This window comes from Xyrauchen texanus, chromosome 2 (genome assembly GCF_025860055.1).
Source record: "Xyrauchen texanus isolate HMW12.3.18 chromosome 2, RBS_HiC_50CHRs, whole genome shotgun sequence".
Classification (NCBI taxonomy): domain Eukaryota; kingdom Metazoa; phylum Chordata; class Actinopteri; order Cypriniformes; family Catostomidae; genus Xyrauchen; species Xyrauchen texanus.
Genome location: NC_068277.1, coordinates 57,724,663 through 57,943,719, shown reverse-complemented (window position 1 = coordinate 57,943,719; position 219,057 = coordinate 57,724,663). Strand labels below are relative to the sequence as shown.

Genomic DNA, 219,057 nt, shown 5'->3' with positions numbered 1-219,057 from the left:
AAAGCAGCCGAAAAATCCCATAGACTTAACATTGAGACAAACTTTGACGCGTCACAGCTCCAAGCTGAGGATTTCAGTAGAAACGTGTGATTTGCCACATTTGAAGAGGCTGGCAGGCTCTGTAAGAGCATACCTCAATATGGGGTAAAAGTTGCACCCCTGGGGGCAGGAGCTGCCCAAAAATGCCCCAATTGACTTATAATGGTGTAGGACGGCCCATGAAATGAAAAGGCATAGGGATTTGTATTGAACATAGCTCTGGATCACAGTGTCATAGAGACGAGGGGGTGGGCTCATTTTACTCAGACGACCAATCAGTCTCTCAGGATCATTGTGAAGCTATCAAGCCACGCCCTAGCAACCATTAAGAGCACCTTAGCAACAAGTCCCATAGACTTCTATTGAAACAGATCAAAGGGATATCTCCGGATAGAAGTGTCATAGAAACACAAGGGTGGTCTCTGCTTGACTCGGGACAGCAAACAGCCAATCATGCATCAAATCAACACTTCCTAGCCCCTCCCTAGCAACCATTGTCGAGCACCTTAACAACCAAAATCCATAGAGGGATATCTTCCATTCTGAATGTCACAGAGGCATGGGAGTTGGTTTATATCATTCATACTGACAAGCAGCCTTTGGAGATTCATGATTGGCAGCTGCCAAGCCACTCCCTAGCAACTAAACAGAGTACCCTAGCAACCGCTTAGCAGTAACTATATCTCTGCACCAGAAAATCAGAGAGACTTCTGGGTTGATTTATTTCAATCAGGATGGCAAGGACACTTGATTAGTATCACTATGGTAACTGCCTAGCAACCAGATGGGGTTACCCTAGCAACCGAGTAACAAATCACATATCTCTGCATCAGAAAAACGTAGAGACTTCCGGGTTGACTTATTTCAATCAGGATGGAAAGGAGACTTCATTAGTATCACTATGGTAACTGCCTAGCAACCAGATGGGCTTACCCTAGCAACCGAGTAACAAATCACATATCTCTGCATCACAAAAACATACAGACTTCCGGGTTTGACTTATTTCAATCAGGATGGCAAGGACACTTGATTAGTATCACTATGGTAACTGCCTAGCAACCACATGGGGTTACCCTAGCAACCTACTAACAAATCACATATTTCTGCACCAGAACATTATACAGACTTCTGGGTTGATTTATTTATGACCACAATTTCTGTTCTTTTCAAGCAGGCTATTTGATCTAGTTTTGCCACTGGCAAGCACCACTCACATTTTCTTCAGGAAATGTACCTATCTAGTTAGTGGTGCTTGCAAAGCATCACTATTGTAATCTCACATACTTATTATACTTTTATTTTTATTTTTATATCTCTTAACAAAACTTCGGCACCTAACTCGTCCCAGCACCGCTTGGCGTAGACCCACGAATGAGGTGTCAAATCGAACGGCCTATTGAGGACACGTGTGCTATGACTTTTATGTCTATCGGGGTACGGTATTTGCCCCAGGGGCAAAAAAGCAGCCGAAAAATCCCATAGACTTAACATTGAGACAAACTTTGACGCTCACAGCTCCAAGCGAGGATTTCAGAGAAACGTGTGATTTGCCACATTTGAAGAGGCTGGCAGGCTCTGTAAGAGCATACCTCAATATGGGGTAAAAGTTGCACCCCTGGGGGCAGGAGCTGCCCAAAATGCCCCAATTGACTTATAATGGTGTAGGACGGCCCATGAAATGAAAAGGCATAGGGATTTGTATTGAACATAGCTCTGGATCACAGTGTCATAGAGACGAGGGGTGGGCTCATTTTACTCAGACGACCAATCAGTCTCTCAGGATCATTGTGAAGCTATCAAGCCACGCCCTAGCAACCATTAAGAGCACCTTAGCAACAAGTCCCATAGACTTCTATTGAAACAGATCAAAGGGATATCTCCGGATAGAAGTGTCATAGAAACACAAGGGTGGTCTCGCTTTGACTCGGGACAGCAAACAGCCAATCATGCATCAAATCAACACTTCCTAGCCCCTCCCTAGCAACCATTGTCGAGCACCTTAACAACCAAAATCCATAGAGGGATATCTTCCATTCTGAATGTCACAGAGGCATGGGAGTTGGTTTATATCATTCATACTGACAAGCAGCCTTTGGAGATTCATGATTGGCAGCTGCCAAGCCACTCCCTAGCAACTACACAGAGTACCCTAGCAACCGCTTAGCAGTAACTATATCTCTGCACCAGAAAATCAGAGAGACTTCTGGGTTGATTTATTTCAATCAGGATGGCAAGGACACTTGATTAGTATCACTATGGTAACTGCCTAGCAACCAGATGGGGTTACCCTAGCAACCGAGTAACAAATCACATATCTCTGCATCAGAAAAACGTAGAGACTTCCGGGTTGACTTATTTCAATCAGGATGGAAAGGAGACTTCATTAGTATCACTATGGTAACTGCCTAGCAACCAGATGGGCTTACCCTAGCAACCGAGTAACAAATCACATATCTCTGCATCACAAAAACATAGAGACTTCCGGGTTGACTTATTTCAATCAGGATGGCAAGGACACTTGATTAGTATCACTATGGTAACTGCCTAGCAACCACATGGGGTTACCCTAGCAACCGAGTAACAAATCACATATCTCTGCACCAGAAAACAGTACAGATTTTTGGGTTGACTTATTTCACTCAGGATGGAAAGGAGCCATGTATTGTATTACCTTGCTAACTGCATAGCAACCACATGGGCTTACCCTAGCAACCTAGTAACAAATCACATATTTCTGCACCAGAAAATTATACAGACTTCTGGGTTGATTTATTTATGACCACAATTTCTGTTCTTTTCAAGCAGGCTATTTGATCTAGTTTTGCCACGGCAAGCACCACTCACATTTTCTTCAGGAAATGTACCTATCTAGTTATTTTTCTTATTTTTATTTTTCTTATTTTTTATATCTCTTAACAAAACTTCGCACCTAACTCGTCCCAAGCACCGCTTGGCGTAGACCCACGTAATGAGGTGTCAAATCGAACGGCCTATTGAGGACACATGTGCTATGACTTTTATAAGCTTATCGGGGTCCGGTATTTGCCCCAGGGGCAAAAAAGCAGCCTAAAAATCCCATAGACTTAACATTGAGACAAACTTTGACGGCCACAGCTCCAAGCTTAGGATTTCAGAGAAACGTGTCATTTGCCACATTTGAAGAGGCTGGCAGCCTCTGTAAGAGCATACCTCAATATGGGGTAAAAGTTGCACCCCTGGGGGCCAGGAGCTGCCCAAAAATGCCCCAATTGACTTATAATGGTGTAGGACGCCCATGAAATGAAAAGGCATAGGGATTTGTATTGAACATAGCTCTGGATCACAGTGTCATAGAGACGAGGGGTGGGCTCATTTTACTCAGACGACCAATCAGTCTCTCAGGATCATTGTGAAGCTATCAAGCCACGCCCTAGCAACCATTAAGAGCACCTTAGCAACAAGTCCCATAGACTTCTATTGAAACAGATCAAAGGGATATCTCCGGATAGAAGTGTCATAGAAACACAAGGGTGGTCTCGCTTGACTCGGACAGCAAACAGCCAATCATGCATCAAATCAACACTTCCTAGCCCCTCCCTAGCAACCATTGTCGAGCACCTTAACAACCAAAATCCATAGAGGGATATCTTCCATTCTGAATGTCACAGAGGCATGGGAGTTGGTTTATATCATTCATACTGACAAGCAGCCTTTGGAGATTCATGATTGGCAGCTGCCAAGCCACTCCCTAGCAACTAAACAGAGTACCCTAGCAACCGCTTAGCAGTAACTATATCTCTGCACCAGAAAATCAGAGAGACTTCTGGGTTGATTTATTTCAATCAGGATGGCAAGGACACTTGATTAGTATCACTATGGTAACTGCCTAGCAACCAGATGGGGTTACCCTAGCAACCGAGTAAGAAATCACATATCTCTGCACCAGAAAACACTACAGACTTCCGGGTTGACTTATTTCACTCAGGATGGAAAGGAGCCATGTGTTGTATTACCTTGGTAACTGCATAGCAACCACTTGGGCTTACCCTAGCAACCGAGTAACAAATCACATATTTCTGCACCAGAAAATCGTACAGACTTCTGGTTTGATTTATTTATGACCATAATTTTTGTTCTTTTCAAGTTATAGCATGCTGTTTGACGAGTTTTGCCACGTACAAGCACCACTCACATTTTCTTCAGGAAATGTACCTATCTAGTTATTTTATTTTTATTTTTATATCTCCTAACAAAACTTCGGCACCTAACTCGTCCCGCGACCGCTTAGCGTAGACCCACGTAATGAGGTGTCAAATCGAACGGCCTATTGATGACACGTGTGCTATGACTTTTATAAGCTTATCGGTGGTACGGTATTTGCCCCAGGGGCAAAAAAGCGGCCGAAAAATCCCATAGACTTAACATTGAGACAAACTTTGACGCGTCACAGCTCCGAGCGAGGATTTCACAGAAACGTGTGATTTACCACATTTGAAGAGGCTGGCAGGCTCTGTAAGAGCATACCTCAATATGGGGTAAAAGTTGCACCCCTGGGGGCAGGAGCTGCCCAAAAATGCCCCAATTGACTTACAATGGTGTAGGACGGCCCATGAAATGAAAAGGCATAGGGATTTGCTATTGAACATAGCTCTGGATCACAGTGTCATAGAGACGAGAGGGCGGGCTCATTTTACTCAGACGACCAATCAGTCTCTCAGGATCATTTTGAATCTATCAAGCCACGCCCTAGCAACAATTTAGAGCAGCTTAGCAACAAGTCCCATAGACTTCTAATGAAAGACATCAAAGGGATATCTCCGGATAGAAGTGTCATAGAAACACAAGGGTGGTCTCGTTTGACTCGGGGCAGCAAACAGCCAATCATGAATCACCTCAACACTTCCTAGCCCCTCCCTAGCAACCACTGTCCAGCACCTTAGCAACCAAAATCCATAGAGGAATATCTTCCATTCTGAATGTCACAGAGGCATGGGAGTTGGTTTATATCATTCATACTGACAAGCAGCCTTTGGAGATTCACGATTGGCAGCTGCCAAGCCACTCCCTAGCAACTAAACAGAGTACCCTAGCAACCGAGTAACAAATCACATATCTCTGCACCAGAAAATCAGTAGAGACTTCTGGGTTGATTTATTTCAATCAGGATGGCAAGGAAACTTGATTAGTATCACTATGGTAACTGCCTAGCAACCAGATGGGGTTACCCTAGCAACCGAGTAACAAATCACATATCTCTGCATCAGAAAAACGTAGAGACTTCCGGGTTGACTTATTTCAATCAGGATGGCAAGGAGACTTGATTAGTATCACTATGGTAACTGCCTAGCAACCAGATGGTGTTACCCTAGCAACCGAGTAACAAATCACATATCTCTGCATCACAAAAACGTAGAGACTTCCGGTTTGACTTATTTCAATCAGAATGGCAAGGAGACTTCAGTAGTATCACTATGGTAACTGCCTAGCAACCAGATGGGGTTACCCTAGCAACCGAGTAACAAATCACATATCTCTGCATCAGAAAAATGTAGAGACTTCCGGGTTGACTTATTTCAATCAGGATGGCAAGGAGACTTCATTAGTATCACTATGGTAACTGCCTAGCAACCAGATGGGGTTACCCTAGCAACTGAGCAACAAATCACATATCTCTGCACCAGAAAACACTACAGACTTCCGGCATGACTTATTTCACTCAGGATGGAAAGGAGCCATGTATTGTATTACATTGGTAACTGCATAGCAACCACACGGGCTTACCCTAGCGACCGAGCGACAAATCACATATTTCAGCACCAGAAAATCGAACAGACTTCTGGGTTGATTTATTTACGACCATAATTTTTGCTCTTTTCAAGTTATAACATGCTGTTTCACGAGTTTTGCCACTGCAAGCACCACTCACATTTTCTTCAGGAAACGTACATTCTAGTTAGTGGTGCTTGCAAAGCATCACTATTGTAATCTCACATACTTATTATTTTTATTTTTATTTTTATTTTTATATCTCCGTACAAAAGTTCGGCACCTAACTCGTCCCAGCACCGCTTGGCGTAGACCCACGTAATGAGGTATCAAATCGAACGGCCTATTGAGGACACGTGTGCTATGACTTTTATAAGCTTATCGGGTACGGTATTTGCCCCACGGGCAAAAAAGCGGCCGAAAAATCCCATAGACTTAACATTGCGACAAACTTTGACGCATCACAGCTCCGAGCGAGGATTTCGCAGAAACGTGTCATTTGCTACATTTGAAGAGGCTGGCAGGCTCTGTAAGAGCATGCCTCAATATGGGGTAAAAGTTGCACCCCTGGGGGGCAGGAGCAGCCCAAATTGCCCCCATTGACTTACAATGGTGTAGGACGGACCATGAAATAGGGATTTTGTATTGAACATAGCTCTGGATCACAGTGTCGTAGAGACAAGGGGCCGGGCTCATTTTACTCAGACGACCAATCAGTCTCTCAGGATCATTGAGAAGCTATCAAGCCACGCCCTAGCAACAATTTAGAGCACCTTAGCAACAACTCCCATAGACTTCTAATGAAAAACATCAAAGGGATATCTCCAGATATAAGTGTCATAGAAACACAAGGGTGGTCTCGCTTCACTCGGGACAGCAAACAGCCAAACATGAATCACCTCAACACTTCCTAGTCCCTCCCTAGCAACCATTGTCGAGCACCTTAGCAACCAAAATCCATAGAGGGATATCTTCCATTCTGAATGTCACAGAGGCATGGGAGTTGGTTTATATCATTCATACTGACAAGCAGCCTTTGGACTTTCACGATTGGCCACTGCCAAGCCACTCCCTAGCAACCAAACAGAGTACCCTAGCAACCGTTTAGCTACAACTATATCTCTGCACCAGAAAATCAGAGAGACTTCTGGGTTGATTTATTTCAATCAGGATGGCAAGGACACTTGATAAGTATCACTATGGTAACTGCCTAGCAACCACATGGGGTTACCCTAGCAACAGAGTAACAAATCACATATCTCTGCATCAGAAAAACGTAGAGACTTCCGGGTTGACTTATTTCACTCAGGATGGAAAGGAGCCACGTATCGTATCACCTTGGTAACTGCATAGCAACCACATGGGCTTACCCTAGCAACCGAAGTAACAAATCACATATTTCTGCACCAGAAAATCGTACAGACTTCTGGGTTGATTTATTTATGACCGTCATTTTTGTTCTTTTCGAGTTACAGCACGCTGTTTGACGAGTTTCGCCACGGCAAGCACCACTCACATTTTCTTCAGGAAATGTACCCATCTAGTTAGTGGTGCTTGCAAAGCATCACTGTTGTAATCTCACATACTTATTATTTTTATTTTTATTAGTGGTGCTTGCAAAGCATCACTATTGTAATCTCACATACTTATTATTAGTGGTGCTTGCAAAGCATCACTATTGTAATCTCACATACTTATTATTTTATTTTATTTTATTTTTATATCTCTTAACAAAACTTCGGCACCTAACTCGTCCCACGACCGCTTGGCGTAGACCCACGTAATGAGGTGTCAAATCGAACGGCCTATTGAGGACACGTGTGCTATGACTTTTATAAGCTGATCGGGTACGGTATTTGCCCCAGGGGCAAAAAAGCGGTCGAAAAATCACATAGACTTAACATTGAGACAAACTTTGACGCGTCACAGCTCCAAGCTAGGATTTCGTGAGAAACGTGTGATTTGCCACATTTGAAGAGGCTGGCAGGCTCTGTAAGAGCATACCTCAATATGGGGTAAAAGTTGCACCCCTGGGGGCAGGAGCTGCCCAAAAATGCCCCAATTGACTTATAATGGTGTAGGACGGCCCCTGAAATGAAAAGGCATAGGGATTTGTATTGAACATAGCTCTGGATCACAGTGTCATAGAGACGAGGGGTGGGCTCATTTTACTCAGACGACCAATCAGTCTCTCAGGATCATTGTGAGGCTATCAAGCCACGCCCTAGCAACCATTAAGAGCACCTTAGCAACAAGTCCCATAGACTTCTATTGAAACAGATCAAAGGGATATCTCCGGATAGAAGTGTCATAGAAACACAAGGGTGGTCTCGCTTTACTCGGGACAGCAAACAGCCAATCATGCATCAAATCAACACTTCCTAGCCCCTCCCTAGCAACCATTGTCGAGCACCTTAACAACCAAAATCCATAGAGGGATATCTTCCATTCTGAATGTCACAGAGGCATGGGAGTTGGTTTATATCATTCATACTGACAAGCAGCCTTTGGAGATTCATGATTGGCAGCTGCCAAGCCACTCCCTAGCAACTAAACAGAGTACCCTAGCAACCGCTTAGCAGTAACTATATCTCTGCACCAGAAAATCAGAGAGACTTCTGGGTTGATTTATTTCAATCAGGATGGCAAGGACACTTGATTAGTATCACTATGGTAACTGCCTAGCAACCAGATGGGGTTACCCTAGCAACCGAGTAACAAATCACATATCTCTGCATCAGAAAAACGTAGAGACTTCCGGGTTGACTTATTTCAATCAGGATGGAAAGGAGACTTCATTAGTATCACTATGGTAACTGCCTAGCAACCAGATGGGCTTACCCTAGCAACCGAGTAACAAATCACATATCTCTGCATCACAAAAACATACAGACTTCCGGTTTGACTTATTTCAATCAGGATGGCAAGGACACTTGATTAGTATCACTATGGTAACTGCCTAGCAACCACATGGGGTTACCCTAGCAACCTACTAACAAATCACATATTTCTGCACCAGAACATTATACAGACTTCTGGGTTGATTTATTTATGACCACAATTTCTGTTCTTTTCAAGCAGGCTATTTGACGAGTTTTGCCACGGCAAGCACCACTCACATTTTCTTCAGGAAATGTACCTATCTAGTTTTTATTTTTATTAGTGGTGCTTGCAAAGCATCACTATTGTAATCTCACATACTTATTAGTGGTGCTTGCAAAGCATCACTATTGTAATCTCACATACTTATTATTATACTTTTTAATTTTATTTTTATTTTTATTTTTATATCTCTTAACAAAACTTCGGCACCTAACTCGTCCCAAGACCGCTTGGCGTAGACCCACTAATGAGGTGTCAAATCGAACGGCCTATTGAGGACACGTGTGCTATGACTTTTATAAGCTTATCGGGGTACGGTATTTGCCCCAGGGGCAAAAAAGCGGCCGAAAAATCCCATTGACTTAACATTGAGACAAACTTTGACGCGTCACAGCTCCGAGCTGAGGATTTCGCAGAAACGTAGTGATTTGCCACATTTGAAGAGGCTGGCAGGCTCTGTAAGAGCATACCTCAATATGGGGTAAAAGTTGCACCCCTGGGGGCAGGAGCTGCCCAAAGTTGCCCCCATTGACTTACAATGGTGTAGGACGGCCCATGAAATAGGGATTTTTATTAAACATAGCTCTGGATCACAGTGTCATAGAGACAAGGGGCCTGCCTCATTTTACTAAGACGACCAATCAGTCTCTCAGGATCATTGCAAAGCTATCAAGCCACGCCCTAGCAACCATTTAGAGGACCTTAGCAACAAGTCCCATAGACTTCTAATGAAAGAGATCAAAGGGATATCTCCGGCTAGAAGTGTCATACCAACACAAGGGTGGTCTCGCTTGACTCGGGCAGCAAACAGCCAATCATGAATCACCTCAACACTTCCTAGCCCCTCCCTAGCAACTATTGTCGAGCACCTTAGCAACCAAAATCCATAGAGGGATATCTTCCATTCTGAATGTCACAGAGGCATGGGAGTTGATTTATGTCATTCATACTGACAAGCAGCCTTTGGAATTTCATGATTGGCAGCTGCCAAGCCACTCCCTAGCAACTACACATAGTACCCTAGCAACCGAGTAACAAATCACATATCTCTACACCAGAAAATAGTACAGACTTCTGGGTTGATTTATTTCACTCAGGATGGCAAGGAAACTTGATTACTATCACTATGGAAACTGCCTAGCAACCAGATGGGGTTACCCTAGCAACCGAGTAACAAATCACATATCTCTGCACCAGAAAATAGTAGAGACTTCCGGGTTGACTTATTTCAATAAGGATGGCAAGGAGACTTCATTACTATCACTATGGTAACTGCCTAGCAACCAGATGGGTTTACCCTAGCAACCGAGTAACAAATCACATATCTCTGCATCAGAAAAACGTAGAGACTTCTGGGTTGATTTATTTATGACCATAATTTTTGTTCTTTTCAAGCATGCTATTTGATCTAGTTTTGCCACGGCAAGCACCACTCACATTTTCTTCAGGAAATGTACCTATCTAGTTATACTTATTTATTTTTATTTTTTATTTTTATATCTCTTAACAAAACTTCGCACCTAACTCGTCCCAAGCACCGCTTGGCGTAGACCCACCTAATGAGGTGTCAAATCGAACGGCCTATTGAGGACACGTGTGCTATGACTTTTATAAGCTTATCGGGTACGGTATTTGCCCCAGGGGCAAAAAGCGCCTAAAAATCCCATAGACTTAACATTGAGACAAACTTTGACGCTCACAGCTCCAAGCTAGGATTTCGTAGAAACGTGTGATTTGCCACATTTGAAGAGGCTGGCAGGCTCTGTAAGAGCATACCTCAATATGGGGTACAAGTTGCACCCCTGGGGGCAGGAGCTGCCCAAAAATGCCCCAATTGACTTATAATGGTGTAGGACGGCCCATGAAATGAAAAGGCATAGGGATTTGTATTGAACATAGCTCTGGATCACAGTGTCATAGAGACGAGGGGTGGGCTCATTTTACTCAGACGACCAATCAGTCTCTCAGGATCATTGTGAAGCTATCAAGCCACGCCCTAGCAACCATTAAGAGCACCTTAGCAACAAGTCCCATAGACTTCTATTGAAACAGATCAAAGGGATATCTCCGGATAGAAGTGTCATAGAAACACAAGGGTGGTCTCGCTTGACTCGGACAGCAAACAGCCAATCATGCATCAAATCAACACTTCCTAGCCCCTCCCTAGCAACCATTGTCGAGCACCTTAACAACCAAAATCCATAGAGGGATATCTTCCATTCTGAATGTCACAGAGGCATGGGAGTTGGTTTATATCATTCATACTGACAAGCAGCCTTTGGAGATTCATGATTGGCAGCTGCCAAGCCACTCCCTAGCAACTACACAGAGTACCCTAGCAACCGCTTAGCAGTAACTATATCTCTGCACCAGAAAATCAGAGAGACTTCTGGGTTGATTTATTTCAATCAGGATGGCAAGGACACTTGATTAGTATCACTATGGTAACTGCCTAGCAACCAGATGGGGTTACCCTAGCAACCGAAGTAACAAATCACATATCTCTGCACCAGAAAACAGTAGAGACTTCCGGGTTGACTTATTTCACTCAGGATGGCAAGGAGACTTCATTAGTATCACTATGGTAACTGCCTAGCAACCAGATGGGGTTACCCTAGCAACCGAAGTAACAAATCACATATCTCTGCATCAGAAAAACGTAGAGACTTCTGGGTTGATTTATTTCAATCAGGATGGCAAGGACACTTGATTAGTATCACTATGGTAACTGCCTAGCAACCACATGGGGTTACCCTAGCAACCTAATAACAAATCACATATCTCTGCATCAGAAAAACGTACAGACTTCTGGGTTGATTTATTTCAATCAGGATGGCAAGGACACTTGATTAGTATCACTATGGTAACTGCCTAGCAACCAGATGGGGTTACCCTAGCAACCGAGCAACAAATCACATATCTCTGCACCAGAAAACACTACAGACTTCCGGGTTGACTTATTTCACTCAGGATGGAAAGGAGCCATTTATTGTATTACCTTGGTAACTGCATAGCAACCACATGGGCTTACCCTAGCAACCGAGTAACAAATCACATATTTCTGCACCAGAAAATCGTACAGACTTCTGGGTTGATTTATTTATGACCATAATTTTTGTTCTTTTCAAGTTACAACATGCTGTTTCACGTAGTTTTGCCACGGCAAGCACCACTCACATTTTCTTCAGGAAATGTACCTATCTAGTTATATTTTTATTTTTATTTTTATATCTCTTAACAAAACTTCGGCACCTAACTCGTCCCGCGACCGTTTGGCGTAGACCCACCTAATGAGGTGTCAAATCGAACGCCTATTGAGGACACGTGTGCTATGACTTTTATAGTTTATCGGGGTACGGTATTTGCCCCAGGGGCAAAAAAGCAGCCTAAAAATCCCATAGACTTAACATTGAGACAAACTTTGACGCATCACAGCTCCGAGCTGAGGATTTCAGCAGAAACGTGTGATTTGCCACATTTGAAGAGGCTGGCAGGCTCTGTAAGAGCATACCTCAATATGGGGTAAAAGTTGCACCCCTGGGGGCAGGAGCTGCCCAAAATTGCCCCAATTGACTTATAATGGTGTAGGACGGCCCATGAAATGAAAAGGCATAGGGATTTGTATTGAACATAGCTCTGGATCACAGTGTCATAGAGACAAGGGGTGGGCTCATTTTACTCAGACGACCAATCAGTCTCTCGGATCATTGTGAAGCTATCAAGCCACGCCCTAGCAACCATTTAAGAGCACCTTAGCAACAAGTCCCATAGACTTCTATTGAAACAGATCAAAGGGATATCTCTGGATAGAAGTGTCATAGAAACACAAGGGTGGTCTCGCTTGACTCGGGACAGCAAACAGCCAATCATGCATCACCTCAACACTTCCTAGCCCCTCCCTAGCAACCATTGTCGAGCACCTTAACAACCAAAATCCATAGAGGGATATCTTCCATTCTGAATGTCACAGAGGCATGGGAGTTGGTTTATATCATTCATACTGACAAGCAGCCTTTGGAGATTCATGATTGGCAGCTGCCAAGCCACTCCCTAGCAACTAAACAGAGTACCCTAGCAACCGAGTAACAAGTAACTATATCTCTGCACCAGAAAATCAGAGAGACTTCTGGGTTGATTTATTTCAATCAGGATGGCAAGGAGACTTGATTAGTATCACTATGGTAACTGCCTAGCAACCAGATGGGGTTACCCTAGCAACCGAGTAACAAATCACATATCTCTGCATCAGAAAACGTAGAGACTTCCGGGTTGACTTATTTCAATCAGGATGGCAAGGACACTTGATTAGTATCACTATGGTAACTGCCTAGCAACCAGATGGGGTTACCCTAGCAACCGAGTAACAAATCACATATCTCTGCATCACAATAACGTAGAGACTTCCGGGTTGACTTATTTCAATCAGGATGGCAAGGACACTTCATTAGTATCACTATGGTAACTGCCTAGCAACCAGATGGAGTTACCCTAGCAACCGAGTAACAAATCACATATCTCTGCATCAGAAAAACGTAGAGACTTCCGGGTTGACTTATTTCAATCAGGATGGCAAGGACACTTCATTAGTATCACTATGGTAACTGCCTAGCAACCAGATGGGGTTACCCTAGCAACCCAGTAACAAATCACATATCTCTGCATCACAAAAACGTAGAGACTTCCGGGTTGACTTATTTCAATCAGGATGGCAAGGAGACTTGATTAGTATCACTATGGTAACTGCCTAGCAACCAGATGGGGTTACCCTAGCAACCGAGTAACAAATCACATATCTCTGCATCAGAAAACATAGAGACTTCCGGGTTGACTTATTTCAATCAGGATGGCAAGGACACTTCATTAGTATCACTATGGTAACTGCCTAGCAACCAGATGGGCTTACCCTAGCAACCGAGTAGACAAATCACATATCTCTGCATCACAAAAACATAGAGACTTCCGGGTTGACTTATTTCAATCAGGATGGCAAGGAGACTTGATTAGTATCACTATGGTAACTGCCTAGCAACCAGATGGGGTTACCCTAGCAACCAAGTAACAAATCACATATCTCTGCATCAGAAAAACGTAGAGACTTCTGGGTTGGTTTATTTCACATCAGGATGGCAAGGACACTTCATAAGTATCACTATGGTAACTGCCTAGCAACCACATGGGGTTACCCTAGCAACCGAGTAACAAATCACATATCTCTGCATCAGAAAAACAGAGACTTCTGGGTTGGTTTATTTCAATCAGGATGGCAAAGACACTTGATTATAATCACTATGGTAACTGCCTAGCAACCAGGATGGGGTTACCCTAGCAACCAAATAACAAATCACATATCTCTGCATCAGAACATCGTAGAGACTTCCGGGTTGACTTATTTCACTCTGGATAGCAAGGACACTTGATAAGTATCACTATGGTAACTGCCTAGCAACCACATGGGGTTACCCTAGCAACCGAGTAACAAATCACATATCTCTGCATCAGAAAAACATAGAGACTTCTGGGTTGGTTTATTTCAATCAGGATGGCAAAGACACTTCATTAGTAATCACTATGGTAACTGCCTAGCAACCAGATGGGGTTACCCTAGCAACCAGAGTAACAAATCACATATCTCTGCATCAGAAAACACTACAGACTTCCGGGTTGACTTATTTCACTCAGGATGGAAAGGAGCCATGTATTGTATTACCTTGGTAACTGCATAGCAACCACATGGGCTTACCCTAGCAACCGAGTAACAAATCACATATTTCTGCACCAGAAAATCGTACAGACTTCTGGGTTGATTTATTTATGACCATAATTTTTGTTCTTTTCTAAGCATGCTATTTGACTGAGTTTTGCCACGGCAAGCACCACTCACATTTTCTTCAGGAAATGTACCTATCTAGTTATTTATTTTGTATTATATCTCCTTAACAAAACTTCGGCACCTAACTCGTCCCACACCGTTTGGCGTAGACCCACGTAATGAGGTGTCAAATCGAACGGCCTATTGAGGACACGTGTGCTATGACTTTTATAGTTTATCGGGGTACGGTATTTGCCCCAGGGGCAAAAAAGCGGCCGAAAAATCCCATAGACTTAACATTGAGACAAACTTTGACGCATCACAGCTCCAAGCTGAGGATTTCAGAGAAACGTGTGATTTGCCACATTTGAAGAGGCTGGCAGGCTCTGTAAGAGCATACCTCAATATGGGGTAAAAGTTGCACCCCTGGGGGGCAGGAGCTGCCCAAAATTGCCCCAATTGACTTATAATGGTGTAGGACGGCCCATGAAATGAAAAGGCATAGGGATTTTGTATTGAACATAGCTCTGGATCACAGTGTCATAGAGACGAAGGGGCAGGCTCATTTTACTCAGACGACCAATCAGTCTCTCAGGATCATTGTGAAGCTATCAAGCCACGCCCTAGCAACCATTTAGAGCACCTTAGCAACAAGTCCCATAGACTTCTAATGAAAGAGATCAAAGGGATATCTCCGGATAGAAGTGTCATAGAAACACAAGGGTGGTCTCGTTTGACTCGGGACAGCAAACAGCCAATCATGCATCACCTCAACACTTCCTAGCCCCTCCCTAGCAACCATTGTCGAGCACCTTAACAACCAAAATCCATAGAGGGATATCTTCCATTCTGAATGTCACAGAGGCATGGGAGTTGGTTTATATCATTCATACTGACAAGCAGCCTTTGGAGATTCATGATTGGCAGCTGCCAAGCCACTCCCTAGCAACTAAACAGAGTACCCTAGCAACCATTTAGCAATAACTATATCTCTGCACCAGAAAATCAGAGAGACTTCTGGGTTGATTTATTTCAATCAGGATGGCAAGGACACTTGATAAGTATCACTATGGTAACTGCCTAGCAACCAGATGGGGTTACCCTAGCAACCGAGTAACAAATCACATATCTCTGCACCAGAAAATCAGAGAGACTTCTGGGTAGATTTATTTCAATCAGGATGGCAAGGAGACTTGATTATTATCACTATGGTAACTGCCTAGAAACCAGATAGGGTTACCCTAGCAACCGAGTAACAAATCACATATCTCTGCATCAGAAAAACGTAGAGACTTCCAGGTTGACTTATTTCAATCATGATGGCAAGGACACTTGATTAGTATCACTATGGTAACTGCCTAGCAACCAGATGGGGTTACCCTAGCAACCGAGTAACAAATCACATATCTCTGCACCAGAAAATAGTACAGACTTCCAGGTTGACTTATTTCACTCAGGATGGAAAGGAGCCATGTATTATATTACCTTGGTAACTGCATAGCAACCACATGGGCTTACCCTAGCAACCTAGTAACAAATCACATATTTCTGCACCAGAAAATTGTAGAGACTTCTGGGTTGATTTATTTCAATCAGGATGGCAAGGAGACTTCATTAGTATCACTATGGTAACTGCCTAGCAACCAGATGGGGTTACCCTAGCAACCGAGTAACAAATCACATATCTCTGCATCAGAAAAACGTAGAGACTTCCGGGTTGACTTATTTCAATCATGATGGCAAGGACACTTGACTAGTATCACTACGGTAACTGCCTAGCAACCAGATGGGGTTACCCTAGCAACCGAGTAACAAATCACATATCTCTGCATCACAAAAACGTTCAGACTTCTGGGTTGACTTATTTCAATCAGGATGGCAAGTAGACTTCATTAGTATCACTATGGTAACTGCCTAGCAACCAGATGGGGTTACCCTAGCAACCGAGTAACAAATCACATATCTCTGCATCAGAAAAACGTAGAGACTTCCGGGTTGACTTATTTCACTCAAGATGGCAAGGAGACTTGATTAGTATCACTATGGTAACTGCCTAGCAACCAGATGGGGTTACCCTAGCAGCCAAGTAACAAATCACATATCTCTGCATCACAAAAACGTAGAGACTTCCGGGTTGACTTATTTCAATCAGGATGGCAAGGACACTTCATTAGTATCACTATGGTAACTGCCTAGAAACCAGATGGGGTTACCCTAGCAACCGAGTAACAAATCACTTATCTCTGCACCAGAAAACATTACAGACTTCCGGGTTGACTTATTTCACTCAGGATGGAAAGGAGCCATGTATTATATTACCTTGGTAACTGCATAGCAACCACACGGGCTTACCCTAGCAACCGAGTAACAAATCACATATTTCTGCACCAGAAAATCATACAGACTTCTGGGTTGATTTATTTATGACCATAATTTTTGTTCTTTTCAAGTTATAACATGCTGTTTGACGAGTTTTGCCACGGCAAGCACCACTCACATTTTCTTCAGGAAATGTACCTATCTAGTTAGTGGTGCTTGCAAAGCATCACTATTGTAATCTCACATACTTATTATTTTTATTTTTATTTTTATTTTTATATCTCTTAACAAAACTTCGCACCTAACTCGTCCCGCACCGTTTGGCGTAGACCCACGAATGAGGTGTCAAATCGAACGGCCTATTGAGGACACGTGTGCTATGACTTTTATAAGCTGATCGGGTACGGTATTTGCCCCAGGGGCAAAAAAGCGGCCGAAAAATCACATAGACTTAACATTGAGACAAACTTTGACGCGTCACAGCTCCAAGCGAGGATTTCGTAGAAACGTGTGATTTGCCACATTTGAAGAGGCTGGCAGGCTCTGTAAGAGCATACCTCAATATGGGGTAAAAGTTGCACCCCTGGGGGCAGGAGCTGCCCAAAAATGCCCCAATTGACTTATAATGGTGTAGGACGGCCCATGAAATGAAAAGGCATAGGGATTTGTATTGAACATAGCTCTGGATCACAGTGTCATAGAGACGAGGGGTGGGCTCATTTTACTCAGACGACCAATCAGTCTCTCAGGATCATTGTGAAGCTATCAAGCCACGCCCTAGCAACCATTAAGAGCACCTTAGCAACAAGTCCCATAGACTTCTATTGAAACATATCAAAGGGATATCTCCGGATAGAAGTGTCATAGAAACACAAGGGTGGTCTCGCTTTGACTCGGGACAGCAAACAGCCAATCATGCATCAAATCAACACTTCCTAGCCCCTCCCTAGCAACCATTGTCGAGCACCTTAACAACCAAAATCCATAGAGGGATATCTTCCATTCTGAATGTCACAGAGGCATGGGAGTTGGTTTATATCATTCATACTGACAAGCAGCCTTTGGAGATTCATGATTGGCAGCTGCCAAGCCACTCCCTAGCAACTAAACAGAGTACCCTAGCAACCGCTTAGCAGTAACTATATCTCTGCACCAGAAAATCAGAGAGACTTCTGGGTTGATTTATTTCAATCAGGATGGCAAGGAGACTTGATTAGTATCACTATGGTAACTGCCTAGCAACCAGATGGGGTTACCCTAGCAACCGAGTAACAAATCACATATCTCTGCATCAGAAAAACGTAGAGACTTCCGGGTTGACTTATTTCAATCAGGATGGAAAGGACACTTCATTAGTATCACTATGGTAACTGCCTAGCAACCAGATGGGCTTACCCTAGCAACCGAGTAACAAATCACATATCTCTGCATCACAAAAACATAGAGACTTCCGGGTTGACTTATTTCAATCAGGCTGGCAAGGACACTTGATTAGTATCACTATGGTAACTGCCTAGCAACCAGATGGGGTTACCCTAGCAACCGAGTAACAAATCACATATCTCTGCACCACAAAATAGTACAGACCTCTGGGTTGATTTATTTCATTCAGGATGGCAAGGACACTTTATTACTATCACTATGGTAACTGCCTAGCAACCAGATGGGGTTACCCTAGCAACCAAGTAACAAATCACATATCTCTGCACCAGAAAATATCACAGACCTCTGGGTTGATTTATTTCACTCAGGATGGCAAGGACACTTGATTACTATCACTATGGTAACTGCCTAGCAACCAGATGGGGTTACCCTAGCAACCGAGTAACAAATCACATATCTCTGCACTAGAAAACAGTAGAGACTTCCGGGTTGACTTATTTTACTCAGGATGGCAAGGAGACTTCATTAGTATCACTATGGTAACTGCCTAGCAACCATATGGGGTTACCCTAGCAACCAAGTAACAAATCACATATCTCTGCATCAGAAAAACGTAGATACTTCTGGGTTGGTTTATTTCAATCAGGATGGCAAAGACACTTGATTATGATCACTATGGTAACTGCCTAGCAACAAGGAGGGGTTACCCTAGCAACCGAGTAACAAATCACATATCTCTGCACCAGAAAATTGAAGAGAATTCTGGGTTGATTTATTTTAATCAGGATGGCCAGGAGACTTGATTAGTATCACTATGGTAACTGCCTAGAAACCAGATGGGGTTAACCTAGCAACCGAGTAACAAATCACATATCTTTCCACCAGAAATTTGTAGAGATTTCCGGGTTGACTTATTTCACTCAGGATGGCAAGGAGACTTCATTACTATCACTATGGTAACTGCCTAGCAACCATATGGGGTTACCCTAGCAACCAAGTAACAAATCACATATCTCTGCATCAGAAAAACGTACAGACTTCTGGGTTGGTTTATTTCACTCAGGATGGCAAGGAGACCTGATTACTATCACTATGGTAACTGCCTAGCAACCAGATGGGGTTACCCTAGCAACCGAGTAACAAATCACATATCTCTGCACCAGAAAACACTACAGACTTCGGGTTGACTTATTTCACTCAGGATGGAAAGGAGCCATGTGTTGTATTACCTTGGTAACTGCATAGCAACCACTTGGGCTTACCCTAGCAACCGAGTAACAAATCACATATTTCTGCACCAGAAAATCGTACAGACTTCTGGTTTCATTTATTTATGACCATAATTTTTGTTCTTTTCAAGCATGCTATTTTACGAGTTTTGGCACGGCAAGCACCACTCACATTTTCTTCAGGAAATGTACCTATCTAGTTTTTTTTGATTATATCTCCGTACAAAACTTCGGCACCTAACTCATCCCACACCATTTGGCGTAGACCCACGAATGAGGTGTCAAATCGAACGGCCTATTGAGGACACGTGTGCTATGACTTTTATAAGCGATCGGGGGTACGGTATTTGCCCCAGGGGCAAAAAAGCGGCCGAAAAATCCCAGAGACTTAACATTGCGACAAACTTTGACGCATCACAGCTCCGAGTGAGGATTTCGCAGAAACGTGTCATTTGCTACATTTGAAGAGGCTGGTAGGCTCTGTAAGAGCATGCCTCAATATGGGGTAAAAGTTGCACCCCTGGGGGGCAGGAGCTGCCCAAAGTTGCCCCCATTGACTTACAATGGTGTAGGACGGACCATGAAATAGGGATTTTGTATTGAACATAGCTCTGGATCACAGTGTCATAGAGACAAGGGGGCGGGCTCATTTTACTCAGACGACCAATCAGTCTCTCGGGATCATTGTGAAGCTATCAAGCCACGCCCTAACAACAATTTAAAGCACCTTAGCAACAAGTCCCATAGACTTCTAATGAAAGACATCAAAGGGATATCTCCGGATAGAAGTGTCATAGAAACACAAGGGTGGTCTCGTTTTACTCGGGACAACAAACAGCCAATCATGAATCACCTCAACACTTCCTAGCCCCTCCCTAGCAACCATTTTCGAGCACCTTAGCAACCAAAATCCATAGCGGCATATCTTCCATTCTGAATGTCACAGAGGCATGGGAGTTGGTTTATATCATTCATACTGACAAGCAGCCTTTGGAGTTTCATGAATGGCAGCTGCCAAGCCACTCCCTAGCAACTAAACAGAGTAAGATAGCAACAAAGTAACAAAGATAGCAACAGAGTAACAAATCACATATCTCTGCATCAGAAAAACGTAGAGACTTCCGGGTTGACTTATTTCAATCAGGATGGCAAGGACACTTCATTAGTATCACTATGGTAACTGCCTAGCAACCAGATGGGGTTACCCTAGCAACCGAGTAACAAATCACATATCTCTGCATCAGAAAAACGTAGAGACTTCCGGGTTGACTTATTTCAATCAGGATGGCAAGGAGACTTAATTAGTATCACTATGGTAACTGCCTAGCAACCAGATGGGGTTACCCTAGCAACTGAGTAACAAATCACATATCTCTGCATCACAAAATGTAGAGACTTCCGGGTTGACTTATTTCAATCAGGATGGCAAGGAGACTTGATTAGTATCACTATGGTAACTGTCTAGCAACCAGATGGGGTTACCCTAGCAACCGAGTAACAAATCACATATCTCTGCACCAGAAAATAGTACAGACTTCTGGGTTGATTTATTTCACTCAGGATGGCAAGGACACTTGATTACTATCAATATGGTAACTGCCTAGCAACTAGATGGGGTTACCTTAGCAACCGAGTAACAAATCACATGTCTCTGCACCAGAAAATAGTACAGACTTCCGGGTTGACTTATTTCAATCAGGATGGCAAGGAGACTTCATTAGTATCACTATGGTAACTGCCTAGCAACCAGATGGGGTTACCCTAGCAACCGAGTAACAAATCACATATCTTTGCACCAGAAAACAGTAGAGACTTCCAGGTTGACTTATTTCAATCATGATGGCAAGGAGACTTGATTACTATCACTATGTTAACTGCCTAGGAACCAGATGGGGTTACCCTAGCAACCGAGTAACAAATCACATATTTCTGCACCAGAAAATCGTACAGACTTCTGGGTTGGTTTATTTCAATCAGGATGGCAAAGACACTTGATTAGAATCACTATGGTAACTGCCTAGCAACAAGGAGGGGTTACCCTAGCAACCAAATAACAAATCACATATCTCTGGATCAGAACATCGTAGAGACTTCCTGGTTGACTGATTTTACTCAGGATAGCAAGGAGACTTGATAAATATCACTATGGTAACTGCCTAGCAACCAGATGGGGGTACCCTAGCAACCGAGTAAAAAAAAACATATCTCAGCAGTTATAAAATGCTATTTGACGAGTTTTGCCACGGCAAGCACCACTCACATTTTCTTCAGGAAATGTACATTCTAGTTATTACTATTATTATAAATATGAAAAAAAAATAAAAAATTATATATATGTGGCAGGAAGGGCGTGGTCGAGCGTCTGTCTTGAGGGAGAGAGAGCGGTAAGGGCACTTACACCTGAGCTAAATTATGCCTAACATTACTTGACATTAGACAAGTGTGGAATAATTAAGGCTTCTCAACAACTTTTCTGGGTGATGTAGCTTGCTGTGTCATCACAAAGCAAAGCTTCTCCTTGTTCAAGGATGTGTTCTTTAGGAATGTGTTTTTTCTCTCTACTCAGGTTTCATACGTAGTTCAAGCATGTATGTCACCCCATATAAGGTAAAGAACTATTTCACTGGTGAGGGTCCAGTGGAATGTGGTTTTTCTGGACCATATAAGAGAATGCTGAAGCAATAAATGTTGAAGAAGGGATTTGATACCATTGAGTCTGTGTCATTTCTTTCTTCCCTCAGCTGAGCCGTATCGAGACGGGGATTGCAGATCAACAAATATATTAAACACATTGGATGACAAAATTATCTAACAACAAGCTTCATCACTGTCTATTTTTAAACATAGTCTTAAAACACATTTTTATTCTCTAGCGTTTTGCGGTATTAAATGAGATTGTTTTTTTTAACTTTTTTATGACGTGTTTGTTTTATTAATGTATTGTATATTCATCTGTACTTGGCATGTTTGTTTTATTTTAATGTATTGCATATTCAACTGTACAGCACTTCGGTCAGCTTTGCTGTGTTTGAGTGTGCTTTAGAAATACATTTTACTTACTTTACTTACTTACTCACTAACACATGTTTCTGATTACAGTGAACACGGGGAGAGAGGCATAAGAGGGCGAGTGTAACGTTAGTAGGAGGAGGCAGAGGAGGAGTGCGGATCTAGATGCGGGTCTTTATTAATCAAAATGGAAAACAACCAGACAGGAACAAAGGAAACATCCACGATGGGAAAACTGAAATAAAAACACGAAAACATTAAATGTAAACAAACTGGGTGAAACAAGGCAAGACTTCTTCCTAACATCCACAAACAAAGATTGACAAAGAATAGGGAACAAACAGGGTTTAAATACACAGGGAGAGCGACGATCAAACGACAAACAGGTGAGAACAATGATTGAGTGCTGGCAGTGATGAGGGCCGGGAATTGTGGGAATTGTAGTTTATAACAGGTGACACGAGAAACACGGGCAGACAACAAGGGATCGTGACAGCGAGATAGCCAGCAGTTGGGAAGAGAGAATGATTGTCGACTTAGCAGCCAAGCTGAGAGAGTGTTTTGCCCACTATTGTTATGTTTAACTATTCTGGATTAATGATTACTGTCTAGTGCCTGAAAAGAAGAAATTAAAAGTCTAACCTTGAACCTGCTCCCATTGTCTCCTGACCCTTCCTTTACCGGATAGGAGAGTATTACAATATATATATATTATATATATATATATATATATATATATATATATATATATATATATATATATATATATATATATATTATTATTATTATTATATATATTTTTGGCATGTTTATTAGGTGCTACTAGTTAGAAATAAAAAAGAGAAATGTAAAATGCACACCACAGTCACGCTCGGGTCTCAGGAGGTTCAAGTACTTGTAATTGGATGAATGGACAGGCATCATTGTAGGAAAAACAACATAATTCAGAGGCATAATAACATGTTGAAAGACATGTAGCAATGTATATCTTGTGCAACTACAGAGCAAAAAATTATAATTAATTAAATGTATGAATTTATGCATTTTGATATTAAATGATTTCAGTGGGATCTTTATGACATGGACACTAGCAATAAAATGCAGCTAATTGACAGCAGCTGTTAAAGTGCTGATAAAGATATAAAGATAACAAGATAACAGGTGACTTAAGTCTGAAAGGGAAAGATTACTGGTAGTCAAAGTCATTGTCGTTTACAAAAAAGAAAATGAACAAGAGTCATTAAAATCAAGACTTTGCATGTGTTTACACCCACTATAGACAAAGGCCATCTTTGAGAAGGTTCCCTGTGACAAGATAATACAATGTCTGGTTTCTCATCCTGCTTCCTATTTTATGAATATACAGTATTTGCATAATGGTATTTAGACATTCAACAATTAATGTTCCTGTCTAATTTGTGTATAATATTTAAAAGTTGGTGTAACGGTATTCAATGGAAAGGAGGAGGCGAGAACCGGCTTTTCAATATAGATAATATTGTAATGAGAAACTTAAAAGACAACATAAACACACACATGACGGACATGTCCGTAAACAATCTCTCTCTCCTGCACGGTCCCCTGCAGTCAGCCTTTAACCCTCACGGAGGCGTAATTAGCCTAATACAGGACCGGGTACGTAGGATCAAGACCCGGCCCCGCCCTCCGCCCTGCCACAGTTGGCAAGGCTGATTCTCATGCACATAAGCATGGCACTAGTCATGTCAATTCATGGGTTCGATTCTCAGGGAACACACAAACTGATAAATTGTATACATTGTATGCACTTTTAGTCACTTTCTATAAAATCATCTGCCAAATGTGTAAATGAAATTGTAAAGATTCAGTGGTACACATTGTGACTTTTCATAGACATAGTTTTTTTTTTTTTTCTCCTCTGCGGTACACAGATTATTGCATGATCGATCTCAAAGCACCGCTTATCAAGAACAACCACCACCAACAACAAACAATTGCGTGAGGGATTCACATCAATCTCAAACCCTCACCGCTCAGGAACAACCAACAACAAAAAATTTGCGGTAAGTCATGGCATCCGCTCATGTTATTTGTTCCTGCATTGCATGTCACATGTTTACAATAGCCTCCTCCGTCAGCAGTGAGGGATTCACTTGTGATAAATGTAAGGAATTAGCCAGGTTAATGAGTTAGAGACTCGCATCCGAACGCTATTGGAGGTCAATGAGAAAGAGAAGCCGGTAGATACTGTTTCGGATGCGGGCAGTACAGAGAGCAACATACACACTTTGGTTCCGGCTATAGAGCCCCTGCAGCAGGGCATTTGGGTGACGTCTCGGCGGCATAGTCGCTCAGCAAAGAGACACCACTCTCCCGTTCCTGTTAGGGTTTCCAATCAATTCTCCCCACTCAGTGATATACACACACTGAGAATCATATTGAAAGAGCCCTTGTTATCAGTGATTCTATTGTAAGGAACGTGGAAATAGAGACTCCAGCCACTATTGTTAATTGCATTTCGGGGGCCAGAGTGTCTGACATCAAATCAAATTTACAAGTGCTGTCTTATGCTAAACGTAGATTTTCTAAAATTGTTATCCATGTCGGCACTAATCGATGTCCGGCTTCGCCAGTCGGAGATCACTAAAGATAATGTTAAAGAGGTGTGCAAATTTGCAAAAACAATGTCAGACACTGTAATATGCTCTGGTCCCCTCTCTGCTCGTCGTGGTGACGAGGTTTAAAGTAGATTAGTGTCACTGAATGGCTGGATGTCTGAGTGGTGTCTGAAGAATAAAATAGGATTTATAGACAATTGGAAGAGTTTTTGGGGTAGACCTGACCTGCTAAAGAGAGACGGACTCCATCCCTCCAGGGAAGGTGCCGCTCTCCTCTTTAGTAATTTGGCTCATAGTCTTCATAATGATAGTAATTGACTAACTGGGCCCAGGTCAGGAAGCAGACAAACTGGTTAATCTGAACATCTGCTAGCTGCCTTGAGACGTCACATAGGTCACATAAACTACAACACATAGAGACTGTATCACCTAGATATCTCATAAAGACTGTGTCTGTTTCCCGAACTACCAAACACAATACCCTCACTAAATCATTTAGAAAAAATTTGATTAAGGTCAAACTTGGACAAAAAAACAAATTAAAAATACACATCATATAAAAATAGGGCTACTAAACATTAGATCTCTCTCTACCAAAGCACTCATAGATTGGATGCGCTCTGTTTGACTGAAACCTGGCTTAAACCGGATGAATATATTAGTTTAAATGAATCTACTCCCCCAGGTTATTGATATAAACATGAGCCTCGTCTGAAGGGTCGAGGAGTAGGTGTTGCTACAGTTTACAGTTTTTGGTGTTACTCAGAGGACAGGATATACATGTAAGTCTTTTGAACTAATAATGCTTAATGTGACACCGTCAAATCTAAATAAAAAATCTCTGTCGTCTATTACCCTTGCTACAGTGTATAGATCACCCGGGCCTTATTCTGATTTCCTTAGTGAATTTGCCAATTTTTTTATCAGATCTTGTAGTTACTGTAGATAGAGCCTTAATTGTTGGTGACTTCAACATTCACATAGATAATGAAAATGATACATTGGTATAAGCATTTATTGATATTCTCAACTCTCTTGGAGTCAGACAAAATATAACAGGACCAACTCATCGCCTAAATCTAGCGTATGATTATGGCGATGAGTTGGTCCTGTTATATTTTGTCTCATACACTCAATAAACCCCAAAGCTCAGAACTTGATGAAATAACAAAAAATATAAATGCAGTCTTCTCTAGCACCTGTTAGGCATACCTCGTCTTGTTCTCACTGTTGCCCTTTGTTTGTCATTTTTGTCACTTTTGTAGTTCCGTAGTTTTCACTTTTGTCACCCTTGTAGCTCCATAGTCTTCTTGTTAGCCCTCGTGTTCACTGTTCATTGTTTTCACCTGCCCTCGTTTAGTTTCCCTTTGGTTTCTGTTTATCACCTTGTTATCTTGTTTGAGTTCTGTTTGTTCATTGGCCCCTTTGTCCCATGTTCATGTATTTATACCCTAGTTCTTTGTTCAGTCCTTGTCTATTGTTGAATGTTGTTTAGCCTGGTATGTTTTCCCTGCCCGTGTTTTCAGTTTTATGTTTATTTCCCCATTGAGGGTTTTCCTTTGTGTTTATTGGTTTTGAATGTTGTTAGCCTGGTATGTGTTCCCTGCCCGAATTCTCAGTTTTGTGTTTATTTCCCCATTGAGGGTTTTTCCTTTGTGTTTATTCATTTGTCTGTTCCAATAAAGTAAGTCTGCATTTAGATCCAGTCTCCTCGTCTGCCTTCGCTGCCTTCATCCATAACAGAACGATAGAACACCTAGCGGAAATGGATCTAGCAGCTTACTGCAAGGAGCCTGTGCCCGCGCCTTCCACGGTCAGCGAGCCTGTGCCCGCGCCTTCCACGGTCAGCGAGCCTGTGCCCGCGCCTTCCACGGTCAGCGAGCCTGTGCCCACGCCTTCCGCGGCCAGCGAGCCAGCGCCTGTAGCCTCTACCGTCCCAGAGCCAGCACCTGTAGCCTCTACCGTCCCAGAGCCAGCACCTGTAGCCTCTACCATCCCAGAGCCACGCCTGTAGCCTCTACCGTCCCAGAGCCAGCGCCTGTAGCCTCGACCGTCCCAGAGCCTTCCTGGCCTCCGCCGTGGCCCCGCCGTCCGCGGCTCATCCTCCTACAGCGTCAGCCTCTTGAGGCCCCCGAGCCTTCTAGGGCTCCTCTTCCAGAGTTTCCCGGGGCTCCTCCTCTTGAGCCTCCCAAGCCTTCCAGGGCTCCGCCTCTCAAGTCTCTCGAGCCATCTAGGGCTCCTCCTCCCGAGCTTCCCAGAGCTCCGCCTCTCAAGTTTCCCAGAGCTCCACCTCCCGAGCCTCCTATGGCTCTGTCCCCAGAGACTCCAGAGCCTTCTTGGGCTCCGCCGCGGCCCTAATCCTCCTATGGCGTCAGCCTCTCTAGGCCCCCAAGCCTTCTAGGGCCCCTCCTCCCAAGCTTCCCAGAGCTCCGCCCTCCGAGCCTTCCAGAGCTCCGCCCTCCGAGCCTTCCAGAGCTCCGCCCTCCGAGCCTTCCAGAGCTCCGCCTTCCGAGCTTTCCAGAGCTCCGTCTTCCGAGCTTCCTAGAACTCTCCAGGGCCCCGCCTCCCGAGCTCTCCAGAGCCCCGCCTCCCGAGCTCTCCAGAGCCCCGCCTTCCGAGCGCTCCAGAGCCCCGCCTTCCGAGCTTCCCGAGCTCTCCAGAGCTCCGCCTTCCGAGCTTTCCAGAGCTCAGCCTTCTGAGCTTTCCAGAGCTCCGCCTCCCGAGCTTCCCGAGCTTACCAGAGCTCCGCATCCCGAGCTTTCCAGAGCTCCGCCCTCCGAGCTTCCTAGAGCTCTGCCTTCCGAGCTCCCTGAGCTTTCCAGAGCTCCGCCTCCCGAGCCTCCCAGAGCTCCACCTCTCAAGCCTCTCGAGCCTCCCAGGGCTCCGCCTCTCATGCCTTCCAGGGCTCCACCTCTCCAGCCTCTCGGGCCCTCCATGGCTCCGCCTCTCAAGCCTCTTGAGCCCTCCAGGGCTCCGCCTCTCAAGCCTCGAGAGCCTTCCTGGGCTCCACTTCCCGAGCCTCCTACTGCTCCACCTCCCAAGCCTCCTACGGCTCCACCTCCCGAGTCTTCCAGGACTCCGCCTCTCGAGCCTTCTAGGGCTCCGCCCCTCAAGTCTCTCGAACCTCCCAGGGCTCCGCCCCTCAAGTCTCTCGAGCCTTCCTGGGCTCCACTTCCCGAGCCTCCTATGGCTCCGCCTCCAGAGCCCCCCGAGCCTCCCTCGGCTCCGCCTCCAGAGCCTTCCAGATCTCTGCCCCTAAAGCCTCCTACGGCGCCCCCTTCCTCGGCCCCGCCTCCTGAGACTTCCTTGGCTCCCCCTCCTGAGCCCCCCTCTGCTCTGCCTCCTGAGCCTCCCATGGCTCCGCCCCCTGAGCCTCCAGAGCCTCCCTCAGCTCCGCCTCTTGAACCTCCAGAGCCTCCCTCAGCTCCACCTTCTGAGCCTCCTGAGCCACCCTCAGCTCCGCCTCCTGAACCTGCCCCTGTCCGGTGGCCTCCTCCCAGGCCCCCTGACCCTGTTCCTGACCTGTGGCCTCCTCCCAGGCCTCTTGACCCGGCCCCCGTCCTGTGGCCTCCTCCCAGGCCTCTTGACCCAGCCCCCGTCCTGTGGCCTCCTCCCAGGCCTCCTGAACCTGCCCCTGTCCGGTGGCCTCCTTCCAGGCCTCCTGAACCTGCCCCTGTTCCTGACCTGTGGCCTCCTCCCAGGCCTCCTGGCCCGGCCCCTGTCCTGTGGCCTCCTCCCAGGCCCCCTGACCCTGTTCCTGACCTGTGGCCTCCTCCCAGGCCTCCTGAACCTGCCCCTGTCCTGTTGCCTCCTCCCAGGCCTCCTGAACCTGCTCCTGTCCGGTGGCCTCCTCCCAGGCCCCCTGATCCGGTCCCTGTCCTGTGGCCTCCTCCCAGGCCTCCTGACCCTGTTCCAGTCCTGTGGCCACCTCCCAGGTCCCCCAAGCCAATCCACATCCCGTGGTCAACGTCCTGGCCCCCAGGACTGGCCCCTGTCCTTAGACTGCCTCCCAGGCCCCCCCAAACCTGTCCTGGCCCTGTGGCCAGCTCCCAGGCCTCCTGAACCTGTCCTTGCCCTGTGGCCAGCTCCCAGACCACCTGAACCTGTCCTTGCCCTGTGGCCAGCTCCCAGGCCTCTTGAACCGGTCCCTGCCCTGTGGCCAGCTCCCTGGCCTCCTGAACCTATCTTTGCCCTGTGGCCAGCTCCCAGACCACCTGAACCTGTCCTTGCTCTGTGGCCAGCTCCCAGGCCTCCTGAACTGGTCCCTGCCCTGTGGCCAGCTCCCAGGCCTCCTGAACCTATCCTTGCCCTGTGGCCAGCTCCCAGGCCTCCTGAACCTACCCTTGCCCTGTGGCCATCTCTCAGACCACCTGAACCTGTCCTTGCCCTGTGGCCAGCTCCCAGACCACCTGAACCTGTCCTTGCCCTGTGGCCAGCTCCCAGGCCTCCTGAACCGGTCCCTGTCCTGTGGCCACCTCCCAGGCCCCCAGACCCAGTCCCCTCTGTACCCCCCTTGGACTGCCGGTCTGTCCTCTGTGCCCCCTTGGACTTCCTGCCTGCCCTCTGTGCCCCCTTGGACTTCCTGCCTGCCCTCTGTGCCCCCTTGGACTGCCTTCTTGCTCTCGTTCCCCCCCCGGTCTGCCCATCTGCTCCTGGTGCCTTCTTTTATTTGTTTCTTTTTATCATTTAGGATCGTCTGGAATCCAATCCTTGAGGGGGGCTCTGTTAGGCATACCTCGTCTTGTTCTCACTGTTGCCCTTTGTTTGTCATTTTTGTCACTTTTGTAGTTCCGTAGTTTTCACTTTTGTCACCCTTGTAGCTCCATAGTCTTCTTGTTAGCCCTCGTGTTCACTGTTCATTGTTTTCACCTGCCCTCGTTTAGTTTCCCTTTGGTTTCTGTTTATCACCTTGTTATCTTGTTTGAGTTCTGTTTGTTCATTGGCCCCTTTGTCCCATGTTCATGTATTTATACCCTAGTTCTTTGTTCAGTCCTTGTCTATCGTTGAATGTTGTTTAGCCTGGTATGTTTTCCCTGCCCGTGTTTTCAGTTTTATGTTTATTTCCCCATTGAGGGTTTTCCTTTATGTTTATTGGTTTTGAATGTTGTTAGCCTGGTATGTGTTCCCTGCCCGAATTCTCAGTTTTGTGTTTATTTCCCCATTGAGGTTTTTTCCTTTGTGTTTATTCGTTTGTCTGTTCCAATAAAGTAAGTCTGCATTTAGATCCAGTCTCTTCGTCTGCCTTCGCTGCCTTCATCCATAACAGCACCCTTGATATTGTCGCCCCACTTCGATTAAAGAAAATTAAAGAAATAAGCCCTGCACCAAAGTACAATGATCACACTCATGCTCTCAAGAGAGCAGCTCGGAAAATAGAGCGCATGTGGAAAAATACAAAATTAGAATTATTTCATGATGCATGGAAGGATAGTGTCTGTAGCTACAGACAGGCACTAAAAGCTGCCAGGTCAGCATATATTAGTAAACTTATAGAAAATAACCACAACAATCCTAGATGTTTATTCAGTACTGTGGCTAAATTGGTTAGGAACAAAGCCTCAACAGAACCAGATGTTACGTCACAGCTCAAGAGTAATGACTTCATGAATTTCTTTACAGATAAAATTTAAATAATCAGAAATAAAATTGGAATTATGCAATCATCTGTCATAGCACCTCAGAAAACAGTGTCTAATAATTTTCCTCACTTGCAAGTGAGGAAAATTCAATCTTTACCTCTCTCATAGGTCATGAAGAGCTAACAAAACTTATCGAAACATCAAAAGCCACAACTTGTTTGTTAGATCCTATACCATCTAAGCTCTTAAAAGAGGTATTTCATGTAATCTCAGAACCTCTTCTTAATATCATTAACTCCTCGCTATGCTTAGGACATGTCCCAAGAAACTTTAAAATGGCAATTATCAAACCGCTTATTAAGAAGCCACAACTTGATCCTGGAGAACTTGCTAATTATAGACCGATTTCAAATCTCCCGTTTATGTCAAAAATACTAGAAAAGGTAGTATCCTCCCAAATATGTTCATTTCTACAGAGAAATAGTATATATGAAGAATTTCAATCAGGATTTAGGCCTCATCACAGTACAGAGACTGCACTTATCAGAGTTACAAATGACTTGCTCTTATCAACTGATCGCGGCTGCATTTCTCTTCTAGTGCTTTTAGATCTTAGTGCTGCATTCGACACGATAGATCACGACATTCTCTTGAATAGGCTGGAGAATTATGTTGGAATTTGTTTAGTTGCATTAGCATGATTTAGGTCATATTTACCAGACCGCTACCACTTTGTCTATGTAAATGAGGAATTGTCAAACCAAACAAAAGTAAAATATGGAGTGCCACAGGGATCAGTTTTAGGGCCTCTGCTTTTCTCCATGTATATGATTCCCCTGGGAGATATTATCAGGAATCGTGGAATAAGTTTCCACTGCTATGCTGACAATACACAGCTTTATATTTCTTCAAAACCTGAAGAGATTTCACAGTTCTCAAAATTAGCAGAGTGTATCAATGAAATAAAAGATTGGATGGCCAGAAATTTCCCTCTACTCAATTCTGACAAAACAGAGGTACTAATTATTGGACCAAAAAAACTCTAAAAATAAGCCGCTAAAATATAATTTGACTCCAGATGGATGTACTGTTACATCATCTTCAACAGTGAAGAACTTAGGTGTTATATTTGATACCAATCTGTCCTTTGAAAATCAAATTACAAATGTTTGTAGAACAGAGTTCTTCCACCTAAGAAATATTGCTAAATTAAGGCATATGTTCTCTGTTGCTGATGCCGAAAAACTAATTCATGCGTTCATGACCTCAAGACTAGATTATTGTAATGCATTACTGGGAGGATGTCCAGCAAGATCAATAAATAAACTTCAATTGGTTCAAAATGCAGCAGCCAGATGCTAACAAGAACCAAGAAATATGATCATATTAGCCCCATTTTATCATCGTTACATTGGCTACCTGTTAAATTCCGTATTAATTAAAAAATTCTGTTACACAAAGCTTTGAATGGTCTAGCTCCGCAGTACTTAAGTGATCTTCTACGCTATATTCCAACACGTTCATTATGATCGCAAAATTCTGGCCTGTTAATAGTTCCTAGAATATCAAAATCCACAAAAGGAGGTAGATCCTTTTCATATTTGGCTCCTAAACTATGGAATAGTCTCCCTAACACTGTTCGAGATGCAGACACACTCTCTCATTTTAAGTCTAGACTAAAGACTCATCTATTTAGCCAGGCATACACATAATCTATCCTCCGACCCACAATTAAGCTGCTTTAGTTGGGTCTGCCGGAACCAGAAACCAGAAATATTGAGCATGATTTGATTCTTGTACTGTCCCTTACTTTTTGCACATGTTTGCACATGCACTTTATATAGGTATATATAGGTATTTTATATAGGTATTTTATTTAGTTGTGTAGTCTCATGTGGTCCTGTGTTTGTCCTTTGTTGTTTTTATGTAGCACCATGGTCCTGGAGGAACGTTGTCTCGTTTTGCTGTGTACTGTACTAACTGTATATGGTTGAAACGACAATAAATACCACTTGATCTCTAACTCTGCAATAAATTTTATGGCATCTATGCTTATATTATTTTATTTATTTCCATGTCTCAACCTCGGGACTCTTATCCTGAGGTCACTAGAACCAGCTGAATCCAGCTCCATTCCTGCTTCGTGTTGGACTCCACTGCTACATGTGTTATGATGATGTTATGTCCTAGGGCGTATCTTTCTTTTATTTCCTTGTTACATCTGTGGATGTAGAAGTTGCATGTATATTGACTACCGGTATACATTGTTTGTATGTTTTCTGTTGTCTCCCTTGTTTTCCCTGTCATCCCAACCAGGTTAATTTACATCAGCTGTGACTGATTAAGATCGAGTGCTAAGCAGCTCTGATTGGTGCACTACCAGAAGAACATGGGAATAAAGCTGAGGTGGAAAGTCTGCTAGGAGAGACTGTTTCCTTCTGCCCCAGCATTTATAGCCTTTGTGTTTTAATGCTGTTGTTAATTGGAAACTACAAGTTGTTCTTTATGTTAAACTTACCCCAATTTAAACATTGTACTACAAGTTCCTTTGTTGGGTGTGTGATCTTTTCCACCCGTTGGTATCTACGGAAGCGGTAGAGAGGTGGGCGCCATTTTCTTTGTTGTTAAACCTGTTTTCTCTTGTTTATGGCAAGGTAGGGAGTGAGATTGATCAATGGCAAGATTGATGGCAAGATTGATGTTGTTATTTTCTATTTCTTTGTCTGTAAAGGTAAGTAGTTTGTGCCTCTCTTTCAGCTAGACTCATTTAGTTTATTTTCCCCTCTTGAAGACTTTATGCTTCCCTTTTGTTTTGTATTTAATAGAGGACAATAAACTTGTAAACTGTTTTCGTAACCTGTTGTGGTTATTGTTGGCTGGGACAGGAGTGAAGACCTCCAAACACGTTTTTTTTTTTCTTCTATCTTTAAGTTCCTTATAACTTGTTAGTTTTCTTCCCGACCCCTAGATGGGGAGGAAACGTAACAATGACTAAATGCAGCCTGTGCCAGCCAAAAATCACTTCAGTCTATCATGATGGACTTCAGAGGATGAACTGATGCCAACTCCAACCTGCATCACCTCGGTCTATTGATGGACTACGATCTTGAAATGGAATGCATAGACTAACTATTGCCAACAAAAGCCTTCATCAGCCAATTAACATGATGTTAGCCAGAGGGGAACTGGCCCACACAGAGAGTCTGGTTTCTCCCAAGGTTATTTTTCTCCATTAATCTACATCTTATGGAGTTTTGTGTTCCTTGCCACAGTCGCCTTCATTTTGCTCACTGGGGTTATTAATCCAATTATTATTTACAGCAACGTTGTAAGCATACCCAGCGTATCATTAATCAACATGATCTATATAGTTAGGCAGTGTGAATGAATTTTAAACACGGTAAAAATTACAAACGGCATAGCTAGCTAGCTATAACACACTGCAACTCACATCACAGCTGTAGCTATTGAGCAATCCTCTCTAAAATATCGTCTCTTATCACTCTGTCATGGTAGACATCGCATGATACCTCGTACAGGTTCAGTGGCAAAACAATCGGGAGGCAGGATGGGCAGCTGCTGCCCTAGGTCCTGGGGTGAGAGGTTGCCCGCAATAGCCAACCAAAAGAGAACCCTAAAAACAACCGCAGGCCAGACCGGTGATTTTTCCCTACAGGAAGGAATCAGTCGGTCTGTCGCATGACAGGTGAAAGTCTTTTTTTGGTTTTTAGCATGGATTTTGTAGCTACTGCTATTTACTGAGCACTCTGAGCATAGTTGATCTAAACCAATCTTTTATAGGACAGATCATAGTCAAAGATCTTATTCTGGTCATATTTCAATTTTGATAATGTGTTCTTCGTTTTGCCTTTACACAGCACTATGGAAGGATTTTTAAGTGTCTGCAGCATTTTTCCGAGGCCTGGTTAATTTCTCACTTATTTCAGTCATGCTTAATGAAATAACCTTTTGTAACTTTTTTTTTTTGTTAAATTTTTTTTATTTGATACATTCCTCATTTAATAATTTGAAATAAACAAACAAAAAAAAGGAATTGTATGGCAGTAAACCCCAACTGGGAGTGCATGTAGCCGAGGGAGTATGTAAGCAGGTTCTAGAGGGTACGTGAAAAGAATTTGATTTTGCTATGTTTAACCTAACAAACTGTATGGCTTAAAATTAAAATAATATGGATTAGGGATGGATAAAAATTGTGATTTTCCAATTAATTGCAATTTCATTTGAAAAATCCCAAGATCGATCTTTGGCTTGAAGTGAGGCACTGAGATCTTTTCACTGCATGTTGAGAGTAAACGTTTGGTTTCACTCGTTCCGTGTAATGTGTGTCCAGAAATTTGATTCACACAAACTTTAAAAAATGTTTTGTTCCTTAGACATTTTTGATCAAAACAATAAAATATAAACATTATTTCCAATCACACATTGCATACACTGGTTGAACCCAACACTATACAGCTTCAGCTTTGCAGCACCAGAAGTGTCAAGGAAGTACCACTAGGACTGCCGTCTCTGGGTGGAAGTTGGGGCTGAAGTCTTACATTATTGCAGTAAGTTTTCAGCCAGCAATCGAGGCCTGATGTTGTTTGGTGAAGTTTTCTTTGCTAACTGCCTGGATGTCTTTTCTGTTTATTTATTGTGGGTGCTTGTATTTGTATCGGGTTAACTGTTCAGATGGGTGGCAGAGATCTGTAATAAAGTTAGAAATAGACAAGAGTACTAGATATAATGATTCAAAATTAAGATGAATTACCCCAATCACAGCAATGCACACGTTATTGCATAGACAGAATGTTTAAATGATACTGGACATTTTAAAAAAGTTCCCCTATTTAAATGTAATTTGAGCTATCAGCCATCTCTTCATTATGTCTTTAATGCCAAACAAACTTCTAAGATGAAACAACTTAGAATAATGTAACACTGGATGAAGTGGTTCTTGAGCCTTATTAGCCGTGTTTCCACTATCGGGCCATATGAGGGCGTTAAAACGCACAATAGTCAAAGCGGTGCCCAAAGCGGTGGTTCGAGAACATGGATGCTGTGCTGGGACATCGTCCCGCTATTAGTGGAGAGACAACTCTATGTTACAGTCGGTGAGTTGTCAATGCTAACTTACCCAGCAATCATGCCGATGGGTGACTGTGGGTTTATTTGGGACAGCGTGGGCAAGGCAAACCCACACTAATCCCACGTGAGCCCCATGTGGGTTAGCCCACGCGGGGCCCACAGAAGCTTTGCCCTTTGTGGGCCCTATGTGGGCTTTCTGTGGGCAAGCCTCTGTGTCAACAATACAGGACAACTTTGTTTTAATATTATAGATGCTCTAGGGCAGTGGTTCCCAACCTTTTTCCCCCCTACTTAAATGTAAGAAAATCTGAGGGAAAAAAAAAACCAATTTCTGTTGTGATTTTGCTGAATATTTGCAAAAATAAATAATAATAGCATTTTAAAATGTATTACTTGTACAATTTACAATTATAGTGGAACACACAATGCACAATTTAATGATTCAAATTGTGATCAATTTGTTCCTCAAGCCTGAAAAAATATTACCATAATCAGCCAGTAGAGGACACTCATGCAATGTTTTTAGTGTTTCCTTTTTTCTGGATGGTCCCCCAACACTGCATTGTCTACCTTACCTTAAACACCCATTTCAGGTCTTGAAGCAATTTTCTAGTCAACTGATGAGTTGAATCGGGTCTGTACATTAGTGAATGTGCAGTGTTGGAACCCCCTTCAAACAGCATTTATAAGCATATTTAAGTGCATTATCAATATCACACAAAGTTATCACCTGACAAATGTCTGTACCCACATGTGCTCTGTCATGCTGTGTTCATGCAGTATTTCACACTTGAAAAATGTTACATTGCACAATCATGAATTTTGTCATCTGATAATTGTAACATGAGCCGGATCAGTACTGACCTATCTCTGAAAGTAACAGTGGTGAGCAAACACTGCATAAGACAGTGATAACCACTATGAAAATAGGGACAACATAATTGTGGCCAAACAGTTGCACTACATAAATGGATAAGCGAAAAAGTCCTGTACTTGGCTCACTGGAAAAGATGATAGGCAGTCAGGTAAGACATTATATTAATATGCAATTCTAAACAACAAAAATCTTTAGATTAGATTAGATTAGATTCAACTGTATTGTCATTGTGCAGAGTACAAGTATAAAGACAACGAAATGCAGTTTGCATCCAACCAGAAGTGCAAAAAAGCAGAAAGGTGCAATGTGATATTCAAGTGTAGACAGGTGGTGCAAAGGCAGGACAAGAAATATATTGCAGTGTTATAAGAGTAAGCATTGTTTTTAAGCCTTTAAGCATTGTTGGGCCGTAATATTTTGGGCAAGACAAAACAATACAAAATCCACAACACAACAGGACAAACTGTTTTATTACATTAACATTTATGCATTTGGCAGACGCTTTTATCAAAAGCAACTGACATTGTAATCAAGGTAAATATTTTATCAAGTTCATGCATTCTCTGGGAATCAAACCCATGATTCCGGCATTGCTAGTGACTCGCTCCACTCAATGAGCAATCAGGAACATGATTATTAAATACAGGAACATATGGAATAACAGAACAATGAGAGAAATAACTGGGCAAATAGTTTTATTAAACTGGAACATTAAAAGGAAGAACAATAACACTGGGGAACATTTGGAGTACAATGAGTCAAGACTGGAGGACTGGGTTGGACACACAGGGTTTCTACAAGAGTGGGCAACAAAACACCTCATTAAGAATTAATGCAATTGATCTCCCAGTGTGGAATAAAAAAATCTATTCTCTCAAAACTCCAAGACTACTTAAAACAGTGGTAGTCGGGAGGTCACGTGATGCCATGCGAGGAGCAGACATGTGTGCAACGAGCTCTGCGCACTTTGCTAGTCTTTTAATTATTTTCATGTTATAATCCGGTGAGATTCGATACACCCTAGTGACATACAGAGGTGGGTAGAGTAGCCAAAAACTTTACTCAAGTAAAAGTACAATTACTTCAAAAACATAATCACTCAAGTAAAAGAAGTATTACTAACATAAATAATTACTTGAGTAAGAAAGTGTCCAATTAAAAGAGTACCCAAGTAGTGAGTAACTCGTTACTTACACAAATGACATAATAGACGTTTACTCCCCTATATTCCATTACATAATACACATTAAACATGATTATTATTAATGGAAATTCTGTCATCGTTCACCATCATGTTGTTCCAAACCTGTATGCCTTTCTTTCATCCATGCAACACAATAAGGAGATATTAGACAGAAAGTTTGCCTGAGTCACTATTTACTTTCAGTGAATGTTTTTTTTATATATATATATATTTTGAAAGTGAATGGTGACCGAGACTGTCAGTCCCTAACATTCTGTCTAACATATTTTGTGTTCCACATAATACAAAGTCACACTGGTTTGGAACAACATGAGGGTAGATAAATTATGACAGAATATTAAATTATGGCTGAGCTATCACTTTAAAGAGATAGTTTACCCAAAAATTACAATTATCATTTACTCACCCACATGCCATCCCTGACTTCTGCAGAACACAAATTCAGATTTTTAAAAGATAATTTTAGCTTTGTAGGCCAAATTTTTGATGCTCCAAAAAGCACATAAAGGCAGTATAAAAGTAATCCATAAGACAGTGATATGATATGTGTGGGTGAGAAACAGATAAATATTTGTCATTTTTTGCTAGACAGCAGGGGGCAATATGCAGAGAAGAATGTGAATCACACAAGAAGAATCTGAAAGTGATCTGTTTCTCTGTTTCTGTTTCTCGTCCACACCTATCACTTATGAAGATACTGATTTAACCACTAGAGTCTTATGGATTATTTTTATGCTGACTTGTGTTTGTTTGTTTAGCTTTAAAATGTTGCCTTGCCACCCTTTCACTTGCATTGCATGGACCTATAGAGCTGAGAAATTCTTCTAAAAATCTTAATTTAAGTTAAGCAGAAGAAAGAAAGTCAATACACATCTGGGGTTTCATGAGGGTGAGTAAATAATGATAATTGTAATTTTTGGGTGAACTATCCCTTTAAGGGCTCTTGTCAGATCTGGATGAATTTGTCAATAAGAAGAGAGGTTTGGAAACATTTCTAGTAATTATTACAGTGAAAATGTGAACATTTCCAAGGACATTTTGTATAATGCTGAAATATAATGCCTTCTTTTGCTATTTCATAGCTTTTAAAGTCCTGTGTGGATTCTTATTACAGTGTAGTTACAGTTTTCATTGTCATAAGTATTTAGATCATTAGTTCTGTACAGCAGTACTGCCGCTCTCTAAACGCAGAGTACGCAGCCTACGTAGGGCACCAACCCTGATCGTGGAACACTCTCTGTGTCTGAAACCACCCCCTGTCCACTATATAGTGAAATATTTCAAGTTTTCGCTATTTTGTAGGAGTGTCTGAATTCTGAGTGAGCCACTCGTTCCCTACTTTTGTTCACTAATTCTTACCCATTTGAGATTGAGAGTGGATTTTGGGGATGGCTGCAAAATATCTACATGCCCACACAAAGGATGTCTTTTATAAAGTTGACGGACTGAGTGAGACTAGTTCCGCCTGCACAAAAAGAATAACATTGCTTTGGGACAATTGTGGATAAATCTGATGAACCTTGTGCTTATGCCTCCTGCTGGAGTATTTTGTGGAGTATTTTTGAGGGACATTGGAATAATTACGTCATCTGCATCTTGGTTTAGACACACAATTAATTTTTTTCTATTATATCAAAATGTCAAATGTTAATAAGAGTGGGTTATCTTTCTCCACGTGGAATGTGAATGGGATGGGCACCCCATAAAAAGAAGGACGGTTATTTCTTTTCTTAAGCATAAGAAATATGAAATAGTGTTTTTTCAAGAAACGTATCTTTCCTCACAGAAAGCTGAAAAAGTTGGGAAGATATGGGGTGGACATGTTTTATTTAGTACTGGCTCAAGTAAGAGCAGGGGAGTCATTACATTGATAAGTAAACATCTACAATTCAAATGTCTCAAACAGATTAAAGATAAATTAGGAAGAGTCATTATTGTTTTAGCAGAAATTCAGGGGCAAAGATTGGTTTTGGCTAATATTTACGCACCTAATACTGATGATCAGGGTTTTTTTTATAGATCTTGAAGGGATGTTGCAAGCACCCCTCATGATATAATATTGGGAGGAGTCTTCTTTTGATGGACTCAGTCCTTGATCACAGTGAAGCAAAAGTGTGCAAGCCCCTTAGAGCAACATTGACGCTTAACGGAATATGTAAAAATCTTGGTCTTGCAGATATTTGGTGACTTTAGAACCCATCTGGTAGAGACTATACATTCTTTTCATCTGCCCATAAGATTTATTGAAGAATATATATATATATATTTTATATATCTAAGTCCCTCATTTCATCTGCTTTTGATTGCTCAATTGGTTCGCTCTCAGTGGGGTGCATGGTGAGTTTTGCGTAGAAGCCACGGTGGATGGCATGGGTCTCCGCGGTAGCGTGCTCAGTGAGCCACGTGATAAGATGCGCAGGTTGCCACTCTCAGATATGGAGGCAGCTGAGATTCATCCTCCGCCACCCGGATTAAGGCGAGTCTCTAAACCACCACGAGGACTTAGAGCAAATTGGGAATTGGACATTACAATTGGGAGAAAAAGCATAGAACCCCCCCGAGCATTGCCAACAGCCTGGAGTGGGAGCACCGCTGCCAGGGACGGGGGAGATCCCCTCTGTTCCCCAAGAATGCGGCGGAGCATTCCGTCCACCAGGGGCTGGAGGTCTGCCTCCGATCCGCCCGGAGAGGCGCGGCTGTCGTCTGTTAGAGGGTGGAGGAGTGGCCGAGGAAGCTACGGCGTATCTGCGAACTGGCGAGTAAGTGTTTTTTTTTTATCTCTCTCTCTTCTTTCTCTCTCACTGCCGCTCTGCGTTGGCCTTTTCCCTCTCATTTAAATTTTACAGTGGTTTTTTTTGGGGGGGGGACTACACTGTTACAGGAAGTACCCCCCCGTATTTAATAATATCTGTTTCCCTCCCCTTGTCCCCTCCCTCATCCAGGTAGACGGGGATGACCTGCCGGCAGATGGGGCAAAAGGCACACCCCTCCCCAGGGAAAGAGGGGGGATATGGAGGCAGTGCTTTGCTGCATACCTCGGTTGTAACGAGTGGTTATTTCAGGCAAAGTTGCTCTTCTAGCAGCTTGAATCAGCCGGCCCATTCTCCTCTGACCTCTAGCATCTTCGCCCACAGGACTGCCGCATACTGGATGTTTTTCCCTTTTCACACCATTCTTTGTAAACCCTAGAAATAGTTGTGCATGAAAATCCCAGTAACTGAGCAGACTGTGAAATACTCAGACTGGCCCGTCTGGCACCAACAACCATGCCATGCTCAAAATTGCTTAAATCACCTTTCTTTCCCATTCTGACATTTAGTTTGGAGTTCAGGAGATTGTATTGACCAGGACCACACCCCTAAATGCATTGAAGCAACTGCCATGTGATTGGTTGATTAGACAATTGCATTAATGAGAAATTGAACAGGTGTTCCTAATAATCCTTTAGGTGAGTGTATATATGTCCCCCTCTCTTATTTCAAGCAGTTTGAGAGCATAGTTTAGTCCTTCGTTTGGAATGGTAAGCACCCCAGATTACCCAGAGTGGGAGAAATTCACTCCCATGGCGACGATCCAAACAACGGGCTGGGCTGGAGAGAGAAGCCCCACAGGCCATTGTGTCCCTTGCCAAACAGGCCAGGGTCAGCAGGGGAACAAGCAGAGGCTTCCGGACAGGAAAAGAGAGACAGATAGACAGGAGATAACAGATCAGACACCTCAACAGGGAACACTACATGTACCACGGAGAAGGCTTCAAGACAGGAATAGGGTCCGGTGGACAGGGAAGAGGGTCCAGGAAAGGAGCGGGGTCCTGCGGCCAGAGAGGAGGCTCCATGAAGTGGATGGGGTTCTGCAGTCAGAGAGGAGGCTCCACAAAGGGGAGGGGTCTAATGACAGGATGAGGTCAGTCAGCTCCAGGACAGGGATGAGGTCAGGCAGCCTCAGGACAAGGATGAAGTCAGGGTTGGCGGCAGCTGCTGGGGACAGGAAGGCTCAGAATGTGTGGCCGCTGTTCTTTCTTGACACTTACCTATTTGTTACTGAGGTACCTCAGGGTTTAGTGCTCAGACCCCTCCTGTGCCTTACATACACAATGTTTCTGGGATCTATCATATACGTCTGTTCTTATCATTGCTGGATTGATGACATGTAACTTTGCATCTCATTCCATCCTAATTATACTATGGTAGCTGCACGGATCTTATGTTGGATGAAAGAACTTCCAGCTCAATCTATCAAAGATATCATCCCAACGAGTCCAGCAATACAACATGACTTCACCATTCAGCTAACACTTCAACACGCTATACGTGGCCATAATATGTGTTGATTACACACTGTTATTATAATGTATGATGACACTGATACCACTGCAAAGATGGATGTATAAAAGAGTATTAATGTTCATACAATACAGGCAAAAGAATGGTGATAGAGGTATATCTTACTTTGGGCAGATGTGTGAATGTATTCGCTGCAGATGGCAAATGAGTGAATGGGCACTAGAGAATATTTGAGTAGATTAGATTCCTCTGTTAGACTAATTAAACAAAACAAAATCGCATGACACATTCTTGGAAAATGTCTCTGTGTGAACGTTTGTACGGGCCTGGACACCTGTGTGAACGTCTGCTGGGCCTGGACACCTCCCTCTGCAACTGGATCCTGGACTTCCTGACTGGGAGAACTCAAGTTAGTCCGGATCGGGAACAGCATCTCCACCACCACCACACTGAGCACTGGGGCCCCCCAGGATTGTGTGCTCAGTCCACTGCTGTTCACTCTGCTGACTCACGACTGTGCAGCAATGCGAGTCAGCATACAGAGAGGAGGTGCAGCGGCTAACTGACTGGTGAAGAGCCAACAACCTGTCCCTGAATGTCGACAAAACAAAAGAGATGTTTGTTGACTTTAGGAAAGCACAAGGTGAACACTCTCTGCTGAACATCGACGGCTCCTCGGTGGAGATCGTCAAGAGCACCAAATTCCTTGGTGTTCACCTGGCAGAGAACCTCACCTGGTCCCTCAACACCAGCTCTATCACCAAGAAAGCCCAGCAGCGTCTCTACTTTCTTTGAAGGCTGAGGAAAGCACATCTCCCACCCCCCATCCTCACAATATTCTATAGAGGGACTATTGAGAGCATCTTGAACAGCTGCATCACTGCCTTGTTTGGGACTTGCACCGTTTTGGACCGCAAAGCCCTGCAGAGTATAATGAGGACAGCTGAGATGATCATCGGGGTCTCTCTTCCCTCCATCAAAGTAATTTACAAAAAACACTGTATCCGCAAAGCAACCAGCATTGTGGACGACCCCACACACCCCTCACACAAACTCTTTACCCTCCTGCCGTCTGGCAAGAGGTTCCGAAGCATTCGGCCCCTCCCGGCCAGACTGTGTAACAGCTTCTTCCCCCAAGCCATCAGACTCCTCAATACTCAGAGACTGGATTGACACACACACACACATGTCCTGAGTTGCACTTTAATTACTGTCACTTTATAACTGTCTGCTACCTCAATAACTGCTATGTGCATAGAACACTATCTCATAGTATGTTATGTTTACGTTTTTAGAAACTGTCATCTTTTTGCACTACTGTGTACTGGTCGGCGCTGCACTGTCTCTCACTGTGCCTATTGTCCTGTTCATTGTCAGAAATGTCTTGTACTGTCCCGTACTTTTTGCACATGTTTGCAAGTGCACTTTATGTAGGTATATAGGTATATATAGGTATTTTATATAGGTATTTTATTTAGTTGTGTAGTCTCATGTGGTCCTGTGTTTGTCCTATGTTGTTTTTATGTAGCACCATGGTCCTGGAGGAACGTTGTCTCGTTTCGCTGTGTACTATATTAACTGTATTTGGTTGAAACGACAATAAAAACCACTTGACTTGACTTGACTACTGATGTAAGTACATTTGCATGCTAATGACTCTGCAAGAAGGTGTTCGGCAGCTGGTTAGAAGTTTCCCTAAAATTCACCCAGACGAGCTGAAAGGGAAACACTGAATCAAACACATAAACACCTTTTCGCCATATTTTGTTCTAAATGATCGCATACCCATTCGTTTTTTGATTTCGGATGAAGTATATTGGGCCTTTAAGTTGGCTAAATTGTATTAAATGGTTTTCATACGATTTAACCAGCTTGAAAATATTTGTACGACTTCTCATGAGATCAGTCTGATCTATGGTTTTTATCTCTGCTTGTAATTCCCAGAACAAATTTAAAACTTTATATTGCAGCAATTCCCATTTTATTGCCTTCTTAGGATGATCCGTTTATGCTGTATTCCTCATTTGTAAGATGCTTTGGATAAAAGTGTAAATTTTATGAAATAGTAGCCAGTATGCAGTAAGTCAGCAAGTACACTATTTCTAACTTTGCCATACCGTAGTTGTTTGAAGTGTCTGGATGGTAACAATAGATCTGCAAAATTCTCACTAGATTTGCATTTGCTGCTATCAGTGCTAGTGTTAAGGGATGAATATTGCAGGATTTTTGCAGAATAAGGCTTATCATCACAACCAACGTTTTCTCTGCACTCTGACCCCTGCTTCTGTCCTATAGGAGAAGACTTGTGCAGCACTTCCCTCTACTTGTGGCATCCAGGATTCTTGTTGAAGATGAGTTTGGAAGCTGTATCAACTGAATTAATCCAAATCAGCCTAAAAATACATAAATCAACCATTTATGTAAAAAAAGAATGCCCAGTTAAATGATGTATTCCAATGATATAATATTGAATACAATCACCTTCAGCATAATAACAAAAGGGAAACCTACCATCTGGAATTGGCTCTTTTTGTAGACACAGGAGGGCTCCAAAGCAAAGGGTTTCTAAGAGACCATGGATTAGTTTAAAGGAATGAAAGCACAAGAGTGAGAATCCCTTAGCTTTACTATGAGGGCAGCCAACTTTGAATTAGGGGAGTTAACAGTCTGAGCACTGATTGCCCTAATAAAACGTCTCTCACTGATTGTACAAATAATACTTCCCTCACTGGGAAGGCATAAAACTTCACTGAGCGGCTCCCTTTGACATGAAATGGGCACAGCTATACAGTACTCTAAACACCAACATAGTTGTGATGGCTTCCTATTTTCTTTGAAGAAAAATCCTGAATGAAAGTCTCTTCTTGGTGTGTGTGTATGTGTTAAAGGATAGTGCAACAAAAGCCTTGAAACTCACACTATGTCCAGTCTAGGAGTTAGCTATAACAAAGTGTGTGGATGTTTGAAAACGGTGAACAATCTCTTCTCAGTAAAAGATCTAATAATATATAATATGATATAATAGAACTATATTGAACTATAATAGATCTATATTGCTACTGACGTCACAACATCAAAGACATTGCTTGGTATTGTATGCCCAAACATTTGAGTGTGCCTTCTGCCTTAATAAGAAATCTTATTTCAGTGAGTAAACATTAGTCATTCAATCACCAATTTTCTGAGAGAACACGTTCTTGTTCTTTCTCTTTGTCACACATAGAGGGTTAATAGAGTTGAAAGGGAAACAATTAAAGCAAAGATGGTTATGGGTTTTAAATGGAAAATGCACAGACTGTATGACATGTATGCATGACTATAGAGAGTATGTTAATATGAAAACAAAGCAAAATCCTGAGCATTTTAAGCAATTTAGAAACTTTTTGAAAAAGAGGACCTTCTGGGAAAGGAACGTATGGCCACCCTATAACATAAATTGCAACATTTCCTACTTACATTACAACTTGGGTAAAGCTTTGCCACATCTCTTGGTGAACAATCTGCTGTACTGATATGCAGCACACCGAGGCAGGATATGCTCTAACAATGTCTTCTTTCTTGAAGCGAATATTGCCCATAATGAGAAAAGTTAATCATCACTGTCAATGGGAGGTGAAATACAACAGTCTTAACTGGAGGTCGGAGAAGGTGAAACGGCAGCAATATCTCCTGTCAAATCAAATCAAATCCCTTTATTGTCACTCAACCATACACACAAGTGCAACAGTGGGTGAAAGTCTTGGGTGCAGTTCCAAGCAATATAGCAGTATGACAATTACAATAAACATCTGATTTACACATAACGCAGTTTACACATCTGTTACACAACACAATATACAATATACACCTAATAATATACAATATGCTGTATACACAAAATAAGAAGACTGTATACAATAAAAATGTAAAAGTCTGATTGCTTGGGGGAAGAAGTCGGCTGGTGCGGGTCCTGAAGCTGCAGTACTGCCTGCCTGATGGTAGCAGTGAGAGCAGCCCATGGCTCAGGTGGCTGGAGTATCTTATGATCCTCCAAGCTTTTTTCACACACTGCCTGGTATAGATGTCCTGGAGCGAGGGAAGCTCACCTCTGATGATGTGTCTTGCAGTTCGCACCACCCTTTGCAGGGCTTTGCGGTTGAGGACGATGCTGTTGCCATACCAGGCAACAGCATACAGCATAACCATGCAACAGCATAACCATGAAACCAGTCAGGATGCTCTCTACAGTGCTGGTGTAGAACCGTGTGAGGATGTGGTGGTTCATTCCAAACTTCCTCAGCCGTCTCAGGAAGAAGAGGTGCTGGTGAGCCTTCTTCACAACGGCCTCAGTGTGGACGGACCATGTGAGTTCCTCAGTGATGTGGACACCAAGGAATTTGAAGCTGCTCCGTTGGTGCTCCATTGATGGTGATGCGGCTGTGTTCTCTGTCTTTTCTCCTGAAGTCCACCACAAGCTCCTTGGTCTTACTGACATTGAGGGAGAGGTTGTGCTCCTGACTTACCACCGTCGTATCGTCAGCAAACTTAATGATGGCATTGGAAATATATGTTGCCACACAGTCATGTGTGTACAGGGAATACAGGAGTGCGCTGAGAACACAGCCCTGCGGGGCTCCAGTGTTGAGGGTCAGTGATGAGGAGATGTTGTTGCCCATTCTAACCACCTGGTGTCTGCTTGACAGGAAGTCCATGATCAAGCTTCACAGCGAGCTGTTTAAGCCCAGAGCCTGGAGTTTCTCAACAAGCTTGGCGGTCTACTGAGCTTGTAGTCTACAAACAGCATTCTCACATATGTGTTCCTTTTTTCCAGGTGGGAAAGAGCAGTGTGTAGTGTTGATGCAATGGCATCATCAGTGGAGCGGTTGTTGCAGTAAACAAACTGCAGTGAGTCAAGTGAGGCAGGCAGCACAGAGCAGATGTAATCTCTGATTAATCAAAGCATTTGCTGATGATGGGGGCCAGAGCAACATGACGGCAGTCATTTAAGCAAGTGATTTTGGATTGCTTTGGTTCAGGCACAATGGTGGACGTTTTAAGGCATGTGGGGACCACAGACAAGGAGAGGGAAAGGTTGATAATATCCGTAAAAACACCAGCCAGTTTGTTCGCGCATGCTCTGATGATGTGGCCCAGAATGCCATCTGGATCTGTGTCTTTATGGAAATTCACTCGTCGGAAGGAACGGGTTATATCTGCTACAGAGATGGAGAGTGAAGTAACCACTGTTGCTTCAGCCGTGAGAACTTTCTCCGTGAGGGTGGTGTTATTTCCCTCAAAATGAGCATAAAAATTAAGCTCATCCAGGAGGGAGGCAGCGGTGTTCACGGTGGAGTTTTTATTCCCTTTGAAGTATGTGATGATATTAATTCCCTGCCACATGCTTCTAGAGTCGGTGGTGTTGAACTGTCCTTCAATCTTGTCCCTGTACAGGCGTTTGCCTGCCATGATAGTTTTGCGGAGGACATAACTGGCTTGTTTATGCTCCTCCGTGTTCCAGGAATTACAAGTGGAGGTCTGCGCATTAAGTGCCACAAGAACATCGCTATTAATCCATGGTTTCTGGTTAGGGTAGATCCGTTATGTTTAGGTTGACACTACATCATCTATGCACTTCCTGATGAAACATGTTACGGTATCAGCATAGGCATCGATGTTGTCATCAGAGGTGGACCGGAACATCTCCCAGTCTGCGTGATCCAAACAATCCTGTAGCATAGAATCTGATTGGTCCGACAAGCACTGGATCGTTCTGAGGGCGGGTGCTTCCTGTTTCAGTTTCTGCCTGTAAGCGGGCAGAAGCAGAATGGAAGAGTAATCGATTTGCCAAATGGTGGGCGGAATGGAGAGTAACAATGGTCCAAAACATGGTCCCCTCGTGTGTTGAAACTGATGTGTTGGTAATATTTCAGTGCTATTGACTTGAAGAAAGTTCACAATGAACACGGCCTCAGGGTGTGCGGTTCCCTGCTCACTTATTTAGCTTGGCTCACTTAGTTTGTTGTCCAGTGACTGAACATTTGTCAGTAGAATGCACATTGATTTGCAAAACATCTTAGTCTGATGAGAATCCCGGCACTCCTTCCCCTTTTCCGGCTACGTTTCCACGGCCGGGCTGCCCAGACAAATGGCTCCGCTGTCATGTTTGAAAACAGCGGGTTGGCACTGAGGTCTTTTTAGTCCGGTTGCCAGTGTGCTATTGCAGAACCAATGTCCAAAAGCGTTTATCTATCTAAGACAATAAGGCAGACAGCATCCAAGACAAAAAACATAAGAATTGTAGACAAAACAAACTGCAATATTGGGTCGGAGTTTGCAACGCAGCAGCCATACTCGGCCCCATATTGAACTTGTTTAGACAAATAAAGATGTAGTCATTGAGGCTCTAAAGTCCAAAGTATACCTAGATTTTAATGCAAACGCTCAGAGTCTGTGTACTCTTGAACACTAGCTTTTCAAAATATACTTAATTTGACTGAGCACACATAAACTGCACACTGGCGCATACGCACTACAAGTACTAGACTATTTATCTTCAGGGGTTTAGACAAATAAAGAAAGAAATAAAGTCTTCAGACTCAAGTTAAGCAATTGCAGGTATCCTTACATGTCTGCTCTTGACGTGCACATCCATGGTTGTTGATTGCAGACCTTTTCTGCATATCGCAGCGCTGTTTTGTGGTCCGTTCTGCATAACGCAACGGCTCATTTTAGCTTATCGCGGCCCATTCAGCATGTTTCGCGGCCGACCCACCGGCCCACTCAGTTATCACAAAGGCCATTCCGCCCCTGAATAGCCCCAAACTGCATTGGCCCACCGGGAAAATGACCATGCCAGATTACCAGTCCAGCCCTGCCGTCGAACTACCGCTCACTGAATGTTTATTGGTTTTGGTACTATTCTGAGTAAACTCTAGAGACAGTTGTGAGTGAAAATCCCAGGAGATCAGTGGTTACAGAAATATTCAAACCAGTTTTTCTGGCACCAACATTCATGCCACAGTCGAAAGCACTGAGATCATTTTTTCCCCATTCTGATGGTTGATGTAAACATTAACTGAAGGTCATGACCTGTATCTGCATGATTTTATGCATTGCACTGCTGCCACATGATTGTCTGATTTGATAATTGCATGATTTTTTATGTTGAATATTGAATGTCTGATAATATATGTAGCCTTGATTGGGAGAAAGCAAGAGAACCATGTGTTCAAAATACAAAGTATGCCAGAGAAAAGGATCAACAAAGAAAGGGAAGCAAAAAGGGAAGAAATACACTTCCGAGCAAGCTTGGTCAAGCCAAACAGTGTCCTGACTGGATTACTTCACCTCACACCTCCTTCCTTTTTGCACTTAATCCTGTTCTCTTCCATCCATCTTTTCTTCTGTTGTGTATCTACATCCTCTCATTTGCATATTCATCCATCAGTGACAGATTTCCTCACCTTTTCAAGGGTTGTTGTTTTCCGGTTTATAAACTGGGTTGATATTGGCTGTTTAATAATTCTACACATATAACCATGCGTCCATCTTTATTATCGAAAACAGGCTAAATAATGTGCAATAACCCTTGCTAATTGTATTTGTAGGCCTATACAAAAGTTTATCTGATCGTTTTCTCAAAATTAGTAGGACTATCCCCACATTTGGAATGTTCCGGGGCCCCTGACATGATGAGGCGGGAAAATTATGCACCTTGGCAGATGGGCGGGAACTCAAGATTGATGCGCGTGTGAAAGAGAGTTCCGCAAGTCAAGATATGAAGATTCATGCCCCGTTCAGCAGGGTACGCTGTAAATTGTACTCCAGCCACAACAAGATTTCTGCTTTTGGAAATAGCCTTTAGAGTGTAAATAATTTCTTTTCATTAGATGGTATTACTGACAGCCATTCTGTAAGGGCAAATATCTGAACCTGTTAAATGTCAGAGCCACCACAACTGTGAAAAGTGTCAGAACAAAAACAGGGGCATTAATTGTTTCATAGATTATTAACTACTGCATGATAAATGTAGCTTGTTATTGAGAACTTTAAATAAAGAAAAAAAAAAAAAGGAAAAAAAAAATCACACATCACCGAAAATATTAGGTTATAAATATTAAAATAATTAGGCTATTTAATTCCTTTCTACAGTTTGTATTTATTTATTACGATTTTCCTAGCCATATTCTGCTTAAATTAAAATAATTCGCTTTAGATAAATTAAATTTATTACATGTTTATATTCTTTTACATTTTATTACTAGCGGTGTTACATAATAATATCAATAATAAGCTATCGCTCTAATTAATAACAATAACAGAAAGCCCTCTTCAGAGCCTCTATTAAAAGGTTTGCACCTGTCGGCTATTGGATTGAGCGGACATGGATTGACTTCAAAGTGATGTCACTGAAAAAGTCGCAAATTTCGTTTGGACAGCGCAGCGAAAGTGAGGGGGAAAACCGGTACAGAACTCTAGTAACAGAGGTCGCAATTATCAATAACGCATGTGTCCTACGAACAATATAGCAACACACAGTTTCTGTTTTTCATTTAGACATTTACATCAAGTAGAAAAATGTACAAAGGCTGAACAGCGGAGGGCTCTGTTTACAGAAGGACACACAGGGGGTGGGAAGGAGGAGCGGAGGGGCCACTGAATTCATGAATTAAGTAGTGCTGAGACGCTGCGTATTTTCATCCACAATGAAAGGCCAGGTTGATATGAGACTAGAAACATTTGAGTCGGAGCTACTGACAAAACTTAACCATTGACAGAGAGAGAGAGAGAGAGAGAGAGAGAGAGAGAGAGAGAGAGAGAGAGAGAGAGAGGGAGGGCATTACATAATAAATCGGTAATGTGCGACAGGGACCGGCACCGACTGACACTTAACTTATTGTTCGGGTCGAGCCTATTATATACAGTTAGTCAACTTTGACCAGTTTTGATATAACATATACATATATAGCCTATATTTATACGTTTTTTAACCTTATTATTTATTGTTATTTTGTTTATTTAGATGATAAACATGTGGAAGTCTAAGAACTCGGAGAGTTCTTGTCACACTTCTTGCGCGAACGATGTTGACAAAGCTGTCAGAAACGCGCATCTCTTTGTTCTTAATGCTTTCTGAGCCCCAATTTCTCATCTGATGTTTCCTGAAATTGGGAAATACTGTAGGAGTGAACGTTTCTGAATTGCACATAGAGAGCTCGTCATTCAAGTCCACAGTGAAAGGTAAGTGCTGAAGAAAACCTTCAAAATAGATTCTGAAACCTGCACTTGTGAGGCCTGACAGTATTTTTTTTCGACAGTGTTCATTAAAAAAAAGAACCTAATGCAGAAACAAAACAGTGTGCTGTTATTATCTTGATTAAGCTATGCAATTTTTAAATAACCATTTTTTTCTCATGCTCAAAAATATGTGGAATTACTCTGTGAGTAGAAGATCTTTGCAAAGGCTGCCAACTGTTGCCCATATGAGATTGGCATCAATGTTTGAGCAGTTGTATATATATATATTTACTTAATACTTAATATTGTGAAATATATAGAATTGTAAAATGTTATTACAAAGAAATTAAGCTTTAGTGTTGGATGATCATAGACAGTAGAATTAGTTAGTTATAATATGAAGATTGTGTTCAACTGCGTCAATGTCCTTATTTTGAAACAATATCGTGTGTCACTCTGAGTTTAATGATGTTTAGTGTTCATAACAATCATGTAAGGAACAAATAAGGGAAACCAATTATTTTGGAGTGAAACTTGACAGTGAACACTTCTTGTTACACATGTAGGTTACAAGGGGTCTAAAGGCACACCTTAAGGAAAATGTGCTTTTTTTTCTGGTCACAAAGTGTATCAAAAAAATACATTTATTTTTTATTCATTAATGATTAAACAACATAATTTGTTTGAAAAAAAAAAAACAAACAAATAATAACAAAAGGTTGTTTTGATTAAAATTATTATTATTATTATTATTTTTAAAAAAAGGTGGCAAGGGGGCCTTTTATCCCAGACCCAGCGAGGTTATAGTGATATCGTGTAAATATTGGGATAGTAGTTATAGGGAAAAATGTGTCAATTTATGCAAATACTTTTGAGATAGCAAGATGCTTTTTTGAGTAACAATGACTAAGATAGTCCTTATTCAAGGTATCTACTTCAGAGAAGGGTTAACAATTTCCTGTTTATTTCAATCACATTTAGCATTTAATAACATCTCAAGTATTCTATAAACAAATTAATCTCCATTGTGATTGGATCAGTCAGTGTGAGCCCCTTTTGAATATTCTTCATATTAAATCTATTCCTTCACTTATGAAAATAAATGTGTTTTATAGGGGCCTTTAACCCCTGCAACAGGGGGGCTTTTTACCCCAACTACTATCTTTTCAGTTATGGAATTATTGGAGTTATTAAAAGTCTTTTGATATATTCACCATTGACAAAACTTAAAATGACAAGTATGTATTTTTGCTCAAATTAAATATGATAATTTCATGTATTTTCATTAGCTACATACATTTGCAAGATTTTAAAAGTGATACATTTTTAGCTCAAATTACCTTCAAATCAAACTTTACACTGCACACAATAATCTCATGGACCAGGAATATTTAGCAGCGCATAGTAACAAACAGGTGTTTAGGAAAGTGCTGTGGTAGTTCTTGTCGCTATTTAGTGTTTTGGAAGAAAATAAAATCAAATGTGTCTTTTACCCCAGGTTCCTTTAGTCCCATTGTACCCTAATGATAATGGCTTGATAAAAAACAAAAAAACAAAAACAAAAAAAAAATGCATATATATAATAATGATCATTTATTTCAGAGATAAACAACTTTTTTTGAACTTCCAAAATCCCATCACCTTTCAAAAGAAAATGTAACTCAGTTGAATAGTAGCCAACTGCTTCTACAACAATTTCATTCACTTTGACTGAAACACAACATTGTGTGGCTATTTTTTGATTTGACTGATCTGATATGCTCCCCACGGCTCTATCTGGCAAACATAAGAACTGGCAAAGACAGAGGAAGTTCTTGGATTTCCTCCTATGACTCTTTTTTTTTGTTGTTGTTTTTTTTTATGCTGCTTATTTTCTCTCATCTATTTCAACCTGTTTATTCTGACCTATTAACACAGCCAAAGAGAAAAGGCATTTATCCATTCAATAAGAATGCATAAAATGGACATAACTATCCAATAACACAGGCAGAATGACAAAATGCTGATTGTCACTCTGTTGAGTGACTCTAATTGTTCGTGGAGTGATTTCCACAACACTTTGCAGTAGATCAAAGAAGTCAAGTATACTTGAGTGGTCAGTGTTAATGTGTGTGGAGTTTGGAGACTGTTAGAATTGCATTGGATCTGGTGAACAGAGGAAAATAAAGGTTCTCACAACCGCAGAATACTAATGAGCGAGTTTTAATATTGGTCTGTTTTCTATCCATCTCTTGATGTCATTCCTTCCTTTCTCTCACTCTCTTACTCTCTCTCTCTCTCTCTCTTTTACACACATACACGCAGTGTTGTATTTTTCAATGGTGGCTTTTGTCTCTTTCATCTCCTCTCCAAACAAAAGGATTCTTGTGTATACAGGACACTGAGTGAGAGAGAAATAGATTAAGGGAGGAGAGAAAGTGAGAAGAAAAGTGCAGAAAAAAGACAAGACAATTTGTAAACTCTGCGTAGGCACTCTATAAAACACTTGTCACGACAGCCTTCATTTCTTCATTAAAAATACCAGAACTGTCTTACATTTAAGCTTCTTCAAAGTAGCCAGCTCTCCCATTGACTCTCCAGTCCAACTCATTTATATAAATAAATAAATATGTAGTTTTGTAAATTTATTTTGGCCACAAAACTAATAACAAGCATTTAAACATAAACTTTTTTGACCTTTTAAAAACATGAATTCAGTCAAGTGCGTCTAAACATTTGAATAGTGTCTCTACTGTATGTGTATATGCATGTGGGTGCATACTTGCTGGAGTTCAAGGGTCAGCTGTGTGTACACTTGGCTTATAACACGTGCCTTGGCGAGGGACAACCTCCTCCCTCTCATCCAGAGTTAGTATGCAGAGCACAGGGATCCAGACAGATACCTATTCATTCTCTCAGTGTGAGTCCAGCACTAGAGAGAGAGAGAGCAAGAGTGAGAGAGGTCAGAGAGGGGAGAGCGTATCAGATCTCCCTGGTACTCATTCATTTACTTTATTTATTTGATTTGCTCCAAAAGGCAGAAGCTGAGTGAGATAAAACTATTATTTTGACTTTTAAACAAGAATACAGCGAGTGGAATGGAGAGGAACAGAATGTCCTGAATGAATAAATTTACCCTTAAAAGCAATTCCTAATGTAACCTCCCTGAGATAGCACCTCTTTTGTTTGTGTGGGTTCATAAGAAACAATGATTTTATGAATGAATTATATCCTGCCTAGAAGAAAATATAACATATACATTTTATAGTTCCTTTGGAGCAATAAAAATAGACACAAACTAGACAATTGTTGAAATAGGGTAAGAGTCTAGAGATATTAGCAAAAACAGGTACAGTGCTCTTTTACTCATCTCACGCACAATTCAATGCAAATATGCAGTAAATAAATAATATAGAAGCTGTAAACACATTCTTTATGAGAATATTTATGTAATGTGCTGATACCTCGTAATATATAATATAACTGGTGTTTTGTCTTAATATACATTATTTAATATGTACTGTACATTACTGCGCCTGTTATATTACCCAGACATTAAAAATAGCAGTGAGGTTTGGCAATTCGTTTTTATTAAGCTTGAAATATTGCATAAGACTCTTTACGTGCAATATTTTACAGCAAGTGTAGACAAAAAAATTGCTGCAACCCACTGATATTTTTATTGCATGGATATAACAAAGTGTTCCTGTAACGTGCTCTTTTTCTCAACACGCACAAGAAACCCTGAATTCAGTACAAATATGCAATAATTAAATAAATCCATGAGGCTGTGTCTTCTTTTCTATTATTTTAAATGTTATGTGTCATATTTTATGCTATACCAGTTTTACTAAATGTACATTGTGTTATATTATCCAGGCGTTAAAAACGAGATGCTGGAATATACCGTTTGGAATATACATGCATAAATATAAAGACAGAAGACATGGGTAGGGGGCCTGGGTAGCTCAGCAAGTATTGACCCTGACTACAACCCCTAGTGTCGCGAGTTTGAATCCAGAGTGACTCCAGCCAGGTCTCCTAAGCAACCAAATTGGCTGGTTGCTAGGAAAGGTAGAATCACATGGGGTAACCTACTCGTGGTCATAATTAGTGGTTCTTGCTCTCAATGGGGTGCATGGTAAGTTGTGCATGGATCGTGGAGTTTAGCATGAGCCTCCACATGCGGAGTCTTTGCGGTGTCATGCACAGTGAGCCACATGATAAGAAGCACGGATTGACAGTCTCAGAAGCGGAGGCAACTGAGACTTTTACTCCACCCAGATTGAGGTGAGTAACTGCTCTCAGCACTCTTTACTCATCTCAATTGCACAAAAAAACTGAGATTCTATATTCCTCTAAATGCATCAAAAATATGGAAAGAACATAATAAAACACTTATAACTGCATTAAAGGAATAGTTCACCCAAAAATAAAACAAATTCTCTCATTTACTCACCCTCATGCTGAACAAAGATTTTAGAAGTATATTTCAGCTCAGTGGGTACTGACAATGCAAGTGAATGGGTAAAAAACATTTTAAGTTCCAAAAAGAACATAAAAGCAGCATAAAAGTAATCCATATGACTCTGGTGGTTAAATCCATTACTTCCGAAGTGATATGATAGGTGTGGGTATGAAACAGATCAATATTTAAGTCCTTTTTTACTATATATTATCATCCCTGCCCAGTAGGTGGCAATGTGAATGAAGAATGTGAATGCCAAAAACAAAAGAAAGTGAAAGTGGAGATTAGAGGACTTAAAGGAATGATTCACCCAAAAATGAACATTTGCTGATAAATTACTCACTCTCAGGCCATCCAAGATGATCCAAGAGTTTCTCTCTTCATCAAAACAGAATTTAAGATTTTTAGGATTTCATTTCAGGCCTCCTCCTTTAAACAATGCAAGTGAATGTACTCCATTTTTTGAAGGTCCAAAATGCATATTTAGGGTGCATCAAAATAATCCACACAACTCCAGTCGACAAATAAAGTTCTTCTGAACCCAAATGATTGATTATTTTTAGAAACAAAACAAAACAATACTTATATACTTTTTAACTACAAATGTTCACTTCCGTATATTTCTGTGACATGCGCTCATGAGAGGGATGACGTAAGCTCATTAAATCACGCGTGGAGGAGGAGGCAGGAAGCGTGTCATTGTTTACAAGAGAAACTTGCACAGACCACAGACCAAGCGCTGTTCACAAACCAAAACAGTCCTAAACAATTTCAAAACAATATAAAATAAAAAATCATTTCCAAATAATAATAATAAAAAAGCATTACTGTAGTAATAAACCATCCTTTTTTTCGGAGCAATGCCATTGTGTTATCTACTTGTGCTTTTTCTTTAGCAGAAATATATAGGCTATATGACTGTCAGGAATTCAAAGAACACAAGTTGTAGTTAGTGAAACCAAGTGCGAGAGCGTTTACTGAGAGATCAATGGTACAGGTGATATCACACAGAAGAGAAGCTTCACAAACTGAAGAAGAGGTAACAGGCAAAACAACAGGATAAACACTAAACAGATATCGATGAAGATCAAGAGCAAATACAGTGAAGACTTGACAGTGAAGTGGCATGAAGGTGATGTAAAATGGCAGGCAAAACTGCTAAAAATATAGATTTGCCCCTTGAAGGTTTCTGCGTTGTTCTCTCTTTTCTGATCACTGAAGTAAAGCAATTATTGTTAATAATTTGCACTTTACAAATTCATCCCGTTATTAATTTTATCTGACTCCAATTTTATATTAATCTGACTCCAATTTTAAGTTGACCTCTGATTTAGATTAAAGCTCTAAATTCTTTCTGATTATTCTTTTATTTTAATAATTTAAGTTATTGATTACTCTGAATCCTCTTCTGTTCATTTACCTTTTGATCAGTTTCTAATGAGATTAAAACTGATAGTCTTTAAGTACTTCCTCCTACATTAAAGCTTCAGTTATGATAGAAATGATTCTTAAAATGGGATTCTCCCAAAGAAAATGCACGCTGGGAAAATATAAACTTTTCATCGATAGCATATACATAATCATGAGCGTCATTGTTTACAAGATCGTTTGGGATGTGTATCCTGGATGCTTCAACTTTCAGAAACCCCAAAGAAAATGCACGCTGGGAAAATATAAACTTTTCATCGATAGCATATATCAGGAGCTTCCTGACTCCTCTTCCATGTGACACGTGACCTTACCAACGAGTTTACGTCATCCCTCTCATGAGCGCGCATCACAGAGATGTACGGATGTGAATATTTGTAGTTAAAAACTACATAATTATTGCTTTGTTTCTAAAAAAAAAACAATTACTTGGGTTCAGAAGAACTTTATTTGTCGACTGGAATCGTGTGGATTATTTTTATGCACCCTAAATATGCATTTTGGACCTTCAAAAAATGGAGTACATTCAATTGAACTGTTTAAAGGAGGAGGCCTGAAATGAAATCCTAAAAATCTTAAATTCTGTTTTGATGAAGAGAGAAACTGCAAGATACATCTTGGATGGCCTGAGGGTGAGTAAATGATCAGCTAATTTTCATTTTTGGGTGAACTATTCCTTTAAATACTTATCTGTTTCTCACCCACACTTCTGAAGTGATATGATAGGTGTGAAATGATTGGTACCCATTCATTTGCATTTTATGGAACAACAGAGCTGAGATATTCTTCCAAAAATGTGCATTTGTTCAGCAATAGAAGGAAAGTCATACACATTTGGGATGGCATTAGGGTGAGTAAATTATAAGAGAATTTTCTTTTTTGGGTGAACTATTCCTTTAATAGCGTTAAATATATTAATCTCATGCATTGACAGCTGAATGCTTAAAAATGCACCTCGGTGTCTCGGTGTGAATAGACCTTTCATCTGCAGTTCCTTTTGCAAATGTATAATGAATTTGGTGTGAATAGGCCTTTAGTGGTGATAACATGACTTGGGGTAATTAAATGAGTTCATATTGAGGACTCTGACTTTTGATTGCAGACTTCAGTATCTTGGCAAATCTGTGCACAGTTTGAAACATTGTTGCAACCTTTAATTTAATTGTCTGTTTACTTATGCACATCCTCAACAGTTCAGTGAAACCTCAGAACTCTGCAATCTTTTTTTAAAATAAAGGTCATTCAGTGTTTGCTCGGACCTCTTACATGCACACAGCCTTCTTTTTTACCACTGATATATTTTGCTGCATAAGGTTCTTGGATTGACTATATGGCTCCATGGAGATGTAACAGTTTTTATGTTTCATTGTTGGTTCTTCAGATCAGTGTTTTGGTTTCTGGGTACTTTCAACAAAGATTCCAAAGATCAAGTGGCATCAAGCTGTAAAACCACTGTTGGTTCTATTGGAACCTTAATTTTTAAAGTCAACATAAAACCCAGTTTACAACTCATTTTAATTCCACCATCTGATTTATATGAAAAAGGACACATTTTATGTTGACAAATTATTATTATTTATTTTTTTATATAGTTTCAGTGGCAGAGTGAGCTATTACATTTTGATAAAAGATGACAAAGACATTTTTTGTCTTTGGAATAACATGCATAGATAAATCATGCACAATAAAACCCAAAATGTGCATTACAGTAAGAAAGTAAATATGCTGATTTCATGTTTACTTTTAGTATATACAGTTGAGTTGCTTGCATCTCTTTTATCCCAAATTTAAGAGTGGATATTCATAAACGCACAGAAGAAAACGTTTGTAGAAAGATTCGGTTTACTTTGATCACTATGAAATTGTGAGGGGACATAAGTAAATGAACAAGAGAAAAGAAGAGTGGACACATTAGCCATGAAGGTTTTGTCATTTGAATAACTCTCCAAGCAGCACCTTGATGTTCTTTAGTATATATTAAGCTTAAAAATGAAAGGATGAGAAATGTCTTCTTCAATGTAACAGAAGAATGTAGAGAATACGGAAAAACCTTGTGTTTTTCTTTTCATCTCTGATTCATTCCAAGCCTCATTTCCAAGATCCGTTCTCCTTTTTGTATTTTTGGATGGTGAATAAGTCACCCTTGTCACTTCTTACCCGCACCAACTGAGCATGACATGAGAGTTGGTCAGCATTGATGACCAGCCTTTAAATTATAAAGGGCAACTGCTTTCACTGTGTGAATGAAGGACATTTAATGTGCTTAGGCAGTTGGGAGGTCTGAATGTAGAGTTGAAAAAATACTAACGGACCACCAGGGTCAGGCCCCCAAACCCAGCTCTGTACCTCATCCTGGCATACATAAATCTCAGGAGGGAAGGATGCGCTCACATGACTGCGATAAAGATCGCTGTGAAAGCTACTTTCACTCAGAGAAGTTGTTTTTTTAGGTACTGTTGAGAGTAGCTTGAGTGCCCCTAACTGTGGCTCTTTTTGCTTTAACGATACACATCTTTTAGTGCTCTAGCTCTCTCCTCAAATGTGCCATTTCTTTCAAAATGCTACCAGGTGACCTAGTTATTCTGAACATGATAAGGTGACAGGTTTCTCACACTTATCCTGAATGGTTGGATCAGTTGTTTTTTCAAAAACCTTTATTTTTATGTCAGAAGCAAATTTCTGTAACATAAACTAGAGTGTATGAGTCCCACATGACATAATCAAGTAAAGCATCACTATTGCTCAAGGTTAGGGATTTTGAAAAAAAAAAAAAAGTCAGTTGTTGCAGAGAGGTTAGGTTTTACTTTTCTAAGCAAAAATCGTACTTGCTGTTGTCGCCTGGCAGACGATAAAACAGCCGATGTCATAAACTTTTGACTTTGACCAGTAAGCAACCACCAAACAACGCCCTAGCATTCACTCAGAACCCTCTAGCAACCACATAGCAACACAATACAAATAACACTTAGAACACCTAAAACTGCATAGCAAATACCTGGCAACTTCCTACAACACCTTATGTTTAAACTCCATGGAAGTTTTCTAGACTTGGGATCGATGCCTTTTTCACATATCGATAATAAAAATGTTTCCGATAATTATCAATCCATAGCTGCGTTTCTTCAGATATAAATAGGGCTGTTCATTGCACAATAGTCTTTGTATCTTTAAACATATTTCTCAATACAACTTTGGAAAAGTGTGAGTGGCACGGTAACATAAAGGAGGTTGCACACTGTATGCATCCAGTGGACGAAATGGCACGTTCTAAAATTCAAATTCGCTCAAATGCAGCGCCGCAACTTGCATAGTTCTCCATTAAATTTGACCCAAATCATTATCACAGGACATAGATTATTTACTCTAGCCATCACTGGATGATATATTGTGTATTGTATTGTATCTTTCATATAATCTATACAATGTATTTTCAGTTACAAGTAAGTCTTTTTTTTTATTTGACAGCTTGAATGAAACCTATTCAAGGCGACATACAGAGATAATAATAAACATAATAACAAAATCATAATACACTTTGCCATTTCTAATTGTTCAGTTTGCACAGTTACACCAGGTTCATACACTAATCTGCAAACTCATCAACATCATTTTTTTCATTCTTGAAGAAGTTCCAAAAACCTTCGTAACTTTTGTGTGTATTGTGTTTCCTGCATCTCCCCCTTATGGTCCCCCAAAGCTATTACACCAGACTGCATTAAACAGAAGGCCAACTGACTGTGAACTGGAAAGCACACAATTAGGCTTCTAATTTCAAATGTTGGCTTAATATGTTAATATATCAATGCCTCAAAAATATATTGATAATATAACCCTAACCATGCAATCAATAATCAATGTATCAATATTGAGGCTAAGCAAATTAATATCACTTCAATGAATAAACACTCAAAAATATGTTATGATACAAATGTCTTAAAAGAAATACCTTTATTTTTAAGTAAGAAGCAAGTTTCTGTAACAGAAACTAGAGTGTATGAGTCCCACATGACATAATGAGGTAAATCATCACTATTGCTGATTCTTAAGGTTAGGAATTTCATGGAAGATTTTGTGGAATGAAAATATGCCTTCTAGATTGACATTTTACAGTTTGTGGGGAAAAAGTTGATGCTATAAGAGATAAAACCAAAGAAAACAATGTTTGGAGCAACAATGCAAAAATGATCAAAGGCAGAAATGATATTAATCCAGTTTCTGGGAACTTCCTAATATGGGAACATATAAAGCATACAACATATACAGTGACTTATCTCTTTGCTTTCCTGAGGAATTATAAAACCCTGTTGAACCCATTTGTGAGAGCAACACTTGAGTTGTAGTATTAGCGGTTAGTTTATCAGTATAAAGCAGAATTAGCTCAACCTACGTTATTAGAGGGAACAGATTAGCATGTATCTAGTCTGATTGAAAATTTAATTTAATTAACCTGTTTACAGTGTGTATCTTACATGTCTAGAATACTTAAAGCTTAAACCTATGTTTTGCATAGAGAATCCTTGTTGTGTATTTAGAAACTGCATTAACTACAATGGTTTATGTTATAAACTAATCACTGCCTTACAGAAGGTCTGAACATCTGTTTGTATAAAGGTATGCAAATTTATGCAAAATAAACACCACAGACATTTTTGCAAACATTACAGTTAGAACATCAATGAGTACTTCCTCTTACCAGCTATGGAGCGGCAAGAACACTGCATTATTTGTGTTACTTTTTAAAATAACAATTATTCTGGCTGTGGACTATCACTGATTAATTAAGAACATGTGCATTTTCTTCCCTACAAGCTATGACCTCGGCCACGCCCCCTTCCTCCCGTAGCCCCTCCCCACAGAAAGTCTGCCACTCCCAGACGCAGACAGATGTTCTAAAGCCACTGCTGGGTGGAGGAGGTGGGGCTTCTCCAGGAAATGGACCTGCTGCATTAAGACGTCGTCGACGTGTATTATCAAAAGATGGGCGAAGCAATGTACGTATCGAACATGTCAGCGGCCGAGGGACACTTTACTTGCGTGACCTGTGGACAACCTTTCTTGACATGCAGTGGCGCTACAAGCTTTTCCTGTTTTCAGCCACCTTTGCTGGCACCTGGTTTTTCTTTGGAGTGCTATGGTACTTGGTGGCACTTGTGCATGGAGATTTGCTAGGTGAGGGTATGTTTTTGAAACACTTCATTCTACATTTTTAAAGGCCACATTTGAATTTGAGCTGTTACATAAATAAAAATAGCATACATTTAAATATGTTATTGCAATTATTTTTTCACCAGAGTTCGACCCTCCATCCAACCACACTCCATGCGTAATGCAGGTCCAAACTCTGACAGGGGCGTTCCTTTTCTCCCTGGAATCACAAACTACCATTGGCTACGGCTTTCGATGCATCACTGAGGAATGTCCACTTGCCATCATCCTGCTAATTGTCCAGCTTGTCATCACCATGGTGATGGAGATCTTCATTACTGGAACATTCCTTGCCAAGGTGAAACTCACAAAATCCGGGGGAACACTTGCTTGGTTTTAAATAACAACTATACTATTACACCATTAAATTGGATTAAGGACTAGATCTGAATCAGGTTGAATGCATAGTGTTTATATCTTTTTCATGAGCTGTAAAATTGATGTAGTAAGGTTTACATCTTTATTCTGTTATGTGTAGGTAGCTCGGCCAAAGAAACGTGGTGAGACAGTGAAGTTCAGTCAGCATGCGGTGGTCGCCAATCATGAGGGACGACCTTGTCTCATGATCCGTGTAGCTAACATGCGTAAGAGCCTGCTTCTAGGCTGCCAGGTAAACACATTCTTGTTGAATTCTGATCATATAATGGTGAGCACAATGCATCATCTCATTGCATACCATTTTTTGTAGTTAAACAGGACATCAATGATTTAGCAATGCAATTAATGTAATGACATGTTGGCACATACTCATGTTCACTTTCATCTCTAACACACATGTGCAAGTCATTATGTCTTTAATTCCTCAGGTAACAGGTAAGCTGCTGCAGACATCGTTAACTAAAGAGGGGGAGACAGTGCGTCTGGACCAGAGGAATGTAACCTTTCAAGTTGACACATCCACTGACAGCCCCTTCCTCATCCTGCCTCTCACTTTCTACCATGTGATAGATGACAACAGCCCACTGCGAGCCTGGGCGGCCAAAGGTATGGAAGCCTGGGAGAACTAGATGGGATATTATAAAATGAGTTCTGAAATTTCAAGTTACGTTGAAAAGAAATTCTAAAATACGGTTCACGAGTTTGCCTGCCCAAATAATCTTTGAGTAATGTAGGTAAACGTATGTGGATTGTTGTCCACAAAGGAGGAGCTTGAGGATGAGTCTTGAATCGAGCACTAATCAAAAGCATTGCTTGCCACCAACTTACTGTATGTTGTGTTTGGATGCTGGTATGCTGATATCCCTACCAGGCTTCTAAAGTAGCTTAACCAGCAAGCCTTCCTTGGTCAGCCAGCTTCTCCAGAAAGACCATATTGGTTGACCAGCATTTTTTTGCTGGTGAAAAACATAGCTGTACTGGTCCATCAGTTACACCACCACCAAACCTGCACTAACTGCTTGAACCAGCATGGAAATTCATGCTTTATGCTACAGGTTTACGTGTTACACGTTTTTGGTGAATGTTGTAAAATGTAAAAATGTTAGTCTGTGCCAAAACCTTAACTTTATTGCATTTGCACTGGAGTGCCGAGGTGGTGTTGACTGAGATGGCAGATGAAGACTGTCAGTTGGTAACACCTGAGAAAAGAGACAGCGTGGTTGGATAGCAGCTTTTTGGCTCCGGAAGAGTTGCTCTGAGGATAGAAATGCTGCATGGGAGAAATGTGAAACAGCAGTGTGGGGAGAGGTGTCAAAGACACAAGAGAAGCTCTGTTTCAGCATTGAGGTCAAGCTACAGGCAGAAGGTTCAGGAAGATCTGGCACTTCGAGCACATATTGGTGCCCTGTTTCAACTGACATTTCACACCCGAATCAAGCACACCTGACTGGCCAAAGTGGCTCAATTTATGTTTCCATTTTGCCTCTAATTTATTAATCATGAGGGTAAATGTGAATTAGATTTTTAGAGTGGAGCTTGCCTGTGCAAAACTTGCCACCACAATGTTAAGATACGGTTGGTTGCCAGATCAGCTATGTGGTCGCTAAGGTGTTTTGAGTGATTAATCATGTTATATTGTCATTGTTAGGGTGTCCTATGTGGTTGCAAGACTGTTGCTAGAATATTGCTAGTGTATTCTGGGTGTTGGTTACTAGTAGGGCTGGGCGATATGACCAAAATCTTATATCACGATATGAGTAATTTTATATCATGATAACGATATATATTACAATATTGGAAAATCAATAAAAATGTGTTTATGTATTAAATAACCCTATTGTAATGCCTATTTTTGGAACTCCAGTCAGTGAATTAAATACTTTATAAATTAAAACTACTTAACTACTCTTTATTTGGAGCAAGATAAAAAAAATGTCAAAGTAAATTAAATATAAATTCACTTGTTTTTAAAAAGATCAACCTTACCAAAATTTTAAATATAACAGTATGCCATATTTCAGTTTATAATGTTGTTGACCACTATTGTTATTATTATAAACTTTGCTCAATAAACTTAAGACCTTCTTAAAGCAGTGTGACAAAGAAAATAAAACATATGTAAAATATCCAATGAAAATAAACACTTCTTGATGAGGGTCATAACATTTGCTTGGCCGGCTGCAGAAAAATGTTCAATGCTGGAAGCCAATTCTCTCAGTCGCACGTGAAGCCCTGCCCACTGATAAATAAGCCCGTGCTGTAAATGTACACATGTATAGTTACATATCGTGATATACACGGTATAGCAAAATCTCTATCGGTTGACACTTTGTATCGTCACCACAATATATATCGCCCAGCCCTTGTTGCTAGGTTTCCCAAGTCAAAAGAGCTAACCCCCAAGCCAATGCATGTCTATTTGATTTTATTGTTGTTTTATCTTCCGCCAGGCAAAAATCATAAGTTTGATCACATAGAAAAGCAATAATACTCGACAAACCTATGTTTGAGGAAGAATAATAGTGCCGTAGCAAACACAACTAATAAACACCACTCCGTCAGAAGCTATTAGTCATTTTAGCTTTTACTCAACCTTTACTCAAGGCTTATTTTGACACCAGATTTTTGTTGAGGTAGCTCCAAGTTGAACATTTGTTAGATAATCTTTATTGAATGTCTTAGGTGTGATGATACAAACAGATTTCCTTAAATCATAAAACAAGACTCCAATGAAAAATAAAACCAGCATAATACAGCATAAGGTGGTCGGTAACCTGAAGCACCACCTACCTTGAATCCGATAGCTTTTATTTACTTTGTTCAGTCAGTCAAGTTCAGTAAAAATGAACACACTAGCATACAGAGTTATTAGCTAGCTGGTGCAAATTTACCTACATCTGTATGATCGTTCGCTAACAGACCTTTTCCAAGACCATGTCATGCAATTTTTTTGGATTTGTTTAATTAGTCTACAAAAGTAATCAAATCTACTCAAATGCTCTCAAGTTCCCATTCACTCATGTGCAATCTGCAGGGAAAGCCATTCACACATCTGCCCAAAGTAAGATATGTCTCTCTTATCATCATTCTTTTGTCGTTATTCTGCACGTTAACACTTTTATACACTCATATATGCAGCAGTATTGGTGTCATTATAAATTACAATAACAGAGTGTAATCGGTGCATAGCATGGCCACGTATACCGCGTTAGTGCATTAGCGTCATGAATTCAAAATGTAAACAAGACAAATAAACATTTTTCTACTGCATATATATTACTTTAAATCATCATCGATTGATTAAAACAACTTTTACTGACCTCACATGGATTGTACTCATAGAATGAGGCATAAAGTCATTGATAACACATGTTAAAGGTTTTACATACAGCATCCTCATATTTAAATGTAGTTCTAAATGCCTCCCACAGCGGTGTTGCGGGTGTCTGAATGTTTGCAAACAGTATACCGTTGCTCGGCTGTTTAGAACTTCTTTTTAAGCCTGAACAAAGTATTCCAGAAGTATATTGGGATAAGTTCAGTTTTAATGAAGAACAGTTTAAAGGGTAAAGATCAGAGCTCTGATGCCAGAATTGGAGTTTGGGAATTATAAAAGACTTTAGTAGGAAAAACTGTAAAAGTTTAATTGAATTTTTAGAGGTGAAAGGACAGAAGCTGATTTCACATTCTGCCTGCAGTAAACACAACATTGTATTGTGAATTGTAAAAAAATGTAATAAATAGGGGAGTAAATAGGAGGACCATGTTTACAGGAACTTGGGTTTTCTATTATTGGCAGATAAGTTGGCATGCATGTCTTCATATGTCTTTTCATCTCTCCATCTCATTTTCACTCTATTACACGTCTGCTCTCTCTCCCATCGCTTTCCTTCTCCTAATGTGGCTTTTCCAATCTCTTCATCCCATCCTTTGTACATTTCCTCTCTTTGGCTGGAATTTGTGTATGAGATCGTGCCAGCACGTCTCATTAGAAGCACAAAGCAGCCCAGTTCCTGGTGCTGACATGCAGGTCGTGGATCTAGTTACGGCCCCAGTAGCTACCCCATCGAGGGCCCAAGCTATCAGCCTCTCAAGTCCCAGTGTTCACTCTTTGTTCATCTTCTCATCTTTTGTCAATCTCTGACTGCAACTCCCATCTCATACGTCTATTAGTCTTTCCTGTACGTGCATCTCCTCGTGTATCTGTTTACTGTTTCTCTCATAAATTCGTACTTATTTCTTTCTCTTTGTGTTCGTAGTCTAGCCAGACCGGCCAAGGTTTGAATGTAATTGACTGTAATCGGATTATACAGTATAGGGTTTTATTTAATAGACCCCACTTATATCTAATACTACCTATTCCAAAATCCACCCTTGTTAACATCCCTTCTCACTGCATTCTCACAGAAATGTCTCTGTTTTGCATGTTGATCACACAAGTTAAAATCTTGTTAATATGGGGTAGAAATAGACATTCAGAAAGCTCTATGGAAGTTGTCCTTTCTTTTCCTTTATCTGAAAAACATTTGCATGTGAATGGAGTGAAATGAAGAAACTGGCACTGGTTTCAAAAATGTGTATGAAAGTGTGTCCCTAAATTGCAGCATCTATGTGTGTGCACATCTGTATGTGCATGAGTGCCTGTGTGTAAATGTACGTGTGTAGATGTGTACCCACAGTGCACCAATGTGTGCGAATCTATAGTACAAAACAGTCACAGTGTGGCAGTTTGCTGAATGTGACATTGTTTTTGTGTAGAGAGGTGAGGAGGAGAGACACAGGCCTCTGAGGGAGCCCAATGACAACTCAGCATAAAGTCATACAAACCACTGAAAAGGATGTAGGATATAGTGTACAATGAAAATATATGTGTGTGTTTGACTTCTCTGTTGAGGGAGTAGTATGCAATGTTTGTGTGTTTAATGATGACCTCATAAGAGAGCAGAGAGTGCATGTTTAAAGTCTACATGAAATGGCAGCCACAAGCCATTTTACTTCCACAATGTGAGGTATTTCCAAATGAAACAGGATATTCAACAAGAAAAAATATTTAAGGCAGGATATGATATTATTCATAGAGAATTGATTGGGTGGTGGAAAGTGGGTGTTTGATACCAGAATGTTATCTGACCTAAGTAGCGGTTTTAGCCACCACGCAAACCACGTAATTGCGTGGGGCCCCGAATGTTGGGGGATGTCCTACCCCCGCACCGGTAGGAAAGCTCAGCAAAAAAATGCTTGAGTGGTGACATGTTGTTCTGGGCACACGCGCAAATACGCTGTTGTCAGCACTCTTAGAGCGGTTCACGTTAGAAGCAGCCGGGGTCGGGACAGATTCGTTTTTTTAAGTAGGGTTCGGGTTTGTAATTTATGAAAAAAAATATATAGGCCATCAGAACTTGTTTCATGCACACACTCTCACTCACAGATACTCGCAAATGGATGAGTTAGGGGCCGTTCACACGGAACGTGTGTTTGCATGTGTCTGCTCTGCTTTTCCATTGTTTTCCTGTGTAAACGCTCTGGATGAATGTCCATATATGCTGCACCACGTCTCACTGTATCTTCAGTGTCTCATGGAGGACTGGCACATTTTTTAGACGCTGTCAAGTTAATAAGAGCTTCTGGTTTCAAAAATGCATGTGTAGATTGGGGTTTGTTTTAGTGCAGGTGTCACAAAGATTTAATGTTCTGAACAAGTTCAGGTTGCAAAGAGGGGACTGTTACAATGTTTAACATTATTCCAGAATGTTCTGCAACAAGCAAAGTTTCAGCATTTGACGCCTTGTATGTTTATTGTTACAATACTAACGTTGTCTACGATACGTAAATAAAATACAGCCTCAGCATCAGAATATAAACTCCAGGTGAAAGTTAAGTAAATAAGACAGGAATATATTTCTACTGTATACAACAAATTGGGAGCCACAAACACATCTGATCTTTGAGAAAAGGCCAATGGGAATTGGCAAGTGGAATTTGCATGCCACTACCCCAGCCATATGGGTATAAAAGGAGCTGGCTCATAACCATTCATTCAGATTTTGTGCTGAGGAGCCAAGACAGGGTCAAGGCCATTTCAGTAGGTAGTTCAGTATAGTGGCAGGAGGGACACAATGTCTCGTTCCCGTCATCTGGGAATGGAAGTTACAAAAGTAACCAGGATGTTCCCTATCTGTCACTCACTCAACGTTGTGTTGATGTAGTGACACTAGGGGTCCCTATACGAAACACCACACCTAGCTGAACTGTGTTATGAACATCACTTAGTGAACAGATGCCACTACAATCTAGAGCCAGACAGTTTTTGAGATGTTGTGGATGCGGATGCCCACTTCCTTTAGCAGGGCAAGGGCTGCCTCTGTGACTTCCGTGAAGACGTGAGGCGACCCTCGAAGGTGAACCAAAGAAGGGCCTGCGCAGAGGGGAAACCGAGATGTTGAATTACGTGTCCTTCAGGTCTACAGCCACGAACCAATCCTGATACTGGACGCTCGCTAAAATGTGATTCCGCATCAGCATCTTTAACGGGAGTCTGTGCAAAGCCCAGTTCAGAACTCGCAGGTCCAGGTCCATTCCTGAGAAAGAGGTCATTGTGCTAAGACATTTCAGAAGCACGTCCCAGATAACAAACTTTTCTTGGCCCGGATCTGGCCGCATTCGCTTGTGAGGTTGGCCCACATACTGCATGGAATTATGGTCCAAAATTGGTCAAAAAGTCACTTACCGAATTTAAGCTGTATCCACCCCAGAAAGAGGCCAAAACTCATCCACACTTATCCTGTCCCCCCAGTAATTGATCCACAGTTATTCCAAAATCCTCAGATGTCAGCCAAATAACAACCTTAACATTATTATTACATTGTAATGTCAAGTGGCAAAAAAGCAAAGGTGTAGAAATTGTATTTATTCAGATTTAATTCAGGTATTATATACAGTGCTTTTTAAAAGTATTGGCCCCATCCTGATTTCTTCTGTTTTTGTGTATTTTTCATATTAAATTGTTTTAGATCTAAAAACAAGATATAACTAAACAAAGGCAACCTGAGTAAACACAAAGTATGGTTTTCAAATATATATATATATATACTTTTTTTATTAAAAAAGTTAGCCAACTTTCGCTCATGTGAAAATCTAACTGCCACCTTTAGCAGCAAAAGCTGTAACCAAATGCTTCTGATAACTGGAGATCAGTCTGTCACAACACATTTCACAACTCTCATTTGCAGAACTGCTTTAGTTCAGCCACATTGGAGGGTTTTCGAGCATCAACTGCCCGTTTCAACAATGTCCACCTTGGTTTTCCAGGAGTGCCATCTGTGGCTTAACCTGGTTGAGATGATGGACACTGACAATGTTCGCTTTCTTGACGCCCCCATCTCCCAGACTAGCCTGTTCGGCAACAACGTTGAGGACTTTGCCCAACCGTTGAGGACTTTGTAAGATGGTTTGCCTTACTTTGACTCTGCTGTAAGTCTGGAGGTGGTGCACAGACCACTCCATCCCCCAGTGGAGGGCCAGGAGGTTTTGATTTCGCTGCATGCCCAAGGGGCTGCGGAACCCACACTTTCAAAAAAGAGTGGGTTCCTTGTAAGCCCGTTTATCGGTCCAATGACGGTCTCCAATAATACGGGTGAAGGTCTCTGCGCGTTACAGTCTTTCTTGTACGCAACACAACAATATTAAATGAAATACATTTTCTCTTATGTATTATCTCGTTATTTCATCTGACTCCATAAATGAAAAAGGTTTTTAATGATATCTGAGTATCATTAAAAGTGAGCGAATGTTTGATTATTCCTTTAACTCCTTTAATTGTACTTTACCCGTTTAGATTAAGAAACTATGTCGCTTTGAGGTCCTCGCGTGTTTTTCTCTACACCGCGGGTCTCACGATCACAAGCGGTCAGTATTGGATCATCAAACAGAGGTAATTGCTATATACCTGAGATCGGTCACGTTCACGTATACACAATCAAAGATACTTCAGTATAGCCCCATGGAATTGCATACACTTGAATGTAACTTAACGTTTTCTTCAGTAGAGGTCACGGCCACTATTACAGATGTAAGTTGACCAACATAACTTCTCTTATAATAGCTTTGGATTGGCCATGCGTGGTTTCCCACGTACACTTATCTGGAGAAACATCAAATTAAAACAGAGGTAAGACACCAGATTTAGATTGGTCAAGCAGCGTTTGCTGTTCTAAACGGAAATTCCTTTTTGTCTTTGCAAACCAAGTACACTTGAATCGATGCCAAATATTAGTCAGTCACTAATCTGACCTGAGACTTGCGTGTAACATACTGAATCGTTTAATCTGTTTGGGAAACACAATGTCAGAGTCAGTCAGAATAAAATCAAATGTTGACAATTTATTGATCAGGTAACATAATCAATTCATCAATTCCAATTAGACATTGATAAGTCAAAGTTAGACATTTTATCAAAACATAAGAAATACGAATTGCAATCACCTGAAATAAACTACAAACAGTAAACTGTTTGGGATCGTCTGATTACAGAGAGCCCTGAGCAATGTGTCGCCTCTCCTTAAATACCCAGATAATTCAACATGCTTACCAAATGGTGGTGTCTGTCATTATAATTAGATTTTGGTCCCCTGTTGAGGGGGTTCCTGTAGATTAACATACAGGAGGTATGGAGGATCTGGGGAGGGCACACCTTTAAGGGGCACACCACATTTCACATATTTTATAACTTCTTTTAGCTTTTCATTATGGTTGGGAGGATGAGACCAGTTTACCAGAGCACTGAGAGACTTTAAATGATACCAAACATGTTATAGTTACTTTTTGTACACACTTCACATTGCATAGGTTTTTAGTGAGCTTTAAGTGAGGAGGAGGAGTAAGATGAAGATACTTTAGAAGGGAGGTGTTAGCTGCACAGTATGTTGCATCTCGGATGTTGCTGTTACATCTGCAGAGAGAGTTCAGATGTTAATTCTCATGAGAGCCTTTTGTTTTCTCGAGGAGTAGCCCAGACTCACTGGCACCGCCTTACAGTTTTCCCCGTTTGGCACCGTGGGCCACACACAGGGTTTCCTCGTGTGTCACTTCAGTCTTTGTAAGGTGGGCAGCTGTAAGGGGCTGAGAGCAAGTGCCATGTCTGTTGATAGACCTGATGAGGCATCTGAAGTCGCAACACAGTGTCTGGTTGAGGTTAGCACATGTGTTCAGTTCATAGAGTCCATCAAGGCATTTGTGGCTTGTTCAGTGGACATGTCATTCCATCATGGAGAAACATCTGCTTCTGGTTGTACCTTTAATGATGATCTGACTCTTTGAAGAATTCTCTGCCACCTCCATTGGTGGTCTTATGGGCAGACCTCAATTAGGTGAAGGAGTTCTCCCTGGCAATGCATATACACCTGAACAGCTTCTTAAATGACCATGTAAAGATGAAACTCTGAAGAACTTAACTGACACAATAAAAGGTTGAGTAATACATGATGAAAAGACAAACAATGAATCAATGTCACCAGTGCGAGTGGTAATCCAGGTCTCAAGTGTGTATTTAAAAATGCAAAGGGGACTAATTAATCTGAATTAATTAAAGGAAAGGTGGCACAGAGTTCAAGGCAATTAGAACATGTATCATCAATATACCATATTACAGTGGATACTAAATTAAAGGAAACATACCACAAAGTCAGTATAACTAGTATTTCCATCAGTGGCAGGCATACTAATTCTATGATTTTAGAATCACAGTTACAGACATATATAATAATAATAACAGTGTTAATTCAAAATGATCTAATGTGTGTGATTTGGTGGCTAAGTCACAATCGATGATACATGTCTATTTTCAAAATGTGAAGTGGATCGATAGAAGCCTCTGCATTTCATATCGTCAACTTATTTTATTTTTATATTGTTATTAGCAATGCGTTGGAAACCAGGGGCCCTCTGGTTTGCAACCATTCCAACAACAATCAATTGGTTTGATTTATACGTGCGTGGAAATGTTGAAATTTTGTTGCTTGCAATTAGTAATTAAATCATCGATGTGTGACTGTAGCCATGCACGTGTCCCATGTATATTACAGTATTTAAAAGGAAAGTTGTAAATAGTGCCTGTTTTATGGAAACAGGTTTGTAATATCCTATGTGTGAGAGGCTATGTGTATGTGAGAGGCGGGCCAGATCTTCAGTGGATTAGTATCTTCAGAATCTTGGCCATTATTTTGTTCCATGATGTGTCGTAATAAAAGTGGGTGCTCTGTATGTTTAGGAGATGGGTGGAACCTGATCTAGAGCAATTGGTGTTGTATAATTTTTGGTTCCGGTGCTAAACCGGAGGCCGTACAGATATTTTTGTTTTTGTGGAGCTGTGAGGTGTGAATGGCCTGTTAGATTTGCTTTGCACCCATCTCCAGCATGGCCAAATTGATGTCCTGGCTTGAGGCCGGGGATCAGAATTCTTTTTTCATCTGTCTCTCACGACATTGTAACCTGAAATATGAACAACTACAGAAAGAGAAAACAGTTAATGTTGAACCTTTAATTAATTTGCATTTAGACATGTGGTACTTTATTTTCCTCCGATGGTCAAAGCCAAACTGTTACAGACAGCTTTAGTCTCATAATGTATGGTTTGTGCCATCAGCGGGGAGAAACATGTACCATTGCAATGTCCAATGCAAATTTTATTTCAAAGATCAAATTAGACTGAGCATCTTTGGTGAGATCTGAATTACTGCTGATATTTTAGTGCAGTTTGGAGTGTGAAGCACCTTAAGCTGTTCTCACAGTTGAGTCTGTACAGTCTGCTGTTGTGAGCAATATAAGCCCCAGTTCTGCTGGGGAACTTTCTGAGCTTTGTTTTATTGCTCCCAACACAGCTCTGTGGTCAAAGAATCAATTCACATTTTGGTGATGTGTCTTCTGCTTAGCATTTTTTAAGGATGCTATTCACACGTTTGATCATCTATGACCTATGATCTCGGTGGTCCGTTAGGGTTATGAAATTTTGCCTGATGTTTAGCATTTTACACAAATTTTTTCATTGTCTATCCAGTGGAATGGTTCCCCTGATCAGATTTTAAATTCAATTGGTGCTTCTCAGCGAGAGATGATTTGGTTCATTATCATGTGCCACTGCATTGGTGCACAGCAAACAACGACCGTATACTCCTCCCTCTTGGCACTGAGAAGAGAACCAATGAAATTCAAATCACAAGAATTTTCAGGGCGGTAAGGTTGTTCGGTTTGCAGTGTCACTACAAATATACATGTCTAATATACATCTGCAATGCCATGCATAACCTTTCCCGTCTGTGGCCATGCATGGCCATTATAATATAATGCATATTATAATGTGATTATAATACAACTATATTATATTAAAATAGTATAAATTAAACTGATTTTATCACTGGTTTCTGGAGGGCTTCTGGAACGATGTATTTATCGTCATAAATCATGCCTTCAGTGACCTTGACTAGTTGGTCCTGCTGCAGGTGCGGTGTCAGCTCTCCATCAGAGCTCCACAGTTCTTGTTGGTACTGTTTTGAGTTAATAGGAATAGTCTGAACCGCACTCTCAGCAGGAACAATCAGCCCGTCAGGCTGCCATTCATCTCCTTATGGGGATGGAGGCCACATATCCATATTGGTGATGGTATTTTCCATTATTCCGTTTGCGTTGTGGGCCACGCCCTTTTGGCAGTTTTGTTTTTTAAACTCTGTGAAGAAATTTGTGAATAGTTTCAACAGGTCGCTATAGGGCGTTTTTTGGCAATGTTTTGCTTGTTTTCTCAAATCTCTTTCTCTTTTTGGCAATCTCTTATGAGATGGTTACACTTTTGCAATAATGGCATTGCATTTTGCTCTGAGATCTTTGGTTAAGTTTCTTTGGGCCTTTCCTTCTGTTAACCATTTTGCAGACGCTAACACTACGGGGTTTTGATCTCCACCTGCTTTCTATTCTTGAACCCCAGTCTACTATTGATCTGAACGTGTGTTCGGCCGGGTCGACACCATTGGATAAAGCCGTTTGAACTGGGATGCTGGCATTTTTCTTAACAAGCTGTAGTAATGCGTCATGGTCACGGTTTGCATTTTCTAGGCCTGAGTGTTCTTTGTATGTTACCCATAACCGTTCAGCGTACGTTTCAAATGACTCATTACTGGCTTGTTTGATTTCAAATATTTTTCTCCAATCTGCATGTGTCGGTCCCCTCATGTCTAATAATGCCTGTTTTAGACGCTCGTAGATCATTTCGTCGGTTTCAGTTATTGTCTCGGTTCATAATGTTGCCAGATTTCATCTCTGTGGTTAGTTTTGGTCTGAGCTCCTCAGGAATTGTGAAGAGAGCTATTTGCCAAACATCTCTAGTTTCTAATTTGTACACCGTGGCCTGTAACATCAATGCTTCCCAGTAGGGTTGAAACGGCCCTTTTCTCGGCATAATTCCTACGACTTGTTTATGTCTAGAGCATTCTTCGCATGTTAACGGGCGGCTGATTGTTGTGATTTCATCATCCGCGTGCATCATGGTTTTAAGCACAGCGACATTAACTGATTTCTTTGGCAAGTCATTAGATTTTGTTCGAAGTCTTTACTGGGCTTCGCAGGTTTGGTTCTTCAGGCCGCAGGTTCACAAGAGCTCGGTTACGAGTTTCTCTCTGTGGCCTGTCTCCTAACGCGGCATTGTCATCATCATTTTGAGTCTCTAGCTCAAAGGTTTTATCCAGTGCTGCTCGTTTAACTGCAGCTACTGGAAACCCGGATTTATCGCAGCAATCTTCGAGAGCAGATATGTAATTCCTGCCGGTTTTAAGTTTTCTTTGAATTTGATCAATTGTTTTTGCCATTTCTTCGCGTTGTCTAGCCCACCCCTGTTGCTCGTACGTGAAGGCTTCGACTTGTGCTCTTAACTTTTGCAATTCGTCAGATCGCAATCTTTCGATTTCTTTGATATTTGCTATTGTTCGTTCGTTCTCGGTTATGGTCTCGAGGTCGTTACGACGAAGCAAATAAACAACTGCAGCGGGAATGTTATTGTATTTTGATTTTGATTTCAATTTCGCACCCTCAGCAGAATACCAGGATATTAATTCGTTGTTGCTCCACTTTAATTTTAGTCCCTTGTCGCTTAACCGAACAAGGAGTTTTAATTGCACACCGAAAATATCCATAATTTCCCCGTCTATACCGCTGCTGTGCTTTCCCTGGAAAGACATGTTTCCAGTCTAATTCTTATGCCCACCGGAGTTTTCGGTTCCGGTCTTAATAGATGTGAGGTGTAAACAATCTCCCCTCAACACTTCTAAAAGGCAAATAAAGATTGACTTACCACAGCAGCTGGAGATAGGTGAGAAGGTCAAACCTCATGTCCCGGGCAGGGATCAAGTTGAATGTTGCGCTGGAAAGACGTTGCTCGTCTGGTTGCGAGATCACGGAAGGGCTGTCACCACTTTGTAAGCCCGTTTATCGGTCCAATGACGGTCTCCAATAATACGGGTGAAGGTCTCTGCGCGTTACAGTCTTTCTTGTACGCAACACAACAATATTAAATGAAATACATTTTCTCTTATGTATTATCTCGTTATTTCATCTGACTCCATAAATGAAAAAGGTTTTTAATGATATCTGAGTATCATTAAAAGTGAGCGAATGTTTGATTATTCCTTTAACTACTTTAATTGTACTTTACCCGTTTAGATTAAGAAACTATGTCGCTTTGAGGTCCTCGCGTGTTTTTCTCTACACCGCGGGTCTCACGATCACAAGCGGTCAGTATTGGATCATCAAACAGAGGTAATTGCTATATACCTGAGATCGGTCACGTTCACGTATACACAATCAAAGATACTTCAGTATAGCCCCATGGAATTGCATACACTTGAATGTAACTTAACGTTTTCTTCAGTAGAGGTCACGGCCACTATTACAGATGTAAGTTGACCAACATAACTTCTCTTATAATAGCTTTGGATTGGCCATGCGTGGTTTCCCACGTACACTTATCTGGAGAAACATCAAATTAAAACAGAGGTAAGACACCAGATTTAGATTGGTCAAGCAGCGTTTGCTGTTCTAAACGGAAATTCCTTTTTGTCTTTGCAAACCAAGTACACTTGAATCGATGCCAAATATTAGTCGTCACTAATCTGACGCAGACTTGCGGTAACATACTGAATCGTTTAATCTGTTTGGGAAACACAATGTCAGAGTCAGTCAGAATAAAATCAAATGTTGACAATTTATTGATCAGGTAACATAATCAATTCATCAATTCCAATTAGACATTGATAAGTCAAAGTTAGACATTTTATCAAAACATAAGAAATACGAATTGCAATCACCTGAAATAAACTACAAACAGTAAACTGTTTGGGATCGTCTAATTACAGAGAGCCCTGAGCAATGTGTCGCCTCTCCTTAAATACCCAGATAATTCAACATGCTTACCAAATGGTGGTGTCTGTCATTATAATTAGATTTTGGTCCCCTGTTGAGGGGGTTCCTGTAGATTAACATACAGGAGGTATGGAGGATCTGGGGAGGGCACACCTTTAAGGGGCACACCACATTTCACATATTTTATAACTTCTTTTAGCTTTTCATTATGGCTGGGAGGATGAGACCAGTTTACCAGGCGCACTGAGAGACTTTAAATGATACCAAACATGTTATAGTTACTTTTTGTACACACTTCACATTGCATAGGTTTTTAGTGAGCTTTAAGTGAGGAGGAGGAGTAAGATGAAGATACTTTAGAAGGGAGGTGTTAGCTGCACAGTATGTTGCATCTCGGATGTTGCTGTTACATCTGCGAGAGAGAGTTCAGATGTTAATTCTCATGAGAGCCTTTTGTTTTCTCGAGGAGTAGCCCAGACTCACTGGCACCCGCCTTACAGTTTCATTCCCTGGATCACACACTCGGTATTTATGGCCATCGTTGTCATGACCGCAGTACATCGAACATGATGAACTGGTTTCAGCAGAATGTTTTTTCTTGTATGTAAAGAATGACCGCATTAGTACTCTAAATCAGTATTTAAGAGTATTAATAATCATTAATTGGTCGGCTTCTCATCACGCGCTCTGGACCAGTTGCTACTTGCATCGACGTATATACAGTACATATGCTACAAATGCGGTTTCCCCACCTTTGCACTCCCTGCTGTGGCACACACACCCACGCTCATGTGGTTGTGACGAGCCACGAGGATGCTCAGCCTCCTCCCCCGTCACTGACCAGACCTATGGTGGGTATGCAGAGGGAGGTAAGTATTTTAGCGTTTCTCTCAGCACAGCCAGTGGTTGGGACACAAGGCTCCTCGACGTGGCAGTTCCTGCTCCACCCCGCCGCAAAGCCCCATCCGCAGGTACATCAAGTGCGATTGTCCCCTTGGTGCCCCTCGCTCTGAGTTTGGAGGTGTGGCCACAGTCACTCATCGTGTTGGCTGGCCTGGACAATCCGACTCGGCTACAGTAGGATGCGATAGAGCCTGTCCCTCCAGCCAAGATGAAGAAGGGGTTCTACAACCTCTACTTCATTGTACCAAAGAAAGGCAGTGGGTTGTGGCCAATTTTGGACCTGCGAGCGCTGAATCTGGCCCTGCACAGACTCCCGTTCAGGATGCAGAAGCGCATTCTGTCATGCCTCCGACATCAAGATTGGTTTGTGGTGGTAGACCTGAAGGACATATACTTCAATGTCTCGGTTTTGCCTCGATACAGACCATTTCTTTGGTTTGCTTTTGAGGGCCAGGCATATCAGTACAAGGTCCTCCCTTTTGATCTGTCCCTGTTGCATCGCGTCATTACAAAAGTCGCAGAGGCAGCCCTTGCTCCTCTAAGGGAAGTGGGCATCCATAGCCTCAATTATCTCGACGACTGGATGATTCTAGCTCACTCTCAAGATCTATTGTGTGCGCACAGGGACCTGGTGCTCAGACACCTCAGTCGATTGGATCTTCAGATCAACTGGGAGAAGCTTTCCCTGGTGCAGAGCATCTCTTTTCTTGGGATAGAGTTAGACTCGGTCGCTATGATAGCGCGTCGGTGCTGAACTGCCTGAAGTCATTCAGGGGAAGAACAGCGGTTCCACTGAAACAATTTCAGAGGCTCCTGGGGCATAGGGTGTCCACGGCGGCAGTTACACTGCTCGGGTTGATGCATATGAGACCTCTTTAGCACTGGCTTCAGACTCGAGTCCCGAGATCGGTATGACGCCACGGTACACATCATGTGGCAATCAGGCCGATCTGTCACCGCATGTTCAGCCCTCTGATGGACCTTGCATTTCTGGGGGCACTGGTTCCCTTAGAACAAGTGTCCAGGTATGTCGTCGCCATGACAGACGCCTCCAAGTTAGGCTGGGGCGCCATTTGCAATGGACACGCAGCCTCAGGCTCCTGGACAGAACCTCGACTGCATTGGCATATCAACTGCCTCGAGTTGCTGGCAGTATTGCTGGCTCTGGAGGCGTCCGCCATTGATCAAGGGCAATCATGTGTTGGTCCGGACAGACAACACGGCAACAGTAGCGTACATAAACCGCACAAACCCGATGCGAATACATCTGGCCCCAGCTGAATGATTTTAAAATTTTTGAGGGAGAAAAAAAAGAGAAAAGGCCGACACATCTAACGTGGCCTGTTCCCATTGTAAGTACATCTTGTACCCCCCTTTTTTGGTATGAGGGAACATGCGATATTCGTGGGGCGTTGGGAAGGTTACATAGGCCCAGGTGCACTTGCTACTAGGCACACAATGGCCTACCTGCACCTGCACCGCCAGTCCACTTAACACAGTTCAGCTGGTTGTGGCATTTTGTATAGGGACCCCTAGTGACACTACATCGACACAACATCGAGTGAGAGACAGATAGGGAACATCTTGGTTACTGTTGTAACCTCCGTTCCCTGATGGATGGAATGAGACATTGTGTCCCTCTTGCCACAACACTGAACTACCCGCTGAAATGGCCGGGGCTCTGTCTCAGCTCCTCAGCACAAACCTGAATGAGAGGTTGCAAACCTGCTCCTTTTATACCGTATGTCCAGTGGAGTGGCATGCAAATTCCACTCATCAATTCTCATTGGCCTCTGAGAGGTGTTTGGTGCTCCCAAGGGCGACCTCTAGTGTCACTACATCAACACAACGTCTCGTTTCCTCCAGGTCACGGAGGTTACAAAAGTAACCATGATTTTTTTAAACTTTTTTTTTTTTTTACAAAATAATGACATTTTAAGTTGCTTGAAATCAATAAATACACATTTTGAAATATCAGTAATTAACAATAAATGTTATTGTTAATTTTACTTGGTCAAAATCAGCAAAGATTTCACATAAAAAAGATGAGTGCATCAAAACATAATATCTGCTGTAATAGATAAATGTCAGGCAAGGATGAGTCAGGAACTGGCTGAACAGTCAACGTAAAGTTTAATATCAAACATAAACAAACACACACACATGCAGCGCAGCCGCGTGTGTCTATCTCTCTGTTGAACTGCTCTGTGTCTCCGGCTCCCCTTTATTTCACTCTCCCGCTGGCCATTCTGTTAGCCGGTGGTTCACCTAGCCTCCTGGAAACCTGGGGGAGAGACGAGGGGACGCGTGGGGTGAGAGAAAGGGTGAGTGAAAGACACACAGGGAGAGAGAGAGAGGACAGAGAGAGAAAATTTGCTCACCCTTTCCCTCTCCCAGACATGCTGTCGCCCAGTCCTCAACCGCTCCTCCGCCCTCTGGTGGACGACAGCTCGCTCCTCCCCCCAGCAGATGGCAGTGAGCCTTCCGACCCCTGGTGGATGGAACCACTCCTTTATAAATACAATACATTTTTCTCTCTAATACTCTTTTACTGTTTTATGAAACTGACACACTTTTACTCAAACACATCTTTAGAAAAACGATACATTTTAATGTATTGTTTTATTACAGACTCACCTACATACATACACTTATTCCAACTTGGTTAGCTAGGAGGTATGTTTTAAAAATCTATATATATAAAATTCACCTTAAAACCGAGTCTGAATACAACACCATTTTACTTGCGTTTAGCGTCCCCATCTAGACATTTCACTGAAAACCTGCAGCTAGATGTGATATACAGCATGTCAATTTTTAATTGCTAAAATGTTGTCATGTTCACATAAATGTCATGAGACCAGGCTGCTTATTTAAGCAGGGGAGGAAAGAGTACTGAAAAATCATACTCAAGTAGAAGTACTGTTACTTCCCAAAAGATTTTGTATGAGTAGAGTAAATATAGCTGTCCTAAAAACTACTCAAGTAAGAGTAAAAGAGTAGCTCATTTAAAAGTACTCATGAGTATTGAGTACCGAGTTGCAAAACCTATGCCCCATTATAATGAACACTGTATGCCAGCTTTTAAAATACATCACTTATCTATGATAAACACTAGCGATGTGCACGAGTAGTCGAATATTTGAATATTCGTTATGCAATAATTATTCGAATTCTCAAAGTTGTGCTTTGCTGGCCATATATACAGAGAGATGCATGTTATTCCTGAACACACAAACTTAAACTGGCAGTTATAACAGAATTCACTGGGTGGCACTGTTGAGTGTGGACACAAGTTGATCACATTTGTTGAGCAAACAGTTCTGTCAGTACGTTCAGATGGACACCAAAAAAGTGGGTTATCGTGAGAATGTGGCTTACTGTGAGAAAGCTGGGTTCCTGTTTAAATGCACTGGATAAGTGGTGTACACTTTACTCTCGTATATGTATAGCTCGTCAGAAAGCAGCATCCCCGAAGCAACGTAATCCCTGAGATGCTTCTGTAAACAACAAACATGGCATCTGAGAAAGACTTTGCTAGCTGAAGCATGGGGCATTCCATCATTTAAACTGGTGTGTATAAACAAGTATAGTTTACTGAGCTTGTTTTTCTCAACAAAAACATGACAGGAGATACAATTTTAACATGATAACTATTATATGCAGAGTGTTTATACTCGTCATGCATGTTAACTGCATCGGTCTACTTCATTAGATGTTTATTTTTCTTCGCTTTGCGTGAGATTAAATGCTTTCATTCTATACTTTTTTATTTTCACACATTACCTTGCTTTTTTAAAAAAAACACAGGACATGATATAAGCTTGTTTTGAATATAATTTGAAGCTTCTTTTTTTTTTAATGGTGATGCAAACTTTATGACAAAAAAAAAAACAAACATTTTACGTCTCTTTCTCATTAATTACCTTCATTTAAATAATAGAATATTCAAATATTCATTTTTTTTATGAGCTAAAATATTTGAATACAAAATTATTGATGAATGCCCATCCCTAATAAACACTACATAAGAGACATGAGAGACATGATAATAGAAATGAAGGTTAAAAAGTTATTTTCAATACACTGATCACCATTTTAAATCGTAATGTATGAAACGATTACATTCAAATCAACAAAATATATGTGTAGGGTCTAAATTTCCCTTAATGCCGACAGAGTTATTGTTGTGCATAAAACATGTTCAAAACAATGCAAGGAATGCAAAGAAATGCAAAATAAGCAGGATCACTTAGCATAACATGTCCTGCAGAATAGAGGAAGTAGAGCAGGCATGGGAAAAGTGGTTTAGTACAGGGGCTACATCACGCTTAAATAATTCACCAAAAATAAAAATTCATTAAAAATAATTTACTCATCCTCATGCCATCCCAGATGTGTATGACTTTCTTTCTTCTGCAGAACAAAAATTAAGATTTTTAGAAGAATATCTCAGCTCTTTTGGTCGATACAATGAAAGTGAATCGGTGCTAAAATATTGAAGCTCATAAAATCACATAAATCAGCATAAAAGTAGTCTAAATGGGCAGTGGTGGGTGATGGGCAGTGGTGGCTCAGTGGAGAATTTATAGCAAAAATTGAATTAAATATTGATCTGTTTCTCACCCACAAGTCATGGATTAAACCACTGGAGTTGTATATATTACTTTTATGCTGCTTTTATGTACTTTTTGGAGCTTCAAATTTCTGGTCACCGTTTACTTGCATTGTATGGACCTACAGAGCTGAAATATTCTTCTAAAAATCTTAATTTGTGTTCTTGAAGAAAGAAAGTCATACAAATTAGGGGTGCATGAGAGTGAGTAAATGATGAGAGAATGTTCTGCCTGAAGTATTGCTGTAGGCCTACAGATGTTGATCTTTATAAAGGCTAAGGATAATTATAAATTATTTTATCATCTCTACTTTCTTGGTCATTTATTATACCAATTAACACACTCTCTACATCTGGGGTCGGTATTATTAAAAAATTATTAAAAAAAATAACCATTATTATTAAAAATGTCACTGATTTATTCTATTACATTAATACTTATATAGTTTCTCTAGTTATTCAGCCAAAAGTAGTGAGTGGTTTTCTCGTTTCCTTGTTATTGTTGTTTGATTAATAATCTTTATATGACATATCCGTGTGCAGTGCGTATGCGGTACGTATGCGGTGCGTATACGGTACAGGAGCAGCACGCGCTTTAGTGCTTTCACATATGCTGCGTTTGCAGTGCGCTACTGATCCGCAGTTTCTGTGTGCCACAAAATCAAAAATGTGTAAGGAATTTTGATTTTAAACCCAAACGTTAACTTTGAGATTGTTTAAGGCATTGAAACAGTATGAAAATTAATTTTAATCATTGTGATTCTTTGTTTTACATGTAGTTCGAGTTGTTGACAGAAGAAAAGCTATCGCGCTATATCTGTTGCTAATAAGGAGAAGAATGAGACGCATTTGGGTTCACTGTCTTTTTTTAGGGTAAAAAAATCATATATGATGGCATTTTGCAACTTTTGGTACTATAATCATACTTTTTTGTTTTTCTTGACCCTGTAATTTAGTAACTGTAGAACACATTAACTGAAATTATGCGTATATGATGAAATTATTACAGTTTCTTGTCAATCTATGTCTATTTTAATGTGAACAATGCACTGCCACTTTAATTCAGTGTGGTGCAGCACAGCAAAAATAGACTCGGTCCGTAAACCATCGCTGCACTGCTGTATACGCACCGCGTGCAGTGTAAAAGCTCTAACTTGTTAACATGGGTACGGAAAAAAATACGCACCACATACGCACCGCACACAGAGTATGTGTGAAACGGGCGTAACCGCCTGTCAGTCAAACGGTGTACAGTTACAGATGCCAGGAAATAAAAAGTCAATATTTTTTATTTCATCTAGATTCTAGATCAGCCAACCAGTTGCTATCGCTATTGTTGTAATGAACAACCCTGTTCTGGATATAGAACACTACTCAAAGGTTTGATCGTAAACATTTATCTTTTCTCCGATAAACATGGAGATCATTGAATTGCCCAGCCCTATTGATAACACTGCATTAATCTCTCACAGCAGCCCAATAAACTCAGTGATATATAATTAAATTACAGGCTATATAGACACAGAATCTAGTAAGCAGACATATGAAATTTACCTTGATATGTTTCTTCAAATTAGAGGCAGGATTAATTATTTTATATGGATTGAGCAAGTTAAACTCACATGACACGATCAAGCAACTGGCTTGCGAAAATCCCTTTAAGGTGCGGCCATGATGTTCAGGTGTTGAACTGTGCTTGAGGCATTCTCCACATTTGCTGCCAGATCTGCAGCTGCTGTTCAAGTTTTTTACGTGTGAATTGATTTGACGGGAGTCAAGAGACTCTTATAGCCAATCAAGTCGATAGATACAAATAAATTCAGGACAGGGAAGTAGCGAACACAGATGGTGGGAAAATAGCGCATTAAAAGTACAGTTACAGCACTTAAAAAGTACTCAATTAAAAGTAAAAGCATACAATTTTTAAACTACTTAAAAAAAGTAAAATTCTTGAGAAACAGTAGTTAATTACAGTAATGTGAGTATTTGTAATTCGTTACTTTACACCCCTGTATTTAAGCATATACGTATAAATATTTGTTTTCAAAGTTGATGGGCCTTGAGACCTTGCAGTCCAGTCCCCCAAGACATTTTAAGACTTTTTAATGATCCGCAGGAACCCTGTAGTCCATTAGTAGGATTGGGTCAAGTGCTCACGAAAGAGATGTTTCAGATATTTATTGAAAGTAGCTAGAGAATAAGCTGCTGAGTGGAGTTCAGAACGTCTTTCCACCAACTGCTGCTGAGTGGAAGACAAAGTCTGAGAAAGTGATTTTGTGCGTCTGTGAGATGGAACCACTTTGGATTTCTTCAAATAGCCTAGAAGAGTATAGGGAAAATACAGATACATATAATCGTACTGCAGGTGAAATCTAACTCTGAATAAAGAAGGTCTTTAGCACAATACAAGGACTGGTCGTCCATCTTAACATAAGACTAGAGCTTTCTTATTTCAACAAACTCATGTCAAGCCAAGAAGGTTCTAGATTTAAGGCTAATTCCAGAAATAATTACAACAAATGCACTTACCAATCACACCCCTCTTGAGATCTAGGCTTCATCCTATTCACACCTCTCCAATTGACCATTTTTGCCAAAAATGTTTGTATGGTCTGGTTCACTATTCTCCAGACTGTGTTTTTTATTTCAACGCCACTCAACAACCCTACTCCAAGTATCTGAAGTTTTGTAAAAACATGCAGTCAATATTAAGCCAACAATGTTAGTGCATGCTAAGCACTTGCACAAAACTTACCAAATTTGATAGTCAATCAAAAATTCAAAAGGAAATCACCCACTACGCAAAAAAATAATTATTATTACAGTTAAATTTAACACTTTAATAATTAATACATTAATGTACTGTAGATGATTGATATGTTTAACAGTAATAATCAGATATAGACTTTCAAGTAACAAAGAATTATGCAAATGTGTGTAATTGACAGTGTTACCCACCACCTTTCTTGTTTCTGGACTGGATCGAAGCGCAGTCCTCAATGGGAAGACACTTTGCTCAAAACGATTACCAATTGTGATGTCTGTGATGTTATTTGGTGGCTGATCTTGCACTGCTCGTTTGGTTCCTTCTTTCTCTATCATTATTTCCTCTTTTGCTATCTCATGTAGCAGAGCTGAAACATTTAACACAGTAATAAGGTTTATTTATCCCTGTTTCTGGTATATGAGTTGTACTGGACATATGATGGCAATTGAATGCATGTTATGAATCTAGCAAAAACAATCTTCAGAATGGATCACAGCATCAGGCCTAAGCAGGAAAGCTCACATCAGAACTTAGTTGCCTCATGGGTGGTGTTGAAATTGCATCTGGAGACAGAAAAGCTGTTGTGTAGGGATTCGTCAGAGGAGCACATCTTTTGAATGCTTGTGTTATTTGAAGGAGTTGAGGTAACACACTCTTTTGTGGAAGTTAGACCTCCCCGTCACAATCATAATCATAAAGCAAGCTCCAGCTTCTTTTTGGGAAGGTAAACACACAAAACCAAAAAAGGTTATTAAAAAAATACATTAAAAAACAACCTTACTGAACACATACAATAATCTCCGTAACTTAAGATCCAAAAGAAACATTTTGTTCATGTAAAATGAATTGCGAATATTTGAGTTCTAATATATGGGCAATAAACATCTCTTATGTTGTTATGCTTAATCAAATATCTATTGAAACATTTACTTCACAAATCCATGAGAAATGTGTTTGCCCTTAATTTTTTATTTGTCCAATTAACTCATACAAAATTTTACTTGTTTTTTTCCTCTTAGGGTCATTAACAAATACATATCTGCCTCAGACTGAATATCAGTCTGCAGCTCTGTCAGAGGCAGCTTCTGTCATAATTTGCTGTAACAGTCTGTGAATGACAAAATTCAAAAATCAAATTCACACATGCTTTGATTTGTTTAATTTTTATAAATTTGTATTGTTACTATTAACATTTAACAAGTCACTTTATTATGAAAAGTATATTTATACACACTGCATTGGTGTTTATAAGTACACATGACTTTTGTTAAAAGTCCAACTGTCTTTGAGGTCGCTCCAAAATCTTTGCTGCCCTCTGAATTGCTTCACTTTTATATGGAGGCCAGGAGCACACACCACCCTTCACTCAAACACCAGGTACATAGTTTCTGCTAACAACATGCAAATACTTTTTAATATTACAATTGGAGAAGGATGAACACCACAAATGAGTCCTTCACATTGACTTTGCCAATAAGTCCAAGTCTAAGTACTCAACATAAATAAAATATGTAACTAAAACTAACATGCAGTCTTATCTGAAAAATATCAGTACAAGAGTTGCCAGATTATAAAATAAAAAATACAGTGATTTTAAACTGGCCCACCATACCTACTGTTCTAGAGTGATTAAATCATCATTAATAATGCTTGAGTTAAAAGACATAATCAGATATAGACTTTCAAGTGACAAAAGCATTCAAACATGTATAGCACAATCTTACCTAGAGCTGGGAAAGCCCCTTTGTTGTAAATGTTTGGGTTTTAGTGACCTACAGTATACATTACTACCGTACCACACTTACTCCAGGCAACCTCTCAGGAGGAGATCCCAGGAGGGGAACATGCTTGGCTGGGGAGGATTCAGCCTCCGAGCACCTCTAAGGAACCTGATAATCAAGTTGTGCTTACCCAAGGACTTGCTGTCCACTGCGTCATGATGGGTCGCAATAGCGGCTACATACACCTTCATCTTGCTGGAGGGACAGGCTCTATCACGTCCTTGAGTAGCAGAGTTGTAATCTCTGCCCATAAAGTGGTGGCGTTTTCACAGCGCATCGAAGAGGAGCGAATACCACTGAAACGAGGCGGGAGCCTGGCAAATTGAATCGCGTAGCCGAGTTGGATGGTCCTGGCCAGCCAACGCAACGGGTTGGATAGCGAAAGTCATGCATCCAAGCTCCATGTGAGGGGCACTAGAGGAACAATCATTTTTATGTACCGGGTGGGGCAGGTAATTACGTGTCAGGAGGCAAAAGCACTTTCCGAGGCTTGGGAGCTGAGAAAAGACTCAAAGCACTTACCTTGCTCCATGCACCTGGCAGGGGGCAGGTTAGAGACTGAGGAAGAGGTCCTGGAGAGGCGTCTTCGGAACTTATCAGCATCGGCCTGCCGGGGATGGGCAGTCGCGTGTTCGGAGGCAAGGTAACTGTGTCCGAGGAACCTGGACTGTAGGATTTGATGCCGGGGTACCATGAGAATGGCACTCACCGGCTGGAAGACCCAGGGAGTGAGGAAATTGCTCTTTTATTGACAGTGTAGGTACCATAGCCCGATGGTGGTGGGGCAAAAGAAAAAAAGGAAAATTAAGGCGTGGCTGGGAGCGGCAAGCCAAGTATCAGTCCTCAAGCCATGAAGGCACGCTCACGGTGGCCCGGCCATCTGCGCATTGGCCTCAGACAGGATAGGGCTGACCCAAATGTGGCATCCCAGTCGAGTCCTCTGCGTCAGATGCCTGAATGCTCTCCGATGCAGCGGCAACGTCATCATCCAACTCCGGGGGCTTAAGGGAGAATGCGGGCTGGCTGTAAGGCGAGCTGCACTCACCTCGAGCCCGGACGGAAGTAAGCGAGTGTGCCGGGGGCTGGTGGTTTTTGGGGATTTACCCGGCGAAACCGACCCCACTGCCATCCCCAAATCGCCTCCATTGCCAGCCGGGTCGTCCTCAATCCCGTGAGAAGAAGGAACAACGCGGGGGGGTGGCTGAAGTGGCATTTATCTTGAGAAATGAAAGCATTACAAATTACATTTTACAGTATATATTCTGTAATCTGTTGCATAATAATTTTAAAAGTAACCTTCCCAACCCTGATTATATGTATGTGTACATGCATATGGGCAGGGTTGGGGAGTAACGGAATACATGCATTTATATATTTAAAGTACAAACTATAAGTAACTGTATTCCACTACAGTTACAATTTAAATGATTGGTAATTAGAAAACAGTTACATGAAGAGATTGCTGAAGAGATTACTTTGCATTTTATTGTAATTTTTTTTAATTAAATATTTAGTCCTTTCAGATGAAAAAAATTTATATATATAAATGCTGCAATGTGAAAATGTGAAACACTTTCTTATGATGTGTTACATTCAAGTTTGAAGTAAGTTTGGAGCAGAAGAAATTGAAATAAACCTTGTGTAAATTGTCAGCTTTACGCTAAGCTAAAATGCTATTTCTAGCCATTTTACATGCAAACATTACCAGGCACGATCATATTTTTTTTTATCAAGAATCATAATTTCTTTTTTTCTAGTAAATGCAGATGATAAAACTGTAATGTCTATAATGTCGATGAATCATCATTATGTAATTAGATAAAATACGATTGTTTATCGTGAGCAAGCTGGAAGCGTCAGTGGCAAGGAACACAAAACTATAGTGAGCAAGCTGAAAGCGTCAGTGGCAAGGAACACAAAACTCCAAAAGATGTTGATTAATGGAGAAAAATAACCTTGGGAGAAACCAGACTCACTGTGGGGGCCAGTTCCCCTCTGGCTAACATCATAAATATAATGTAAATATTACTTATGTATAGTTAAAGTCATGGTTTAAAATGATTAAACTAAGTAAGTGTTAAGGGTCAGTGTTTAAACATCGATTTTGTTTGAACTGTAAAATTAATGAACAATGTCTTTGGATCTCCATCCTGGATAAACTGCAGAAGTTCACATAGATGCAATTGTCCTTGTTAATTGGCTGATGAAGGCTTTTGTTGGCAATTGTTAGTCTATGCATTCCATTTCAAGATCGTAGTCCATCAATAGACCAAGGTGATGGAGGCAGAGATCAGGGATATGAAATGCAGTTCAACCTGGCCAGTAGTTTCGGTGAGGTTTGGTGTGGTCCATCCTAAATCCAAGGTTCAGACAATGGCATATGAAGTATCCCATGTCTTATGATTGGAGTTGGCATCAGTTCATCCTCTGAAGTCCATCATAATAGACTGAAGTGATGTTTGGCTGGCACCGGCTGCATTTAGTCATCATTCAGTGACACGTAGCAGTGGAGTCCAACATAAAGCAGGAATGGTGCTGGATCCAGCCGGTTCTGGTGACCTCAGGATAGGAGTCCCGGGGTTGAGACAGGGAAACATATAAAATAATATAAGCATAGATGCCATTATATTTATTGCAGAGTTATAAATCATGATCAATGTTTCTGGTTTCTGGTTCCGGAAGACCTGACTAAAGCAGCCTAATTGTGGGTTGGAGGATAAATTAGGTGAATGCCTGGCTAAATAGATGAGTCTTTAGTCTAGACTTAAACTAAGGGAGTGTGTCTGCATCTCGAACAGTGTTAGGGAGACTATTCCATAGTTTAGGAGCCAAATATGAAAAGGATCTACCTCCGTTTGTGGATTTTGATATTCTAGGAACTATTAACAGGCCAGAATTTTGCGATCGTAATGAACGTGATGGAATATAGCATGGTAGAATGTCACTTAAGAACTGTGGATCTAGACCATTCAAAGCTTTGTACGTAGTTAACAGAATTTTTTAATTAATATGGAATTTAACAGGTAGCCAATGTAACGATGATAAAATGGAGCTAATATGATCATATGTCTTGGTTCTTGTTAGTAATGCATTACAATAATCTAGTCTTGAGGACATGAATGCATGAATTCGTTTTTCGGCATCAGCAACAGAGAGCATGTGCCTTAATTTAGCAATATTTTTTAGGTGAAAAATGCTGTTCTACAAACATTGGTAATTTGATTTTCAAAGGTTTATATGAAATATAACACCTAAGTTCTTCGCTGTTGAAGATGATGTAACAGTTCATCCATCGAGAGTCAAATTATATTGTAGTGGCTTATTTTTAGAGTTTTTTGGTCCAATAACTAGTACCTCTGTTTTGTCAGAATTGAGTAGAAGGAAATTCGTCCATCCAATCTTTTATTTCATTGATACACTCTGCTAATTTCGAGAATTGTGAAATCTCATCAGGTTTTGAAGAAATATAAAGTTGTGTATCGTCGGCATAGCAGTGGAAATTTATTCCACGATTCCTGATAATATCTCCCAGGGGAAGCATATACATGGAGAAAAGCAGGCCCTAAAACTGATCCCTATGGCACTCCATATTTTACTTTTGTTTGATTTGACAATTCCTCATTTACATAGACAAAGTGGTAGAGGTCTGCTAAATATGACCTAAACCATGCTAATGCAACTCCACAAATGCCAACATAATTCTCTAGCCTATTCAAGAGAATGTTGTGATCTATCGTGTCAAATGCAGCACTGAGATCTAAAAGCACTAGAAGAGAAATGCAGCCGCGATCAGTTGCTAAGAGCAAGTCATTTGTAACTCTGATAAGTGCAGTCTCTGTACTGTGATGAGGCCTAAATCCTGACTGAAATTCTTTGTATATACTATTTCTCTGTAGAAATGAACATATTTGGGAGGATACTATCGGTCTATAATTAGCCAGTTCTCCAGGATCAAGTTGTGGCTTCTTAATAAGCGGTTTGATAACTGCCATTTTAAAGTTTCTTTGGAATGTCCTAAGCATAGCGAGGAGTTAATAATATTAAGAAGAGGTTCTGAAATTACAGGAGATACCTCTTTTAAGAGCTTAGTTGGTATAGAACCTAACAAACATGTTGTGGCTTTTGATGTTTCGATAAGTTTTGTTAGCTCTTCATGACCCATGACAGAGAAGGATTGAAGTTGCACATGAGGAAAATTATTAGACACTGTTTTCTGAGGTGCTATGACAGATGATTGCATTATTTCAATTTTATCTACAAAGAAATTAATGAAGTCATTACTCCTACGCTGAGATGTAATATCTGGTTCTGTTGAGGCTTTATTCCTTACCAATTTAGCCACAGTACTGAATAAACATCTAGGATTGTTGTGGTTATTTTCTAAAATATGCTGACCTGCCAGCTTTTAGTGCCTGTCTGTAGCTACAGTCACTATCCTTCCATGCACCACAAAATACTTCTAATTTTGTATTTTTTCCACAAGTGCTCCATTTTCCGAGCTGCTCTCTTGAGAGCATGAGTGTGATCATTGTACCTTGGTGCAGGGCTTATTTCTTTAATTTTCTTTAATCGAAGTGGGGTGACAATATCAAGGGTGCTAGAGAAGACTACATTTATATTTTTTGTTATTTCATCAAGTTCGTCTTCACTAATAATCGGGAAGATCTTTAGTGGTCGAAAGAATAGCTCTACCTGAATGATAGCATGGTGATTGAGTAACATTAGCTGATTGCAGCATACAAGAGATGAGGTAATGATCCGAGATGTCATTGCTCTGCTGCAGAATTTCTATATTATCAACATCAACTCCATATGACAGAATTTAATCTACGGTTTGATTATGATGATGAGTTGGTCCTGTTACATTTTGTCTGACTCCAAGAGAGTTGAGAATATCGATAAATGCTAATCCCAATGTATCATTTTCATTATCTATGTGAATGTTGAAGTCACCAACAATTAAAGCTCTATCTACAGTAACTACAAGATCTGATAAAAAATTTGCAAATTCACCAAGGAAATCAGAATAAGGCCCGGGTGATCTATACATTGTAGCAAGGACAAAAGACGACAGATATTTTTTATTTATATCTAACTTCGTCACATTAAACATTATTAGTTCAAAAGACTTACATTTATATCCTGTCCTCTGAGTAACACCAAAAACGTCACTGTAAATTGTAGCAACACCTCCTCCTGGACCCTTCAGACGAGGATCATGTTTATAACAATAACCTGGGGGAGTAGATTCATTTAAACTATTATATTCATCCAGTTTAAGCCAGGTTTCAGTCAAACAGAGCACATCCAATCTATGATCTGTAATCATTTCATTAACAATTAGTGCTTTGGTATAAAGATATCTAATGTTAATGATATCCTATTTTTATATGATGTGTATTTTTAATTTGTTTGTTTTGTTCAAGTTTGACCTTAATCAAATTTTTTTCTAACTGATTTAGTGAGGGTAGTGTGTTTGGTAGTTCGGGGAACAGACACAGTCTATGAGATATCTAGGTGATACATTCTCTATATGTTTATATGACCTGTGTGACGTCTCAAGGCAGCTAGCAGATGTTTGGATTAACCAGTTTGTCTGCTTCCTGACCTGGGCCCCAGTTAGTCAAATACTATCATTATTAAGACTATGAGCCAAATTACTAGAGAGGAGACCAGCACCTTCCCTGGAGGGATGGAGTCCATCTCTATTTAGCAGGTCAGGTCTAGCCCAAAAACTCTTCCAATTGTCTATAAATCCTATTTTATTCTTTAGACACCACTCAGACATCCAGCCATTCATTGACACTAATATACTATAAACCTCGTCACCACGAAGAGCAGGGAGAGGACCAGAGCATATTACAGTGTCTGACATAGTTTTTGCAAATTCACACACCTCTTTAACATTATCTTTAGTGATCTCCAACTGGCGAAGCCGGACATCATTAGTGCCGACATGGATAACAATTTTTCAAAATCTACGTTTAGCATTAGCCAGCACTTGTAAATTTGATTTTATGTCAGACACTCTGGCCCCGAAATGCAATTAACAATAGTGGCTGGAGTCTCTATTTCCACGTTCCTTATAGTAGAATCGCCAATAACAAGGGCTCTTTCAACATGATTCTCAGTGGGTGTATCACTGAGTGGGTAGAATTGATTGGAAACCCTAACAGGAAAGGGAGAGTGGTGTCTATTTGCTGAGCGAGTATGCTGCCGAGTCGTCACCCAAATGCCCTGCTGCAGGGGCTCTACAGCCGGAACCAAAGTGTGTATGTTGCTCTTTGCACTACTCGCATCCAAAACAGTATCTACCGGCTTCTCTTTCTCACTGACCTCTACTAGCTTTCAGATGCAAGTCTCTAACTCATTAACCTTCTCTGTCAGCCTGACTAATTCTTTACATTTATTACATGTGAATCCCTCACTGCTGACGGAGGAGGCTATTGTAAACATGTGACATGCAATGCAGGAAGAAATAACATGAGCGGATGCCATGAATTACCGCAAATTGTTTGTTGTTGGTTGTTCCTGAGCAGTGAGGGTTTGAGATTGATGTGAATCCGTCACAAAATTGTTTGTTGTTGTTGGTTGTTCTTGATAAGCGGTGCTTTGAGATCGATGCAATAATCTGTGTACCACAGAGGAGAAAAAAACGGGTGCGTGCTGAAAAAATGCATGCAGTTTAATCGCGATAAAAATAGAACGCGGATGCAGGTGGAATAATAGAGAATAATATGAGGGAAAACCCGATGCGTGCTTAAAAATGGCAGATGTTAAGGATTAAAGGCTGAAAACAGATATATAGGCGATGCTAAAAAAAACAAAAAAAAATAGCTGGCTACAAACACAGACTCTAGCTAAGTGCCAGCAGCAACATGTAAAATACATGCAGATGAAACAGTACAAAAGTGGAAAAACCTGAAACGCGGTAAAATGACAAAGGATATAACGGTGAACGATGAATATAATAAGCAATGAATAAGCAATGCTAAGCAGCCTAAGCAGGCTACAAACTCTTGTGTAGCGTGCCATCAGCAACAGGTCCAGTGACGTCCCATATGCACAGAAATATAGCAGAGCAAACTGAGGCAATAATAAAACGCGCTCTCCGAAAATGTCTTTCATATGAGGTAATGGGAAGTTTGAAAGCTATAGTTTTAAAATAACCTCCCCAACATTAATATATTTATTCGCATTATTTTATTTAAATTTTAATTTATTAGGATACGATGATATACAAAATGTACAGTATGTTTTTGTGTGGTCTATGTATAAATAATTGTGAGCATGATAAAGGGAATGTGTGTGTTTGTGAGTTATAAAACCCTATGTTTTTTGCTCCCAGAATACAGAACTTACTCTGGGTTAAAGGAAGGACTGTTTTCACAGATGACCAACTCTCGCTCTGAATGTGGGATGTTGATGCAGGTGTGCGTGCGAGTGTGTGTGTCAGTGGGTAAATGGCATGTTTACAAGTGAGGGTATTCATATTCCTGTGCATTTATGGATTTCGACTGGTATGAGAAATATGTTTGTGTGCCTTTTACATAATGTATTTTTAAATCAATTGATATTGTCTGGATTATATTATACAATCTATTGTTCTTGGTTGTTGTAAAGTGTAATGATTTTTTGCCTTTTGTCATAACTTTGTGGATATTTGTTTAATTTAAAAAAATATATATTTTATTAAATCTGCACTATGTAAGATTGTTTGGTTAAAAATTAACAAATTGCCTTTATTGCACATATACAATCAGTGTTCAAAACAATTTCCTTACAATACCCCGGTTCACTACAGTAAGTGTATATAAATGATTTGTATTTTGAGCTATCTGTATCTAACAATAGTGAGACAAACAGACCCAAGAGCAGAGGAACAGTTCAAAAGATTTATTAACAATAATATTGAGCAGTCACTGGGTTGAGGAATGTAGAAAATCGCAACACCGACTGCAGCAGCGGGAAGCGATCTGCAATTGAGTGCATAGTCACACAAGGGGTAATCCGTGAAGAATGTGTGTGCAGTGTGGAAGTCAGGAACAGATTCATAGAATCTTCCATTGAAGCTAGTGAGATGCAGAACAGTAGAGATGAGCAAACCCAACTCCCGACACGTGGGCAGAGACAAGGTATCATCCGCGGAAGACCAGCTGACACGCAGCAATACTGGAAGGCAACCACACACCCGACACGTGGGCAACCAACAGATACATGAGACAGGACCAACTAGGCAGAGGGAGTGAGGTTAGTACTCAACATCAAACAACAATTTAGCAAAGATACTGAGAACATGACGAGCTTAAGAAGCGAGAGTAGAACAGGCATTGCTCCACCTGCTAATCAGTGGCATGATCAGCGTTCCCCCGGGAACAATCAATGTTACTATGGAAACACCGATCATGCCTGCCGGCTGTGCCTGCGAGACACGAGGGAGAGAAAATGACAAAACATAAAAATCTAACCGGCAAACTCTCCAGAGCCATGACACTGTCGGGTCAGATTTGGTGAAAATCGCTGGCTTAAGACGTTCATCCCTGCATCATTACGTCATGTCCGTAAACACAAAAAAGAAGTACCAGCTGTCAAGTGTTCCTGCTGAAGAAACTGCGGTGTTCAGTTCAGTCAGTCACGCAGTTCAAGAAAGCATTGCAGCAATCTGGATGGATGTATATCTGCTATCTGTTTGGTGAAATTGTTTACCTGCAATAATGCATGGAAATTTTGTCTTGTAGGGTTGTTGAAGCTTATATTGCTTGTCATGCTTTTATGAATCAAATGTTACTTGTGTGTTTACTGGCCACTAAGTATCTATGTTGTCCGGTGAAGTTACTGTGACATGTTTACTAATATTCATGACTTCTGAAACTGAATTTTTATAATCAAATATTGCATATTATTTTCATGTTTAATAAAGTATATTTTATCCCCATTATTATTGAATCCTCGTTTTATGTTTTTAGTTTACTGTGTTATTGTGTGCAGTGCATAGACTTAGTATTGTAGTATTATGGTTCACTTGCCTTATCAAATGAGGCTGTATAATATGATATAATAATAATAATAAAGTCTTTCATTGAACCCTTTTTAGCCATATAATGAGTTTCACATATTAAATTGATAAGTCTAGTACAATACAAATACAAATCTTGAATAATCATATTAAAATATAGGTGGTGATTGAGTCCCCTGTTCTTTATGTAAAAGCGCTTTGAGTGTAGTCTCAGAAAAGTGTAAATTCATTCACTCCAAATATGTAAATAGGAGTGTTTTTATATTCTTTAAAGCAAGTAACATTTCAGTTATAAATGTTTAATTATATAATATAAAATCAACATGAATATAGCATGTTATGACTCTGGCTCTGAATATATCCAAGTCATGATCACACACAGCCGATGTCCAGGTATCAAATCATGAGATTCATCCGGCAGAAGAGCAGTGCCAAAACACGACTGACGTAATGTGTTCTTCCGCAAATTGCTTGCAATTTAAATTCCAACCACAGATGCTGCTAGAGAGCACAAAGTTACATAGTGCAGCTTTAATATCGAACTGAATCCGTTTGACTTTTCTTATTCTTTGAAACACAAAATATTTTTTTTTTTTACCATCTTCATGCTGAAGAAAAATAAACATATATGAAGATCAAAGCCAAAACTATAAATGCCATGAATCAATCTTTACTAAGTAATACATTGTTTTTTAGAGGGGGTCAAAATAAAAAAAAATGTCTATACATTGGAGCAAAACTTCTGGTCAAACACAAAAAAACATGCTGACACAGTTGCACATAAAAAGTAGACATTAAGCAGAACATTAGCCTCAGTCACCATTCACTTTTTTGTAGAGACAAAATATGTAATGAAAGTGAATGGTGACGGAAGGCCCTGATATACTTCCAGAGAAGTATTTCTTCGTTCTTCATTCAGGGCTAAAACGAAATACTAAATACCTGCGCTATGCTGTGGGATGCATTTAGAAATTTATTTATAAGGACACTAAATATAAAACCTAAACTATGTTATTTTAAACACGTGTGTAGGGAATTTCTCAGGGAGGACACAGGGAACCAGGTTTCTTCAACTCAGGTAAGAAGTTTTAATGAAGTAACTTGGGTTTCTTTTACAGGGTCGGCTCAACACGTCAGCTTCACACTTTCACAACAGTCTTTAGCTTCACAACAGTCTTTAGCTTCACAATACTCTTTTAGCTTCACAATTCTCTTTTAGCTTCACAATACTGTTTTAGCTTCACAATACTCTTTTAGCTTCACAATACTCTTTTAGCTTCCGAAGAGCTTTAAGACCCAGACGGTGTTAGACATAATTTAGCTCAGGTGCAAGCGCCCTTACCGCTTTCTCTCTCTCTGGACGGATGCTTGACCATGCCCCCACTGGCACAACATGTTATCAATGACTTAATGCCTCATTCTATGAGTAGAACTCACATGAGATCAGTAAAAAGTTGTTCTAACCACTCGATGATGATTTAAAGTAATATATATATATATATATATATATATATATATATATATATATATATATATATATATATATATGCAGTAGCACATTTTTTATTTGTCTTGTTTAGATTCTGAATTCATGATGCTAATGTGCTAACAGGCTAACGTAATATGCGCTGATTATGCTCTGTTATTGTAATTTATGATGACACTTATACTACCGCAAATATGGGTGTATAAAAGAGTGTTAATGGGCAAAATACAGACAAAAGAATGATGATAAGAGAGGCATATCTTACTTTGGGCACATGAGTGAATGGGGTACTTGAGAGTATTTGAGTATATTTTATTCTTTTTAGACTAATTAAACAAAAAATAAATTATTGCATGACATGGTCTTGCACAGCGTTATGTTCACATTGAATACTGACTGCAAAATGTAAAGAAAGTAATAGGTGGAGCTTCAGGTCTTACCTACCGATGTAGTGGACCAATGGGAGTTTTGCAGCCGGCAAGAAGCTTTCCAGGCGAGCTGTTACAAGCCACCGAAACTAATGCAAAAACACCTTCTTTTTGTCCAGATTTGGTTCTAAATCACAACTTTTACATGCACTTAAGAAAACTGGTAATTCCAGGATTTTTGCAGAAAGCGGCTTTCTGGGCCTGGGTAGCTAACCGAGTATTGACGCTGACTGCCACACCTGGAGTCGCGAGTTAAAATCCAGGGCATGCTGAGTGACTCCAGCCAGGTCTCCTAAGCAACCAAATTGGCCCGGTTGCTAGGGAGGGTAGATTCACATGGGGTAACCTCCTTGTGGTCGACATAATGTGTGTTTCTCGCTCTCAGTGGGGCCCATGGTGAGTTGTGCGTGGATGCCGTGGAGAACCGAGTGGGCCTCCACACACGCTAAGTCTCCGCAGTAATGCGCTCAACAAGCCACATGAAAAGATGCGCAGATTGACGGTCTTAGAATCGGAGGCAACTGAGATTCGTCCTCCGCCACCAGGATTGAGGCGAGTCAATATACCACCATGAGGACTTGGAGCGCATTGTGAATTGGGCATTCCATATTGAGAAAAGGGGAGAAAAAAAAAGAAAAAGAAAGAAAGTGGCATTCAGAAACGTAAACACTGATTTCTTTATGCCGGTTAAGGGATAAAGATGAAGCGGTTTAACACAGCCAGGGTTCTCTCTGAGAATGGAGCCTAATGTTGCTATGTAAAGGCATAAGCTGTGTTTTGATGGGTGTTTGAAGAGAGTGCGTGCGTGGAACAAAACTGGATAACAAACATCATACGATGGAGCCCAACAACATGTCAACACAGTGGAAAGAATTCAACATTTCTGGAAGTACAGTGGGAAAATCACATACTTTATGAACTATACCCATTTATACACATCACTGTAAAATACTGATGGTCCCTCACATTCACGTATATGCTCGTACATTGAGGGAATAACAGAGTTTTATGTAAAGGAAAACCCCACTATTGAAGTGCAAATCTGCTGCAGTCGTGATAGAAAGGTAAGGAAACAAACACAGCAACAACTCTCGAATATCTGGAAATGAAGCAAAGCAACAGAGAATAAAACAGTGAAGTCTTCCTTTGATACCATGTTTGTTATTTACACAAGCGGCATGGGGTAATTACGTTTCTGGAGAAAGCTGCTCACTGACCGAGATGCATGTATACAGGGGTAAAGAGTGCACTGCACAGTGCATGTAAACCGGAACACTGCTTTCTCGCAATAACCCGCTATCTGGTGTCCAATTAAACATGCAATGACATCACACCTGTACGTTCTTTGATTTCACATGAAGTATATCGGGGCCTTGAGGCTGACTTTCTGCCTAACATCTTCTTTTGTGTGCAACCGTGTCAGCAAAACTCTTCAAATAGTCAATAAAGTCTAAAGTTCTTATGCTCCCCAAAGGTCAGGGGAGTATGAAATATTTTACTGAGGTCAGTTACATCCCTGAATTTATGATCTCTCTCTCTCTATGTATGTTTTGTTTCTAGGTGGTGGATGGACAGATCCGGAGATGGCTGACTTTGAACTACTTGTAATCATGAGTGCTACTGTGGAGCCAACTTCGGCCACCTGCCAGGTTCGCACCTCCTACCTTCCTGATGAGATCTTGTGGGGCTACGAGTTCCCTCCTGTCGTCTCCCTCTCCACCTCTGGAAAGTATGTAGCTGATTTTGCCTTCTTTGACAAGGTTGTCAAGACCAAGACCCTGCCCCTCTTTAAACAAGCTCCGCCTCCCAACACCCATTCACCCCATCACCAAGGCAGTGGAGGCGGTGGAGACCAAGGGCAGGATATGGAGAAGATGAGACTGGAGGAGAGTTACCGGGAAGAAAGGGGGCGGGAAAGGGGAAGGGTTCGAGACCAGCTTAGCGTCCGTATTAGTAACGTCTAGCGGAAGAAAAAAAACATTGAAAATTATGGAGGGGTGAAGAAGGGGTCTGATGGAGATAAATTGCCAGAGCACTTGTTTGATTCCATGTTAGCCAACGTTCTTTTTTATGCCACTGAGCTTACCTGTTTTGCCAGGCAGCATGCCAGGAAAGTTGGCTAGTGCTGAAATACATGAAATAGAGAAGGGGAGGGCACAAGAAGAGAGAGAGATATAGAAAGAATGAGAGAGGTTATGTTCGGAATAGCATACCACCATACTACTTTTACTATTTCTGCCGTATGCAGTATGTACACGCTGCAAACTATACAAATTGTCTGTATGCTTGGAATTCCCGAATGATCTACTACATTTGGCAAAATGAGCTAAAAACACACTGCGTGTTATAGTGTATCCTGCAATATAATACACTCAACTAGACCTTCCTTTTGGCATTTATATTTCAAATAAATTTTTTCTGCTTTTATCCATAGTGACAGACACAGCATTCAAGGTATCTATTTTATCAGTATGTGTGTTCCCTGGGAATTTAACCAATGACCATGGTGTTTCTTGCACCATGTTTTACGAGTTGAGATATAGTAAATATAGTGAGTATAGTACATACAAATAATAATAAAAAATTGGATTACAATGCAATTAAAGATAATACAAAAATAACCATATTTACAGTGGCAAGAAAAGGTATGTGGAATTAGCTGGTTTTCTGCATTAAGTGGTCATAAAATGTGATCTCAAAGTCAGAAGTATAGACAAAGCACAATGTGCCTAAGCCAACATCACACAAACAATTATAATCTTTCATGTCTTTATAGAACACATCCCAGTTAACGTTCATAGTTAAATGGGATGTAAAATATGAAAAAAAGTGATGAAAAAATAAGTGAACCCCTAGGCTAAAGCGAATTTGAGTTAGAAGTTGGCAAACCTGGCATCCAATTAATGAAATGAGGCTGAAGGTGTGGGTTAGAGCTACTTTGACATATAAAAAGCACTCAAGTATATTGAGTTTGCTATTCACAAGAAGTATCTGATGAAGTGCACCATGCCTCGCAAAAAATAGATTTCAGAAGACCTATGATTAAATAATTTTAGCTTTGCATAAAGCTATAAAGGGTTACAAATTTATCTTGAAGAGCTTAGATATTCATATGTCCACAGTTAGACAAATTATCTATAAATGTGGATGATTTAGTACTGTGGCTACTCTCCCTAGAAGTGGCCGTCCAGCCGAGATGACTCAAAGGGCACACCAAAGAATGCTCGATGAGGTAAAAAAGAACCCTAGAGTGACAGCTAAAGACTTGAAGGAATCATTGGAACTAGTTAACAGCTATGTTCATGAGTCTAATATACAGAAAAAATTAAACAGGTATGGTGGCCATGGCCCAGTCAGAGCCCAGATCTTAACCCAATAGAGATACTGTAGAATGACCTCAAGAGAGCTGTTCACACTAGATATCCTAAGAATATGGCTGAACTTAATCAGTTCTGTAAGGAAGAATGCTCTAAAATTCCTTCTGAACATTGGCCAGGTCTAATCCGCAGCTACCAGGAACACTTGGTTGAGGTTATTGCTGCCAAAGGAGGAATGACCAGTTATTAAATCCAAGGGTTCACTTACTTTTTCCACAGCACTTTGAATGTTTATTGGGATTTGTACAATAAAGACATGAAAGATTATACTTGTTGGTGTGTTGTTAGCTTAAGCACATTGTGTTTGTTTACTTGTACTTGTGACTTTGATGAAGATGAGATCACATTTTATGACCAATTAATGCAGAAAATCAGCCAATTCCAATTCCACTTACTTTTTCCTGTCACTGTATTTACAAGATATGCATTATACATACAATGTGATAAGGTCATGTGACAACAATAACAAACTACTGTTTGAAACATTTATTTTTGCCTAATATATTACTTACTATTGTTTCCGAAAATACTAGGCAGTATACAATGTTTACTGCACATTGCATACTAAATTAAGGCAGATAGTATGCTAGTATTTAATTCAGAACATAGTTAGAGACGGTAAATGCAAAATACTGTAAACTACTAAACTATCAATTGATGATTCAAGATAGATCAGCTGCTTCACACATGACAAAACTGATCACACATGCGCACACACACACACACACACACACACACACACACACACACACACACACACACACACAAAACACACACACACAAGGATGGACCTGTTCACTGGCAAAGACTGTATCTCCACCTTGTGGCTAATTAAAGCAAAGCCACTGATTTGGACATTTGAGAAGAACATCTTTAAAAGTATGATGGACAATAACTGTGGATGTATTTTTGCTTAAGGTTTCTGGATTACAATGGACTGAAGGATTGCGTGTCATAAGACTGTAATAAAATCATAATATTTAAACCACTTTATTTCATGATAAAGCAAAGATACAATTTTTAGATTAAATAACTTGTGTATGTCTTACTGAGACTGGATTGGAATCCATCTACAGTATGTGATTTTATATATATTTGTGTCTAACAGTGCCAGTATAGAACTATTTTGGGTAAATATCTATTTGAGTTTTTTTTCTCCCTCCATAGTTTATCTTTTGTCACTGGAATAAACATATTGATGTTTGTTAACAATACTAAAAGCACTTTAACTTAACAAGGAGGGTTTATTTTTGATACTTTGTTTGGGTCAAGCTTAACTGTACTTGCTTGTTTTGGAGTTGATTTGTTGTTTTTTCATGTTAAATGAAGAAGAGTGAAAGAATGTATTTTTAAATTGATATATTAAAAGTGCCTACAACATAAATGTAATTAATAGTAATAATAATAATTATTATTATTATTATATTATTGATATTTGTTGTTTGTTAAAAAATAATTTGTTTATTCTTTGGCACATATTGCCTGTCTTAAACTTTGGCTGTAAGGAACCATTTGTTTCATAAATTTACTTTTGTGTAGTCAGGATTTACATGAAAAAAATTGACTTTCATCACTTTAACTGCTAATGATCTCAAATGACTGTTTTTAATAAATGAGACATTTTGAAGTAGTTACATGATGATTTTATCATTGTGTATAATACAGATTGAAAGAATGCTGAAACACAGTTAACACCTGATATCTGAGCATTAAAAGGTGAGTATTAAAAACACACTGTGTATTCCATAAAATGTATCACCATCATGGGAGCAAAATTCCCATCATCATGAAAGTGAAAGATGATCATGTGCTATGCAAATGAGTTTCTGGTGGAAGTCACTGTACTCATATGAGATAAATATAGCATGCTCTGCATAAGTGAATCTTAAACATACACGTTTGTTTAGAAGCCACAAAATCATTTGAGAAGCCACTTTCCATAGGGCCTGAAAAGTGTATTTTTCTCTCTCTCTCTTGGTCAGTGAAAGGCTCATGTTTAAGAGGTCAAACTAAATATTATGTTTTATATTCCATTCATTATTAATCAGGTTTGCAATTTTTACAACCCTGTTACCAAACTTTGGGATATGTTTAATTGTTTTAAAACGTAAGAAATATGTTGTAGCTCACCCAAAAATGAAAATTCTCTCATCATTTACTCAGCCTCATGCCAAATGTGTATGACTTTATTTCTTCTTTTGAACACAAAGAAAGATTTTTAGAAGAATATCTCTGTTTTGGTCCTTACAATGCAAGTGAATTCCATATTCATGGAATGTGCCAGAATCAAAATGTGCAAGTCTCTCCTCTGTGTTTATTATATACTGAAATGTCCTTTTACTGTAATTTCAATTGAACCATGTGTCAACTTTGCTGATGGGATACAAGCCCCATCTTAGGGCTTCATGAATGAAAGAATGATTTTGTAATGTAAGCTTGGTAACACTTTCAATAAGGTTCCATTTGTTAACATTAGTTTACAGCATTAGTTAACATGAACTGACAATGAACAAAAATTTTACAGCATTTATTAATGTTGGTTAAATATCAGCATAGCTGTGATTCACTCATAGCAGTGAAGCTGAATATAATCATAGCTGTGCTGATATTCAGTACAACAGCATAACTGCGAGTGTGATATTGCTTTTATACAACAATTCTATAAACAATAAGTTAATACTAAGTAAATTGCCTTTACAATTTTGGACACTTATGATCCGAGTAACACTTCACAGTTCAGCGGAATCGCATGCTTGATTCAAATATGCAAATTAACAGGAAGACTTCAGAATTCAGTGAGTGAACAGAAACAGCTACATTATTGCAGCAAATACTACAGGTAAGATTTGATAACTCTCTGTCCATGAGATAACTTTCTTACTTTCCTAGATTTGTAATTTCTCTTATGTGTATGACGTCTGTGCATTTATATCTTTTACTTCAGACATTATGCATTTTACACAAGTACTTAAGGTGCCAAGAAAATAGGCAGACAGCTACATCACTTGGGATTCAGATTTAATCTCTATAATTTCATATATAATATCTATCTATACTATTTGCTTTTAGCATATTGAGAAGGTGAAACTTATAGATTATAGATATAAAGATTTATCAATCTAGAGATATCAATCTCATCTTATATGAAACTTCACTTTGTGAATTACTAGGAGGATGACTGTCAGCAGGGTTGGGAGGGTTACTTTTAAAACTGATTCCACAAAAAATGTAATTTGTAACATATTCTGTTAGAAGACTCGAGATGAATTATGTAATCATATACTTTGGATTGCTTCTTCAGCATGGATGTTTTCACTTGTTTTGACTACAAACTGGTTAATAACAAGTGAAAAAAATCAGCCAGTACATCAAGACAAAATACATATCTTATGCCATGTTGCTTCTAAAACTAGATCAAGTAAATATATCTTGTTTTAAAGATTTTTAGATATAAATTCAAAATAATCTCTTCAGTAATCAAAATACTTTTTGAATGTAACTGTATTCTGATTAACAACTATTTAAAATGTAACTGTAGTGGAATACAGTTACTAATATTTTGTATTTTTAAATAAGAAATCCTGTTACATGTATTCTGTTACTCCCCAACCCTGAGGAGAGAGAGAGAGAGAGAGAGAGAGAGAGAGAGAGAGAGAGAGAGAGAGAGAGAGAGAGAGAGAAATAAATTATCTCACTCTGGAAATACTGAGTCTATATATCTGAATCACATGTGCCATGGGACCAGGTGACATATTTCAGTATTATGCTATATGTAACTTAACATTGTTTTCTTTATCAAGTGCAATAAAATGCCAAAAAAATGTGGTCTGAGCAGTCAAGGGAACTTGCCATTTTTGAAGTAAAATACGTGTCATTTTTAATTGTTTTTCTATTTTAAAACATTGGTTTGGTGCTCTATATGTAAGCTGGTTTAGTATTGAATAAAAACTTCTGTGTTTTTTTCCTGTTCTTCCACCACATACTGCAGTTGTGCATCAACAGGAAGTGGGTGTAAGATCTTCACTCTTCAAATGACAGTTATGACACTCAATCTGCTGTTTATTTTTTGGTTCAGCTTTACTCAAGGTGTGTAAATTTTCAGGCTTTATTATCATTGTTTTCTGTATTCTATTTCATTAATAATTTCCCAACCAAAAAAAAAGAGTTCCCTTGAAACAGGGGTTTTCAAGCTTTTTAACACCAAAAGCCCCCAGTAAAAAGTACTCAGGAGAATCCAATGTGCCATATGGCTAATCGAGATTCTAGTCATAATTTCCCTCATACAGTATAACTCAACTCAAATAATGATACTTAAATCACAGATGAGTTAAGTTTACTTGTAACTAGTTTACATAACTTAAAAAATTCAGTTCAATTTACTTGAGCCAAATAAGTACATTTACTTAGAAAAGTATGCAAATCGATTGCCTTGAAAAAATCTATGTAAGGTCAACTAAATAAATTGTACAGTGTAAGTTAATTGTGCATTTTTTTTTCTAGCCACTATTCGAATTATGTTATAGGGGAGACGTGGGGCTAGTTGTCACATGGGAAATGTCACATAATGGCTATGATTCCCCTTCTGTCGCTCTCTCCACATTGTGTCAGAGAAGCGACACTAGGGGTCTCTCTTGAGCGCCGATATTCACCTCTGAACTATGAAAAAAGGCCAATGAGAGTTGGCAACCAGTATTTTGCAGGAATTCATTCAGAAAATTTCTTCGGAGCCGATGGTCGTGCATGCAGTCTGCTGCGAGTTACACACCAAGTTCCCGTTTTAATCCTCTGACGCTCTGCATGCTGTTGGATTTGACGGCGCACAACAGCGGCTTTCTCATTCGTGCACGGCTGTGCATTCTTGCCCCTGGACGCTTCGACAGCGCAGACAACTCGAAAGAGTTATTCTAAAAGAGTAATTTTCACTCTAAAAGAGCAAAAACACAGCGGCGTTGAACATCCTTCTCAGGACGCGTCTTTTTAAAGACGATTTTCCGCCCCTGTGTAGTTTCTGGATGCGTTGATTCTCCCCACCTCTGACGGCCATAAAAACTGCCTTGCATTCCTGGGTCGCGATCACACGCAGGCAGCGTTTTTATGAATGGTCTATGTTTTCAGTGCGAAAACATAACCATGACAGCATTGCGGTCGTAGGCTTTTTCTTGTAGTGAGAAAAAGGCGCTTCAGCCGCCCCCCGCGCCTCGTCTCCTTCCTACGGGATTGAGGCAGGCGCCACGGGCGATGAAAACGATCTGGGGACAATGACGGGCTCTGTTTTCGCCGGGTGAACCCCTCGAAACCCCCCGCCTCCCCGGCACGCTTGCTTGTTTCCGTCTGAGGTCGGGATGAGCACTCTCTCCAATGGGTTATGTTTTCAGTGTGAGAACATAACCGCGGCAGCGTCGCGATCGCTGCTTTCTCTTGTAGTGAGAGAGAGCCATTTCAGCCGCCCCCCGCGCCTCGCCTCCTTCCTATGGGATTGAGGCAGGCGCCGCGGGCGATGAGGCACGATCTGGGGAGAATAACGGGGCGCTTTCGCCGGGTAAATCCCCTCGAAACCTCCCGCCTCCCCGGCACGCTTGCCTGCTTCCCGCAAGCTCGGGATTAGTGCGGCCCGCTTAACGGCCTACCGTCCGGTCCCTCGAGCTCCCCGGCATTGGATGATGACATCACCGCTGCATCGGAGAGCGTAACAGCGGCGTCGGTTGCGGCCGCTATGCTTCCCCGGGCTTAATTGGTTCCGCGGGCATGTGCGCCGCTCACAGCCGCGCCCCCCCGGGTCTCTTCCCGGACGTGCATGACGAGCTGAGCAAGCCCAGCTTCCTCGCTCCTCCGCTCTCACTACCCTCAGTGGTAGAACGGTCCCAGGCCGCTCCCCCCTGCATGCCATGGCCCCCTCCTGCAAGTCCACCGGGCCAGGGCACTCTAAAATCTGCACTTGGGTAGTCCTGTTCTTGGCGTGCTGCAGGAACTGCACTCAAGCAGGCGATGGCCACTCCATGGTCCAGAAACGCAACGATGGACAGGCAGTACAGGAGGCAAACAAAGCACGCTTTCTCAAACGCCCCCATCTCCCAGTTCCGTCCATTCGGCGATGCCACTTGACGACTTCGCCCAGCAGTCCTCAGTGGTGAAGAAACAGACAAAAGCTATTTTTCACACATCTTGCCCTGACGCAAACCTGCCACCAGGGGCCATTCCCTGTCTGCTCGCCGAGGGCGTCCTCCTGCGGCTTTCAAGGAAGAAAGAAAGTGGTGCTCCGCCTCAACTAACAGGTGAGTGAGCCCAGCTCTCAGCCCCAGCGTCGAGCTCCCTGCAGAAGTTGGACGCCCATCGTCTCACGGACCCCCTTGAGGACCCAGAAGGCTCCCAGGCGCTCCTGAGATGACCGACCCAGAGGCTGACACAGTAGCTCCAGAGCTGGTAAGACCACTCCGTTCCCCGGTCGAGGGCCGAAAGGAGAATTTTTTTGTTAAATTCTTTACACACTATAGAGCTATTTTCTTGTTGTCCCTGGGTCACCTGGCCCGCAAATGCCGTTCTCACGGCACTCTGCTTTCAGGCCTCAACAGTCCTGGCTTAACGGGCGCGGTGCCCCCGCCCTCAGCCCCACGACTGTTCCCCGGCCGTCCGGTTCAGACGAGTTCAGAGGACGCCAGCATCAGACCTCCTCCTCAGTCATGAACCCGCCCCCGGCCGGGTGTGTGGAAGGTAAGTGCTTTGAGTTTATTCTCAGCACCAGAGCCTCGGGACGCCACGTGGCCTCCCGACGCCACGTTACCTGTTCCGCACCGCTGCGAAGCCCCGCCGGGTATGTCCAAAATACTCGTCCCCTTAGTGCCCCTAGCACGGAGCTTAGAGGCATGGCTTTCACTGCCCAGCCCATCACGCTAGGCTGCACCGGACCATTCAACTCGGTTACGCAATTCAGTTTGCCAGGCCTCCACCCCCTTTGTGGGCGTTCATTTTTACGCAGTGCATGACAAACATGCCCAGTCCCTGCGCGAAGAAATCGCCTCTCTTTTAACCCCCAAAAAAAGAAGGACGCGATAGAGCCTGTCCCTCCAACCGAAACGAAGAAGGGTGTCTACAGCCCTTACTTTGTTGTACCCAGGAAAGGTGGCTTACGACCGATCTTGGACCTGCGAGTTTTTAATCGGACCTTGTCCAAACTCCCGTTCAAAATGTTCACCCAGAAACAAATTCTATCTGGCGTCCGACATCTAGATTGGTTCGCAGCGGTAGACCTGAAGGACGCGTACTTCCACGTCTCGTTTCGCCCTCGACATCGACCCTTCCTGCAGTTTGCGTTCGACAGCCAGGCGTATCAGTACAAAGTCCTCCCCTTCGACCTGTCTCTGTCCCCTCGCGTCTTCACGAAAGTCGCAGAGGCAGCTCTTGCCCCGCTCCGAGGAGCCAGCATACGCATACTCAATTACCTCGACGACTGGCTCATTCTGGCCCCCTCGCGAGAGTGACTATGCGCACACAGAGACTAGGTGCTCAAGCACCTCAACCGTTGGGCTTTCAGGTCAACTGGGAAAAGAGCAGGCTCACCCCGGTCCACAGCATCTCTTTTCTCGGTTTGGAGTTAGACTCAGTCTCAATGACAGCACGTCTCTCCAACGAGCGTGCTCAGTCACTGCTGAAATGCCTCGCTTCTTTCAAGCAAGAAGCCGTGGTCCCTCTAAAACGTTTCCAACGGCTCCTGGGGCATATGGCATCCTCCACCGCGACCGAGCACTGGCTCCAGACTCGAGTCCTGAGACGAGCATGGCGCCGCGGCACGTGCATCGTGGAAGTTACCACTACCTGCCACCAAGCCTTCAAACCCTGGACAGACCTCTGCTTTCTAAGGGCAGGAATACCCTTGCAGCAGGTGTCCCGACGCATTCGGGTTACGACCGACACCTCCAAACTGGGTTGGGGCGCCGTGTAGAAGCCTTTAGACCCTGGACAGACCTCTGCTTTCTAAGGGTAGGAGTACCCTTGCAGCAGGTGTCCCAACGCGTTCTGGTTACGACCGACGCCTCCAAACTGGGCTGGGGCGCTGTGTGCAACGGCGTGCAGCCGCAGGCCGGTGGAACCGAGGCCCGCTGCGCTGGCACATCAACTGCCTAGAGCTGCTGGCTTTTTTTCTTGCCCTAAAGAGGTTTCTCCCATTAATTCGGGGCAAGCATGTCCTAGTCAGTACAGACAGCACCACGGTGGTAGCCTACATAAACCGCCAAGGCGGAGTACGCTCCCTCCACATGTCACAGCTCGCCCGTCGTCTCCTTCTTCGGAGCCAGCAGTGACTTAAGTCACTGCGCGCCACTCACATCCCCGGCAACCTCAATGCGGTAGCGGACGCACTGTCAAGGCAGAGCTTGACCGGCGGAGAGTGGAGGCTCCACCCCCAGTCGGTTCAGCTGATTTGGGTCAGGTTTGGCAAGGCCCAGGTAGACCTGTTTGCCTCCCAGGAAACCTCCCACTGGTATGCCCTGACAGAGGCTCCCCTCGGGGCAGATGCTCTGGCGCACAGCTGGCCCGCGGGGCTGCGCAAGTACGCTTTTCCCCCAGTGAGCCTTCTTGCACAGGTGCTATGCAAGGTCAGGGAGGACGAGGAGCAAGTCACTCTGGTGGCCCCCTACTGGCCCACCCGGACTTGGCTCTCGGATCTCACGCTCCTCACGACAGCCCCTCCCTGGCGAATTCCCCTGAGGAAGGATCTTCTTTCTCAAGGACGGGGCACGCTCTGGCACCCGCACCCAGACCTCTGGGTCCTCCACGTCTGGCCCCTGGACGGGACGCGGAAGATCTAGCCAGCCTACCACCGGCCGTCATAGATACTATCAACCAAGCCAGAGCCCCTTCGACCAGGCATCTTTACGCCCTAAAGTGGCGTCTGTTCGCAGACTGGTGTTCTTCCCGAGTCGAAGACCCACAGAAGTGCGCGGTTAGGTCAGTGCTCGTGTTTCTACAGGAGAGGCTGGAGAGGAGGCTGTCCCCCTCCACCCTCAAGGTGTATGTCGCCATCGCGGCTCACCATGACACGGTAGACGGCAAGTCTCTTGGTAAGCATGACTTAATTGTCAGGTTCCTAAAAGGTGCCCGGAGGCTCCCTCCCGGCCTAACCTGTTCCCCTCCTGGGATCTCTCGGTCGTCCTCACGGGCCTCCAGAGACCCCCCCCTTCGAGCCGCTAGATTCAGCTGGACTCAGGGCTCTCTCTCTCAAGACCGCCCTGCTGATCGTGCTCGCCTCCATCAGAGGGTCGGGGACCTGCAAGCGTTCTCTGTTAGCGACACTTGCCTGGAGTTCGGTCCGGCACTTAGGTGATCCTAAGACCGCGACCGGGCTATGTGCCAAAGGTTCCACCAACACCCTTCAGGGATCAGGTAGTGAACCTGCAAGTGCTGCCCCGGGAGGAGGTAGACCCAGCCCTTTCACTGCTGTGTCCAGTTTGTGCTTCACGTATCTATCTGGACCACACACAGAGCATTAGACGCTCTGAGCAGCTCTTCGTCTGCTTCGGGGGACAGCGGAAAGGGAACGCTGTCTCCAAGCAGAGACTCGCCCACTGGGTTGTCGACACCATTTCATTGGCTTATCACACCCAGGCCGTGCCCCCCCCCTTGCGGGTACGAGCTCACTCCACCTGGAGTGTTGCATCCTCGTGGGCACTGGCTAGGGGCACCGCCCTAGCAGACATCTGTAGAGCAGCGGGCTGGGCAACAACTAACGCTTTTGTGAGATTCTATAATCTCCGAGTTGAGTCAGTATCGTCCCGTGTTTTCTCAGGTCCGAGCCCGTAGAACTCGGTAGCACGCTGACGATCTGACCGGGTGAACCGCTTGCACCTAGCGCCCTTTCCCCCTAACCAAGGGAAAACAGTGCACCTTCATTCCCAGGAGATCCCATCTTTGGGACGCTGGTTGACTCCTCCCTAGCCCTCGTGGGTCGCAGTTCGGCGGAGGAACTCGCCGACCCAAACCACTGTGGGTACCGCAAGCTACCCTGTACTGGTATAGGTGCTCCACAGGTAAGGCCTCGTGTTCGGACTCCCCCTGTGTGTAATGCCACGGTACTGTCCCCTCACGAGCGGACCCCCGTTTCTCCCTTAGGCAGTCACAGCTGCCTCGGTCGCCGTGCTGTATGCTTCCCCCCTCTAAAAGGCTGGATCTACCACCGCACCAACTTTTCCACATAAGTCCTAAGTTAGGCCATCTGATGTATTTGCCACTAAAATTTGCCTCCCCTCCCGGGTAGGTGTGGCCTCCGCAGGGTCTTCTCCGTCCTGAGTGCGGGCTAAGACCCCCTTCCCTAAATGCGTGTAAGGGCCCCGGCCGTAGTTGCTCTATGCGAGAAACATAGAGAGAAAAGTGGCCCAGCCAGGCTGGCCCGTTCCCAGGTTGGCGGCCATCACCTTGTTCCCCCCTCCAGGGTAACGATAAGGATTCTGATGACTTGAATGGGGCATTGGGGAAGGGTACGTGCAGCCTGATGCAGTTGGTCGTTCTGCACGTAGGTATACCTGCTCGCTCCTGCATCAGCAGTTCACGTACACGGCTCAGCGCATGGCACTTTTTAAGTGGACCCCTAGTGTCGCTTCTCTGACACAACGTGGAGAGAGCAACAGAAGGGGAACGTCTAGGTTACGTATGTAACCTCCGTTCCCCGATGAAGGGAACGAGACGTTGTGTCTCCCCTGCCACGTCGCTGAGTCGAGGCACTGTTGTGGCTGGACCATTTCCGGCTCCTCAGAAAAATCCTGAATGAACTCCCGTATTTGCGCCGCTTAAATACCCGTATGTCCGGGGACGGGACATGCAAATACTGGTTGCCAACTCTCATTGGCCTTTTTTCATAGTTCAGAGGTGAATATCAGTGCTCAAGAGAGACCCCTAGTGTCGCTTCTCTGACACAACATCTCGTTCCCTCCATCGGGGAACGGAGGTTACATACGTAACCTAGACGTGTTGTATGTTGGTTTCAAACACCTAGTTCAAAAATCTTTTTAAACGAGAATAAAGTTTGTAAATAATAATCTCCAAAGAAGTTTTCACATTCAGGCAAAGGTCGACTATATTATGAAGGTATATTTTTACAGAAAGTTTGAAATATGTTCTAAGGACAAATTTATTTTTCATGAAAGTCAGGTCAGGGCATGTTTCATGCGTGTTTAACACTGTGTCATAAAAGTACACAATGTTACCAATTAAAATATTTTTCGGCCACAATGTTTTGATAACTTTGGATGTTACCCGTTCCAGTTTGTTATTAATTGTCATTAATCATTTTGTGACTTATAATGGTTTTACTTTAAGTTTTGTCCCCCAATATCACATGAAACCCACACTACTGGTTTAATGCATGTTCCAGTATAACAGTTTACCCCCTATATAGTGACAACATGGCCTGCTATTAGGGCAAGTTAGGTCACTGCGTTTTCAATGAACTGTATCTTTTTTCTGGGCACCAATGGAAAAATTGTCCAATCGCTTTTTTGTTGTCATGACTCAAGGTATGCAGCTATACAGAAATTGACTTTCAAAAATATACCCAATCTCACAAATAATAACTGGAGGAAACAGTGGGTGTATCTCAATCAGCTCCCTAGTTCATTAGTCAGGGCACTTGTCAGGGAGCTGGCCATTTCTAAGGCTGTCTCAATCACAAAATTGTTCCTGTGCACTGAAATTGTTGGCAGCAGGGGTGGTTCTAGGGTCAGTGGATATTCAGGGCCTAGCCCAGACCTCTGTGGATACATATGAGGCCATCTTTTGATGAAATATCAAAATATAATACACTTTGTAATAAAAGTTTAAATGTTACCTCAAACATTTCTAAACTAAAATTTTATTTGATGGGTGTTTTAAGTTATTTTAGAAGATAGCAGGCTGTAAATCGGCTAAAATAGGTGCTTTTGAGAAAAAATAATTTGCGAGGATCATGGCATCGTGATGTACAGACCAACTCAACAATAGTTTCTAATAAAAGCATTTTGACTGTTCACACACAGCAGCAATTATGTATTTAAAATATAAAAACATTCTTTCCCCCATTTATTAAAAACTTTAAATTAATTTAAGAAATAAATGCATTAAAATACAATAATATTGAACATTCAAAACAACTTAAAAAAACTGTAGACTACCTCAAATATCTTCCCATTGGGCACATTCAATCTCAAAACGGTGTTCACCGCTTTGCTACGGTTTCCGGGTTGAATGACATGTTTCTTCAAACGGTGTGAAATGGTGTGCAACGGGCTTTGATGTACATTTTCTCTAGTTTGGTGGATGTATCAGAGGTGTTATGCAATCAGTAGCAACATGTATATAAACCCATATAAAAAGGCAGTGCACACAATAGTTCCAACTAAAGTCCTTTACAAATGTGTCCACTGCTGCTTGGTGTATGCAACAATTAAAGACATTAGAAGAAATGTTTGCCTTGTCATCCTGAAATTTGAGGCAAATTTTGGATCACCATAATTTGGAACCACAGTTTCCTCATATCCCTTCACATGATTGGGATGTTGTCTGCTATTCTGGACAGCAAGGGCAGTGACTGTAACATCGAGCGTAATAAACACGTATTTCATCAGGCTCTGAAAATTCTTTGAAAAGAACACAAAGAATGGCCTTCTCAGCTGCCATAGTTGCAACGCTTGAGTAACGCTACAGGGTGTTCAACGCACCACTATTTCCATGTCTTTTTGTTTTTGTTGGCTGAATGTACCCATTGTTTCTCCTGTTTGAAGGAGTAAGCTGTGCATGACAGCCAATCAAAACTGCTTATTATCATACTGTAGCTCTACGTTACTGCATCCTCCTTCACAGGAAATGTACTGTAATTCATTTGTATTAGCAGAGTGACAGAAAATCTGACTAATCAAATTATTATTATTATTATTTTCACCTTGACGGTTGGCCGTCAGCAGTCTGGACCTTCACAGCTCCAAGTAAAGGGGCTTATGCATTGAATGTATTTGAGGAAAGTTTTACTTCCTGCAGCCACATTTGTGTCTCTATGAGGCTAGTCACCATAGACATTGAGGGGGGCATGTCTTACCAATATTCATATTAGTGGTCTACCGATATGGGTTTTTTCCATCGCTAATTATTAAATTATTATATTAATTCCTGCCTCCTCCTCCATGCGTGAGCTTACCAAAGAGCTTACGTCATCCCTCTCATGAGCGTGCATCACAGAGATGTACGGAAGCAAACATTTGTTGCTAAAAAGTATGTAAGTATAATTTTGTTTCTAAAAATAACAAATCGTTTGAGTTCAGAAGAACGTCTTGGTTACTGTTGTAACCTCCGTTCCCCGTCTGTCGCTCACTTCGACGTTGTGTCAAATGAAGCGACACTAGGGGACTTCTTTGAAGGCCTCTGTTACCTCTGAACTTGATAAAAGGCCAATGACAAATTGGCAGACAGAATTTGCATGTCCCTCCCCTGGACATATGGGTATAAAAGGAGGGAATCATGCATCTATCCATTCAGGTTTTGCACCGATGAGGCGAGAATAAGGTTCCGCCATAGCAGTGGCTCGGTTCAGTGTCGTGGCCAGGGAGAGACAGTAATCTAGACATTCCACATCTTTCACTCACTTCGACGTTGTGTCGAATGAAGCAACACTAGGGGTCCCTATTCAATCACGGCATGCGCTGAACTGTGTACGTGCGCTGATGATGCAGGTACGGGCAGGCAGTTGCGTGCCAAAGCGACAGGCTGAGTCAGACTGCACGTACCCTTCCCCAATGCCCCATAAAATTGTCATAAAACTATTTAGGTTCCAGGCACCCCATAGGGGGGAACAAAGCGATGTGCCAAGCATGAGAGCAGGCAATGCCTTTTGAATGAATTCATGGACCAGAGGGCTAGGGAGGAAGAACATCCAGGGAGCGCAAATCTAGTGGACTCTCCTGGGGCAAAGAGCGCACGTGATCACCTCAGTGGAGGGGAAAGGCATTATGTGCAAGCTGAACACCCGGTCAGACGTTCCACATTCCCGAGTTCTATGGGCTCGGATCTGAGAGAACACGGGATGAGACCGACTCAACCCTGAGATTGCAATATCTCATAAAGGTATTGAGTGTTGCCCAGCCCGCTGCTCTGCATAAGTCTGCTAGGCAGGTGCCGTTGGCCAGTGCCCATGAGGATGCCACACTTCTTGTCGAGTGTGCTCGAACACACAAGGGGGCGGGCACAGCCAGGGTGTGATAGGCCAATGCGATGGCATCAACAACCCAGTGGGAAAGCCTCTGTTTGAAGAAAGCATTGCCTGGGATGTGAGTGACACACAATGACTTGAGTCATTGCTGCCTCCAAAGGAGGAGATGGCAGGCGAGTTGTAACATATGACGGGGGGCGCACGCCGCCATGGCAATTTATGTACGCTATTGTAGTGGTTCTGTCTGATCGAATCAAGACCTGCTTGCCCCGTATTAGCGGGAGAAACCTCCGCAGGGCAAGTATTAGAGCCAGCAACTCTAGGTAGTTGATGTGCCAATCCAGCCGGGGCCCTGCCCAGGAGCCGGCGGCTGCGTGCCCATTGCACACTGTGCCCCATCCCTGTTTGGAGGCATCTGTGGTGACCAGAACGCATCAGGACACCTGCTGTATGGGGACTCCTGTCCGCAGCAAACAGAGGTCTGTCCAGGGGTTGAAAATCTGGCGTCAGGCGGGGATGATGAAGACACGGGACTCGAGTCTGGAGCCAGTGCTGAAGTAGTCTCATATGCATCAACCCCCGGAACGCTCTCCGATGCAGCGGTGAACTCATCATCCAGCTCGGGGGGCTCGAGGGAGTAAGCAGACTGGCCATGAGGCGAGCTGCTTTCACCTTAAGCTTGGACGGAAGTCAATGAGCATGCTTGGGGGCAGGTGGTTCGAGGGGATCTACCCAGCGAAACCAAGCCTGCTGCCATCCCCAAATCGTCTCCATCGCCAGCCGGGTTGTCCTCAATCCCGTGGGAAGAAGGAGCGACGAGGGGGCGGCTGGAGTGGCATTCCTCCTTAAGAAGGACAGCCGCAACTGTGACGTTGCCATTGTAAGGTTCTCGCAGTGAGAACACGAACCATCCACAAACGTTGCCTCGGTGTGATCTGTGCCCAGACACACTAGGCAGACACACAATGTGACCGTCATGAGTGGAGAGAAATTGACTGCATCCAGGAACTACACAGGGGCAGAAGGGCATCTTTATAGAGACACGTCCTGAAAAGGATGTTCAACGCCAGCTGTGTATTGCTCTTTTAGAGAAAATAAAATTGATTTTGGAAGTGCTGTTGAAGCGCCCAGAGGCAAAACTGCACTGCCGTGCAGAGAAGGAGAAAGCTACCATAGATTCAGCAGCATACGCTCTACAGAGGTGAGTGGAACAGTAAGTGACTTCGTCTCGCTGATCGCATAACCGATCGGCTCCGAAGAAGAAATCTGAATGGACAGACGCATGATTCCCTCCTTTTATACCCGTATGTCCGGGGGAGGGACATGCAAATTCTGTCTGTCAATTTTTCATTGGCCTTTACTCAAGTTCAGAAGTAACAGAGGCCTTCAAAGACACTTCTCCTAGTGTCGCTCCATTCGACACAGTGTCGAAGTGAGCGACAGACGGGGAACTTTAAATCACCTTTTAAATTAATTTAATGTATACATTTTGAGTAAATAAAATATATCAATCTGAGCATAATACAGTCACTTTGACCAGTGATTTCTCATATCATGGTACCATTTTTTCTGCTACAGCTGACTGCACTGTGTTTTTTGCAGCATAAACACTTTTAATAACCTCATATGCTCTCTCCTGGGTCACAAAAAGTCCATGCTATTCTAAATAAGTACATTTAAATACACTATGGATATATATATACTCTCACTGAGCACTTTATTCAGAACACTATTATCCTAATAAAGTGCCAGACATGGTCTTCTGCTGTTGTAGCCCATCCGCCTCAAGGTTTGATGTGTTGTGCAGTCTGAGATGCTATTCTGCTCACTACAATTGTACAGAGTGACTATCTGAGTTACCATAGCCTTTCTGTCTGCTCGAACCAGTCTGGCCATTCTCTGTTGACCTCTCTCATAAACAAGGTGTTTCCGTGCTGTTTTTTTTTTTTTTTTTGCCACCGAGTAAACTAGAGACTGTTGTGCGTGAAAATCCCAGGAGATCAGCAGTTACAGAAATACTTAAACCAGCCCATCTGGTACCAACAACTCAGTGCTTCAAATCACTGAGATAAAATTTTTTCCTCATTCTGATGGCTGATTTGAACATTAACTGAAGCTGCTGATCCATATCTGAATGATTTTATGCATTGCACTGCTGCCACACGATTGGCTGATTAGATAATCGCATGAATAAGTAGGTGTACAGGTGTTCCTAATAAAGTTCTCAGTGCGTGTATATAAAGTTTAAATCATGTAAATGCAAGAAATATTGAATTTGGCACATTTTTATATACCATAGAGATAAGCTTTGAATTGGATACAATGCATAGTCCATTCATTTCAACCAGTACAGTTTTCATAACCTTCCGAATTGTTATATAAACAATGCTTTAAAAAGTTGTGAATGTGTATGCTCAGGTTCTCTGAGGATACAGGAGGATACTGAACAGAGTACTTAACTGTTATGCATGACCATTAGAGATAACTCAGGCATAAATTACATGTTCATTCCTGCAGATTTTGGTGCTGACTGTCTAAAGAATCGTTACGGATTGAAAGGAACATCAATTAATCTGAGCGTCTTTCAGAAACTTCAGCCACATCAGAAAACTCAAGTTAAATGGAGACGATTCAACAGAAAAGAGATACTTACAAGTCCAGAAGGCGTTGCCCCCAACTACAGAAACAGAATGGAATATAACTTCTCAGATGGATCTTTGACCATTAAAAACCTTCAAAAAAATGACAGCGGGAAATATGAAGCCCTTCTGGGTTCATGGGAGGAACAAAATCTGGCTGCATACACAGTTAAAGTGGAGTGTAAGATTTCTTTTTGTCTTTCTGTCTGTCTTTCTTTCAAAGAGTTCAGATTTGTCAACTTGTTATTATGAGATTCTCAGACAGAATCTTGAAATTACAGTAATCCCATATGTTTTAAACACGCCATTAATCATTCACTACAGGAACACTGTAAATCTAATTTAGAAAAAATAAAAATGCCCACAACAGACTGAAGGACTGTGCTAAGTTACTTGTTTGTAGCCTACAAGCGCTAGAGGAGATACATTTAGAAATTTTGTTCTTGGGATTTGAAAGAGGGAAAGAGAGAGAGAGAGTGTGAAAAAAACACATAACAACCTAAAATTTTACAAAACAGTATGTTAGCTTTGTCGCAAGCATAAAAACGTATAAAATGAACTCTTTAGTATCTCAGCATAGTTTTTATTGCTAACTCACCTGATTCTGGTCATTTCTCAGCTGCTGTCTCTGAGCCCTTAATCGAAGTTAGTCAGGATGACAATAACACCTCTGCTGGCCTATGTTGGGCCAGAGTGAACTGCTCGGCTGATGGCAGCTGGGCCACTTATGACTGTGACCAAAGTCTATGTACAAGGACACATGGATATCTGGCCTCCATTAACATCACTGTTACTGCATTGGAAAGCAGAGAAGTTCAATGTCATGCCAACAACCATGTGAGCAGGAATCATTCTAAGACACCGAACATTATGTGTAAGCAAACATTTCTCAAAGCAACCACTTCATCAGATGATAACAACTGTGTGATTATGCTCTACAACAGTTTTTCTCATGGGCTTTTTACACTTTGTTTTACAAAACTTGTTTTACAAAACAAGGGTATGTCTTACATTGTTCACATTTATCATACTTTGGACCTGAAAAAATCCTGGGTTGTCAGGTTTTGGGATTCACATACATCTGCAGAGTGATTAAGGGGTACTGCAAAAGTAATGCAGGCTTCATATAGGTTAAATTAAGTGCTAACCTTTATTTAAAATTACAAATGTGAAATGTAAAAGTGGCCTTTAACCTGTGATTAATGCTGCCTTCACGTGCTATCGGAATTATCGTAAATACAAGTTTCCCACTCTGAAGTTGCACATGAATGACCCCTCAAGTCGTAATTACTACTGGGAAACTTGGAGATAATTTTAATACCCGAGTTTCCAAGATGGGAGGAGTACTAAATGTTCAACATGGCGGAGGAGATTAGTTTCTGTTTTGCATGACAGGTTTTGTTAATTTTTCTAAATATAGCTAATTGTTAGCACTTGCCCAACCCCCAACCATTCTATGCATGTTGTAAATTTTTACACTGTGAAACTTGTATTTGACCAAAATTCCAATGTAGTCAGCAAGCTAACTGAGTAATATGTATTATCGTGTCAAAATAAAAGTTCCTCAAGAAATATGTATGAATGAACCTGGCATCGTTCATGTTTCCCATTCTTTCTGACAACAAAGCACGTGAACACGACATACTTGTAATTACCACTTCAGAAGTGGGAAGTAGGATAATTCTGATAGCACATGAAGACAGCATAAGCATAGTGTAAAAAGCCCTTTTGTTATTGTTTCTTATATATTCTGATCAAAAACTGTGTTTTTAATGCATTTTTAATTCTTGCTTCTGTCTTCAGGCCTGGAAAAACAGGAAAGTGAATTGCGCGCACCATCAGGACTTGTCTTTTGGATTGTTTTGACCATTTGTGTTGCTGTTGTGCTGGGTTTTCTTTTGGGTTTGGTTATAGTGCTTGCCAAAAAAAAGAACACCACAAAGATTCATCCACAGGTAATTGCCAAAATACCAGTTTCTCTAAAACAGAATTTGTCATGTCTGTCATTCTTATTTTTAAACCATACTCTTTCTCTCTGGATCAGTCTAGTCTTGCTGTGATAAATGGAACAGTGAGTGAACAGGGTCCAGAATCTATGTACTGCACAGTGCGCAAACCAAACACGTCCCACACTCATGAGGCAAACAACACTGACATTGAAGGAACCATCTACGACACCCCATCAAGACAAGTATGAAGCATCTAAGAAAGAATAGAAATGGAAGGAATAAGATAATTTGCTAAATCATAACCTAGTAACATTGCAAGATGAGATCATTTTTGTTGTCTCCAGATAGGACCAGTTTAGATACAAATCAATCCTAAATGACTTGTTTTTGTCTTTCTTAGCCTAAGGTTCATCAAGCTGTCAGTGTGGATGTAATGATAGAAAATCAGGAGCAACAGCGGCCTCAAGAGGACAACACTGTTAAAGTAAGAGCTACAGTACACCAGGCAGCAGAACAGGATTCAGAACAAATAAACACAGTTTACTGCAAACTTGGAGAGATATGACTCTGATTAGATGACTCCTTTTCATAGTTTAATTATTAAATATTAGCCTATACATTACTTAATCTACAGTATGCACAATTTACGCTGTTTATGTGGCTCTGCTTAGTTAAAACCAACTTATTACAGAAAATAGTATTTTTGTCAGAATTGTATTATTATTAGAGATTACTATAGTGCTTTTTATGTTCAAATAAAGAAAACAAACTATTTTGTATTTATTTTGTTCATTTGTTGTTTATTTTGCAATTATCATTCCAGTTCACAATGAGGTCACAATTAATGCAGATGTAAACGCTAGCAAAGATCAATATAAGAGAATATACATAATAGCTGAATGAGGTCTTATGCTTAATAATTTACACGATTCACAGAGTGATCATATAGAAAAACCTAAAAACAATATTAGACCATTAAACACTAGTTGGATTTAAATAATATGAATTACTGCTACACAATAATTTATCTTAGTTTGCAGGTTGCATATTTATGACCTTTCTACATTTTATTTTTAATAATGCAGTGTATATATTGGTGAGAACCACAAGGCCTAAACCTTAAAAAAATACAATGTTTTGCACAAATGTTTGTTTGCTCTAGCAGTAGTTTTGAATGTTGGTTATAAACACCTGGATCAAAACTGTCTTAAATTATAATAAGTTTTGTGAATTCTATCCTTAAAGTTTCCATCCTCCAAATTCTATGTGTTGTGTAAACAAGTGAACACAATAAAAACACACTAGCATACATTCAGGCATATAAAAAGGTACAATTAAACTGAAAGTTTAAACTGTGTTCTCAAGACAAATACATTTGTCATAAATATCAGGTTGGGGCAAGTTTTCATATTGTTTTATTGGACACACACACACACACACACACACACACACACACACACACACACACACACATCTCTCTCTCTCTCTCTCTCTCTCTCTCTCTCTCTCTCTCTCTCTCTCTATCTGTTATTGTGTATAGCAGTTTTTCTTAAAGGAATAGTTCACCAGAAAATTTTAATTCTCTCATCATTTTCTCACCCTCATGCCATCCCCGGTGTGTGACATTCTTCTGCTGAACACAAAAAGATTTTTAGAGACTATCTCAGTTCTGTAGGTCCATACAATTCAAGTGAATGGTGGCAATAACTTTATAGCTTTAAAAGAACATAAAAGGCAGCATAGAAGTAATCCATAAGACTCCAGTGGTTAAATCCCTGTCTTCAAAAGAGATATGATAGGTGTGGGTGAGAATCAATATTTAAGTCCTTTTTTTTTACTATAAATCTCTACTTTCACATTCTTCTTTTGTTTTTGCCAATTTGCGCTCTTTCTGCATATCGCCACCTACTAGGCAGGGAGGAGAAAACATGGAATTAACCACTGGAGTCATATGGATTACTTTTATACTGTATGTACTTTTTGAAGCTTCAAAATTCTCTTTGTGAGGACCTACAGAGCTGAAACTTTCTCCTAAAAATCTTCTTTTGTGTTCAGCAGAAGAAAGAAAGTATGAGCAAGTATTGCAAAAAAATATTTAACAATAGCCCTCATAGACCAGTACTTTTTACTACATTTGAAAGCGAATACTTTTGTACTTTTACTCAAGAGGAAATTAAAAAGGGGTAATTTTACTTTCACTGGAGTGATATTTTATCAGGACATCTGTTCTTTTACTCAATTACAGGACTAATGTATTTTGTCCACCACTGATTGTTACTACAATAAAATTTTGGTAAATCGGTATTAGTCAGGAAAAGACAGAAAGATTCTTGAAGCATCTTACACAATTTGAAGGTCATACCATTTAAATGTTAGATACTATAACATATATACTAAATAGTGTTAGATACTATTTGCATTCCTAATTAAATACTAACATGCAGTAACAATGCAGTGTGTTTGTTGTGTTTATTTAGAGTCCCCACAGACACCCTAAACCTTACCCTAACCTTACCATACAAACATTAAGCATGGGTTTACTGCAGTAACCATAGTATCACCATGATACTTTGTAGTAAAATCACAGTAACCACAAAAATTAAACGTTAAAATGTCAACAAAAATTTGCATTAAAACTATGGCTTCCACCAAAAAACATGGTTACAATAATATTACTATAGTAAAACCATGGTTTATTTTACCCAGTGACCAATTCACTGTAAAGAAATCAACCTTTATCTTAACCTATTTATCTGTAACATAATAATATGAAATAGTAGAATACATTTAATCTACGAATACTGTTGAATGACACAGTTTGACTCATGATCCCCTATTTAACCTAAACCCATGATGGTTGAGTGAATGTGGTCACTCTCATTCTCTGTGGATGAGGGTCACTGTGTTAGAGACGCTGTAGAAGAACAGTTTCTGCACTTTGATCCACATACACTCCTATTTTAGAAGAGCTGCAGGATACAGGGATTACAGTCTCTTTATTATTGTGTCTGAATGAGTATATGGAGGGAGAGCAGTACAAACTCCAGGAATGATTATTCCATTCAAATACACATCCATTCATGCTTCCCTTTCTGCTGATGCTTCACTTCTCCCACTTCACTCAAGCTCCCAGTAACAGTGTCCACACACACTGTCTCTACACAAAACATGTAGCCAACCATTAAATCTGTCTGGATGATCAGGATACAGCTGGACCTTGTCAGTGTAAGTAGCCATTCTTCCTCTCAGACGGACGGAGGAAATGATTCACTGTGTTAGAATCCAGAGTGAACTGACATGAATCTGATGAATACCAATATGATAGATATGAAGTACCAATAGTATCATGGTACCATCATCATTATAACAATTGATCATGATTTCAGTGATTAATGGGGATTGATGGGGTCACTATATTGTAAAAAAAAACCGAGGTCCTGACTCTCTCCTTATCAATCATCACCTCCTAATAATCCTCATCCATGAATTGGTTCTATCACGACTCTCTCCTCTCCACCAACAGCTGGTGAGTGTTGAGTGAACTGGCGCACAATCACTGATGTTGCATCATCCAGGTGGATGCTGCGCACTGGTGGTGGTTGAGGAGAGTCCTCTGTCCACTTTGTAAAGCGCTACTTATATAAGTGTAATGTTCATTCATTAATTAATTCATTAAATTATGATGTATGTGTTGTGATGTGATTGTATTGCAAAGTAGTTGGTCCTCAATTTAATTTATTTACATAGACTTTTTATATTAGGGCAAAGATGTACTGAAAATTTTTTCTTAATGAAAATGTAAATATTGCTTTTCTGATTAAATATCCTAAAAACAAGATGCATTTATTTGAATAGCAAAACTGCATAAGATATTTAGGCATATTACAGTGTATTTTTACAGTGAAATGTGTTTTCTTACTTTATTTGACTTGTTTAGAGTCAAAACAAGTGATAAAATCTACCAGTGCTAAGTAAGTAATCCAAAGTATTAAGATTACATTCCTGACCTTAAGTAATCTAACAGAATACATTACAAATGACATTTTACAGCATGTATTTAGTAATCTGTAGTGGAATACTTTTTTAAAAGATACCTTCCCAACCTGGCTTATTATTTTGTTACTAATTTCAATGCTGGTATTTTTGATAATAGGCCTATAGTATAACTAAATGTTTATTGTAAATAACCATAAAAAAGAATAATGTATAATTGAAAGATTTGTCATATATTATTTGAAAAAAAGAATAGCAATATAAGGGCATAATATTTAGGTGTACTCTATACTTTCTCTATAGTTATTTTAGATTTTATTTTTTACTACAAGCCAAATTACTGGTTTAGTGCTGGTCAAGCTAGTGGAACTGCATAGCCATGTTTTAACCAGTAAAAACAAATCTGGTCAACCAGAATGGTCTCTTGATGAAGCTGGTTGACAAAGGGAGGCTTGCAGGTTAAGCTAGTTAAAGGGAAAGTTCACTCAAAAATGTAAATACTTTTACTCATTTACTCACTGTAGTGATGTTACAAACACAAAAAGGAGATGAAAGGCAGAATGACAGTCTCGGTCACCATTCACTTTCAGTGTATGGAAAAAAGATGCAGTGAAAGTGAACGGTGACTGAGGCTGTCAGTCCTTAACACTCTGCCTAACATCTCCTTTTGTATTTCACAGAAGAGAGAAATGTTTGGAGCAACATGAGGGTGAGAAAACGATGACTGAATTTGAATTTTTGCGATGCTGTGTTCAAGCATCCAAAATACAACATATGCTGATGACCTGCAATGAGGACACAGACAGTCCTAAATAAATCAGATACAACTGTCAGCTCATATTTTCCTGTATTTGCTTGTGCTGGCTCAAGCTCTGATCTCAGACACGTTGAGATGAGGAGAGCTGATACATTTTCTACTCCAAATAATAAAATGGGAATTGTTTCAATTGTTACAATAGCAACACAGTTATTTGCATATGCTTTACATTTCATCCATTTAGGTGTACTTGTCTTTTTATCATACAGAACTACCATATATTTCACTGCATACACTCTGGTCCCCACCCAAATCATACTACTCACCCAAATATTCAACCATCCTCTATGTGACATCACTCCCCGGAGCTCTTTTATGCCCTCTTGTGGAGTCAAAGTTAAAGTTATCTTTTCTCCTTCCTGCTCTCAAAACACTGAAAGTTGTTCTGAAAAACTCTTTCTTATCCCTTTAAAAGGGCAGGGACATCAAAATACTTGAATCACCAATAAACGTTTATCATGGCGGTGTTATTTCCCTTAAAACGAGCATACAAAGTTTTAAGCTCATCCGGGAGAGAGGCGTTCACGGCGGAGTTTGTATTCCCCTTGAAGTCCTTGATTATATTTCCCTGTCACATTCTTTTAGAGTCGCGTTGAAAAATCTAACACAGGACACCTTCAGGGTTCTTGTAGAGCCCATGCCTAGGTGGGTCGCGCTGTTTTGACGGCAAACGGAGGACCAACAGCATATTAGGCAGGTGGTCGTAATGTTTTGGCACATCAGTGTACATTTGTTTGTGTTCCTCGGATGAAGAAAAAAAGGCACACGGGTATGAGATGGCATGATGGTGAGTAAATAATCAAATATCATTTTTGTGAACTATTCCTTTAACCCTCACTGAGACCTTTTTGCATGTTTACATTATTATGTTTAATAAGTTGTAGGGCTGGATCAGATAATATAGGCAAAATCGGAACACACACACACACACACAATAAAAAAATCTCATCATTAACATTAAGTCCAAAAATATCTTGGTAGGTGTTTAAAGCTCCTTGCAAAACGTTTGCATGAACATTGTGTAATGTACATCAACACATCTAATAACAAACCATCATTCCTCTATTTTAACCACAAGATGGCACACTACCAATTCAGGCGCCAGGTTTTGACTTTAGCTTGTTGAATGTGCTCTGCTACTAAACAACTGTGTGAGTTTTTATTCTTATAAACAAACCCCTGCTGGAGGGTTATTAGAATGCACTTATTTTTAATGAGTATTGCAATTGTTTGTTTTTTTTTGTGTGTGTGTGCTGAAACCTAGTTCAGTGGATTTTCAAATAGGGAATGGCATAAAGAATACTTCAGCATACAGAATTCTGCTGAACCCTCTGACTAATACTTCTCAAAAATGGCCATTAGAACTAAAACTTTTTATGTGTTTCACTTCCTCTCTGATGCATGACATATAATTATTACATTGCAGTGCAGCCTAAAATAGTTTGTTCTGTTGTGAAACTCTTTATCACCAAATATGTGTCTTTGTGCATATGCATTGTTATAATGTGAAACTCAACTGCTAGACTGCAAGGCCTCTCATTTAGTTGACACGTCTGAGGCACACAAACCCTTGAGAAAGGAAATAAGTGGTTTGTCTCTAGCATTTGATAAATGTGTTGTAAGTAGGGTTGGTTGCTATGTAGTTGATCAGCCTTACAAAGGATGCTTATCATACTCAAACTAATGACAACGTTGTCTTTTTAAGTTTCAGGTCCTGAAGAAGCTGTATGTTTTACTCAATCAGAAACTGGAATTTCACTTCACTTTTGCTCCATAATGAGGTGACAGCAGACTACTTTTGATCACTTACAGTTGAGAAACATCTGTGGTGACTTGTCAGCGAGATTCATCATAGCTTTATAAAATCCACAAAAATAAATGATTGATTAATTCATTGGTAAAAGTGAATCCATTTAAAATGTATTTTAAGTAAACAAGGCAAATGCTTCACTGCCACTTTTAAATAACTGCAATCTTCATTTATAAAACGACGGTTCCCTTTCGTAGGAACTCGAGCTGAGTAATGTTAATGAGTAATTCTGACCTGTCAGTACAGTGCAATGCTTAAAGTCTATGTTGCCGCTATAGCTGTTGGGCATTAACTTATCAATGGAGTCTCTGTCGGTAGACATTCTCTTGTCTCTAATTTTATGCATGGAGTACATATGCTTACACCGTTTTGTCCCATCTGCGTTCCTTTATGGAATGTATCTGTTGTTTTAGAGGCATTCTCGGGTGCTTCGTTTGAGCTCTTGGCAACAGTCACTGATAAGCTTGACTCTTAAAATGGCCCTGCTAGTGGCATTGGCATAGTTTAAGAGAGTTGGTGATTTGCATGCCTTATCGATCAATCCCTTATTTATTGATTTTGCGTCAGGGTGTTCAAGGGTCATGTTAATACTTCGTTTGGGCTACTTGCCTAAGGTTATTTCGATGTATTTTTGCTTGCAGACCATTAATTGGCAGGCTCTCTATCATCCCCATTTGATTCGGAGGAGCACGAAAGGTTACATATGCTTTGCCTAGTTCGGGCGTTGCGAGTTTATGTTGACTGTACTGGCCAGCAGTGTAAGTCAAGGCAGTTGTTTGTGTGCTTTGGTGGCTGCAACAGGGGTGTTTCAGTGTCCAAGCAAAGACTGTCTCGCTATCATATTGATGCAATTTCAAGTACCTATGAAGCATGTGGTTTACCTTTGGGTATTTGAGCCAGGTATTCAGGTATTCTGCGAGGAGCATGGCATCCTCATGGGCTTTGGCTAGAGGTGCGTACTTGAAAGACATTTGTATGGCAGTAGGGTGGTCCTCTCCTCATACATGTTTACATTCAATGTTAGATTTTATAATCTGGATGAGGGTTTGACTCCAGGTTCTCTCTGTTGGAACAGGAGTAAAAACATAATTCCTTCTTATTATTAAGATGCTTTAGCTCACTTATGCGCCGCTATTTGCTTACCGCATGGGCTTACACAGTTGTTCACATGGCGTGAATGTATATCATTCCCATAGCGATTACACAGCTCGAGTTCCTATGAAAGGGAACATCTTGGTTACGTGGAATGTAACCCTGGTTCCATGAGTGGGAACAAGACACTGCGTAGCTGGCCATCTAGACTCGATGGTGTGAAAGGTAGAGCCTTTATTGAGCATGTGACGAAGCTTCCTAGCGATGTCACTTAAGCACCATCAGCCAATAAATTGGGCTTCAGACCATGTGACACTCAGACATGTCCCATATCAGGGTATGTTCCACATTACTTAGACGTTTTCTTGCACCAGACCCTAGTGGGAGGTGCAGATAGAATTAGAACCAAGAAATCCACTAAACCTCAGATGCTCAACTTTCAAGAGGTGTCTTATAAAGTTTTTGTTTCCAAAGCTATATGTTATGTGGTATTTGTGTTGCATACTTTTTGTTTTTACCAGACAGCAAGGCAAGTGAGTGTGAGGAAGTCAGTTTTCTCTCTTCTCTGTTTCGCTGTATTGGATGTCTCAATAATTTGGAAAGCTTATGAACATGAACATATTTCGAGAGTCCTGCTGCTCCATATTTGGAGTTTTTTTGTTTTTCCTTCTTCGAGGTAAGTAACTAGAGGAATTGCTAAAAAACATTTAATAGATAAAGTTGTTACCAACATGTAACAATTCATTATTTGTAGTTCAAGGTATATTATTGTTAGCTTAAGGAAAAGAGACAAATTTACTTTTCAGGAACTTTTCTTTTTCCACAGGAACTAGTAGCATTACAGTTATGTAATTTTCTTTAAATAATGGTGTCTGTGTATACATTTTGTATATATATATATATATATATATGTATGTATGTATGTATGTATGTATGTACGTACATACAAGACAGACAGTTGACAGACAGTTGTGTAATGAACGTTACCACGATCACACATACATACATACATACATACACACACATATATATATATATATACAGTGTATGTATATATATATATATATATATATACATGGAAGGTTAAGGCAAAGAAATGCAGCTTTAATTCAATGAATGTTGAAAATGAAAAAGTTAAGATGTATTACATATTTCCTTTATAATTTGATATGCATGTCATCTAGACTACAAGGCAGTTCAGCTCAGGAAGCCTCAAGCCTTATCTTTAGAAAATGTGCGTCATCAGTTATTTTGCAACCAGTAATAGAAAATGTAGTATTCAAACATAAAGAGTTATTTCAAGGTTCACTTTCAGTGTTTATACAGGTGCAACCAATAGAAACCTCAATTCCCCCAAAATTGGGATAGGTATGTAAAATGTAAATAAATATATTTAAAAAAACAGAATTTGCTAATTCTTTTTTTTTTACCTGTATTCCACTGAAAAAAATTGCAAAGATAAGCAATGTTTCAACTATTCAGTAACTTAAATATTAACTAACTTTGTTTTTATGTAAATATACTTAAATGTATTTTCTCTATTTGACATGAAATTAGGATCTTTAGCAATTTCTTGTAAATTAACTATATCTTTCTAAACAAACTCTATTCTTTCTTGTGGCAGGGCGGAGGACGTGTTAGGCGATCTCTCTCTCCCGCACGGCCCCCTGCAGTCAGCCTTTAACCCTCACGCAGGCATTAAAGCCTTATACGGGACCGGGTGCGTAGGATCACGACACGGCCCCGCCCTCCGTCCCTGCCACAGTACTATTAAAACAAATATTATCTATTAATTTCATTTTGTTGCTTTCACAGGGATATACTAATAGGTTCCCCCATTTGATATTTCCATCTTCCTCCATTTCACTTTAGATACTTCGTTCATCCAGGTTGAATTTGGGCTGCTTTTATAATAATTTATTACATTTGGGTATTCTAGTCCTCCGAGCCTTTTTGACAACTTAAGAATTTTAAAACTAATTCTATTGATTCCACGGATTCCACGTTGTGTTGGAGAAGCGACACTAGGGGTCTCTCTTGAGTGCCGATATATGCCTCTGATCTATGAAAAAAGGCCAATGAGAAGTTGGCAGACGGTATTTGCATACCTCACCCCCGGACATACGGGTATTTAAGCGAGGCAAATACAGGAGTTCATTCATGAAAATTTCTTCGGAGCCGATGGTCGTGTATGCAGTTTGCTGCGAGTCACACACCAGTTACTGCTATTCCTCTGACACTCTGCATGCTGATGGATCTGATGGCGCACAACAGCGGATTTCTCATTCTTGCACGGCTGTGCACGACAGCGCAGACAAACTCAGAAAGAGTTTTTTCGAAAAGTGTGATTTTATTAAAAGAGTAATTTCCTCTAAAAGAGCAAAACACAGCGGCGTTGAACGTCCTATTCTGGACGCGTCTTTCTCAAGATGCCTTTCCGCCCCTGTGTTGTTCCTGGATGCGGTAGAGTGCTCTCCGCTTCAGATGGCCACAGGCGTTGTCTCGTGTGTTTGGGCAGCGATCACACCGAGGCTGTGTTTGTGGATGGTTCATGTTCTCACTGCGAGACCATGACCATGACAACGTTGTGGTTGCGGCTTGCTTTCAACAGAAAGCAAGCCACTCCAGCCACCCCCCGCATTGCTCCTTCTTCCCACGGGATTGAGGACAATGCGGTTGGCGATGGAAGCGATCTGGAGATGCAGCGGGTGCAGCTCCTCCGGGTACGCCCCCTTGGACCACCCGCCCCCCGGCACGCTCGTTGACTCCCGTCCGTGCTCGAGGTAACATCGGAGAGTGCGGTATCTGACGCGGAGGACTCCCCTGGGCTGCCGCTTTCGGGCCTGCACGCCCAGGCTGAGGCCGACGCGCAGATGACCGACATGCTTTCCCGGGCCGCCACTGGCGTGGGCTTGGATTGGAACCTTCCATCCTCCCCACAGCCATCACGGCTGGACGACTGGTACCTGGGGTCCGGGCACCCCTCTCCACTCATCACACCGCCACTTGCTCATCCGCTCTCGCAACCCTCGACGGCGGAGCGCGCCACGGATACACGACGATTCTCCAGGTGGATAGGGCAGTTGCGCTCCTCCTATGCCCCGGAAACCCTACCACCTGGCGGGGCCGCCCTGTACTCCCCTCCCGGCCCTGTAGGACAACATTCTCGCTGACCGCGAAGGCCTACAGCGCTGCTGGATGGGCCGCTTCCGCCCTGCAAGGCACTCAGAAATATGTACGGGGGTGGCCCTGATCCCGACACGCTGCAGGAACTGCGCTCAGTGACCGACCTCGCCCTGAGAGTGACGAAGGTCACAGTGCAGTCGCTCGGGCAGGCGATGGCCACGCTCGTGATCCAGGAACGACAACTGTGGCTGAACTTGGTCGAGATGCATGAAGCCGACAAGACTCGCTTCCTCAACGCCCCTGTCTTCCAGTTCGGCCTCTTCGCCCAACAGTTTTCCATGGTGAAGAAGCAGACGGAGGCCATCTCTCACATCATGCCCCGCTGCAAACCTGCCGCCCCGGGCCATGCCCCGTCTGCTTGCCGATGGCGTCCCCCTGCGGCTAAGAAACACTCTGCTCCACCTAAACCCAGGCCCAGCTCTCAGCCCCAGCATCGAGCACTCCACGGGAAGTGCACGCCCCCTGTCTCACGGACCCCCTCGAGGACCCGGAAGGCTCCCAGGTAGTCCTGAGACTGCCGACCCAGAGTCCAAGACGTTCAAGTCCAAGACCAAGACGCTTCGGAGGTGGTAAGACCGCTCCGTCCCCCGGTGGAGGGCCGGGAGGAGAATCTTGTGTTTTTTCATTTGCCGCACCCCCTAACAAGGGCTGCGGTACCCAAATTCTCAATAAAAGAGCTATTTCCTTTGTCTCTGGGTCACCTGACCCACAAATGCCGTTCTCACGGCACTTTGCTTCCAGATCTCAACAGTCCCGGCTTCCTGAATGCGGTATCTCCGCCCTCAGCCCCACGACTGTTCCTCGGCCGGTTCAGATGAGTCCAGAGGATGCCAACATCAGACCTCCTCCTCAGTCACGAACCCGCCCCCTGCCAGGTGCGTGGAGCAAGGTAAGTACTTCGAGTTTGTTCTCAGCACCAAAGCCTCGGGACGCACCACTGCCTCCCGACGACATATTACCTGTTCCGCCCCGCTGCAAAGCCCCGCCGGGTACGTCCAAAATACTCGTCCCCTTGGTGCCCCTAGCACGGATTTTAGAGGCGTGGCTTTCACTGCCCAACCCGTCACGCTGGCTACACCAGACGATTCGACTCGGTTACGCAGTTCAGTTTGCTAGGCCTCCTAGAGAGTTACTATGTGCGCACAGAGACCAGGTGCTCAGGCACCTCAGCCGTTTGGGACTTCAGGTCAACTGGGAAAAGAGCAAGCTCGCCCCGGTTCAGAGCATCTCTTTTCTCGGCATGGAGTTAGACTCCGTCTCAATGTGAGCACGTCTCTCCAACAAGTGTGCACAGTCGGTGCTGAAATGCCTCGCTTCCTTCATGCCAGGCACTATGGTCCCTTTAAAATGTTTCCAAAGTCTCCTGGGGCATATGGCATCCTCCGCGGTGGCTCGGCACGCACTGTGTGAGAATCACCACCGCCTGCCGCCAAACCTTCAAACCCTGAACAGAACTCTGCTTTTTACGGGCAGGAGTACCCTTGCAGCAGGTGTCCCGACGCGTCCTGGTCACGACCGACGCCTCCAAATCGGGTCGGGGCGCCATGTGCAACGGGCATGCAGCCGCGGGCCTTTGGAACAGGGCCCCGCTGCACTGGCACATCAACTGCCTAGAGTTGCTGGCTGTTCTCTTTGCCCTGAGGACGTTTCTCCCATTAGTTCGAGACAAACATGTCCTAGTCAGGTCAGACAGCACCACAGTGGTGGCTTACATAAATCGCCAAGGTGGAGTACGCTCCCACCACATGTCACAACTCGCCCATCGTCTCCTCCTTTGGAGCCAGCAGCGACTCAAGTCCACTCACATCCCCGGCAACCTCAATGTGATAGCGCTATCCCATTATCACGACAACGCTTGCCCAGTGGGGAGTGGACCTCCCACTGCCTGCTCTGGTATGCCCGAACAGAGGCTCAACTCGGGGCAGACGCATTGGCACACAGCTGGCCCATGGGGCTGCACAAGTACGCATTTCCCCGAGTCAGCCTTCTTGCACAGGTGCTGTGCAAGGTCAGGGAGGACGAGGAGCAAGTCACCTTGGTGGCCCCCTATTGGCCCACTCAGACTTGGTTCTCGGATCTCACGCTTCTCGCGACAGCCCATCCCTGGCGAATTCCTCTGAGGAAGGACCTTCTTTCTCAGGGACGGGGCACGCTCTGGCACCCGCACCCAGACCTCTGGAACCTGCACGTCTGGCCCTTGGATGGGATGCAGAAGATCAAGCAAAATTGCGCCTGTCCGCAAATTGGTGTTTTTCCCGGGCTGAAGACCCACAGAGGTGCGCAGTTAGGTCAGTGCTTGTGTTCCTACAGGAGAGGCTGGAGGGGAGGCTGTCCCCCTCCACCCTCAAGGTTTATGTCGCCACCATCGCGGCTCACCATGACACAATAGAAGGCAAGTCTCTGGGTAAGCACGACTTAATTATCAGGTTCCTAAAAGGCGCCTGGAGGCTAACTCCCTCCCGGCAAAGCCTGTTCCCCTCCTAGGATCTCTCGGTGGTCCTCACGGGCCTCCGGAGACCCCCCTTCAAGGCGCTAGATTCAGCTGGACTCAGGGCCCTCTCTCTCAAAACGGCCCTGCTGATCACGCTCGCCTCCTTCAAGAGGGTCGGGGACCTGCAAGCGTTCTCTGTCAGCGGCACTTGCCTGGAGTTCGGTCCGGCAGACACATATGTGATCCTAAGACTGCGACCGGGCTACGTGCCCAAGGTTCCTACCACACCCTTCAGAGATCAGGTAGTGAACCTTCAAGCACTGCCCTGGGAGGAGGCAGACCCAGCCCTTTCATTGCTGTGTCCGGTACGTGCTTTGCGTATCTATCTGGACCGCACGCAGAGCTCTAGACGTTCTGAGTAGCTCTTCGTCTGCTTCGGGGGACAGCAGATAGGGAATGCTGTCTCCAAACAGAGCCTCGCCCACTGGGTTGTTGATGCCATTTCATTGGCTTATCACGCCCAGGCCGTGCCCCCCCCCCCCCTTGCGGGTTCGAGCGCACTCAACCAGAAGTGTTGCGTCCTCGTGGGCACTGCCCAAGGAAACCTCCCTAGCAGACATCTGTAGAGCAGCAGTGTGGGCAACACCTAACACTTTCGCGAGATTCTACAATCTCAGAGTTGAATCAGTATCATCCCGTGTTTTCTCAGGTCCGAGCCTGTAGAACTTCGGTAACACGCTGACGAACTGGCCGGGTGAATCGCTTGCGCCTAGTGCCCTTTCCCTCAGCCGAGGTAAAATAGTGCGCCTTTGTTCCCAGGAGACCCCACCTTTCGGATCCCTGGTTAATTAATCCCTAGCCCTCATGGGTCCGCAGTTCAGCGGAGGAACTCGCCGAACCAAGCCACTATGGGTACTCAATCTACCCTGTACTGGAATAGGTGCTCCACAGGTTAAGACCTCCTGTTCGTACTCCCCCTGTGTGTAATCTCTGCGGTACTGTCCCCTCACGAGCGGACCCCCATGTCTCCCTTAGGCAGTTCCAGCTGCCTCGGTCGCCGTGCTGTAGCTACTCCCCCCTCTACGAGGCTGGATCTACCACCGCCCCAACTTTCCCACATTCCCTAAACGGCCATGTGATGTATTTGCTACCTTTACCTCCCCTGAAGGGTAGGTGTGGTCTCCGCAGGGTCTTCTCCCCCTGAAAGAATAGGAAACTGGGTAAGACCCCCTTTCCTTAATGCATGTAAGGGCTCTGGCCATAATTGCTCTATGCGAGAAACAGAGAGAAAAGAGGCCCAGCCAGGCTTGGCCCATTCCCAGGTTGGCAAGCATCACCTGGTTCCCCTCACTAGGGTAACCGTAAGGATTCTGATGACTTTAATGGGGCATTGGGGAAGGGTACATGCAGCCTGATACAGCTGGTCGCATTTGCACGTAAGAATACCTGCCCGCTTCTGTATCAGCAGTTCACGTACACTGCTCAGTGCATGGCATGATTGAAGTGGGAACCCTAGTGTCACTTCTCCGACACAACGTGGAGAGAGCAACAGAAGGGGAACATCTAGGTTACGTATGTAACCTCCGTTCCCCGATGGAAGGAACGAGATGTTGTGTCTTCCCTGCCACGTCGCTGAGCCGAGCCACTGTTGTGGCTGGACAATTTCCAGCTCCTCAGAAAAATCCTGAATGAACTCCTGTATTTGCCCCGCTTAAATACCCATATGTCCGGGGGCTGGGTATGCAAATACCGTCTGCCAACTTCTCATTGGCCTTTTTTCATAGATCAGAGGCATATATCTGCGCTCAAGAGAGACCCCTAGTGTCGCTTCTCCAACACAACATCTCGTTTCCTCCATCGGGGAACGGAGGTTACATACGTAACCTAGACATTTCCTATTATCTCTTATATATTGGCAAAATATTCCATTGTCTAAAAACACTTTTTGACATACTAACTGTAGATATTGAAAAAGGAATATAAACTTATGGCTCCTACACACTACACAACTTTCAAAGACGTCGGTACCGTTCATTACACAACTGTCTGTCTTGTCACTGAAGTTGTAGCGTTTTCAAATTACACGACAAATCGGCGACATGGGTGAACACATTACAAAACATTTCACTATTGACGAATCACAGACGACTCTGCCTGGACTCCAAATTACGTTGCACAACAGAATACATGCTAGAAGTGATACGAGATACGAAAATCAGAATATGATGTGTATGTTTTTAATCGCCTCAAGGCATCATATATTTTATTGGTAACAATATGAAAAAGAACCGCCTACTGTAAAATCTACCTATTTGCTTACCTGACTGTCCAAGAGAATTGGCAATTTCTCTCCAACTCTTCTCTTTCTCCACCTGGTTGTGTTACAGTTGAGGAAAAATCAAATAGGCACTGGTGCTCCTGCCAATGTTCCACAAATGTTTCCTCCATTTTTTTCGGTCAAATGAGACTTTCTTGACACCGCAGCCATGCTAGTTGATGTTCTATTGCACGTACATCAGGACTCCTCCCACTGAAACTTCCCATGACGCATTTCTTGCTCTCTCATTGGCTGTAGGTTGATGCTGCAGTTGGTCCAGATATTTAACATTCTAGATATCTCACTGACATCAGCGACACGTCGGCGATTCTCTCAAATCGCGTCTTTGATAGTTCATATATTGCGATCGTTGCTCATGGGAGCTAGCTGCATTTTGCCTGTGATTTCATGCTTTTGTCAGCGATCTCCATAAAACTGTCGGTGAGCGAAAATCGGTCTTTAAATCATGTAGTGTAAACTTGGCATTATGCTAATTCTGATTGACGTGTAGTGAATCCGTGTCAGCCACTGGCTGTGTCTCGTTTGGAAGGCTGCGTGCTAGGTAGGATGCATCCTTTGAAGGCTGCAGTCCGAGTGCCCTCCTTTAAACAAGCCTTGTTTAAACAAGACAAGGCCCTCATAGAACAAACGGAAACGGAATGTATCATGGTTGCTATGACAGCCACGCCACTCTTTAACAAGCGCGAGCTCTTCGAGTGAGAGGGGAGCAAAGTACCTTTGGAAGAGAATGTATGAGGTACATTTTAGGAGAGTTGTAATTATGTAAAGAGAAAATAAAATAGATTTTACAGTTGTACTTTTAATCTAATACTTTATTTTAATCATATATGAATATAGTTGTACATATTATATACTCTGCACCTGTCTACTGAGGTACTTCAACTTGGGAATTAACATTCCTTGCATTTGAACATCATATTTATGGGCAAATTGGCATCATTTTATTTTTTTACATTTCTGTTGAAGCAAAGATTTGTGGGTTGTGAGTGCCCACGAAGGATACACCTCATGCATCCTCCGAATTCCCATGAAAGGAGGTTGCATTCGAAGGCTGTATTCGAAGTGTCCTACTCGCTTATCTGAAATGAGACAACCTCGATGACGTATGCGGCCAACAAATGCGACCTCCAGAGGATGCATCCTTCCAAATGAGACACAGCCACTGTTTACATACAACAGCGCTCCATGATCGCTCATATTACTACTACACTACACTACTAAAGCTATGAAAGGGCTTTAAGCGGCTTTAAAGAACAACTTCAGTATTACGGCTCATCACAGCTGAGAGACACAACAGACTGATTTATTGCAGAACTCATGGTGCTTATTTCTTACCAGAGTTTTCACATTGGAGAAGACGTGCTGTTTAAAATGGTGGATGACGTTGAGGTTTCTACAGTGAATGATTCTTGCGCACCGGCTACTGCGAAATAGAGAGGAATAACCCACTTGAACGCTATTTTTCCACTGAGAATGCTGATCTTCAGAAAGCTGACAGTATCTCTGCTTGGGTGTGGCAATAGGTGATCTCGCACACACACATCCTTGTTTATCCAATAACTTGTTAGCAACAGCACAAGCCCTGATACTATTTCTGAAGTGATATTTTTGAATTACTAACGATGGCTTGGAAGCATCATTTGGTCTGAACCAACAATGGCAAATTCTGATCCGCAGAAAGAAAGTAGTTCCATGCACAAAAAACTGAAACTCTTGAGAAGTGAAAGTGCATAAATGTTTTTTTGAATTTTTAAAAACAATGTCTTATCTTATTTTCATAATCATCAGCTTTCAGCAGAGAGGTAAATGCCACTGCATCTCTCTCGAGATGTGAATCGCACTCGCTCACACTATTAGTTGTGTGCAGCATACGACACTCATTTGTGTGCGCGAGCGCATATTCTAATTTTATAGTCATCACTGTAGCCTGAGTTGACAGGAAAAGTTGATGAGCTGTATCATGGTACCATTTAAGCCTGATTGGATTGGTTTGAATTTGTCAACCTGAAAACAATCCTGAATCCATGAGTTCTTCAAGCGACCTTCATGGTCCAGGTCTCAGGTGCAATTACAAATGCAGTCGACAAGCGGGAAACAAGAACAAAGAAAGTCTGTTGTGATAAAAGTGAATTCTGATGACGCATTTTTTGTTAAAGATGCTCTAGATGGGGACAGTTATGTCTTTGTGATGGTGAACAATGTTTTACTTGCCCTCGTTCTATATTCCCTTTCTTATGGGTAGTTGATATTGTTGAGGTAATTTTTGTTGTCAGACTGGTGTTTGATGAACACATCATTTTGAACGACAAACTAAAAGAGCAGCAATTTAGTAATATAAAGCAGTTGTTGTAATAATATGTAACCAAAGTTGTTTACTCTGTGTTGTAGGGTCATGTGCTGTTCCAAAGGCTGAACATAAAGCTGTTGGGAGCTCTCTGCATCTAATGCTTGAACATCCAAAAGAAAGTTATAATCTGGTACAATGGAAATTCAATGATACAATCTTTGCAGAGTATGATGAAACTTTAAATTTTAAAATACTCGCCCCCAAATTATTTGCCAGAAGATTAAGGATGAATCAGAGTGATCTAAGTTTAACAGTAGAAGAACTTGAATTCCAGGATTCTGGAATCTTCTCCATTGTTGCAGAAGGAAACCATACACAATATGAAACAAAATTTATTCAGCTACATGTGCATGGTAAGGTTAATCTCTTGATAATTTCTTTCAATACCATTACATTTTTAATTTGAAAATACTAAAACAACATTCAAGGAATTAAAATAGTTTGCAATGGCTTATGTATGCCATCTGGTTTGTTTGTCTTTCCTCCCACAGATCTTATCAGAGATGTACAGATTAAGTACAATTCTACCTGGCAGCATTCAAAAAACATGTGCACATTTCATCTTCAGTGTCTGGTCTTTGGTGATATGAATCCCTCCTATAGCTGGAGTCGACATTATGTTGGGAGTGAACAATACCTACAATTCGATCTCAGTCTAGAACAGAACAACACGTTCAGCTGCACAGCCAATAACAGTGTCAGCATCAAGACTGCAGCCGTGAACGTGAAGTGCAGCGAGGAGTCAAGTAAGTCATTTGATGGCACTGGCATAGAATTGCTAACTAGTGATCTTATTATTTAGATAACATGAATATTAATGCATCTCTAAAGCTTCGAGGAAAATAATAATGATATGAGTGAATTGTTGCATGGCACAAGAACAATTTTTTCTTCCGCTCATAGTGACGTGCAGAAATGCTAAAATACACTATCAGTCACAGACAGCTCTCACCCTTTCAGTCATAGCGCTTGTTCAAAGAGGGAGCAGTTTTTGGTAATAACAGAAAATTGACAGCATCTGGAGTTATTCACACCAAGTGTCACAACCTAGACTTGGCATTTATTATAATTTATAATGGGCTTGTGTGACCATTTATACAGGTTTATTTAAATTCAGGTGTTTTTGCCTGAAACATTGGCAATGATCTTTAATCCTTGTTAATAAATTATACCCTTAATAAAACTACCCATGCATTTACTGTAGTAATATTGTATTAACCATGATTAGTAACCACGACTGTAGTAAACATGTTTTTAGTTTTGTTTTTTTTTTGGGGGCAGTAAGCAAGGTTTTGATACAATTAACCATGGCTTTACCACAGCTTTACTGAAGTATCCATATGGCAACATGGTTTTAGTAATAGTAACCGGAACCATATAATAATATCTATGGTTAATTTTGGATTTATATGTTGCTTATACTTAAACATTTTGAAAAGGTAAACAAAGCAGCCTAATAATTTTCTGCTTAGACTTATAAATATATAGAAATCCAAAGAATTTGTAAAAATGTAATTAATTAGAGGTATCAGTATTGATATCAAATTGCCCATCCCTAGCCCCTGCCATTCATTTTAACGGCACAAACAAATGACACCTGTTTGTAACAATTTGGACGACATGGGGTGGAGAATGACGTCACTGCTCTCGAAAACATTTTTGCTATATCTAAGGAAGGGAAGTAGTTACAACGTTTGTTTTAATGGCACAAACCGAGCACAAACGACCAGCGAATCGATTTTAGCGAGATGGGGTAGAGCGTGACGTCACACAGCCCAAAAAAGAATGCTTAATACCTCAAACACCAAACCAGCACAAATGTTCATTTTTGCGGCACAAATCAGCACAAACACAGCACAAACAAATGGAATAGTTTTGGTGATTATTTAATTATATGGGGTGCCAACTTCACGGAGGTGCGTGTCTCGTGTTAATCATGAGAGGCAGAGGCGTTTCCAGCATTGAAGGACATCCGGGGCTTAGCCCAGACCATTTTATTTTCACACTAGTAACCACTTCCCTGTAGTCCAAAGCTGGTGAGAGGGTATTCTTTGAGTTTTGCTCTGGCTGGGCCTGTTTCTACAGTTCCTAAATCTTCCACTCTAGTACTATCCTCGACTAACTCATCCTCTCTCCTCCCTGAATCATCTGTGATGCAAAAGAACAGATACAGCACATAACTTATTGCAAATCAGCTTCAAACAACTAGTTCATCAAGTGCTACATATGTCAAATTGTAGACCAATACCATTGAAGAAAATGTATTGGGAAGAGCAGATCAGTGGGATTGCCCTAAGATCTATCATGATTCTTAAATTTTTATGTACATTAACATAAAGTCATCACAAAAGAGTTATATTATGGTGAGTAAAGTGAAGTAAAAAAAATTATATTTTTTGACATAAATAGTCAAAATGATGTATAAGATCCTAAGTTAAAGCAATACATGAATGACTTTAGTCTAAGTTCATTGACACACCATGGCATCAAACTGTATATAATTCTCCATGTTCATCTGTCAAAATCCTTTCATTAGGATAAACAATGTTTCACTTTTAACTTTCTCTAAAGTAAAGTGACTGATTAATTGTTACCAGTTTCCATGCCTGATTCTGGCACATCTTTGCTACCCTCTACAAAACCATTTAATCAAATCAAAGTGTATATTTACTACAAACTAATATCACAAAACAAGTCACACATACATTATGTGCTAATAATGCTTATTAGTTATCCTTAGAGAAAACAACATCTGATAAACAAGAAAAGTATGCTTCGAACGTGACTCGAACAGCGGTCTCCAGTGTGAGAGGCGTATGCGCTAACCACGAGGCTAGAGGCTACAACATGTAATATCTGTCGGTAGTGGACGTCTTGAGGTTTAGCCTACTGTGGGTGAAAGCCAGCCAGATAATGATCTTTAGACTTTAAGGACAAAAACAAATGTGAATTCTTACCCACTGACTTCTTTTGGAAAAATCCCCAAAGCCTCATTTGCTTAATTTTTGCTGTCTTTCCTGCTAACTCGCCACTAAGTAACGTAAGTTGATGTCAACTCCTCCCCTACCTGCTGCATATTCAACAGAGAGGAAGAAACGGAGTCGCCTATAGGCTACCGACAGCAAAGAAACTTATTCTATAGGCTAGATTATGCCTATGTCTATTTTTACAGGCTGTATGCAGTATGTGCAAAGCCAAAACACAATGAAATAAGGCAACTTATGATTTCGGGGGTTTACATAGGCTTTTGTCCGGTTTCATATTTGTCAGTCAACTTTTCAAAATTCATTCGGGGCTACACTCAAAACATTCGGGGCTGAAGCCCCGGCAAAATCGGCTGCCGCCGCCTCTGATGAGAGGTTTCTTTATCTCACAGTGATGGAGAGAACCCCTGTCTTTCACCGAAGCTGCTTGCCATTGCAAATGACAAATACTTTGCTTTTAACTCTGCTAAAAAGCATTCAAAGCTGATGTGGGTTAAATATGATCTGATGAATGAACTTGTGCCTCATTTGGATTGGTGTCAATTGTGACACATGCTGGTGTTATGGACGTGGCTATCTTTTGATAGTAGTCACTGTCAATAAGGTTACAGCTGTCTGAATATGGGCTTGACTTCGTTTGTTCGTTCATACAGACAGTATTCAAGCCGCTATGGTAAGCTGTTTAAAGATCCACCCTGTAAGTAAATGCGTTGTCAATCCCAAATACTGACTGTGTGAACGTAGCATATGAGAGAACATGAAAAATGGTTGACAGGCAGAAAGCGTCAGAACCGCGGCTTATGGACGCATTTTTGTTTGCTGTTTATGGAATCTAGAGCTGACACAGAGACATTTCAGGACACCTGTTATAGTGACATCTTTCAGGGAGAGTAAAATTTCTTTGCATAGATTTCCATGAAAGAAATCACGTATAGCAACTTTTAATATACTCTTACCCTAAACCCTAAATCTAATCTTTCTTTTACTTTTTTGCAAATGTAGTATCTTGCTAGCTGTAGATCAACAGGCACAGTATGGGTGATTTTCGGACCATGAGTATTTGATACATGTGGTCGCTTGTCTAGAATTTGGTGCACTGGCTCCAAATTTAGGTGGAAATTAACACACCGATTTCCAGTGTAAATGGTAAATGGTCTGCACTTATATAGCACCTTTTTAAGCCTTAACGGTATTCAAAGTGACTACAGTGAATACAGTGTGATCATGTTGTTTACACACCTCCTTTCTTTGTACATTTTAGATTGGGCTTTATTCACAAAACTCAATTGGCTATTGCCGGCTGCTTTTTGCAATTACTTTTGAAAGAAATGTTGATCATGGCATAGGAATTTATCGAATTGGAGGATTTACCTGGATGACAGTGATAGAGTGATGCTACAGTATGTAAAATGAGTATGGCAGATCGCCGTAGTCTGGTACATTCTCACAAATCTATTACTCAGAACTGGCCCACAATTTTGAGAATTGTACCATGCAATTTGCATTCAGCACAGATTTTGTAGGGGCATTTCCTGTGTATGCATAGTGTATCGGGTCCCAAAGCATAATGTGTAAATCAATAGGACAATTCATTTACCCCCAGAGACTACTTTTAACCTGCTGTGATATTGGTCACGATTTAACAATAATGTGGTGTAATTATACATTACAGGTATACCTCAGAAGTACTTGCTAATTGCAGTAGGAACTGGAATTGTGGGAATTGTTATCCTTGTTGGAATCACAGCAGCATGCTGCAGGTGGAGACCTAAAGGTGTGTTGGAAAAGTGAACAATTTTTATGTAGTTATTTATTCATACTATAACAACTCAGAAATCATTATCTGGTCTGTATTAAGAATGATTTCATATTTGTAATGTTTTAATTTTTTTTAAATGCTTTCAGGAAAAGGGGACGGCGAGGAAGGAAAAACAGTGTATGAAGACGTGAAACCTGGTGGCATTGCAAAGAAAGTGGTGAGCAGGCCATTCACATGACATTATGGGTTAAAAGTCTTTTTAATTTACTATCTTTTGTCTATAAATTTGCAAGACTGTTAGGCCAGAAATATACTTTACGCAAATATGAGTACGTAGATGCAAGCTCTTGGCCATCCTATTGCCGACACGATCAAACATGCTTAAAATAATTATTCTTCCAAAAATTATAATTATCTAATTTACTTGTATGTCTCAACAAATATATTTTAATGGAGATATGATGTGAATATATCAATATAATGCAAGCTAACGGTGATTAATATGCTCTGCCCTTGTACATACACATGCGTGAGGACTGTAAGCTTAAAATCATGATCGTGACTAGGGGGCTGCAAAAGGCAAGATTTATAGTGAATCAGGATTTACGTTTTGGTCTTTTCTCACCCAAAACCAATCTTATCACTTCAGAAGTCATGGATTAAACCACTTGTGTTGTATAAAATCCCTTTATGCTGCCTATTTTGAGCTTGGAAGGGTTTTCCCCATTAACTTTCAGTGTAAGGATATATTTACATCATATTTACATCAAAATAACTTTGGTTATGTTTTGGTTGCATAAGAAAGAAGGTCATACGAGTTTGAGAAAGTATAAGGGGAGTAAATGATGAGAAAATGATCACGTCACATTAACTATTAATTTATCATGCATTACTATGGTGGTAATAAACCTCAGTACTCAAGGGGGTTCAATCATCTGTGCAGTTAAACTGGATGTGTCATTGTTCATTTAAGTTGCTATAAATATATTGCCTTTACCTTGTTTCTGGGACATGTCTTGCCAACCCAGGTTATAATGGTTGCTATGGCTCTGGCTTTGTTACTTCTAAAAGTCATTTTTCATTATTTGAAAATTTAAATATTGGCTATATCAAGATATCAAATGTACATACACAAATTGAATGACATGCGTTTATAAAATGATCAGGGAAACAAAAACGGAAATGACAGAAAAATAGACTATTTAAAAATAAAATGAGTACTGTAATGGATGATTATGTATTGCAATCTATGATTGGGATAGAAATGCCAGTGGTAAATTAAATCAAATATAATATATAAATACCATTAAACAACAGATGTAATAAAAGCCCTTTAAAATATAATCATAATAATAAAAAAATGAAGTGCAAAGACCAAAAATTGCTGTAATTATAAGTTTTACATTACTCAAATCAGGGGGTGCTTCAAGTAAATCATTTAGATCAAATGGATCAGCTTACAAAAAATTATGTGAACCCTGCCTTATTTGCCCAGCAATTTTCTATATCCATGACAGACTGTCTTGAAAAATAAAACTCAACGTAGAAGCAGACAGTTCACACTAATGTCTTATTCACAGCAGTGCCAAACATTGAAAAAATATCTTTCCAAGAAAGTTCAGTTGGAAAAAATAAACTCCAGAAAACGTGAGTTGTGGAAAATTAGATTGGATCTAGGAGCATTATGCAGCTTTATACAGTGTATGTCATTAAAAAGGCAGCAAGGCCCTCACAGCCTTGCTTTCATTTCCATCAAAAATCAAAGATGGCACTTATGTGAATGAGGTCAATATAATGCCCCTTGCTGTCAAGTGCAAATGCAATGCTTACTAGCTGGTGTTCCGAATTGTGGTCCAACACATTTTGGAACGCAATAACTCACGAAATCGAGCTTGCGTTGCAAGTGTCTACATTCATGTACTTGCGTAGAGTATGTTTCAACCTTGATTCTATAAGCATACTTTATCTACTTGAGACTATGTAATGAAATATTAACTCTGTTTTGCATGTTTATAGAGCCTTTTTTGGGCATATATATTAAGATATTCTGCTACAAGCTAACTAGATGTGACGTGTATTACAGAAACGATCAGAAAGTGTTGTGAATGGGATGTCCATTTATGAAACAGTGGATGACACAAAAGTCATATCAAACATGGTAGGTTTGCATACATCACAAAATACATACGTTATTGCTTCCTCTTTTGCTAATTAATTGGGCTTATAGAAAGTACACTAACAAAAGGTACAATAAAGTAACTGAAATACAATAAAGATAATGATTAGTACTGTAATTCACCAAAGTGGCATTGTACACACAAAGTCAAAAAGACCACAAAGTATAGTCAGGACATTACTGATTACATTTTTGATCAAATTTAGACATGCCCCATTTCCAGCAGCCTTCGTTCCAACAACTTATCCTTGAGTAATTATGCTAAATTGCTAATTTGCCACTAGAAAAGCACTTGCCATTATATCAAACACAGTTGAAAGATATTTGGTTCATTAAATGAAGCTTAACATTGTCTTTGTTTGTTTTTGAGTTGCCACAGTATGCAGTAGACTGGCATGTCTTAAGGTTAGGTAAAAAAAATGACAACGACAAAAAAAAAAAACTCATCGGTCAATCATTGTTTTGAGGAATAAAGGCTTGAATGCTTGAAATTGCCAAAAGACTGAAGATTTCATATAAAGGTGTGCATTACAGTCTTCAAAGACAAAGGCTCAAAAAAATTAAAGACTGGCTGTAACAATGACAGAAAGAGATGTGGAAGGCCAGGGGCCTGTACCATGATGGTCGCTGAACGAACACAGGGTTTCAGGATTGGTTTCAGGTTGACAAATTCAAACTAATCCAATCAGGCTTAATTGGTACCATGATACAGCTCATCAACTTTTCCTGTCAACTCTGGCTACGATCATGACTATAAGATTAGATTACGTGCTCATGCACATGAATGAGTGACGTTTGCAGCGCACAACCAATCGTGTGACACAAGACATTGTTTTAAAAATGTTTAAAAAATAATTAAATGCAGGGCCGGAGTGGGACTCATATTCAGCCCGGGATGTCATGTGCAAGTCAGCCCACACCAAAAAGGGGGGTTGGAGGTGAAGATGATTACAATAAACAAGATTGCATCAAAAATATGCAATTACTTGAAAATGATATACTTATAATTATACGGCATTCACTAAGATTTTCACTTTGTCATAAGACTTCATTGTATGTGTTGTCAAAATAAGTGAATGTTAAAGGGATATTTGATCATTTCCTCACCTTCATGCCATCCCTGATGTGTATGACTTTCTTCTGCAGAACATGAATGAAGATGTTTAGAAGAATATCTCAGCTCTGTTGGTCCATTCAATGCAAGTAAATGAGAAGCAGTAAGAAACAGATCAATAATTAGTAATTTTTTACTATAAATCACCATTTTCATTTTCAGCACTCTTCTCTCTTTTGAGTTCTTCTGTTGTTGGTGATTTACATTTGCATATCGCCCCCAACTGGGGAGGGAGGACAATTTATAGTAAAAAGGACTTTGATCTGTTTCTCACCCACGCCATATCACTTCTGAAGACATAGATTTGGAGTTGTATGGATTACTTTTATGCTGCATTTATCTGATTTTTGTACCTTCTGAGTTCTGATCACTATTCACTTGCATTGAAAGGACCAACAGAGCTGAGCAATTCTTCTAAAAAGCTTATTTTGTGTTCAGCAGAAGAAAGTATTACACATCTGGGATGGCATAAGGGTGAGTAAATTATGAGAGAAATTACATTTTTGGGTAAACTTAAGTTTATTTTAAAGACTATCTAGGCACATTATTATTTTAAAGGCCAGTGGTGGCTCAGCGGTTCAGGCTCTGGGTTACTGACCGAAAGGTCGGGGGTTCAAGCCCCAGCACTGCCAAGATACCACTGTTGGGCTCTTGAGCAAGGCCCTTCACCCTATCTGCTCCAGGGGTGCTGTTTCATGGCTGACCCTGCGCTCTGACAGCTTAGTTGGTATATGCGAAAAGAACTGCATTTCATTGGCTCTGTACCTGTACTCTGCACAATGACAATAAAGTTGAATCTTAATCTTAATCATTATTTTAAAGACTATCTAGGCACATTATAACACTCCAGAACTGTAACTGTTTTATAACTCTTTCAAGATGTACAGGGTCACACTTTAAATGGTCAGTGCTTTGTAGTTTAGATCAGTAAAATAGCTACAGATCCAGTGAAACAATGAAGGTTCAGTGATTGTTTTTACATTTTTACATGCCATTCAAAAATGTACATTTTACAACTATAAGAGTGAAATAAATGTCTAAAAATAACACATTTGTGCTTTTCATTTCATTTTCATCTGCGCAGTGGTTTCGTTTAGTTTAATCTTTTGAGAGCTGTGAAGTCCCATTATTTTTTTTACCGTGTCGTGCTGTTGCATCTGTATTCATTTACTTTAAGTATTGTGTTATTTTGTGACAAAAAAATTATTTAGCTATTATTATTCTGCACTGCTAGGGAAGAGGATTTCAGAGAGTAATTTATTGAGATTGTGAGACTGCATTCAGTATTAAACTTGTGATAATCTTGTACCTGAAGCACGTTCATCCATTCAGCTATTAGTAGTTTATCTGTTCTCGATGGATCTTCCGTGATCCTTCCCGCACTGTCAACTGAAGCGGCGCAATATCAGCAACATCAGTTTCGTCTCTTACAGGCTACTCCTTCATTTGTTTGGGTGTGAGATGATAAAATACAGACTGTGTCCGCTATAATACGGGACGCAATTCTGATCCTTTAAATACCGGACATACGGACTGTTGGCAATTGTTATGCCAAGTTTGTCAATCAACATGCGGACCTAACCGGCCCAATTTTTGACCGGCCCAACGGGAATTGTCCCGATCTTCGGCCCTGATTAAATGCATTTACACTGCTCAAGAGTTCAGCATGAAATCGTGATGACTTCAAACACATGATTTACACAGTACATGGGATAACTGTAAAATTATGAAGGCATTTACACAACAAGAAGAAACAGCGGGTGCTACAAGAGCTCATGAGGACTGCTGCAAACAATTTCTTAATGTGATAAAATGTATATTTAAAACAGCTGGTATATCAATGCGTAAGTGAATTCATTTAGGCCCACAACAAGAACACACAGGCTTATTCATTTTAAAAGCTTAAATTTATTTAAAATATAAAAGCTTTTGTATTTATTTGAATTGAACTTTATCATTCAAAACTATTACAAATAAATATAGGCTACTATTGATTACATAACTATTAGAGACTATAAAGGTGAATTTTCTCCCTAAGTTTATTTTCCTTTATTAAAATCTACCAGTTAGTTGTATATCAAAAAGTTCTTAAAATTTTAAAGTTGTCAAAAAGGCTTGGGGGACTAGAATTCCCAAATGTAATAAATTATTATAAAGCTGCCCAGATTCAACCTGGATGAATGAAGTATCTAAAGTGAAATGGAGGAAGATGAAAATGTAAAATGGGGGAACCTATTAGTATACAAAGATGGGTAGTTACTCGTTACATTTACTCCATTACATTTACTTGTAACATTTTGAGGAAAATGTTACTTTTAGAGTAGGTTCAAAAGTGGGTACTTTTTACTCTCACTCAAGTAAATTTCTAATGATCTTTTTTTTTAACTTTTACTTCTTTACAATGTGTGGCGTTACTGTAGTTACATTACTGGGTTTAATTTGAATTAATGTGTAATTTATTGATAGATTATTAAATCGGACTTTTACAAGAGCTGCGCGCAATGATATGCTCCCACTTGAGTGATGAGACTTTCACTCAATCACTGCAGCAGCATCAAACTCTTCAAAGTGAAACACTTTCTTTGTGCCTTCATTTAACACCAAGAAAAGCTGATATTTTAAGATTAAAGTTAAAGCTCCAACTTCAGGCAGCACGCTGAGGTAAATTTTGGCTCTTATTCTAACACGGGCTTTTCTGTGTAATGAGATGGTAGGGTGATTCTGTAACTGGGCTCTTATGACATCAGTTTTTAAGTGCACATTTTTAAATGGGTGCAGCAATATATCAGTGTGCTTTGTCCCGCATATCATAAGCAGTATTTATGCATATACTCCACGCCCTTGCAGGGGTACTGGAAACTATCGCAATTACTTCAGGCAGATTAACTGTATAAATCCATTTAAACATCCAAGTTGACCGTAAATCACTGTCATTCGCGTGATCGACATCTGGAGCGCGAACAGGCCGCATTTCTGCGCGTGGGGTGGGGGGCATTGGGGGGCGCAGGTGTGATGTGCATGAGGCAATCATCGCGACGAGAATGGCTGTGTATGCAATCGTTCACTCATTCACTATTTCCTATATAGTGAATGGCAGTTAGTGCACTATATCTCAGCAGTAAGTGAACAAAATGAGCGAATTTGGATGAGAGTGTCTGGGGCTGGTGCAGAAACGTCACATATGACATTTTTAAATACTTGGGCCTTATTTGTTTTTCTTATTAAATAATATATTAATACAATAAATCTTCATTCTGATTGTCATTTTTAATATATATACTGTGTGTTAATATAAAGAGTAAACACGTTTGATCAAATAAAGGGTACATTTTAAAATGTATCTTTATGTTTTGTCTCTCTATATGCTATTATGTTATTTTAATCCTGTAATGATTTGTCAAAAATGTATTTACTACATTCATCATGAAATAAAACATTGCAGGAGTGAAGGAAGCAGTAAACTCCTAGCTTGTACGTCTTCCCAGTGGTGGATTGTGGGAAATTAACCGTCATCGAGTGTACTTGAAATGTACACTTGAAATTAGAGTGCATTGTGGGTAAGAATGAGTGAACAAAAGTAGGGAATGAGTGGCTCACTCAGAATTTAGACACTCCTACAAAATAGCGAAAACTCGAAATAGTTCACTATATAGTGTATAGGGGGTGGTTTCAGACACAGCGAGTGTTCCACGATCAGGGTTGGTGCCCTACGTAGGATAATGTACTCTGCATTTAGAAAGTGGCGGTACTGCAGTATAGAACTAACAATCTAAATACTTACGACACTGAAAACTGTAACTAGACTGAAATATGAATCCATTTGGTGGACCAGCACAAAAGCCCAAGTCACATGCTTGGAGAAGTTGCAATGACCGTAATGTTAAAAAAAGTTTTTTTTGGAATCTGATAATACCTCTCTACTCCCTCTACAGCCTCAAACTCTTTATGACAAAATCAACTATGAGCGACACCCTGCTGTTGGCCCAAGCATTTCCTCTCCCTACCAGGAAGTCCTGTGAGTTAGACAGACAAACTGTTCATGCTTCTTTTCGAGCTCACACCTCTGGATCTGTTTAACTGTCTTCACATATTTTCCATATGTATTCATATAGGCTGAATCTGTTGGCCTTTTAACTCTGTAATTGGACCCTTGTATTAAATGTATGTTGAAGTAAATGTATCATATTCAAACACTGTATGGTGTATAACTTTCTTTGCAACAAGAGGAAGTTGCAGTGCATAGTCTGATTAAAGATTCAACAGCCAAAGAGCAGTTAATCAATGTACTAATCTCAGTATTATTGTGTGAATACATATTTTGAGTGACTGTATTTTCTTTTAAAAAATACTTGAAAAGAGAAGCCATTCACTCTCACCCTGAAATTGATTTTTGTATGACTAGTGAATCAGCTCTAATGGGTGAAGAGAAAAAATGCCTTGCACTGAGTCTGTAACCATCTCATTCATTTATGGTATTTAAACACTGAACATGTTTAGCATTGAATGTAGAAGAAATAAATGTTTACTTATGGCATATTGTAACTCATCCAAACAGCTACTCAGGTGAGAGCAAAACAGTCAAAGGCATAAAGAACACCCCTTGCATTGGGGTTGGTATTATAAGCATAGAATATTTAGCCTGTAATATAGAACAGGAAGTCCTGCCTTACAGGAAATAGAGCCAATCACCTTTTAGATACAGACATCACCTGTCAGTCAACTCGAGAGTGTGCATGCACATTAGCATGACTAGCCTGATAAATGGCTTTTTATTATTGTTATTATTTGGACACCTGAACACCACACTCATATGTGCTTGAAGATTTAATTTCAAATTCAATGGCAATAATCACTCCGTTTGCTGATATAACAGCTACCAATCTTATGGGAATGCTCGCCACTAGATATTGCAATATGGCTGAGGGGATTTGCTTATTGCCCATTCAGTCACAAGAGCATTAGTGATGTCATAGACTGATGTTGGGCACATGGCTCATAGATATAGTTCATACCAAAGGTGTTCAGAGTTGCTCAGGTCTGGGTCTTGAGTAGGCTAGTTCTTCTACACCAGACTCAGTAAACCATGTCTTTATGGATCTCACTTTGTGGAGCACAAACTAATATTTTTAGAAGAATATCTCAGCTCTGTCCTTACAATGCAAAGTCAAAACTTTGAAGCCGTAAGACTCCAAGCCTGTGGATATTATGTTTTTTAGTGTAATCTGAGGTAAAGAAGCACAATTTATGAGACCATTGTTGTCAGATTTTACTGCTGATTTGAAATCTGTTCTTTGATCATAATCTTGACCAACTGTTTTGGAGATATCTGTCTTTCCCCATTCAAGTAGATAGGAGCTGCACTGTCATGACTGGAAATAGCTTCCCGAGAGCATTATAAACATGGCCGACAGTGTACTGACTTGCTAGAGAGACTTTGGCTTGGTGTACCACTGCCTTCAAAGGACGCATCCTACCTAGCACCAGCCTTTGAAACAAGACAGCCTGTAATCCTTTTTTCTATAAATTCTCCTCCCTGCTAAGTAGGTGGCGATATGAATAAAGAACGAAAAACAAAATAACTTAGGAGGGTAGAGCGCTTAGGAAGGCTGTTTGAAGACAGAGATTTATAGTAAAAAAGGACTTAAATATTGATCTGTTTCTCACCGAAACCTATCATATCGCTTCTGAAGACATGGATATATCCACTGGAGTTGATTATTTTTATGCTGCCTTTATATGCTTTTTGAGCTTTTAAGTTTTGGACCCTGTAGACTTACATTTTATGGACCTATAGAGCTGCGATTTCTAAAAATCTTTGTTTGTGTTCAGAAGAAGAATGAAAGTCATATACATCTGGGATGGCATGAGGGTGAGTAAATAATGGGAGAATTTACATTTTTGGATGAACAATTCCTTTAAGATTTGTTCTCATAGAAACTACTGTAACAGCCAAACCCATAAATTAGAAGGGGTGTACACATATTTTTATAGCGTAACCTTAAACACATTGCATGTTATCACTACCGTCATTTCCCATCTTGCCTATACTTTTCTTACCTCTGACATTGTCCCGTTAGCACTAAACTGCAGCTGGTACTCCAAGTACTCAAGAAATCTTTATCAAAGTTTAAATATATGTATATATATATATATATATATATATATATATATATATATATATATATAAACAAAAAAGTAATGTATTAGTTGAGTAAAATGGGTGCATTTTTGGTGGGTAATGTTTCAAACTGAAGTATATTAAGTGATCTGTAAGATTAATGAATAAGTGTCTTTAAAATCCATCCTGAATTGACTGCTGTAGTGCAAATAGATGCATTTTCCTTTATTATTTGGCTGACAAAGGCTTTAGTTAGTAATTTATTTTTTATGTATTTCAGTTTAAGAGAAGTGATGCAAGCAGTGACATTACAGACATAACATCATAGTCGGTAAAGCTGTTTTGAAACAATGTGTATTGTGAAAAGCACTTTACAAATAAAAATGTCTTGACAATTCAAGACCTGACTTCAACCCTCTGTGTGTGGCCAAAGTGCTGGAAAGGTCTTGCTAATAGTCCTCAAATCTCTTGTATCTGTCTATCATCATTCTATAGATATAGAACTTACTTGGCCATTTCCCACAACACATCATCTTGGGATTATTTTTGACACTGATGCACAATCGGTTTTGAACAGTTGGACCACATCACTCCCATATTCAGTCCACTGGTTGCCAGTCACTTTCCACATTCAATCCTTACTTTTAAAGTGCTCAATGCCCTCTCCGCAAATACATTTCAAAACTACTACACGCTCTCACACATAGGTCTACTGGAGCAATTGTTTTGTCCGTTTCTAATCTTCGGCTGTCTTTTAGGGATGGCAGGTCATTTGAGGCTATCGCACGCACGCACACAGATTTTTATAATTCAATTACATTTCCGCTTTACTCTGTTATACCCTTCTGAGACCTGCTAAATGTTCCAGTTTTTAGATGAATCCATTGATTCTCAATGTGATAATATAGGATATTTTTAAGGAAATGAGCCTATAGTCCACATACTTGGTCATTGGGTTTAGAAGCATGCCATTTTGCGACAGTTCTATTAAATTTTAAAAATGACATATCAGATGAAACAAGATACTCTACCCTTATGACTCAAACAGATTTTAATGTAAAAAAGATGTATTTATGTTGCCATTTCTCCCAAAGACAAACTCAGCTGAGATCGGCGCCATGATGTTTTGTCACATGACTTGGTGTGTCAAAAGTTTAACACTTTAATGACAGCCTAGATTCTCCTGAGCTGAGATCAGTCAGTTTAAATTAAATTATGCATAGGCTATAGTGAAGCCAAAATGTAATGTCCATGCATGATGAAACAGGGTCTCAGGAGGATACTATATCCCATTGTTATGTATGAGTTGTACGGGTTACTTTTGAACTGTATGAGTTGCTCTTTATGTTTCTTTGCTTACATGTATCAGCTCCAAACCTTCATGCATGATGTCACTACTTGTGTAAGGGCCCCACGTCTCATGGTTCATGGGAGGCCCCACAAATTGTATGTGTTGCACATTTTGTTCAAACGCATATGCGTATGGAGTGGTGGCGGCGTAGTGGCTAAAGCACAGGTCTGTTAATCAGCAAGATTAATCAACCATGTCGCTGGTTCGAACCCCATGGCCACCACCATTGTGTCCTTGAGTAAGGCACTTAACTCCAGGTTGCTCCGGGGGGATTGTCCCTGTAATAATTGCACTGTAAGTCGCTTTGGATAAAAGCGTCTGCCAAATGCATAAATGTAAATATGCAGGAGGTTGGAAAATCTGATAGGATATCTTTTCTTGAAGCACATCTTTGAATGTATTAACTCATAAACAAATCTGCTGAGAAAATGGGATGTTTTCAGTTCTAGCTAAAGTTGAACACTTCTCCTTTACTGTACAAAAGCAGCATTCACAATGACCTTAACCAGACAGAAGCACCACTAAGAATACTTGTGAATTTACATATTCATTGCGTGGGTTCTTGTCTACGTGGGAATGTAAAATGTACAGAATAAATCACACTCAAGTGATTGCTTACTACAATAGCCATTCACCATAACAATATTGACTAAAAAAATTTACATGGACATTTTTTTTTTGTGTCGTCAAACAGATGAACAAAGGTGCATAGACAATGTATTTAAAAAAAAAAGAGCAGCCATGATTCATTTATTGAAATGTACATTTAAAAGCCATCAGTTGTACCATTATCAACGGTGTTCATTACATGCGGGTATGTTGTTAACATGTATATATACTCTGGAAGACGTAGTGGTGGCCATCTTCCCAGGCAGCTTTAATCTTGTCTAGAAAAGACAAATTATAGTTCATAAAGACAATATCAATCATGTAAGTAGCAAGTAACTGTAATATGTATAAAGCCCAGTATGCAAAATAAAGTTGATTTGTCTTACCTTTCAAGGCATATAGTAAACCACAAAACACAGCTATTAACACAATAGCAATAAAGACCATGAAAGCACATGAACTGCACACACTGCAGACTTTAGGCTTCTGGTTCTCCTCTAGAAAAAGAATACAACACTTTACACACATGTACATATACTGTATAATGTATATATACACCTTTAAAGCTACTGTGGCACACAAAAAGGTACAGCCCTGTTAAAAGTGCTAAAAGTCTGCTATCGTATATCAAGCCTGTTTTAGGTTGTAAATCCGATTCCTTTAATAAAAGTGCATTTACATGCACATTCTTACACCAATTATAAGGCAACATATAAACGTGTGTGGTCAATGTACACTGCTTTCCTTTATAGTTGAAAGGTCATAAATGGCTTAAGAATAAAATCAACATCGATCTTAGATTTTTGCCCATTATTCCGATTTTGCGTTGCATTTAAACACATCATTCAATGTACACATGTGTTGTGGGCATGCTTCTTCACCATTTGACATCAAAAGCAAATAATAACTTGATTCTTTTAATTCTCATGTAAACGTGGTTTTCTTGCTTTGTCAAGTTTTTTGAAATAAGTTTATTTTTTTGGAGTTATAAAAATATTGGTGTGTATGTAAACTGACTCTAACATCTTACACCAATTATGCTAATGACCTGGCAATAAACCTGTTTACATGCACACCAATGTACTGATTACTCCCAAAAATAAGCATATTTAAATAATCATACAAATCAAGAAATCTGTTTTTACATGAGATTTTAAATCACGTTCTTCTCTGCTTTTGACATCAAACCGTGCTTTACGCACATTGGATAAGCCGGTAAGAATGCTGGTAAAGGTGTTTCCAGACGCTCCTACTCGATGTGTCTCGAGAGGGATTCAAACCGGTGATCCCCACGTGCTAGCAAGGAGGCTATAAAGCAATGGCCTCTATAGCCTTGGTCGCTAGTGCATCTCTTAAGGCCAGAAGAGTGAGGTTAATCACGTACCAGCTGGCTACCATTACACGTGCAACGCGAAATCTGTGAAATGGGCCATGCCAGCATGAAAATCAAAAGAAGATGGAAGAGAGACTGATCTTGTACAAATTTAAATAAGTGACCTCACAAAATTGCCCGTTTTGCATGGCCAGTTAGATGCACTGAAGCCCTGGCTAACTTGAATGTGAAATTTGAAAGGGATGTAACACCTGAAGTCCAAATATCGATAATTACCTTACTGCATCTTTAAGAAGCTAAACATGTCTGATCCTCACAGTTAATTGAATGTTGATGAGACACACCTGTACATTCCACCGTTATTTGACTTGATTCATTCTGTTGACCACTGGAGGCTGTACAGTTGAAGGTTACGCTTCTGTTCACGCTAAATGACATCCAAAGAATAGAGTCTATAGATTTTGGGCTTCCTGAAATATAGGATCCGTTGAACATGCCCACAGGTGTCCATGACAAAATGACATTTTTACCAGAAGGAATGCACTTAAGTACAATGTGACACTGCCCATCTTTGCTGATTTTCAATGCATTCTGGATATCCGGCTTCATGAGTCGTTCTGCAAATGGGGCATATATTGTTAATTACTCAATTTGGCTACCTAAGAAAAAATGACTCTCTATTCAGTTATGTGAGTTTATTAGATAATTTAACGATGAACGACAGCCTTAAAGGGATACTTCACACAAAAATGAAAATTCTCTCACCATTTACTCACTCACATGCCATCTCAGATGTGTATGACTTTCTTCAGCAGAACACAAATGAAGTTTTTAGCAGAATATTTCAGCTTTGCAGGTCCTTACAACGCAAGAGGATGGTGGTTAGCACTTTAATGCTTCATAAATCAAAGACAATCATAGTAAAAGCAATCCATACGATTCCATGGATTGTCCTCTAAAGCAATACAGTCAGTTTGTGTGAGAAACAAATCAGTATTTAAGTATTTTCACTATAATTATTTGCATCCGGTCGCTCTCTGATGCCTGTCCACAATGGGACTCTGTTCCCGCCACCTCTCGTGTGACGTAATCATAATGACATGTTCAAATGAAAAGCATTCTCTTGTAAACAAATCAAGCTGCACTTCCAGTTGTATCACGTCAGTTCTCACGTGAACATGCCAGCATGCTTACGTCACATGAGAGGCGGAGGGAACTGAGTCCTGTTGTGGACAGGCATTGGAGAGCGACCGGAAGTAAACAATTATAGTGAAAAAGACTTAAATATTCACCTGGTTTTCACCTAAAGTAACCATGTCGCATACATTTAACCACTGAAGCCATATGGATTGCTTTTACTATGATTATCTGTGCTTTTTGGAACTTAAAAGTGTTAATCACCATTCACTTGCATTGTATGGACCTACAGAGCTGAAATATTCTTCTAAAAATCTTTGGTTGTGTTCAGAAGTCATACACATAGGGGATGGCATGATATTGAGGAAATAATGAGTGCATTTTCTTTTTTGGGTGAACTATTCCTTTAAGGACACATAAATAAGTCAACAGCAAGTTGCATTTGAAACCCCCTTTACTTCTGTAATGCAATGTATTTTTGAATAAAAAAAAAATCAGCCAGTAAAGACGCTGACTGTAGTCGTGAGTTCAATCCAGGGCTCACTGAGTGACTCTAGCCAGGCCTCCTAAGCAACCAAATTGGCCCGGTTGCTAGGGAGTGTAGAGTCACATGGGGTAACCTCCTCATTGTTGCCATAATGTGGTTTGCTCTCAGTTGGGAGTTGTGCGTGGATGCCGCGGAGAATAGTGTGAAGCCTCCACACGTGCTATGTCTCCACGGTAACGCACTCAACAAGCCACGTGTTAAGATGCATGGATTGACGGTCTCAGACGCGGAGGCATCCTCCACCACCCAGATTGAGACGAGTCAGAACGCCATCATGAGGACTTAGAGCGCATTGGGAATTTGGCATTCCAAATTGGGGAGAACTTTTTTTCCAAAAAATGCAAAGAAAGAATGGAGCCAGACCTGAATGTGTGTTTGCAGTCAATTTTGGAGGACTACTCCTCTCCTGAAACCTGTTGTACATTGGATTATCAAATAGGCTGTATGGCCTGTGTGACGTCAGCCAAATTGGGAAGCCATTTTAGAAGCAGTGCAAGTTATTATGACATTTTTATGAAAGAGTATGAAGACAATTTTATTTGGAATTACGTGCACTGAGGTATTGTGCACAATGGACCAATGTATATTAAGAAAGTAAATAGGTTCCACTTTGATTTCATGTTGAGTTTAGGAGCGTTCATAAAATCCTTACCTTGGACTGTTAGATTAACTCTAGCATTTACCCGATCATCATTTGAGTTTAGCAGGGCAACAGTGTATATCATGTTGTCATCCATCCTCACATCTTTGATTGTTAAATCCCCTGTTGTGCGGTTGAGCTCAAGTCGACCATTGTGTCTCCAAAACCTGTCTGTATTGATTTTGCCATTATTAAGACTTGCAATAAATGTTGTGTTTATATAAATGGACCATTGAACTCTAGTGATATTCCATGATTGGTCTACTCCGGATTTCAAGACAACAGATTGGCCAACGTAACCCATTATATATTCCTCTCCGCACACTGCAAATATAAAATGTTAAAGAGGTAATTTGATTAGTTACTCACCATGCACACTACCAACATGTGATATAAAGTTTTGTCACTTTGCAGAAAAGGGAAACTCCCCATTTCCATGAAACTAGAACACAGACATGTTGACTTCCTTCTCTTTGGAGAGATTTCATTAAAATATTTTGTGTGACAATAATTAAACAATGGCAAACAATGTCAAGATATTTCCCAAAGGTATAAGATAAGCTATAAAACCTTTGGAGATTTCCAAGTGATAACGACAACTATACATTTAAAGTAGTTAGTAATCCATTCCATTTCATTTCAGCAAATTATGAACCTGGATACCCATGTAGGGTAAAATGCAAAATGTTTCAAACTCTACTCAATTTAAAAATATTAAAGTGAAAAACAAATGAGCCAATTAACTCACCTTGATTAATATACACAATATAGAGTAGCACTGTACTCCATAGAGTCATTGTTCGTTGGCTTGTCGACATAAATTAACAAAATCCTTGACGTCTAAGTTGTTGCAATGTTGAGGTTTGCAAGATTCCTTATACAAAAAAACAGTAGACGAAGTGAAATGTCATTCTATTATACTTAACTGAAGGAAACAAGAAGTGACACTTAGAGACAGACGTTTCCTCATGTCATATATCTTGTGACATGTCGTTGTGTATGTAGCGGAAATTACGTGAGGAGCATCATATGTGTTTACTTCTGTTTAATTGAAGCAAATTTTTCCAATGGAATAAAGAATTACATTTATGGAACTATGATGATTATGAACCGAAGGGTTGAACAGACTTTTGCAGAGAGGCCAATATAAAGAATGTCTCTCAATATATGAAGTTCAAACAAAATAAGAAGTAAAGACACCAGATACTTCTTCACCACCCACACTGGTCTTAAAGCATTCTACTGAGTCAACTGAAATAACAATGTTGAACATGCTGAAAGTCCTTTTATACTAGTAGATGCCGTAATACAACTTAGTAGGTTAAGTGTCCCTTTAAAGTGATAGCTCACCCAAAAATATAAATTATGACTTTCTTTCTTCCGCTGAATACAAATGAAGATTTAAAGAATAATATTTTGAAAACTCAATTGAATCCTTAATATCCTTAGAAACTAGCTAGTGACCGTGAATGTTTGCATGCTAACAACATGCTGCTGGGAAGCATTATAGACTGCAGCTTGTGAAATATGCCATGGTTAGCATAGCAATTGCTCAAAGACAGCAATACATATCATGCACCAAACCACATTCCTGTCCTCATTCTAAACTCAAGCTCCACTCTTCACCATAATAGTAACCTTTAAAACTCCAACATAACAGAAACTCTTCTAAATCTAAAAAAAAAAAAAAAAAAAACATTAAACACTAACAAGTATCCCCCTTAGTATTTATCTGGCACAAAAACACATCAAATAAAACTTAATTTTAACATTTACATTCTCTACCGAATCCCATGCAAAGCATGCTGGGAACTAAAAATCCCCTGCCCAGTTTCATTTAACCAAACAAAAAAAATATTTAAGTTGTCCCAAAAAATATGGATAAAAGTAAACTTTCTTCATTGAAACAACTCAGTTAAACTAAGTTAAGTCATGTACATGAGTAATATGAACAAGGTTTTTTTTTTCCAGTAAACCATTTTTTTAGTGTATTATAAAATATGTGAAAAGTCTGGCATGGACTTAAATGGTATGATATACCATTTCATATATATACCATTTATAAAATTTATATTTTTGGTTTACAAGTTAACAAGCATTTGTGGCATAATGCTGATTACCACAAAAATTTATTTAGACATGTCCCTCCTTTCCTTTAAAAATGGTGGGTGAATCAAGGGTGCAGTGAGGCACTTACCCACGTAAGTGAATGGGGTCAATTTTTAGAGGGTTTAAAGGGCAGAAAGGTGAAGCTTCTAATTTTATAAAAGCACTTACATTAATTCTGTTAAAACTCATGTATCATTTGAGCTGTAAAGTAGTTTTCACTGTCATTTTAGGGTTTGTTGACATCGTCATGGCAACAAAGTTGTAAAATTGCCAATAACTTTACACAGAAAAGGCTAGTAAGTGTTTTTATCTACTTTTTTGTTTCATTCATTGACATGTCAAATACATATGTTCAAACCATCTTCAGCCTGTTGCGAACTATTCCTAAATTACTTCACAACCTTATTACACCTTAAGAAATGTCTTGTTGAGGTCATCAGGGTCAACCCCAACTTGAAAAAGTAACAAAGAATTTGTGTAATTCATACACTAGATTACAGCATCATGACATTCTTATGAGGCAAGTTAGACCTAGACTTAACAATAAGGATGTTTACATTTGGTCCTATCATTTTATATGTGGTAAACTTCATACTTACAATCATACTGGATTGACCTCTAACTTTACAATAGATATGCAGATTATCCCAAGAAAAAAATAAATAAATAATATAAATAATATATATATATATATATATATATATATATATATATATATATATATATATAAGAAAGAATAAATACTACACAGAAAAGCTAAAAAGTTTTGATGAATTTGTCAAAAGTACAGTGAAATATAAACAAGGTAAAAAGGTCCATTCAAATGCAGGTTGCCTTTAATGGTACAGTGATTTTTGCATTTTGCCATCAAGACATTTCTTACTATAGGCAAATGTGAGTGTACCATGGGGTCTGTTTGTTAGCTCATAAAACTCTTTTCATCATGTGAAAAGAAATGACATGTTATTATACAGTATTCATAGATCAATACAATCTCTTGATCTCTTCAATTTACTGAAAAGTATGTATACAGTGAAGAGCCAAAACATTATGACCACACGCCAAATATGATGTTGGTTCTATGTGTGCCACCAAAACAGTGCCGACACGCAGAGGCATGGACTCTACAACAGTGGTTCTCAAACCTGTCCTGGAGGCCCCTCAACACTACATGTTTTGGAGATCTCCTCAATCAAACACACCTCAACAGTTCATTAGTGGAGCCTCCAAGACTTAATTTGGGTGTGTCAGAAAAGGGTGACATGCAAATTGTGCAGTGCTGGGGGGCCTCCAGGACCAGTTTGAAAACCACTGCTCTACAAGACCCATGAAGGTATCCTGTGCCATATGACTGCATGATTCATCTCCTATGTACAGAGGCACCATTGAATTTATGTTGAAATTGTTGGAGTGACCTGTGGTATCTGGCACCAAGACATTAGCAGCAGATCCTTCAAGTCCTGTAAGTTGCGAGGTGGAGTCGCCATAGATCGGACTTGTTGGTCCAGCACATCCCACAGATGCTCAATCGAATTGAGATTGAGCATCTGCAGGCCAGGGCAACACCTTGAACTCTTCATCATGTTCCTCAAACTATTCACAAACAATGTGTGCAGTAGGGCAGGGTGCATTGTCCTGCTGAAAGAGGCCACTGCCATTAGGGAATACCATTGCCATGAAGAGGTGTACCTGTTCTGCAACTATGTTTAGGTAGTTGGCACGTGTCAAATTGACGTCCGCATGAAAGGCCGGACCAAGGGTTTCTCAGCAGAACATTGCCCAGATTATCACACTCCCTCCAACGACTTGTCATCTTCCCACAGCGCATCCTGGTGCCATCACTTACCCAGTTAAACAGCGCTCACGTAAAGTGCATCCGGAAAGTATTCACAGCGCTTCACATTTTCCACATTTTGTTATGTTACAGCCTTATTCCAAAACGGATTAGATTCATTATTTTCCACAAAATTCTACAAACAATACCCCATAATGACAACATGAAAATAGTTTGTTTGAAATCTTTGCAAATTTATTAAAAATAAAAATATAACATGTACATAAGTATTCACAGACTTTGCCATGACACTCAAAATTTAGCTCAGGTCTATCCTGTTTCCAATGATCATCCTTGAGATGTTTCTACAACTTGATTGGAGTTCACCTGTGGTAAATTCAGTTGATTTGACATGATTTGGAAAGGCACACACCTGTCTATATAAGGTCCCACAGTTAACAGTGCATGTCAGAGCACAAACCAAGCCATGAAGTTCAAGGAATTGTCTGTAGACCTCCGAGACAGGATTTCTGCAGCATTGAAGGTCCCAATGAGCACAGTGGCCTCCATCATCTGTAAATGGACCAGAACTCTTCCTAGAGCTGGCCGTCCAGCCAAACTGAGCGATCGGGGGAGAAGGGCCTTAGTCAGGGAGGTGAGCAAGAACCCGATGGTCACTTTGACAGAGCTCCAGCATTTCTCTGTGGAGAGAGGAGAACCTTCCAGAAGAACAACCATCTCTACAGCACTCCACCAATCAGGCCTGTATGGCAGAGTGGCCAGACAGAAGCCACTCCTCAGTAAAAGGCACATGAAAGCCCACCTGGAGTGTGTCAAAAGGCACCTGAAGGACTCTTAGACCATGAGAAACAAAATTATCTGGTCTGGTGACACAAAGATTGAACACTTTTGCCTGAATGGCAAGCGTCATGTCTGGAGGAAACCAGGCACCGCTCATCACCTGACCAATACCATCCCTACAATGAAGCATGGTGGTGGCAGCATCATGCTGTGGGGATGTTTTTCAGCGGCAGGAACTGGGAGACTATTCAGGATCGAGGGAAAGATGAATGCAGCAATGTACAGAGACATCCTTGATGAAAACCTGCTCTAGAGTGCTCTGGACCTCAGACTGGTGCGAAGGTTCAACTTCCAACAGGACAAAGACCCTAAGCACGCAGCCAAGATAACAAAGGAGTGGCTACGGGACAACTCTGTGAATGTCCTTGAATGGCCCAGCCTGAGCCCAGACTTGAATCCAAATGAACATCTCTGGAGAGATCTGAAAATGGCTGTGCATCCCCATCCAACCTGATGGAGCTTGAGAAGTCCTGCAAAGAAGAATGGGAGAAACTGGCCAAATATAGGTGTGCCAAGCTTGTAGCATCATACACAAAAATACTTGAGGCTGTAATTGGTGCCAAAGGTGCTTCAACATAGTATTGAGCAAAGGCTGTGAATACTTATGTACATGTGATTTTTTTTGTTTTTTATTTTTAATACATTTGCAAAGATTTCAAACAAACTTCTTTCACGTTGTCATTATGGGGTATTGTTTGTTGAATTTTGAGGAAACTAATGAATTTAATAAATTTTGGAATAAGGCTGTAACATAACAAAATGTGGAAAAAATTAAGTGTTGTGAATACTTTCCGGATGCACTGTACATTGCAGTCCACATGATGTAAAAGAAAACAGGACTCATCGGACCAGTCGACCTTCTTCCACTGCTCCAAGACGTGATAGCCTTCGTTGTCCTTATGTATCGATGAGCCTTTGGTTCCCAACACCCTGTCACACCCTGTATGTGGTTTGTCCCTCCTCGGGCCAATGTTTGTAGGTACTCACCACTGCTAACCGGGAGCACCCCACAAGCCTTGCCTTTTCAGAGATGCTCTGACCCAATCATCTGGCCATAACAATTTGGCCCTTGTCAAAGTCACTCAGGTCTTTACTCCTGCCCATTTCTCCTGCATTCAACACATTGACTACAAGAATTGATTGTTCTACGAGAACTGATTGTTCCCTTACCATCTAATCCGGGGGTGTTTTACGAGAACTGATTGTTCGCTTACCATCTAATCCAGGGGCGGTGTGTTCATTAGGGCGATATGGGCGACGCACTGCCAAACGGGAAAAGGAAGGGATTTTTTTCTAACCAATTCTATCACGGCAACAGTCGTTATCAGTGTTCTAATCTAGACATCTGATCTGCCAATCAGGTTAAAGTCGTGCTTAAAATGGCCCGCCCCTTTTGGGGCGATTTCAGTCAGGTTGAAAATCGCCCCAGAAGTCTCTCATAGACTCTCATGTAAACATTTTTGCTATGCACATCAGCTGAATTTCATCATGCAGCAAGCTACTTCTCGCATCAAAAAAGTTTCCGATCTGAGCGGGATTGCAACTTTTTTTTCCCGGTCACCCAAACGGACCAGCATTCTTGACAAGACTGTTGCACTAAGACTGCCCAGAACTTCATCCACATGGTGGAACTTCAACAGCAGAGTCGTGAACACTGTCTACGAGAATCGAGACGACCTCATACAATGTTTGGAAGCCATCAGGACGTGTTCATTGGGTTCATTTGACCAGCCCACCGTGAGAGAGGCATATGGCAACGTGAGGATGCTACATGATGAAGATAAAACATTTTTCCTGTGGCTTTTTCACAAAATCATGCCCCACGTCGATACTCTGTATCAGAAGCTCCAGAAGAAGGACATCGATGCTGTCTTCATCAAACTTGCCCTCGACAGCTTCACAAACAGTGTGCAGGCCATAAGGTAAGATTAAACAATAATATATCGTTCTCTAAGCAGAGCTTTGTCATTTGAAAATGTATGCATGAAAGGAGACTGCATTTGTGTTAGAAATTACATTATTCTCATTATATATGGCCATTGGTGTAATCTAGCTTACTTTATATACTGTATACTGTGCTGAACATCCAGGCTAGGTGAGACACAAAGGCTAACTTAAACACTAAAGACTTTATGCATCCCTGCTCATTTTAAGTGGAACTGAAATCTTTGTATTATACGTGGATAAATTGCATATACCTATGCATCACATAGACTACAGTACTGTATATAGCCTAACAAACACATTGGTCTGTTTGCCTTCAGGGACTCCTCTCAACAGCAGCTGCAAGTAGCAACAGGAGCCAAAAGACCCAGAACGGCTTTGAGAGAAGAGAAGCAGAGGCTGTCTGAAGTGGTCTGCGACACCATCCTGGATCACACCAAAGCAAGGTTCTCTTTCATTGGCCACCTTGTGAGTGCTACCTTACTGCAAGCAGATATGTTTGAAAGGTACTGCCATTCATTTATTGATGAGGCTCTGAATGCCACTGTGAATGCATACACCATGCTGAACAAGGCAAAACTCAAAACAGAACTCTCTCTGATCTATGAGAATCCTGAATTCAAGGGCAGCTGTGGTGCACTAGCACTGTACCAGGTTCTCATGAGCTACAACCTCCAGGAGACATTCTCTGAGACTGTGACTCTGTTGAACATCCTCATAACTATTCCCATGACAACAGCTGAAGCTGAGAGATGTTTCTCAACTTTGACACGAGTTAAGACATTCCTGTGAAATTAAATGGGCCAGGAACGTCTGAATGCACTGGCCATGCTTTCCATGGAGAGGGAACTCGTCCTCAACATGCCTGATTTCAATGAGAAAGTAATTGACCGCTTTGCTGCATTGAAAGAGAGAAGAGCACAGTTTCAGTACAAATAATGTAGCCTCTCTCTCTCTCTCTCTCTCTCTCTCTCTGTCTGTCTCTTTAACACACACACACCAAATCAGTTCACAGTTGATGTTGTTTTAAATAGTTATTTTTCATTCATTCAAAAAAAAGTTAAAGAAAATCTGTTCATTTTTACAAATCTATACAAATGGCCAGAATATGGTTGTTCATATTTACTAAGCCAAATAGCTGTGTTTACCTTTCTAGAAATTATTTTCAAATGCTGTTTTCAGGCAAAATGTCTATCACTGTTCAAGTACATTTTCACAAATCTATTCAAGAGGGCAGAAGTTACTTTGCTTTTATTAAGTAGCAATTTGGTGATATCCTACATTCCAGAAAATGTAGTTCTAAAGATCCACTTCTCTCAACAATTTGTCTACTTGTATTTTAAGCTGATATTTTATTTGTTTATGGAATGCAGATTGTTTTTGCAGTGTTGAGGAATGTGAAAGAACACCTTAATGGGTCACCTTAATCATTATCAGAAAAATTGCCCCCCCTGAGAATTTTTTCAGGAGCCGCCACTGATCTAATCTACCAAGACCTTCACATTTACATTTACATTTATGCATTTGGCAGACGCTTAAAAGCGACTTACAGTGCAATTATTACAGGGACAATCCCCCCGGAACAACCTGGAGTTAAGTGCCTTGCTCAAGGACACAATGGTGGTGGCCGTGGGGTTAGAACCTGTGACCTTCTGATTAACAGCCCTGTGCTTTAGCCACTACACCACCACCACTCCTTCACATGAGCTTAATACATTTTATGCTCGTTTTGAGGACAATAACACCGCCCTCGCGGAGAAAGTATTCGCGGCCGACGCTACAGAGGATGGTTCACTCTCTCTGTTGCGGATGTAACCCGATCCTTCCGACGGGTGAACATCCGTAAAGCCAAGGGTCCAGACGGCATTCCGGGCCACGTCATCAGAACGTGCGCGAACCAACTGGCTTGTGTTTTTACAGACATTTTCAACCTGTCCCTCTCCCTGTCTGTAGTCCCCACAAGCTTTAAAACATCAACCATTGTGCCTGTACCGAAGCAAGCCAAAATCACTTGCTTAAATGACTGGCGTCCTGTTGCTCTGACCCCCATCATCAGCAAATGCTTTGAGAGGTTAATCAGAGATTACATCTGCTCTGTTCTGCCCACCTCTTTGGACCCATTGCAGTTTGCCTACCGCAACAACCACTCCACTGATGATGCCATTGCATCTACAATACACACTGCTCCCTCCCATCTGGAAAAAAGGAACACATATGTGAGAATGCTGTTTGTAGACTACAGCTCAGCATTCATCACCATAGTGCCCTCCAAGCTTGATGAGAAACTCTGGGCTCTGGGCTTAAACAGCTCACTGTGCAGTTGGATCCTGGATTTCCTGTCAGGCAGACGTCAGGTGGTTAGAATGGGCAGCAACATCTCATCACTGACCCTCAACACTGGAGCCCCGCAGGGCTGTGTTCTCAGCCCACTCCTGTATTCCCTGTACATGAATACAGTGTGGCAACACATGACTGTGTGGCAACACATAGCTCCAATGCCATCATTAAGTTTGCTGATGATACAACTGTGGTACGTCTGATCACTGACAATGATGAAACCGCCTACAGAGAGGGGGTGCACACTCTGACACGCTGGTGTCAGGAGCACAACCTCTCCCTCAACGTCAGTAAGACCAAGAAGCTTGTGGTGGACTTCAGGAGGAAAGACAAAGAACACAGCCCCATCACCATTAATGGAGCACTGGTGGAGAGAGTCAGCAGCTTCAAGTTCCTCGGTGTCCACATCACTGAGGAACTCACATGGTCCGGTCCACACTGAGGCCGTTGTGAAGAAGGCTCACCAGCCCTCTTCCTGAGACGGCTGAGGAAGTTTGGAATGAACCACCACATCCTCACACGGTTCTACACCAGCACTGTAGAGAGAATCCTGACTGGCTGTATCACCACCTGGTACGGCAATAGCACCGCCCACAACCGCAAAGACCTGCAAAGGGTGGTGCGAACTGCCAGAAACATCATCGGAGGTGAGCTTCCCTCCCTCCAGGACATCTATAACAGGCAGTGTGTGAAAAAAGCTTGGAGGATCATCAGAGACTCCAGCCACTCGAGTCATGGGCTGCTCTCACTGCTACCATCAGGCAGGCGGTATCGCAGCATCAGGACCCGCACCAGCCGGCTACATGATAGCTTCTTCTCCCAAGCAATCAGACTTTTGAACACTTGATCTCTCACGATCAACAATCAGCACTGCCTTTATTAATCATCATCTTGTATCACACACTGGACTGTCAAATATATTCTCCCCAATTCAACTACTGTATATATATATATATATATTTTATATACACTTACCCTTATTTTTATTGTATGTTTATTCTATATTGTGTGTATTGTTTACTGTACATTGTGTTGTAAGTGTGTACATTTGTTATGTAAATTGTGTTGTCTAAATATGTTATTTATTGTAATTGGTACTGCTATGTTATTCGGAACTGCACACAAGACGTGTGTACACAGTAGTGTGACAATAATGTGATTTGACATGTGGCCTTGTTAGGAGATGATCAACGTTATTCACTGCACATGGGGTCATAATGTTTTGGCTCATTGCTGTACTTCCCAAATAAATGACTGGAAACAGCTACAATACGTAAAAGTCCCCAACACATCAGTTGTTTTTCCTCACTTACTGTGTGGTCACTATCGTGGCAGATTCCCCATAACAGACACAAGCGAGTCAAATGGAACTTTTTCAACGGCACGTCCCATTACGGTTCGCTTTCCTAGTTTAGTGCCGCCTCAACGTGGGTGGTATTATAGGCTGATCGTCATAGTTGCGCCACCTCTACTGCTGTGACATCATCTTAATCACGACACAAAAAAAATAACATGAGTGCTAGCTGTTAACTACTAGCTCATTGTGCTGCATAAAGCAGTTATTGCATGGTGATTTTACAAAAGTGTAACTTGGCCTGGTTGTTTTGAATGCAAACGTTCCAGTAGCTGGTCAAATACATAATGTGAAGATTTCAAGCAGAGTATAGAGTTACTGTACCATCCTCCATCGTGGACTCCAACAACACTCTCCCTCCCATTTGGTCGAACCACTTCCACTTTTCCTTGATGGTTCTGTAGTCAAGGTTTTTTTTTTACTGTGTTGGTGGTCCGGTGGTAGCCGTGTCTCAGCTGTGCGGCCAACAGCTGAGACACTTCCTGAAAGACAATCTCTAACGAGAGGAACATCTGCACCTCGTTTATTGACCACGGCGTAGTTTTGCGCACAGCCATTTCTTTTTACAATGGGCTCTATCATTTAAAGGCACAGTTCACCAAAAAAAAAAAAAAAAAAAAACTCACCCACATCCCATCCCAGATGTGCATGACTTTTTCTTCCGCTTTCTACTATAAATGCTCCAACCTGCCCAGTAGGTGGCGATACATACAAAGAATGCAAACTTCCTAAAATAAAGCTAAAGTAAAAATGGAGCTTTATAGTAAAAAAAAAAAAAGGACTTGAGTATTGATTTGTTTCTCACCTACACCAATCGTATCACTTCAGAATAATTAGATTGAACCACTTAAATTGTATGGATTACTTTTATGCTGCCTTTATGTTGTTTTGGACCTTTAAGTTCTGGCCACCATTCACTTGCATTGTATGAACATACAGAACGTAGATATTCTTCAAAAATATTTGTGTTTAGCAGAAGTCATACACATCTGGGATGGCATGAGGATGAGTAAATGATGAGCAAATTTAAATTCTTGGGTGAACTACACCTTTAAAAATAAAAAAATCTAAAGTGGAAAATAAATTTGGTCTTAAAGAGTGGTGAATGTCCACACTGCAGGAAAACTCTTTAAATTAGTATATTCTCAAAACATGAGCCAAAGCCTTTAAAATAAGTAGAGTTGAGTCGATCATTTATTTTAAAAAGCTGCAACATTTTAGTTCTAATATTACCAAAGGTTTCACACTATAACCAAAATCTACAAATATCTTTCAAACAAACCATATTTTAAGGGAAACAGTTAAAAAGATTAGCTTAACTTTCATTCAATATAATAAAGTAGATTGATTTTTTTTGTTTTTTGTTTTTTACAAAACTGCATCACCTATGTGCATGCATCAGGCCTAAAAATGAAAAACTAAAACTGCAAGTTTTGAAAAACATAATACAACCAACAATATTTCAGATTCCTGTTTCACTGACATACACGCAAGTATAAAAGGTTATGTACAAAAAAAGTGAGGGACAAAAAACTACTATAACTCAATGTTGTTATCAGGAGAAAGAGTGAAGTTTGTGGAAAAGACATGATAGGAGGACTTAAGTTAAATCAGCTAAAATCTGAGGTGGATTCCAATACGACCATCTCTGTGTGCATAGTCACAACATGAATAAAGGCCTCGGAGGCAGAATTATAACAATTTGGCACACATTCGTAACATTCTCGGCTGTTTTTGCTTTTTCTGTAAAGGATAAATTTGATTGGTCATATGTGACAGACTTACGCTTTATACTAAACACATAAAAGTCATGTTTGCCACCTTTTGAACAAAATTGTGTTCTAAGGAAAACAACATTGCTGGTATACAGAACCAATTGGCTACAAAATGTAAATAAATGATGAAAAAGGCCCCTTGAATCATTAAAATAAACAAACAAGATACATACAAAGTCTTAAAACATTCACAACAGATACAAAACTCAAGGGCAATAGGAGAGTTACAAACATACATCTCACAAGCTCTTCTGACCTGGATACCCAGTTTACACAGCAAGAAAAACAGTAAAGCACTTGATTGTTCTCTTGTGATCAGTATACACTTTTAGAGATTTATGTGTAGTGTTGGTCACACGTACTAGGACAGTTTGTGAGAACTGCAATAGTAACACGTTTGTTCATCTGTTGAAGTCAGCCATGTTATGGTGCCTAGATTTGCTTGTAAATTGTTTTATATTGTGCAGTAACCCCTCAAAACCAGTAGTGACCGATATGTGAAAATAGTATTTGATACATGTAAAACGTTATTCACAGCTAAAATGCATAAAAGTTAGTGAGTTTCATAGATTGAAGGCTGTTCACTAAAAGTAAAAAAGCACAAACAGCCATTTAAAAAGACGTGAGTGATATCTAAATGTAAAAGAGTGGTTATCCCCCCCGTCTTTCTATTGATCTCTCCTGCCCTTATTATGGATTGTTCTCAGTCTCGCCTTCGCTTGAGTCCACTGCATTTCCATGACATTTGCTGTCATTCTCAAACAGAGGTTTCCGACTGAAGCCGCATCACAAACTTGTGGCTCTTGGGGTCGATAAACTCCTCCCCTAGGTTGAAGAAAGGTAGAGACGTCACCGTGACAACCAGAGCGAAATCAAGACGACGGAGGGTGAACACCAGTCCCTGACGCAGCGCTGAAGTCACAGGCTCCTCGCTCACCAGAGTCCACTGGCGCCCTCTACCATTCTCTCGCTGGTACTGCATTGTAGGGCCAGGTGTGAGGTATCGCTCGAGAAAAGCCTGATGGAAAGATGGAGAGATTTAGGTTTAAATTGTAAGTAAATGTTACATATACAAGAACATGTTATACACAGTGCTAACCGATTCAAATAAAACATTTATTTAATAAAAAGAGGATTAATGGTTGGTCCAAGTACACTTGACAGCTAAATACTCTATGAAAACAAAAGCTGTTCAGAATGGAATGTCAATGTTTAACATTAAACTATTATTATGCAAATTTAACATTCTTGCATTAGGAAACCTAGATTTTCTAAAGTTTTGCATACAACTCAAAATCCATATTAAGGTCATGGAAACAGTTTATTCACACATGCTTCCACTCCTCAACAAAGCAATTCTTCGAACATAGTTAAAAAATAGCTGGTCAAAGTTGGTCCTCTGAATATGCTCAAACTCTGAGAGCGACATTTCTCATTGGGTTCAGAGACACAAGAGAAACTAACCCTGAGCCCACATGATTCCCGTTTTCTCACACGCATTTGGGGCAGTTAAATCCCAATGTGTTGAATTGCAACATGCGTATCGCTATACACAAATGAGCCAAAACATTATGACCACCTCCCTCATATGCTGTTGGTCCTCCACGTGCCAGCAAAACAGCATCGAAGGACCGAGGCATGAACTCTACAAGACCCCTGAACATTTCCTGTGGTAACTGGCATCAAGACATTAGCATCAGATCTTTCAAGTCCTGTAAGTTGTGAGGTGGAGTCGCCATGGATCTGACTTTTTGGCCCATTACATCCCACAGATGCTCAATCGGATTGAGATTTTGGAATTTGTAAGCCAAGACAACACCTTGAACTTTTCATCATGTTCCTCAAACTATTCACAAACAATGTGTGCAGTGTGGCAGGGTGCATTGTCCTGCTGAAAGAGGCCACTGCCATTAGGGAATAACATTCCATGAAGGGGTGTACCTGGCCTGCAACTATGTTTAGGCAGGTGGCACGTGTCAAATTGACATCCACATGAATGGCCGGACCCAGATCATCACACTCCCTCCACTGGCTTGCCATCTTCCCACAGTGCATCCTAGTGTCATCACTTACCCAGGTAAACGGCACACAGCTACTCGGCCGTCCACGTGATCTTTAAGAACCCAGATGACCTTCTTCCACTGCTCCAAGGTCCAGTTCCAATGCTTGTGATCCCATTGTAGGTGCTTTCGACAGTGGACAGGGGTCATCATGGGCACTCTGACCAGTCTGCTGCTACGCACAGGATGCGATTGCACTGTGTGTTGTGACACATTTCTCGGTAACCAAAACTTTCTGTGACTTCTGTGTCACAGTAGGTTTTCTGTTGGGTTGGACCAGATTGGATAGCCTTTGATGCCCTTGCGTGTCACTGAGCTTTGTTCGCCTAATACCCTGTCGCCAGTTTGTGGTTTTTCCCTCTGCATACTATTTCTTATTAACAGAATGTAACATGTGCAATGTGCAAAAAACATTTCAAACATTACATTTAATAGTTCAATCAAAATAATAATAAGTACAAGATCGAACTTATTCCTGTTCATTTGTCATACTGACAATGGAGTGTCAAGAACATTGCATTGTAGGATTGTCAAAAGGTCATCTTAATTTTCTTAAATATACTTATTCATACTGCATAAATACAAATGGTAGCAATTGTGGTATGCTATTCAGAGTAAAGCCCTATTCAGACCATAACTGAATGTTGTCAAATCATTCACCTTGGGTGTCATGTTGTGAGTAATGCAGAACTGCAGGTGAGCAATGATGCTCTCCATACTGTGGTACGGCTGTTGTCGTGTTGTACGAAGGTATTTCTGCATGGCTCGTGCCATGGGAGCAAAAATGGCTTGTGCTGCCTCCCGAGGGTCCATCACCTCACGAGGGTGCTTGGGCGAAGTTGCCACCTCATCATCCTGAAGCCTTTTGATATGTGTGAATGCCTCCTCTACTGCTACCACCAGTCTTGAAGGAGAAAATGCAACAATTAGCATCGATTTTCATTAATGATTATTTGGAAATGTGTGGCGTGCACGGAGATGCTCCATCAATGACGCTACTTTATAGTAGAAAAAAATGCGTTTATAAGCTATAGTGGAAAAACAACCCAATTTTTTCAGCTCACAGGAGCACTTTATAAAGACTTCAAAGAAGATCATAAGCATCCAGTTTAATGTGGACCATCTGCTGCATCAGGTGCATTGACAGAGTGCTTGTTCTGTTTGATGTGCTTGAGAGATTAACTTGCCTACATTTTACTTTTAAAACGTGAGAGTGAATCTGCACTTATGGGAGAACTACATCATATAATGCTGAATATAATGTATAATAATGCTATGAGGAAATGTATTTGATGGTCCTAATAATGCCTAATGTAATGTCTGATTTCACCAGTAAATTTAATTCTAACATAATTCTGTATTTTCAGCAGAATTATAAATATTTTTATTCTAGTGTCACCATTGCTCTGTGCAGAGCTGATTTTTAGTCCCACTCCTCCCTGATGGATCATTTTGCACTTTAATCAACAGTAAAAGTGTTAAGATTTACAAGTAAAGGAAAACTTTTGCATATGTCTTAAAAGTATATATATAAACATTCTAAATTAACTTTTCTTTATTCAGGCTTTGTATTGTGGGAGTATCGAATCATGTATTTCAACATTGTGGAGGAGATTACAGTTTCTGTTTTGCATGACAGGTCTTGTTAATTTCTCTAAATATAGCTAATTGTTAGCATTTGCTGTTTTGGTCATATTCATTTATGTATATCCCCAACCATTCTATGCATGTTGTACATTTTTGCACTGTGAAAATAAACTTGTATTTGACCAAAATTACATTATAGGCTGCAAGCTAACTGAGTAACATATATTATGGTGTCAAAATAAAAGTTCCTCAAGAAATATGTATGAATGAACCTGGCGTTTTCCATGTTTCCTGTTCTTTCTGACAACAAAGCACTTGAACATGATGTACTCATAATTACCACTTCAGAAGTGGGATAATTCTGATAGCAAGTGAAGGCAGCATTAAATGTAACAACACAAATTGTAATTGGAAATAATTCAATTGTTTTTCAGGACTCTTACCTGGCCTTTCGCTTTCGAATTCTGCGGTCCATCTCTGCCTCTTCATAGTAGTACTCATTATGAGAGTTGTCTCTTCTGCGTGCCGCGGCAGCGATCATTGCACGTGACTGACCAGTTGAGTTATTGGTGCTGTTCTCTGGGAGGAACAATAAATAAAACAAATAAGAACCACTGGGAAATTTGCACATAAATCTACCAATTAGTGCTTTTAGTTGTTTTTTATCAATTGAATGGCGCCTTGAAAGGGACATTTTGAGAACTATATCAAGAGAGAGAGAGAGAAAGAAAGCCAGAACAAAACGTTCAAAAACAGAACCAAAGCATAACAAAATGCACAAAACCAGCTAAAACAAATTTCATCATTTAAAAAGTTTTACTTCTAAAGAAATTAATAGTAATTTTGAAATATGTATTACATTTTGACCACTCATGGGAGCAGCCATGAGCTGCGTCACACGACCATTTGAATATTACATGCTTAATCTCGGTTACTCCCCTGGTATTGGACACTTTCATTCGTGGATTAAATTAATCCTGGTTTACTGTGCATACTGAATTTTTAAAATGGCATTGATAACTGAAAACTACTGTTTGAATGATGCAGCATCCAGACCAATAGGTGTCGACATACTTCAAAACATTTGCAACAGCACATTTAAATGGTAAAAGATGAGAAAGGAGTCATGTACCTTCTCCCAGTGAGTACACCTTGAATCCAGACATCTTTTTAGAAAGGATAGACTTTGGTAGGTTGAGTAAAGCAGGGTTGTAAACAGAGAAATCAGTATAGTAGTGATCGAGGACCCACACTGCTGCCCGCTGGATACTGAGAACAAAATACACAAGTTCTGCTGTCAACAACTTCAATCTTTTTTGACACCATTGCCTTATTTACAGCTTTAATCAGGTTATAGTCTCCATTATCCACTCATTTTGATTAAAATACAAAGAGAAGGCTCTTAGGCAAGCTTCAAAGTTATCAGAATGTTGCAAAATAACATTGAAGGTGTAAACAACTGCACACCAAAAAGAAAAGTAAAACATCAATAAACAGTTACAAATGGGGGCCTGGGTAGCACAGCGAGTTCACAGAGTCACGAGTTCAAAACCCAGGGTGTGCTGAGTGACTCCAGCCAGGTCTTGGCCCGGTTGCTAAGGAAGTTAGTGTCACAAGGTCCTCGTGGTCACGATTAATAGTTCTCGCTCTCAATGGGGCGCATGGTAAGTTGCGTGTGCATCGCAAAGCGTAGCATGAGCCTGCACATGCTGGGAGTCTCCGCGGTGTCATGCACAACAAGCTACGTGATAAAGTGCGAGGATTAACGGTCTCAGAAGCAGAGGCGACTGAGACTTGTCCTCCACCACCCGGATTAAGGTGAGTAACCGCACCATCACGAGGACCTAATAAATAGTGGGAATTGGGCATTCCAAATGGGGATAAAAATAAATAAATAAAAAACAACTCAACCAAACAACTTAACTACAATTTATGATCCAAAAAACATTAATAATTAATTATACAAACTCTAATTTTAAATTGAATGGAAAAGTTTAATATTAACTAACTGCACCAACTAAATAAGTTAATTATAACAACAAATAGATTGTGCAGGTGTCAAGTATAGGGCTGCAACAAACAGTTATTAAGAAAACCTTTGATTATTTCTCTGATTAATCGATTAATCAGATAAAGTCTAATTGAATTTCCTGTATTTTATTCAAATTGATTTAATAAAATAAAACCATATGCTTTAAGTTTAGAAGCAGCAGGACAAGTTAAATCACCTAATGATTAATGATAATAAAGAAAAATAAAATCACAATTATAAGGTGTTAGCCTAACATGTAAGAGGTAGAATGTTTCTTCAATTAAAACAATTTAACTAAATCGACACAACAATTAAAAAATATTACTTCAGGATCGATGTATTTGAATTGGCAGGATTGGTAATCTATCCATCAAGAATATGAGTGAATCATTACACCTGTAGCTTTGACTAAGCGTTAATGAAATTAGTTTTCCAAAACACACATCCCTAAAATATGACACCAACAGATATACCAACTTACCTAAGGTGGCCCACATTATAGAAGTGGCTAGCGCCATCCGTGGTGCGCACCACTTTGAGGCAAAAGGCCGGCCTGAGGTGCCTCACTTCAAGGAGCACTAGTGCCAAATACTGAATAAACAACAGCGCATCCACCAGCGACACAGCATATCCCACAATGCCCCTGTAATCTCGCTCTCTTGGCTCCAGCACTCTCACACCATAGAATAGCCAATAGGACGCCACAAAAAGGAACACCAGTGCCATCAGGAGGCAGCGGAAAACAAAGAAGCGTGGGAGCGTGGCGCGAGAGGGGCGGAGGAACAGAGCCCAGGAGGAGATCAGGAGGACGAGGAGTTTGAAGGCGAGGGAGACATAAAGACCCTCGCACGGGGTCCCGCAGGGCTCTAGCGAATCGCGCCACATCAGTTGAGGCAACAGGAGGAAGGCGAGAGGCGTCAGAAGAGCAAAGAGACCCAAAATGCCACTCAGGATCGGCCCAGCGAAACGACGACACTCCAAGGGCGAGGAGTCCTCCAGTTCTTTAGAGGCCCGAGTGAGGTCCTCATTTGAGACGCTGTGCTCAGAAGTTCCGGTGACAACCGTGGTGGTCTCGCCCCAGTTATCATCCTGAGGGACAATGAAGAGAGAGCGAGTATGAGTGAGAGTAAAAGAGGGACATGAACAAGTTCAACATCTTGATGTATCACAATGGTAAAAAATATTTTTAAATCATTATTTGATAACATTATCTTGATAAAATTGGGAGAGCAGTTGACACAAAAATGAAGATTCTCTCATTTACTCACACTCTTGTTACTTGAACCCTGTATCCTGGCCACTCATATACATATATATATATATATATATTATATATATATATATATATATATATATATATAATAAAGGTTGGGGCTATAAAGCTCCAAAATCACAAAAGAACATCACAAAAGCATTGTAAAAGGTAGCGCTGAGATGCAAACTATGGCCATGGCATCAGTTTAAGTGAACCACACTCAGAGCAGCTCTAGAAGAATACATGAAGATTAAATGCTTCTGGAGTGCTTGATGTATGGATTACTCCATACTAGAGGTTGAACGATAGTGGATTTTGCAGACACAATAACTAAGCCGGTGGAAAACACAGATAACCGATTAATCAGCCAATAACTTAGAAAATGTTCTAACATTCTATGAATCAATTTTATTAGCTGGCACAGACATAGAGGCCAGAGTCCAAAATGAATAAAATCCCAGGTGTGATTTTTCAACCAAAATCCCAATAATAATCTGAAAGAAAAAAAAGAGACTGGATTCAGAACCTGGGACTTTTAACACAAAACAAGCCTGAAACACACCGGGGAATGACTCGAGACTTGGCTCTGTTGCTCTACATTTTATACTTACCAATGGGTATTATATAGCCTATATATTATTCTCTTTATTCCCAATATATGAAGTTGGAGACACGATGTATGTGCTGACGAGGAAGATTTCCATACAGGCACATTTTTCTTTGCACGCCCTCCTTCAATAAAAAAAAATAAATTTGAGAAGTGCGGAGGAATAATAATAAAAACAAATATATCGGCAACTTCCGGCATAGATTGTTGCCGATAAATAATAGTTCCAAAAAGCAACAATCGGCACGGATTAATCGGTAAAACCAATCTATTGATCTACCTCTACTCCATACATGTATATACACAGCACTGTGTACACTTTATCCTTGAGATGTGAATCAATTAAATTGTTCTATGATTAATTGCGATTAATCATGGTACATTAAAACAAACATAAAAATATAAATATATTTATTTTATACTTTGTCTCAAAGAACTTGCAAGAAATTGGTTAGTCATCATTGATTTTAATTTATTTAACAATAGAGTAAATGTGAGCAGGCCTGGGTAGTTCAGCGAGTATTGACGCTGACTACCACCCCTGGATTTGCGAGTTCAAATCCAGGGTGTGCCGAGTGACTCCAACCAGGTCTCCTAAGCAACCAAATTGGCCCGTTAACATGTGTCAGTCAGAATTATATGTAGATTGCTAGAATAAATCCACAAAAAACAAACAAACAATTAAAATAAAAATTTGAAAAAGTCACCAAATATTTTAATGACAGTTTTATATTGCGTCTCACCACCAGGTCATTATCCTGTACCTTCAAAAAATGTATTTACCCCAATTTATCCAATAAACCTCCATTTTTTCAAGTAGTCTATATGAAATTTTTCATATATTGTGACTGACTGCTCAAACAGTCTCCATCACTCTACACAACATCTGATTGTCACAATTCACGTCATGTATCATGTATTTGCATGTTTATTTGTTGTTTCATTTGTTTAAAACCTGTTAGCTATGTTCAAACAGGGGTTAAACTTAAATATTCTTGGTACTTTCTTCCAAATTGATTGGAGATGTGATATTATGGGGTAAGACTGTACTGTTAGAGGTAATTTAATGGATAAGCATTGCAGTGGCGGCAGCGGTAGCAGGATAGATTGCTCAACATTAAACCAAGGAGGGGCCCTCTCAGGAGGGAGGGACCAGTAACCCAGATGTCTCAAGCTAAAGGCGTAATAATAAAACATATGTTTAGGAAGTCCCACCCCCCTCTATCAACCGGCAGTTGCAACTTGCTCATATGTAGCCGAATCCGCTTACCATGCCAGAGAAATTACTTCGTTATCTTATTAAACTGTTTGAAATTTTACAGTGGAATTTCTACCGGGACTGATTGAAGTAAATAGTTAATTCTTGGGAGACAGTTCATTTTGAGAACATTCACATTACCCCAAAGAGACAAATTTAATGATGACCACCTTCCTACATCATTCAAAATGTCTGCAGTAATGGGTCAAATTTCACGCTCACTAAATCTTTAAGTTCATGAGGAAAATACCTTTGTACCTAATACCTTCTTTGAGCCACTGAAAGGGAGCAGGACGGAAAAACGACACTGGCAGGGGGTTAAAGTGAAAAACAATCCTGAGCCTGAACTTTTTGCACAGACAGACTTATATTCAAATATTGACGATAATAACAAAAATACAGTAACATGAGCTTAAAGTGCTTAAAAAAAACTGGTAAACTGAGACTGAGATGGACAGATTCACTTCTCTTCAATGATTATGCTTTGCACCAGACTGGGCAATAAGCTGTCAAAGGAAGAGCTTCAGACTTATACCAGTTACCTTTGTAACCTGAAAGTTAAGAAAATGAATTTTTAATTTCTAACAAACACGGCACAGACTTTTGGGGATCTGAAACAAACAACAGAATGTCATCTGCATACAACATCAATTTGTGAACCGTTCCCCCCACAGCAACCCCCAAGTCTGTACTTGCTCTTATAGCTGCCACGAGTGGTTCTAGATCCCAAAAAAAAAACACAGGGGGGATAAGAGAGATCCTTGCCAGGTCCCTGTTGCCAACGTAAAATAAGAAGAAATCTGCCTCTTATTCTGTTTGGGGTCACGTGTACAGAAAACACTCCCAAACCCAAAGGTTTTAAATGTCTCAAATAGTAACCCCATTCCATTCACTCAAACTCCACGTCCAGTGAAATTGCTGCTACTGGCAAATGTGTGTCAGCCATTGACCACATAATATTAATAAGTCTCTTAATATTATCCGCCCCAGTTTTTCAATGTATAAAACCCACCTGATCCCCATGAACCAAAGAATGTATTACACTGTCCATCCTGTTTGCCAGGATTTTAGAGAGTATTTTAACATCCACAGGAATTAAAGAGATCGGACGATAGCTCTTACACACAGTATCCTTTTTAAGGATAAGGGTAATAAACTGCTGTGACAGGGTGGGTGGAAACTCACCTTCATTATACATGTTAAGCAGTAATGAAAACATCTCAGCAGTATAGCACTTAAAAAACACTGTAGTAAAGCCATCCGGCACTGGAGACTGAGGAGGGCAAGGACCTGATTACTTCTACAATTTCATTCATTATAATGGGGGAATTAAGTTCCTATTTCTGCTCTTCTGTCAATTTAGGTAAATTTAAGAATTTCAAAAAATCCTTTATATCTCCACCCTCTGCTTCACATGTAGATGTGTATAAATCCATATAGAATTTTCTAAAAACCTCATTAATATCCTCTAACTTAGTAACAATTATTCCTTCAGAAGACTGAATAGCAGGAGCAGACATTTAGAGCAGACATTTCTCTTTGCTTAATATAGTTTACCGGAAGCTTGCCTGATTTGTCTCCAGATTGAAAATATTTCTGCCTTGTCCAGAACAATCCAGACTCCACCTTCTTAGATAGCATATCCCTGTACCTATATTTCAATAGCGTTAAATATCTCAAACCTTCATGTGTGGAATTTTTCATCACCTCTAATCCCCTCTTTTTAATTTCTCTTTCCAAATTAGTCTTTAATATTACATTTTTTAATATATGATGCATAATGAATAATATAACCCATTAAAACTGCCTTCAATATTTCCCAAAGAAGTCCTGCAGAGGGTGCCGTTGCCACATTTGTCTCCTCGTATATTTTAATTTCAGTTCTCAAAGCCTCCTTAAAATCAGATCTCTGAAAAAGAGAAGAATTGAATCTCCATCTGTAAGTATGATGCCTATCCATACATACCAAAACATGATCTGAAAATAATAATAATCAATTCTATACATTCTATTCTACTTCTCATAAAATGTTCTCTAATCTCTCCCATCCAGATTCAAAAGCCTCCAAATATCTACTAATCCAAAAGCGTCGCACATATTTTTTTAACTTTACATTTGCTTTGGTCATTTTACATCTCATCAAACTACTCCGATCAAGCACTGGGTCGAACACCAAATTCAAATCCCATCAAAAACAATACCATACTGCCCAGCTGTATATATAACATACCCTTTACATTTACAAAGAAAGCCTGATCATCCCTATTTGGAGCATTAACGTTGGCTAGTATGATATAGACAGCCCATGCATTTCCTCCAGTAAAACAAGAATCCTCCCCTCTCTATCCTTCATTTGCTTAATGCATTTAAATTTAACTGTTTATTTAACAATAATAAACAATTATTTAACACCCCTACCATTGCTTCTACCCACATTATAGAATACTTTTCCAACCCAACCCCGTTAGATTCTCTGCTTCCTTCTGTGACAAGTGAGTTTCTTTTAACTGGATTACCTAACACCATGATATTCCATGTGGTGAGATGCAGTAATCTAGATAAATGCAATACCAACTTTCAAAAAAGAAATATAAAAATAGCAATCAAAAACATACATGTACCATTTTGCCATTGAAACCCTAACCCCAATTCGAACGAGATAAACTGTGCTTGAACAAGAACAGAGCGCATACTTCATTATCGATAAATGTCTTTTCAAACAAAAATTTGACGTCCGTGACTCGCATGTAGGTCAAAGGCTGCAAACAACTGTTACAAAACATCGCCGCGAAATACTAATCCCCGGTCAGTATGCATACTATATACATAATATGCATTAGCCTACTCTATAGATGACATAACCAATCCTAAATAAATACTTAAAAGCCATCAAATAAAATTAAACTCCTGAATTTCACATGACTGTCCTTACCATCTAAAACAGCTCAAGACATAATAATGAAATAAAAACAATACATAGATCAAACATGAAGGATCAGTCCAAACACTGCTCCATCTCTGTAACATACTTCAAGGCTTCTTTTGGGCAAACAAAGCATTTATATCCCTCACTGGTCTCAAGCCTTAAGGTCGCTGGATACAACATTGCAAATTTCACCCCACAAGCATGAAGGACTCTTCGGAATTCACTGAACTTCCCTCGCTTGAGTTGCGTCACTCTTGCAAAGTCATGGAAAATCTGTATACGATTACCCTCAAAGTGGATCTTCCCCTTCTCCCGCACAGCATGAAACACAGAATCACGATTCATTGATCTTAGAAATCTCAACAGTATAGGTCTAGGTCTGTCCTTGGGATTGGGTCGAGGGCCGAATACTCTGTGTGCCCATTGTATCTCCATCCATCGCTCCGATGTATCGATTATTGTGGAGATCAGGCCCCCCCATGAACGTAATCATGTTTCTGCTATCCTTTCCCACCGATGAAGCGGAGATAATTCCGTTGACTCCGATTCTCCATTTCATCCACTTTATATTTTAACTGATCAAGTTCACATTTACTTGCTGACAGGTTCGCTTGCCATCCTTTCTCCATTTCCTAGAGGAATTCCGACATCATCGATTGCCGTCATCAGCGCAGATAGCTTGTTCTCCACAGAAGTTGTAGTTTCTTCAACATAGGGAAATATTCGCTATGTCGTGTGACACTTCATTCTCTGGACCCGGCTGCAGGTTGAAACTCTCGCTATCCTGAGGCAGTTCAGGAGCCTGTTATCTCAAATGTCTCTTAAAGGTGGGGTATGTGATTTTCTTTTTTGACCATTTTTTCAAAATAACTTGAAATCCTATTCCTAACCCACTTACTGGCTGTAAATTAGAAGCACTGAAATGAAAATTAAGCAATTTAATCATCTGTGGAACAGGCAGGACTCGAAAAACTCCAGCCGATCATTTTCAAGACCATCTAGAATCATTGGACAGAAAATGTGTCAATCAAACGGTCGTATCATGCCCCCCTCCCCGCACCACCCTGGCGCGCGTGTCCCGTTCGTGCGCATACTCAAAGCTCGTGACCCAGTAACAGGAAGTGCAAGTCGCCCCGGTACAGAGAGAGAGAGAGAGAGAGAGAGAGAGAGAGAGAGAGAGAAGGAGAAGGAGAAGGAGAAGGTGTAGTTGCTTCCGTTTGTAGAATGGCAGACAAGACACCATCACAGAAAAGAAAATATATTTTCGAGAGAGCAATTGCGAACAAAACGGCCGAAAGAGAAAGGTCAAAAACAAGGGTCATTCTAGGCGTTGCTTTTAAACGTTGGCGGCAACTGAAGGACTACCAACAGATGCGGCTGTGGCATTTTTTCTGCTTGACAGGTGAGAAGCCGATTAACTAGTAGTATTTAATCAGGGAACTGTCTTTACTGACGATATGCGCGTGAGAATTGTAGCTGTTCTAACGTTATAGCCCAGCCATATGATGAACTAGCTAGCTAAACAACCTGTTTGGGGAGGAAGCTGATGTGAGCGATTGTATTTATGTATGGAGAATAGAGCTTTTATAGTGCTAGTGGGGTTGTTCCACATTTCTATGAATCCTGTTTTGAATAGAAGACCGCTGTACAGACGCCAGGGCTGGCTATGTTCTTTTTTTTTTTACAGTTATGAGAAAATCAGCTCCAACCTATGCTAGCCTGGCTCGCTCTCGCGCATCTGAGTTTTCGCTCGTGCATGATTGCGCGTCCATGTTTTTCGAATGGGTGGAGTCAGGGCCAGCGTTGGAGGAGAGAAGGTAGGACCTTATGAGTTGTGTATTTTCAAACTCTGCCGGCCGTTTTGCAAATCACATACCCCACCTTTAATATCTCCAGTTTCAACATTTTACTCATTCAGCTTTAATCAGGAAACAAATCGCTATTAGAACTGACTGTCTTATACTAGTTTAGTAGGATAATTCTCTCAACATGGCGCAGAGCTCAGCATTAAGCAGCCATCTAGCCTCCTCACTCCCTGCTAACTTTATTTCTATTGTACCGTATGGCCTTTAAATTAAGCGTGAAAGTTAAGGAATTTAGGAACAAATTCTATCACTTTTGATTCATTTTCAATAAAATTACAATAATAGATTTTATATTACTACAATATAATAGTTGACTGTGTTCCAAACACAACAGTGTGAATGTTACTGAACCAAGACTAAAGTTGACCAAAAAGAGAAATATTTTAAATAGTTGAATTTTATGTTAACATACAGTACTGTGCAAAGCTTTTAGGCACTTGTGAAAAATGTTGCATAGTGAGGATATCTTCAAAAATAATTAAATGAATAGTTTTCATTTAGCACTTAATGTCATACAAAGTCCAGTAAACTTAAAAAAAAAAAAGAAAAAAAAGAAGCTAAAACTATATTCGGTGTGACCACCTTAGCCTTTAAAACAGCATCAATTCTCCTAGGTACACCTACAAAGTTTTTCTTGGTTGCTGGCAGATGGGATGTTCCAAGCTTCTTGGAGAATTTACCACATTTCTTCCATCTATTTAGGCAGTCTCAATTGCTTCTGTCTCTATGTAATCTCGATTACATGATGTTCAGTGGGGGGCTTTGTGGGGGCCATGACATCTGTTGCAGGGCTCCCTGTTCTGATTCTAATCTTTTCTATTTACAAAAGTTTGGGAGTCTAACATTTATATTTCCTATTGACACACTAAAGCTGACGATATGAATAACCATCTTAAGACAAATGCTTATGTGAAACATCTTATGTGCCTAAGACTGTTGCACAGTACTGTACATAGCTGCATCAAAACAGTCAGCTGTGATGGTAATGCCTTTAAACTTTTATTTTGTGATTATTTGAAAGATATTGTGATGTTGAATAGATTAGGTTTGTATGCCTGAGCCCAACTTTGTATAATCACACCAGTTTGATGTGAACAAAGGGTTAAATTCAGCTTTTCTGTTCCATGGAAGATAGAAAGTCAAACCGATTTGAATTGACATGAGTGTGAGTAAATGCCTATTCTAATTTTTAGGTAAACTATTCCTTTCACTATAACATTACTATAACATAATGAAGCATTAAATCTGCATCAGCAGACAGAATCCATCACCATCTGAATGGTCCCTCTAATAATCCTACACAGTTTGTACCAACCCTGTCGTCTCCACGAGTGGACTCTGCATCTAGAAGGGGTTCTCCTGGTGCCTGGATGGTGACCGACTTGTCTCCTCTGCTACTGCTGTCTCTACTTTTAGAGCGATGTCTGTCTCTCCTTTCCCTAAACAACAAGATAAATGAGAAGTTAGGCCATATAACATGACACATATCTTAAAAATGGTCTCATAAGCAACAAATATCCATTAACAGGTATTTACAGACTTTTATCCCACTTATTATAGAGCTATGTCCCACACAAATTAATAAATGTTCAGGAAATACTAGTTTAAGTTTAAAAAAAGTTATTTAATGAGAGAAGAAAAAGCACAATGTAAAACAAGCATGGGCGGCACCAGGGCTAGGCTTTCGGGGCTTAAGCCAAGAATGTTTTCCAAAAAGCCCTGAATGCTTTTATCATCTTGTAGTGATGTCAGAAGAACCAGTGCTTCGGTATCATGTTAATACTAAATCATTTTATAAATTTTAACCCTATATTTTAATATTAAGTAATATATATGTGTAAATTAATTATATCTGTCTTTCTACAATATTGATAACACCAAATAGTAGCATAATCGATATAACACCAAAGTACAGAAGCGCTGTATTGTTGGCAGCTCCTTTTCAGCACTTGATGTACGTGTGTGTGTGTATGTAAGACTTCTTATTTTTGAGAAAATAATATTCCGTTTTCATTTATAAACTATTTAATTCAGTGACTGGCATTTCCAAATATATACACATTACAATATGGTTATTTAATATATAAACCAATTTTTATTGATTTTCTAGAAAACCTATACTTTGTGGTATATACCAAAAAATTTGATTGTTTATGAAATATAAGGAGGAACTATATGGTTGTTCATTCAATTGTTGATGTAATAACTATTACTAAATATGCACATGTTATGTGAGACTGTTTTGTTTAAGCCAGTACAGATCTTTGACATTTGTTTGATACATGGCTTATTGGGTAACCGGTTAATGCTGCCAGCCAACATTTACATCACTAATGTAAAGTGTATTGTATTTCATCAAAGGATGGCCCAGTGTATCCACAGAGGTCTGGGCTAAGCCCCGAATGACCCTAGAACCACCCCTGGATACAAGAGACAAGAAACACACTCAGCTATGTCAGACATCAGTCGCAAATAAATAATTGAGATTATGACGATTAATTGTCTGTTTTAGTGCTTTTACGATTATGACAATTAACTGTCGTACAAATTGTCATACTTCTTAAGGGCCTGGTACACTCACTGCGAAGTTCTTTTTTTTTCTTTGCTCAGAGCCAAAAAAAAAAAAAAAAGTGCCAACAGCTTAACAACGGTATCCTGCCCAAACTACTCTGGGAGGCATTTAGAGGAACATTTAACTATGAGGATGCACAAAACTACATGTAAAACCTTAATGTGACATTAATATAGGTTACCGGTGACTTCATGCCTCATTCTATGAGAAGAATTTACATGAGATCAGTAAAAGATGCTGTTTTAATCACTCAATAATTATTTAAAATAATATATATGCAGTATATAATGTGTACTTTGTCACATTTACATTCTGCATTCATGGCGCTAATGTGCTAACATGCTATACCCAACCATAATATACACCAGTTACACGCTGTTATTGTAATTTATGATGACACTGATACTACTGCAAAGATGGGTGTATGAAAGAGTGTTAATGGGCAAAATACAGACAAAAGAATGAGGTATATCTCACTTTGGGCAAATGTGTGAATGGTTTATGGCTACAGATGACACATGAGTGAAGCAGTATCAAACAACAGAGTGAATGTGCATTTAAAAGTATTGTGTAGATTTAATTTGTTTGTAGACTAATTAAACAAAAAAAAAATATTCTGGAAAGAACTCGTTCAGTCAGGTATAAGGGAACTGTCTGAACACGTTTAACCACTGATCAAACTTCACTTGTTTTTAAGGAAGACAATGTTTTAACTTTGTCAATCATAAAAACAATGTAGTTTGACATATGTGGGTATATCGTGTTTACTTGCAAATATATGTCTAAAACAAACTTTTAAAAATCTTAGAAAGATACAATGCCAATAGTGTAGGAAATTAACAGGGGCTAGGTGCAAAAATGCCACTGAAATTAACAATATCCCCCAAATATGGGCTAAAAAAAAATGCCCACGCAACAAGATCCAGTATTTTATTAATAATATCTGATAGTTACAATTACATACATTGCAATCTTTTTAAATTTTCATTGAACATAATTTTTTCCCCCTCGCAACATCACGCGCAGATGGGCATTTTTCCACTTCAGTTCGGTATTGTACTCCCACGTTAAATTCCGTAACCGTTCTTATTCAAAATACAGAGTCCGTGGTGTCCTGCACAATTCTTGGTTCATTCATGACGAAATTGATTTGCAGTTGTAGTGTGCTCCCTTAAAATGCGCTTTGATTTCCAACAAAAGTGAATAACTGGGTTTGTAAACAGTAGTCCGTAAGACTCATGTGCTGTGTTCCATGTTTTCTAAAGTCACGCAACAGATTTATGTGAGGAACTGACCCAAATTGAAAATGGTTCATTCCCAAAAGATTTTGACTTTCCAACTTACAAAATATTAACATTTTCCATTTAGTTTAGTTTAACTTGGCTGTTGATCTACTTTTTATTATTTAATATAGTTTCACTAATGAAGCAAGTTTACACTAAGTTACAGGCCCGGACTGGCCATCGGGAGCACCGGGACAATTCCCGCTGGCCTGGCGACTAAGTTGGCTTGCTGCCAGCCAGCGGTTTTTTATTTTTTTTATTTTTTAAATTATTATATTATACTACTACCTTTACCAGTGATCATTTTTGAATTCGTCATTCAATACAATTATTATTAATATTAATAACAATAAAAATTAAAGCTGCGAGCAGCGATGACGGGCCCAAGCCGGTGGCACCGCCACCCCTGGGCCTTTAGGGTCGCCGCGCACGACGGGCAATAACGTAAGCTCGCTTCGACCGTCGAGAAGATGTGTGCAAATTCCAAGAAATCCACATTCAAACCAAAATATCTGACTTTCTGTTGGTCTGTTTGTTCACTTGAGACATAAGGGGTGATTTAAAAGCATTTTGAAAGTGACACACTTCCTTCTGCCAGTTGGTGGCGCTATAACTGACTCACAATAGCAACATCCATGCGATCGGCCTCTTACAGCTGAACACACTGCTGAAGTTTCGTCGAGATCAATTAATGTATGCAGAAGTTATAACAGACTTCCTGTTTCTCTTACTGCCTTCTGCCAGTTATTACAGGCTTTGTACTTTACACACGCTCCAATACCGACGTAGAAAATCATCCTCTTTACATGCTAAAAATATGCTTGGAAACATCACAGTGGAGCGGTGCTTACTGTGAATGATACTGAATTGTACTACTGACTATTTAAACAGAGTAATTTTTATATGGTAGGTTTACTATTTTATTATTATATTTTATTGTGGCTATAATGAACAGGCTGCAATGTCAAGATTGCAATGATGGAGTGTGTGTGTGTGTGTATTTGTAACCTTAAAGGGGTCATATAATGCCATTTTTGTACAAGTTAATATGAATCTTTAGGGTCTAAATGAAAACTTTGTAATATACTTTTATTAAAAATTCTCATTAGTATTTTAAGAAAACACTAATTTTAACTGCTCAAAAACAGCTCCGTTTTCAGCACGCCGTTTCAGTGCATATGACTTTAAATGATAATGAGGTTTGGTCACCCGCCCCTCCCTCCGTTCTGGGGGAATTGTAGTCTTGAATCATATGCATTTGCAAGATGTAAACAGCATTTTGCCAGTATTGTGTTACCATTCATCTTCATGCAGTTATAACTGTTTTTTGACATTACTTCTTAATCAGTAACATACAAGTAAACCAGGTGTAACTTAGTGTTACCATGTTAACTGTAACACCTGCGTACACAGTTTTTAATAACACAATAACCATAACGCGTTGTTCATTATAAACGTGGGATTATGAATTATATTGAGAACGTCGTAACGTTATGGAAAACATGCCGTAATGTACCCTGAGTGTAAACATTAGCCACATGCAGTTTAGCGTTGTTTTGGTTAAACTCACCTCTGAATGCTGCTTTACCTGCAGTTGAGCGTTGTTAAACTCACCGATGAATGGGGTTGTACACCACAATGAGCGTTGTTAAACTCACCGATGAATGCGGTTGCCTATGAACGCAGCTAAACCTTTGCTGAGAGGGCACTTTGATATCAGATTGTGAGGGGTTTTAAACATTAAAAAACTGTTGGAGGGCCAGATAAAGATGATCTGGGGCCACCATTATACTAGCCCTGCCATAGATCATTTATTGTAGCCTATTCCTTTTTATTTTTATTTATTGCAGTCTCGACCCATTCGCAGCAGACCAAAAACGCACGTGCAGGTCCAGCTGTTTCGTTTTGGTGGTGCGATTAAGACTTTCGTCGAACATCAGCACGAACGGTCCCGTGATTTTGGAAATTAGTCATCATCCGCTATTCCAAAGCTGTAATGGCTGATGGCTGTCGTTTGCTGGAGACCCTTCACAGCAGTTAGATGTTTTTCACTTTTTGAATGAGACTCCAGCCCCGTACACCCAACATTCCCAATTTAATAGCTTTCTTGCATAAGCAGTAGGCTTCAAATGCGTTATTTGCAACTGGCTTTAACCAAGCACCGAAATTCAGATTTTTCAAGCCAAGTATCGCTAAACTTGCACTTCCTCATAGCTGAATAAAATCCGTTTAACGTCTTTCTGTGGTATCCGAGAGACTCGCGCCAATAACACGAAAGCTCAAAGCTGATTGGCTGTTGCATGTTGGTCTATTTTGTAGTCATAATACAGCGAATTACATTTGGACTAGCGAAATAAGAAACTACAACACCACGGAATTAAAAAAAAACATTCCAAAGCGCTAGGGAGCATTTAAATGAGATTTACATGGACGTAGGAAAATTAAGACCTGTTAAAAATTATTTAAGACCTAGAACACAATACTTCAGCAAATTTAAGACTTTTTAAGGCCTTAAATTGTCATTTTGAAATTTTAGACTTTTTAAGACTTTTTAAGACCCCATGGAAACCCTGTTTTTTTTTTTTTTTTTTGTAGAGTATTTTTTTATTGTATCACCAAAGCAATGACGCTCACGACTCCGTTGAAGTATCCAGCATCTCTAAGGTCTGCAAATAACTCCATCCAGAACTGAGACCTATATACATTTTTAAGAGTCCTCAAGCTGATGTTTACACCGTGTACAGCGTACGAGTGGCCCTCGTTAAAATATTGAACGCAATGATGCAGTATTGTTTTTCCGTCTGGTCCGCCTCTTTTAAAAACTCCAAACACCGTTCTCAACAGTCAACACGTACAAGTCTTCTTCTTACGTTAAAACAACGAGAATACAGAAAATGTGCTTAGACCTCCACCTAGTGGTTATATTATAGAATTAAAGGAGAAATTACATATGAGACAGCTTTATAACTGAAATGGCTTTAACTGAAATAGACAAGTTTAATATAACTATTCTGATAAGTGTATATTTCCAACATCATGTTTGTGTTATCTGTTTCTGTAAGTTTTTGTGACGTGTTTCAGAAAGATAATCGCTTAGACAGAGCGATAGTTTATTTTCATCTTAACCGGACATCACAGTTGATCACTGCAATAATTCGTAATTCAATATATTGATACCCGATTTCTTTATCAACTGTTTGTTCAATTGAGACATAAGGGGGTGATTTCAAAGCATTTTGAAAGTGACACACTTCCTTCTGCCAGTTGGTGGCGCTATAACTTTGACGCACAGTAGTCACATCCATGCGACCGGCCTCTTCCCGCAAACACACTGTTGAAGTTTCATCGAGATCAGTTAATGTATGCAAAAGTTATAACACACTTCCTTGCTTTTATGCTTCCTTTGTGTGCTTTTTGGAGCTTCAAAGTTCATTTGCAATGTGTTCCACATTCAAACCAAAATATCTGACTTTCTGTTGGTCTGTTTGTTCACTTGAGACATAAGAGGATGATTTCAAAGCATTTTGAAAGTGACACACTTCCTTCTGCCAGTTGGTGGCGCTATAACTTTGACTCACAATAGTCACATCCACGCGACCGGCCTCTTCCAGTGAAGAAACTGCTGAAGTTTCATCGAGATCAAGTAATGTATGCAGAAGTTATAACACACTTCCTTGCTGTTTAAGCTGCATTTATGTGCTTTTTGAGCTTCAAAGTTCTTGTACAATGTGTTCCACATTCAAACCAAAATATCTGACTCTAGGTCAAAGTATGAAACCAATACCCCACTTCTGTCTGAAGGTGGCGCTACTGAGCCCCTGCACCAGGCATCAAAAAGGAAATTCAAGTTTGAAGAGCTGCCACGACAACAGTATTTAAGATATCAATAATCCTTTCACATGTCTACATCTGCCGTGTGTTTACATTATACACCTAAAGTTTGAAGTAAATCGTGTAACAATAAGTGGGTGATTTTAAAGCATTTTGAAAGTGACACACTTCCTTCTGCCAGTTGGTGGCGCTATAACTTTGACTCACAATAGTCACATCCATGCGACCGGCCTCTTACAGCGAACACACGGCTAAAGTTTCATCGAGATCAATTAATGTATGCAGAAGTTATAACACTCTGACTGTTTCTCGTTTCTCGCCATCATTTCGTTTCTCGCCACGGCCAAACCGTTAGAGATATCAAAAATCTGCCGGCAATTTTTCATGCTCAATGTCTTGACATCATGCTGACCGAGTTTGGTGGCGATTGGTGGAATTCTCTGGGAGGAGTATTCCAAATTCCATTGCGTGCGTTTTCAAACAACCCTAAATAGACGGTTTCCTGTTGGTCTGGGGTAAAAAGTAAAAGTATGAAGGATATATGAAACGATGAGATCTATATGTGTACCCAGTTTCATATTATTACATGCAAGCGTGTTTGAGTTATAGACCAAGTTTTCGGACCCTGTTCCAGGGGGCTGTCGAGCCCCCTGCCACGCTCGGGTACCAGCTTCAGCCCGGCCCTAATGACCGCAGGTTCTGACCCGTGTGCAAAGTTTCAAGAGTTTTTGAGCATGTTAAGAGCCCCAAAAGTGCCCCGTAAGTCGTAAAAAAATAATAATAAATATAGCTGCAAGCAGCGATGGCGGGCCTAAGCCGGTGGCACCGCCACCCCGTGCCTTTAGGGTTGCTGTGCACGATGGGCAAAAACGTAACCTCGCTTTGACCGTCGAGAAGATGTGTGCTGTAGAGCTTGCATCAGTGTGGGCTCTTCAAAAGTGCGCATCGAGGGCACATATCAACCACAAAGTATGCGCGAGCACCCTTCTGATATCTAAAATGAAAAATGACACACCCTACGGTCTCATGGAGTTAATGGACACATGAAATATGTACACAAGACTGAAAATTCATATGAAGTGTGCCATTTGGGACTAGGGATGGGCGATATCTTATTGTTTGCGATATATCGTTGAAAATTCTCCTCACGATAAAAATGTGTCTCCTCACGATAATAATGATATGTCTAGTTGATGACGTAGTTTTGTGCGCTGCGCGATTCACTGTTCACGTCGCGGACATTCTCTGTGCGGAGTGAAAACAAGCACGGCGGAACGCAGCCGTTCCGCAACAAATCCGTATCTGGTATTGAAGGACGGCAGAGCACGGATCCGACACGCAGCGGAGCCGATCCGCAGTTGGTGGAAATCCGGGGTAAGAGTGTGTTTCACTCTGAACTTCTTTACTTTATCAGGATTTATTTGCAGTTGTACTCTGTTGTAATTTTGAAACACAACTGAAGACATGGTTGGTGATTGTTACTTTTGCTGTTTGCTTTGCACTATTTTTCCACCATGAGAGTATAAATAAATGAAGAATCTGTGTTTACATTTTAAACTTGTAATTGATTTGAATTATTATTATTGTGTAATTGTTGTTGTGTGATGTTTTTCAGCACAGTCACTGGAACACAACTTAAACATAACATAATCTGATATTTTACAGAAGAAAATAATTTATCGTCATTTGTATCAGTTATCGCAATAAATCCCTGAAATTATCGTGATAAATTTTTTTGGCCATATCGCCCATCCCTATTTGGGACAGGGCCTATGACCGTGAACCACAATAGTCACATCTATGAGGTAATTCAAATGTAGAATAATTTTTTATGTCATAGGTCAATATCTTTTGCAGCACTTAAATGTGTTAATCCAGAAGGCCAGTATTTATCTGGAGGTCTTTGTACAGGTTTATTAATGTAATTATAATTTACGCTTATGTGTTCCTATGATATGCAATGGAAGTACATTTTTATGTTTAACATGGGTGTATTCACAATACATAGCATACAATATAATATTTTAAGATTATTTATCATTATGTTAAGTACATCATTAAAGTTAAGATAGTAAATGTATTTATATATTTTGTAGTAGCTAATATAACAAGCAAGTACACTGCGGGAATTATGAATTATACCAATGGAGTATGGATTGCTTTTATGCTGCCTTTATGTGCTTTCTGGAGCTTCAAAGATTAATTTGCAATGTGTTCCACATTCAAACCAAAATATCTGACTGTCTGTTGGTCGGAGCTAATGACTGTAAATTAGAAAGTTGTTCGGCTTGACGAGAACAATATACATGCCGAGTTTTGTAACTGTAGATAGAACTAAGTTATAACACACTTCATGTGTCCTTTTTTAGTCATAAATTAATTTCCTCGCCACGGCCAAAACGTTAGAGATATCAAAAATCCGTCGGCAATGTAGCATCCTCAATGTCTTGACTTTATGCTGACCGAGTTTGGTGGCGATTGGATTAATTCTCTAGGAGGAATATATATAATTCCAGAGCATGTGTTTCCAAACAACCCATAATATCCGACTTCCTGTTGGGCTGGCGTAAAACTTAGAGCACGAAAGTTGTTCGGCCCGATGAGATATAGAAGTGTACCGAGTTTCATATTATTACATGCAAGCATGTTTGATATATGGACCAAGTTTTCAGACCCCATTCAAGGGGGCGCTGTCGAGCCCCCCTGCCACGCCCGGGTACCAGCTTCAGCCCGGCCCCGATGGCCGTGGGTTCTGACCTGTGTGCAAAGTTTCAAGAGTTTTTGAGTACGTTAAGGGCCCCAAAAGTCCCAGAAACCTTGAAAAACAATATCTTAATGCAAATCTTACCCAACAGAGAAATCCCCTCTCCCTCCCCCTCCCCCTCCCCTCCCCCTCCCCTCCCACACACACACACACACACACACACACAGAATCGCAGGTCAGAGAGAGAAAAATTCAGAGAAATCCACATTCAAACCACAATATCTGACTTTCTGTTGGTCGGAGCTAATGACTGTAAATTAGAAAGTTGTTCAGCTTGACGAGAACAATATACACGCCGAGTTTTGTAACTGTAGATAGAACTAACTAAGTTATAACACACTTCATGTGTCCTTTTTAGTCCTAAATCAATTTCCTCGCCACGGCCAAACCGTTCGAGATATCAAAAATCCGTCCGAATGTAGCATCCTCAATGTCTTGACTTCATGCCGACCGAGTTTGGTGGCAATTGGATTCATTCTCTAGGAGAAATATATATAATTCCAGAGCATGTGTTTCCAAACAACCCATAATAGCCGACTTCCTGTTGGGCTGGCGTAAAACTTAGAGCACGAAAGTTGTTCGGCCCGATGAGATCTACAAGTGTACAGAGTTTCATATTATTACATGCAAGCTTGTTTGATATACTGGACAAGTGTTCGAATCCCATTCCAGGGGCGCTGTCGAGCCCCCTGCCACGCCCGGGTACCATCTTTGGCCCAGCCCTGATGGCTGCGGGTTCCGACCCGTGTGCAAAGTTTCAAGAGTTTTCGAGCACGTTAAGGGCCCCCAAAACCTTGAAAACAAAAATAAAAGCATTTCACTCATCAGCAAAATCAGCCCCCTCCCCCAGACACAGAGAGACGTAGGGTCAGTGAGAGAGGCAGAGAAAATTCTCCAAAAATCCACATTCAAACCAAAATATCTGACTTTCTGTTGGTCTGAGCTAATGACTGTAAATTAGAAAGTTGTCCGGCTCGATGAGATCAATATAATTACTGAGTTTTGTGACTGTGGGTCAAAGTATAAAACCAACCCCCTCACTTTTGTCAAAAGGTGGCGCTACTGAGCCCCTGCACCACGCCCGTTTCTGAAACTTTGCACATGTCTACTGGCTAATAAATGTGATGTGTCTGTCGAGTTTCATAAAATTTCAAGTATGCTAAGAGTCTCAAAAGCATCAAAAAAGAATATTCGAGTTTGAAGCATTGCCGCAGCAACAGTATCCAAGATATCAATAATCCTTTCCCATGTCTACATCTGCCGTGTGTTTACATTACACACCAAAAGTTTTAAGTAAATCGGGTAAAAATAAGAGGGTGATTTCAAAGCATTTTGAAAGTGACACACTTCCTTCTGCCAGTTGGTGGCGCTATAACTTTGACTCACAATAGTCACATCCATGCGATCGGCCTGTTACAGCGAACACACTGCTGAAGTTTCATCGAGATCAATTAATGTACGCAGAAGTTATAACACACTTCCTGTTTCTCTTTTCACGCCATCATTTCGTTTCCTCGCCACGGCCAAACCGTTCGACATATCAAAATTCCGCCGGCAATTTTTCATCCTCAATGTCTTGACTTCATGCTGACCAAGTTTCGTGGCGATTGGTGGAATTCTCCAGGAGTATTTCAAATTCCATTGCATGCGTTTTCCAAAAAACCCTAAATAGACAATTTCCTGTTGGGCTGAGGTAAAAAGTAAAAGTATGAAGGATATATGAAACGATGAGATCTATATGTGTACCGAGTTTCATATTATTACATGCAAGCGTGTTTGATTTATGGACAAAGTTTTCGGACCCCATTCCAGGGGGCGCTGTCGAGCCCCCCTGCCACGCCCGGGTACCAGCTTCAGCCCGGCCCTGACAGCCGCGGGTTCTGACCCGTGTGCAAAGTTTCAAGAGTTTTTGAGCACGTTAAGAGCCCCAAAAGTGCCCCAATAGTCGTAAAAAAAAAATTAAAAATAATAATAATAATAATAATAATAATAATCCTAACGAAAACAATAGGGTCCTACGCACTTTGTGCTTGGGCCCTAATAATCCTAACGAAAACAATAGGGTCCTACACACTTTGTGCTTGGGCCCTAATAATAATAATAATAATAATCCTAACGAAAACAATAGGGTCCTACGCACTTTGTGCTTGGGCCCTAATAATCCTAACGAAAACAATAGGGTCCTACGCACTTTGTGCTTGGGCCCTAAAAATAAAATCATGAATCTGTTAACGTACGTTCACACCAGAGGCGGCGAGAGCGTCAAATCGACCAGAAGTCATTCATTTTCAATGACAACCAGCGTCTTTCGGCGGCGAGAAGCGGCGCGGCGAGTCTTGGGCGGCGTGGGCGTCAGATGGAAGTTCAAGTGCAGTCAACATTATGGTAATGAGCTGTGACGCGGTTCGGCGGCAACCTATTGGAATATAGAAGTGCTCCGCTCTAGCGAAGTCTAGAGAACACAACCGTGTAAACTAAGGTTCCCACCAAACATTCTTTCCGAAGATAAAATGGAGGAGAAACGAATTATTGCCGTGACGGGTTTCCCTGTAATATATGACCACGACCACAGTTATTATTACAACTGTATTTTATTTTGATAACAAACAACTATAATTTTAATTACTTTCTGCCATCGATCGATTTCTTATTTTCACATTTTAAAGAGTTCATGAGGATATACGCTACTTGTGATAGGTCGACAAAAAGTAAATAGTCGACATGTCTGAATGTTTAAATTGCGGCCCCTTTAAATATAGTTCACAAAACAAAGCATTCTGAACAAACGTTGCCGCCTATTTCAACTACGTCAGAGCGTCCTTGAGCGTCGAAGGCAGGGCAGCCAGAGCGAATTTTGACGCTCTCGCCGCTTCTGGTGTGAACGTACAGTTAGTCTTGACTGGCAAGGCTACGATTCGACTTTACTCCTCAGACAAACGGTTAAACAGAAAATAAGAGCAGCACCCGATGATGGAGAGAAAATGGCCAGGTGGAGCAGAGAGGGAAAGGACAAAAAAAAAGAAAGCACTCTAAGAAGCAGCAGCAAAATTTTGCAAAATTACTGACCTGTTCAGGGCTTCAAGTAAGTAAATACTGTACTTTTTTCTTAGTTAACTTAGTATTGAACAGCTAGCAAATGTAAGCGGCAGCGCCCGTCTAACGTTACATTCGTGGCGAAATCAAAACAAATGAGTGCACACAGAAAACTCACAGAAGAAATGTACTGAGGTAAAAATTCGAATTGTTGTTTTTTTTATTTATAACATATGATTTAGTTTAACATAACACAACTAAGGGAGCTGTTTTGCTGAATATTATCATGATTGAAAATGTTACATTGAATTTATTGTTCAATAAACAAGTATAATATTTATTATTAAGTTACTTACATTTTAAACACAAACCATATTAACTGTTTTTGTTCTATTTCACCGACTAAAACAGTTCCAAAGGAAAGCTACAGCAGCGCGGTGTTTTGTTACTGAGCGATTCAGCGTTTTGAACGAATCTTTTGTATGAATGACTCACTAATTAAGACGGTCACCTGCCGCCACCTATTGGCAGTTTAGTTTAATGTTTAAGTATTGCATTTTTTTTATATTCAAACATTTATTTAAAACATCAATCTCATAACATTATTTATTGCAGTTGTAATTGCAGTGCACATTTTTTAATTTGATGGGTAATAGCCCTATAGTGTCTTATTATTATAACTGAATTTATTGATCAAATGTAAGAATTTGATATGAAAGATGATGCATACATTTAATAAGGTAATACAAATTTCCTTTTTTTTTTCTTCATCAAATGAAGGTGGAGACAGCCAACCTAGCACTAGCTGTGGTGCAATGATCACACATCAGATTCAGCCAGGGAGTGAGAGATGACAGGTAGAAGCAAAATAAGAAAAGAAAAAAAAAATAACATATTGTATGAAATATAGTGTTGTTGGTTGTTTATGTTTTTATGTTATGGTCATACTGTGAAATAAATGTAATTTAGGGGAAAAAAAAAAAAAAACAAGGTTGTCCGTGTTTCTAAATTTTATTTGGGTGCATAGGATGGCCTGGATGGGTGTAGGGTTTCCCGGCCTGAAATTGTGTCCCAGTCCGGCCCTGCTAAGTTAATACTAATGAGGGTTAAATGGGTACAACACCAAATTTGTGTGTGTGAAAATATTACAGTTAAAATGTGAATTAATAACTTGCTAGGAAAAATCACTACATGCATATTTAAGCAGCCTCTGAACTTTGACCGTAAAGATTATTTTCCACAACTTTTTGTATAAAAAAAAAAAAAAAAAAAAAAAGTTTAAACATTGATAACACCAATGCCATGAAATCAAGGGACAAATATTCTTTAAAAAAGATTAATAATAATTTTGTTTGGATTTTTTTGGCCTTGTACTAATGCTTGTATAAAAAAAATACAAAAAGTTAAAAATAAACACATAAATAACTTAAAATGTCATAGAAGTGGTGTACCAGAAGAAGAAAAAAATTTGCAAAACAGAAGCCATTTCATATCATATCATTAAAGGTTAAGTTATAGAATGATAATATAATAATTATTATTTATTTTTTTGCCATTTGAAAGCTTTTTCGTGACTAAAAAAGTCAAGGGACATGTTTGTCTACATATTTTGATATTGACCCAAATGTTGTCAGAAATAACCTGTTTGGTGAGACACAAAGCTTTTACACAAAGGGGTGCTAGACAGCTCACAAAACTGTATCCTCCATTGATCAGCATATTTCAAAATGTTTTATATCTCATACAATTTTTTCACTCTGGACAGTAATTTGTAATTATAACTGACAGTTGCAAGGATTCATACTTGTTAAATCTGCTACAGCAGTATCTAGAAATAATTTTTTATAATCCTCCAGTAACACTTGATTGTGACTGGCACATTCTGAACAGCACTGCCAACGAGTCTCGAAACACTGTCACCAGGGTTGGGAGAGTTACTTTTTAATGTAATCCGTTACAGGTTACATAACAATGAAATGTAATCAGTAACAATCCAATTGACACAATCTGAAAGTAATCAGATTACTTCTCATTACTTTTGGATTACACATATTGGCACATTTGTAAATAAAATCAAGATAAAATATGATTTCTAAAACTTTAATTTTGCCTTATGTAAACAGAACATGTTTGAGTAAAATTATGAGTACTGTTTTAGCTGTTATTATACTAAGGAAAAGAAACAATTACACTGCACCCTACCAAGAAAAAAAAAAAATTAGCTGACAAACAACTCTATAGAAATCAGATGAGTTCTCTAGTCTGCTACAGAAAAAGAACATTTCAAATTTCTAATAAAACAAATATAAAATCAGAACACATGAACTGAATTATGACTTGGTTAACATTAAACTAAATCTGACAGGATATACATCAGATTCAAAAACACTGCAGAGTGCAATTCTATCACGTATTGCAGTTAGTGTGCATAGGCAATTGTAATTTGCACTATTCATTAACTTCAGACTTTATTCAATATGTAGATCACACGTTATCATCGTCATCGTCGTTATTATCGTCATAATTAGATGCTGGAGAGTGTCCGTTTATTCATGATCCAAAGTCAAACATCAGCAGCTAACTATTTCTATGTTTATGTTTAAGGAGGATTTTAAAGGAGGAAAAAAATTTTTTAAATCTAGTTTTAAAGAGATCAAAACAGATTTAAACTGTGTCTTTTCAATGACTTCTTCCTAATTACTATAAGTGTTGAACATGTTACATTTGCCAGAATGTCTCCCTCACCCAGACATTTAAACTCAACAATAATGAATCAAAATCAGACTTTCTTTTCTATGAACTTAAAACACATTTTCAATTAATTTGGTATTAATGTGCACAATTTGTATTTGTTAATAATGATCAGGGATGCAAAATCATAAGAGGTGAAAAAGCATAGATAGTCATGACAAGTTTTCCAGATGTATTTTTTCAGTTGATTTTTTTTATTGTTTTTGTATTCAAATCATATTTTCTCTTAAATGATGAAGGTTTAAGTACTGTTCAAATGGAGGAGGGGTCATTTTTTCAGCTTCAATACGGAACAACATACAGGACTTCTTGGCTAATATAGCAGGGGATTTCTATGCCGTAACAGCAATGATGTGCAAATTGTGTCAGTATTGGCAGCTATTCCTGCTTCCCCCAAATGATGAGGGCCACAGATTTCTTTGAGCACTAAGGCTAACTAATTTTAACACATTTTAATATTAACTAATTTTAGCTAACCTAGCTAATGTGATTTCTGTGAGGCTCTGTGATTTCTGTGACAGTAGGAGGCGCTCTTGACTCGAGTCATGAGCGAGAACCTGGAGAACATATGTCTAAACCATCTCTCTCTCTCTCTCTCTAAACAAACAGCTGTCTGTATCACTTTATATCAGGAAAATTAACTTATTCTTTAGTCAGAAAATTAAAACTTGTAATCTTGAAAGTAATCCCATTTTTTGGAAAATGTAACTAATATCAATGGGGTTTTATGTAACTAATGGATTACAGTTACCTAATGGATGTATCATGATTACCTAACACAGTTACAAGTAATCCGTTACTCCCAAAACCTGACTGTCACAGTGTGTTAGTATGGTGTTTCGTCGGTGCTTTGTAACCAGAGACCATCCCCCAGGAAGATATCTGAGGTAGCGTTCCATTTTCTCGGCGCATGCATCACAGTGCTTTAAGAGACGTTAATCTTTACGGGCTCTTCAAGAGCTGATCTGAGTGCGGTCCGTGGTGCGGCTTAGTCAGATGGTCAGAATTCAATTGGATGAGACACACAATTGTGCCTTTCATGGCATTTATTTATTCACTTAAAATTCCCTTATTCAGACAGAAATAAGTGGGAAGGATACCATTGTGTTTAAATGAAGAGCATGCAATAAGAGAATACATGTACTCCCGCGTTTGCGTGTACCTGTGCTTGCGAGAACTGCGTGAATGGGAAGACTTGTAGGAATATCCAGAGTACTGGGACTCGTTGTCCATGTCTGGGGCCGATGGGTGGGGCTTGTGGTCCCCAGCTCCACCCCTGGAGCGTTCTGTGGTTCTGCCCAGCTGAGTCTTGCGCTCTGAGATGGATTTGGATGACAGAGTCAACGGCAACTTCAGCAGTTCAACCTTACTCCTGAGAGAATCTATCTTGGAGGCTGAAGGAGAGGAGAGGACTGATCTGTATGGGGAAACAAATGCCAGATAAGTTGAGAAAGAGTAAATCAGTGATTTCTTTTTCTTTACAAATTTCTTGATGTACTACACAATATAAGATGCTTGAAATGTTCCTATATTCAATCTCCACACTTGAATAGTCAGAATATTTATAAGAAATAGCATATAGATCACAAAGGCTTCCTAATTCCTAAACCTATTTTAAGAGATCATGACATACTTTATTATTTTCCTTGAGGTTCACTTATAATGATTTACCAATATAGGGATCATTTTTCACCATGTCCTATAAAACGTCAATGTAAACTGCAACTGTTATGATTGGCTAACAGCTCTGCATAGCACATAAGCATCTATGCCCCATGGTAACCGGTGCATCCCCTCAAATACAGCCATATATGTTTGAAATGCAAACGGGAAGAGAATGAGATTTTATAAATATAATATATCAACAAAGTCAGCGAAACACAATGTGTGTGTGTGTCAAACTGATTACTTACCCAGCTGCACCCTAAGCCATAAATATCAAACTGCCATCAACAGATGAAACATTAATGAATTTAAGCTTTTGCTGTCGGGTCAGTAGTGTTTTTATAAATAACCATTTTTTTACAAAGCCTGCATCATAATGTGACTGATTCACAACAAGCAATCCACACTAGGGATGAAACGGTTACCGGTTTCACAGTAAACCACGATAAAATTCCCAGACGGTTAATATTACCATGTCACATTTATTTATCATTAAAACCGCGATTATCGTGATTGGTAAAACTCTCTGTAAATGTTGTCCACACAAACCCAGCATGAGTCTGACGCATGGGCAACATTGTTATTGTTGATTTTTGCGTGAAAACAAGCCGGAAGGCAATGACAGTGCTAGGCACTCAGAAGTGTGGTCATATTTTGGATTTTTTAAGAATGCTGAGGTAAAATTAGTAGAAGATGGTAACTCTGCCTCCAGAGCTTGCAAGAGGAAAGTCGCTGCGAAACGGGGCAACGCGTCCAATCTGGCGAGTCATCTTCGTGACAACCATCAATCACTTTATAATGCAAGTAAGGTAAATTCACTTTTAGCTCAGTTGTGGCAAAGTATGAGAAAAGTAAATAGTCGGACATAATATTTAATTGGGTTGAAATAATTTTTTTCTCTCACTTGTAAAAAAAAAACGCAAGCTTCCGCAAAGAAAAGGTTCCTAGCAAGTGCATCGCTTTGAGCCTACAAATGAACAAGGAAACAAGAGAGTAACAAATGCGTGCAACATTTAAGTGATGTACATTCATACCACCAATGCACGGCTTTTCAAATAATTACATGGACATGAAATAGTGATTTGAGATGAACGTTTAAAAATTTTACCTGTTCTTTAATTATTTTATAATCCGTTGCAGTCTACAAAACAATCGTCCAATACAAATACTGAAGTCCTCCAATTTCATTTTCAATACAATCGATAACTAAAACAGAGACGCACGATGGCACCAGTTGTGTTTGTATGAAAGGAGCGTGAGGCATGAAAGAAGCCGGAGTTTCAGGATGAGCGACCAGAATCAAGAATTTCAGAGCCATGTAATAACATGTTGTGTAGTTTAGTCACCCAACCAACAGATTTTGTTCATTTAAAATGTGTAAATTAATAATAATAAATGTAACCACACCAATAATAATAATAAGTATTACTATAGGGCCTACTGCATTTGCTATTCCTTTTTTACAAATTTTATTTGTTGATTTTCAAAAATAAAGCCTGTTTTAATGATTTCAGTGTGTGTGTCAGTAATTTTTGTACATTATCAGCACATTTTAACAATACCGTGATAATACTGATAACCGTGATAGTTTTGGTCACGATAATCATAATATTACATTTTCATACCGTTACATCTCTAATCCACACTGAAATGAGCCGAACACGTATTAAATCCAGCACTGATGCAATCAGAAACTTTGTTAATGGGTCATGAATCCCCAGAACACATTTGAGATGTTAACAGTTATGTACACGTTGCACATCATTGAAAACAATGATAGCACTCATTACGTTTATACTACAGGTTATTTTTTATTTATTTTTTTAAACATTCTGTTCCGGTTTAAAAACAAAAGTTGAAGAAACATCACAAAATGTGAGGTACATGCGTAAAGTCTGAGATGTGATTGGTTAGGAGTCTTAATCATTCGATTCTGAGCACTTTTTCACATTATTCATGAGAAGAGACGCCGGTTCCCGGCCAGCACAAGTTCACCAGACCAGAGCATGGACTTTTACACTGAACACCGTTGTGAGATCGAAACCACTCGTCAGAATAGACAGGAGCAAGCATGTTTCTTAGCCGCAATTCTGCGACTCTAGCGCTCCAAACATGAAGCAGCTGTTTGTTTAAATGCACGTAATCAGGATTCCCACTCTTTTCAAGGCACAATTTTCCAGGACATTTTATGTGCCATGTTTAGATAAAAAGTGTAATACTTAAGCAAAAATGCATGCATCTATTTAAACCGAGCTTTTTTGGAGTTTTGGTGTGTTTTGAACAGTATAAGCAGTTTGCTACATGGCCTAGTGTGATTATTAATCCTTGTAAACCCGTGATTTAATTAAATAAATACAGTTTGTATGTGCTGGGCCCTGCAGAGTGCTCTGCTCGGTCTTCTACAACATACAAACATGGAATGATCACGATGATGTGTTTTAAATGAATGAGCGGCCAGCTTCACAGTCATTTTGAAGTGTGCATCAGTTGCAGATTACATGCTTAATAAATCTTTAATTATCACACTAGGACACATTGCAATTTTTATTTGATTAATTTTGCATTCAAACATTCATTTTCATCCAAATATGCCATATTCCATGACATTGTGTTTTATAGCTAATGCCATTTTTATGACTAGATTCCGTGATTCCATCAGTATTGTCCACATACAACATGTGGTAACTGCAGTATAAGCAGACTCCGATCACTGAATTATTGAAAATAAATTCACATCCCGAGATATGAAAAAAAAAACCTGACCGACCCTCAACTCGCGTGGAGTCGGAATCAACAAGCATTGATGTTGTTTCACAATGAGCAGCTGGCGGCAATGTCAAAATATGAATTTGTGTATTAGAATCCTATAACCAGTCCCGATCATTACCATGTTTTTGTGAATGTAACAAAAACTTTGATAGCAACACAGTAAAACAGGACATATTATACTCTATTATACAAAAATATTTTCTAGGATATTTATGTATTTTTAAAATTTTCCAAGACTGGAAAACTACATTGCAAAATTGCAGGGTGTGTGGAAACCCTGACACCGTGTCCTAACTACACGCGACGCGATAAAATTCCAGCGACAGCAAGTGTGTCTGTCCACACTAGACGCGACGCGACTGTGAGACGCCACACGTCAATCAAAAATCACAGCCATTCAGAACAGCGTGTGGGCGGAGTCTCTCTGTGAAAGCGCACTGCTGGCCCGCACTCGCATTGGAAATGGGTAAGAACATAATCAAATCAAGAAATAACATTATTAAAAATCAAAACATTAACAAAATATACTCATTGACTAATTTTGTTATGAAGTACAGTTGTATGTTTGCATAGAATTCAGTTTGAACGCTATATTATATGCTTTCAAATCCATTATCGCTTGTGGCACAGTGACCTATTTTTAACTAAAATGTGTACCACCTGTAATAAAAATAACCAGTGTAATTTCTTCATATGACAATCAGTTTATTCGATCTTGTTCATAGGGAAATTCATATCCATCCCGTTGCTTTATTATGGATGGAAGGAAAATTATATTCAAACTCAAATGAAACAATTTTAATACTATACTGTCATTGTGACTCCCCACCCTGCCTGTATTTCAGTAGATTGTCTGGAATGACACCCCTGGATACAGGGACACAAATCGTCATGCCTATTCACTCTACTTTACATTGAAAATAAAGCGGAATTTGTTTTACACAGGTTGATGCGTCTTTAGTAGCCTACTATAGCTAAATGCTTCATTCATTCATTCGCTGTAGATGAAAGTCTAAACTTAACTTACCATGTGTATTCAATGCTTCAGCTATACTTCTCCAGACGGAATCCTTTTTCCTGACGTCTTTGTGGAATTTGTGGGATTAATCGTAGAGAATTGAATGCCTTTTAACTTCGACAGTCAGTTCCTCGTCGTCCAGGTTTGATGATTAAATATTAATGAGACGCAGAACTTCCATCCAATGAGATCTCTGTGTGGGCGGATCTGTCAGCCGCGACGTCGCAGAAATAGGAACCGCTTCTAAATTAGAAACTTCGCGTGTCGCCGTCACGTCTGGTTAGGACAAAAACTGTGATTAACATGGAAAAGATACCTTTTATCGCGTGTTGCGGCGCGTGTAGTTAGGACACGGTGTGATACTCCATCAAATCTACTCCATACATCTGATCATGGACAGGGTAACACAACAGTTTTCACAAACAGAAGACAATGTTGAAAACAAAAAATTAAAAGTGATGTGCCAGGGTGGTCGACTAATCTAACAACTGACTAGTCATATATATGGGGTCGACAACAAACATTCATATTTTTAGTGCTGGTGGTTTTAATAAACAACTTCTAACAGAGCATTTTTGCATTACGATGGCTTGCTCTTTTTAACAATGAATATATCTCTAATAATAATAATGGATATTATAACTACATTAAGCATTTACATAAATATATTATGCCTACAATTGTATCATAATAACTATATAAATATTATTATAATACCAAATGAATATATCTCTAATAATTTAAACACGGCATTGATATGGGATCTAGTTAAACCCTCAAGATAATCTCATCTCCGCTTTGGCCTACAAAACATGGTGTCATAGGGTTGTTTAAGATTTATATAGGACCTTGTTGTGAACAATGAAAGTGAATTTCGAGTAATGTAAATACATCAGCGCACGTTACCAATCCGAAACCAACGCAACATGTTATTCTGTGCACGAGATGAAATTCATGGGAGTGGCACAGAACAGCCTCAAATATAGTAAGAGATCTCCACATGAGCATCACGTACAAACGGTTTAATTAAATCAAAATCACAGCCCTTTACAGTTTAATATTAACATAAGGCCATATTCTATTTTATGGATCGTTCAGCCCTACACAATGCAATAGAAATATGTGTTGTTTTGGCGTTATTTCACGTACGTGCTAATTTGATCTCATCACATTCAATTCAAACAGCAAGCTCACAACTTGGGTATCTTCTTTTGCCATGGCGCTGGAGATTCAGTGGCAGCGGAGCGCCGATGCCGAGTAGCAGTGCAGAAAACACTGGTTTATATGACCACATAAGCAGCATTCTCCGGGAGAAACCTGGATGTGTTAAATCGTGTTATCTTAATCCCTTAAACGGCATAAGGAAATCTGTGATCTGAAATGTCATGTATGTGCCGATTTCCTTACATGCAGCAAGAAAGTACGAGTAGAATGGGGAAAAAAAGCATACACTATAAACTAGATCCATTTATACACACTAATTCAAAATATCGACGGTCCCTCAGACTTTCTCAAAAAACCTGGAATAAACAGTTTTCAGTAACAATATTTTTATTTTCTTGGTTATCGGTCAATAACATATTGGCTGCCGATATATTAGTGGTATATTATTTTATGTGGTCAGTCACCATAATGCCACAAATATTTCAATGTGGATTGAGCTAAACTTGTATTGAACCAGAAACATCCTCCAAACTTTTCAAAGTCTGTCATTGTGAAAGACAGGTGACATTTTACACTTCCGTAAAGTTTTATGCCCAAACATAAAAATGAAATCTTTTGTAAACTAAACTCCAGTGTCCTGCAAAGCTTTCATATCCTTCACCATCTCTATAAAAACCCCATTACTCAATACCACACAAACACATTCCACAGCTATCGCCTGTCATCTCCACGGCAATGGAGCTTGGCTGTTACTATGGGAATGAATATGGGGGTATGTCCGACGGTTCAGGAGGGAGGCCCCGTTTCCAATGCAGTCTGACCTTTAATCACCCCACCACATATGAAAGCCGATATTTTAAACTATTTCGAGAAATACAGCTATTTTTGTATGCATGTATGTATGTAACACGTCTGCATAGTTTGAAACAATTTTATTATTGCCCTTTCCTGAGTTAAGGCAGTGATTCTACAATTTGATAATCTAAATGAAGAGCCACCACTGTTGTCTATTTTTTGCTTGGCTTTCTCCCATTTCAGTCTTGTAATAAGATTCATGTGAGACAGAGAAAGACAGACAGCATTTCTTTAAGGACAAACAAATACACACAAACACATGCTCTGCCTCTTTCTTTGTGTATGTGTGGCCAGTCAGGAGTTGTTTACAGAGCTGATAAGGCCATCAGGGACACCATTTGTCCAGGACAGATTTGGAAAACGTGTCCCCATCAGTCTGACGTGCGGATGTCAGTCTTCCTTATGTTAGATACTTCCCCTCAGGATTCACATGTGCATTGAGAATTTAAGCTGACAATTAATACCAAGAGATGCTTTTCATACATAGTTTTGAAGTATTAGTCTTGAGCCCTTCATGTGGACTCGGAAATATCGTAATTAGGAGATCCGAGCACTTGATTGTTCAAGCGGAGTCCTATATTCAAAGTGGAAACTCAGAATTCTAAATAATACTGAATAGAGCATAACAGTCTGGTTCCGGAAGTAAAAACCCCATTAATTTTTCCCATAGACCAGTGTTTCTCAATCATGTCCTGGAATACCTACTAAATCTACACATTTTAGATGTCACCCTTATTTGACATACTCAATTCAGTTCAAGGAGCATTCTATTAATGAGCTAATCGGTAGAATCAGGCGTGTTGGATAAAGGAGACATCCAAAATGTGTAGTGTTAGTGGTACTCCAGGAAAGGATTAAGAAACTCTGCCATAGACAAATTGTTGATGTTCAACAATAACTTAGAAAGTAAACCATTAAATACAGACCTATCATGAGCTCAGAGGTTGTTCATCAATGGTATACGCTTCCATTGAAGCCATCCATCTGCATTATTTCAAATTCATTGTTTAAAATACTGTTTGATAGCGGAATTCATGGTACACAACTACATTGCCTATGGAGCAGCAGAGAAAGATCCACCAATCAGAGAACCGGGACCAACAAAATCCCTTAAAGCGTGCCTCGGATTGACCACCTGCTCCCACGAAGCACTGTGAATTAAGTAATCAAGTCGGTGTCTCCCTTTACCCTTAAACTACTTCTTTTGCAATAAACGTAAAATACATTGTTTCTAAACTTTTAATCAACCACCTAAAATCAATAGTTTTAAATATTCCAATAATTTTTTATTCAATAACATAATTCGCAATGCTTCATAGGATTGTACATTTGTGCCCTCATGAATGATGGTAAGTACACAGCCTTGGACCCTTGTCTTTGTCCGATTTTCAAAAGTTTTGCCTCAAAACGGTTGGTTTGGTTCATGGCTAACAACTCTTTTTATAAAGGATTTTATAAAAAGTCTATGGAAGAAATTAATGGGGAAAATACTTCTGGAACCCTATGCCTGAAAAAGTGGGCGGGCACTGTTGTGCTCTATTTCAAAATTGGAAGGGGCGTATCCACATGAGAGACGATAGTAAACAATGATTTTGTAAAGTTATTTTGACAATATTAATTTGTTATATATGACAGTCAACTAATGACTCACCCTTCACAGAATGTAAATTCGTTAAATACCATGCAATAATGAATCATATAGGTCATGTAAAAGTGATGCGGGTGTTTTCATTTATGCTAATTCACTGGTACAACAGGGGGAAAATTTAGTTTTTTTGCCATTGTGTATATGTTTGGGTTTGGCAAATTCTTTCATTTTTTGTTTTCCACTTGAATTCCAGGTCTTCTTGAGCAGCATTAAACCATTAAACATGACAGCTCGTACACAGCTGCAGACAATTTTACATTCATTTGGGAATGCTCATAAAGTGCTCCAACTACAGGTGTGATGAGCACTACTCCAATCGGGAGTGAAAAATGTTATTATGGTAAAATAACAAAAGACAATAATCATGTTTATGTTATAGCCTATGACCCTTATGATGGCTAATATTATGCAAATAAATACATAAAAAAACATTTATAATGTTTTTAAACTTTCATTAAAAAATTATAGTTTGATTTAAATAACATTGGGCTGATGAAAAGGTTGATATCAGTCGATTTAGAAAAAAATAAGCACTGATATTTATTATCCGTTTCCAATATGAGCCTAAAGACCAGTTTATACTTCTGTGTCAAACCTACAAGATAGGCTCTGTGTATTAGCCAAAGTGTTGGTTTGCATTTTTAGTTCTGAGTTGGTGTGGCTGCGTTGTTTTCAAGTACACAGGCAAAATTATATTGTAGAGCTGCACAATTCTGGATAAGTTGGGAATCTAATTTTTGAAAGCAGCCGACTGCAATCAAACAGCTCACAGGTAGTGAATTGAGTCAAATCTGGTTAATGAGGGGAATTTATTTATTTTTTAGCATACCGATGGATTAATTAATGGATTCAAAAGTATTTATTAAATTATTGAAGCATTAAAAACAAGTTCATGTAGTATTTAGGTACATATTATTTATTTCTTAAACATGTTGCCTGCCATGAAGAGAGAGAATAAATCAGGCATTTACTCTATTATTTCTTTTGATATGCATATAATAATAAATCAATATTCTGGTATACTTTGACGCTCCGTGCTGAAGAAAATATTACAATTAATAAATAACTGCTTGCTTGACCAACACAAAATGGGTGTTGTTTTAAAGCTTATACTCTTTAGTTTACTATTTATTTAGGCAAAATAACCAACTCTGAATAGGCAATTTTTTAAATCTGCTGACAAATAAGTTTCGCTTCATAACTTAATAAATATGATTATTTACTGTACACCATTCTGTCAAACATATGGTCAAAAAATCATACAGATCAAAAAGGTCTAGGAGTAGAATTAGAGATGTAATGATATGAAAATATCATATCACGATTATCGTAACCAAAACTATCACAGTTATCAGTATTATCACGGTATTGTTAAAATGTGCTGAAAATGTCCAAAAAGTACTGATACACACACTGAAATCATTTATTTGAAAATCAACAAACAACAAATAAAATTTGTAAACAAGGGAATAGCAAATTAAGTATAATTATAATGATTATTAATTTACACATTTTAAATGATCAAAATATGTTGGTTGGGTGACTAAACTACACAACATATTATTACATAGCTCTCTGAAATTCTTGATTCTGGTCGCTCGTATTAAACTATATTTAACTTGAAACTGTGAACTAAACATTTTCTGTTTATGACAACGCCCCAGAGACGTCTGACGCAGGTGTAAATTGACGGGCTCTTAAACGAGCCCTCATAATAAATCTCCAACTGATTGACAAATTCACTTGTGTAATGGATTGCTGTGAACTGTATGCCAATGATTGACTTATGATCAATAATATGGTAGTAAACAATATTCTAATAAACAGTATTCTAAAGTTGCTTTTTGAATTGTCTTATCAATGATTAACTCTTCTGCTACAAGAATGTAATGCATTTTAATCTGAATATTTTTTATAATATATATATATATAATTTTTAAATATTTAAAAGATAACTATGTATAATTATATATTGATATAAATATGTATAATCTTTATATTTTGAATTATTGTTATATGGGGGGCTTTCTCAGCAAATATTTGTATATGCGATTAATTAATCGGGACACCATATAATTCATTTGATTAAAAATTGTAATCGATTGACAGCCCTAAAAAAAATAATATATATATTATATATAAATATAAAAATATAAAAACAGCAAACACAATGTGACACGATCACTGATCCATTATGATGCATAGATAAAATAATCTTGGAAAAAATGCCATGTTGGGGGTGGTCTCTGGTAACACAGTGGACTAATCACAGCTCGTGGTCTGAGACGACACGATGCGTGGTTACATATTTGAAGAGGCGAATGTCAGCCTACATAGGTTTGACGCAGAGGTATATATCGGCCTTAATGCAGCCTTTACATGCTATCTGAATGATCCTACTTCCCACTTCTAAAGCCGTAATTACGAGCACTTCACGTAGGCCTGTCATAACTAATTTTGTTGGATGAAATATTGTCCCAAAAATAATTGCAATAAACGATATTATTGACATTTTAAGACCATTTTATGCCACTGAAGTAATGATAATATAATAGCATAATAATGCAAGTACACCCTTTCAAAGAGCAATGAGCTTAACTCTTAATAATATTCAGACATTGGAATCGGAAAGTCAGGAAGGGACGGCCCCTCTCCATCTCCAACTGCGTTTTTTGTTCCCAGCTCAGAAAACTGGATGGGATGTTATGTTTTAGATGAGCTTTTAGGTTAGTTGTATTGCCAGTTCCTGATACTGTTTTTAAACAAAGTCGACATACCGGCTCATTCATGTTAATGGACTCTTCTCTCTCATTCGGCTTAAAGCAAATATGTTCCCACACCGGAGCTGTGGAATGCGGCTTTGAAACCAAGTCCATTTGGACTTATTCTTCCAAACTTTCTGGCTGGAATTATGCAGTCGCCGGGAAAAACACCTCAAGTAACATGGTAGGGCTCGACATCAAGCATTGTCATGTGCTTCCCTTCAGACAAGAAAACTGGTCATTCATTAAAAAGGTTACTTGTCTGGAGAAAAAACAAAAAGGAAAAAAGCCTCCATAATCATCATTTACACCTGATAGGGATTAAGAACACAGTGCAGAAAAACGCTAAATCATTATTCACCCTCAAGCCTGTATGAATTTCTCTCTTCTGAGGAACACAAAATTAGATTTTTGGTAGAATGTTAGTCAGTCACTATTCATTTTAACTGCATCTTATTTTATTCCATAAAAATGGACTGAGACTGAAACTAACATTCTCCTTATCATCTCCTTTGAGTTCCATGCAAGATAGAAAGTCAGTCAAGGTTTGGAACAACATAGAGTAATGATGACAGAACTTTTGGTAACACTTTACAATAAGGTTCATTAACATTAGATAATGCATTAGCTTTCATGGACTAACAATGATCAATATTTTACAGCATTTATCAATCTTAGTTAATGTTTGTTACTAAACAAAAATACAATTGTTCATTGTTAGTTCATAGTGCATGAACTAATGTTAACTTATACAACTTTTTATTTTAATGTATGAAAATGTAATGTTGGAATTAACATTAACCAAGATTAATAAATTAGATAAAAGTGGTGTTTATTGTTAGTTCATTTTAACTATCGTTAACAAATGGAACCTTTTTGTAAAGTGTTACCAAATTTTCATTTTTCGGTAAATCATCTCTTTTGAGAAAGTCAATTCTCACCAGTTGCATTAAAAACTTTACTCACTGAGCTACCCAGGCCCCCTGTTATTGAGATTTTAATCTGGCTACTTGTCCGGTCAGGTAAGTAATATTCTCTTGCCCATTCAAAATTTACACTTGTTCCAGACAAGCATTAATGTCGAGCCCGAACACATAATCTTCACCTATCGCTGTCCACTGTGTATGTGGAGCTGCCTGAGCCCCGCCTCTGACACAGAGAGCTGACGAGAGGACAGAAGCAGCCGACAGGCTAAAATGTTGGTGACATTCATTCTTTTGTAAACAAACACACATGTAAACACAATGGGCAATATCGAGGTCGTGTCCATATATCGTATGATATGTCGATAACGTAATTATCGTGACAGGTCTAACTTAATGATCAAGTGCTTTGGTGTCAGAAACATGGAGAATGTCAGTCTCATATGCATATTTCTTGGGGAACTTTTATTTTGACATCATAATACATGCTAGCAAATCGGCAGATGATGATGGAATTTCAGTCAAATAAATACTATTTGTTCTGTGTAAAAATGTACAATAACCATCAAATAGTTCCTGATATACATGAATGAAAAATTAAGTGATAATATGGTAGCTGAATTTAGAAAAATTAATAAAACCATCATTCACTATCAGCAGAAACTGAACTCTCCATCTCAATGTTGAATGTTTAAGTCTCTTTCCAACTAAGGAATTAAAATTACCGTAATTACGACTTGAGCAGGGCGTTCATTCATGTACAACTCATATTTGCAATAATTCTGATAGCATGTGAAGGCAGCATTATCCTTGCAAAACATTTTTACATTTTTCAAACATTCCATTTTAGTTGTGGGAATGTTAAAATGTTGTTGTTTTTTAAGTAGAACATTATCAGCATAACAATGCTACAAATGTTCTTTCAACTTTATAGTAGTTTACCCAAAAATTACAATGGGGATTCTTTCATAACTATATATCACCCTCATGCCATACCAAACCCATACAACTTTTTTAAAGCAGAATGGAGAAATTATGGAGAGAAACATTCCTATGTACAAAAGAATTTTAGGGGAAAAATTTTAACGTTCCATCTAAGGTGGGTCCACAGACAACAACAAAAAAACAGCTAATATTGACCGATTTGAACAATATTACAAAGATTTGGAGACCGATGTGTTGCGCATACCTTTATAAAATCTACTAGGCTACTTATCTGTTCTCTCTACAAAAATAAATGTACAGCATTACAAAACCACCATGAGCATCAGAAGACAGGCATAGATAAAAACCTCACAACCTCAATTTGTCCATGTCATGATTCCAGAATAGGAATCCAGCATATTGCACAAAAACAATCACATTTAAATGCAGGACGCGTTTTGCACCCAAGTTTTAAAGCTACAGAAGTTTTTATATTCCGTTTAGATACTGTATATTTGACAGCTGCAGCATTGTGTGTGTGTGTGAACGTTAGGCGTGGCAGAACTGATTTATGAAATACTGGTCCCAGGTGTGTTCTGCCTGGATATACAGTTACCCCTTATTACAGGTCTCATCTGACCCATTTATCAAGACAGTTGAAAACACACACACAGTCTCATAAACATATTAAAGGCACTAAATGAGAGTAATTGGTGGAGATTAAACGTGAGTTTCAAACACATTTTTTTTTGTGGATGAATTTAAAAATAATAAAAAGCACACAAATCTATAATGACTTCAAAAAGTGCTTTTAAATGCGAGTATATTGAATGTTCCTAGCCTGTGATCGGGTTACGGTCGCCTAGGCGACGGCTCAGTGGACATTTGAGCTCAACGCGCGGGCCAGAGAGCCTCGAGATGACGGCGTCAATCGTCGCCTAGTGACGTACGACGCACTTCCGCCGCAGCGCCTACGAGATTCTGAGGCTTTCGGGCCTCAATTCAACCACTCTCGACGTAACACAGTAATCCAAATACAACGCTTAAACAAGACTAAAAGTTTTTGCCATGTTTAAGTACACATTTCTGTTTATCTGATGTAAAAAATGGCTACAACAAAACAAAAATGAAACGCCGTGTGAAACATTGAAACAAACGAGCGCGAGTGTTTCTGCAGCGGTTTAGAAATATAAACTACAATAAAACGTTTATAAAGCATGCATGCAATGTAACATGATCTTGGTGGGGTTTTTTAATGATGGACGTAAAATGCTGGATCAAGGCGAAAAAGTTTGACCATTTCTGAAGAAAACCAATATAAACGATCAGACAATTTGGCAAAAACCTCTATGAGTCTAAAATGTACATGTATCGGACGATGAAATTATTCGTACTTTTCATTTAGTCAAACAATACTCTATTAGTCAAAAAGCAACTGATGAATAAATATTACAAATAATTAACGATTACAAGACTCGTTCTTTTGAACTGGCTCTTTCAATGAACCGATTCGTAATACGTTCGTAAATCACTTGACTCTAAGGTGGGTTATAAATTGGAACAATAACCACATACGACATAATCAAAATAATCTAATCGAAACGTAGTTAAACGAGGGTAATAACATACAATTAGGAATGTACAACAAAATACCACGTAGAATGCCACACGAGGACTTCTGGGAAAGCAATGTGAATGATGACTCAAATGAACCGGTTCATCGGTGTGAACCGTCTAAACAAACCAATTCGCTGTAGGGACTCAGACTTGCCAAGGCCAAATTTTACTCAATTGAGCCACAACCAGAAAACCAAAGACTTCATTTCCATCTAGAACTGTTAATTGGTAAATAGAAGAGATCTGAAACAGAAAGCGTTTGCTACGAAACCCGGGCGGACATTTTCTATACAACGAGTGTTCTGACGATCTTTGAACACAAAGGAGTCCGAGAGAAGCTCTGAAACAAACCAAACCCAACAAACCTACATGCAAAGCTCAGTTTACTCAAAACAAAGCCTTAACGATCCTTTCTACAAAAAAAAAAAAAATGCATCGCAACAATAGACGCATACACGGTGCCTCTTCTTTAAAGCTATAATTCATCGCCAGACTGAATACAACACGGTCCTATTTGAAAACCATCCACGTGATATATTAAAGAGATAATATTCCAAAATCCATACCGCATCTCCCGAGATACATGCAACGATCACTTTCACTTATCTCTTTCTTATTTCCTATCGTATCTCTTTCCATCAGAACTTATCCACACGATAAGAGATGTTAAATCATCTTATCTTCATAAACTCACCGTTTGCAGATGAGTAAAACTGCCCTCTTCTTGTTTTAAAAGCGTCCCGAATCAATAAATAAGTGATATGTTCTCTAGCCTGAGGGCTCTGCTCCTCGTCTATTTTTCTTCACTGAAACTCACATATTTCCGTCTCCATTCAAACCTGAGTCGATTCACTCCCCGAATGAACGCCCGACCCGACCTCCCCCACGTTCCTGCTCCGCCTCCCGAATCCTTCGCCCTTCACCCTCACCCACTACCACTACCACACACAACGGCCCGAAAAAACTATCTGGACACTGAAGTCTTAAATGTTTCATAAATGTTTCATTTAAACGGATAGTTCTCCCAAAAAGGAAAATTATCTAATAATTGATTCACCCTAATGCCATACTAGATGTGTATGATATCTTCAGCTGAACACAAAGAAGATTTTTAGAGGAATATTTCAGCTCTGTAGGTCCATTCAATGCAAGTGAATGAGTACCACAAATTTGAAGCTCCAAAAAGCACATTAAGGCAGCAAAACAGTAATCCATGTGACGTCAATGTTTAAATCTATATCTTCAGAAGTGATACAATATTTATTAGATGTGGGAAATACCTAATTAGGTGTGGGTGATAAAAGATCAATATTTAAGTCCCTTTTTATTATAAATTCTCCTCCCTGCCCTGTAGGTGGCGATATGCATGCGTAATGTGAATCACCAAATACAAAAGAAGAATGGAACAGTGAAAGTGGATATTGATATATAAAAATGACTTAAAGGGATAGTTCAACCAAAAACAAATAACCCATTTACTCACTCTCATGTCCTTCCAGGGGAGTATGACTTTCTTTTGCAGAAAACAAACACAAAAAAATATGGAAAATTACAACTTATAAAAACGTGACAACCTTAAAATACATTTGGTACAGGCTACAGCAGGCAGTCGGCGGATGGCAACAATCAGCAGCGGGAGTGGAATACTAGATTTGACCCAAAGCTGGTGCTGACAGTGTTGCACTGTTGCCTCACAGCATGACGATCACCTGTTCGGGTCCTGGTTCAACCTGGTCCTTTTTTTGTGGTGTTTGCATGTTCTACCCATGTTTGCGTGGGTTTCCTCTGAGTTCCCACAGTCTGAAGACATGCAGGTCAAGTGAATGTAGGCTAAATTGCCTGTATGTGATAGTGTTAATGTGTATGTCTGTATGTGTTAGCCATGTGATGGACCAGCCACCTGTCCAGGGTGTTTATCCTGTCTTTGGCCCGAGACAGCTGGGATAGGCTCCAGCACTACCCCCGACCCTGCATAGGATAAGCAGCTAGAGAATGACAGACAGAGTTATAATTTCTGAGAACTGGTTCTAATTCTGGCAGACCTAGACTTAAACTGAGAGTGTGTGTCTAAGTCCTGAACATTGCTAGGAAGGCTATTCCAGGTAACCAGTGTAGCCATGATAATATTGGACTGATATGATCATGTTTTTCTTGACCTAGTTAGATCTCTAGCTGCTGCCTTTTGAACAAGTTGCATCATATTTATGGAAACATTATTGGATAATAAACATTATTATTATCTCGCCAAATGTGCTTTACCGTCAAGTCTTGAATTATTTTATGCATCGCAATATTTAAGATTAAAGAATGCTGTTCTAGATACATTTGAAATTATGTACAAAACAAACAAAAAAAAAAAAAAAAAAAAAAAAAGTGATGTGCTAAATTCTGTAAAAATGACCATTTAAACAACTTTACAGCTCAAATAATTCACTAATTTTAACAGAAGTTCTTTTATAAAATTATAAGCTTCACATTTCTATGTTCAAACCCTCCAAAAATTGGCCATATTCATTTCCATTGACCCCATTTACTTCCATTACAAGTGCCTCACTGAAACCCAGATTTACATTTTTATAAAGAAAAGGAGGGATGTCTCGAAGCTAATTTTTGTGGTAATCAAAATATAGATTGAGCTTAACTTGTATTAGACCCGGAACACCCCTTTAAATCAATATAACTTTTTGCTAAAAATTTGCTTAATGTCTTTTTTTTTTTTTTTTTAAGTAAACTTAACTTATGAAAAAAGGCAAAACACATTTTATAGTGTAGCAGTGGTTTTGTATGTTAGCATTAAACACTTATATTCAAACCTTTGTGAATTCGTTCCACCAAACTGGAAATTTCAATGACATTTTATTTTTTGTAATAGCTGTTTGTTAAACAAGTGAACACAATACAACCACTTTGTCATAGGCTTACATTTAGACAAGTTGGGTCTAATTCTTCTAGCTCGGACTTGATGTTTCAACTTTTATGCCATCCTCTACAGTTAAGGACAGGAGTATTGAAATTATTTTCGGTGCCACTGTACACAATCCTAAACACATCCTTAAACACTGTTTAACCACCATGGTAACACCATGTTTTGTTTTTGTACACATATCATAGTAAAGGTGTTCTTTGGAGTACCTCTTAAATACCATGGCATGGTACCACCAAAGAACCACACCCACAACACACTTCTTTTTAAGTCTATTATAGTGTTTACAGGATTATAGTATCACTACAAACATTAGTTCTCATGCTTCAATCTTAATTTTCCTAAAGCATATGAATGTGTTTTTTGTTCACATGTAATCGCAAAAAAGTGCTTAAAGGTGCTGCAAGTTATTTTTGCCGTTGTACAATTTCCATAAACTGAGAAGTTAAATTAGACATACCCCTCTTTCCAAAACGCCACACTCCAAAGAGATCAAATGAGCTTCACTGAGACAGACACAGAGCAAAAACATTTGTCAAAAACAACAGAAGCATAATTGCGCCCTCAACTGAC

General features: G+C 40.2%; 5 protein-coding genes and 1 long non-coding RNA gene across 11 annotated transcripts; 3 read left to right on the top strand and 3 right to left on the bottom strand.

The window, feature by feature from the left end:
- Nucleotides 1-50,972: 50,972 nt before the first annotated feature.
- kcnj10a (potassium inwardly rectifying channel subfamily J member 10a) lies at nucleotides 50,973-103,315 on the top strand. Of its 2 annotated transcripts, XM_052138408.1 has the most exons (7): nucleotides 50,973-51,165; nucleotides 51,265-51,482; nucleotides 62,164-62,529; nucleotides 62,646-62,857; nucleotides 63,038-63,169; nucleotides 63,366-63,543; nucleotides 99,891-103,315. In XM_052138408.1, exons 3-7 carry the CDS (start codon nucleotides 62,166-62,168, stop codon nucleotides 100,292-100,294), a joined length of 1,290 nt encoding a protein of 429 aa, XP_051994368.1. In that variant the 5' UTR covers nucleotides 50,973-51,165; nucleotides 51,265-51,482; nucleotides 62,164-62,165; the 3' UTR covers nucleotides 100,295-103,315. The 2 variants fall into 2 exon arrangements, with proteins under 2 accessions (XP_051994368.1, XP_051994377.1); XM_052138417.1 differs by having other exon boundaries at nucleotides 50,973-51,482; nucleotides 62,164-62,523.
- LOC127652278 (uncharacterized) lies at nucleotides 80,421-81,878 on the bottom strand. The gene is made up of 3 exons (XR_007971698.1): nucleotides 81,619-81,878; nucleotides 80,619-80,728; nucleotides 80,421-80,521 (listed from the first exon to the last, which is right to left on the bottom strand). It is a non-coding gene; the product is annotated as an uncharacterized LOC127652278 (long non-coding RNA).
- Nucleotides 103,316-104,498: 1,183 nt separating the features above from the next.
- Nucleotides 104,499-121,211, top strand: si:ch1073-220m6.1 (uncharacterized). The gene is made up of 7 exons (XM_052153876.1): nucleotides 104,499-104,546; nucleotides 105,696-105,793; nucleotides 118,386-118,688; nucleotides 119,127-119,381; nucleotides 120,311-120,462; nucleotides 120,552-120,698; nucleotides 120,857-121,211. Exons 2-7 carry the CDS (start codon nucleotides 105,739-105,741, stop codon nucleotides 121,019-121,021), a joined length of 1,077 nt encoding a protein of 358 aa, XP_052009836.1. The 5' UTR covers nucleotides 104,499-104,546; nucleotides 105,696-105,738; the 3' UTR covers nucleotides 121,022-121,211.
- A 4,468-nt stretch (nucleotides 121,212-125,679) lies between these two features.
- si:cabz01074944.1 (uncharacterized) lies at nucleotides 125,680-152,612 on the top strand. 4 transcript variants are annotated; one of them, XM_052150670.1, is made up of 9 exons: nucleotides 125,680-126,053; nucleotides 126,972-127,047; nucleotides 137,462-137,646; nucleotides 138,512-138,823; nucleotides 138,962-139,216; nucleotides 143,127-143,228; nucleotides 143,360-143,430; nucleotides 145,297-145,371; nucleotides 150,436-152,611. In XM_052150670.1, exons 4-9 carry the CDS (start codon nucleotides 138,568-138,570, stop codon nucleotides 150,520-150,522), a joined length of 846 nt encoding a protein of 281 aa, XP_052006630.1. In that variant the 5' UTR covers nucleotides 125,680-126,053; nucleotides 126,972-127,047; nucleotides 137,462-137,646; nucleotides 138,512-138,567; the 3' UTR covers nucleotides 150,523-152,611. The 4 variants fall into 4 exon arrangements, with proteins under 4 accessions (XP_052006630.1, XP_052006626.1, XP_052006640.1 ...); XM_052150666.1 differs by lacking the exon at nucleotides 137,462-137,646; XM_052150680.1 differs by lacking the exons at nucleotides 125,680-126,053; nucleotides 126,972-127,047; nucleotides 137,462-137,646 and adding an exon at nucleotides 128,551-128,614.
- Nucleotides 152,613-153,902: 1,290 nt separating this feature from the next.
- Nucleotides 153,903-159,199, bottom strand: si:cabz01074946.1 (uncharacterized). Of its 2 annotated transcripts, XM_052150703.1 has the most exons (5): nucleotides 158,987-159,199; nucleotides 158,251-158,562; nucleotides 156,259-156,531; nucleotides 154,968-155,078; nucleotides 153,903-154,859 (listed from the first exon to the last, which is right to left on the bottom strand). In XM_052150703.1, the coding sequence occupies exons 1-5, from the start codon at nucleotides 159,054-159,056 to the stop codon at nucleotides 154,795-154,797; spliced, it is 831 nt and encodes a 276-aa protein (XP_052006663.1). In that variant the 5' UTR covers nucleotides 159,057-159,199; the 3' UTR covers nucleotides 153,903-154,794. The 2 variants fall into 2 exon arrangements, with proteins under 2 accessions (XP_052006663.1, XP_052006654.1); XM_052150694.1 differs by having other exon boundaries at nucleotides 154,594-155,078.
- A 10,604-nt stretch (nucleotides 159,200-169,803) lies between these two features.
- Nucleotides 169,804-216,406, bottom strand: vangl2 (VANGL planar cell polarity protein 2). Its single transcript, XM_052090448.1, has 8 exons — nucleotides 216,256-216,406; nucleotides 201,379-201,633; nucleotides 185,298-185,421; nucleotides 176,553-177,160; nucleotides 175,172-175,308; nucleotides 174,483-174,618; nucleotides 173,113-173,356; nucleotides 169,804-171,410 (listed from the first exon to the last, which is right to left on the bottom strand). The coding sequence occupies exons 2-8, from the start codon at nucleotides 201,447-201,449 to the stop codon at nucleotides 171,150-171,152; spliced, it is 1,581 nt and encodes a 526-aa protein (XP_051946408.1). The 5' UTR covers nucleotides 201,450-201,633; nucleotides 216,256-216,406; the 3' UTR covers nucleotides 169,804-171,149.
- Nucleotides 216,407-219,057: the final 2,651 nt, after the last annotated feature.

Excerpts from the sequence above, each read along its gene's own strand:
- si:cabz01074946.1 (XM_052150694.1), bottom strand. The coding sequence starts at position 159,056 with ATGTCGACAAGCCAACGAACAATGACTCTATGGAGTACAGTGCTACTC. Across the intron at positions 156,532-158,250 it reads AGTTAATCTAACAGTCCAAG|AACGACTCATGAAGCCGGAT; the intron begins GTAAGGATTTTA and ends CCCCATTTGCAG. Across the intron at positions 155,079-156,258 it reads AATAACGGTGGAATGTACAG|AGGAGAACCAGAAGCCTAAA; the intron begins GTGTGTCTCATC and ends TTCTTTTTCTAG.
- vangl2 (XM_052090448.1), bottom strand. The coding sequence starts at position 201,449 with ATGGACAACGAGTCCCAGTACTCTGGATATTCCTACAAGTCTTCCCAT. Across the intron at positions 185,422-201,378 it reads CGCAGTTCTCGCAAGCACAG|GGAAAGGAGAGACAGACATC; the intron begins GTACACGCAAAC and ends CTTGTTGTTTAG. Across the intron at positions 171,411-173,112 it reads CTCACAACATGACACCCAAG|GCTTTTCTCGAGCGATACCT; the intron begins GTGAATGATTTG and ends TCTTTCCATCAG.
- si:ch1073-220m6.1 (XM_052153876.1), top strand. The coding sequence starts at position 105,739 with ATGACAGTTATGACACTCAATCTGCTGTTTATTTTTTGGTTCAGCTTT. Across the intron at positions 119,382-120,310 it reads TAAGACACCGAACATTATGT|GCCTGGAAAAACAGGAAAGT; the intron begins GTAAGCAAACAT and ends TTCTGTCTTCAG. Across the intron at positions 120,463-120,551 it reads CCACAAAGATTCATCCACAG|TCTAGTCTTGCTGTGATAAA; the intron begins GTAATTGCCAAA and ends TCTCTGGATCAG.
- kcnj10a (XM_052138408.1), top strand. The coding sequence starts at position 62,166 with ATGACCTCGGCCACGCCCCCTTCCTCCCGTAGCCCCTCCCCACAGAAA. Across the intron at positions 63,170-63,365 it reads GCCTGCTTCTAGGCTGCCAG|GTAACAGGTAAGCTGCTGCA; the intron begins GTAAACACATTC and ends TTAATTCCTCAG. Across the intron at positions 63,544-99,890 it reads GCGAGCCTGGGCGGCCAAAG|GTGGTGGATGGACAGATCCG; the intron begins GTATGGAAGCCT and ends TTTTGTTTCTAG.
- si:cabz01074944.1 (XM_052150656.1), top strand. The coding sequence starts at position 128,775 with ATGAACATGAACATATTTCGAGAGTCCTGCTGCTCCATATTTGGAGTT. Across the intron at positions 143,229-143,359 it reads CTGCAGGTGGAGACCTAAAG|GAAAAGGGGACGGCGAGGAA; the intron begins GTGTGTTGGAAA and ends AAATGCTTTCAG. Across the intron at positions 145,372-150,435 it reads CAAAAGTCATATCAAACATG|CCTCAAACTCTTTATGACAA; the intron begins GTAGGTTTGCAT and ends CTCCCTCTACAG.